The sequence below is a fragment of the Hippoglossus hippoglossus genome, chromosome 1, assembly GCF_009819705.1.
Source record: "Hippoglossus hippoglossus isolate fHipHip1 chromosome 1, fHipHip1.pri, whole genome shotgun sequence".
In the NCBI taxonomy this organism is placed as follows: domain Eukaryota; kingdom Metazoa; phylum Chordata; class Actinopteri; order Pleuronectiformes; family Pleuronectidae; genus Hippoglossus; species Hippoglossus hippoglossus.
The window spans coordinates 14,368,280-14,643,459 of record NC_047151.1 but is presented as its reverse complement, the minus strand read 5'-3'; the positions used below and the strand labels follow the sequence as shown (position 1 = coordinate 14,643,459).

Genomic DNA, 275,180 nt, shown 5'->3' with positions numbered 1-275,180 from the left:
GGAAAAATAAACAGAGTCGGCATCTGTCGCAGCCGTGGAGGAGAGAGAGCGTCTGTCCCGACCAGCGCTTGCAGCATTGTTTGTCACTTTCTCCATGAAATGCTCTGTGTATCGGGCCTCAAACAATTAGGTTCCAGTGATCCCTATCAGCCGGCACACAATGCTGTTTACACGACGTGGAGGAAACGTGGCCATGGAGCCCACTTTGGGGAGTGTGTGTCTGTTTTCTTGGACGGGAGCATTTGTGTGAGTACTTGAGTGCTGAGTGTATGTTGGTGTTTGAGTGACAATATTTATGTGCCATAAGAATATTGCTCTTAATCTATATTGTCAACTCCAGTTGATCTTAATCCGTAAAATGAGAAATACAACAATCTTCCTTTTACAAATGACACCAAATTAATGAAGCATTACTCTGTGTGGTATGAGTTTATGTTAGCTAACGTTAGCTACCTTTATATCTATGTATGATATTCCTTCTTTGGTTGTCTGACTTCCCTGATGATGGTCCTGTGAAGTGCATAAGAAGCGGATTAGGTGCGCATAAATTACCTGAAAGCTAATTTAAGCAGGTACGTCTTCAACCACTGTTTAAATGATTCCACAGAATCAGCAAACCTTACAGTACAGACTGCACGTAAAGATGGACGACATGATGGCTCCCCAAACATGAAGCCAAAGCCACTCTATTGCCCTCTGGTGGACACTGAAATATAGATGCTGAGCTTCACTGATAAGTATTGAACCTGCACATCCTCAGAACTTCCCAGCCGAGCCCCAACACTCCTTATCTGTTTCATCTCAGAGTGAAAATTTACAGAGGTTTAATTCCACAACCTCAAAACTTCAGAGACAACTTTAAACACCCAGGACCACATGGTCGGACACGTCTGAGCCGTGTGTGTCTGAACGTACGAGGAATAGAGTATTTGGGTGTTGAAATAATTTGAGTGAACGTTTAAGGATCAAACACATGTTCTCTAAACCTCACATCATGGGATGGATGGATGGATAGATAGATAGATAGATAGATAGATAGATAGATAGATAGATAGATAGATAGATAGATAGATAGATAGATAGATATGCAAGCTACTTATACTGTTAAGTAATGTCCCTATAACGTGTAGATAGCATGAGTAATACCTAGTGCACTCACACACACAAACACACACACCCACACACACACACACACACACACACACACACACACACACACACACACACAGACACACACACACAGACACACACACAAAGAGAGAGAGAGAAGAGAGAGAGAAGAGAGAGAAGAGAGAGACAGAGAGATAAGAGAGAGAGACGAGAGAGATAGAGAGAGAGAGAGAGAGAGAGAGAGAGAGAGAGAGACGAGAGAGAGAGAGAGAGCGAGACGAGAGAGAGAGAGAGAGAGAGAGAGAGAGAGAGAGAGAGAGAGAGAGGAGAGAGAGAGAGAGAGACAGAGAGAGAGCGAGAGAGAGAGACAGAGAGAGAGAGAGAGAGACAGAGAGAGAGAGAGAGAGAGAGACAGAGAGAGAGAGAGAGAGAGAGAGAGAGAGAGAGAGAGAGGAGAGAGAGAGAGAGAGAGCATTTACCTTTGTTTTTACTCAAGTCTCTCTGGTATCACACGCACACACACACACACACACACACACCACACACACACACACACACACTCTGTCTCTCACATGGATTCTCAGTTTATTGAGTGGGGTATTTTGAGGTAGCATGCAGGAGGAGGGTGTGACGGTGCGGCTCTGAGATTAAAACAATCCTCTCTTGATTTCTTCCGCACTTAAGGGAGAAGCGGAAACTGTCTGTTATCGCATGTTTCTATTATTATTCCCCCTTTACAGTTTGGGTGTTCACACGGGGCTTTAAATGAGAGAGCCGACGATTTGTCCTGTGTGTGTGTGCGAGTGTGTGTGTTTGAACTTTTCAGAAAACAGTGACTGTCAGCTGAGAGGTCAGGGCTTTACAGTAGGACGGGGGGTAAACCCCATAACGTACACTAATGAGTTGTCCAGCAGCTCACAGGGTTGTGTCTGACTCACCTCATAACACAACAGGAATCATGGCTCCAGACTATGACCAGACAGTTTATTGGTTAAAGCAATCAAGGGGCTTTTTTTGCTAAAAAAGTGTACTCTTCTGAGTCTGGGTTCATTTTGAATCATTTACTGTGAACTTATCACCTCAGCGACAGAGGTTCTTTTGTCTTTGCTTTTTGACTGTTGACAAAATCCACTTCTCAACCAATTTTCTTCAAACTTGGTGAAGGGATGTAGTATGGACCAAAATAAGTTTGGAGAAGATCCAGATCAGGGGGTGGAAACAGGGATTTTCTGACTTTGAAGTTTGTTTTGACACTTTCACTGATTTCCCAGGGAGAAATGCAAAGGTCCAAATACAATCTGCATCTTGTGGATTTAAATGTGGTTTCAGAAGGAGACTGGGGCCTTAGTGGAGGTTTGCATGCTATTGAGTTCTATTGTAGTTGTTATTTAATTTTGGATGGAGCAAAACTCAATTCACTCATTTTTCTTGTCAATTCATAAACCTGTTCAGGAGACTCATGCATATTTAGTAATAATCTCTCAAACCAGTATTACAGAAGTGAAGGAGGGCCGGAAGTTCTCCTTCACTACTTCCTGTTTACACAAATGTCGCTGAAAAAAAAGTAATAAAACTATGATGAGTCAATGTGCACATTAAAAGCTTTTACTCAGATCTATTCCAACCACTGAAAATATTAGATTAATAACATTTTATTCACAAGTCAATGCAATTACTTCACTGCACGTCAATGTGACAACAGAAATAAAGCTGTAACACAATCAATAAAACTGTATCACAATCTATAGAATCTAATAAGTAAATTATTCGGAATTCTGTCCCATTTTGTCCATTTAAGCTGAGAAGAATAAAGTATAATTTAAATCAATCTGACCTGCTTTAAAAATAGTTTTTAAAAATCTTTTATAGATTCAATAGCATTTCTGTTGATTATATTTCGAATGATCCCCACAAAACAACAAGCACAAAACAAAAACCTTTAAAAACTTTTAATACAAAAATGTGACAGTATTCAATTTATTTTTAACTGGAAAAAGCTAAAATCCCAAAGGAATTCTCTTTGTCCCTCGTGGAGCTTTTTATATGTTTCAGGCAAATTCATGCAGCATCTGCAGGCGTCACGGTGCCACTGCAACGTTCTTCTCACACACAGAGTGCGATCAACTGGAACCACAGCTGCTGCTGGACGCACACGAGTGTGACAGACCAATGGATGACTCTGTCTTCGCTCTGGTTGTACAGAGACTGCTCCTAATGTCAGCACGTTCAGAGCCCTGGGCAGCCTATTGTTGATACCAACATATAGAAAATGATCACAATGATGATGATGACAATGATGATGATGATGGTGGTGGTGGTGGTGAAGTTGACGACAGATTTGTTGAGCAGTTGCTCATCAGACTTTCCGCGTTCCCAGGACCTTTAAGGCCACGTAACTGTAAAGCCCTTATAATGTTTGTCTTTCAGTCTGTCTAAGAAGGAAATGACTAGGGGAACGTAAAAAGAGGTGCTGACCTTGAGGTGGAGACACACACACACACACACACACACACACACACACACACACACAACACACACACACACACACACACACACACACACACATTTCACACTTCACACACACAGAATAAGTGAATAGAAATTGGTGGGCACGAGGGAGAAAGGGTGGGAGATAGATTTAGGAAGGAAGTTAGGGAGCACTCGGAGAGGAAAGTTACCATGATGACGACTTGTGTGTTGGTCATCAGTGACACAGGTGTGCTCTGATGTCAGAAGAAGTGATCTCAAAATAAGTTTGATTATGATTTCAAAGAGCCAGAAGGGACATATTCTTACTAACTTAAACATTAAATATATAACATTTTCTACAATTACCACAATAACCCTAACCCTAACCCTAACCCTACCACATATTTGCCAGTTAATTTGTGTGGGCCACCTAATCATTTAATTACCAATTAATTTGAGTAAACATAACACAAACAGCTTTCATACTCTCCACTCATTTTTTAAAAACTTGTCTCAAATCTGGTAACTAAAATAACTTAAATATGTTTATGTAATGTTGCTACAAACAAATATCATTTGGAGATTTTTTTCTTTTTATCAACACATGAAAACAAAGATGTTGCACTGAATCATGCACTGGATGATTCCCCAAGCAATTGTGTTACTGGTGGCATTGTCTATACGTGCACGGTCACTGTATGTGTGTGTTTGTACGGATGAGCACATGCACGTGTGCACAATTCATTATTGTCTGTTTATTATATTGTGATATAAGTGCAGTTGCAGATATTTTCTTGGATGCAGTCCAGGTCCCTTCAAAGTCTGGGACTGACCAGTGTGAGTGTGTGTGTGTGTGTGTGTGTGTGTGTGTGTGGTGTGTGTGTGTGTGTGTGTGTGTGTGTGTGTGTGTATGTGTATGTATGTGTGTGTGTTATGAGAAGTGTGTGTGTGCTGGTATGGTGGTGGAGGGGTGGGGGGGGCTGGTGGAGGTTCCTTATCTACAGGCCACAGGCAGCTTTTGAGGCTCTTATCAGCAGCCACCACATTGTACGAGCACATCCTCTTGTCCAGCAGGGAGCGGAAAACTCTCCTTGCAACATGGTTCCCTCTCTCTCCCTCTCTCTCCCTCTCTCTCCCTCTCGCTCGCTCTTCCCCCTCACACTTGCCTGTACCAGACTCTCTCCGACTGGCAACTAACTAGAGCATTGTGTCTTCTTGGCGAAGAGCGGGAGGGATAGACCGAACAGTGAAAATGAGAGAGGGAGAGTGACAGAGGTGAGAGTGACATATGGACAAGAGGGACCCCCGCACCTTCCATCCTCCCCGGGCTTTGAGTTTGTCTTCATTCGGAGGAGCAACTTCACAACTAAAAAAAACTAATATAAACGGCGGTCCGTCTCATTCTGTCTACATTTCTCTGTGAATACTTTGGACTTTTATTATTATAATTATTGTTATTATTTAATTTCGAATAATACATTTCCGGAGGGGTCTCACCTGAGCACGAGGAGTTATTTTGAGTGGTGTCGGAAAGTTTGGCTCCATCTCTGACCTCAGAGACTGACAGACAGACAGTGACAGGCTGCAGAGGAGTGTGAGCGACCTGAAGGAGGAGGAGGAGGAGGAGGAGCAGGAGGAGAAAGACGTTAAACACTGAGGAGATAGAACATGTGCGTTCACACATCACTGGAACTCTGATGGATTTTACAGGACAAACAGATGGATGTCATCATGAGTCTGTGAGTATTAAACCTCATTAGACATTTCATTTATTTTACTTGACTCGTGTTTTAGTATCTGAGCTGTTTGCAGCATTTAATTATTTCAACTAATATTGATAATAATAAAATAATGAGAAAATTAATATAAAGTAGAAGTTTCGGTTGTTATGTCATCTACTTGTTTGTACATTCAGTAAAATAAAATAAAAGTAAAATTATTATTATCATCAGAAAAAATCATGTGGGTTGGAAAGTGCTCTGCTTAAAAAATTATCATATATATTATTTAAATATACAATATAATCAGCATTGTTAGGCAATAACCAATGCATACATAAAAAAGATGTCAAAAAGAGACGTACTGGACAGATATAAAAACCAGTGCAAAATTCATTAATTGTTAATATTTAATGAATGACATTTGTAGCATAAAGGTTCAGCAAATCTATCCAAAAATATCTAACATGAGTATTGAATTAAGTATTTGTTATTAGCTCATTGTGTATAAACGTTTAGTTAAACACTCTGTGGATACAGGCTCCACTTGACAAAATATTAAAATATATAATAAATAAATAAATATAAAATATATCCTATTATCGACTCTACAAAATATAAATATGTAACTTTTTGCTTCTTAGCTTGCTGCCACAGATTATTCTTTCAGGATAACTAACCTTAGAGTGATGAGTATTTAACACGGACCCCTTTGAGAAATTCATCAGTGATTCTGTCAGCTTCTCTAACGGTTCTTTTAACCAAGGTATTTAAATGGAAAAGAATATAAAACTGTTGCAAAAAAAGATTGTACCTCAGAGCGATGGCCTGACACATCATCATGAAAAAAACGGAACAGTCCGGGCAAAAAGTCACGACCACGAGAAAAGATAAAACAGGAACAATTGCGATTGCAAAACCTGAGACATCATCATGTCTTCGCCTTGCAGAGCAGAGTGTGTCTCCCTGCTTGAAGACACGGCAGCAGAGACCCAGCTTGGATGTGATGAATCTGTAAATCTTCCATGAAGTAAATTCAGATTCAAACCGTAAAACAACTTCCGCTGAAAATTCCCCTAAAACAACTTCATCACAGTTTAGTTCAAGGTCTTGTGCAAACTTTGACCTTTGACCACATTTTCACATCTTTTCCGTTAATATAAACCATGCATATATCTGCCATATCCTGAGTGAGCTTTTCTTCTTTTGTTCAACAGACTCTTTGATATCAATCCAATCTTCCCTGGTCTGGGATGTTCTGAATGCTTTAAAGGATTTTGACTCACATCCTCAAACTAATCGCAGACGGACATATAGACAGACGGACTCATCAAGAGCAGCCACCGGAGACTCGTCCGAAAAGTAGAATCCGCCGCTCAGGATGTACTGTCAGGAAAATAGAGTCATCCAGTTCAAATCTGACCAAAAAAACCCACTTCAGCTCTGCGCTGCACGCATCCACAGACAACACGACAGAAGAAGCTCTTCATTCATGACTGTAACACAGATATAAATTTTGTTTCATTGGAATTTCTATAATCATCCAGCGGGGGATGGATTGAAGACTCAAATGCTGACCCTGTGTGGCAGGCAAAAAGACCAACTGACAAATCTATATGTTAGAGCAAGAAAAAAGCTGCACATTCTGCAGGAAAGTGGAGCAAAGGAAGAGGAAATAAAGAATTTTCATTGTCATCTTTAAGGGAAATACACAAAGATTGGGCTGTGAGAGATTTAAAAGGCTTTAGCTGCAGGTGGAACATGTTAGTTACTCTCATACACATATAAAGACACCGCAGGGACGCACGCTCGCAGCACGTGGGCAGCACGTGGGCAGCAGAGAGGAACGAGACTGTGGGATTCCCTCTGGGGCTTCACCATCATGATGGAGAAGCTGAAGCCCACCACTCCACCCACCTCACCCCTGGACCTACCTCGACCCTCTTCCTCCTCCTCCTCTTTCTCTGCCTCCTCGCCCACGTGTGCGTCCGTGGAGCAGCACAGCCCCCCGGAGAACCAGACTTCAGCTATCAGCAGCCCGTGTCCTGCTAAGAAGACAGGGCCCAAGGGACACATAGATGTCCCCAACACTGTCTCCATTCAGTCCACCATCACCACAACAACGGTGTTGGCCAATCACTGCGCGGATAAAGCTGCTGTGCTTGAGCCCATCGCCAAGGAGACCAAGCAAGAGCAGGAGGAGAAGCAAAAAGGAGGAAAGAGCACAACGGCCCCTGCTGCTACCTCCAACAGGTCCCCAACTCTTTCTTCTCCTCCTCCGCTCCTCCCAGCTCCGGCCAAGACATCTCCGTGTACGCTCCCACCTCCAACCGCTATATCATCATCCTCATCATCCTCTCCTCTTCCTCCCTACATTCCGGTCATCAGTCTCGGTCACAGCAAGCCACCTCTGCCGCTGCCCAACACCCCTCTGACCGCCCTCCATCCTATCCCCGGCCTCCTGCACAGGCCTCATGGGGACATTCGCCGCGGCCAGCAGACCTGTTTGACTGTGGCGTGCACTGGAGGTCCTGGAGGCCCCTCAGCTCACTCCCCGGGGTCCCTGCTGCCTCAGCAGTACCTGCCTGCACACGCCTTCTTCAGCAGGTGAAATTTGGCGTTTTGTTTTTGCATTCATCCATTTTGACAGTGTTTCCAGCATATTTACCTTATGACCACTAAAAATATCGCAGGTTATACTCAACAGCGCCATTTTCCCCTCTTCGATTTTTTCATTTTTGAAGGCCTAACAAGGTGCAGTCATAAGATCCACAATATTAACAGACAGAATATGATAATGGACGACCCGCTCTACCTCCTGAGCCAAAGCCTTCTCTACTGATTTTATTTAACTTTAACGAAAGGGCCTGCTCTTATATCTTTTCCAGGATTAAATAATCCTATTAATAAAAAGTCAAAAAATGCAGGATGTTGCACTTTTGTCAGAGGTATGTATAGGAATAGGAATAAGAATGAAATTAATAAAACTTTATTTTTATAGCATTTATTGTATCTAAATATAGATGTATGAAAACAAACAAAACCCGTTAAAATGAGTTGAAAATCATGCATTGACAAGCTTTCTGATAAAAATATGTTTTCAGATGCAACATCCGCTCCCCACAGAATATCCTGCCGTATATGAAGTAAGACAAATCAATGTCACAGGCTCCTCCATCTACAGTACTTTTTTAACAGGAACACAAGCAGATGTGTGTCACTAAACTATCAAATTTAATACAATGCGGCTTCGGGAGATGTCAAAGTTTCTGTTTCACATAAAACCTCAACTGCTGGGATTTCATAGTGGCTGCTCTGTGACATGACAGCAGGATGTGTGCTGTTATAAAGGAGCCTCACATTTCTCACACTACATTTACTCAGAAATGTAATTTAATGCTTTTGTGGTTGTGCGTTTTGTTTCAGAAACCTATACAGGCTGTCATTTTAAAACTCAACATTATTCTTTTAGTTGCAGCTAAATTTAGACATTGAAGTGACGAACAGACCAGAACTCTGAAAGTTCTCTTTGGGTTTGAGGAATTGGCACCTCGTAGATTACACTCGTGAAGTAAGGCATTCATTTGCAGACTTTATAAAGCCCTCCTACTGTTCATCTATTCTCTACTCCAAAAAGGATTTTAAACACAGTTTTCTTTCTGCAACAAAGGAGCACAAGCTATATTGAAAAAAGGGACCCCCCCCCCACTGTGGCTACATCTATGATTTCCCCATCTGTCATGGAGGTGTGGGAATAAGATCGCCTCCCCACTTCTCTCTGGTTTGTTTGTAGCAGGAAGCGTTGGTCTATTTCATCCTCCTGAAGAAGAATTAGCCAGTAACCAGGCTTAATGAGACCGAGCTAAAACTGTGCACGTACATTCAATCAACACCAGAAACATATTCACACCTCAGTTAATGGCTTTCACCGTCTTCCTGCTTTCTCCAGCCACTCTGCTCAGCGTTGTTCAAAACGAGAGACGCTGCAAAGACCCAACATGTTTGTTTTGTTAGGAAATGTTAGAATATGTGTTTTTATTGTGAACACGCACTCAACTGAATTTAATATTCCTGAGCAATTCAAGACTCATTCACAGCTTCACTTTTATTTAATTAATCCTCAGATCCTCCTGATATTTCTCACTAGCAGAGGTCAATTTTCACTCACATTTAGAGGAGCCATATCTTGATGGAATGACTTTTGACAGGTGGCAAATAACTATTTTATTAAATGTTACAAAAAATGCTTAAAATACTATTTTTTTTACCACTGTTCACGACTATTCTTCTTTATGCATTGTTGTCTATGCAGATTAGTTTTACTATTGATTACTTTGCTCAGGAGAAAATAAATGTGTACAAAATTACACTCATCACTTATACACATCATATACACACATTTTTTCCTTCTATATTCAGATCAATATTGTTATATTATATATTATTGATATATATTATTTATTGATTAAATTGTCTGTTTTTAAGCTACTGTTGAAATTGCACTTACCTGGAGAAACGCTATTTCATTCTACACTGCACAGTTTTGCTGTTTTGTTTGAAATGACAATAAAGTTCTTAAATTTAATTGAATGTCATTAATTACAATTTTTGTAATTTTAAGAAATTTCATCTAGGGATTCAAACTCACCCACTGTGTTTTTCGGCCTCTCCCTTGCACCCTATTTTATTTTATTTTTCTTGTCATTTTTATACCCTTAAAAACATTCAAACTGTTTTTATATACAGCTACATTAAAAAAATGTCAGGCTAATTCTGCATGCAATTACCAAAATGTCCCACTTACAGACATTGTGCTGTGTTTTCTGTCTCTAGCTCGTACCTGGGTCCCTCAGGAGGAAACTATGGCATCCTCAACAACAGCCGCATCAAGAGGAGACAGTCGTCACACTTTGAGATGGAGATCAATGACTGTGAGTTTTACACGTGGACACAGATGCAATGAAATTACCTCCGACAGTCATGAGAGTGAGGTGTAATATTTTAAGAGCTGCATTTAAAGGAGACGTTTGGAAATGGCTTGTTTCTCTTTATCATCCATTCCCATGTGTTCATTTATCTCTTGACACTTTTGTGGCTTTCAGTGCAGACTATTTACTCGATCTTTGAAAATGAATCTCAAGCACATATACTGACTATACTTAAGGTGGTGATTTAATTCCCTAATTCCTTTGGGCACCATAGGCTTCCACAGTAAAAGGTACATGTGTTAGAGGTCTATTTTCAGCCATGGATTAATACACATTACTCTAATGAGTATTTACAGCAGCACTTAGTGTTAAGTGTGTGAGACTGATTTAAAATAAACTAGAAGTGCTCCAACAAGGTCCAACAGTCCCCTCATGAAACCACATTGAAATACACTGGATCTGTTTATTTATTTTTATCTGCAGCAAAATGCTCATTATAACACACACACTCATAAATATCAGTCGCCTAAATATGTCAAATTATTTTCATCAAGATCCATGAATTACAACTAAAATGTTGAAAAACGTTTGCAATGTTTAAGAAAGTCATAAGAAATCTTGGCTCCGCTCCCTGATCCATATGAAAACCCTGAAGGGTCACGATGAGAATTTTTATTGAGGATTACTTTTGCATTATATCGTAAAACTATTGCGAGGTAAATGCAGTTGGTCTTAGTGGAGGTATATGTTCAACTGAGTGCCATTCTACAGTTTGTACTGTTGGATCAATTTATTGTAGCTTTTGGTGTTAATATATAAATTGAACCTCTGTTTATGTGTTTCCAGCAGGCCCCCCTCAGAAACTCGCTCGCCGTGTCTTCACCAACAGTCGTGAGCGCTGGCGGCAGCAGAACGTGAACGGGGCTTTCTCTGAGCTCAGGAAACTCATTCCCACTCACCCGCCTGACAAAAAGCTCAGCAAGAATGAAATCCTGCGTCTGGCGGTAAAGTACATCAACTTCCTGGTCACTCTGCTCAACGACCAGGCCGAGGACAAGAGCCGAGACTCCGCTGAGGAGGAGGCTGAGGATGAAGGTACGGCAGAAGGCTCGGACAGCAATAAACTCAACTCCCTTTTTCGGTCCCGCGCCGTCCTGCCGCCCTCAGCCATCATGGCAAAAGCCCGCAGAGACTCAACAGACTCAGTTGTTGCCCTGGCTAATTCCCCAGTAACATCCAGTTGCTATGGTGACACGGACAGTGAAGAAAGCTTTGGGGCTAAGACCTCTTTGGTGACCCAAGGTATTCTGGGAAAGGTCAAGGGTCAGATGAGAATGGTGGCTGCCACAAATGATGAGAGGTGACACTGGAGAGGTGCAAACAAAGGAGTGTGCAGCCGGCGGGAGTTTAACTGCCACACTGACGGAGAAAGACAGGACGATGGTCTGAGAGAGTTTCCGGAGCCAGCATGGTTCACTCCTCACACTCTGCTCCAGCATCACCTCCCAAATCATGTGAATAAGAAGAAGACTCGCTGTTGGTGATATTTTGCCATTTTAATTGTCTCTATATTGATTGATTACAAGGCTCTGTGTTTTCAAAAAGTCTGCAGGAGGCTTAGAGACATGAATTATATTTTCTGTAGTTTTTTTCCAAAATAATGTGACAGTGTTCTGCGGTAAACATTACACCACAGTGTCAAACCATTCAAATTCATCATGTGGATGATTTATGCAAAACAGAATCCTGGAAATATAGTTACATAATATTTCAGGCTGGATTAATGTCCTAATATGTTTTAATAATAAAAAATCTAATAATCAGGATCTTGAATCCCCAATCTGTCTCCCCCACAACAATGTAGAATCTCTAAAAAGATATGGGATGAATATCATGACACACTCTGAAACTGAGAGAAGGTGTTTAAAAGCTTGAAAGGTAATTTAATCAAATAATCTAATGAAAGCATATTAAAATCTCTATTCAAAAAATTAATGGGAATCTTTACTTCCTCCATGTTGAGCTCCATTGCTGGAGGAGTCTGTTGATTCCATGTGATTGACATGTGATTGGACTGTACTTCAACTGAGAGAAAACTATACATTAGGAGCAAATGCCTCTGCCTCCAGCATCCTAACTCAGTTTCAGAGTTTCAGATCAGAGCTGCAGGTCAACACTGCTAAAGATCCTGTGATATGCAAACCTCATGAACGTGGCAATCTCAGAAAAAGTGCGTGTTGGTAGATTTAACTCTGAAATAACAGACATTTGTCCTTTCAAGTTTCAAAATTCAAGTTTCAACATTTCAGACCTGTACATTCACCTCTGTTCAGATCACGTACAAGGTTTCAAAGCAGGAAAACAAACTGATGCACTTGGAGAACAGGGATACATTTAAGACTCTGAAAATGTGTTGTAAAAACTCTGTGATCAAGAGAGCTGCAGTTTTGAAAAAGGAAAACTCAAATAGTAAACAACGTTGGCAGAGATTAGTGGGTTTTTTTTTCAGCCTATGAGAACATTGTGCAACCTTTCAACGCCTTTTTTCAGTTTCAGAAAATGTCATGATATATATCCCATAAAAAGAGGGTTAAAAGATTTTCAGTGAAAATGCAGCCTCGGGTGTTTCTATGTAAATAACCAGCATCTCCTCTGTTGTGCGTGTGAAGAAATGCACGACACGCATTCCTGCATTTCAGTGTTACAGTTTTGGACGTTCCTGCTGTCTTCACTGTCAGAGAAGCAGGGCCGATGGTCCCGCCCTGACATTGTGACACACTTGTACCAGACAGAAATAAAGTGCGTCTTAGTTTGCTGTTCCTTATTTGACATCCTCTTACTGCGTTACTAAGACTGCTCTTCGTCAGCACGATTTCTCAACAGCATCCAAATGTTTTGTTGCTTTCAGTTCATTGAACATACGTGTGGATCCTCAAATGTTTAGTTTAGTGATGATCACGATGACCATTAGATGCAGTTAGAAAAGTGCAATGCTAGTAAATTAGAAGTATGAGAGATAGATATTGTCTGTACGTCTTTTCATTAATATTGAACGTTCATATTTCACAATAAAATGCAGTCATGTGTTTATAACTCAACACAAAAATGATGTCACCACATATTACATGGGCTAAACAGCAAAAGCCAAGCTGCATGTTATATTGTGGATGAGAGAGGATGAGAGATGGTGTAGTATGTCACTCAGTAGAGTTCATACCTCTGCCGAGGCCCAACAATCTCCTTCTCAAACCACATTTAAATTCACTACGTCTGGATTTTTATTTGGATCTGCCACACAATGCACACACTCATGAATATCAGTCCCCTAAACATGCAATAAAATGTCAAAGAAAGTTAAAAGAAATTCTGGATCTGCAAAATCTAACAGGTTCTTTTCTGACCCATCCTTCCACCACGTTTCCTGACAATCTGTGCAGTTGTTTTTGCTTAATCCTGCTAACTAACCACAAAAACAGTTGAAAATATAACCTCCTTGGAGGAGTCAACTAGAATGGCGCTCAGTAGAGCTCATAACTCCGCCAAGGCCCAAAAGACTCCTTATTAAATTTAATCAAACTGCACCAAATGGCAAACACTCAGATATTAGTCCTCTTAATATGCCTGAATCAAGATGTCTGCATTATTTCCACAGAAATTCACAAAGATGTAACCAAATCCGCTCCAAAAGTTAGTTGGTTCTTCCCTGGCCCATATCCCACCCTTCCACCAACTTTCAAGAAATTTGGTTCAGTAGTTTTTGTAAAATCCTGCAAAAGGGCAGACAAACAGCATTCAAAGCAAAACCTGCTTGGCGTAAACAAAACCAGTTAAAAAACTACTAAATGATTTTAAACCCTAAAGCCAGGTGAAACTATTTACTGAAAAAAGGGGGGAAAAAAGTTTGTATTCATTTGTCATTGCATTTGAAGAAGCTTTTGCACACGTATTGTACATGTTTGTACCTTCTGTGCATGGGAGTGTGTGCAAGCAGTGAAGTGGATGCAGTGGTGAAGAATTCGCAAAAGACTGATGCAACAGCAACAATAGTGGGTGGTTTGTGTGAGGAAGGTCAGGGTGGATGTGGGATGTGGTTAGAGACGGGGTTCCACACGTTGGGGGGATTGTATAAGTGAAAGTTTGGGGTGTACATTGCAGCTGTGCGTTGGTGCTGCTGTCTTTTAGCCTGCGTGCATCGACTGTCAAGTGGCCAGGAAACGCCTACAGTTAGAGCTGTCTCATTGACGGCCAACGAGTTTCCTGGAGGAGGGGCGGTGGAGGTGTGTGCTGTATGTATGTGTGTTTGATGGATTTTTGCACATGTGGGGTGGCAACCGCTGCACGGGGGAAGAGAGTGGGGAAAAACAGCCACCAGGATGCTCTGGGAACCCCTGTACACCCTGTTTCGGGACCACACAACAGGAAGAGCTGCTTTCACAACTCCTGCTACGGCTGTTTGTGTCCGCTCTGCTGTGCCAGGCTGCTCTGTCCCCTCCCTGCTTCGCTCTGAAACCACAGAGACCATTAAAAACAGAGGCAGGGTCACATGAAATACAAATAACAACCGGCACACGCTAACGTTTTTGCTCGTTTTCAGTAGCAGCACAAACAACAAACTCACAATAGTCACCCTGGAGTCACAGTGTGATGTATTAAGGGGTAAACCAATAACTGTTGACTCTTTTGCAGCGGCAGCAGCACAGTTTGGCTCACACGGCAGGAAAAGCACAGGTGTGCCTTTAAAAATGTCTGCATTCCATTTAGGTGAGCCGGCTCGGTGTTGGCACTGTGCGACTCACTGTCATTACAAACTGAGACACCTGATGGACCTTAAAACAATGTGGCATCTGAAGTTCCTCAAAGTTTATAGAGAATCATAGAAAGTTTCATCTAATTCAGCGTATTTTTTGAAATCCTCTTAACATCCTGATAGCCATCAATAAATAGTACAAAAATGTAATGATTGTCTAGCGTACCTGTCAGTCACTAACCGACCTGCCTGCGCAGCCTGCCCATGGTCTCAATGTGAAGGATCGGAGTCTTCACAAGTTAGCGAGTGAGTCACGGCAAAGACGTTTTCTGGCAGTCGTCTGTTGCAAATGATGGGACGTTTCTGTTTCATATGTTCAAAGTGTAGCTTGTTCTTGCTAGTTTTTCTAGGATTACCAACCCTAGCTTTAATGTTATGATTCATTCTCAATGCTCTCATAGTTTAATTTTGGGCTTTCAGCTGCTCGGCTGCAAACACCAGACGGAAAAACTTCTCTGGTGAGCGTAGTGGAGCATTAAAGAGCTTAAGAGCCAGATATTTATCTCAGGAGCTGGTAGGGACCAAACATGGAGCTACAATAGTCATGTGGTCAGAAACATGAAAAGCTTATTTGCTCCATAGCTGCTGGGTGTGCAAATTGTTTGCACAGGTCCATCCTATCAACTTAGATGATGATATGTCACATGTGCTGTGTTTTATCGATGCACATTCGACAGTTGTGCAGTGTGTATTTATTCAGAACAAACAGCCAGTGTACCGGCTCTGCAGGAATCAGCTCAGGCTGGCAACACATGCACCTACGCCCATCATGTGATTGGATCTGAGCCTGTGTTTGTGCTACAGGTCAGACTCAGACAGATCTGAAAACCTAACAGGGACAGCTTTAAAAGTTTTTTTTTCCTTTTTCCTCATGTCTCAATAATCCGAGACATGTAGTCGAGAGTGGAAACCTAGTGAACGGGCCTTTTTGGCAGCAGGAATTCAGACTTGTCATAGTAGGAAAAGCACAAGTGTTCACCAACAACAATGGCTCTGTTCTATTCAAGTGCTGCAGTGAGAAAGACAGTGAGTCATGTACAACACCAGGGCCCTGAAACTGAATCATTCATTGTATAATTTAGATCTGTGTTTTTACTACTGGGAACATGACAATATGTCGTCTGTGAAAAAAAACAAGTTGACTAATTGTGTGTCACAATGCAAACATGCTAAACCTCTCATATTTTCTTTGATCTAATCATATCTTCCAACTCTCCATATCCACCTTTACCTTCACCAGGGAGGACATGTTTCTGTTTGTCTGAAGGTTAGTAGGTTTATGCAGAAACTACTGGATGGATTAACACAGAACTTGGTGGGAGGTTGTGGTGTGGGTCAGGGAGGAAGGACCCATTAAATTGTACATGTAGATCTGGATAATTTTCCTTGATTTCCCAGAAAAATAGTATGGATCTTGAGGAAAAAAAATTATCAGACATGTGTAAGGGACGGTTATTTATGAGTAAATGACATCTGTAGCTGATCCACACAAAAATCTGGATTTAATGAATTTAAATGTGTTTTGTTTAGGGGACTGTTGGGCTTTGGAAATGTAAATATATAATTTTTCACATTTATTCATTACATTTATTAAATTCATAAATTTGAATTTGAACTATCCATTCAGGGTAAGCATTTTAGGAACCCCCTTTTAACCCATGTTGTTATCTCTTCAGATCTAGACACCGAAATCTACAAAACATCACTTTTTTCTGCTACAGGCCTTTGGAGGAAATTGCCTGTTTTTTAAAACTGCAATTTTTAACAGTCAGACTGCAGTGACGCATAAGATTGGCCAAAATGAAACTTTAACCTTAACAGCAGTTGAGCGTGCTGGAGTGTTATATCCTCTCTGTCCTGATACAGGAGGTCAAACAGGGTGAAGCAGGTCAGGCTGGGACTCAGAGATAATGACCTCGCCTCCGCGCATTTTCCCCTCCAACACTCTGCCCCTCTCAACATCACAACCACGTGTACAAATATGCACCAAGCTCAATTTCAGCCATGACGTACAGAAACGTGCACGTGAGGAGTGGTACTGATGGTCTAGGTGCAGCTTTAGCTTGTGAAAAGTAAGGACACCGCTTTGTAATAAACAGGTTTGGTAAGCTGCCAGGTTTTTCAAATGTTAAGTCAATTTAGTATCAATAGTAAAAATATTTAAATACACAATATTAATAATTAATAATATTTGTAAAACATTACTTTTGCCAATTTGCAACAAAATCATTCAAAAGAGACACAAAAGCAATAATTTAACAATGAATTTTCTTTAATTAAGTACAGGACAATAAAGTATAAGGGGAAAGTGCTCAGTGAATGATGTACTGTACAGTGTAGAGTGTGTAATATAACGTGTTGACAGACTTATAGAAATCAAGTTTAAATTCACCTTGAATCTACTGCTTACATTTAGTGATGGGCAAGAATTTGGCAAAATAATACTGTAAAGTATAATTATAAAGTATAATAATTATTTTACAATAATTGCATTTTTTTCTTAGAGAAGCTGACTGCAGACTGTATAGAAAACACGTACCTACATACTTATGTAGAATGTAGACATTCTTTTCATACATAGATATTTGTTGCTTGGATGACAAATATCAATCTATCAATTACTGTGGGTAATATTCAACATTTCTTAAAAGTCACAAACACCCACCTTCTTGAACTAGAGGAATAAAAGAAGTTGAAAACAATATCAAGTCGATTGTTAATAAAATATCTTCTATTTTAAAATAAACCCTTTATCTTAAATTTCGGTGAATAAATAAGAAGTTGATTTTGAGTTAAATTGTGACGGTACTAAATCAAAACAAATCAATGTCTTAATTAATGTTAAGCACTTTACAAACACACTCCCTTCAGTCGTTCATTCAGTTTTCAGAACTTTCTCTCCTTGTTTTGCCAGTGACTCCACGCTGTCGTTCACTTTTCTCTCCACAGATTTTACGACTTCGTTCGTCTTTTCTAACGTGGTTTTCTTGCTGAGCTTCCGTCTGCCCACTTCAGTTACCACTGATCCAGCAGCTGCACCGACAGCTCCGCCGAGGAGACCCCACAAAAACAAGCCCAGCAGGAGACCCAGCAGTGCGCCCGCAATAACAACCTTGGGCACCTGTTTAACAGTGGTCACGGCTTTCTCCCACATTGGGCTATCAGCCACCATTTTGGCCCCTGCTTTGGCCCCCGAGCCCACTTTCTTCCACGCCGGACTCTGCGCCACCTTCTTTGCACCGGCACCGATTCCAGCACCGACTCGTAAAGAACTATCAGCTATCAGTTTAGCTCCGCTCTTGGCCCCAGATCCTACTTTTCCCCACATAGGACTCTGTGCCATATTCTTGGCCCCAGTTCCGATCCCGGCCCCTACAAGCATGGATCTGTCCGCCACTAGTTTGGCCCCGGAACCAACTTTCCCCCACATGGGACTTGCTGCTGCTGCTTTTGCTCCAGATCCCACCCACGCAGAACTATCCACCACCACCTTGGGAACTCTATCTCCTACTAGTTTGGATGCATGTTTGGCGCCAGCTCCCACCTTTCCCCAAACTGAACTATCAACCATCATCTTCTGGACGTTTTGTGCTCTGCTGCCAACCGTCCCCCACACTGGGCTACTTTTCACCTTCTTAGCTCCCTCACCAGCCCACATGGAGCCGTCTGACAGCAGCTTGGGTAACATTTTTGCACTAGACTCCATTTTCTCCATAATGGAACGAAGGAGTGAAGGCGACAAGCCTGAAAGCGTAATAGGAGGAATGCTCTCGATGTCCATGGTGCTTACACTCATCTCTGCCTCATGCCGTGTTTTCTCAATCTCATCTTCTCTCACTTCCTCTTCTGCCTCGGCCACAGACTGCATGTAGGGATAGACTAACCGCCTCTCAGAGTTAAGCTGTGCAACCTCGCTTGATTTTTCCTGCTCCAGCTTTTTGCCTCTTTTCTCTCTCGCTATCTCTACCTGTCTCTGTCTCACTCGGTTCTCAGCCTCCTGAAAAGCAGGACAAGAGTAACACTGTCCTCCGGCCTCCCTCACCGTCTGCTCCACCTTCTCTAGCAGCTCCGCCACGTTCCTCTTCTCCCCCTGACCCCCTCCGCTCTCCAGAACATGAAACCTGTCACGGCATTTCTCCACAAGGTTTAACAAATCCCCCCGCTGACTGGCAATATATTCCTCTATGCTGTTGTTTCCTGCCTTCCCACTCTCCCTCAGTCGATCTGCGTAAGTGAAAAGGACCAGAGTGTGTTTCTGGATCGCATCCGGGCCGAAAACAACTTCGAGGGCTTTGAGGGCCTGGAGCTCGGTCTTTGCGGGCTGGTCCAATGGGACGCACAGGAGGAAGGCGTGGGGGCCGGGACTGGACAAAGCAACACAGGAGGAGATCTGAGCTCGCACCTCATCAGGAGTTCGCTCTGAAGTGAACCAGTCTGGGGTATCCACCACTGCCACCTGCAGGTGATAGAGAGGAGACACATACAGCAATATAAAAACACAGGCAGATCATGGGAGACCTCGACTGTTCTATGACAAAAAGATTGTGTCACATAGAAGTAATTTGGGATTTTGGCCCTTGGTGGGATAAGAGAAAGGAAATTGAAAATGAGCGTGAGCCAAACAACAATAACAATCACTAACCCTTCGTCCTTCAACCAGCGCCTTCTTTTTCTCACACTGCTGAGTGATAGACGTGAGGCTGTCCGGGTCCGACTTGAACTCTTCTCCCCTGAGGATGCTGTTGCCAGCTGCACTCTTCCCTGCTCCGGAGCGCCCGAGAAGCACCAGACGCAGCTCCGGAGAGGATGAGGAGGATGAGGGGTACGAGGTGGAAGAGGCGGAGGCAAAAGTTGATGAGGTGGTTGAATAAGATGAGGGCAATGTGGAAGACGTGGAGGATGAGGGGACTGTGGAGGATGAGGAGGATGAGGGGAATGAAGAGGATGAGGAGGATGAGGGGAATGTGGAAGATGTGGAGGATGAGGGGACTGTGGAAGATGTAGAGGATGAGGGGAATGTGGAGGATGAGGGGACTGTGGAGGATGAGGAGGATGAGGGGAATGAAGAGGATGATGTGTGAGAGGCGGAAGCAAACGTTGATGGGGAGGTTGAATAAGATGAGGGGAATGTGGAAGATGTGGAGGATGAGGGGAATGTGGAGGATGAGGAGGATGAGGGGAATGTGGAAGATGTGGAGGATGAGGGGACTGTGGAAGATGTAGAGGATGAGGGGAATGTGGAGGATGAGGAGGATGAAGGGAATGAAGAGGATGACGTGGGAGAGGCGGAGGCAAAGGTAGATGAGGAGGGGGAGGAGGATGAGGGGAATGTGGAAGAGGAGGCAGCAAAGGATGGCGAGGAAGGGGAGGAGGAGAAGACGGGTGAATAGGGAGAGGAAGTAGGAGACGCCTCGGGGAATCTCTCTTCAAAGCTGTTGATTCTGTGATGAACTGAAAGTGAATCCAGAGTTTAGTAAAGAAATAAAAAAAGTCAATTATAATTAAACGTGAATCAATATATAAGTTAACTGTTAAATGATATAATAAAAGCCAACGAAGTCCTGTGACTTACACGTTGTAATCAGTTTCGGAGATGATGCAACTTCAGACATTTGAGAGAGTACAGCTCCATCTACAAAAGCAAAACAATAAATAAAAGTCCTACAGGATTTCTGCTCATGTTTTCCTCTTTTAAAAAAAAATATAAGATATTGTGATAAAGAACAAAAGTGGGTTTACCTGGGTTCAGTCTGAAGCTGGGCGTCCTCTTCACCTGCCTGTCATCCTGCATCTGTGAATATGATGAATACGACTCTCGCTCTGGAGTTGAATGAAGCCCATTGGACGTTTGACTTCCACCTGCTCTTCTCTCCGTCTCGTCCCTCTCTTGACTCCTCCACGTCTCCAAGGTTGTACCGCCCTCCTCTCCTCTACTTTCTATTCTCTCTTCCTTTTTAGCTCTGTAACTCTCCATAAGTTCCTGTCGTCTCTCGTTCACTCGTCTCTCCAGATCTCGCTCCTGCACAGTTTTCTTGTGGTACACCCCCTTTGCCTGCACCATATTCTCCACCTGTTATATAAATAACAAACAATAACTCACATTTACACGTATATAATTATGTCACATTTTATAATAACTTGCAGTGTAGGATGAATTTCCAGGTCAGTGAAAGTTAGCGATAATGATTCATCATTAATCCCCAAACCGGTCCTGACCACAGCTGGGTGTGATTGAGTGGAAAACAGGGCGTTGCTGGGAACTACAGCGTGCTCAGACAGAGTAATTCAAAGTACAGCGTCACTCAGTTGAATTCTTTCCTCCACCAAGGCCCAACATTTCCCTTTTGAAACCACGTTTAAATTAATTACATCCAGATGTTATTTGGATCTGCACCTAATTGCACACACTCAAAAATAATACCTTATTCTTTTGTCAAGAATGTCTCTAAAGGTTCAGTGTGTAGAACTTAGTGACATCTAGTGGTGAAGTTGCATGTTGCAGCTGAATACCCCTCACCTTACCCTCCCCTTCCAAACAGGAAAGAGAACCTGTGGTAACCTTCAGTTGTCATAAAAACTCTAAAGGTGTTTAGTTTATCCAGTTTTGACTACTGTAAAAAAACATGGCGGCCTCCGTAGAGAGGACCCACTTTTGATGTAAACATAAAGTATGTAAATATAAAGGGCTCATTCTAGGGTAAAGAAAACAACAATTTGTCAAATTTAAGTGATTATTTTATATTCAATTTCTTTCAATGGATCCCTTTCACCTAAATCTAACACGCTGAACCTTTAACTTCTTGCAATGTTAGAGAAAGTGTAAGAAAACTCCTGGATCAGCACCAAAATTTAATGGGTTCTTCCCTGAACCACATCCTTCCATCAAGGTTGGTGGAAATACATCCAGTAGTTTTTGTGTAATCTTGCTTTAAGCGTCCTTGGGTCTCTTGAAAGGCGCTATATAAACGCAAGCTATTATTACAACAAACCAACAAACTCACAGGGGTGAAAACACAACCTCTTTGGCGGAGGTAACAAAGAACTCAGTTTTCAATAAAACTGAAGTGCTTCCAAGTACACACAAAATAAAAGATAAAACTGTGAAATGATTTAATTCTGAATTGCATCGACACGTCTCTGTTCATCGCTCCGTCTCACCTTCTCCAGCAGCTCGCGGATCTGCTCCCTGTCCTGTCGCTGACGATTATTGATGACATGGCACCGCCCCCCGCAGCGCTCAATTATCTGCCGCAGGCCTGGATTTTCTTTCTGCAGGTATTCCTGTGGAAAACAATTTGCTCTGTGTGAATTTAGACCTGAGGCAATGATGTCGTCTTTCTCCTGCAGCTGGTCTGTCCAAATCGAACAGAAAATAGTGCAAGGATGTCTGAAGGAGAAGGTGCACTGGTTCAAATCAGTTGAGATAACACACGGACAAGATCGGGGCTAACAGTGTATTGTTTTTATAATACACTGATCAGTAAGATTTAGCCAAACGTTAATTTCTGTACAGATTTGACACAGTGCTAAATAAAATAAACTAAAATAAAGATGAATTGAAAGGGGACAGGTGTACATGTCTATACCTCCACTGTTCTTCCCATCAAATAGTCCCCACACGTCAGCATGACCAGGGTGTGATCCAGTGACTCCTCCCCAAACACCTGCTCCAACTCTACAGGTACTCGACCCTCCATCTGGGAACACCAAAGAAAAACATATTGCTAAATCCACTGAAATAAAATGATTTACATTTCATACTGGCTTCATTTTGTTCATTGTAGTTTGACTGAATCTGACATTTGAAACGATTACTCCAAACAGTTATTTTCCAAAAAGCTCAAGCACAACTGAAGCAGTAAACCAACCTCTGTGAACTGGCCCACTGGCACCAGCAGCAAAATGGCGTGTGGACCCGGTGCTGCCAGTGTCAGCACTCGCTCCGTCTCCTTCCTGACGCTGTCCTCCATCTTGTCGCCGTTCCAGTACCATCTCGGCGCCTCCACCAGGGTCACGCTCCTGCCCTCGGTGAAGCCCTGTCGCAGCTGGCAGCTCCTGGAGGCAGAGGGAGAGACGGGCGACAGTTGGCCCAGGATGGTGTCGGCTGAAGACGTCTTTCCACATCCAAGGTTCCCCAGAAGAATGAGCCTCAGCTCTGGGGCTGAGGACCCAGAGTAGCTACTTCTGAGGTGATCACTCATGGCTGGAAAGAAGGAAAAGATGAAATGTTGATAATGATGCACTTCATACATCTCTGGTAAAACTGATGAAGCTCGTGAAACGACTTTTTCCATTGTTTCCAGACACGACCTGCCTGGGGATATAAGGCTGGCATTTTAAGTTCCTTCTTAAAAATGCCCCAAAAGTCTAAGCTGATTTCATCTGAGTTGTTTGATTATTTTATTTCAATTACTTGATCTATACTGGTAGAAGTACCTCAGAAAGTATTTATACTTCTTGATTTTATTATATTTGTGTGCTCATTTGAACTATTTTTATATATAGAGGCACTAATAGCAGTACCTCAAACACGCACAAGTCTATAGGGCCAGAGCACTGAAGGTGCAAAAGACCTATTGTTTTTTTTAATGATGATTATGATGATGGGGATTATTATTATTATGATTATTATTATTGCTGCAAGAACATATTTGTGAGGGCCTTAGGATGCTGGAAAACTCACTTAATGTGGCTTCAGGCAATGTGAAAGTCGCAAAGTTTATGTTGCTTGGGCATAGCCAATGGGCTCGATAGCGCCCCCTGTAACACGGCCACTTTGAGTTTCAGGTGCTCAGATGTTAATGATTGATGGGGACATCTTTAAGGTCACCTTAAGATTTAAAGACAAGTCCCCCATTTTGAGATTCCTGCGTCACATTTCATTTTCAATTTGTTGTCTTGCACTTGTGAAGCACTTGGTAACTATGTTTTGAAAGGTGCTATATAAATAAAGCATTTTATTATTATAATCTAATTCGGTATTTATAGACAGGATGAGTGATCTTTAAATAAACATGAACATTGTGAAGCCTGATGCCTGTTTTAACTCAGATTGTTTTTCCTTCTCTGATCTCTTTCTAAATGTCCCACAGTCAAAGATCTGTCCACTTCTTGCATTCCCTTCCTCATATTTCTACTTGTTCACTTCCTCCTCTCACCTGTTGTGCCTGAGTGAACCAGATCTAAAGGTAATTCACTAAAGGCCGTGCTCTCGCTCAGGTGAGCTTTCATTTCACTGGAACCTTTTTCTTAGGTTGCTCACTGCATCCCAGCCACACCCTGCCCGCCCTGTCCGACAACATTCTACCAGGACTTTAACAATCCCAATTACATGCAGGCATGTACAAACCACATCCACGTACAAGTGCACACAGAAATAGGATCCATGGCAAGATCCCTATGATACAAGACAGTGACTTATTTAACAAAGACTGTATTTAACACAGAGATAAAAATCTGATTTAGCATTAAACTAATAATGAAAGTAAACTGTATTGGTGTTGTAGTTTAAATGACACTGACAACTCACTCACTGGTATCTATACATTCATTATTAAAACCATAGGAAACATGTACTCACTCCGCTGTGTGATGTCCCTGCTGCTGTGTTCATGTATCGTCTTCTCTCACTGCTCCGTCTCTTCAGCTGTCACTGAATTACTCATCCACTCAACCTCAGTACATGTCGACTGCCCAAAAAGCTGTCAGTGCAGGTGAGGCTCGCGATCTCAGGAAAACTACCAGACCCACAACCACTCCCATTTCTGAACACATGCACACGTCTTTTTTTTTTGTGGTGCACAACAAGTTTCTTTTGTTTCCTGGCTGCTAAGCATTCCAGGATGGGGCGCAGGAGGTGTATCCCAAGGCGGATGTAAATCTTTCTAGGTTAGTTTGGATCTGCTACACCCGTGAAGTGTCAGAGCTCATGCAAATCTGTGAGGATGAGCCGGCCTTCCTGGTCTACAGTCGTCAAAGGGAATAACTGGTAAAATACGCCTGTAAATATTATGATGTTGCTTGAAGTTGTGATTAGAGAAGTAGTAACTCATCCTGTAAAATAAAGTTCTATAGTAAGAATAAATACTTTATTTCATAAAGTGAAAGTATTTAGTAGCATAAAGTGAAAATAATAACCCTGATTATATTTTATTATTTTAATTATTTTATATTGTTATATATTGTCTATTTAGTTTCCCTTTCTTTTATTTCACTTCTTCTTCTTCTCTGATGATGATTATTATCATTATAATGTACAAATACATATATCTCAAAATTGTTTGAGATAGGTGTATTTAACAGTCCAGTACCTGAGTAAAATGATTTATTGACTTTCCACCAGTATCTGTTGCAGTCATCACCTCAGAGCAGGTCGGAGGGCAGGTCCCAGAACGACGTGACAGGTTCACAGTGTAAATAGAACAAGTTTCTCCCTGCTTGTGCTGTGAGTCAGTGTTTGATGGAACCTATCAATACGTCTGTGTATAAAACCATCGGAGCCTCAAACTGAATCTCGGGTTGGATTGATGATTATCCAACTTTTTTTGAAGAGGTGTTGAAATTATTGATGATTCATAAGTGAGTAGAATGTCACTCTAACCTCTGCCAAGGCCCAACCATCCCCTTATGAAACCACATTTGAATTCACCAGATCAAAATGCAGAATTTCGCAATGTTAAAGGAAGCAGAAAAGAAAAATCATGGACACGCCCCCTGATCCAGATCTGCACCAACATTGAATGGGTTATTCTTTAACCCAGACTTCATCCCCAACTAAGTTTCATAGTATCTGTTCAGTTGTTTGACATTAATCAAATTAATGTTTTACAGTAAGAAGCACAGGTTATATATAGAAACTCAATGGAAATGACCTGCATCTCTCAGCATATATTACAGCTGAGGTGTTTGGTCAGTTTGAGCTTGTGTGAGCTTTGTGCTTCCATATAGAAAATGATTCACTGGTATACATGATTATTTAAATGCACAAAGGTATAAGTAAACATTTCACTGTTTTAACATTTACAATCACACATGGTTCACTACAATAACACATTTAGATGAGAACTTAATTCATTAAGTTGCTTCTGTACCTCGACTATTTCGTTAATGTGCAATAAAATGAACATTATCATCAGCCAGGACTCTGAGAAGATATAGTAGCATTCCATACCTGTGCTAATGCAAACTAATTACAGTATATTGTGGAAATTGTAACAACAATATATTCAAGTATAAACCTAAGACACCAAAAGTTTGCGATGCCAGATTTTCACACTGGAAGTCTGTGTCAATATTCAAATGAAGAACAGTAAAGAAGTGTTCAAATATGTCTTTTAATTAAACAACCAATACATAAACATAAACTAATGTGTTCAAGTGTACAATTAACACAAATATAAAGTGCAAACCAATATTATTTTATAATGAAATAGATTTGATTCTTACTTTTTCTATGTAAACTAAACTGAAGTGTCTTTCAACCTATTAGAGCACATGTGCCCTTGTGGTCTCCATCATCACTCACAGCCCAGGCATCATATAGGCAATGTTTTCCAGAGTGGAGGCCTTGAAAAGAGACATGATGAAACCTAAGTGTTTCCTCCTTGTGTCATGAAATACTGACAGAACAGTAGTGTCACGTGTGGACAGCGTGTGGTGTCCGTGTGCGTCTCTCACCAGTGTGTGTTGTGTGCAGCTCCTGAGCTCTGGTATCTGTGCGGTGAGGCAGATTATTGGGGCCAGGGCACAAAGCAGAGAGTCGAGGAGCAGAGACAAGCTGCTGGACACGTTCAACATTTTCTACAGAGACACATAAAGACGACAAAGGTTCCTTCAGTCAGTGAATGTGCTGCATGTTCTCCAGGAGCCAAATGACAAGTGCAACCGCCTGTAAAATCCTGTAAAAGTTACAATTTGGACAGAGGGAATTTAGAAAACACATATTAACACAGAATATGTGTTTCAAAGTTTAGGACTCGAATCTGTTACAAACTTAAATTGTCTTTCCACGACGATGCCAGAGACTGCTTTAATACAAGCAGATCCATATATATATATATATATATATTTAATATGCATATACATCCATATAGCTATACATAGAAATGTAAACAATATACTTGTTTCAGGCCTATCTCACTCCAACTGTATGAGCTGGGTTCCACGAACACTTTCATCATGATTTAACAGATTCAGTATGGTTATCCCATTATGAATGTACAGCCCATTAATGATGTTTATGTCACTATCAAACAAAGCACCACTGAGCTGTATTCAAAACCCGTGTTGACAGAAAATGTTTGCCTTACATCTGTTTCCTGAAGATGGTGTCCAATCAGGGACAAGGACTCCCCCAGGAGGTGAAGGTGAGCAGCAGCACTGACAGGATCTCCATCAGAGCAGCTAGGAATCCTGGATGTGGATCTGAGAGAGTCCCAGCCTGAAGCAGTGGGACTGCACATGGAGCAAATGGGACTGCAGGTGCCAGTCATGGGGCCAGGAACAGCTGGATCTTCTGCAGCGTTAACTGCAGCAGCCACGTTTGTCACTGAACTAAGAGGAGGTGTGAATGGACAAGGCCTCTGGGTTGGTGGGGTGACAGGGGGGGTGAGGGTGCGGTGCTGGTCACATAGATAGACGCTGTACTCGAGCAGGGAGCTTGGACTTGCCTGAGAGAGACAACAGAAGAAAAATGGTGAGTGGAAGTGAAAGTAGTAAGCAAATTTGGACTCCTGAACAATGCTGCCCCCTGCTGTGCAACATGAATGCAACACGTCGTCCTGGATATCCTGTGGGAGTTTATATACAGGGTTTCTGCAGGTTTATTATTAGAGTCTTTAAGAACATAATTAAAGGTATTTAAGATATTAAGTATCACAGATGAAGGAATATTAGTGTCCCAGAATTACTAATACAAGCAGAGTGTACTGCCATACATTGAGATGACTACATATTAGATTTTTTAAACTCTGTGTATTACTATTTATCAGTTACTCTCTAAAAATCTGCCAATATGAGTTTCACACACATATCAGCAGTTATATTTGCCAATATGAAAACGTTTATTTTACAGATTAATCAATGCAGAGAAGATGTGCATTTATGTTTACATTTTATTTTGTACATTATTTTCAGGGACTACATACGTTTTCTTCATATCTAGTTATTTATAATAAAGTTTATAGTTAAATGGTAAAATATCAAGACTCAATTACAGTGCTTACTCCTAAGGGGTGGATAACAACATCTTAGAAATCATTGCCAAATGTTTTTTAATATATTTATGGGTCAAAATATCTGTATCAGAATTTGTTTTACTCCCTCATATCAATATCAGCATCGGCCCTTGACATTCAGCGGTTGTTGAATTCTATAATAATCTCATGAAAGGCTGAACGATCAATGACTTTGGATAACGTTTTAACAAACATCAGTTTCAGTCCAAAGTTTGTCAGGCTTCATCTTTTACATTCTCTCACCTCTCCTCCTCTTCCTCCTCCTCCTCCTCTCTCCCTCCATCTGTCATGGGGCTCACAGACTGGAACGGCAGACAGGAAGTCCGCTCCATAATTATCAGGCTCAGTTCCACTAACACCTGCAGAGGAGATTGTGGTGAGAAAACAGAAATGTGTCCTAAACCAATATTGTAATTTTTGAAAGATATAATTCATATGTTACAGATCACTTATACAATTACATATATTGTGATAAAACGATTTCTCTGCAATGTGCCATGTATTCGTACGATTTCCCCATTATACACTCACTCTTATCTAATGAAATGTTCCCTCTCTGCAGATTGTAGTCACATGATTGCTCTGAGCTGTTTTAATAAAAGTTACTAAATAACCACACAGACCTTTACTCTTCACACGTCCTCTTACCAGACTGTTGTGTCATCTTGCTGACGGAGCCTTTTGGTTCCTGAAAGAGTTGAACAATAACCCATCATATTTAAGGTTAATGCAGGAAAGTAAATACACTAATATTTACCTATCAGCAATAGTACTATGATAAAGTTAGTCTTTATTATTTAATAAATACAGAGAGGGATTAACGTAACCCTGCACTTTCATTTGCATGTATCAGTTAACTGAAGATATTCACACCATTACATCAGCAGAGATAGCACAACATGTTCTAAACTGTATCGTAATGAACACACAGCCATATACTTACTAAGGGCTGCAATAAAGCAGCACAGTTCAGAGTTTACATGTCTGCAGTCATGCCTGCAAAGGTCTGTTGTCATAGCAGCAGAACATGAGACTACAATACAGATGACAGTGCATGAGTCAGGTTTAGAACTTGTATGTGTATCACGATTTGTCTCGTCACAGCTCAGTGTTCAGAATCCAGCTGCAGCTGAAGGAGAAATTCACCTTGATGTCATGTTCCTCAACATCTGGCTTTGGTTCCTCCATCAAAACCTATTTGTGCAGCTTTTTCTTTTCTTCTTAAGTGCTCAGGCCTGCTTCACCATCCATCTATACAGTCAGCAATGAGAGGCAGAGTGGGACAGCAGCATCACTGGGTGCAACATGGCTGGAGAGAATGAGCTCCAGTTGAGATTAAGTAGAGCTGCAATGATCCCTTGATTAGTAAACTAACAGAAAAAGACGCGTCAACTATTCTGTTGATGAATGACCCACTTCATCGCCATACACTTATTAACTTTGCCAAGGAAGTGATGCTTTCGCCTGCATTTGTTTGTCTGTTAGTCAGCAGGTTGACACAGAAACTACTGGACAGACGACCATGTAACCTGGTGGAGGGATGAGGTGCGGGTCAGGGAGGAGCTCATTCAATGTTGGTGCAGATCTGGATCAGGGGGTCCATCCAGGAATTGGCCCAGGAACCCCTACTGAGTGCCATTCTAGTTTGTGCAAGCTTTGACCTCAATATGAGGATTTAATGCCCTGTCATGCAAGAGAGTACATTTAAAAGCCTATTTTTGAGTTTTTAGACTGTTGGACCAAACAAGGTGCAGAGAAATAGACAGCTGTAGGAGCCGTGTTGCCAGAGTGGATGAACATGCAAACCAGCCAAGTTTTTTTATTTAACAATGTCTTTGGGTGGGTTGTTTTGTTGTTTTTTTAGTTGGTCTTCTTTTTGTGAACTTGAGGCGATTTCAACCAGAGAAAAGGTTATTTCAAAGGTTTTCAATCCGAGGGGAAGAGTTGCAGGGCAAGTACAAGAGAAAGAGAATGAGACATAATCTATTTACACCATTTAAAATGTAATATTGCACTTAAGACAGCAGCCGATAATCTAAAGTACAGGTTCTCCATTTTTCTCAGCACAGGACCCCTTATAAGATAAATAATATTCCTTATGCATGTATTTCCTTTGACATTGCCTGTATTTAGCCATGTGAAAGCACAACACAAGAGAAAGGTCTTGCAAAGATATTAGACATGTATTGAATATATATTATCGCCATGTCAACACAGAATATTTACATGTCATGATAGTTTTAATGGACGAATCTGGAAACTGGAAACATTGAAGAGCATCAGGGGTAAAGTGGTCAAAAATCCCACATTGTCCACAGCTTTGAACGCATCCTCAGTAGAACGGACTGGGACAGACTCGAGCACAACTTTCCATCGTGTTGCGTTTGTGTCGTGTATTTCTCCACAGAGCGTCAGTGACACGTGTTTCTGAGTGTTTGTACACACCTGAGTCAAACACTGCTTCCTGTTGGTGATCGGATCGGATACATTTAAAGTTAGATTCCGATCAAAGTTTACAGAAAACTTCTTAAAACAAATCTCTGACGGTGTGAAAGCGAACCACCGACACGCTCCTCTTCCGCCATGATGCTAGTTCACGTCAAATTGTTCGTTTACGTCCCGCGTGAAAGAGAACCCTCCACGTGGACTGACGATCCTCAAAGTTTTATTTATGCATTTATTTTATTTACTTGTATTTCTTGGCACAGGCAGGTGTTGTTTATATATACTGCTATTGTATATTCTGTAAAGTAGTCAGTAATAATAATAATAAAAACAGACAAGTGATATAATTTGGCCAATCAGCGCAGTCCTCTGATAGTTCCCAGCGTGAATTCGTCATGACGTCAGGATCGACCGAGTGTAAAAGTAAAAATAAAATCTCTAGATTCTATTCTATGATTCACTTTAAACTGACCTCATGGACATACTACTTCTACATCTACATTTGTGATGTATGCTGCCATTTCTAAATAGATTTGACATAGTAATAGTTTATAAAAGTTTATAGTTTCAAACAGCGGTGGAGAAAGTACTCAAACGTTCTACTTTAGAAGAAAGAAATAGAACAAACTTTACTCAAGTAAAACATTGTACTTGAGTAAAAGTAAGTACTTGCTTTTAAATATGCTTCAAAATTGTATTTAAAAAAAAGTACTTGCTCAGTGAAGCCTATTCCCTAATGCAGCAGTCCACTACATCATTAACCGGGCTTACTGTATATTATGTTAAATAAATAGTACAGACTGTCATATAAATAAATTAATGAATAAATGCTGCACATGATGCCACTGAAAACACTTGATTATCACAGGGTCTGACATCACCTATGCTCTAATTGGACCAGTGGATCAGTTCCTCTCTCATTATTGATTTCTTAAAATAAAAAGCCCCATGGCCTAAATATATATATATATATATATATATATATATATATATATTACTAAATATAAAAACAACAATGTGAACATGTTATGCAATGCATTGTAAAAATGTAGTGGAGTAAAAGTACAGACATTTGCTGATAGTTGTAGTGGAGTAAAAGTGAAAGCCTGAAAGTAAATTAACTTTAAGTACAGATACATGAAAATGTACTCCAGTAGTAATGAAGTAAATGTACTTTGTTACATTCAAGCACTGGTTACAAATTTGAAAACTTCTTAATATTTTTTTTCATAATTAAATCAGTAGCAGAGTTATTGAAACAAAAATGGACAAAATAACTGAAGGAACGCAGAATATTTGGTCTTTTAACGTGTATTAGTCTCCACTTGTATACGTAGCTCGACCCACACACTTCTCAGTCTCACTTCCTGGACTTTTTGTGTCTGATCAGTGATCTAGTAATGTGAATAAACATGTTCCTCATGAAGTGCAAACTGCTGTTGTGTGCTCCTGGCTCAGATCGTTTGTTTTTCTCTGAGTCACTGTTTCAGCACTCCCTCCCTCCTTTCTCAGGAACACAGTCATGTTTACAGCTGGGGCCTCCTCTCCTGTGGTTGGAATTCCAAAGCTGCTCTGTCATGTTTAGCCCTCTTCCCTCCCACACAACTCAAACTTCCTGACTCATGCTTCGAGTCCTGTGTTGCTCCTCCTCGGCCACTTCCCCCCACCAAGCTCTGCTCAGAGTTGCTGCATCATGTTAAATCTCAGTCCCTCCTACTGTTACAGCTGAACTTGCCAGATCATGTTTAGCTGTGGTTTGTGTCACTTGAGTTCCTGTTTTCATTCAGCTGCTGGAGGGAGGAGACAGAGCAGGGCTGCTATAAAACAGGGACAGGACTGTACAGCAGGCACACAGAGCAGAACATCCTGAGAGAGAACAGTGGATCACTGTGGACCCAAACTACCAAACCTACAGGACGTCAAACTTACTGGTGAGTAAAACACAACATTTACTTTGCTGCTTTTGACCTACTCGGAATCTTGCAACCTCGTGTTGATGTTTCAAACCTCTTCAATCACTGCATTGTGTTGATGATCATTGCAGGAGACGGATTTTGTTCTATAAAAACATTTTTATTTTTTTCAGGGCCACAATGGAGACAGAGAAGAAGACAGAGGCAGAAGAGTTGACGGACAGGTACAATGAACAGATGTTGTAAAAAAAAAAATTTATTATCAATCTGCGACATCCTGAGTGTTCAAACTGGATTTAGTTTTAATGATTTCATTAGAATTTGTTGATCATATTTACATTGATCAACTGTCCTGCAACATCCAAATCCAGGTCTCTAGAACAGCACGTGCAGACTCTGTACAGTTTATCAGTTGTACGAAGCGTACAGGGATGTAATTCAAACATTCAAATACTGTCGCTGCACCTCACTTAATCGTATCTATCTTTTGTCAATCGTAACCAAACCATAACAAAACAGATTGAATCATTCCTGTGGTCATAATGAACCTGTTTTTTATTTCGATTTCACATTGGAGCTCTCTGTATTGAATGTGATTCATCTCCTCTTGCAGGGATTTGTCTGAACAAATCAAAGAGGTGACCAGGGAGAGTCACATCAGGGCAGAAAGCACACAGATGATGCTGAGCTTCCAGAGAGGACAAGTCAGCCTTGCACAATATAAGGTAACACACAGCAGTGCAGCTCGAATGTTATGGTCACTTCACTTTTTCATACTGACCTGACACCAAATCTCCTCCTCCGTCTCCTCTTCAGCTCCTTCTGTGCTCGCTGTACGAAATCTACCGGGCGCTGGAGGAAGAAATGGACAGGAACTGCAACCACCCTGGTGTCGCACCAATTTACTTCCCCACAGAACTGGCCAGGCTGGAGTCCATCGAGAAAGACCTGGAATTCTTCTATGGCCAGGACTGGAGAGAAAAGATTGTTGTACCTGCAGCCACCAAAAGATACTGCCACAGACTCCGACAGGTATGTTTCACTGTGTCATGTTACACACACTTCTTTAATTCATATTTAAACTAGAATGGCACTCAGTGGAGCACATAGAACCTCCGACAAGGCCAAACAGCCCCCTTATGTTAAAACAAGCCTTACAGTTAAGGCCACGTTGTGTTTCTCAGCGACACACATTTCTGCTATTTGTTACCATAGACCTAAAAAAAAAAAAAAATGAAAAAAGTCTCCACATTTAAATTCACTAGATTCAGATATTAACTTGACTCTGCACCACATTCCCAAAACTTGTAAATATCAGTCTCCTAAATGTGCCTGCCTTTTTTCATCAAGATCCATGAATTATTTTCGGAGAAATCAATACAAACTACGAAAAAACATATTTCGCAATGTTAAAGAAAGTGGAAACAAATGCCTGGATCATCCCCCTGATCCGGATCTGCACCAAAATTCAATGGATTATTTCCTGACCTAAACCACACCCTTCCACCAAATGTCCTGATAATCCGTCCAGTATAGTCTTTGCATTATCTTAACAAAAAACAAACACGGATGAAAACAGAACCTCCTTGGGGGGTTAGATACCCCTCTTGTCTGCTGGTTGATAATATAAATAATACTTGTATTCCCTTTTTTCAGATTGGTCAAGAAAACCCTGAATTTCTACTGGCCCACGCTTACACCCGGTACCTCGGAGACCTGTCTGGCGGACAGGTCCTGGGTCGAATCGCCCAGAAGTCCATGGGGCTGAAGAGCAAGGAGGGTCTGTCGTTCTTTACCTTCCCCGGAGTCTCCAGCCCCAACCGGTTCAAGCAGCTCTACCGCAGCCGGATGAACAGCGTGGAGTTCACGGAGGAGCAGAGGAGCGGCGTGCTGGAGGAGGCCGTCAGATCCTTCGAGTTGAACATTCAGGTGAGGGCAAATGATGGTTAAAGCAGAGCGAGTAAACCGAAAGCAGAAACGTCACCTTTACAAGTGAACCTTTGTCCTGGCAGTTGAAGTAACAAGCAGCTGACCGACCCTCTTGCTCTTCTTTTCCAGGTATTTGATGATTTACAGAAGCTTCTGAGTGTCACTGGGAACCAGCAGCAGAACAGTTCCACACCCTCCAAACCAGTGACGACCATCACGAACATCTCCCCTCTGCTGAGGCTTGTGCTGGGACTCTTTGTGGCTCTGGCTACTGTCAGTATGGGAGTCTACGCTTTTTAGAGACAATACACAATCCTACCAACACTTTGCACTGGTCTGTTGCTGTTCTGATTTTTTGTCAAAATACTGTACAATATTTTTTTAATTTAAACAGAGAATTAAATTATGTACATTGTCTTTCTCTGCAACACTTACAAAGTATGTGTTAAACATGTATTACCTTAATACTGTAAATGTGATTTTTTTAATAAAATATTTTGTTGAAAGAAAATCCTGTGGGTGTCTGTGCTTCGTCAGATGGGTTTCATAGAGCTGATGTTCCTCCTCCAGCTGGTTTGACATTTCTAATATTTTTGCATCCGGTTATGTGCCGGCTGCTCATCTGGCCCTTGGTCATGTATTGGTCCCTGTTTATGAGGTCACACAATTACAGAAATACACACACACACTTACTTAAACCCTCTTTTCTTCAGGTTGGCACTTAATGAAATGAGCACTGGTGCTAATGATTCTAACCTCGGCCAAAGAAGTACTTTCACCCCTGTCTGTTGGTTGGTTTGTTAGTTAGCAAGTTTGGACAAAAACGACTGAATGGATTTCCACAAACCTTGGTGGAAGGATGTGGTACGTGTCAGAGAAGAACCCATTACATCTTGATCCAGGATTCTTTTCATTTTGTTTAACGTTACGAGATTACAGGGTTTTTCAACATTTTCCAACGGAATAATTTATGGGAAAATCAGGCACATTTAGGGAACTGACAAATGTGTGTGAAATTGTATTGAATTTAAGGGGACTGTTGGACCTTGGCAGTGGTATGGCCTCTACTGAGTGCTATTCTAGTTATTATTTATGGTTCATTTCGTAAGTACCCTTTCTTTCACTCATTTTCGTTGTGATAAATTAGACAATTGATAATAAAATCAAATGTAGATTCATGTTGTCAATCCACTCGGTGACAAATTGAAGACAGAAAAATGTTTAGTACATATGTGATAGTGGCATAGTGTAACTCCGAGAGAACATGTCAGTATTAGGATAAGCTTTATTACCCATGGAGTCAAATACAACATTATATCCAGGATTGATCTGTAAATACAGTTTTGTCCAGTTCTTACTGTACAGTAAAATGGTACAATAGGTTGGGAATGGTAAGTCACAGCCCTAATCTTGATCACCTGTGGTAGCTGGAGTCACTACACAGTGTTCCACATGTTGTGTGATTATGTTGTGTCACAATCAATGCATGCTGGCATTCGAATAAGGTAAAAAGAAAATATGATTTGGCCAAATAAAAAGAAACCATTCTCTTTCTCCTCAGTGACCTTTTCCTCTTTAATACATATTTAAGAAACAGCACGTTGTCCTTGTGTAAAAGTTTGGTTTCCACTTTGATCATGTTTTCCCTAAAACCTGTGAGCTGGTAGCACACATTATAAATTAAAACACAAAAATGATTGTTAACGGCAGCCAGACACAACTTGTGGCTTCCCCCTCGGCCTGTTTGACAGTGATGTTAATCAGTGCAGTGCTGGTATCTGTCTCCAGACTGAGGAATGAAAAACCAGTCATGTCAGAAATGATTGTACTTCACTGGAATTAGCTTAGCTCCACCTTCAAAGGCACAGCAGCCTGAGGAAATCAGACATATCCCCTTATTGTCACTTTGACTGTCTAAAACTTTAAAAATAAAGGTTCACATTCAGGATACATCCCTGTCCTTCTCTCTCACCAGCTCACTAGTTTGTGCTTTACCTTACGCAGTTAGTATCAGAGAGAGGACACACGTCTGGTACCGATAGATACGGGAGCCGGGAGCTCTGAAAATGCATCACCTGCTGTAAGAAGGCCATCGACACAAAACTAAATCCAGCAGCTTCAAACCAGAAAAAAATTGGTAACTTCAACATATATATAACTGCCATTGAAATTCATAAAGAAACCTTGACATGCCACCGATCTCTACCCACATCCCCTTAAAAAACACACACACACACACACACACACACACACACACACACACACGCACACACACACAAAATCTATGGCGGATGAGGGGTATCCCAAGATGCTTTGAGAGGGACTGCACAGCATATCGAGTCTTTGCAAATGTCACTGACAGTAAACTATGAAAACTAACGTTTTTTTTTATAACAAAACAAAAAGCACAAACCCGAGGCAAAGCACAAGGGACAGGATCCACATTGTGGAAAAAACAAACAAAACAGATTCACATCTATAAAAGCAGCATCAAAGTCAAAGCTACAGTTATACTGAGACAACAAAGTTCAAAAGCTGAAATGCTGATGCTCATGGATGATTTATCTTAACATATCTTTGTTCAGAGAAACTTTTTGTATGTTTTTTTTCTGATTACATTCCAGTAGAGAGGCCTGTGTGTTCAGTTACATTCAAGGCCATGGGTACATTTGAAAATCACATTAACTTCCATTCATGTTTTCATTTACTCCCAGTCATCTTCTCATTCGTATTCTGGTGTGAGACAAACATCCTGCATTCTCTCCTTTGATAGAACATATTGCACTTTATGTCTTGAAAGGGGGAAGTCAATGACATTGGTGATGTATATTTAATTAAAATAAGAATCCACCGATTAAAAATGCATTGACAGTCATAAAAAAGTGAAGTTACTTTGCATTAACGTTTTGCTACTGTTACAGCTTTTCATATTGTTCATCTAGCTTGATTTGGCACTTTGGCCGACTTTTAAAGGCAAAGAGTCAGACCTATGCAATGATCTGCAGGGCACAGTTTTCCCCACCTGACTGCATCCTAACACGCCCTTCACACATCTGCATAATGCCACATCGCCTTGGCAACCTGTCTGAACAGCTACAGGACAGTTTTGGCTAATAAAAGGTGCAGTTACTTTTAGGCAGGAGCAGCCACAAGGGGGCCGCTCAGTTGGTTTCATATGAGGACAGCAGGGCTGCGTCTACCGGCTCCATGCAGGAGGGGCAGGTGAAGGAGCGCATCAGCCAGGGATCAATGCAGTCCACGTGGTAGACGTGAAGGCAGGGCAAGAACCGGATGGGATCGGCATACTCAAAATCCAACATGCAGATCACGCACCTGCAGGAGAGAGAAACTTGTTCATCAATCTTTTTCATCTCAAAACATAAAGACAACATGTACGACTTTATGTACCAAAACACACAAATCAAGTTTTGGTACATATCTATGTTTTGAGGTCACTGTTTGATATGGTTTTGTTCGGAAAAAACAAGAAATACAAAACAAAACTGCTTCTTTTTTTTGTTTTACATCAAACCCCTTAATTAGGTTCGAAGAAAAAATTTGAAATAAGATTAGCCTGTAATTGAGGATAACATCGGGCTCGGATCCGGTTTTGACACAAAAAAAAGGAAGCCTGTTCGGTTTGGGCCGAGCTTGGTTATTTTTCTTTCAGGCGCGGCCGTGTTTGGACAGAACATTTCATAGAGTTTCAAATTGAATTCCACACACACCAACAGTATCGCATTATGAGCTAATAGTGTTCAAATGGCTGAGGCGACCACAACCTATTAATCTAAGCAGTTTAGGTTTCATTGAAGATGTCATTTAAAAAAGGTTCTAAAATGAGTCTGATCCTTTACATTCCATCAAAATGGCATGGAAATGACATGAAGGAAATAAAGACAAAGAGCAAAAACCAAATGTTTTTGTTTAAGACTCACTCTTTAACCTTCTTGTCAGAGGGGTCGGAGCCCAGGTGGAAGATGCCTCTGGGCAGGTGCTGGATGAGGCCGATGCGCTGGGCGATGCGGATCTGCTCCTCCTCGGTCAGCTGGCTGGCCAGACGACTCTCGCCTGGGTTGGGATGGTACACTGGCCCCGGCTGGGTGCGCTCCTGAAAAAGAAGGAACAGAGAAAACTTGCATCATATATGAAATCAGCTCTTGTTAGAGGAGGATACAAGGATTCCTGGTCTGACGATTATAAGAAAAATTGGTTAAATCTTGTCATTATGTCTGTGGTCTCCCACGTTTTTAAAATCCTCTAGTGTGCAGCAGCCTTAAATCAGACACTAGATCTCTGCTGCTAATAATTAATAATGATAATAAACTGATCGTGTGACTTTGGTCAGTTTTTAAGTGTTAATGTGAAAACACCACAATCCATCACAGGACACTGACCAGTCCACTTGTATGATGACACCATGTTGTTAGTCTGTGATTAGGGTTGTTTGACATTTTATAATGTATCTTGTGTGATGTCTGCATTATGAATACAGTCAGATGAAGGTACTGACTGTGCAGCAGTGTGACAATACCTCCAACAGCTAACATGACTAATTTACCACTTTGTCTTGACCCATCACAACGTTAAAGTCACTTCCTGTAGTTTTCTAGATCCTGAGATTCCACAGTCTAGAGTCAGTGATCACCCTCATCAGTGATGATCGCTCTGGATAAGAGCGTCAGCTGAATGAAATGTGATGTCATGTAATGATGATTACACTTTATGGAGATTGGTGTTAAGACATAATGAGGTGACGCGCTCTTGAATCCCCGGGGTGTGTTGAACCTGCGCCCCGGGCTGCTCACCTCGTAGGGCGGCGGAGGCTCCCCGGGCAGACTGCCTCCCTCCGACTCGTTCAGCAGCGACAGGTCGTCCGCTCCCTGGCTAAACAGACAGTTCCCCATTGAACTGAGAGCACCATGAAAAGCAGCCCGACGCTTTATCTCCTGTGTCAGCGGGGAGCTAAGCTAACTGGCTGTCGTCTCAGCGTTAGCGTAGCTTAGCAGTTAGCTGGGTGTTTGTTGTCATCGGGGGAAGAAGCGACTCGCCGAGGCTGAATCTGTGGGCGTTAGAACAAAGTGCATGAACCTACACAACCACGTGGCTGTCGCGTGTTGACGTTTTCTGTTTGTTGAAGAAAACCAAACAAAAACACAACAAAATACAGACCGGAACTTACGTCATCTGGGAGCTCGGACACGCGGACATTCAAAATAAAAGCAACTTGTTTTCTCTACTTGTCTTCTTCCTAGTTTGCTTATAAAACAATGTGTTATTGAAAAATAAATATTAAACTCAGACAACAAACCGATTCACATGAAAAATCATATGAATGATGAAAAATGTGTGATAATTGTTGTCTACGTACCTATCAACCCCTTTTAATAAAGTATTGTGACATCACACTGTGTGTAAATCATGAATTTACCATCTGACACATTTGGGCTACAATGTTTTTCTTTGTGATACACATTAAAGTTTATTGGATCTGAAAACATCTGTTTTATCTCTATCTGTTTTTTCTCCCTTGTTAAAGATAATACATCATCATGTCTTGCTCTTTACTTTATAACATTTCTATACAAACCACTACAGTTAAAGGTGTATATAATATACATACTCAACTTAAAATATATTTATATTCTCTTGTCTACCTTATTCTGAGCTGCCTGCTTCTGAAATAACTGAATTTCCTCAGTGTGTGGATCAATAAAGTTTTATCTTATCTTGTTTTTTCGGCCTGACTGATATAGTTGTTGATCTGGCTCCACTGTGTGAAACTATTATTGTCAAACTGTTTAAATATGGTTGTGGGATTAAACTGTGCACACATAAAAAAACATACTGACACCAGAATTTAACTTATGTGCCATTGAAATAATATTTCTGAATTGTTTTAAAATCATATTTATATAACCTGTTTTAAAGTCCATGAGTGCACAAAAACCTGAGGTATACATAGTAAGAGAAATGAGTGAAAACGTTGGCCTGGTGGTGGCGCTAGATAAAAAGTCAAAGGGTCACCACAGTCAGTAGCATTTGTCTTGTGACTGTCACACGCATAACAAGTTGGTGATGATCCACTAAGCAGTTGATAAAATATTAAAATCTGGACCAAAGAGTTTGATCGACAAACAACACTGGTTTCTATGGAACCACATTACTAGATCTTTACATATCCCAATATCTGCTAAATGATTTAATTTTTGCAGAACATGGTCCAGTTGCAGAGCTGATTCTTTATGTAGGCGTAAGTCCATAGAAAGAAAGACAAGGCACAGCAAGATGGTACAGTCAAGAACATCCTTTTTATTCAATCAGGTGCTGCTCTTCTCAAACTGTGTTTTTCTTCTTATGGAAAAGAAACTGTAATTAACACATGCATTTCACCTAGAGCTCTGGGGGTGTTCTCACAAAGAAGTGGTGCTGCGCTGAGGGTGTAGACAGAGGCATAGAAGAGCTGGGAGTCAGGGGGCCTAGGGTGCTGCCTATTACACCGATTAACCTTACACGCTTAAGAAGATAAAGAACAAAATAAACAACAGAACAAAGACACGGAGCAGTCCAGCATGAGGTGGTGAGAGGGGAAAAAATGGAGGGATTTCCCCCGAATCCTCAGAAATCTGAGGGATCAGGTTCATGCTGGCCTTTTAGCTGGTCTGGTTGGTGTGTTGTAAATGGCTAATACTGCTGCGAGGTCTTCACTGTGTGAATCCCGCCGTTAGTGATAATGATTCACTTGAAGTGACCGAAGTTTGAATGGATGTGGGATATGTCCTGGAAATGCGACACCCCCTCTTTTAGCCTCATGCAGGACAAGTCCGGTCATAAGGTGCTTGTAGCTTTCATTTACAGTCCAAGGCGTCCTCTAAGAGGGCCTCAATGACAGCATACCCTGATAGCAAATGTGAAAAGAAATCCAAATTCAAAGGAAACAAATAAGGGGGATAAAACAAAGCCAAAAATAAATATCTAAAAGCAAAAGAGCAAACTCTTATCCTAGTCCAAGCAGCCCTTTTCCAACATCCCAAAGCAGTTCATCCAGCCCTCGAGACCCCGTTAGTCTTCCCTGTAAACCTCTTCAATCCCAACCCCTGAACCCTTGTCATCCCTTCCAAACCCACCCAGGGACACCCCCAAAAGCCCGTCAGCGTAATTTGTTCACTTACATTAGCTGTTGAATGGAGAAGCTGAAGAAGATGGGTATGGTAATACAATGTGAAGCATACAGACAAGAATAACATGTGAGCTAACTGCATTCTGCTCAGACAAAAGTTTTTTTCGGCAAATATTTTTTTCGCCCTCTTCAACAGCGGAGAGGGCGGGAGGGAGGGAGGGAGGGGGGGAGAGAGAAAGAGAGAGAGAGAGACGGAGGGTGACGGACACATAGTTACAGACGACTCCAGTGTCTAAGAGAAAACAGACAGTGGAGACAGAGGGAAAGAAAAAAGCAAGAGCTGAACGAGAACAAGTTTTTTTGCCTTTTCAATTTTTTTTGTCATTATTTATCAATAAAAAGTAAAGAACTAATTCACACCAGTTTCCTTTTGTACTATATGTATATATATACATGTGTATATATATATATATATATATATATATACATAAATATATATATATACACATACATATATGTAGGCTTTTGAAAAGGAAGAAGGATATAGGGGAGGTACAATGGAGGGGATTCTTTTCGAGCTGGAGGAAAAAGTTGCCCGTGAGCGCTGAATGGATAACGACCTTCTCCCTCCTTGCAGCACTCAGGGGCATCCTGCTACCTCGAGCCATTTGGACAAAAAAAGGGGCGATCTGGATTACAAAATGGATTCTGTGAACAAAAGGCACTTTTAAGGGACAACCTTTAACTGCTGGGAAACTATACACTACAGCACAAGCACTATAAGAGTCATTTACAGAGGAGAGGGTGGAACAGGGGAGAGGCTCACCTTGCTGTCCGTTTCAGAAATGGTTCAGACCTCATATCTTTGCCCAATTTTTAAGCTACTGTTTTTTTTGTTTGCCGATTTTCTGCTGATGTGTACAGGAGACAAAAGGTCTTTGTACCGTGTGTGTCCTAACACAACCTGCGGAGCTTCTATCCAGGTCTGGATTCAGGAACATATCATGATGATCATGGGGATAAAAAGATTTGTGGGTGTGAAGCATCTCCCTCAAGCACTGGGAGGAACTTGTCATGTTTTTAATGCCAATGTGGGTGAAAAAAAATGAATTCAACTACTTTTAGTTTTTGCTGGTGAGTTTCAGGCAGTGCATGGGTACGTTTTCTGAAGAGTTTCAAGGGCTTGACAGTTTAGGTTTTTTACTTCTAAAGGTTGAACCAAAATGCCTTTTGTGTCACAACCTTAAGGAATAGGAACCTCTCCCCCCACTCGATACAAATAGAAGAATACAAATAGAGAGAGGAATAATGCTGTTTCCTAAATGGTCTGTTATTTTTGTTCATTACCATTCATTTATAATAATTCTGAATGTACTTTATAGTGTTAAAGCACCAGTTTTCATTTGATGATAGAGATTTTTTTTTATCTGAAGTTGTGTAGAATTTTTTTCCTTCAGCCCTCCCACATTTTTATAAACAAATGATTACACATAAAACATAAAAAAAAAAAAAAAAGACAAAAAGAAATAAAAACAAATACCCCCAACATACAAAGACTAGGATTTTTCATGGCCCTCTAGTTTAGAGTCCCGGAGCTTATGGACTTGAAACAAATATTTTTTTTTTTCACTTTTCTCTTAGCTTTCTTAAAAATCTCTAACAGACAAACACAATGATCTACCCAATGCATTGCACGTGGCTCAATCGACACATATTTTTCAATAATAATACTTTCCATCAAAAAACAAACACTTTTTTTTTCTTCAAACCTACTGTCGATTTTTGACATGTTCATCTAGGTATTATGATGCTGCGCTGCAGATGGCGGTGGCGTGTGTGTCGTTCGATTCGTACTGGTAACAGTAAGGTGATGTTACTGAAAACATGTTGTGTGGGGGAGGTGAAAGTTCAGAAAATAACTAGACTGCCAACAAGCTCATGTAGTAAAAGTTAAAAAGGAGCATATATCATAAATATATATGTATAAGATCTCTCTCTGTCTTTACAAAAAAAAGTTTGCAGTCCTCTATAAAGATCTGTTCTAGGCCAATGGTTTCCACATGCACCAACGCTACCATTCCCCGTAGCTTTAGCTTATATGTGGGAAGAGAACCTGAAGTCAAGTTTATTACTAATTGCATGAAGGGAATACAGAGGCACTTTCATATAATGTTATAGTCTTGATATAAGGTTTTAGTACATAGAGCTAATGTTACTAGAGAGGCTGAGAACGGGGTCTCAGCCCTGTTTACTATCCCTGCAAAACAGAACCAACAGCTGGGCAGTCCAGTTATTTTGTGAGGTCGGCTTTTGTCAGATTGTGTCATGATGAAAATAATACCGAGAGAAATTTCAATGTGAACATTTACATAGAAAAAAATATCTCAAATTAAAAAGACAAATCTTAAGTAAATGAAAAACCATTAACAAAGGCAGTTTGGAGAACCAAATATAAAGGCTTCCCTTTATTAGTTTATGTCAGGTTGTTGGTGGTGTTAGTGTGCATTTTATGTGTGTGTGTGTGTGTGTTTTCCTCTGGGTGTACCTGTGACTGGACAAGGGGGGAAACCGGGCAAAGCAATGCAAGGGATGCATGTGATGAGCTGATGCTACAGTGCTGTCCATACGTGAGAGATTTGAGAAACTGTTTAGTTGAAATCTGTGAAGCTGTAAATTCAAGCATGATACTTAATGTCTTACTGCAAACTAAAGAAAAATAAATTTTGACATGCAGAGAAGGTTAAAAACAATCCAAGTGAGACAAAACCAAACCAAATCTGTCAAAAAAAAAAAAGTTTGAAAGAAAACATCCACAACACAAAATTAAAGCTGATAATATGAAGTTAATGCTGTGCATTCCTGCAAATCCAAATCTGCTTGTATGAATAAAAACAAGATGATATTGTGAGTGGTTGTGAGACAGACTATTCTGTAGAATTTGGTCTGTATGTACTGTAAGCAAGTGTACCTGTGAGAGAGCGTCTTTGCGTGTGTGTGTGTGTGTGTGTGTGTGTGTGTGTGGTGTGTGTGTGTGTGGTGTGCTGTGTGTTTCAGGGCCGAGACTCAAGTGTCAGCAAAGCCACGTTCCTGCAGCGGCGACCAGCCTCCATTCACCTCTCTAATCGCTCATCTGACAATTGATGTGCAATACTGTTCATCCCTTATTAAAAACTAATAGTGCATAGGTGAGGGGACGAAAGAGCACATGTAGAGTTAGTGTTATGACTGTCTGTCGTGTGTTCACTCGCTCGCACTCGCCTCATGGCTATCACTTCTCCCACAGCAGGACGCCCCTGATATTTGACAGGTAAACAAAGACCAGCCACTTAGTGCATATATGTCACACCATTGGATGGTGTCACCATGATTGGCCAATCAGAAATGAAAGAGGCTCAGGGCTGAGCGAATGAAGCGGCAGAGTGGTGGCGACGCACGCAGGCACGTGGGGCTGTGGTTTAGGTCTGGACCCTGAGCAGCACTGAGCTCCAGGTGAGGTGGGAGGGGGATGTGAGTTGGGTGTTGACCGTGTGGCCCTGGAGGAGACGGGGGTGGAGAAATACGAAGAAATGGAGCCGTGCAATCTGGGTGGAAATCTTTTCAAACTTGCAGCTCTGACTTCATCATTTACCACTAATTTTTCTTGTTTGGATCTCCCAGCCAATGCATGGAGTTTCATTGTGGAGACAACAAAATAAAAAAATAAAATAAAAAAAAACGTAACAAAAATGTATAATTGGTCATATGTCAGGTTACCATATTGCGTTTCTTTCTGACATTTCGTGGTTGTGTGAGACAGTTCCTCATCTTCCTCCTCTTACTCCTCCTTGCATTCTGAGGCTGCCCACCCAATGTCATTGAAGTCTTCTGGACGTAGGGGGTACGAACATTCCTGTTCAAATCGTGTTGGATTTGGGGGACAGCGTGGGGTTTTTATTTTTCGGGGTTCTGTAGTAGTACTTTGAATCGTGTTGGCGAGAGAGAAGGACCTTTTTAGTGTCAGCAGTCTGTTCTTAAATCAGCAGTGATGTGTTTGTTTCTCAAATTTCCAATTTTCATGACACAATTTTAGTTGTTGATTCAGAGGCCTTGTCAGAGGAACCAGGACTGTGGAGGAAATAAGAAAAAAGGAAATTAGTTATTACACAACATCAGCAGATTTACAAAAAGATCCAGCCTTGAACTGCTGGAGTGGAAAATACAGGAAAGAACACAACACCTCTGGGTGCATGCTGATTAATAGGACAGGAACCAGAAGAAGAAGAAAAAACATCTTCTACACAAGTATTGTTTAACACAGTCCTCTAATTTAACTTTGTCTCAAAAAAAAATCTGAATTACTGGATAATTTCTCCTCCTTAGGCCTCCAACTAGAATACATGTGCAAGCACTAACAAAGAGTTTATGCTTCATCCACTAGGTGGCCACCTACACCTCCTTTTTTGCCCACATGTACTTGCTGAACTCGGCTGTCTCACACATTGTCGGAAGAAATAACTACCTCAACTTGACTACTTGCTGCTTTTAGGAGGGCTGACTCCGGCTTTTCGCCCAATAAAAACACTTGTGTTGTTACAGACCTACAAATAGCATGAGAGCGGCACTTTTTGTGTATCTGTGTAAACGGCTTTGCAGTGAGCAAACACAAAACTACGACTGCTCTGTCATGTGCTACCAGTTTACATGTAAAGCGATCCTCCTAATATATCTGTGCTCTGCGGGTCCTAGTGGTCTCAGGCTACACTGTGGAGCTATTGAGGGCAGCTCCTCTCGGGATCCGGTTTCTCAGTTTGATAAGAGGGCAGAGTGGAGGCTTTGGCACAGGCGGAGCTGTTCTGGCTGCGTCTGACATTCCACAGGCCTCGGCCCCGGGGAGAGCCTGCGAATCACCCCATCTTCAACAGCAAACGCTCTGTTGTCCCCCTCATTCGAGCAAACTCAGAGGAAGCTTTAACCCCCGTCAACCTCAGTTTATCCTCTACCACCTCTGCCCCCCCTGCTTTCCTACCCACGATTCTTTAGCGTTTGTAGTTAACTCCTCCTCCTGGCTCCAACTTCCCTTAACCCCCTTCTCTCTGTCTTTTCCTCTCCCTCTCCTACTCCAGCTCTCCCAATGTAATCCTTGGCAGTGGAAAGTGACCCCCCCCCTCTCGCAACCCCCCCCTCCAAGTCCAAGTTCAACTGCCTATGACATCATGTCTGGTTGCTGCGGGCACCAGACAGCCGGGACGTGACTGTGGAGTGCAGCGAGCTTCGACTAACTCCCTCTAGCTTTTTTCCATCCCTTTCTGTCAGTCCCTTGTACTTTTTTCATACACGCTCCCCTATCTCCCTTGCTCCTCCTGCAGAGCTGAGGTCTCACCACTAGAGAGCTCCTCGGTCCAGCTTTTCTCTGCACTAAGAAGACTCTCTCCCTCTGTCTTGGCTAGTTGGCTAGCAGGCGGCGAGGCGGGCTGGCAGGACCATCGTCTGCACCTCTCCATATGCCAGAGAACAGCAGGAAAGGCAGAGACCTCTGTTACTCACTCTGGCCGAGGCTGTTACTGACCTACTAGGCTCAGCTAACTGGGAGCAGTCGATACCAGTGCCCAGGTTCTTGCTGTGCGTGGCGTAAACCCGGCAGATGTGTTCAACGGTGACATTTTTCAATAATATTCAATAAGCAATCACAGGAGATAATAAGTGCCCTGAACAGATGCACACTGTCGTAAAAGCCCTGTTGTTTTTTAGGGGAGAAAATGGGGGGCAAGAGTTCTGGCACAGAGTTGAAGAGTGTGTGTGCGTGTGGGCATAGGCACTGACACACATTTGGATGGTGTGTAGATGTCCACCCAGTGCCAGGGCTACATCTGTGGGAGAGTGGTGCAGGTGGGGAGCTTGAAAATACTAGAAGGAGCAGCAGGAGGAGAGAGGGAGAAGGGGAGAGAGGGTGGGCTGCTGATGCATGGTGGTGGGGCGGTGGCAGCCGCGCAAAGCTGTGCGGAGCAGGAATGCAGATTGTTTCCATGTGTGGGGAGGACAGGAGAGCCGAGTTGGCTGCAGGCAGGTGCGGTTAGCCCCTAATGAGAAAAGTTGTGTTGGTGATGGAGGAGGCCCAAGACACTGCAGCCCAGTGGCAGAGCGCAGCCAAAGCTGAAACCACAATGTAGTGCACTACTGGCCTCACACGCTGCACGAGCACACACTGTGGGGCCGAGCGGAGATAAATCAACACTGCTGGAGCTGAAACTAACTGGCACCGCTTACTTTTCTCTGTAGGGAAACTACTGTGGTGCTGAAACTGTAAACCAATACTGAAACTAAAGGCCTTGATACATGGGCAACACTTTGTGTCAGTGTAGGTGGGAACATTTACAAATGAATGATCGACAATTGCTCTATGGTACATAATTTTTTACCCCGTCCATTATAATAAAGCTTTTATTTGATGGCAATGTGTAACATGTGGACAAGCACAATGTCAACTCCAACAAGCTCCACATTTTTTAAGTTTTAAGAGGCTCTAAAACTGGTATAAGCTCGTAAACGTCTTTGGAAATATTAGTTTGGCAACACTATCCCAACTCAAGGTCGACTTACTAGCATTTTCCAGGGGCGGGCTGACGTGTCGCAGTAAGAATTTTGTGTTTCGTGATGTTTTGCTACTCAGTTAATTTCACTCTAGTTCAACTAGTGTATCTTATTAAGACAACGTCTACGGGAGAACCACTAAATAGGACTATTACATGTGGACTGTTAAATATTTAATCAATGTTATCTTAGTTCTCATTAGTCAGGATTTGATAATGGATCATTACCTTGATTTATTCTGCATAACTGGAACCTGTTTACATGAAGATGAATGAGTCTTAATGAATCAACACCCCCCCACTCATATTAACTCTCACATTCCTTGAAGCCCAGGATGCGAGGGAGCAGCGATTGTCCACACCACCTCATGAATCAACCCTGTACCTGAAATTAATTCTATCTCATTTGAAACCTTTATTCTTAATCTCTTACATCCAAACTAAAAAAACACAAAAATAAGTTCACTGTTTTTTCAACTGTTTTAAATCTGAGTTCATACAGATTTAGTTATTATAGCCTTTATAAAACACGCAGCAAAGGGCCGAACCTGCAGCCTGAAGCCTTCAATTACGAGACTCTCCCAGACTCTAGGTCTTGAAAAATGTAACAATATTTCCGCAAAACCCTCTTCTGTCCGACCAAATCACAATAACAGACGACTCAGAATTTACAATGTCTCTTTTGGATGTCTATCTGAAAATGCTGTTTATTTAAAGAACTCATTTTTTTTACTTAGTCCACTGCCATGTGTCAATTCAATGAGGGACAACTACCTCAACTTTACACCCTCTCAAGTTCATGAAGTCATTGGTATAGTGTTGGCTTTAGAGCAGACCTCATAGAAGTCGGGAAAGAAAGGGGCGTTTCACCTATTTATCACCGAGCCTGGTAAGTTAGACTAATAAGATACAAAAAAGCAAATAACTGAGCAAATTGTATCTGCTGATGATGACTGTGTGACAATTATGGAAAAAACCCTCAGAAGTCAAACCTTAGGGACTCAAAATACTAAAGTCCTGATTTAGCTAATTGATGTTAGTAACAGTTATGGATGGCTTCCTGTGTCATCTCAACTTTTAAGAGTCAAAAAATATTTATAGAGTTGCTCACTGGTGCAGAGAGCTGAATAATTAAATGTAGAGACATTATCTGAGCATTGCCTCTCTACCACTGCCGTTGCTCTGAATGGCATGTTTGACCCCGTGAACCCAATAGTCTGGATTAACATTGTGGTGGGGAGTTGCATCTGCATACAGCACTGTGCAGTCATGCTTGCAGTCAGTAATGAGGGGAACAAAGAAGAGGAGACATTTAAACAGAGGAGGAGGAGGATGGGTGGATGTCAATTAAATGAGGGAGGTTGGTGGGGTACCTGAGTCTGCTGGGGGATATTCAGAAAGTTGTCCCGTGTTCCGATGCCGACAAACCGGTTGGGAGCTGTTGAGCCTGGCGTGGAGTATGCTATAAAGAGAGAGACAAGTGTGTACATGCTTTTATAGACACACGCATACACACTGAGCTTATAGTAGTTTTTGATGCTCTCATCTAGACTTTCTATATATTTTATTATAATATTAACTCACTGCAGGTCTGTGTATCACTGTCAATTAATTACTGGGTCAGGGGTACTGATGACCTATTAGTCACATGAGTGAATTTGTTCATGTTGCAGGCAGATTCTTTGTTACTTTCCTTCACTTGGCCATTTAATCAGTGGTAAACAAGGAGATGTACAGTGTCTAATGATTAGCTCTAACATGAAGAAGTTACTTCCCACAAACAAGTGTGCTATTGTTGACAGGTGCTCCTTGGTAAAAAGCCATCGTAATCATAGAAAACCACTGAGGACTTACAGTTATTGTGGACCAATGGAGGAACTCTAATCATGACTAGTGCTCTATTTAAATTTAACAGGCTACGAGGAGCATCTTGCCTACAAAGTGACATCACTCAGTGATGCCACAGGATCAAATTTAGGGCAGTTGTGCTCACTGGACTCCAACATGGCGGCTGTAGTCGAACTTTAGCTGTGCATGACTTGAGTGAGGTTGAGGGGATGGGGATGTGTCGGGGAGTGACAGTGAAAGGGCTGGAAACTGATGCATGAGTGAGGGTGAGCTTGTATCATATGCATGTTTGTGCGTGTGTGTGTGTTTTCCTCATGACTGTAATTACGATATCTTGAGAATCAGAGACAAAATTAGAAAGGGGGGAAAAATGCAGTGATAACAGTCACTGGAATGAGAAAAGAGACGGAAATTGCGATCTTTATTTATATAGATGTTGATATAAATAAATAAAAAAGTGACACGTTAATCTGAGAGAGTTGGAAGGGGGAGGGGAGGAAAGGTTGAGAGGACAGGAAGAGGAGAAAAAGTTAAAACAAAAGGAGGAGAAGGTGCCGAGGTTGCTCCGTCCAGTGCCCCCTTTTGGTGTGCCTCTCCCGTGGCCCGACTCTCGCACTGCACCTGTCTCAGTGGAACCAACCAAAGCCTCACCACTCCCTGATGACACTCCTCTCTCCCACTTCCCCAGTATATAGTGCTAATTAGACAGGTTTGATTATATTTTATCATTCATGTTTAGAGAGACTGGGTTGTTCTTGTTATACTGTGATTTTCATGTTTTTTGTTGTTCTCAATTTTTAATTGTTGTGAGATTTGTGTGAAAGCGGCGAGGGGATTGGGTGAGTAAAGTGGGGCATGATGTTTTTTTTGGAGTCCACGCCAACTGCCCTAATTTTGCTCCCTTTAAAAAGAAAAAAGAGAAATAAAGGAAAAGAAACAAAGAAAGGAGGATATGAGAATATATCAAATAAAGAAAAGAACAAAGCAAAAAAGAAATGAGAGAAGGGGGTAGATTGTATTGCCCGCTATCACAGACATGCAAAGTCTGCACTGATCAAAGCTTTTCGGCTACAGAGGCAACGTGCATAGGGCCCTGCACTGCTCTGCTCCCCCCCAAACTGCATAACACATCAAAAAGAAGGGAGAGAGACTATACTGCCTCTCGTGGTGCTAGCAGGAAACCCAACACCAGAGAAAGAGAGAAAAAGAGAGTCAAAAGATTTTGAGGAGGGAGGAGGAAAGAGGCTTGCAAAGATATGAAGAGAGAAAAGGAGACTGAAGTTCAGAGCAAGTGAGAGCAAGAGATAAAGAAGAGCTTGAAAGAGGTTCTCTGGTTTGGCAAAGGCGTGGCTTCTGCCTCGTCAGAATTGATCTTGCCGGTACAGTACAGTACAGTACTGTGGCGTACAGTTCATAAGGTGATGGATGAAATAGTAGTGAAGCCTCCAGGTGTTGGACTGAACTGACTGCATCCTCACTGGAAGCAGACAACCAGCTTAACTATGCAGTTGTCATTGTGTAGCTACACTGCAAATACATCCAAGGTTTCTATAATGACTATATACGTTCTAGCACAACAGACTTGATGTAGCCGCCAGCTAAGAGCTAATCAGTCTAACACTGGTTTGGACTGGCCTCTGTAAGAAGTCTGTGGGGAGACTGGGGGCAGTAATGGGGGTTTTGTGGAGGGGAGTGGGAGTGGGGGGTGACTTACACGGAGATGCGGGTGAGCTGAGTCCGCCGTCAGTGGGCGTGCTGATGGTTTTAGAGTCGGGCATGGGGAGGGGCACAGGGCGTGCCACCGGGGGTGGCGGAGGCAGCAGGAAGGAGCCCGGCATTTTGCTCTGGCCACCTCCATTAGGCTGCAGACGGACCATACAGACAGGGTGAGAGGGACAAACCCCGAGAATATACAGTGCACAGCAGGGAGTCAGACACACACACACACACCGCACATCCCCCCCCCCCCCCCCCCCCCCAGAACACACACACACACAGTCCCATGTGAGGGTAAGACACTCATATTTAGAGAAATCAACAGCATGCACAAAAGTTGTCCATCACACACGCTCTTTCATGCAGGGACAAAAGAGATCCCCAAACACACAGCTTTAAAATAAAAACACAAAAATATCAGACAGTCTGGACAAAAGTAGAGAGGTAAATAAGAAGAGGAAAAGTGAAAAACATTGTCACACATGGGGGGAAAGAAATACTGAGCTGTCATAAGGAACGTTGCTATAGTGCAATGTAAGACTTTTAAAAATCAGCAATGTAAAAAAGGGTCTCTGTGTGTGAAAGTGTGCAGTATTATATGTTAAAGATTTTACTGTGTGTTTGCTGGGTGGAGTGATGAGAACAAAGGACAATAGGGAATGAATAAGGGGTTTGATAAGTGGCTTCAAAGTTGCTCAGAAGGCCACAGTAGAGGTTTACAGTTTTACCAGCACCGAGCATCTTACTACAAGTGTCCAAAAAGTTCTGAAATATCCCAAGAAGGCCAGCTGACAGTCAGCTGTGTAATGTGCCTACGTTTCCATGTTTGGAAACTCTAGCTTTAAGGATGAGTGCAGGCTTGTTATTGGGGTTATTAGAGGGGCACCTCATTGCACTGGTGTTTCTCTGAATTAGGCCCATGACAGCTCAACAAAGTGTCCCAGGAGGTCTCCCCTCTGTGCCTCATTAGCTTGCACAGTTTCTTGCTCAGCTTCATCTGACACCTGGTGTGTTTTACTAACTTTTTTGTCATAGTATGTTAGTGTAATATAACTGTATATATCCTCCAAAATGTATTGTGCAGAGGAAATGAAAAGACTGGCTGAGATGTGCCCCAACACCACAATTGAGAGTAAAGGAACATTACTGAGAATAAAAGTGGCTTGTTAACAACAACACATCAGTCTTCAGCAGCAGGAGTCTGCTTCAGGTTCCGTCCTGAATAACCAACTCACCAAACACTGCTGATATCGGTCTGTATACAAATCCAATACAGGCCTCTCTGTTTGCAGCCTACTTCCCTCTAGGTACTCTCCCTTCCCTAAAGCCCCATCTGCCTAAAAACCTTTTCTTCTTGAACACACCTGACAGGTAAGATCGCCTCCTACCTTATATGAACATGTGACGAGTCAAAATGGTTTTGGCTCCTTTGTCCAGCTGAGTTTTGAATTGATGTTTTAAGCACTGGCATCTGGCTGCCTCCTCATGTCAATTCATTTTCCCTAAAGCTATTTTCCTCCTCCCTGGTAAAGTTGCTTCACCTCCTAAATATCTATTCTCTATTCTAGACTCACTTGACCTTGTTGCACTTGTTTATAAAAAAGATATAAAATCATGTAGAAGTAATTCTCTAATCATGATGCAGATTTGTTCTTTTCTTCAGTAAATTCCACAAAAATCCACTGAATTCTAACTTTTCTGTTATGTCAGTTTCCATCGCACACTGTCCAACTTTCAAGTCCTCTTTCTTTGAGCCCACAGATGACTTACCTGTGCGCTGGGCTGTCCTGTGCCGTCGGTGCACACAAACTGCACGAACTCCTTAAGCGGGTCCTGGTGGTGATGGTAGCGTATGGTGGGGTGGGTGAAGTATGGGCTGGACTGCTGAATGATTGAGGAGGAGGGGAAGTGCAGAGCTGAGGCTGAGGCACGGGGACTCCCTGGGGAGGAAAAAGTAAAAACCGGAAAGGGAAAAGGGAAATCAGAAGAGGAGGAGGAGAAAAGTGAGGAGAAGATGTAAGACAGACCAAGAGCGTGAATAAATTCAATGAGGCTCAGCTCATTCACATACAGCACACTTATTAGGTATATATAAGACTACACACACTGTGACATTCAGTACATTAACATGCACACCTATGACAGTATATAAGACATGCATATGTTTTAACTAAGCACCGGCACAGCTGGCATCAGGGACCACATTGCTGCTTAGGCCTGTTATTGTTATAATGCAGAAAATAGCTGTGACATTCTCGTGTGACTGACTGAAGCTGCTTCTGCTTACAAATGACTGGCATTATCCTCGGCTAGTGGGCAACATCTGGTCTCAATCATTTTATAAATCAGCCCACTAGCTTTCTCTGTACCTCTCTGGCCTGGCATCGCCACAAATGCACACACACGTTCACAGTCCCATACAAGCTAGAGTGTGTTACAGTATTTTCTGCCGAATGCTCCTTGTCCATTTCTCCCTCCAACACACAACCACACACACACAGGATTTTTCCCACTTTTGTTTTATTGCTTGTCGGTGATGTGTAATCAATCAGCAGCAAATCCTTGCTGTGTGGTTCTGCCTTGTAGTTTGAAGCTTGAGAGAGAATGTACCCTCCGCTCCCAGCCGACCACAAAACGCCTCCCAGAGACATTAATCAGCCAGCCAGCCAGCCAAACATACACACACACACATGCACACACACACACACACAGCTCCAATGTCTGTCCTGTCTGCTGAGATTCTAAGGCTTTGGCAATTTGGCTCACCAAACTAAAGAGGCAAGCTGCTAGGTGAGGGGAGCCTGGCGAACAAGCATCTGTGATTATGTCTGTCACCTACAATCTCTTGTGTATACACCATACACAAGTGTCTGTTTGTTCAAACTTTTAAGTTTTTCTTTTTTGGTGGTCTGGTGTTTTTGTGTGTGCGTGTAGTTGAGTGAATTTTCAGTGTCTAATGGTTCTGGTTATATGTTTTTGTTTTCTGTCTGTACAAAGGTGATGCTACATCTTTATTGCTTTGATGTGTCTATACAAATATTGGTGTATGTGTGTGTCTACTTGCTGCCACAATGGCGGACTCTCCGGACTAGTATTGTCAACCTGGCAGCTCTCCACATCAGCCCTGAGCCAAAAACAGGACATAAACCATCCAGTCCTCACACCAGCACTCACTAGACCTATACAACAAGAACCAACAGCTCCAGTCTATCCAAGGCAAGCCGTGATTGCTAACTGTGTCTTCCCCCTCTCTGTGTCTAGCCCCCTTTTTCTTTTCATCTCTCTCTCGCTCTCCTTCCTTCCCATCATCCTCCAGTCTCTTTATAGAACCAAGGCCTCCGAGGGACATTCCATTTGGATGGCAGCCATTTTAGAACAGAGAGTCCTCCGCAAGAGTGTAAATTTACACATGCACGCATGTGTGTGTGTGTGAGTACTTGCTGAAATGCACCCATACACAATCTCTAAACATGGTCTCATTACAGCCTCTCTATTACATGAAAACCTCTTAGCCAACTGTCCACACACTCGGTTTGAAGAGTGTGAGAAGTTAGTCGGTGAACAAAGAAACCTGAGCTGGTCCCTCACACCTCTTAAACTCGCACAACAAAACTGGTGAGCAAATTTTTTAAAATCAACTCAAAAGCAAAATTCAATCTGGTGTTTTGGGTTCTCGAGGGGGGGGTTCAGGACAGGACTGCTCTGTGCAGATAAACAACACGGCTTAATGGTGCAAGATCCGGCCTGTGCTGAATTTTCTAAATATACTGCTGGGAGCTCCGCAAGTAAAATTCAATACGTTTCAACATGGAGGGCAATGAGTCCAAATGACCTTTAGATGGTAGGACGTGTTTGGCTGTGGACCAAACCGTCCCTTTGAGAGACAAATGGAATGAGAAGGAGAGATAGAGCGAGGAGGACATATTTATTCCTCCTGAAAAGTGAGACCAGCCTACAGGGACTTGTTGGCAAACTTGAGATCCTCGAGACTTTGGGAATTCTCAGACTGGAGATGGAGGAACCATGTCGGTTATTCTATAGGACCAAAACACTCTTATGAGGACAACTTGTCCTCAGTGACTCTGGTGGAACAACAACTTGGTAACACTGGAGGTTACACAATGAATTGTATCCACAACTGCATGGGTTCGAATTCTGTATGAATCTCTGCTACTTCTTCTTTCTCCTTCTCATACCTGTATTTGCTCTATATTCAAGTATAGAGGTACACTGTGGCAAAGCAACAAACCCAATACCTTTGTTGTCTTGTTCTTGCCTTTATGATAAAGATGATTTATTTCCACTTCAGACAGTTTGTCATTGGGTATTCTTTCCTTGGTGCAGCAGATGTTTTGACCATTTAGAGATACAATTCTGCACTCATGCACGGGACATAAAGTGTTTGGTCTTCATATAACATAAATTAAACTAAGTTGATAGCTCCATCTGATAAGTTAATACAACCCGTTGACTTCATTACATCAAAATAAACAGTTTTGTCAGTTAAAATGCAAGAACTGACTTCTAAAAGAACATTCCAACAAATGCACAAAGCAGTAAAGATGTAAGACAAATCAATCACAAAAGAATGGATGCAGCAATGGTACCATGCAATGACGATATTAATACAAACACAGGCACAGAGATGGTGGTAAAAATGGTTGGATGGAGAGATGCTGAAAGAGAGAGAGAAATTTATGCCAAGCCATGATGATAGCAGTAACACTGAACAGGTGAAACTCTGCAGGCATATTGCTTCTCAGTTGCAATTGTGGCACTGGAATGTTTGGTATTGTTTTCTCAGCAAGTACGTTTAGCATTTTCATATTCGGGCACTCGACTGCCGAATTTTTTGTTTGTTTCCAGGGACGTGTTTAAGGAATAAATATATGGCAAACCTAGGACCAAGTTTGACACTCCCTTTCCTTCTCTCTCTTTTTCAGATTATAAAAGTGGGGGGGTTGGGGTTGTTGGGTTCATGGCAGGGCTCTCACCTGGTCTCACTCCTGCCAGCACGGGCAGCGGGTGGTGTGTGAACGCCATGCGGGGGGACCTCGTCTGGGAAGTCAGGGCGTTGAAATCAAACTTCCCCGGCTTCTTAAGTGAACCAGGCGAGGACAGTCCTGGCGAAAAAAAATGGGATCAACAAAAAAAAATAAAAAAAATAGGGGGGAGGGGGAGGAAAAGAGAAAGGTGGTTTTAATCAATAAAATGCTGCTTATTTAATTGGCTACACTAAAAAAAAAAGATTATTTCTTTCATTCTTATTAAAGGGGACTTGAACAATCATGAGTTTATGATTAGATTGTTTTAATTTCTTTACTGGTTGATGGCAGTGCATTGCTTCCTATCCTTGGTTGTTGGTCATTCACTCTCGACAGAATCAATGAGTCGATCAGAGAAACCTAACAAATTTTGATCGTAATCATGGGGTTTTGCTGCCCCTAATCTGTAATAACGTATTCAGAATAACACTATACGGTTCCCATGAGCAATCAATCATAGCCTGAGTCCGTGTCTTCTAAATAAAAAAGATGAAAAACAGCACAAGCCAATCTGAATCTGTTCTTTGTTTCAGAGCCAAAGCACATCTGTAGCTATTATAAACTCTAATGTGCCACTGTATGTTTTTTTCTGTCGCATCTCTGTTTCTCCATTCTCCTCTTCTCTTTAAGGTGCCAACTCCAGTCTCTGTCTCTGTCTACGAGTATGGCCACCATACAGCCACAGTCAGCTAATTGTGGTTGGGCTTCAGTGAAGCTCACGGGCTGACTGCATGAGAAGAAGGCTTCATTCAGAAATAGCACACTGTACAGTATGAACACGGCAGCTGTTGAGTGCGAAAGACAAGCAGACGGACGGAGAGAGCAGACAGAGGGAGAGAGAGAGTGAGAGAAGGAGGCGAGAAGAACGTGGGAGACATGAAAATATGCGAGGGAGCGAGGGAGCAAAGCAGAACCTGTGAAAAATGCAGTAGTGTCTTGCTTTTCAGTGCGTTGCTCTGACGACATGTATGAAATTGGAATGTCATAAGATGTTAAATATGGTTATTATCTTTCGCTCGCACACACTCACGCACACGATGTCTAAACACACTCGAAAGCAAAAGCACATGTTCCATCACAAAAAAAACTAAAGGCCCGTAGCACCACACCACCGCATTTAACTGATGAAACAACACACACGTTTTTCCTCAGCAAGTTTTCTTCTAATCTTCCTGAGTGAGTAATGTGATAATGCTTTGATTTTGTAACTTTTTTTAGACTGTTGTTTTGTAGTCTATTTCTGTGGCCCCTCCGCATCAAAAAAAGGCATTAAATACGATTCCTCCTCAGTTCTCCAGCTGGAGATGTGTGAAAGTCTATGGGAGTGTGGGGGCGTGTAAAACCATCCCTCCCTGTGTGAAAGAGTTAAGTCTCAAGCAGGTGGGAGTGAATATGTGTGAACCATTTATGTCTTTAGCAGACATATATTTCATTTTTTTTCTTCCTCCCCCCGCTTTAGCGGGAGTCTGGGGGCGTATTGTACTGTCAGACAAATTCCAAGCATGAACACAACCCCGATCCCACTTCTGACACCAATCGTTAGCAGTGATTGCTATGACACTGTCACTGGAAATAAGAGCAGTCTACAGAGACCTAAACAAGGAAAGGCACCTAGAGGGGAGAGCTGAGGAAGAATTAGATTTAGAATAAATCAGAACCATATAGATGAAGGAGTTATGGAGTCGAAGAGGTGGTTATGTGCTTTTCATCTGGAAGTTAACCTAAAAAAGGCAGGTATAAAAATCTGAGCCAGAAAACACAGAAGATCAGATGAAGACTGACAACAGAATACACTGAGGTAACATTAAGGGAAATTTTTCAGAAAGTCTGCAATGGTCTGATCTGGTTTATGTGTGAGAGTATGTGTATGTCTTTGTCTTTGTGTGTGTGTGTGTGTGTGTGTGTGTGTGCCACAACTGCACTGTTTCCTCTCCTGGCAAAGCCTTAGTATTTCACTGGCAACCAATCAAGCGCTCCCATGATGACCCTTCTGTCTCTTTGCACTAACAGGCCTGCCACCAGATGCGCCTCTGAAGCACACACAGAGGCAGAGACACACACACACACACACTTGGAAAAGACAGGAGATAGTGGCTTAAACAAGTGAAGCAAAGTCAGGGAATTCTCTCCTCTCCAGTGATTTAAAGCACATATGTACATCCAGCCGTGTTCCTCCAGGGGCCTGTAACATTTAACTCAAAGCACCAAACAAGGCCCCCACCACCACCATAAGTCTCTGGTGTCTCAGAAAAAATTTCACAATCATCGGAACTAATATGAAATCATGGTTGTTTTGTTTGCCTCCACTAACCTCCCCCCACCCCTCTTCTAGGCCCTGTGGAGCAGATGTCTCCAGCATCCTCACGGATCCCAAGGCTACACACACACGGAAACACCATCTGGGACCATGCTTCAGCTGTGCCTGTGTGTGTGTGTGTGTGTGTGTGTTTGTGTGTGTGTGTGATATGTGTATAGAAATCTATTATGAGTGTATCTGAATGTAACCGTGTTTGTGTGATGTATATGTATGAATGCATCTTCATACGTGTGTGTGTGTGTGTGTCTGTGTGTGTGTGTGTGTGTGTGTGTGTGTGTGTGTGTGTGTGTGTGTGTGTGTGTGTGTGTGTGTGTGTGTGTGTGTGTACTATTGGTTATGGAGGGAGCAAGTGGGAGTAGATTGTGCAGTGGACAGACGGTGAGGCACACCTGTGTGTTTTTCTGTTTTCTTGGACACCCCTTAGTTTGTTCATAAGTGTCTGTTTGTGTGTGTGTGTGTGTGTGTGTGTGTGTGTGTGTGTGTGTGTGTGTGTGTGTGTGTGTGTGTTTGTGTGTGTGCGCGCGCTCTCTCTTGTTTGCGTACCCCCAACCTGGACAGGAATTCCCAGGTGAGCTTTGCCTGTGGCAGGTGGGATCTTTTGGAAATTGGATACACACCGTACCAAAAATCACACATTCTCTACTCGCTTCATCTTTGCTCTCCCGTTCCCATCAGTGTCTCCTTTATGCCTTGGTTTCTCAAGTGTGAAATACGTTTTGTTCTAGCTACTGTTTAAAATTATTTCTAAACCCACATGAAATTAAAAAAAAAAACAGGCTGATAATTGCAGAACGTTTTGGCTTCCTAATTTTTCACTTGGATTCTGTAAATTAATTGGTAGAGGGTCCAGATTTGCATGCTATTCTACACCTCTATTTGCCAAACTCATTAGGAGGTGTACAAGGCTATGTGCTGCACTTTGGAGAGTAAGAGGGTGGTACACATACACAGAGAGGGAGAGCGAGAGACAGAAACAAGATGGGAGGCGAGGCTCTCTGGTGCGCTAAGGCGTGTAGCATCCTCTGTTGAGGCTCTGATGAGCAGCCTCTTAATTACATTTACAGCTAAGTGGAGCAGGAGCAGGAGAGCAGCCGCTGAGTTTCCAGTGAGAGTAGACTGGGGCAAGACCTAACCAGGGCTCTTGGCTCCCTCAGTTCACATCCTGACAAACCTTCTCTCTCATTAGCTATCACCATGTAAGTCCTCTCCTCTCTCACCTCCCATCCACTTCCCAGCATTCTGCTTCTCTCTCCTCCCTCTATCCTTTGACATGTTTTCTTCCTCCCCAGGGTCCTTCCTGCTGTACATATTTTCAATTAGACAGAAGGGAGACAGGGATGGAGGGTTGAAGCTGGAGCTAGGGAGCAGGAGGAAGGGTTTTACACCTCTGATCCAGACGGTAAGCGTCTTAATGGGGATTTGAAGCGAGGGAGGGATGGAGCGAAAGAGGGATGGCGGCAAGGCAGGCACCTGAACACCTGCAGGGGTGGGGAGCATGATAAGCATGTGTGTTTCAATGTGTGAACGTCTGCATATGAGGTGGGGGAGTTGGAGGTGTGCGAGTCGCTGTGTGTGTGGCGGGGTGTCTGTGTAAGTACTGTATATTTGCATGTGTGTCATCTGCTGGGAGGACTGACTTCATCTTGTTAGCAACTTGTAGCCTTATGTTTCAAACAGAAAGTAGTAAAGCCTGAAATGAATAATCATTGACAACCCTGCTGCTGTATTTCACAAGAAATGTAATTACTGTTAACGAAACTTTAATCAGCAGCAATGACACAAGTGTAGTCCCATTTCTGTGTACGGTATCTTTGTCTTTACCACAGACATTCATACAACTCCCTTTCAAACAAAAGCACCTACAGTATGTATAATGTATACGTATAAGTATTATATATACATAAATCAGTATATATACACACATACACAGAGGAATGATTGAGCTACATAAAGGCTGGTAAAGTGAAAATATATATGGGTGTAATCAATGTTGTTCTAACCATGGTAAGGAAACTGCACGCCATCGTTTTCATGTTTTATCTTCCTCTCCTGCACACTCGCCAAATGGTGCTGCACTGAAAGTGGAGAAGGGTATTGTTAACAATGAGAGAGAGAGAGAGAGAGAGAGAGAAATAGAGGGATTGGGAGAGAAGGGGAAAAGGAGAAAGTAAGAGTGAACATTTCTGTATGATGGGGGGTATAAATGGCAGATGACTGACACAAAATCAGGTAACTTCTAAGGGTGACTATGGCTTTAAAAGTGAGGGTAAGGAAACATTAAGCCTTGAGATTTGGGAAGTGAAGTGAACAAGAGAGACTTTTTTGGGGGAATAAATAAAATAGAAAGAAGAGGGTAATGTCTAAAGTGGAATCACAGAGGTAGAGGTTACTGCCAAAACAAGGGAAATACCAACACTAAAGATGCCAATTCACTCTTGATTCATCATGACATTCATAATCCAACTGTCTACAGCTATTTGGTGGATGGAATTTAGCACAATTTATCAGTGATTTATTCAACTTTGTGGGGTAATAGGGTTGAAAACATTCTCAGTTTAATTTAAAACATGTTGATTCCTTTAAACTTTGAATTTTCCAAATAGTGTCAAATAACCTGAATGTAAGAGTTATGTGTAATGTATAATGTGTATCCAAGTCTCCTTTGTTTTGGCAGGTATCCTCATGTCTTTGTCAGAATGAGACAAATCTGATCAGGTAGAGTGTGGAGAAGAGACAAGTCAGATGGAGGCATCATTGTTGACTTTGTGAAAAAGCTTCATGATGCTTTCTTAGTGAGTGACAGGTGTGGGGTGGGATATTGGGGGGTTGGGGTGTTACCTGCATCCATGTCATTTGGCCACGCGCTGGACTGGGATGAGCTGGCGGCAGGTGAGCGTCCAGGGTAGAAAACATCATCTGTGGGGCTCTCCAGCTCACTGTCATCTAATGACTTCCTCTTGGAGCTGAGGGCATGGGGAGGGAAGAGAGGGGCGGCAGAGACAAGATTAAAAAAAATACATAACGGCAGAGAATGCATGGATCAAGGACACAATACTCTGCAAACATGATAACTAAAGGGTAATCACAGTAACATGCGTTTGAAATTTTTAAGCGGCTTCAACTTTTGCATCTTAGTGAAAACAATAATTCAATTACAAGGCCTTGGAGCAGAATTGACATAAAGGACAAGAAATTTGATAAGGAGGAATGAAAAAGGAGGAAACAGAAAGAAAAGTTAGAAGGTACAGCGAAACAGTAAGACTCTGTGTGTGTGAGTGTGTGAGTGTGTGTGTGTGTGTCAGGGTGTTTTTCTGTGCACGTGTCTCATTTGTTTGTGTCTTTGTAGGTGTTGATAACTACCTCCGTGGAAGGTTTGCGTACAACTCCACATCAGACCTATAGTGACCACAGCATTTGATCGAGGTAAGAGGAAAGAAAGAGACAAGTTAAGAAAGACACAAAAGAGGAAAAAGGCAGAAATTGCTATCACACATCACATGAAAAGGAGAACAGCTAACACAGAGAGAGACGCACACATCTATACAGTAAAGAGATTCAGGAGAGATTCCAAGAGTGGAAATAGGCTACAGTACTAAACATCTTTCACAGCAAGAAACCTCAATGAAATGGCGTACTACTTGCCAGTAAAGTCATTCCTGCAAGAAGAAGCGATATACCGTTGGCAGACATTAATGTGACATCACACTTCCCTCTAGTCTGCCTTTGGCATCGTAGCAAACCATGTGCCAGAGTAGCAATGCTAAAGCCACATGGTGGCTTCGCCCACCGGGGACTCTTCTAATGGCAAACAGCTGGACTTGTATAACGGTCACTGGTGTTTCCTGAGCATTATACACCTGTAAACTACTGTTTATATGTATGGAATTAGAGCTCACAGTGTGTACCTGGTGGAGGGAGGGGAGGTGAGGGAACGGCGCCCCAGTGCCAGAGCTGCCCCAGAGTTGATGTTGTAGTAGCTGGGGCTGCTGTCCAGGTCAGCCAGTGAGAAGTTAGGACCCGACGCTGTGGCTACAGGAGCTAACAGGGAGAACAATAAAAGAAAGTGGATGAGTTGATATAATTACAGCAGATATATTCCAGGCACTTATATTGGATACACTGGATACCACTGCGTGCCGTCGGTAAACATCAAATCAAAATAGAGCCGTTTAGTTGTTGTTTTGTTCAAATCAGGAAACTTCCTCCACCTCTGTGTGCTGTGTTTTAACTACTTACTCTGTGACACTCTGACCAGCTCAGCCACATTCCACACCCCTGAGGTGACGAAGCAGTCCTGGAAACTCAGGTGCCCTGTACAGACAAGGATGTGATCAGGACACACAGAAGCTTCAGAGGGAGAACAAAGACCACAACATAACAAATTCATGGAATTGTTTGGAAAAAAAATTGGAAGAAATCCTAAAGGCTGACCATCTGCAACTATATTTGTGGATCAACATCTGTGTGAGTGTGTTTGCTAATTGGAGCCATAATTGGAATATGTTAAGACTGATAAGCATGATGAAATCAATTCTAGTGTGCTGATCGACAGTGTGTGTGTGTGTGTGTGTGTGTGTGTGTGTGTGTGTGTGTGTGTGTGTGTGTGTGTGTGTGTGTGTGTGTGTGTGTGTACCTACCATTGGGCGGTGGTTTAATGTCTGTGTCCCCCTGTTGGCTAGAGCTGTCTGATTGTCCGGAGTCTGCACAGAAACAGGGAGGAGGGAGTGGAGAAAGACAAATGGTTAGGATCTGCTTCGAATGCTAAAAAAAGTAATGAAAAACATACTGGTAAGTGTAAGTCTTGATGAATCACAGCTATGTATCCATGCTGCCAGGACTGTGATATTTGAGGTGTGAAAAGGAATAAGAGGAACTTGCAGCATGTGCTGGGTTATGGTATACATCTTGTATGCGTGTGTGTGTGAATTCCAATATTATTGCGTGGCAGTCTTGTATGTTTTTTTCCTATCTCCCTCTGTCCCTCCTGACTTAAGGTGCAATGATTTACAGTGAGCTGCTATGCTATTTAGTATCTAACCACGCAATCATATCCTTCAACCTAATCCCATTTAATACCTTCTTGCTGGTAGGGATTTAGTCTGCGTAAACAGAACACCTTACACACACAAACACACACATGCACACATACACACACTTTCACTCAATCTGTTTTTCTCTCTCTAATTGTCATTTCATACTTTAACACATGTTATAATCCTTTGTTGGACACACCCACATGAATGCATACACACGCACGCACACGCACACGCACACGCACACACACACACACACACACACAAACCCTATGAAAAAGCATGCCCATGCCCAAGGGATTTCATGCAGTGTATCTAAAAGTTGAGGCAAAACTCTTCCTATTTGGATCAAGTGCAATCACATTCACACACAAACACTTGTGCACAAACACACACACACCTATTATGACTGGTGTACGGAAGCACTGGGGCTTCACTCACAAGAGCAGACACAAACATGCCAAGTCTTGGCAGCAAAGGGCCACAATTAGACCTGGAGGAGCTACAGGCAGAAAGAGGAGGCTGCAGGAAGAGGTTTTGTAACATGAGTCCTGAGAAGAGTCGGGGTGCATTCTTGTCCAGGTCGTGAAGAAAATGTGTCAGATGAGTCCATGCATATATGTTTATGAATTCGTAACACATGCTTGTCAGCTGTCCGCATTTCCTCAACCTGTACGACCACATGTATGAGTTGGCGAATGAACCTGTGCTCCATTTCCAGTGCTGGTTTGTGGTGTGGGGGCTAATGCTATTGGCCAACCATTCAGGCCTTGCTAGGCTGCAGCTAGCTAGCTATCTAGCTAAAGGAGGTGTTTATCTGCAGGCTGTAGGTGATAACAGAGCACACAGACTCCTGCCAGCAGCACTTGCCTTGCAGCCACACTAAGCCACAGATTACTGAGCAGAAACAATAACAGACCTGTCTCTCTGCCTACGAAGCACTGCTTATCCACAGAGAGAAGAGCGAGACAGACCAGAGTGAGAATCAGAGAAAGAAAGAGAACAGAAATGAAAGAGAGTTTCTTTTCCCCTTCTCTTCGCATGCAGAATCTCTCACACTTCTCTGTCTCTCACTGGCTGGGTGTAATCCTGGCAGCCATCTTAGAGCTTGGCAGCCATCTTAGCATTGGCGGTAGCGCCACATTCCAGCTAACTGACGGCACTCACTCCAAACATACGAGGCTGTGCCCCTGCCGTGCACGCACCCAGACACATTCAAACACACACACACACATGTGTGTACAAACACTAAGGTACACACACTCAGAGTAAACATATATGATGGCCAAGGAAAGCTGTTGAGAAAACAACCTGACTTCAATGAACTTTTTACTGGCGTGTAGTATTTCACCACAGGGCTCTACTATATTGTAAACACTCTATTTCCCACACCATACTATGCACTGGTTGGATACACAGCCACCTTACTGTATGTGCAGTATGCTTGAGAGATATGTATCTCATAGTGTTAGAGTCTGAGATGCCGAGTGATGATTTGGTGCCACAAAGCTTCGCAAAACTTCAAGAGAGTGTAAGTTGACAGATGGAGGTTCAAGATACAAGATTCTACAGTGCTTTAGCAAAGCCTGCTTCCTACTTTGATAAAATGTGCATGCACACACACATCCACAATAAGGTGGAAGAACTTGCAGCACTTGATGTTCAGTTATTAGTCCTGAATGTTAAAAAAAAAATCAGCAATATAGAAGGGACAGAGGTGTACCCAGAAATTGTGTTCACTTGAATAATACAGTCTCTCTTTATGCTCAACCTTAGATACATATACAGAAACGAATAGAGCTTTCATTCTGTACTTAATTCCATCAGTATTTTTGCACGTCTTTTGAAAACTAATTCATATAGATGAAACTGACTAAATGTAGCAGTTTCAAAGAAAATCGTGGGGGCAGTGTAACCAATAGGGTGAAGATCATACGGCAAGACACAATATAGGTTTTTTCCTGGATAGACAATTGCTTATAGTGATCACGTTTGTCCAGGGCCAAATTCATCACTGTAAGCAGTCGATTACTATCAAAAAAATTGTATAGCTTCTGTATGGTAGTCCCAGATCTTGAGGGAAAGTTAACAGCACACATGCACACAAACACACTGACTCCGCTGCTCACTTCTCCTTCTCTTTCTCTCTCCCCTGCTGACACAGACAACCAGACACACATACAAACAATGTGATCAGACACATGTGTAAACTCAGAATGGGTAATAAAAACATAATTTGCAAACATAGACAATGTATGGAGAGCTCGAGGAGATGGGGGCGCTCAGTTTGGCACGATGCACTCTACCTCAGGCGGTGGAGCTCCCTGGGTGTCTGCACTGGGGCTGGTACTACACCCCTCCTAATTTCTACTTTCAATTTTAAGAGAAGAAATTGGGATCATATGTTCTCGTATGCTGTCTCCAAAGAATGAGTTTATTTAGCTCTTGAAGTAATGGAAACCTTACAGTGAGATGACCTGGCTAGATACTGAAGCTCTCAATGGCTCTGGCTCTACTTTTATGAGCTCAGGCTCCTTAGCCAACCAACACTTACAACACAACACTACATCACTCATTGGAAATCAGTGCCACTGTTGAGTTCAACAGTGCATCATATAGTTCGGTAGAGACTGGAATACAGTGGGAGGGGAGGTAAGACAGCAGGTCTGGTTGCTGATTATCGCCGCTTTGCCAGCTGCAGCCTACAACAGCAAAAGCCCCCCTCCAGCCTCCTAACACCACATCCAGCGCCTTATCTTCCCACCGCAGCCCCCCAAAGCCCTCCCTTCAGCAACCCCAATCATGTCCTGCAGCCCCCCCCTCCAGATGCCCCTCCACCTCCACCGCCAGCAACCTCATCTCTAACCTCAAACATATAGCCACCCTCCAGCCAGTGAATTAAAAGCAACTACACACATAAGAAAACGAGTGTGGCATGATGATATATCAAGAAGCACATGTACAACTGTTGGAGGTATGATCATTTGTTTGATATCCAACTATGTTTGACAATCGTTGCAAATAAAACTGAATAATCATTGTAACCAGCACATATAAGACCCTGGATTGACAAAATGTACTATAAATGGTTCTGTGCACGAGTCACTCTTGATGTACAATGTGTACAAGGGACTCTCAAGTAAAACAATAACAAAAGACCTAGTTTGATGACGTCGTGAATCAGCATGGGGCTATGGGAGTTGTTGTCTTCACCACAACAGGATATGGAAATATACCTGAAGCGACTCGGATGCAGACTCAAGGATGAGGTAATGTATGTAATAGTGGAAGGAAAAAATAGTAGACTGGCAAGCCGTGTTTTTCCTTTTTTCCTAGTTTGCCCTGAAAATTTGAGCAGAGACGGGCTAAGCGGATAGGCTGCAATTAAAAGGCACTCAAAATTAAATGTCTCGTTACCTTGAACAAAATTGGAAAATTGGGATTGTCTGAAAAGACTCTGGATAATGTAAGTGCAAGTCAACAAAATATAAAACAGAGGTCTAGTCGCTTTTAGACATTTTAATGAATAATTGCTACATGTTATTTCTTTAATACACTAACAACAAAGACAGCTCAATGTTTGCCAATACATAGTGCTTTAGTACTCTGTAAATTGAAACTTCAAGGATTTTGTGGTAAGTTTGTGCTGAGAGACTGCTTTCAAACTTCCATGGCTCTTTGTGGCTGCAGATTAACGATGGTGGCCATCGCTGGTTGCTGATTGCAGAAGTTCCCTACAGGCTCCATGGCAAATCTCACGACCCCACCACAATCAACATAACCCCAGTCATCATGGCCTTGACATACAGCACTGTAGCCCCCCCCCCCCCACCCCACACTGTGGTTTCTCTCTTCCTTTCACAATCATTTATACATACAGCACATATTTCTGTGGCTTTTCTCTGCATCAATTCCATCTGTGCTTCTCCTTATCATTTTTTTGTTTCATGTGACTATTTAATCTGGTCTTTTAGAAATGACTGCACACCCGTTCTAAACCTGCACAACCTATCATTGTCAAGCTCCACCTCATCTTCTTCCATTTATTCCTCGCATGACTCTCCTCTTTTCTCTGCAATCACCTTTAGCACTGTCGGTCTCTACAGTCAGATAAGACAAACTGATCTGTTACACAGTCTTTCAAAGCAACCCACCCTCCATCAGTCATTTACAATTACAAACATGGGATAAAACCAAAGTCAAGGTCAACACAAAAAGAAGTGAACTCTGCAGTGCATCAAAAGTGCTGGTCATCTGTGAGTCTGTACAGTACGGCCATGCACACCCCTAACATCATCAACATAAAAACCAAGAAGTCAGCTAATGTACTCTGTAGCCACATCAAACCAGTATGTGTCCATATGTGCATGCATGCACGTGTTTAACTACATGTATGCGCACAGACTGTTGGTTCACATATTCCCCTCCTTGTTGGAACAAATGTCAACTCCACTCTCCCCCTCCTTCTCCTCGATCCCCTCTCCTCTCTTCTCCTCCCCAAAACACAGGATAACGTGGTACAGCCTCCCAATTGGGTTTCGCTTAAGAGGTTTATCGGTATGTTGCTAAACATTCTGACCTTTTTTTAATCCTTAATGCGCTTAAAATGTTCCAAACCCTCCTAATCCCCCCGGCTATCCCACACAGATGTTCACTCAGTTCTTTTATTGGACGTTATTTTATTATTTTTTTCCCTTTTTATTTATGTATATTTTTTCTGTTTCATTTATTAATTATTTAATTCTGTGTCATACAAGGGTATATTTCTGTTTCAGTGTTAAGAAGTCTTTATCCTTGCGACTGTTTGGTGTATGTGTGTGTGCAGTAATGCTTTTATGTTAACCAGATCCCCATTAGTGTGAATGTGACCTTTTCAAATGCTTATTCCGTTCAAAGTAAAAACTTATGAGTTTTTTGTTATCTTAAAGAGTAATTAAAAAAAGAAAACAATACATCAGATAAAATTTAAAAAAATGTATATGATGAAATTATGCCTTATGTGTGTTACATGTGCACTGCTTGCATGTAAAAATCTGTGTGCACAAACATTTGTATGTACGTATGGATGTACAAATGAATGTATGATGCATGTACAGTATGTATGAATGTGTGTCAGTGTGTATTTGTGCTTGTATCCCTGTATCACTGTGCCAGGCAGGCAGGCTGTGTGGCGAGGTGGCAGAGATGGGCTCTGTATGTGTGTGTGTGTGTGTGTGTGTGTGTGTGTGTGTGTGTGTGTGTGTGTGTTTGTGTGAGAGAGAGAGTGTGTGTGGAGCAGGTGTGCCTGGCCGCCCTGCGCAGCTTGCTGCCCATCTGTGCTCCCGTCTGTGTGCCGCCTGCGCCTACGCTCTGCCAACAGCTCCGCACCACAGCAAGAAGACCCAGGAGAGAGGGAGGCTGAGAGACGAGGGGAGGATGGAAAGAAAGGGAGAGATGGAGAGGAGGAGGAGAAGAGAGGAGGGAGGTGGAAGGAAGGAGGGAGGAGCACAGAGTGAAGGAGGAGGGGGATTACAAGGCTGGGAGCATGGAGGATAGAAAAGGAAGCAAAGTAAAGTGGGAGAGGGAAAGGGAGGAGGTTATGGGTCCAGAGGGTATGCATGAACTTGCAGGGAATGAGTGTAGTGGGCGATAGTAGGGGGAGTGGGGGGGTTGACTGGCTGGATGCCCATACATACCTCCCCTCCTTCTTTATCCCCCTCACTCCTTCCCGTTGTCCCTCCCTGTCTCCATTCATGCTCTTACCCCCCCACCATCACCTCTTGGGTCCATCACTGCAGATTACTGTGGACCTGTGTGACACAGCTACACAGTATTTTGGAATTTTCTCCATCTCTAGGTTGGGACCTAACAGTGGGTTCTACGAGCCTCCTAAAAATGAGTCCCTGAGTCTTTCTTGAGACATGTTTTATCCAAAGTTGTTGGCTTTGTAAAGTCACTGGGGTATTTCCAAGCTGTTACAATAAAAGCTGGCTAAATAGGCTGTAGGCTCAGAGGTAGTATCCCCAAACGGGGTAGATTATATCAAATTAGTCAACCCAAAGGTGTATAAAAATCAATTTTGGGAAATTCCAAGTATGAGAGCATGAAAACCCAAGGGCTGAATGTCCACCATACTTGCAGACTCCTTGGCTTAGTTGGTGTGTTCCTGGGAAGTGCTGAAGTCTGTCCAAACCCACAATTCATCCAGTCCACAAGGGGCCTCAGGAAGACTTCCAAAGAGTCATCTTGGGGTGCAGTCTTCACCAGACTTCACTGATTTAATTACTGTTACTTGAATTGTGTAGGAAAGAAATAACATCCTGATATAGAAATCTATAGAACTGCAGGAAATAAAGGTAATCAAATGCTTTTTCTTCTTGTAGTCCTTAATGGAAGTGCCAAGCAGAATTGCGGAAAAACGGGCGCTGATATATGATGATCAGAAGAATGTGTGGCAGTGATCACTACAACATTGTAGTTGCTTCAAACGTTTTCACAAAAACAAGTGAAACCAACTTGAGGCTTATGGAATCCTGCCTTTTTAGACTTGAGGTGATGATGGTAAACAAATCACAGTGTTTGTAAATTAAGTGAGGACTAAATCTGGAAGGTGCAAGAGTCTTATCTTCATCTTCTTAGTTTCAAACTGACGCAGTTGTGATTTTCCCATCCAATGCCCACCTTGTTTATATTGGAAAAAAACTTGTGCCCACCTGAGCACTCATATACGCATATTGGTCTTAAAATGAGGTGTGGTCAGGTGCATTGATGGCACATTGCTATCTTGATGTATTGGAAAGCAATTGCACTTTTGTCCAACTGGTAAGACGTCAGTGTGCAGTATCTTATTGTAATTATTGTTATATATTATTATATTAACGATGCTTGTTACACACACAGATGGTATGCTCCAAACTTTCCTCTGCAGAGAAGCCTTCTTTTTTACTACCTGGAAAATCTGCCCTTATAATAGCAACCCACCAAAGTGCAAGCACACCTGGCTTGTAAAGGAAATGGGAGATGGAACTCTGATTGGTTTATTGCATGTTACACCCAAAACACACCCATGATTAATTAAAAGACTAAGTGTAACCCTTTTGAACCAGCCTGGCAAGGTGCCCTTTTTTCCACTGTTAAACTAACAAAAGTGGATTTAGACTCCCGAAATGTACTTGTGCTAGACCATGCGTTTAGATCGTTAAAATAGAGCCCTTGGATTCAGCCAAGTTATACCAATTACCCCAATTTTAAGTCATTCATTACTGTGTGCAGTAAAAATGGCAAATAAAAAGAAATTCAGATTTTCGTGTTGAAAGAGTTCAAAGTGAAAGGATATATTCTGTACATCAAGGCGGAACTCGTTCACTCGTGGCATTTAAAATGAGCCAAATGCCAAAAGCTCAGGGGTGTAAAATAGCTTCCCATGAGATTGTGACCTGAAGTACAGGATGTGTAAACTTACCGTTATATGTATGAATGAAAATATAAAACTCTCTGCTGTTGCTACACTGATATAATCCAATCCATAGTTCTTATCATAGAGTTTTAATTTTGATTTACAAATGTGATAATGAGTCTGAAAATGAGTCTGGAAACCATCTATTTGCTACTTTAAAAACATTACCAATCCAAGCTTTGGGTTTTCTCTGTTTGGTGGTAATATATGTTAAAAACTTGAGTGTATCCGGGACAAAAAACAAACCTAGAATTAATTCAGGACCCCCAAGCAAAACATAAACAAGATCCTACGGTGTTATACATGTTCTAATTTCCTTTAAAGCATATGGAGCTTTTCCAACAATAAACCCTGACAACACGAGTGTTCCATTTGGTAACTGTGATCATTGTTATGCAGTGCGGTCACAGAGGCTTCCAACACAACTCGGTTCCATAATTAATATGGATAGTCAAGTGTAAATGGGATTCTGTGCTTTGGAGTCATGCTTACAAGATTTGCTTTTGGACAGACGCTCAAAAAGTCCAGAAGGACGGCAAGGGCTCAAGGAGCGAGAATCCTACTTAATCAGACAAGACGTACATAGTCTCGAACCAAACACACACAAACATACGTCTACAATTGTATTCTTTGCGCTAACACGTGGCAGCGAGAGAAGGACAAATAGTTTTGATAAAGCGTCACTGAATTAGTTGATTAAATTTAAATGTACATACTTAAATATGAGCAGAAGAATTGGCTTAAATTGTGCACTTACACATAATGAGAAAAAAAGTTTCCCTTTTGTACATGTTGATAAATCTGTTTTAACTGCATGAGTTTGAGTATAATGCATGCATGCACATTTGAGCTGCTATATTAGCAGAGGCTCTAACTTGATTTGTGTGTGCGTGTGTGTGTGTGTGTGTGTGTGTGTGTGTGTGTGTGTGTGTGTGTGTGTGTGTGTGTGTGTGTGTGTGTGTGTTTGTGTGTGTGTGTGTGGCTGAGGGGGCCCCCAGCACGGTTCACGACCCAGCCTAACAGAGTGTGAACGTCCCCCCGCCGAGCTGATACTGATATAACTGTCCTGTAAGTGGTGTTGACACCAGCATTATTACCCTGTCAACCTCCATCTCTAGTCAGCTTAAAGGAGTCAACCGGGGCGGGGGCCCCAGCGTGTTAAGGACCAGTGTCTCTGCATAGCCCTGCTCCAGCCCAAATAAATACAGCTGCACAAAGGCCGGAAGGGGAAAGAGATGGGGAACACAGGGGAGTGAGGAGGAAGGAGGAAGAAGGGGGGAGCAATGAGGGGGGCTACTCTTACTCTATCCGCTACCAATGCCGCTTTCACAAGACACAAACAGAGACACACTTGCTTAAGGGGTTGCTGCAGTAGAGGGTTATCACCACAAGGTGGCATTTTCCTGGCACACAGAGAGCATGGTGAAATGCAAATAAAGCAACAAGGCCTTGGGCCAAGCGTCTCAGCTAGCTCAGACTTCACTCTCTAGACTGTAGAGAGAAGCAGGCCAGGAGCGCAGAGAAAGGCAGACAAAGAGATGAAAAGGGAGAGAGATGTGATGTGAATAAAATCAAAGTGAAATATGGAGCTGTGAATATTATTGAGATGTGAGTAGGAGCTTATCCCTTCTGCAAGTCTGCCCTCAGATATCAGGATCCAACACATAGTGTACACACCATTATGCTCAAAAGAAAGTGTTGCAAATCAAAATGCCTTCGCAACATCGGGAGCAGAGCGCTATTAAGACAAAGAGGCAGTTAGAGAGGCGCGAACCAGAGAGTGCAAAGATATGAAAACTGAGGGAATGTGCATTTGCAAAAGAGAACAGTACAGTCGGAAAAATTTACATAAAGCATGGAGTGAAAACAGCAGTAAAATGAAAAGAATGAGAAAAAGTTGTAAAAACAAAGCAAAAAGAAAGGAATCACATGGAATTTGGGGAAAAGTATGAGGGACAGCAGATAAAACAGTACATTAGTGGGCCTTGTCCCGAGTTAAGATTTGCAGTATCTATAACAGATACACTTTTGAGCTTTACAAGACAGGTCAAGGGTATACCAAGAACATTTTTAAGACAGAAAAAAGCTTGAGAGACTTGGAGTAAAGTCGTCCAGTTGCAGTTGGGGCGCAGCTTTGCAAATGTTGCAAAGAAAGTATAATACAGAACTGTGAAAGTGCGAAGCGAGGGAAGGCCTGTGTTAAGACTTGGATTTCTACTCCCTCGGTCCCTCTTCCTGCTGGCCCAGATACACACTGTGGGTCTTTGTGCTGAGGCTGTTACATACACTTCCTGTCTGGCCAGCAGTGGGGTTTTTTAAGGTAAGCCTCTTCCATGTTGTAGCGCTACAACTGTCATTCTCTCCATTCTCTTTTTCTACCTTTAATTTTCTCTTTACTTGTATTTATCTATCTGGTTCCAATGTATCATTACTTTTGCTTTCTGGCCACATATGTCCTGTCCTATTCCACATTATATTTTTCTGAGAGTTATTTTTTACCGGACTCTTACTCTGGTGCTTACTTTTGCTCACTTATCTCCCCAGCTCTCTGCATTTCTCTACAAGATACATAAAAGAAAGTAAATTACACTAATAGAAAGCTAGTGCACTTGCACAGCCAAGGACACATTGATAAGAGCGAGAAAACATCCTCAACACAGACACATCCACACGCAAACACACCCACAAAGTGATACTGAGCAAGGTTGCCAACTCCTCCAAAAGCACCACTGAGATAACAGTGATAACAAACATTCTTCCTACAGCCAAGTCTTTTTCTCCCGAGGAACACTTCAATGAAAATTCTGTACAAATGTGCCACTTTATGAACATAACAATACCTCAATAAGTCAGTTGGGTGAATGTGCTGAACTGGAAAGCAAGAGACCCAATTACAGAGGAACTCGTAAGTTCTTTGCCCCTGAGAGCCGAGATGATTAAAGTACAGAGAGAATCCATCCATTTGAATGAATTTGAAAATAATGATTGTTCTGCTGGGAATGTAGAAAAGTCATAATCAAAATGTTTTAAGTTGGGAAAAAAACTTTTCGGTATAATATGATAAAGTAATTTATCAAAAGTAATTTATCTTGGATCTGTGTCATTTTAGTTAAGTGTAAACATATAAAGACTGTGTTTAAGTCTGTGGTTCTTGTGTTCATCGGGTTCCACAGTGACACAGGCAGGTATTTGCAGAGGGTATTGGACAGTGTGGCTCCCTGCTGGGTTGTACACATACAGTGCAGCACTCATTGGGCTGGACACTGACACAATGTGTGTCTCACTGTGAAGTGCGGACAATCCAAGTGACTCAATCCTGTCAATCCGTGCCAAGAGGACAGAGGGAGGGTGGGAGGCAGAAAGTAAGAGGGCTGTGGGAGATGGGAGGGAGGGAATCAAAAGAAAAGGAGGAGCAGGGATGCTAGCAGGAGAAGAGGAAAGAAGCTGCTGGCAAGAAGAGGGGGAGAGTAAAAACAAATAAAGGCTGTGTATATTATATTGTATATATACATGGAAGAAAACTCCAGGAGAGCAAGCTTGATCAAAGAGGCCATGCTGTCACATTGACAACACACACACACACACACAGAAAGGCACATGCCCACAGAGGAGCGGAAGGACATGGAGCTTGCGCTGCCAAGTGGTGGTCACCTTTGACCCTTTGGCACTGTAGCTGGAGATGATGCCAGCCAGACGGCTCAACGCAGGAAATAGAGCAAACAGTGTGTTTGAACGTCCTTATGCCTGTGTGTACGTGAGTGTGTTTGAGTGTACACAGGGGTGTGGGTGCGCATTGGCCAATCATAGCCATGAAGTCAGATCGCATGAGCAAATGAAAGCAAAGTTTGTCGAGGTTGAGAAAGGGCTGATGCTCACTCATTTTGTGCCCCGTCAATATGCGTTTGTGTTGGATGCTGTGCGCAACAGAGAGGAGAGGAAGATATCTGGCTCAACCAAACAATATACTGTAAGAGATGAATGACTGTCATGTTGCTTGGTCATATTCATAGGCTTTCACATAAGCACATACACTCTCGAGGCCCTCTTTGTCCATTGTGTGGCCTCCTAAGGGCAGATGGAGAGAGTGCCACGAGGCGAAGGGTGAGGTCATGTGAGGGAGCTGGAGCCAGGCGCGATGGTCAGCCGCAAGTAAACCCAGTAGTCAGTATCACAAATGGGGGTGGCCCTGCAAGGATGTGTCTGAGTGTCTTTGGAGTTGATTTTTGATGCAGCTGATGGCCACCAGCACAGATAACAGGGGTTCATTTCCAAACCTTGGATGGGTGTAGAAAAAAAAGGAAAGAAACAGGTCTGTGTATGAACAGCTGGCAGAACCATTCACAGCAAAACATTCAACCAGGAAATGCCTCATTACTACATCACCCAAACACAGGTGTTGATGAAAACGCCATTAAAAGCAGGGTAAAAAAAAACAAATAGCCAATAACAAAATCATTCAGAGAGATGGGTGATGGGAGGGTACTCATTCAGCATATGCTCATGTGGAGTGGCGTCACACATGGCATGTATTGTTAAGGGCCGTAAGGAAGTCCAGCGTCAAATTTGGTGTGATTTGGACACGTGTAGCATCAGCAGCTGGGACACATCAATGTATGCGACATGTATGAGTCTTCATTTGCAGCGGCTCAATTACTGCAAGTCACTTTTACAGTTTCAAAAAGAAAAGCCGCAACCTGCACTATCACCGGCCAAGCAAACAACCCATTCCAAACAGGAATGTTTAGAACGGGAACTGCACTTGCCAGTAGAAATTAGATGAAAGAGAGGATTGCTAATTGAGGAGGGAATTAAAAGGGAACATACATAAAAAATACTTAAAAACTCTGCGGGAAAGACAATTAAAAAAACAATGCAAAAACAATGTCAATAAGCTAATTCAACAAACGGCCATGGTGGTAACCCTCATTGCTAGAATAGATCAGAACAGCTTGGACTCCGAACAAACAAGTGATGGCACCAACACAGACAGGCAGATAAATCAATCAGGACGTAGATGTGCGGTAAAGCGGACCACCATCTGTCTGGCGGTATAGGAACTCACTGGGGAGCCACATCGCTGCCACATATGGTCAATGTGTGTCTGAGAGAGACAGCGAAAAGAGGGATGAAGATGAAACACACCTGAGATTTGTGTCCATGACTAGTATGACCAGATCTGTTTTCTTCTTATGACCTTTTGTCACCCTCTGTCTAGCATTCAGTCTGGGCAGAAGACAGCAGGCAACTCCAAGGCTTCTGCCAGACAACAGAGGCCTACAGTGTTTTAAGAGTTTGGATCTTAGACAAAGCACGTGTGTACCTACAGAACACAAGACTTCAAAACAACACACACTAAACTGTTTGCATGTGTGTGTGGGTCTCTCTCTCTACGTCTGTCTGTTCTCCTCAGTCACCCCCTCTTTCCTTTTCACTAGTCGTCTAGCTACACCTCCATCCAATCAGATCAGATAGGCACACATCTATCGATTGATCTTGCTCTGTGTATGTGTGTTCGTGTATGTGCCCGTGCGTTTATGTAAGGATCACGTCCGCCCACCACCTCGTAACGCTTAGCCTGTAAGCCCATCCCGCTTAACGTCTCTGCTCTAATTCTAATTCTAAATCTAATTCACCTCCTTATCGCAATCACTCCACACATCATCCCTGTACTCGGCCCCAGCTAAGCTACAGACACACACAAAATATCTGACTGACCACATGGCAAGTGGACCGCGGTACTTCACTGTGCTGTATAGTTAATCCATATAAATAGTGCTTTGCTTTGCTTCAGACTAGGACCCTGACCAATTGAACTTCGTGTAACGTCACATCCAAGCCCTGCCAAAATATACAGGTGAGGCCTCCCCGAAGACAAACCTGATCCTCTGAAACCTGATATTTTGACACAAGAACGTAAACCCAAACACAAATTTAATTCCACTGTTTATCATTGTCATCCCAAAATTAGTTGAATTCATTTAACAGACATATGAGCTATTATCAACACTAGGCCTATATAGAGATATAAAAAGGGAAGTGATGTGTGTGTGTATACCGGGGCAGAGGTTGTGTGGGAGCAGACCTGATCCCCAGTAATCTCACCAGTGATGTAATGCCTGGTGCAGCCACTATAATATGTTATATAACCTTGTAACAGGCTTACGTACCCTAGGGTTCACAGGGTTTATTCTGAGCATGAATGAATGTGTTGTCATGACCAGATGTACAATAACCAAGATGAAAAAAAACAACTCATTAATCACTAATGAGCTACTCAAACAAACTTTTTCAAGTTGTTGAAGCCACTGAAGATTTCACACTCTGCACTGCTATTTTGATTATGAGAAAGAAAAATCAAGTACCTCCAGTCAGCGTGGAGTATTTTCAAAACGTGTCAAGAGTCATTATGCACCTCCACTTTGAAGAGGACCTGACTTAACTAAGGTTGAGTAGATGCAGAGCAGCAGCATTGAAACAAACAGCTACATTCAGCCGCCAAAATGGCTATAGTCAAATCAGTATTAACATACCCACTCACAACAGCATACCTCCTCGGCCCCCAACTGTTCTTAGCTCAGAGGGAAAAGCTTTTGATTTGGTTGTGACTGGCAGCTCATGTAAACACTGCATCAGCTAGCGAGCGATAGTGGAGACCGAGAGAGAGTTGAGCGGCTGCCAAAAGCTGCAAAGCCAAGTTTGGCCCTATAGCACTTGTGTGTGTGTGTGTGTGTGTGTGTGTGTGTGTGTGTGTGTGTGTGTGTGTGTGTGTGTGTGTGTGTGTGTGTGTGTGTGTGTGTGTGTGTGTGTGTGTGTGTGTGTGTGTGTGTGTGTGTGTGTGTGTGTGTGTGTGTGTGTGTGTGTGTGTGTGTGTGTGTGCGTGCGGACGTGTGCATGTGCGGTGAAAAGAGGGTTTGTATGTGCAGGCATGAGTGTGTACATACAGTATGTGAGCACATGTGTGTCTGTGTTTAACCCATTTACGTAACAGACGGGGTCCCTGGGTTCAGGGAAATTTAAAGACTGAGCAAGCAAGGAAGAAAAGAGTGGAGGAAGGACCTATATGGGGAGGGTGAAAGAGGGGGGCAGGCTAGCAAGTTCTGCCAGAATGAAAAAAAAACATGGTAGGGATGAGGTGGGTTGAGATTTGTAAGGAAAGACAGCAAAGAGCCAGGAAGGAAAATATAGACTTCAGGCGGGATAAAAGACCATTTTTCCACTATAGTTCACTTGGTTCCAAGTACAGGGCTTGTCTTCAAAAAAGGAGGCACAAAGCAACAGGCACCTGACAAAGGGATGTTGATTGAGGAAGTTTGACCAAGCAGAGGTTGAACAGACTTTCTAGGGCCAGACACCGGGCCGTTTGGATGACATTCCCATGAAGAGATTAGGACACTAAGATGTTGCCCTTGACAGAGAGGAGGGGAGAGGGAGTGAGAGTGTCAGGAGAACGATAGACCAGGAAGAAAGACTGGGAAGACGAAATGAAAGAGACAAAAAGCATGAAAGTGAGAGAAGAGAGAGAGCGAAAGAGAGTGAGAGAGAAGCATGATGGCTTGTTTCTGGTGGGACTCCAAGAGCCAGCATCTGTTTGGCTGGGGCTCAGAAAAGTCTAGTGTTTCACCCTGCAGTGCCCGGGGGAATGCTATTCCAGGCTGCATGGGCTTCTATGAAAAACAGCTTTATGTGGAAAAGGGGAGATGGAGGGAACTGGAGAAAGAGAGGCAACAAGGGAAGGAAGGAGAGCAGGAGTCAGAGGAAGGAGGGGAGGAAGAGAGACAGAGAGGAAGAAGAGAGAAAGTGGGAAGAAGAAAGGAGTGACATGTGGGGTAGAGTTGAAATTATGAAGAGTGTAGTCTGAGTAAGAGGAAGACGATGAATGACAAAGTGTGGTGGCTTAGGAGATATTAAAAAGTGAAAAAGCGAAAAAAAGACATAAACCAAATGGAGGAAATGAAGGGCCGCGCTTTCATCTGTCAATTTCACCTGTTCACAATCCTTAGTCAACCACACTCCAACAACCCCTACTTATTCAAAACTCAAAAAAGAGGGGATGAAGGAATAATGAGGCTCTACAAAAAAAAGGAAAACATGCACGCACACACACACACGAACGCACGCACACAGGATTTTTGTCCCTCCTCAGCATCTGGGCCAGGCCAGCTGTGTTGTAGCTCTCAGCCCGGGGCCTCCTCACCTGTCAGTCAGACGGTTGACACCCCCAAGGGATAACAAACAGCTGCCAGACAGGTGCTACAGTCCAACTCCCAAACCAGCGCCGGTGTGTGCCTCTGTGTGTGTTTGTGTGTAGGTGCACACTGGTACATGGTAACTGTGTATTCCTTTATCTCTCAGTGTCTATATGGACAAACAAAAGTCAACGATATGAGTGAGCTTCTTCTTCTGCAGAGACAGAGACATACACGGAGTCAATCATTATCTGACTAGAAAAGCCCGAATCTTATGCTGCTCAACAGCAAAGCAAGATATGATGTATGATGTTGGTACTGTGTGTGTGTGTGTGTGTGTGTGTGTGTGTGTGTGCGTGTGTGTGTGTGTGTGTGTGTGTGTGTGTGTGTGTGTGTGTGTTTGGCAGGGGTGAGGAGAGGGGGGCATGGTATTAAAGTAGGGCCCTGAGCTTAATCAAAAGCAGAGGCACTTTCCCCTGGAAAAACAATGAGGGAAAGCAAAGTTTACATGAGCTAATTGACAGAGCGAGGGAGGGAGGGAGGGAGAAGAGGAAGGAGAGATGGATGGACGAGTGAGGGAAGTTGGAAGGGAAGAAAATAAACATACAGGGGAGTTAGAGCATGGAGACAGATGGAGGGAACGGGGGAGAAAGAGAGAATGGTGCGTCAGTGTGACGGAATTAAATAATGAAAATGTGCTTTTCATTTCTTGATACCTCACCACCACCCTCTCTCTTTCTCTAAGTCCATATTACTCTTTCCTGTCCTTTGTCCTTCCTTCTGTCTCTCCTGCTTTAATCCACAACAGTATGGCTATACTCTCATTTATCATATGCTTCAAGCCATGTAGTGCACATGTACTAAAACACATTGATTTTTTCTGCATTCATTTCAATTGAGCCCTCCAGTGGAACAACTCCCCTCTCGTCTCACACTCCATGTAACTCCCTCTAGATCCCACTGGAACACATAAGCCTGTACTATCCATGTACTATCAGCTTTGAGGGGGATTTCAGTCATTTTAAGGCATTTCACTTGTCCAGCCTGGATTGATGTTGTGCAAAGCGGCTCCCAAAACCACCAAACCCTCACATAAAGCTGTTTGGGGTTGGCTGAGGACATGGAGAGAGAGACAGCCAGACAGACAGACATGGAGGAAGACAGAGTGACGGTTGTGGGGAGGTGTGAGATGACCAGAGGCCTTGAAAGTCTTGTGACTGAAATTAATGTGGAAAAGTTTTCAGATTGATGCGAGGTCCAGCTGTTTTTTTCCTTTTGTGTGTATGGCGTAAGTGTTGAGGTTTTACTGTGGTTTTGCACAGGGTGAGCCAATATAAAACTTTTACCAGCAGTTAATTTGGGAAATAATGCATAATCACATTCAACCAAGTCAGACGAGGATTATGGTAAATTTAGAGAAAAGACTTTGTACTAAATGATGCCTTGATGTGCATTTCTCTATTGTAAAATACTAATCTAAGAATACTAATTTTTTTTAACTTTTCCAATCATCAACACATCCAATGAACGAAAATCTTCTTATTTTTTAACTTTGCTGCTCTTTCTGTGACAAGTCCATTGGTCCTTACTGAGGATGTAAATCTTTAAAAAGTAATCAAAAGTTTGCAGTTATTATTCTATTTAATTACAGAAATCTCTCGTTCTGTCTACATGATAACAACAAGTTCACGTTAGAGTTCTGCAGGATCAAAATGTAACTATTCATCCTGGAGTTTGTATTTACAATAGCAGAATGGTTTGTGTGAGAATGAGTCATAATGAAGGGACATAGTTTCCCAGTGTGGTCTATTCATGTTTTCAATAACTTTTATTAAATAATGAAAGAGTACAGTATGATACCGTTACTGTACATCATGCTTTGGCTACACAGACAATACTTTTCCATAGAATTAACTAATCGTTGGCTGTGCTGACAGTAAGAAAAGTACAGACTGTCACCAGCTTTGTCCTCTTAGCATGGCACTCATTCACCACAACGCCCCACACATCAATCAACAAGTACAAGGCTGTGGTTGTGCTGGACAGCTCTCAGGTGTGTTAAACACTCCCTCCACTTGTACATACTCCTCCGGGCCAGTGCCTCGAAAGAAAAACACATCATCAGTCAACCTGCCCACTTAAATAAGCGCTGAAGAAAACCACTGCAGATGCAACATTCTGCATCGCCTCAAACGCTGGGGCGGCTCAAGCTATCTCTATCAAACACATCATTACTCTCCTCCATTCAGCTAGCTCTGTTTTTGAAGTGTCTCCCTCAGGCGAAGCTTTCTTTAGAAAGCTGTAAATATTCCAGCTAAGTGACTGGTTCGAGCTTACAAGTGCATTAGTGTTATCTTCGGCTGTGCTGCTCTCCTGGCGATTTATAGATGAGGACCTTCACATTGAGTAAAGAGGAGATGATCACAGACGGCGATAAAGAAGAGACTTCACAAGAGCACAGCTGGAGGTTGAGACTGAACAAACAGTATCCAACATTTTCTGTATTTTTCATTAATTTGTCAAGGCCAATAAATCAGGGTTCGCCAGCAGAAATTTGTCAAGACCAAGATGAAACCTTTGTAGTCAGATTTATTATTGTTTTTGCTGTTTTGCTTCATCATTTAATTTAATCTTGACTGCATGTTCTTCCTGTACCAGACAAAGGTGAATGTTTGCACCAAGTTAAAATAGAGCACCTCCTGTATCATGCTCATCACATTTACTACACACGCAAAGTCAGATATATCTGCAGTAGTTTTTAGGTAAAAGCAACAGCTACTCTCATATTTCATATTGTGTTTAAGGTTAAAATGTTCTTTTACTCACAAATTATACAGTGTATATAATTTAAAACAGTTCTATAATACATTTGGAATGGTTATGATATAACCTATATTACCTAAAAAAATCATCTTAATGTAATTTACATTGATGTCAGGACCCAATATAAACTGGAATGTTTTTTTAAAACCTCCGCCAAAGCAGAATAATCCTACACTGAATTATCTAGTTATTCTATTTGAAATATAAAAGAATAAGGAAAGTGGTCTGAGAGCCTAAATTATGTATTTGTCATAAAACATAGTAAAAGAAATTGAAAAACATCTGCATCCACACCTAGATATAATTGGTTCAGTGGATATGGATTCAGCCTTTTTTAAATGTAATCCTGCCAACAAATAAACAAACATAGGTGAAAACATGACCTCCTTGGCACTTGACATATTTGTGGGGGATTCATTGTTTAATGAAGGATTGATTGTCATTTTAATCTCACATTTTCCTTTTTCCAAACCCAAATCTTAACCTGAAACTGTACTACATGATTGGTTCTTAACTCTGCACATTGAAGTTCACCACAGCAGGAGGTGTTTTCTTCTGGCAACATGCAACAGAGCAACTGCCATTACCGAACACTGATACCAGTTATTTCACGAAGACATTACTGAATGGTGCGACTTCTTTCCACACCACAACATTTCCACTTGATTTCAATAAAAGAAAACTATGCAAGAAAAGATCATGCATCAGAGAGAAGACACACATACACTCTTCCACACATTTCTTCACAGAGCCATATGGGCCATAGCATAAATGGGTTGGCTGTTTTAATGAGTGCTGTTGAATGAATGTTTACCACCACAATGTAACCGTGTGCACTTATCAACACTCTCTGCCTGTGTTCTGTGATGAGACAGCCATATGATTTCACTTATCCACGGCCTTGGTCGGAGAGTCTCTAGGCTGGGGATAGTGACGAACTAATATCCCCCCTTTCCTGCAATTATCCTCCCCCTTCCTCTCCATCATTCTCTCGCTCTCTCTTAAGTCTTCTCTTTCCCCTTCAATCACCGCTCAGCTTTGTCTACTCCTCTTTTCCTCTCACTAAATTCCTCCATTTATTTCCTTTGACGAAGAAAAAAAATATTGCAGTTGCACGTTGTTCCCAAGATGTAAACAACTATAAATACACAACCGTTCATGGCCGAACCGTCAAAAAACTGTGTCTATATACAGAGTAATTTGACCTTAGAGCGAATGCCATGTACTGTATCCTTTCCCAATACCATGTCCAGAAAAGGGACGTTCCACTCCTTCTTTCAGCTACATGCAAACATTAACAGAAACTCCTTATACGCGATATGAATACTCACTATTTCTTCTTTATAAATATCAAGCCTGATCACCCTTTCTCTTCAAGCCTAAAGTCTGGCTGACTCAAGCAATGAAAATACAAGTGTCCCATGGTTTCCATAGATAGGTTATGAAATTCCACATCCTGTTTCACAATCCTGCAGATGTGTGCTGTGTTTACTTCCAGAATAAAAAAGACAGAAAGAAAGAAAGAAAAAGAGCAAACGAAAAAAAGACAGAGAGAGAAAGAGAGCATTAGAAAGAAAGAAAGAAACTTGAAAACTTCAGTGACTTTCCAAAAACCACTGCAAATGATCACAATCCAATGTACCAAAGTATCTCAGTGAGGAGGGGGTCTTGACATAACAGGTCATGCCTGTGTTTTTCGATGACTGGTTACAACTGGTTCCAATATTACAATAAAGTTAAGTGGAGAACTGCATGAAGTCAACAGCGTGCTGATGGCCTGTGACAGACAGCACCGTTAACAGAGGTGGTGATGTAATCCACTCGGGGGCTTTCTAGCGAAACTACTGACGCCCTCACTGATTGGCTCTCTCATGGGAGACAGCAGGCAGAGAAGGAGACAAGAGGAGGAGGAGGAGGAAGGAGGCATGGTTAATGTAAAAGAAGGAAAGAAGTTTATGACATACAGTGTTTGTCAGAGAAGGGTTCATTCTCACAGTGTTAGTACATCAGTAGTCATAGTTGCTCTAATCAATGTGCGTGATCAATAAGCCTGTGTCAGACTGTTTTAGCTCAGGCTGGCTGGTGGTCAGTGCTCAGCCGGGGAATCACACAGCTCAACTTGGAGCATGAGGCCCATCACGACCTTATTATCTTTATCATTATTATTATTATCATTAGCTCAGGAGTTGGTTTAACAGCAGCAGATCCTGCTTTGGCTCCTCAATAGTTGATGGTGATTATTTGAGCTTATTGACAAGCTAATGGTGATTCAGGGTTATGAGGGATTGTTCAGAGAGGATTACTGACTGAACTCGTGGGGATGTGGGGACCATGATGATGATGGGAGTGATACTGATGATGGAGCCAAGCTGATCATCGCTGGGATAGAAAACAGGAGAGAGGATAGAGATTTACACTCTGGAGAGAGAATGATGCAGAGGGAAAGAAATACAGTATGGGGTTTAAAGCATTTAGTTCAAGTATCTTTCTGTTAGGGCTGGGCATCATGCTAAACCATAACACAATACTGTAACCGTGACCTGCAGTAATAAAGCCACAGCCAGTAAAGAATGGCTACTGGACTTAGCCCACAAAACTCTGAAAGTGCGCCACTGCTTCTGCTGCACAAAGAGCTGTTCACCCGTTTATTAAAACTAGATGATCAATTGCTGTTGCTGTTGTCGTGAACACGCTGTTGTCAAGTTTTTTTGTCTTGTTAATTTATTCTTTGATTGGATATTTATTGATTTAAATACATTTTTAATTAGACCATATTTTATGTAGAAGTTTTAATGCAGCTGGTGTAAAATTATATTTAACACTGATTAATTTGAATGGGGCTCATTTTGATAGATATATATATAAATCTTTCTTAATCCTCATTGTGAAGTATTCATCATATTATCAAGGGATAATATCAATGGTGGAATTAAAATTTTCAAACAATAATTAAAACATCCTGATAAAAAGGTCAAAGAAAGCAGAAATCAATCACACAGTTAAGAGTGATGAATATATGTCACAGGAAGAATGTGGGAGGCTGTATTACCATTAATTTCAATGTGGATCTGCTACATTCTACTGTATGTAACTTCAATTAAGTTTTGCTTACAGACATTGTTAAGTCTGCACAAGCCAAAGATATTATTGTGCTCAGTGAAGGAGAGGACCGACTGACGACTCGAGTCAGAACACAGCAGCGATACGCAGGCCGAGCTGAGACGGCGAGCTGATCAAACACAAGGTGGAGTGACTCGCTCAGATTAACTCTCCTCTGGCTTTTCAAACAACGCTGACAGATGCATACCCCTCCGCACTCCCGTTTGTCAGAGATCTATTCCTGCACTTAAAGCAGACTCTCTCTCTCTCTAACACACACACACATACATGAAGGCACATACTTGCACACACTCTAACGGCTTACGCTACCTTTGTCACCTCCCACACACTGGTTATCTCCAAGGACACAAAACCCATAAGATCCCCTACCCAATTTCCACGCATGCAGCCTAAATGGAGCTGTAAGCAGGCATTAAGCCTGACGGGGAGAAAGGGAGCAGAAAAAAAATAATACCAATGCTGGAGAAAAAGAGGAGATGGATGGAGAAAAGTAGGGAGAGAGGGAGGGGAAGAAGGGAAGAAACAGGAGGTGGATTTTATTTAACACTCTGACTTTCATCTCCGCTTTACAACATACTTAGGCAGGGTTTTTTTGGGGAAGGTACACGCTGTCTGGTTTGCGCACACACAAATGCTCCCCCTCCTCACCCAGACAGAAAAAGACACAATGAATCCTCTGTACTTTCTACACTAGGGACACGCAAAGAAAAAAAGAATTCCACCGCAATCCTTGCCAGATTTAAGAACCTATTGGTCGCTAGCCAAGGTAGCTGATACTCCAGAGCTCACAATACTTTATGTAACTTTTTTGAAAATCAGAGATTAGAGGTGATCTCCTTTCACTGTTAATGCTCCGACCAGTCTTATTGGTGCATCTGTAGTTTACACTGGATACAGGCCAGGAAAGGAACCATGGGCAGCACTGGGCAGCAGTCCAGCTTGAAAATATATGGCTGCATACTTCAGACATAGATACGCATCTGACCTAAGCCTCCACTTGACCAATGTTTTAAACTTCCATTATCTGAGTATATACATTATAAGTCACACAAGACATTATTTTTGTTTTAAATGGCTCTGCAGTAAAAAAAAAAAGCATTTTATCAGATATTTCAATTTCTGCACATGTAGACTTTTACTCTTCAAGTCTTAAAGGTCCAGCGTGTAAGATTTAGGTGAAAGCGATCTAGTGAAATAATCCTAGTGATGTTTTCACGAGTATGTTTCATCTTAATTATACATATTGTTGTTTTATTTACCCTAGAATGGGCCCTTTATATTGAAATACTATATATTGAAAAATATCAGGGGGGGGGGGGGTCCTCTCTATGGAGGCCGCCATGTTTCTTGTAGTAGCCCAGACTGGACAAACTAAACACCCTTTGAGTTTTTATGAAAATTGAAGGATTTAAGCAGATACCATGACACAAATTAAGCTATTTCTTTTTAATATTTCTCTAAATGTAAAATTTGCTTTCCATGAGGCTTGTCTAAATTAATTAATTTAGACACTTGTCTAATTTACTTGCCACTTGTTAGGAAATAAAAACTTTAGGGGGCAGAAGAGCATAGGCATAGATGACAGAAAGAAAGACATGCCCACAAAAACCACATAAGGGGTCCCCATCTTTGAAACAACCACACACTTTATTCAGCAGCCTCGGTTCGCAGCTCCCACGCACTTGTTCAGACCTTTGACTGATCAAGGACAAAAGTAAATGCAGCTTCTTTCTCTTTCTTACTCGCTCTCTCTTCTATCAAGAGGCTCTGGGCCATCAGTGTGTCTCAGTGTGTCTTTCTGCAGCTGTGTTGGACGGCCCTCGATGTGATGCCTGCTAAACTCATCTCTCCATGCACTCTCATTCACTGCATTTACACACACGCAAGGTTAACCAAGAAAAGTCGATGGCATGAAAGAAGTTTTCATTCATAGCATTAAATTGGTTGCTCCATTTTTTCTCCAGAGTGAAATCACATTTTACAGCCTATTTTTTTTCCAAACAAGACAAACAGTGCAAGCATACAACAGGTTTCATTTGCTTATTGAGCAAATCAATTATATTATATTCAATTCACTTTATACATTAATTCAAAGCATTTTGCACAGTAAGGTTGAGACCATAAAGAAAAACTCCTGGTCACTCCTATAACTCCTTCTTAAAAATCTATCATCACGTCTGACAATTCCACAGATTCCAATAAACCACCTGACCAAGTGACCAGCTATCTGATGTCTTCCCACAGGGATAATAAGCTGACTGCCTGACTGTCTGGCTATCACTACACGACAGAAGCTTATCTGACCTTTGGCCAAAAGGAGGAGGGTGAGTTCTGAATGCGTGTCCGGTGAACACATGGACAACACAAGCTAACAAGGGGACCAATCACTGATGTTGCAGTCTGCATATCTGCAACATGCATTTACATTTATAGAGAGGTGCATTTCAGGCAATGGAGTAGGGTACGGGGCAACATCATATCTGTGGTGTCAATGCAACACAGATGTATTAAAATCCTCAATTTAAGAGATTAAGTCTGACAAGTTGTCCACACTATCTTTTACATTCTGTGCATTTTTGATGCTGCTTTGGGTACTAAAGTTTGAACTTCATTTTAGCAGCAACACCCCATACTTCGGTATCCAGTGCTGGAATAAGACTCTTGCCGTCTCTTGGTTGTGGTGAATAATACATCCTACTGCTTTAATATTGCACTAATTGTATGTGTATTGCATACACAATATTGTAAAGCCATTTGCTTTGCTTTTAAAATCAAGAATGTTATCTTCTGTCAACAGAAGACTATAAGGCAACAGCAGCACCACAAAACAAATTCACTGACTGCAGCCTTTCAATCTAATCAAACAATTATACAAGGTGTCTCATCATGAGCAATTGACATCTCCTCACTTAATCTGGCATCAACAGTGGGTTGTCTGTATGTCCTCTGCCCTTTGCCTGACCCAGTCCTCACCAAGAGGAAGGAGTGATTAGCAGGACTGTAGTGGCAGGAGCCCACCTGCTCTGACTCAATGGAAGCCCTCACACAGCTAGCTTGCTAGAGTCAACAGAATTTTAATCACATATACAAAGACACACTTGCATAGACAAAGACACATGTACACACAAAGCCAGATAGGTGCACACACATACAAACACAGAAAATTATACACATAAGGAACGTTCTTTCACAAGTGCTCCCTCACTGACTCTTTCATCCTAGCAGATAGATAGAAAGAGGAAGGAGGCAGAGGAGTGATAAAGGCCCAGACAGCACTGAAGGGGGGTTAGGAGGGAGAGAGGGAGGAAGGAAGGGAGGAGGAGGAGCATTTCCTGGAGAGACGGGGCCAGCAGGATATGCAGAAGGAGAAGGAGGAGGAGAAGGAGGAGGGGAAACACAGGGGTGGCTTGTTCCAAGCAGAGGTTGTGTCCTTACAGGGGCTCTGTACATGCTAGTGTCAAACAGAGGGGGACAAAACACTAGCTGGACACTTCCTGATGTACAACACCCTGGAGAGAAGCACACACACACACAAACTATGAAGCACCAAACACACATACACTGGAGAGAAGCACATATGGAGCAACACAGACACACACACACACACACACACACACACACACACACACAGACTTATGCACAGACAAGCACAAACCAAATTGTTCTCATATTCAAGCGAATGCAAACGCAGACATGCAATTACACGCACATCTTGGGTTTTCCTTGCAAGTGGCAGTTTGGATTCAGGTAATAAAATACAGTTTCTGTGTTGCAACTTCAATGAAGGCAAAACCCTGGAGGATTGTATGTAAGAGGATCACCCTCTTTCTCCTTCTCAGCCTAGTTTTTTTTCAGCCAAGCCTGTTTTGTTGACTACTTTTCTTCAGTCTGCTGCCCCTTCTATCTCTCTGTCTGCTCCCTGTCCTAGTCCCTCTCTTTTTTTCGTCCGCCTCTCTCTCTCCCTTGGCACAATGTAGCTTGTTAGGCCTGTAATAGAGCTGCCATTGTTTGATCAGGGGAAGCAACAGGAACAGCACCCTGCTAGCCAGACTCTGCTGTATGTGTGTGAAACTATATATTTCAGGAAGTTGCACATCATTGTGTGTGACAATGTATATAATGTATGGCTGCCTGCAGCGTGTGCGTGTCTGATAACGGTATTCATTTCTCTCCAGCGAGCGTGCAAGCTCTCTCTTTGAAGTTTAAGCAAGCATGACATTCAGCTTTATGTTGAACAAGTGCCTCTCTTCACTGCTCCTTATGACTACAAACTTCAACCGTGGTCTCTTAAAGGATTTAACCTCTAAACACGACCTCTGTTTGCTCCAGGTTTTTCACTCGCACACACACTGACTTATTCAAAACCACAACATTTCATTTTCACACGTGCTTTTTTTTATCCCTGCCCTATAAACCTTACTGTAACATTTGCTCTTGCCTTTCTTTGCTGTTAATACCCACATTCTAAATCTCCAAATACCCCCATCTCCAGTTGCAGGACCTGTCTGTCTGTGTGTGTTAGTGAACACGTGTGATGCTCCATTAACTTTAGTGGTGACAGGCCTTTGATGCCGCCACCGCACCTTAATCCCAACACAGAGGGAAGGGGGCGGGGAAGAGGGGGCAGAGAGAGAAAGAGAGGAAGGGAGAGTTAGAGCAACAAATCAAGGGAGAGGGCCTTTCCAGGCTCATGTTCAAGCTCAGGATCAAGTTCAAGTTCATGTTCAAGTTCAATGTGAGAACTTGAACTTTTAGTTGAAATGATTCTCTTGGGGAATGTAAGATTTTCCATCGTGCGACCGTTAAAAACTATATAAATGTGAGGGCTGCTTAAAAATGTTTAGAAATGTGTATTTAATAGTATTTTTAGGGAAGTACTAAATACTAAAATACTAATCCAATTTTGAAACAGAATGGGTCTCAGTAGAGTAGATAGCATACCACCGCCAAGGCCCAACAATCCCCTTAAATTCAATCAAGCTGCACAAAATTACACACACTCGTACATAATGGTTCGCTAAATCTGTCTGATTTGTTTTGTCAAGATCCATGAATTATTATCTGGGAAAACTGTGAAAATGTCGCAATCTCGCAAGGTTGAAGAAGGGAAATACCCATTCTGACCCATTCTTCCAACAATGTTTGGGGAAATCAAACTTGTTGTGTTTGTGTGATCGAGATTAAACTCCTTGGCAGAGGTAGTGATGTTTTTCAAATTCAAAGTTTGCAGTATGTGTGACAAATATGAACTTAAGGGTCTAGTTACTAGCTTTTTCATTCTTTACCACATTTCATGGTAAAGAATGAACTTCTATGTAAAGATCACAGTCTAAAGGTGCAGGTTGATATGAGGCTGACATTGGTATTGGTGTTAGTGTTTGCCAAAATGAAAACTTTTAATTTACAGAATAAACTATGCAGAAGAAATGAGCATTTATGTTTCCATTTTATGTAAACACAAGTATATTTTCCTTAATCAAGTTCTATATATCTGGGTTATTTCTTTGTCACAGGGGTTCAATATCAACATCTTAAGAATCAAGACCCAATAAAAAGGGAGATGCGCCACAACGTAATGGTGCACTGATAATGTCTGAGAAAATATAACAGACAGCTTGGCTTCATGTCCGCCATTACAGATGTATTACTATCTTGTTCTGTGAAAGTTGTTTTTCATCCTGCTCAAGATAAGATGGCAGCAAAATATCTTCTTGTGAAGAGAAGAAAAACAACAACGACTTAACAGAGTGTGTGCAGACATGATTACGAATGGTGGAGGGATGAGGTGGAAGCAGTGCAAGTCTATAACCAAAAAAGGGTTATGACAGACAGATCTGGACCGAATTAAAATATTTCTGAACAGCGTATTTGAGTTATTGTTTCATATATGAACATCTGCGGTGTTTTATTAATCTTGACAGTTACCTCAACAGTCTAAAAACAGAATGAAAAAATAGATGGTGGATTATTGTAATCAAGAGCTCATTATGCACTTCCATGATGCTATTTTTGACTCAACTAGTCTAAAAAAGTTCATGTAACACTCAATTTTGTAATTTCTTAATCAAAAAAGTCAGTATTGGCATTTAATCAATTTGTGATTGATTGTAAATGTCTAGTTTGGATAAGGATCGCGGGCCCTTGGGTGTGGTGGACTCATTATTGTAGGACTTCCAAAAAGACACTGCAAGCTTTGCACTCTGGGAAGACAGCTCTGACATGTGTTTACCATTTTGCCATCACACAGAAGAAGATTTACGACAATCTCCTCAACTTCTAATCAGAAGGGTATTTTTTGTTCTTCGTTTTTAATGTCTATCTTCTGTGAGAAGAGCGGTTGCTTCACTCTGCCAGGTGGCGTGTGTGCATACGTTTTGTGTGTACACATGAGTGATGAGGTATTTGGCAATCGGAGAGCAGGTTTAATAATAACTGATATATCCCTGGATGCTTTCAGACCCCGTTCCAGCTGGGAGCAGTCTGTGATGCTTCCAGACCCCAGAGTAAAAGAGAAAAGATGAGAGAGAGAGAGAGAGAGAGAGAGAGAGAGAGAGAGAGAGAGAGAGAGAGAGAGAGAGAGAGAGAGGTTAGGAGAACTGATGACGAGGGACAGAGACAGAGGCTGAAGACAGCACCTAAGATGAAGAAAAGGGGAGGGAAGGTGTGAGCTGACATCTGCCTGGCATCCTTTTCACCTCGCATGCTCTTTGACCATCCCCCCCGTATTTCATAAAGTAGGAGGAAAAATGACATCGCTCATCTGACAAAGGCAAACATCCAAACCACACAAACCCCCCCAACACCCCTGTCTGACACTTCTTCACTTCTCAGTGGTGCTGTGTTTATGCATATGTGTGTGTGTGTGTGTGTGTGTGTGTGTGTGTGTGTGTGTGTGTGTGTGTGTGTGTGTGTGTCTGTGTGTGTGTGTGTGTGTGTGTGTGTGTGTGTGTGTGTGTGTGTGTGTGTGTGTGTGTGTGTGTGTTATATTCTGAGGGTGTATTTTTTTCACAGGCCTCTGGTCTCACACAGAGAGACGTTGAGATGAACCCAGTGCCTCTGCCAGGTTTCTACACACTGAGAGATATTGAGGCGTCTCGTACTCTCTCGCTGGCTGGCTTTGGTGCGAGTGTATGTGTGTGTGTTTATGTGAGAGAGAGAGAAAAAGCGAGGGAAAAGAAGGAGAGTGCATCCACTGGCCATGGATGCTTGGGTACATCAGACTCTCACACACAACAATGAGAACAGTATAGAACATTACCCACATTGGTACATCCTTGTGTATTCTGCAGACACACACACTCACGGAGCACAAGAGGGAACCATAACAGCACGGGCTCCAACAGGGCCTCTTTGACAGATTTAAGTAAATAGCAGCAAACAAGCTATTATTTTTGGCAGACCAGTCCAGGGCTCATTCCAAGAACCTGGGGAGGTCCAATGGGAATGGAGGGAGATGAAATCATATTAACAGATGTGATTAAAGTGAATATCAAAAGTGTCATTACTCATTCAGATGTTGTACTCCTTCCCGTCTTCCTCACTTATACAAAAGCCGACACACACAAAAGCTCTGCTCCTTGCTGCTACTCTTTCATTTGGTCTTCCTTTACGGCCATGTAGGTAAAGTTTTAAAGTTAAAAATGTCATGTCCGATGAAAGTTTTGGAGTCAGTGTGTAAATAGGATTGACACAACCTGAGGTTGTTTGTATTTTTGAACGTGCACAACTTCAGATGAATAATGTAGACTTGGTGTGCAAAGACCTTAACCCAGGATTCAAACAGTTCTGGGACTTAACGAACTGTGAGGTCTGAACACTGTGACACCGACAAAGAGTACGATGCCATCACGCACTACAGTCAGTGCTGTGTTTATTTGTGTTACTCTTACATACCTCATGTGCTGCAGCTAACTTTTGTCATATTCATATTTGTTCTTTCAAATGCAGTATATGAAATGCAGTGGTGTGGAAGGGCAGCAGGATCACTGTGGAATCTGCAGCTGACAAGCTCAAGTTGACCCACTATAAGTGGATTTGTAATCCCTGAGTGGATTTAAACTGTGTTAACTGTCACTGTGCCATTGTGTGTGTGTGCATGCATGCTGATTCGAGTGTCTCTGCACAGCTGCATCTGTTTCCCTCAGCCACAAACTCTTGTCCGTACTCTTTTTCGATTTCATACCACTAATCATATTGCAGACTGAAGCACACTTCTTTATAAATGTAATGAGGTAGGTAAAATATTTCCCTTGTGTACTTTGTGATGGGAAAAATCGACACAAACACATCCACACATGTGCAAGACAGGGTGTTCTGGCTCTGCGCAAAGAGGCTAAGCTGCTTTGGAACTGAGGGGAGCTCTGATACTGTCACCAGTCGATTAATCGGCCATTACCGCGCCAGGCCTGAGAGACTAATGCTAATATGGCTCTGACACACACACACACTGGTAAGTCAGGCAGCATGCAGGGTCAAAGGAGATCAGACCACTGTTGGAACTGAATGTGCTGTGAACCTAAATGTTTGGTTGGGGCAAAAGTCAACTTAGGTCAATCAAATCAAATTCGACTTAGGTACAAAGGAACTAAACAAGTTAAATGATGTGCACAGAGGGAGCAGCAGGTGACCGTCAAAGCACTTAAGGCTAATGGGGTCATGAAGGGGTGAGGAAGTCATAAAATTACATCTTGAAGAGCTTATGTTTGTACTTCATATGTGGATGTTACCTTATGTTATTAGTGAAGTTAATTGTTCTAAAAGAAACAGTTCAGAGAGCTTTTAATGTTCTTTTTTTTTTGGGGGGGGGGGGGGGGTCTTTATTATTTCTGTTTATTTAACTGCAGCTTAAATTGATAAAGACTGAGGCTGATTCTCACAGCCGAAAACTGTGGTCTGATGAATAAATGTCAAACAATATCCCTCAGATTTAGAAAAAAACATATTCTGTGGGTAACAGGGAGAAAACAACTTGGTGATGATTTCACACTTCACTCAATAAAGGTACAGCTACTATATTTCCCATAAGCACTCAGCTCCCACTAAAGCCAGGATTTATAGTTCCAGGTCATGTGAGAGTGAAATATATAGATTTGCAACCACGCGTCACCACCTTCTAGATTTGTGTGTGTTTAATCTGGGAGAAAAAAACTTGTCATGTCTGTTTACTGGAAGGCTCATGAATCATTAACTTAAGTCAAGACTACAGAGAAAAAAAACAGGTAGAAAAGTCAAAAATAGGTTAAAATAAAGTCTAATTCTGTACAGGGAGCTTCTGGGCTTGTTGAGGCGGACATAATCTAATTAGTTCTATTAAAACCATTTATGAGCCCAAATGTGTTAATTTTCTAAATCTGTGTTGAGTTGAGATGAATTTAGCAAAGGGTACTTCTGGGTCTGCAGTGATAACATAAACAGATTAGTTAAGGGCTTGATTCGGGTCAAAGGGTCCAAATAGCAGTTTCCTGCATTTGGTGCTGTTCATTAGCAAAGCTTGTTGTCTTCATACTTTTCAGGAATTTGTTTCAAGTTTTGTGCAAAGTAAAATGTGAAAGAATTACATAATTTATATTTTTGTTAAGGAAACAGAATAAGGCCGACATGGAATCCATATCTTTGGGCAGATTAAGTTTAACTGAGGTTACTTTGGTTAGATCGAAATTACATTAATTTAATGAAGTTGGCGCTTTCTGAATTGAAGTGAAGTTTACATATTTAAATAAAATGCATCAAAGCTCAGATTAAATGGACATAGATGAGTTGTGGTTGTTGGCAGTAGCGATGCCAGTACCACCCAGCCAGGGCCCTCAGGGAAAACATTTACTGGCCCCTTACTAACACCTCTGCGTGGGTGAGTGTGTGTGTGTGAGAAAGAGGGAAGGAAAGTGTGTGTATTTGTGTGTGTGAGAGTGAGAGTGTACATTTATTGGCCCCCTGCTGCCACCTCTGGGGAGGAGCCGTCCAAGTGCTGAGTGACACATGCTGCTTAGTGTCTTAATGGAGGGAGAGGAGGGCCAGCCAAACCACAGCCTCTAGACTGGGATCTCAAAGCCTGTAATTATGGAGAGGAGTTAAAGTCGCTCAGTGTGTGTGTGTGTGTGTGTGTGTGTGTGTGTGTGTGTGTGTGTGTGCGTGTGTGTGTGTGTGTGTGTGTGTGTGTGTGTGTGTGTGTGTGTGTGTGTGTGTGTGTGTGTGTGTGTGTGTGTGTGTGTGTGTGTGTGTGCATGTTGACAAAGACGGAGGAACAGAGAGGGCGGAAGATACAGATTACATCCTTCTCCTCACAATCAATTGAATCCTAGGTGTGTGTATATTTGTATGTGTGCCTTTGTAATGTGTGATTTTGTGTGTGTGATTTTTTGGTGTGTAACAGTGCCATGTGTCTCCTGCTGCTCCAGCTGTGGCCATGCTCTCACACACATATACATACACAGATACACACACACGCACCAAAGAAAAAGGACAAATGAAAGTTGTTGGGAACTGGAGCTGCGTTCAATTAGGGTAACCACATATTTACAAACAGTGGGGGGAAAGCTGCCTCTCTGTGATTCATCAGCCAAGCGGCACACTTGCACTTTTGACTCCAGGCCTGCCTCTCCCAACTGCACAGCTACGAACGAAGGAGGGGAAGAACAGAGGGACAGAGGGAGAGAAGGAGGGAGATGACAGGGTGTGGACAGAATGAAAAACACACACATGCCCGCTGGCTGTACATGTGTGAGCAACCACATAAACAAATACATATGTGTGCATACAAACACTTGTGCAAATTAAATGAGCTCATTTTAACTCCTGTGGTGTAAACAAAAGCACACAAACCCACATAGAATCTCCTTCTTTTAGAAAATGACTGATCACCACAAACGTGGAACATAAATTCTATGTCCCTGAAGGAATTTTTTTGCTAATTTAAAAATTACATCTCCACTCTACCTTTTTAATCCTAGACGTGTGATCCGTACTGTAGTCTGTTTGCAGACCTCAAGTGGGATGTCCCATTTTTCCTGCACTACAGTTTTATACAAAAATACACCTGCGCTACTGGTAAAAAGGAAGTAGAGCCAACCAATATAACTGTTGGGCTTTAATATCAGCCGATATGAGCCTTTCACAGACATATTGGTACTGCCGTTTATGTTTGCCGATATGCGCCAATATAAGAAACTTATTTTACAGAATGAATTATGCCTCAAGATGTTCATTTATGTTTCCATTTTATGTTAAAAAAATTCCACTGATCAGACTGTTTATTGATGTACTCATTCCTATTGTTTTTACTTTAAGTAAAAAGTTAGATATTTTATGTTTATCTATTGACGCTTGGTACCTCCAACCTATGGTGAAGTATCATGGCCTGATCTCACAGACAGAAAATCAGGGAAGGGGGTTTTCCATAAATCTAAGATCTGTGTAATTATTTCCTATCTGAATATGTCACATTCTCTCTCTTTACATGCAAAATACCCCAGTTCTTCATGCAGACACTGTGCATCAGCTTAGTAAGCAAGTACCTCTTCCTGTGCTTAAGGGGCCATTGTCAAAGCTGCTCATGTGCATGTGGCAAACATGAGAGCACATCAAAGTACAGACACAAGCACTGTAGAACCACAGCCTTGTTTTTACTCCTGGGCTGTCAGCGCCTTGAGAGAGAGCAAACGGAGGCACAAGGCCCAAAGTGTGAGTGCTGTTTGTCTTGACTTGACCTCGTGCGCACGTGTGTCTCTGTCTCTGTGTGTGTGTGTGTGCATGTGTATGTGCGCATACGCATCTGTGTGGTGAACCACATCAAAGCACGACAGAGTGACTCAGTTGTTATGACCTCTGACCCTGGCATGCTCCGAGACAGAGGGAGGGTGGCGGAGGAGGAGGAAAAGACATACGCACACACACAAGCACATACAAGGAAAAGGGTAGGATACACACCACAGCCTCTAAATTTACAACAGCTAGAAAAACAACCTTGAATGTGAGATGCAGCAATTTATCTTGTTAACTTTTATAGGGACGTGTGAGCAGGAACACACAAGTAAATCATGAGGACTCATATATGAACACTAAAAACAGCCACACAGATAATCCTGTCTTCTCCCTTAGCTCGTCTTCTCCTGCGGCGCAGCCCATCCTCCATCCTGTTGAACCTGTCTGAGTCTGAACGTCTGTATCGCAGCGTCTCAGCTCGACTTTATCAATTGAAAATGTTCGGAATGATTCTCATTCGACTTTGGCACAAAAACTGAGGACAAACGGACGAGTTTCTTGGCCCTCGGATGAGCACGTTATCTGTCTCTCTCTTTTCATCATTTGTACGAAATAAATTCTTCAAAGGTGATCTCCCCTCTAAATCTTTGCTGCATTTATTTTTAGCCGACGGCGGATATAACCTAAGTCCTTGACAAAATATCAAATGCTGGTTGAGCATGTGTGTGCACGACGTATGAGTCACAGGATCAGTTTATGTGTGAGTGTGTTTTAACATGTTTGTCCAACCTGCGGTGAATGAGTCATTCACTCTGTGTGCAAATGCACATGCACGTGTCTATACGTGTGTGTGTGTTTTTTTTTTTTGTGTGAGTGTGTCACAGCTGTAATAACTTACAGCTCCCTGCATTTCAGCTATGCTGTCATGGTCGATTATGATATTCCCTCCACACACACAGACTAATGAAAATATTTCTGAACAACACTCATTTGAGAACAAGAATATCCCAGTCGAGTAATCAGTGAAATGTACCCACACTTGGTCTCTGATCACTAAAGGTCTGTGCCGTCAACTACACTTACAAAAAATAACATCTTCTGCAGGTGCTGACAGCGTTGATGTTTCTACAAGTGTCTGTATCAGTGGGCTGTGCAGGAATATGCCATCTCAGTGTGTACTGGGCAGTCTGTGTGACTCCACTGTATACTGTATATGCTCATGTACATATATGACTGCATGCTTGTGTGTCTTTGTGTGTACATAAAGCAGCCCTTGACAGCCATTGGGGGCGGTGGTGGTGGGGCCGGTGTGTTTGGCTTGGCAGCGATTCAGCATTCCACATTCCTCTGTGATATTCAGTACTGTGACCTCAGGAAACCCGCCCTGCAGAGAAGCTCTCTCTCTCCCTCTCTCTCTCTCTCTCTCTCTCTCTCTCTCATGTTCCTCTTCTCCTCTCGCTCTCTCTTTCTCTCTCTCTGCCGACTCTGTTTCCTTCTCTCTTGCCACCTCCCCACTTCTCTCCCCGTCTCTTTCTTTCACTCCCTCCCTTCCTCTCTATTTTTCTCTCCGCCCTCTTTTCATATCTGAACTTTGGGAAGTCATCTGTCACCCCCTCCCCAAGTATATTTTCTCTCCTTCCTTCTCTCTGAAAGTTTCTTCTCAACGCTCCCCTCTTTTTTCCCTGACAGAGGTCCCCTAATGAGGCACCTTTTTTCGAACACACATCTCGCTGCTGTAACTGAGAATTCACAACATTTCATGCTGTCTGTGTCGCTGAGTGTATAACTCAGATGCATATTTTTCCTTTATTAGGAGCTGCTCCTGCATACACAGTACAGGAAGTGTGTACTGAGATAATTGGTTATTGTACTGATCTCTGCCCCTGCAACAAACTTTCTATATCTTGTTATTAGTCATATGACTCCTCCTATGACTCCTCCCTTTTCTCTGAGGCCATGCCCACATACCCAGAGAGACATTTCACCTGAGATGACCCTACGCCCAGGGCAAGGCGGTTCCTCCTCCCTCCCTCTTTCCTACCCTTCTCAACTTAGGCTGTAAACTACAACACATACTTAAAGCACATGGCCGCCACACCTGTCACTAAGAGGCAGAAGGCTACAAGTAAGACAAAGACATAGAAAGTAGGAGACTAGTGGAGAAGAGCTGGTGGTTGTCAAATCATATAATGCCGATTAAGTACGAAAAGGAAAGCTATCGATGGGTATTGGGGCCACAGAAACCTGTCACTGCATGGTGAAAAGAATCATGATCAAATTCTTTTTAAAGCTGTAAGTTTACATAACCTCAGCCCTTAAAGGACAAAAAGACAGCCTAACAAAAGCCTGAGTAAAACAGAAGCCATTACGAAGTAAACTAAAATAAATGTCAGTCATAAAACCTCTAACGCCGCCCCCCCCTCCTAAATGAGGCCTCCCCATGTTATACTGTAGCTATCTACTGTGTGCAGTTCTGTGTGCTTGACCCACATTCAGTAGAGCGCAGCAGAGCAGGGGTGAACTGAGGTAAAGGGTGGAGCAGCCAGTCAGACCTCTTATCTCCCAGTCACTGTGACACTTTCGTTTATCTTAAGTGTACCTGTACATGGCCTGAGTGAGAGGCAGCAACCACAGTAAACTGCTGAAGTCATACAAATAAACGAAGGACAGAGAAAAACAGAGAAAGAGAGAGAAATAATCACATGGACTTAAATAAAATGATATAGGACATTTGTCTGTCTGTCTGTCTGTCTGTCTGTGTGTGTGTGTGTGTGTGTGTGTGTGTGTGTGTGTGTAGTTATCAGACATGAGGACAGCATGCTTCAGAAATTAAAGCTATCTTATATGAAAACAGCCATACGGTGTATGCTTAGTCCATCAAGACAAACAAACAGTTCAAAATGCATCCGTGGGGTGAGGTCAAACTTGTGAAGCTACATATGTTCATGTGTGTAATGCATTTGTGTTGCTATACTTTTATACACTGTATTATGTGCAATAATATCTTTGAAGCACTTCAGAAAAAGTGAGTTGAACAGAGAAGACTGAGAACATGTGTACAGGCATATGTGTGTTAGTGGGAGGATCTGTGAAAGTGCATATGTGTGTTTATGTGTGTGCAAGACTAAGAGCGAGCACATTTGTGCGTGTGTTTCGGATTAAGAGCTTCACCCCTGGACCTCGAAATTAGATAGGGGATTAACAGGACACATCCGCCACCTGGCATTTTAAGCCCCGCAATTACAACAACAACTTTTAATCAACAACAGCCACACATGCTTCACATACAGTCAGAACTCATCCATCTTCTTCCTCATCTTCCTCTCTCCCAGGCGGGCACGGGGCTGACCTTACAGTAACACCGGGCCACATGGAGGGCAGCTGTATGCTAGTTAGCCTAGATTGGGACTTTTTAGCACTGTGCACTATAGGCGGGGATTTAGCATCCAGACTGACTTTTACTTGGCACAAGGCAGGCAGATAGGATGTGAAGCAGTTGGTGCTAGAAAAGGAGGTAGCATCTCATTAGCACCTGTGCAAGGCATTTACCATACGAGTTACTCATAATGTGATACCTCATTGATGCCCTGTAAAAATTCTTTACCGTAGTTAACATGCTCAGGGGGGTCAAAGGTTAGGGCTGGTTACAGAGTCGCACCTCTGGTGCTGGTGGGGATTCTATGTCTTGTTCAAGGCTAGTTAATCAGATCAGGAACATGCCAACCACCAGAGCTTCAGCCTGACTCACTAAGTCACCCTGTTGGTATTTAAACCCCAAGAGCCAATGTAAGTGAAAGGTGGGAGTGAAAATCATTAACGTTAGGGTTGGTACGTTATTTCTGTGACACATTTAAACTTGTTTCTTGAAATATGTCCCGATAGCCATCAATAAATAAAGTTGTCGGAAAGTTACAAGACAATTACAACGTAGTGCACGTTCATGTGTTTTGCGGGCGTAGCTTGATATATCGATTGCATTTTTTCAAAGTGCAGCCTGCTCTTGCAAGATTTTCAAGGCTTAACAACCCTAGCTTTAAGTTTTGAAAGGGACAAAAATATATTTTTAAACCGACAAAAAGAAAATAAAGCTGAAATAATCATTTTAATGTAATAATCTCACTTTGCTAAAAGAGTGTGTAGGAAACTTTACACCCATTGCACCTATCTACTGTATATCCTCATTGAGGGCTGGGGGGTATTCAGTCCATACGAATACATCAAGCCAAAAGAAATAAAAAGCATCAAGGGCAACCAAACCCTTGACGATTCTGCTCCATTTCATGTCCAGCACACAGTGGGGAGGAAGACACTGCAGGCTAGCAACCAAACTAAACACAAACAGCAGCCAGACACCATGAAAGGAAAAGAAATCATGTTCTTTTTCATACACACCTCTAGTTAAACACACTGGTACGCATACACAAAAGTCCTGTGTTCAAGAAGCAGTTTAGACCACAAAATGAGTGAATGGAAAGAAATAATTAGCCTGTATACCAGGAGCCACTGCCAACGAGCCAATAACCAAGACTCAAGCATGTACAGTATAAAGCAAAATACACTTTCCAAACCTCATTACACATAATGAAAACTGTACGCTTGATTCTGAGAAAACTGTGATTAAACTATTTTAAACTCACGTATAGAGAAAGCCAAAAATAAAAACCCTGATCAAATGAAAACAAAGGAGGGAACAGAGAGAAAGGGAGCACAGCTCTGCATGTTTTCTTTAATAAAAAAAGCTGCATTCCCATCCAACATCTCAGATAGCAATCTTCCACAAATTAGGACCAGATTTTTTTAATTGACCATCACTTTGTTTTTAAAGAAAAAGTGCCACCTTGCTTTACCACTACTCTCTTAGAGGGCGACAGCAAAAAAAGGAGAAACAGAAGACAGAAGGAGAGAGGGGCTGAAAGAAACAGAATATGAGAGAGAGATGGAAACAGAGACAGAGAGAATAGGAGAGAGGAGGGTAATTGCAGGAAAGGGGGCTCATTAGTCCGTCACTATCCTCAATCTAACCCCCAATTTCAGGTCAGGAGGAACAGAGAGAGGGACTGGAGCAAAAAAAAAAAAAAAGAAGAGACAAACAACATGGAGCTGCTTAATAATCCTCCATCTCTTGTTCACACAGTAGTTTCAAACTTTTCTCCCTGTGTTCAACTTTCTACCTCTGGCCTCTTTACACTGGCTGGTAGCGCTCAGCATGCCCACTGCCGCCAGCACCGTCATGGATCACACACCATATCTCCTTACACACCTCGCATGACGAATCCACGGTTTACCTGCCACTGGCTGAACTCGCTTACAGGAGAGAGGAAGAAACACAGACTTTGTCCTCACAAAGAGGGAGAGAAAAAAAACACAGAGGCAAATGAGTGGTTTAAAAAATGGCAGAGATTGAACTACAAGGACACTCACAACACTAAATTCTGATTAAACTGTCCATAAATCCCTTTACAAACTACCTCGTCTATCTGAACCCAGGCTCAGGCGTATTGCATACTGCTACTTTAATCAAGTGGAAACCTACTGTAGCAGTGATTGGCCCGTGACCAATTACGGATACTGACTCATAGCTTAAGAAAGCAGGGTGATGAGATATCCATTCCTTCCCTGCAGAGTGAATGTGTTGCCCAACCCACCCTCTGTGCAGTTACAATCTGGAATGCACTGAACGGGGAGCAGCAGACTTTTAGTCAGGCTACGCTACAGCGTCAAGTCTCTGTCGGAGGGAGGAAGAGGGCTGCCTAAACTGCACTTCTGTACTGATAATAAGAACAACTGAATCACGGGCCTTTTAAGAATTTCACTCACAATGTCAATCACCATTTGATAACTTGCTGTATTTACTTTTCATAGCAATATAACACTTAATAACAATGGCAGTCTGCTACAGTATCTATCTATGACCATAAAGACAACTCTATTGATGTTCAACCCCAAATTATGTGCCAAAGAGTATCAAAACCACTCCGATTTGGCCAAGTATGGTCAGTTAAATCGTCAAATATCAGGGCAGGGGAAAATTGAAACAACAGAGAATAAAGATGCTCCAAGTCAGCAGAACCCTGCAAGCTCCACTCTCCTGAGCTCTCTGTGCCACAGCAAGGAAAGCCCAATGAGTGCCACATGGTTACCACTACCAGCCGAACCAGGGGCTACCCATGTTTCTGTTTTATGTGTGTGGGTGGAGAAAGGTGGATGGATGAACCACATGTTAACGTGTTGCAGAATTTCTACAGTATCCAGAAGAGGTGAAAATAGTGTATTTTCTATTTAGGATACAATCAGTATCACACAAACATAATCATCACAGTATGTATGAGGAGTCTGTGTCACCTGCTTGTTTCATTTCCAAATGAACAGGGTGAAGCAGTTGACCATACATTCACTTTCACACAGGAAACCATACACTCTCACACTCACTATGCAGAGAAAAAAAAGGAATCTGTAGAAAAATACAGTTAAACAATAAAAATCTTGTGAATGAATTTCATCTCGCGTTCACAGCCTCGGCTCACTGATGGTTTCCACTTTCAGTCACAAAACCATATTGCCTCAACAGATGCACAGTGCTGTACACATCATAATCATGCATTTAAATATCTTACACGTTACAGCAAGAAACATTGAGTCAAATATGTGCAGCTGAATATTTACACAGGAGAAAGGCATTGTTAAAAAAAAAAAACGTATATGCTCATACATTATACATCGAAAATGCATCTCTATGCTGTCTTTCTCCCTCTCATTCTCCTGTCTCTCTCTCTCTCTCTCATGTGGGAGGCAGCACTGGGCACCCAGCCATGCCACATCAATATGCGTACTGGTGAAACGCTTCCCCTGCTTCTCCCCCGTGCTGCAGTTGCCGAGGCCTGCAGCAGTGGAAGTGGTGGCTAATGTCACCAGATACGGCGGGTCATGTTAGCTGGTAGTTAGTTAACGGAGGTTAGCGGGCTACCACTCCCGTTGCTGCTGTGGCACGCCAGAGCGAGGCCGGCCTCGTCGTGGCAACCTGCAGCGGCAACAGCCCGCCGACGTCGCCAGTCAGTGCCACCCTGGAGCCACCTTGGATTCTACCCAGGCAAGGTTCCCTGGGAGCCTCGGTTGCCATGGTTCCAGCCGAATTTGGGTCCAATAAACGTGAGGCGAACAGGCGGCGGGTAGAGGAGGGGGACTTTGGGGTGGCAAGACAGAGGCTTGAGAGAAGAAAAGGGGGGTTTCTCAGCTCTATTGTAATCTATTAAAATCAATCCTGTTGTTTTAGAGGAGTCAAATAAAAAATGTATGCTTAGATAAAGATATTACAATAGAAGGAAATTAAAACAGAAAAATTAGAGTGTATTTGCTGAATGCAGCTGACAATCTGCACAAAGGGCTTTTTAAAAGAGGCTCATGAGAAAATGTATAAAAAGGTCAATGAAACTCTGAGATTGTAACTGAAAAGTGTTGCGTTTGTCTGACAAATGAGTGGAGTTAAAGCGACAGACTGATGCACAGCTTACAGTGCAAGGCCACGTCGACAAACAAGATGTGCTTTCAAACAATTAGTAGCCAGTTAAAATGGACTAAGAATTATTAACGTTCACAATCGAGTGTGGCACAGTCACATTATATAAGCTAATTTAAAGCATTTGAAAGGTGGCATTTGGCTTCTCTGTCAGTCATAATCCACTAAGTGGTTGGAGGTGACTTCATCCTGATCTCTATATTCATAAAATCATCTCCTCTTAATTAAAAAGTTTGCATGATGGAAATGCACAAAATAACTTTTTAGCACTTAGTCCACACTTGGCTCCCTCGGTGGACGGGCTGACAGGCTGAATTATGAAGCAGCTGATAGAGTAAGCAGTGCACACTACCTTGCTGTGGCCAGTTCACCACAGTGTCCCTGAGACCCCAAGTTTCTGCTCCTTCCAAACTAAAAGTCGTATTAAATAAAAGACCCACTGCTTTGCTCTTAAGACTGTAAATAATGCAAAATACAGCACAACATGGTCTGCAAACTGAAACATATGCACATATTCATTCTAATATACACATGCACAACTGCTCATACAGGCACATAAGCCTTGCCAAAAAGCGCACTACCCCCTACGCCGCTTTGTACTACAAACACAAAAACACATACCGTCATCGGCCTATCTCGCAATTCTAACCCCAGAAAAGGCAATCCTTCCCTGAATCCGCGCTGGTGATAAAGAACAAACAAAAACACACTATCTCTACCCCCACCTTACCCCACTCGTTAAGACTGTGTCCACCTCCCACCTGCTTAGCACCCCCTCCAAACCATTCCACTCCAAACTCATCCTGTTATCTAAACAAGCGCCGTCCTCTCGTCAGCGTCAGTGGGTTCCTTTCTCTGTCTCCTCAGAGAAAAGAGAGACTCTCCTGTTCACAGATGAATGGAGTCTTTTGATGAAGCGCCGAGCCTTGTTTACTGCCACTCCATTTATTTACCGGCCTGTTTTTCAAGTCGTCATTGAGGGACACTCACAAACACCCCCCCCCACCCCCCAAACTCACCCACCTACCCCCATCTCATCCTCTACTTAACTACACCCCCCCGTCTGCTAAAGACACATACACATATACACACTATCCCCCTCTCAATCCCATGTCGTTCCCTATCCCGTTTCATCCTGCTTTCTTCTCTCCGTCTAGTGTCCTAGATCTGTGTCCAAACTGATTTGAAGCTTACTCGCTTACACAGACGCATGCCAAATTTGATTCTCTGCATTCTGTTGTGCTTCTCAGCGAGCTCCCTCATTCACCCCCCCACCACCAGCCCCCCATCCCGCTTTCTGAATTCTCTGAACTGCTCTTCTTCTCATGGTGTAACAAACCCCAAACAATGCCCTCGTGAAGGTTGTCTCTCAAGGAGGACGACTGGCCGGCTGCGACACTGGGAAGACATTTTAACTGAAGCATGGACATTCATGACCTGGTCAAGTCCACCGTGTTCCCATGTATGCTACTAAAATGAATCTAAATTTATCAACTTATCGCAAAAACTGAAATGCAAAGATACCGTTAAAAAGACCGAATGTCAGTCTTTGTAAAGATTTATCAACCGAACGGTTAGTGGCAAAGCGTCTTTGCATACTTAATGAAAAAAAGGAAAAAAACTCACAGTCAAGGCTCACAGCCCATGATGGCCTGCTTTCATGAAAACCAAGGATAATGGTCCTATTGAGCGCTAAAATGTTTGTGCTTACAAGTTATTATACATTTTTCTGTAGCTGCAAACAGGAGTCCGGGGTGCTAATGAGGCTAGGGGAGGGTATTCATTTGAACCCTAAAGAGGAATAAAAGAAAAGGGGAACAAGTGAAAGGAAGAAAAGAAAAGAGAAGAAAGCGAGGATCAGAGGGAGGAGGTTGGCAGGAGCTGTGTATGAAAATTTGGCGTCTTCCATACAGAGAGATAGCATCGTGCCAAAATCAGCCACCGACACAACTCCTCTCACACCTCCCCTCACTTTCTGAACATCAGACCCCTTCACTCAGTAAATTTCACCCACATAAATGTCTTCTTGCACCAGCATGTGAAAAATAAAATGAAACAGGTTTTTTGTACCTGTTTATTCCAAATCGGACTTTACATCACTTTTTTGGCAGCTACAAAAAAGAAACAAAGCCACGTCTCAAAGGAAAACTAACGGAAAAACAGAATTAAAATAAAGAAAAAGAGAAGCAATGATGCTTTGGATTTAAGATGTTGTGACTCTCATTCTTGCATGACTATGGCTGCATGGTGCTGAATAGCACTGTTAGCCAGACTAAGCAGCTGATGCCAGAGCCTCGCTGTGAGTGCAGCCCGGTGAATAAGCCATGCTCCTTGGCTCGCCCTCATTTCTGGCTGGCGTGCCTGATAGTGAGCATTGGCCACTGCACTCTTTTTCTTGCTCCTTCTTCTCCTCCTCCTCCTCTCTGTCTCTCTGAGGTCGGGAAACCCTCCTGAGTGGGTATATGGTTTTTGGGGACAGACACATTTCATGGTTGGCGCCGCTACAAAAGCCTGAAAAGAGACCCGGCACTGGGAAGACACAGTATTAATACAGACAATACCACCCCCTCGCTGCTTCTGACTCTCTCCTTTCTCAATAAACTCTTTCTTTTATTTTCTTCTTCTTCTTCTTTCTCTCCCCTCATCTTGTTCTCTCGAGGTTTTCTTTCAGAATAAAAAAATGTTAAAAAAGCTAACTCAGCTCAAGTAAAGAATAAAGTTTTTATCACTGCGTGCTTAGCTTAGCCCACACCCATTTTTATACGACAATCGTTAGTGTGTTTTAATGTGTAATTAAATCTCAACAGTAGGCATTATACTGAGTTCAGCGGTGTGTGAAAACGCCCTTTTTTCCTTCAAACAAAATGGAAAAAACACTAAGCAAATCTGTAAATACCTTCCTGTAAAGCTCAATAATTAGACAGAATAGTCACATACAAATATATATATGTATGTATATATGTATAAAATATTATATAAATTATAAAATTATTTTATTAATATATTAATTTGCTATAATTTTAAGTGTATACTTTTTTATATAATAATACATATTATGATTTCTTTAATACAATTCTAATTCATTTTGGAAAATTTTAATCTTACAGTGATTGATAAAACCATAATTTTTATGGAAATTTAAATTACTACACAAAGGAAGTTGTCATTCAAAATAATACATTCTGTATCAAAGTGGAATACCAAAAGAAACAAATAACATGCAATCGCTAATTTAACAATGAGATTTCTGTGTTCCATAAAAAAAGAAAATACAAAGCTGCTTTTCTATCAGCTGTGTCTTTACAATTGAGAGCTTCACCTGAGGGGAAACAGAACAAATCTGATGGCTGAGTTCATTCAAAAAAAAAAAAAAGAAAGAAAGAAAAGACAAAGAGTCTGAGAGAAAAACTGATAAGAGAGCCAAATAACACAAACTGCCTCATTTTGTCTGTTCCACGACAATGAGGGTCTCTCGATTTCACTGGAATAATTTATTTACCACACTGAAACTCTCCACACAAAAGGGAACAGATGCGGGACGACCAGAAATGTTCAGGGGGTTTTTACTTTCTCCCCAGTCAGTCGCAGCCAAAAAGACTGAGGCTTATGATCGCTGTGTGAAAACCAGAAAAGCAGGGAGGTGTTTCTAGGACAAAGACATCGCATCATGAATAAGGCCAGATTTCACTGGTCATTTTAATGGAAGACCAAACAACAACATTGTCTTTGACTTGCCTTGCTCTTTTTTTTTTCTATTTTCCCTCAAGTCTGCTTGTGTCATCATGGTCTCATGAGATAAATGCAGACCCTGCGGTTTTGGATCAATCCACGTAAGTCTGTGACATCCCAATGTTTGCCTCATGTTTTTGTTTGTGTTTGTGTTTGTGTTTGTGCGTGCGTGTGTGTGTGTGTGTGTGTGTGCGTGCGTGCGTGCGTGTGTTTTGGAGCAAATGAGCACACAACAGGGCTTTGGCTAGCCCGATACCATTAGCAATCCAAATACACAGACTTTTTTCCGAAGCCAAGAATAGTGTGAGAAGACACCCGCTCGCTCTGCCTCTCTAATGTGATGGGGCTCTCCCTCTATCTTAACCCTTCAGATTTGATACGTAGCCACCTCAGTGTGCCCCTGACACCAGACAGACAGACAGAGGAAGATGCGGACACGGCTAAACGAGAGCCTTCAGCGAACATGTACTGATGCCAAAACCGCTCTGCATGTCGAGAGCTTTTCTTAGCCATTGTGGGCCCCGTTCCCACCGCACACAATAAAAAAAAACACAGACCTGACTGACCCCCTCCTCAGAGTCGAGATTTAATTTAATCAAAACTCAATGCTCACTTCACCGCTGAGGGTCATCCTATAAGCTGTGCGCGCACACAGACACAAACAAAAACACTTACGAGGACAGTCCACCCGGCCCTTGTGATGTCATGGGAGCCGGAGAAGAGATCCAGGAAGTAATTAACAACAGATTATTTTCGCAGGAAAACAAAAAAAGTACTGAGCCGCAGAGCAGTGGGAACCTGTGGAATCCATCAGTACCCTGTCAACTTTTAATACGTTGCAAGCCATTCATCATGTCAGCCATGGCTGTCGGGATGCTTCTCTTTTTCTCTGTTGCACTATTTCTATTCTCTTTCTCCCACATTTCAGCTCTTTTTTCCCTCATAAATCCAGGATACTCAGGGAATTTTCCATAGTGATGAACACAAGTGGGATTTTTATTTGTGAATCCTTCCCGTGGTCAGTGACTTAGCTGGTGGGGGGGGGGGGGGGGCTGGCCGCAGCACACTAGGGTTTCTCTGGGCTTTCTCACAGCGTCTTCCAAGACATGACTACTGCTACAGCGAGAGGGAGGCGGGATCTGGCAGAGCAGAGCGTGGTGTGTGGAGCGGTCATGGCAGAAATGGCACGGCGAGCACATTTCACACCTCCCTCGGAGTGACTGCAAATTTCCTGTACTGCACTTTTGATTGGAAACACATTTAAAAGATCTTTTCATGATCGCACTTACAGCTTACAAAAGAGAGAAGAGAGAGAGAGAGAAAAGAAAAGCAGTAAGAATGAGGTCCAAAGTCTGACTAAGTGCACTGAGCTAACTTTGGACCTGACAAATGTGGGTTTTTTATTTTTTTTTAAACCTTCTATTTTTTCCAACCTTGAATAAATCAGAAATGTGATGAGTTTAAGCTCAAACAGCACAAAGATTATAAATCAAATAGTCCACTGAACACTATGAGAAGCAGCTAAATGATTTCTCCTCAGATGGTGTATATGTGGACCCACCAAAATGGTAGTCAGACTAACAGAAGTGACAACTATATCTAAACTTGAGCTGTGGAATAAGTCTATTAAAACAAACTCCATTCGTTGGTTATTAAAGGCGCTTTGCCAGCTGTGGTACTCTGGCAGACCTTTGGCACTTCAGGGCCAAAAGATCACTATCTCCAATATAATACCAGCCATTCACTCTTAATAAAACACTAAATATAATGCTCTAGCCAGTGTTCAACCACTCGTCTCCTCTCCTTTATTCTTTGCCAGTATTTCAGTGACAAGAGTCAAAGATACGTTTGCCCTGTCTGTTTTGTCGCTATTTATCTAAGGTGCCTGAGAAACAGGGAGGTTGTGTGTAGTAGCAGCATGGTTTGCTCTGCTTCAGCTACGGTGTGCGTTATGCCCCGTAACAGAGATGATCTCAAAGGCTGGCTGGCTGCAGAACAGCCTGAGAAAGCCTGACGGCAAGCCCAGAGATTCCCCATGGCAGCTTTTGCCACTCTGTCATAAACAAAACACAAGACGTCTTTCTCTTCTTCCCACACCAACGGGGCCCGGGCGCTGCCAAACAGAACAATCACTATCGCAGCCTCTCCTCCGTTCCAACACACTCTCCCTCTCTCTCTCCCTCTCTCTGTGTCTCCTACAATATAAACAAAAGAGATCAGCGGAGGCTTTACCTCTGTGAGAGCAACAATGAGGGCGATGTTTAAGGAGACAAAACAAAAGTGTGCACGGGATCAAAGAGGAGCGAGGAAGACAGAGATGCTAAAGACTGACAAAATGCAAACCAAACAAAAACAAACAATGAGCGCATCTTGTCATTCATTACGTGACTGAAAAAATACACAACCACACAATCATTGTAACAGCATCTGTTTGCTCACATATATCCATTTGTAAATTAAAAGTAAATGAGAGCCAAGAGAGGTCACAGAGGTGACCCTCAGAGGTTTGCAGACAGTGGTTTGCCCTCTGTTATTCTCTCTAGGCCCCAAACCAGGGCTTAAACTGAGCGTTGGCTCTTTGGAGGCAGATAGAAGTACAGAGGCGCTCTGTATTAGCCAGTTAAGATAAGAGAGTGAGTCCACATTATGAATGGCGGCACTGGGAAGCCCCTCCAAACAGCTGTGTGTTTTACTAAAGTGCTGTGAAGTAAATAACTGAGCATAACAACAATCCAACAACAACTGGACCGCTAACGACATCAGAGTGAGGAAGAACAAAATTGTCATGACACATCTTATGCGTTCAGTTTGAGACTAAATGTTAAAAACAAATTTTTTCCCCATTTCAACATCCTCCCTCAATCGCATAAATGAAATTGTCAAACATAATAATCTATTTCAATCACCACCAGCTATTTTTTGAAAACCTTTAAATTACTTATATAATATCACAAATAAATATTTAATGCTGCTTTTGTTCATGGACCATTGTGCCTTCATATTGTGAAAATATGGAAATTAGGTAATTGTTTTAATTACATCAATTAAAACTACTAATTACTATCATTATAATTTATTATAAAATAAAAGTGAAAAGGTAAGGTAATATCTTACTAGGATTATTCGTTCATTCACATATAAATTGTTCACATCTCCTGAGGTAAGAAAACTAAAAAACAATAATTTTGTAGAGTATCATGTAAAAATATTATTATGTGCTAAATGTTAAAAGTGATTAAATCGCTGAACACAACTCACTGACCCAGATTCTTCTTTTTTTGCAGCCGAGTCTCAGTTTTAATCAATTCCAAGTCATTGAACTGATAAAATCGATTATATTTGAGAAACAAATTTACAGAAAAAAAATCACAACTCAAACAGTCAAACAGATTATCTCAGTCGACGTCAGGAGAGCCTGCTACCTCCGCTTTGTCACTGCCACAGACACAGACAGACCAAGCCACTGCCAGGGTTTGGCTCAGGCCGTGTGAGGTGTTTGGCCTGGACCGAGACTTTGAGAGCGTGTGTGTGTGTTTGTGTGTGTGTCAGCAAGAGAGAGAGAGGGAGAGAGAGAGAGGTTGAGGCGGTTGTGATAGCATTTGGCTATACTCATGTTAGCGTCTACCATAAGAGTTGTGCCTGAGCAGAGAGTGTGTATGTATTTGGGCAGAGGCTGAGGTTTGCTGTATATACATATATGTGTGTGTGTGTGTGAAGCTGGTTGAGTCACTGTTTGAAATTTCCAGAAAATTCCAGCTGAGATAATATTAGGTCATGAGCATGTGTTTGTATACGTAGCCAGCGAATGGTGAGGTAGTGTGTATTTGCAGGATTTGGCTGTGAAATGTCTTTCATGTGTGTGTTTGTGTGCGTGTGTTTGCTGTAACAGTTTTTTTTTGCAATGCGGGGGGAAAAACTACTACACAGCCAGTGTTTTGGCGATGTGTGTAGAGTATGCGCACTGGAGGCTACAGCAATGTTTGGCCGGGTGTGAGTGTGTGTATCCATGATGGTGGCTGAGATACAACAATGTTTGGCTGTATCAAACTGTATCTATGATACTGCTTGGCCGAGTGTGTGTGTTGTGTGGGTGTGTGTACGCAATCGTGACTAAAACCATGTTTGGCTCTACGTGTGAAAGTGTGCTACAAAGATGACAGAGTTGTTATTCTTTTTTTTTTGTTTTTCTTACCGGATGTGTGCATCTTTATTTAGCTGTGTTTGTATATGTGTGTATGGGTGTGAAGGTGGCTGCAATAGTACTGGCTGTCTGTAAGCCCTGGCATTTTGTGTGCAAGTGTGTGTTTGGCAGCCAGGTCCAACGGGGTGCTAGCGTTCAGGCAGACGGTGAAGGCGACAGCAGCCTGCGGCCTGAGAGCAGGAGACTCGCGACTCCGCTGCTTCTCTCTTCAAAACACACTCACACTCACTCACATACGCACGCAGACACACACTCAGACAACCTGGGCTTTGGCCAAATGGCGTTCTTTGGCTACAATGGCACACACACTTCAACCGACTGAGTACAATCTTATAAATAGTGACTCTCACTCGTTGCACAAAAAATACACAATTTGACAGTGGTGATCATCTCATAAAAACACACACACACATACAAACACAGGCATGCAAATTCCTTCCTATAAAAAAACACAAACTATATGTCCATATGAAGCCGCAAATTCTTCGCTCAGAAAAATGAATATGTACTTGCCAGAGCACGCTGGATGAATGTCGTTGACAGACACTCACATATTCTTTTTTGTAAAAAATGTAAAAACAGGCATAAAGCAAAAATATTTGCTGCTTGTTAGGAAATAAAGAGCAAGAGGGGATTTATATTTTGGTTCTCCCAAAAAAATGCACATTATTAAATTAACACTTTTCTGAATTTATAATTTGCATTTATCCTTATCAGGTATCTTTGTTATTATTTCTAATATTTACTTAACATACCTTTTTAGAATATTTCTGAAACTTTAACGTTAAAAAAACAAGTCAGTTTTTATTTATTTTGTTTCTGCTATTCCCTCTATTTAATTATGTACCACACACGCGAGTGTGTAATTGTGTTTCTGTGTGTACATGCATATGACTATGTAAATGTGTGTGTACAACTAGGTGCACGACTATATGTGTCGGCATCCCTCTCTATTAGTGTAAGTTTGGCCACATACCTGGCGTGTGGACGAAGTAGGCCAGGTAGAGGTCGAGCTCCTTGACGGACACTCCGATGTGGTGCGGCTGGACGCACAAGCCAGGGTTGGTGCACTGTGGTGACTTCACCAGCCGTTCCCCGTCCGTGCTCTCCAGGGGGCTGCCCTTGAACAGGATGACCATCACCAGGTCCAGTCGCCACACCTTGTCGGCTTGGCGGAGGCAATCGATGCGACGGATCTTGCCCTTCTGGTCGGGGTTGGACAGCACGCAGCAGGGGGGCTTTTTCCCCGTGATGGTGAGCACAAAGTCCTCACGGAACTCAGGCCGGATGTCCTTACGGAGCTTGGCCAGCAGGCGCGAGGCCCACTTCTGTTTGATCTCTGGCTTCTCCCCCAGCAGCTCATCCTTCACTGCGCGTTCTTCCTCCTTGGACATGCGCTTCTCATGCTTCTTGAAGTACTTGCGCTTACGGGCCTGCAGGTTGAACCAGGTGTAGGCGAAGGCGCGGACGTGGGGCAGCAGGGCCTCGATGAAGGGGTGGAATTCATCCTGGATGAGGGAGGAAGACGGTGGGAGGGTGGAGGAGAGAGAGGGTGGGGGGAAGCAGGAGGAGGCAGTAGAGAGAGAGGGGGAGAATGGGGGAGAGAAGGATGGGGAGAGAGGGAGTGGGGGTGAGGAAGGGAAGAGAGAAGAGAGGCAGTTAGCACCGGCGCGCAGCATGGAGGAGCAGCGCCTGCTCTGTGTGAGCGGAGGGAGAGAATGAGCGAGGGGTTCAGAGAGAGAGAGAGAGAGAGAGAGAGAGAGAGAGAGAGAGAGAGAGAGGCAAAGAAAGAAGAGAGAGAGGGAGAGAGAGAGACAGACAGAGAAAGAGAGACTCTACACCTGACACGCATCACATTGAACACATTTTACAAAACACATAACACAATGAAAGACTGAGTTAACAGATCAGGAAAAAATATCTCAAGTATTTACTGTGAGGGTTTTCTTTAAATTATTGTACTGTAAAAAATCATGAGCCTGCTAATAAATAAATATCAAAATTTTAAATGTGTAAGCCAAGAATGAAAAAAATATCCTTGCCTCTACCAATTACAAAACTACAACAAAAACATTATTATTTCTGGAAAAACTATTAACTATTAAAATTTTATATCTACATTTTGTAAAAAGCTAAACACAGATACTATACTAACTATAATTTGAAATACATTTAATACAATGCTGAAATAATCTTAAAACTCAAACTAAAATATCTGAATATTGAAAAAACAAAGCGTTACATTGAAAGGCCACAACATTAAATATTTGTGCACGTATAACATAACTGCATTTCCATTGAAAATTCCTTATAGCAAAACACATGTAATTAAAACAAGAATAACATGGTAGTTACCATTTTGCACTCTCATCATAAATTCACCCGCCGATTGCAAAGAAACTTAAAATGCACCACCAGTTTAGAAAACTGGAGTGTAGAGTCAAAAGGTGCTGGGGTAATGCAGCGTATTTTAGAAAACAAAAGGCTGAGGAGGGGAAAAAAATGAAGCAAAAAGAGAAGCTGAGAAACTGTCCAACAAAAGCAGCAGGGGGGAAAAAGCTGAGAAAGAGGAGGCAGGCCAAGGGGGCGCAGTGTAATACCAGCACAGGAACACAGGAGGTACTGTAGCAGGAGCTGCAGGAGAGGTGCTGTTCAAGAGCACAACAGAAGGAGAGTGTAGAAGTTCAGCAATCTCTCTTTCTAAAATGATTTTTTTTAAAGCGCTGACCGTGCAAAACCAAAATAAAACAGATATTGCCGTAACAAAAGGATAAAACTGTCAAAAACTTGAACAAGCGTCTTTGTTTGTTTGCAAAAATATGTAGAAAAAAAAAAAGATCTTGATGAAAAACAAAATTTAAAAAAAAAGCTTGGCAAAGCAGCGTGTGCTATTGGTTCAGTTCTGTAGGATCTGCATAAGACTCACGGAGAGGGATAGAGAGAGCTGGAGAAGGGGGGTGCAGACAGAGGAGAAGAAGAAGAAAAAAAACAAAAAAACAAGAGGACCGAATCAATGTTGGAAGAGTGTGCACGACCGCTGGCAAACCCGAGTGCAGCTTCTTTTTTCCCCCTCTTTCTCTCCAACTCTGTCCCTCTCTTTCTCTCTTCCTCTCCACTTTCCTTCTCTAACCATTGACTGAGTCTGTGCCAACACGCAGAGGGCCCACCTATTTGGCACAGAGTCTCAAACAGCCCAGCCAATACGCACGCTCCCAACACTGAAAGGGAGGGAAGAGAGAGAGCGATGGCAGAGGGAGAAGCAAAGAGGTGGGGGGGGGGGGGGGTTTGTTGGTTGGTTGGTGGCTGGTAGTGGAGGGGGAGAGAGAGCGAGAGAGATAGTGAGAGAGAGAGCGGGAGAGAGGAAGAGGCGGGAGGGGGAGAACGGGGTGGGATTGTGTGTGGTGCAGGCAGAAGGCACGTCATTAGCCAAATAGACAAGTTCCAATCTAGTGCAAAGGCAAAGTCCAGAGGATATTAATTTTACATGCATCCAATCCAGACAGTGCCCGCCTCCTAAACCCCCCCCCACCCACCCACCTCCACATCGCCTTCGTCACCAGTGTGGTCACAGCGCTACCAACAAACCAGCTCTCCAACTGCAACCCCCCCCCCCCCCCCACAGACACACACACACACACACACACCCTCCCCTACAGAAACACCCCTCTCTCTCTCTTTCTCCCTCTCTCGCTACTCGCGTTACACCACCTTGGCATGGGATGGCATGAGAAAACACAGGCCCAAAATCCCACTAGACCCTGGGACCAGCAGCTGCTCCTGGATTTACCACACAAACAAAGAGAGGAGGGGGGAGAAAATGCCCATTAGCCCCCCTAACAAAAAAAATACCATCCAAAAAAATGCTCTCCTGTTTCAAAATGTACTCTCAAATCCAAACTGGCCCCTTCATTCCCTCTCTATTTTTTGTTTTGTTTTTTTTACCTCGCTTTAATGGCACCAGCAGCACAGACACAGAAACACATTAAAAGTTTCTGTTACCAAATTAGAGAGCAATCCCGTTTGTGTGTGATTCAGCGGACAATGAAGGCTGCAAAATGCTGCGGTGGACGGCTTCGTGTAAGACGCCTGTACACGTAAAGCTGTTTACCGAGGCAAGCGGATATCAAATCTGTCTAAAACAGACTATTCCGCTTCTCTGTAATTCAAAAAGCTTAGTCTAATGCTCTCAGATTCAGATATGGTAATCTTTGTACTAGTGAAAAGAATTATCGTCTCCTCCTGCAGTCACTAAATTGCCCATATATTCCTCTTGTTACATTATGGAAAAGGACACAATGACACGTGATTGGGATTGAACTGCAACAGAACGTGAGCGAGCACCAGGCAGTATAGCTGCCCTGGCAAGCACATTGTCTCGTCCTCATTGGCTGACCCGCATGACCTCGGAGGGACAGGCTGTGCCCAGTGCACCATGGGAGAAATATGTGAGAGACAAAGGCTCCCACTGAGGATCAATTCAATATAATCTGATGTATTTGTTAGTAAAATAATGGCCTTAATGGCCTGATATGACATACGTATAGATACCCATTAGAAGGGTATTTAAATGCCATGCTTCCAGATTACATAAAAAAGACGACATTTGCTCATTTATGCCGTCCAAGTTAAATAGAAATAAACGACGAGGCTCACAGGAATCACGAAGACATTGTCAAATCTGGAATCTCAGCAATGGGAAGCCACAAAAAGCTAACTTGTCATGTGGCAAAGTTGAGGGCCCGGCCATTTGATTGTGGGATGAAGCCCCCTGCTGTGCAACGGGACAGGCTGTCTGTGAACGCCCTACAAAGGCCAGAGTCCTCTGGTTGGCTTTCAGGACCATCAGATTTAGCCTGGCCTCTTCCCCCTGTCAGCGTCTGACAGTGAGTCCGCAGCCTGGATGACTGGCTGGTCCACTGACTGGCTGGCAACCTGGCTGTTAGGTTGGCTGAAAGTGCTGCATGACTGGCAGGGTGAATAACTGGTTGGCTACCTGGGTGGGTAGCTTGCTGGCTAGATGGCTGCCTGGCTGGCCGACTGGCTCATCACTGCTAGTGCTGGGGGGGTTGCAGACCCCATCTGGACCAGGCCGGGCCGGGCCGGGCCTGGTGCCGATTGTTCATGCTAACATACGCAGCACTGAAAATGTAGGAATGGGTGGAGATGAAGAATGAGGAAATGGAATTAAGAGATGTGTGTGTTTATGAAGAATAATAACAGAGGTGTGTTTATCACTGGACTTTTTGATTAATGGGCCACTGACAAAGAGAAGGAGTCATGTATGACAGGTATTACTGTCACTTCCTGTAACACTATCATATCATTACTGACTAAATGATAATAATCAGGAGAGCACTATCAGGGAAATCAAAACCCCTTCTTTGTCTATTTGAACCAGGAACACATTTGCTTTTGTCGTTCTTGTCTAGCAACATTTTCTCAGTAACATAATTCTTATCATCTCTTTTGCACAACAAAATGAAACTTGAAAGAAACCTATCACGAGACTACAAATTAATCTGTGTTACTAAACAATATAATATTTATATGAAACATGAACTCTGTCAAAATAACCTCAATTAAATCCACTGCCAGGCCTAATATGATCATAAACCGGACCAAATACCAAATTATACACAAGAGCATAACACGGGCATGACGTTGGTGTATAATAGGTAAGGCCAGATCTTTTATGATTTTGGAAAAAAAATGTCTGTCTGGCATCCTAATATTTAATGTCCTTTTCTTATTCACATTCTCAAACCCACATTTCAGTCAGCTCATTGGAGAGGGGGGGTTTCTCCTCTCCAATGAGCGAAGGTTATTAGGTCAGTTTCTAAGGCCTGCTCTGATCTCAGCTTATAATATTATATGAAACATTCAAATCCATAAGAAAAATCTAAATCAAAAATAACTTAAATCACACTTAGTTAAATTCATTGTCCGGCCTAATATGATCATAAACTGGACAAAATACCAAATTACGCATAACACTTTGACTTCAGTGTACAATATCCATTAAAGGAAAGACCTTTTATCATTTTGGAAAAGAGATAAGTCTGTGTCTTATATTTATTATATATAATATGTATTATATATGTTTATTATATCATAATAATATTTAATGTCCCTATTTTTACATTTTCAAACCTGCACTTCCTTCAGCTCATTGTAAATGGAGGGGGGGTTCTCCTCAGGGCAAAACGTAGGTAGGTATCTGATCTTTAATAATTTCAGCAAGACCTAATCTTATAATATCCTTTAAAACATGAAAATAAAAATAATTTTAAACTCACTGTGTCCTTATATTTAATATCCATTTTTTGGACATTTTTCAAATCCACACTTCCTTTAGCTCATTGCAGACAGAACAAAGTGTACTGGGCTCAGGCCTCTGCCACTGTGTGGGAATCCGCTCTGCAATAATTTGAGCAAGACCTCATTTTATAATATTGTACGAAACATGAATCATGAACTCCATAAATAAAAATAACTTCAAACTCACTGCCAGGCCTATGATGATCATATACTGCACCAAACACTAACCAGAGCACTGACGTCGGGGCACAGCATCCAGTTAAGGCAAGTTCTTTTATGACTTTGGAAAACAAACGAGTCTTTGTGCCAAACTAATATTTAATATATTTTGTTTGACCTTTTCAAACCCACATTTGCCCAGAGCTCCTCGGGGGCAAGGCCAGGGGTGTGGGGCAGTTCCCCCCCTCAGGCCTCAGCCTCTGGACTCTGCAGGTAGAATCATTTGAGCAACACCTCAGCTTATCTCCCTGTGCCACGCTCCTTCTTCCAGGGGGAAAAAAAAATACGAACTACAACCTTTGTTCACCAGACTGGGCAGGACAAGTGTGCCCCCCCCCCCCCCCCCCCCCCCCCTTCCCCTGACAGGCCACAACTCAGAGAGCAGGACAGACATTACAGACACCACCTCAGGTTTTTATTAACAGGGCCAAAAGCTGGGAGCAGCGGCCACTGCCAAAAACACAAAGACAAAGGGGAAACACTTTAAAAATACTGAGAGTGCTGTTTGTAAAGAGCCTGGTGGTGTTAAACCAGTGTAAATCCACCTTGTGAGTGAATAACCCGAACGTGCAGCGGTTGAGAACATGAGATGGCTGTAAGATGGAGGCCTAGAATTTATGCTTCAAGCCCGGGGCAGGTGATGCCAGCTATCCAGATAGTTTAACGACTAATCAAACAACTATAAACCTGAATTATATTATATAATATCTTTTCCTCAGCGTGGCCTAGCCCTTCGGCTCACAGCGGCCTTCAAACTGTGTGTCTACGCTTTTTAAAATACGGAAATAAACCAGGAAATGAAAACTAAGTTATAAACCCACCTCTGTCATCACGTTCACCGGGGATATCATCATTCGCCATTATGTCCGTTCACCTTTACGTACAGTGAGCTCACGCGTCACTCGTCCAGCTCCCAGTAACTCTTCTATTTATTAATTTAAAAATGAAAGCTTAAAACCCGCTGTGAATATGAGATAAGTTCTAATCTAACGTGGTTTCCTCTCCTCCTCCTCCTCCAGCTCGCGCTCCGCTGGCGGCGCTCGAGCCCCGCCAGTCCCTCACGCGCGGCCTACGTCAAACAAGAAGGGTCAAAATTGATCCCTAAAAAAAGTCAAAGTGAAAAAGAAAAAGCAGGTGGATGTGGAGAACAGGTGGAGCTGACACACACAAGGGGCAGCGTTAAAAAGCGACCTCTGTTCATATCTGTTCAAAAGCAAACATCCACCAGAGTAAACACAATCCACCGCACAAAAGCAGCTTTTCCTCCTGAAGTGAAAGCATATTTATTCACGTCGCCTACTTAACATGTGGACGTTACAAATTGACTATTAACAACACCTTCATGTGTGTTTAAAGAAGTAGATCTAGTTGTTCCTGTTGGTTGATTATATTATCATACTGTTAATTTTGCCTGTGACCTATTGGGCCTGTTTCCCCCACAAGATAGAATAAGCAATTACCTGAGATGAATTTGTGGCTAATAATGTTCTGTGTTCAAATAAATGTCAGTGTTCACGTATACCTGGGGCAGAAAATGATCAGGTCGTGCATTTGTTTGATGCCACATCCTGCATTGTGAGGATGTGTGAGTCATCTGCCATTACATGTGGGACTGCTGCAGGCAACCAGAGTTCTGACATTATATTATTTACACACATGAAGGTTCATTATTTGGTTTCTTCTTTTATTTTTTACATTTTCATTTTAATAAAACACAAAATTATATTTTTTAAAAAAGCAATAGAACAAAAAAAAACACCACACACACATTTAAAAAAAAAGAAATATCCATCCTCTTCAAAATTTCCAGTCTTAAAATCTCGTTTAAATTATATAAAAAATGCACCTTGTTTTTATTTACTGTTAATATCACAGTATATTATGTTATGTATATTTACCGCCAACATGACCTAAATAACAAAAGATTCAAAAAATGTGACTTGGTGGTTTAAAAATGGTTATTTTTTACAAACATAAATTCATTACATAAAATCCAATACATTTTTAAGCCTATAAAGAATTTCAAGAGTGAATTCATTAAAACTATAAATGCCATTCTTTAATTAAATAATTAGCAACATTTCATTTTGCTGTTTAATCTGAAAATTCAACATTTTTGAAATAATAATTTCATATTGCTTTAAAATATATGTTTAGGAATTATACCTAATGTTATACATATTTCAAAAGTTTTGTAATAATAATAATAATTGTTATTAATCTTAATGCTTTATAATTATCATCATTATTATGATTGTTTCATTTCCAATATATTTGCTGGAATAACAGGAAAACCATCGACATGAGTCTTTTGTCCTTTGAATATTTTTATTTTACCGAAATAAGAGTCTTAATTTGAAACACTGCTATAAGTGTGATATTGAAGGCCAGATACGTTGAAGTAATTTTTTCTGACTCTCAAGTTTTTCGTCAGGTTGGATCAAGATGTTCCTTAAGGGTGGGACACAGACACACACACACACAAAGCTGATGAATGACACCGTTTGTAAGGTTGTGTCATTCATCAGCTTGGTGTGTGTGTCATGCAACATTGACATCTGCTGTGTAAAAATCACTTATTGACATGATGATGTAAGGGAAAGACTGTGAAGGATCTAAACAAATTTTTCCTCTGACTGTGTGTGTGTGTGTGTGTGTGTGTGTGTGTGTGTGTGTGTGTGTGTGTACTCTGATCTCTTGAGTTGGACAGAAATATTGTGCGATATAGTTTACTTTGTACCTAAAAAGATCTAAAAAATATATATATGTATTTATGTATTAAATATTTTTTTACTTTATATTAAACAGGGAGCTTGGATTTTTTTACGCCGCATGGACATGATGTTATTTATGTCCACATTACAAAAGAAAAGGGAAGTGGAAGAGAAATAATTTTCTATGGGCTGCACAGCGAAGTTTCCATGTTTTCTTTCCATTCGAAGCACAGGAAAAATAGAGAGGTAAGGTGAGGACTGAGCAGGCCTGAGTAGTGGTGAGTAACACCCTGCCATTAAGAGGTGATGGGTTGTAACCTCACGAGCCTCATGGATATAAAATAATCACGGTTAAGTTGATATAAACTACTATTTCCCTGGAAACTCTCAGGAAATAGGGGGGAAAAAGTGTCCTCTTTCTCCTTCTTTCATTCACTTATTCTCTTATTTCAGCCCACACACATGCATTCACAAACAGACCCACATTATTCCTCTTTAAAATTTCCTCCTTAAATCCTCATCACCGCCAGTCTCTCCGTTTCCATCCAGCTCAAAAACCTTTTCATCCATTCTCCTCCATGGAAGAGGAAGAGGAAAAACTCCTTTCCCTCTTTCTGCCCTCTTTCTCCCATCAGCACAGATTGATGTTAAAAGTGTGTCTGTGCATCGTTTGTAATTACGCCTGTTTACACACTGAAGCATTACTATGTGTGAAAGTCTGGAAGCCATTTGTGGCATGAGGCTGGGAGGGAAAGACAGAGCGAGCGAGCTTTAAACAGCTCCAGAGACACGGGGACTGATAGCAAGCCGGGGCTTCTGACATGACTGCAGACCTGGGTAATATTACACTCAAATATACTTCCAAGATTGTGCAATGGATTTGTCTGGGCAGACTGCTGCAGCTTCAGATGTAAGCACAACAAGGATCAGATCGAGAGCCCGTTCTGGGTTTTTTCAGGCATCCAAGATTAATTCAGCCGGGATTTTCTTGAGGTTTGTGTGGTATTTCAACGACTCGGGCTCATCTGCATGAATTCCACCTTATACACTTAATTATAAACATAACTGTAACCCCACAAGTGAGTTAGATTCCCAATTCATGTCCTGAAAATACTTTAAATATTTGGAGAACCAAATTCAATTTGGACTACTGAGAAAACATTTTAGGATGATCATTTGTTGTTGAATACAGTTGAGGTTTATTGGCTTAGATTGGGTGAACGGCATTCAAAACATTAACTCTTATACACAAAAATGTGTTGTGGGAACTGCAAAGAGAGCTGAAGAGAAATATTATACCTACTCTTATTTAAGATGATGCGAAACTGACTGTTAATCTAGATAACGGTGCTGTCAATTAGAAAGAATGTTTCTCCCAGGGTTGATCTTATCAGAGTATAAATAAAACTGGGCAAAATTATGGATTTTCAAACTAAATTAGGAGATTCTGGCGCTGCATGTAACAAACGATGATTTAATAAAAAACGTTTCAACATGTGGCCGCAGCGAGATGGGATAGGATTTCATGCAGGCATACACTAAGTGAATGCATGGAGACGACTTCATATGTGTGTTTACATTACAACGGTTTGTGTAGCGTTACCATGGCACGCACACACACACACACACACACACACACACACACACACACACACACACACACACACACACACACACACACACACACACACACACACACACACACACTTAAACCTCACAAACAACAACACGCACACACACACTGTTGGCGTGGCATTTTCCGACAGTAAAAGAGAGTAAAGCATTTGCCCTCGACCAGGGCAGCCATTCCTGATAAGGTCAAGTGGGCAGTGTGATACACAAAGAGAGAGTGTGTGTTAGTGTATGTGTGTTTGTGAGTGTGTGGGAAAGAGGGGTGATGGCAGTTTGGCAGCTTTGTGCTTCAGCCACAGAGAAGTACAGCACCTGTCTCACACTTTCTGTCTCTTGCTTCCTGTCTCACGTTTCCTGTCTCACCCCTATAACCGAAGCGCACGTTGCAAACACCTACAGCCGTGCTCCAGTCGGCACATGCCAGCGGCGCACACTGGCCACGGTTGCCCTGCCTACAGCTGCAGCGAGGGCTTTGAAGCACATGGTTAGCAAATACAGCAGGAATCAAGCAGATAATGAAACCCGATATCCCCTCCCCTCCATGCCCTGCGCCGGCAGCAGCCAAGGCCTGCTTCTCCCCACACAAGAGATGCACTATTGAGAGACTTTCTCTCTCACTCTTTCGCTCCCCCTCATTCTTTTATTTCTCCCCGATCCTCGTTCTGCCAGTCGGCGAGGCGAGATGCCAACCTCTCCCCAAAAGCCGGGCAGAGTGCCCTCACCCTTTATGCAAATGCTTAACCACAAGCCCGGCTCGCACATTCATTCTGTGCCCCCCACCATCACCTATTCCTCCTTATCCTTCATTTCTTTCACCTCTTACTCTGCACCACTTCCCTCTCTCCCGCACTAACACTTGTGTTTCCGTTTCCTGTGGCCTGTAATGTTGTTGAACTTCAACCATCCCTCCCTCTGCCTTTTGCTGCGTCTCCCCTCTGCTTTTACCAATCGCCTGTGCTCTCTCTTTCTCAATTGCTATCCATCTTCTAGCATCCCTCGCTTCGCCCCCCCCGCGCGCTCCCTTCACCATGGAACTCCCTCTCCCCTCCTTTTCACGCTGCCTCTCTCTCACACAGCTTGACTCACCCAGACTGAAACTTGTGCACTCATTCACTTGGCCGGTGCCAGACAGGCAAGTGCAGAAACTCCCTTTTCCCTCTCTTGACTTCTTATATCTCTTTCACTCTCACACACACAAGCTGCAACCCATGCCCTGGTACTTAAATTGAACAGAAAGTTTCTCATTCGGCTACAGTTTGTGTGACAATTATATTCGGAACCATCCTTTAGTATTAAATTTATCATTTGCAAGGGGCCACTTGGCACATTTCTCCATAACTTCCCTGTAAACGTATTCCCTTCTTTTGTGTGACTGATCGCTTCCTAGATTGTTGAACCGGGCCTTGGCGGAGCGCACAAACAGTCTAACCTTCACACAGGAAAGAAACACAAGAAGTGCAGTGGTTTCGACATGTGTTGGGTCATGTTTACACGCTTTGACCGCAGCCAGTTTTATTTTGAAAAGCACGGTAGGATAAGTATTAAATCTTGTTGGTTCCAAACTTTGTGATTGAAGAATCATCAAACCGTGAGATGAGGTTCGCTAAAAACCTGGCTTTATGAAAACTTTTAAAACTGTAACTCAGAACTCATAATTTGTTCCTGAAAACTTGACATTTTGTGGGGAAATAATATAAAGACGATTAACTGGATTAAACAAGGGGGTTTGATAGAGAAAATACTTTTTGGATGTTGTGTTCCTGAATAATTCAAAACATGTGTATAATTCATTAAATAAATTTCCAAATCAATTAATGTATCTTAAGTTGTTTTCTCTTACTTCCAACTAAAACTGAATAAAAACACTAAACTCTTCCCCTGATCACACTTTGTCATTTGCAGTTGGAACATCTCAAACGTCTGCGGCATGCTTCTTTGCAGATGGGAAACCAACCCTGTTACATTACTATCCTATTTCTGCACCAGTGAGCTCCCTATCAGGGACACTGAAGCTTGCGGATTTAATTCTGCTTATCATGTGAGCTGGACTTTTGCCTGCGCTTGGTTGGCGCCGCGAGGGTTAAACGTTGCCCGCTCCCTGTGGCATGATATGAGCTGGGCTTTTGCCTGTGCACTCTGCCTTGTCTGTGCTGAGTTGGTAGCATTATAGGGGTTAAGAGTGGGTGGCTGCTCCAAGTGGCTTCCTATGCAACTCTGATCCCATTAGGGTTAAAAGGTGTCTGTTCCAAATGGCTTCCTGAGAGCCGGGTCTTAATCTCTGCTATGCCTGACAGAGTTTGGGTTAAAGGGAGACGGGCCCATGCATACAACGGAGAGTTATGCCTGATGCTGAGCTGGCAGCGTGAGGGTTAAAGGTCGCTCTGCCCATTTTGAGTGGCATTCCCTGTAGGGCAAACACAATGCCAGGGTGGAAGAAACCGAGGGCACACACAAACACATGCAAGGCGAGAAACAAAGAGCCTTCACAACCGCACGCACACACACAAAAACACATGGAGACACGTGCACAGGCACACAACAGCTATATCATTTTTGAAACTTTTATCGTCGCAAATTAGCGCTTTCCTTTTTTAAAGAAGAATCCTCCAACAATGCATGGGGGCGGAGGACAGACAGACAGACACACGATGCAGATGGGCGCCTCTGGGCGAGTGTGTGTGCAGTTATCTCCTCTGTGACCACACTCGCTGACTTCCCCGGCCTAAACTACCACCTCACACAGACCTCAGGAGCACCACAGGACCACAGGCAGACAGCCATAAGTACATGTCCTCAGAGGGGACGTAAAATGGAGGAAACCCACCTCGATAAAAAAAGGCACCTCACAAACAGGACAGCGAGGGAAAAGTAGCATTTTTACCAAAAGTGCTGTATCTATAATCAAACCTTCACATTTGGTTAGTGTTGCATTTAAAACCAAATATGTGAATGTTTTTCATTCAAAACATTATCAGAAAATGTGAAAATATACACAAATTTGTTAAAATAGAAGAACAGCATATGCTCCACACTTCTTAGTAACGTACATCTGGTATATTTATAGGTTGTATTTTCTATTGGCCCTTAGTTACCTTGAAATCCCTCCCATTTGTGCTGAGAGTTGGAATAGCATGTATGTGAAATACTGTATACGTGTAACCGTACCCTCGCTGGCCTCAGCTTGAATCATGCCAGATTTCTTTTTTTACTTTTTGTCCTTTACTCGATATCCACTGAAAAAATTTTTTTTCTTGAAACTGCAATAAATCTTCGCCAAGTCATTTTGCAGCAAAACGTGCAGTGTTTATCAACTCTCAGTGAAACCGGTGTTGTATGACATACCAGTCAGTCTCCATTTATAAACATGTGATTGTATGAAAAGATAGTATCACAGAGAAGTGAGCCAGGAGGAAAAGAGCTGGACTGAAAGCAGCAAGAGCTGCCACGTCAGATGCTGCTGAGGCTTCTTGGCTGTCAGGACTGAAACACACACACACACTCTTACACACAGTGGAGACACGCAAACGCAGAATGGCCTGCACATGCGGAGATTCACAAACCTGCACAAACACATATCCATGCACACACACACAGAGAAGGGTTTGCCTTTGCAGTGGCGTTCAGGGGAGTTGGAGTCAACAGCCAAGTCATGACGCCCCTGCTCAGACTAGCCACTCGTCACTTCTTTGTCTGTGAGTCAACACGGACGGCACCGCTCAATCAACAACACACGCCCCAAAAATAAAAATCCATCACTCCAGTGTGTTACCACTCTGCCCTGCTTCTGATTATATCATGTTAGGATTGCTTCTGGGTTTGCACTTGTCATCTGGTTACATTCTTTCTCTTGAAGCATTGGAATAAATAATTCTTCTTCCAAATTTCGAAACAGTATTTAATCGCTATTCCTAAAAAAATATATGTATTTCAAACTGTGACAACTGTGCAATATACAGTGTCCTCTGACTCCTGTTTCACACAACTACACAGGGAAACAATGCGGGGGGAAATTCAAGTTCTTCCTCTGCCTCAAAAAAGAGGAAAAAAAAGAATCCGATGCAAAATAGGATTTGGCCTCATCTTTATTTAGGCTGGCTTTCCAATTCCTGTAGAAATTGCATTATGGAATACAACAACGCCATTGTTTCTGCACATTTTAGAGGGGCTTTCAGCTTTATGTATTTCCAGAGAGGAAAATCAAAATGGGGACAGTGTTTTTCAATCTGAAGCGGAGAGAAAGGCTCTTGTGCAGAGATTTGATTCTGCAGATAGCACTTGGCACCGTTTGCCTCCTCTAAGTACTGTAATATGGTTATGATACATTAGCATTCCTTCACATCACCAAAGAAACCCAATACGTGTGTATCTAGCATTTTAGTCAGTAGAAGAGGAGAAAAGAAGCAGAGCGAGACAGAGGGAAGGGAGAGGGGGGTGGGGGGAGGTTGGAGTCAGGTAAACGATTAGCATTGAGGAGGTGGTGGGGAGTAAAAAGTTGCCTGATGAGAGGAATTCCCGCGGACAAAGCCTGGTGACCGCTAAAACTGTTTAAGACAGTCCAGGCTGCTCTCAGGAGAGGCAGACAGGGAGTCAGTAAAGTGGCTTTTAAGCTCACCAAATCCAACATATCCCAGATAAGACCGGGGCTCTTTCCTAAGGGAGCGAAGGAGAGAGGAGTAGCAGAGGGGGGGGCGGGAAAGAATGAGGTGAAAAATGGAGGGGGAGAGAGTTGAAGTAAAAAAGATGTAATGAGACAAAGAGTAGGAGGAGGCGAGGGATGATGGAGAAAACAGAGATAAGTGAGCAAAAGAACGAGGGAGGCTTTCAGGAAAAGGGAGGGAAAAAAGATAGAAATGAAGTGCAAGGAAAGTGAGATGCATATTCTCAGATGAGGTCACACGTGAGCTTTGGTGTTGGGTGATCCCGTCTCGTATAGAGGAAGAGGAAAAATGAACCTGACGACACAGAGCAGCCCGCTCCGACAGGATTTTATCACCTGAGTGAAAGTCGGCTTGAATACACACGAGCCGATCATCAATCTCTGCTCTGCTCTGTCGAAGGGAGAACCCGTACGGGCTTTTTGTTTGGGATATTGTTTAGGCAGCAAAGTCGTGATGAGGTGCTGGACACACACACACACACACACACACACACACACACACACACACACACACACACACACACACACACAGCATACAGCTCAGCTGTAAATCTAATTTTTTTAATCATTATTTTACTTTGTTTGATGTGTGCGGCCCCAGTGGGGGAGTAAAATGTTTTACATGTGTTAAAGTACAAATATATAGACACAAATGTACCACATTCACTTTTCTACCTGTAAATTAGTACTTGTTTTTAAGTATAAATAGTAAAAGTACTTGATGAGAGTTGTCTATTCCCTAAAGCAACGATCAACTACATCATCAACTGTACCTACACTGTATATATAGTTAAGAATAATACAGTTATATTAATAAAGAATGATGCATCGTGTAAATTGATGGCTGAGTTTCTGGACTGGCCTCTTCCAAATATATATTTTTTAGGTCGAGTAAAAGTGAAAAGTAAACAAGAATTAAGTACAGATACACAAAGAATGTATAGAACAGTAACTAGTTACTAGTAAATATTACATCCCACACTGTTCGTTCCCCGCTTTTCTGCATTCATACTCAATTGTCTGGTACATGCATGTGCATAAAAAGACAGGGGGCAGGTGCGCACACACACAGAAACAAGCAGAGAGTCAACAAACAAGGGTCAGTTTTTTAATCATGCCTAGTTTGTTTATTTAGCAGTGGTCAGGTTTTTTTTCACTCCTAAACCTCCTAAACCCCTTTGCAAAAAAATTCCTCCTTTTAGACCCCGGAGAGAACATTCAAACAGTATTAATTCCTCTTGCTGGGAAAAGGTACAGCCTTTTCCCGGAGCAATCCATAACATCTGAATATAAAAATAAATACGAAGAGCGGGCGCGCTCTTAAAAACCCAAATGTGAGGAGGAAAAAAACCTGCTGGGAAGTTTGACGGCCGTGTATGTTTTTCCTCTGTTTCCCCAGTGTCTGGGGCAACATTTTTTTTCTCTGTAGTCACCCTCAGTGCGCTGCACCTCCCTGCCACCTTTTCTCTTCCAACCTGCCTCACTATCTTCTTCTTTAATATGAATGTCCTTACTTTCTATCTCTGTCTTCTCTTCTTAATATTTACCCTAGCTCTCTCTCCCTCTCTCTCTGCTGGACGCCCCTGTGCCAGTTAACTCACCGCAAGCCAGAGGGAGGACCGCAAGAATGCTTAAATCAGCATAATTAGGCCTGTGTGTACTTTAAACACACACGTTTCCCCCACGCCTGGACCCCTGCCACCCGTACAACACTGTGTGCGCCGCCACGGCCCGTCTCTCTGAGTCAATAAACACTAAACGTATCAGCAGTCCGCCTCACACACGTTCACATGCGCGCACAAATACATAGGCTACAGTGCGTGAGGTGAAAAATGATGCTGTGTTCCTCTCCCACTCGACTGAAGTTGCCACCCTCATACAGCTGTCACCCCCCACCCATAACCACCGTCACCACACTAACACAGTTTGACCCTTCACACTGTCGCTGCAGGGGAGGAAGGTACAGTGGGTTTAATATGGGTGGCCCTGTGCTGAAAAGTTACAAGTTTGTTGAACAATTTCCATAAGCAAGCCGGTCAAAATTAAGCACGAGCATGCACCGAAACAATGGCCTGGATCTCAGTCGGGTTTGCGGTTTCGTCCCACACTGACACATCTGTATGTGTTTTAAGCAGCAGCAGTGCATTAACAAACAACCGCCTCCCAGAGAATCCAGCACACTCGGCTGCATATGGGGATTATCAGTAGTCATTAGAGACCATTTAATAATAATCACAGCCATCAAAAAGGAATCAGTCCGAGCATGTGACACTGGGACGGCCAATATCACTGGCTGAGTGGATCATATTAGTGAAGATGAGAACTGATTAGAGAATGTTTGGCGTTTCATCTCAATTCAATTATCACAGAGAGGAATTCACAACAGTTTGTGAGCAACAGACTACTGTTGTCTTTAGTGTGTGTGTGTGTGTGTGTGTGTGTGTGTGTGTGTGTGTGCGTGCGTGCGTGCGTGCGTGCGTGCGTGCGTGCGTGCGTGTGTGTGTGTCTGTTTGTGTGTGAGATAAGAGACAACACCTTTGAACTACCAGTACCAAAACACTAAGCAGAAAAGTATGAAAGCCAGGGACTAAGGCCTGCTATAAAAAGGCTTCCAATAAAAACATTACATTCCCTCCCTCGGGAGCTCAAACTCTGCACAGCTCCCGGAGAAGCTTCAGGTGCAGAAAGGCACTGCACCGACACAGCACCGACCAACCGCATCGAAAACAATGCAACGCAATTTTATGAATCTGCAAATAAAAAGACGAGCGCCAAACATGAAGGGCCTGTTCGCTGCTCAGCCTACGGCCTTGTACATTCATTTCCATTTCTAAAGACATGCATGGAGAACAAGTCACTCCAGTAGAGGATGTTACCTACGCCACTGGCTTTGGATATATACAGGGGTGTTGCCATGGGCTCAATGTGTCATTAAAAGCTGCAACATTAGGTTTATTTGATTTCCACTTTTAACACCTACCGCCTCAGAGGCAGATACATTTTATATTGGCCGAAGCTTAACTTTCCTCTTGGCGCAAGGCTCCAGAAAGTGATCAGAACGCCCTGCTCAGTCCGCTTTGAAAAATATTTGGTCAGCAGCGTTTGATCAAAATGGTGTGATACTGTTTATATGAGGGTACACATGGAAAACTAGCCACAAAGAGGCCACTCTGTGTGTCTCTGTCTATTACTGTCTATGTCTTTCTATCTCTCTCTCTCTCACACACACACACACAACCACACACACACTGAGGCATGAACACATTCATTTCTGTTTGTGTGCTCACACAGCTGTGGATCTTGTGCAGGGTTCAACCAAGGTAAAGATATGGTATATTACGCAATGGCTTATAGATTTTTCCACCCCTGGCAGGCTGCCAGTGCTCTCAATGGGAGAGAGAGAGAGTAACTGAGATACACGCACATGCAAACACACACCACACACACACACACACACACACACACACACACACACACAGAGAGAGAGAGAGAGAGAGAGAGAGAGAGAGAGAGAGAGAGGGGGGGGGGGGGGGGGGGGGGGGGGGGGGAGGAGGAGGGGGGTGATCAGAGAGCAGCACACTTTGTTCCACAAAGTCTGACTCACTAACTGGATTCACTGGCTGCTTCTCTGGGACGGCAGGCCTCTTTGACCAGTAGTTACACTATGTGTGTGAGTGTGTGTGTGCGTGCGTGTGTGTCTGAGTTATTTAATCTTAATGGGAGTCAAAGATTGTTGGTGATTGGCGATCGTGAGATTGTTACTGCATTTGCGTCAAGTATTAGATATATTTGTTGGCTCCCTTGGGGAACACACAAACACACACACACAAACACACACACACACACACACACACACACACATCCACACACAAATAATAAATTGCCTTGGGTAGTCATTCAACATATTAGGGAGGCTAACGCTAACCCATATGTATTTCCATCAACAATTTAAGGATTCAACAAACTTCATGCACCACAGTAATTAGTTAATTAGTTAGTCATTATTGTAAAACTTAACTTTTTTAAATGCTTTATGGTTCTGCGAGCATGCAAACGTATCTGACAAAGCAAAAACTGTCATCAGAGTGTACGGGAAATTGCACAAATACATGCCTTTGACATGAACAACAGAAACTCTAATGTTCATGCATGACAGACATTTCATTCGAGACTACTTCCAAAATGAGACTTGGAAGAGTCGGCGAGAGCGGCCCAATCTGTTTTGAATCAGACGCTCGCCCGTCAGGATGATCAATCCCACTGTTTTCTTGGTTTACTTACAGAGTACGTGACATGCATATGTTAATGAAACTTCATATCAGCCGTGTCCATATTCTCCCGCCTGGATTAGGAAGGCAGACATACTGTTCACACACAAGGCAGAGAAATGCATTCACGGCGCTGGTTTGGCCTAGATCTTCCACACAGAGGTTTCCCCTACTCTTTTAATTGGGCTCTTGATGCTCGACATAGGGTGTACTTCCTCTAATTAGCTATATCTATAGCGTATGGGAGAGTGTATGAATGCATGCATGTGTAAAATCCTCTTTTGAGCAACTCCAAACTAACTAAGAGCTTTAATTTCACGCTAGGCTGCATTGTCCCATTCAGTGGGGTTACCCCCACAAAAAAGCCTCTGAGAAAATCAAAAAGAGCGAAAACCACACCAAGGGGTGACGGAGGAGGGGAGGGTTGAGAAAGACAGAGAGAGGGAGAGGGAAGGGGGGGGGGGGGACAAACAACAACAACAACAACAACAACTGAAGCTCATCCTTGAACAATGCACATCTCTCACTAACCGTTACTTCTCTTTTAAAGGGAGCTAATTAAGGAGGCGGTGGGGGTGGAGGTAGAGGAGTAGGGTGAAGGTGAAGGGGAGTCTGTCCCAGGCAGCTGCTAGAAGAGTGCAGCGCGTCGGCTATTGTACCTTCTTGTCTCTCCATTCCTTCAGGGTTACTCACGTTTCCACTCTTAGATCATGTCATCACTCGCTGCCAAAGCCAAAGCCTTTTCACTTTAAATAAAGATAAACGGCTGGTGCACATTTGATTCTCAATCCTGAGAAAAACAGCGCTGCACAGGACGGATGTGCTTTTATTAATCAATCACACATTCATATTATGAACCCAAGTCTTAGCCCCCAACCCAGAATAAAACTATGTGAGGCAGTGGGCACTGCAGCCACAAAGGTTCTGCAGTATAATTGAAAATAGTTCCCTCGGCCAAGGAGATCATTTTTCCACCGTTTGTTTGTTGGTTGGTTGGTTTGTATGTTTGCTTGTAAGCAAGGTTACGCAAAAACTATTGGATTAACAACGAAACTTGGTGGAATGGCTCAGGGAAAAAACAATACAATTTTGTAGATCCAGGATTTAATTTAATCTCTTTCTTACACATTGTGAGAAGGCGTTCTAGGACATTTTCACTGATTTCACAAGAAATAATTGATCAATCTTGAGAGAAAAAACAGGCTTATTTATGGGACTGATATCTGTGAGTGTGTGGAAAGCTTCATTGAATTAAAGGGGACTATCGGGCCTTTACGGAGGTATGCACTACATTCCAGTTTTGGGGTGCTCTCTACTCTCATTAAAAAAGCTGGAAAGGCCAAACTGAGGGAGATGTTCCCGGTATCAGCACACTGAAGTGATTTCGACTCGGCCGCTCCTCTGCCACATATCTCTCTGTCTATCTGCACGAGTGTTCAGACTGATTTCAGATGAGTGTGTAACTGTGTGTGTGTGTGTGTGTGTGTGTATGCACATCCAAGTGCACGCCGTATGGCCTGGTAAACACAACTATATCACAGACCAACATGAGACCGCTATAGGGGCTGCCTGCTTCTGCTGGCCACAGATCAGCCTAAACCTAATCCACACTAGGAGGCAGAAGAGGACAGGCGGGAGGCTGCATGTATTAACACACATATATTGGACGCACACACACACACAAAGGCCCATCCATCCAGGGTACAGCCACCTATTACCCTGTTGTGCCAATTGCCTCAGTTAAGCATGATAAATCCATTTTCTATGGGCGGTCAGGAAGACTGCACAGATAAGGGATGAGCAGAGCCACACTGGATTTAACCCCCCCCCCCCCAAGACAGATTCACACACTAATGCACAGGAGGACATGTCCGGAGAAAACCTCAATGTTTAGCTCAGGGCCTCACAGGCGCTCCGACAGCCGATATTTAAAATTCAACAAGCAAAAATATAACTTTATATAAGTATTTTTTTAAAACCTCAAGTCAACACGTCCCTCGCAAATATCAAATACAGTTTTTTTTCTTTCCACATAAATTTGTTTGATGGACATGGACACGTTGTGCCATTTAACACTTCCTTGCACTCTTCCCTCCATCTCCTCTCTCCGTCCCTGCCTACCAGCTCTCGCTCTGGGCCAAGCAGTGTAAGGTGGAACTGGTCTGCCTCCAGCAGAAAGGATGAATAAGTAAAAGGAACACAATGTACCCCTGGGTTCTGCCTAGCTGCCTGCCGTCCTGGCACAGTTGGCAGGCCACTTTTACTCTGCCTATCGTCCACTACAGCAAACCTATTCTCCGCTGCCTGTGCAGGGCCTACCAACAAACTCAGCGTGAGCAGGATTAGTGTGTGTGTGTGTATACGTGTGGTACAAAGCGACACCAGTGAGGTTTGGTATGTTACCAGATCATGCAGGCCCACCTCAGCTTACACCCGTACCACGGCCGTCACTGTCCGGTCCCAGTGAAACCAGAACCCAGGGCTGACACAGGAGAGCCATCGACCCAAAACAGGGGAAGGAGTAGAAGTACACAAATACTGTATGCATGTACACACACAAACACGGACACACACACACACACACACACACACACACACACACACACACACACACACACACACACACACACCAGGACAGCTACAAGGAATGGTGTGGATTCAAGTCTCGAAATTCTGAGTTTTAATGAACTAAGCTCTTTTTTAGAAGATATTTAAGACAATATATTTTTTATCTTTCTTTCTTTATGTTTGTTTATTTATAAGGGACTGCACATGCCGTTCAAACGTAAAAGCCAACATTTGATGCCAGATTAGATCTTCAATCTTAATCGTATTCCTTTTAGTCCTCTGGCAGATTATAACAAAGAAACAACACAAAGAAGAAAAAACACAAAAATGGAATACAAGAAGGAACACACAAGATGTGCAATGGAAAGCTACTCACAATATCTCATTAGAAATGTCATCAAGACCATTTTCTGTGCACACTGGACTCCACAAACAGCCGCTACTGCCACAGAAGAGGTGCCTTTATCTCCATCACCAAAGATACTGTCTGCACAATCTCCACGTTTTTTATTTATTTTCCTATCTATTGCTATGGCTATGTGGCATGGCTACAGTATGTAGTAGAGCTTTCAAGTGCCTTGCCAATCTGCACGGCTGAGTGAATTTCAAGGACTCATTTGATCTCCAAATCTAAAAACCACTTTAGATCTGCAAATAATCAGACACGAAGCGCTTATGAGAGAGAGTCGAAAAGCAAATAAAACTTTTTTTTTTTTTGCGTGTGCAGTGAACTATGCGGTGGGAAATAGTTAAACAATCTCCCGCACATGATGTGTTAAAAGATCTCTGAGTTCGCAGAGGGAAAAAAAAAGGAAAAAGTTGGCAGTGTTTGTGAGACACGCTGCGTATATTAGCGGCCCACATCTCATTTGGATAAGCGGGACTTAACTGGGAGTCTGAAATAATTGAATCCAAAAAACGCAGCGCATAAAAGTTTTAATTAACGACGCCTCCGCGACCTTCAAAGCACATTAAAAGTTTATGCAAATGCGTTTCCGTCGCAGGGATGTGAAACAATACGCACGGTGCAGTTTGGCTACAAAGGCTGCGGTGCGCCACTTCATTTTGGCTGCTCGGGTCCGTCACCTCACCATGCGCGGCCATTCCAGCAAAGCTTTTACCAGCATTAATAATACATCGTGGATTGTTTACACTAGTTTTGCGTGTTTTCAGTGGTTTGTGAATTATTTACGTGACCAAGATCGAACACCAGCGACTGGATGGGGTCACAGGATTACGCACGTCAGAAGAACTCATCCATATGCGCATGGGTGTGGACAAACGCATACAAACTATCTCGCCTCTCATCGCAGATCATCACAGACGATTAAAACACATTAGCGTTTAGATCAACTTTGAATTACAGGTGTGAAACTGGCAGGTGTCACGTCAGGATGCGTTTTCTTTCCTCTCCAAGTTGCTTCCTGGCTGCAGGGTGTTATCTTAATATCCACCAGACACAACACAAACACAAGGAGATATGAGGGGAACACAAACAAATCAGCCCCGCTTGATATGCATCAGTAGAGACGCACTAGTATAACAGCAGCCTAAGCAGATCAATATGTATCGCGCATATGGGCAGCACGAGTCCATGCGGCGCTCGTGCGAGAGGATCTGCTGCCAATTAATTTTAATTAATGGAAAGAAAGAGGAAACTCGATGCGGACCTCTGCCTCATACCACCAGGCTTGGAAAATTATCTGGAGCCTACTAAATATGCAGCAGCGGCAGCAGGAGCAGGAGGAAGAGCAGGACATGTTGGACTTATTTTACGCAGCGAAATCAAATAGAGCACATTGATTATAGAACATGTCTGTCAGAGAGGTCAACAGAAGACATGAGCAGGAGGCGGAAAGGGAAAATACGCATTTAAAGTGACGGGAGTGGCGCAGACGAGGCCTCCTGCTTTGTTACTGTAATACAAAAAAAAAGAACATAATAAAATGTGATGAAATTTTACTTTTGCATCTGATCAGCTCTGTCCTCTTGTTTGTGAAAGTGGGAGTGGGAGAAAACACAGGCTACACTGAGGTCTGCTCAGAAAAGGCCTGAAATAACACTGCGTGTTTTCCACGGAGCTCCTCTGTGCTGTTTAAGGAAAGGAATGATTATAATTCCTCTGCTACATCACTGCTGCTGCTGTGCAGCTCTGAGATGAGCTCAAATACATTTCTGGAAAAATATATAGGCTACATATGACATGTCTGGTGCAAGGTTTATAAATCCTTCAAGCAGCCACATATAGGGAGAGAGGCCGTGACCTCTCTGAATCCATGGACGGTTTAACCCACGACACAGAAGCCGAGCAGCTGTGAGTTTCTAAAGCAAAATTATCTCACGTTGTACATTATGTTTCTAATCCTAATGCTTGATGATTACATTTCATACATTTCACACAAGTCCTGACTAACTGAACCTTGTGACCTCACATTCAAAAAAGATAGAAAAAAGGAAGAAAAACTAATACTGGTAGAAAAAGTTCATAATCAACCTGATCTTTAAATGAGGGCTTGATTAGTGAAAGTACTGAAACGTTCCAATGACTTTCACTCTCATGTGTTTTAATGTGATAAGTCGAGCGGCGGAGGGAAAAACGGACATGCGGCGGCCTGAAGCTGCGGCTCTCAACTGTTAACTCCGCAGTGACTGCACCGGATTCAGACTGTGAAGAGCAGTGCTACTTTACAAACACAACATCATGGGAACACATTTATGTTTATATATATATATGATAAGAGATGGAACTTTAAAAAAAAAAAGGTCATGTATGGTTTGACCTTTGCTGTCCTGAGAAGTGATCTGTACATACAAGTAGACAACTCGTGTTAAAACGATAACAGAAATTCAACACACAAAAATATATTAATATAAATAAAAAAGAAGAAAGAAAGAATGAGCTCGTATAGGGTAAATTTCATCTTCTCAAAATGGCTTAAAGGTTAACTTGCTATGGATATTCAGCGTGGAGGTTCTAATTAATTACATATTATCATTAGTTTATATTCTTTTAATATAAATATAATAATTTTAAGAGGGGCTGATGAAAATACTTTTTTCTGTGTATATGGCAACAGACGTGCGCACGGAGTCGAGGCCCGAAAGGTCAAAACTGAGACTGCAATGTTGCATTTAAAGACAAAAACATGGGCTGAATATTCAAAATGAATATTTTTGTGAGTATATTCTATAATATATATTTATCAATAATCATGTTTTTATTTACAACAAGTCAAATCAGTGAAGTCACCTCTAACCGAACCATTGCCCCAAACGGCCTCTTGAATTTACGCACCGGGTAAAGTGACTTATTCTTATTATCATTATCATCAATATTAACCAAGCGAACGTGTTAAAAACTCCACCACACGTGGCCTTTAATGTAACGAGCCGCTTGTGTAAATAACATGAGGGTTGGTGGCAGAGTTGCTTCTTTAAAGGTCAGCTGTATTTAGTCATTAATCCAAGTGCAGCCACGCAGCTCGGACACACGCCCACACTGTCCTCACTGGTGCGTAAAAAACTCATTTCTCATTTCTAAACGTGGAAGAAGATAACGGAGGGACAGTTGTGAATGTGTCCACGCTGCACCTCCGCAACAGCCGCAAGTCAAAGCCCCCCCCCTCCCCTCCTCTCTCCGGGTGTAAAAAAAAACCAAACTGTTCCACAACTCATGAACCCGGTGTGTTGCTTTATTATATTTGTCGATCATTGCCTCTGGGTGATCGCAATTAAGTCCGCCAACTGTCCGGGATCCGAAGCCCCCTCTCGTCCCCCCTTTTATTCTCCAACGTCCCGTTTTATATAAAATAGATTTAGGAGAAGCGCCATTTTCTCTCCAAACCATGCGCAATGAGACGCACAAGAAAAGCCCGCTGGAGGAGTGCCATTAAAGAGAAAGGGGGAGAGAGGGAGAGAGCGCGCAAGAGAGAGGGAGGGGAAGTTAAATAGTATCGGGGGGGGGGGGAGCCGGGCTGGAGGAAGAAAAAAAAAAAGAAGAGAGAGAGGTCCCTAAAACGCAACAAATGACAAGCAGCGGCGGCGGGAGCACGGTGGACAACACAGCGGCAACCACACACACTAACCGGAGGCGCACGACACCGGAAAAATAAAAAATAAACTGCAGCGAGGAGCAGCGTGGAAACGACCGGCTCGCCGCGGCTGTGCTTTGCTTACCTGTGTCAAGCAGTACGGAGAGTACATGTTGGTGTCTAGAGGTGAAGAGATGAGCTGCTGGTGATAAAGTTGGATGGAGGTTCGCTGCGGTGCCGCATTGCAAAGCCGCTGTGGCTCAGTCCAGGCTCTAACCCCGCCTCACTCTCTCACTCACACAGTGGAAGCTCCGCACTAACTTTAGGAGAAAGTTTCTGCTGCTCTCCCTCCCTCCCTCCCCTCTCGCTCTCTCTCGCTCTCTCTCTCTCTCTCTCTCTCTCTCTCTCTCTCTCTCTCTCTCTCTCTCTCTCTCTCTCTCTCTCTCTCTCTCTCTCTCTCTCCCCCCCCCCCCCCCCCCCCCCCACACACACACACACACTCTCTCTTTCTCTACCCGCTTCTTTTTTTCCTCACATCGACACAAACTCATGTATATATATTTTTTCAAAGGATCGCTTCTATCTCTGTGAGTTGTTCTGGGCTTGGCTCGTGTTCCTGAAGCACTGGTGGTTTGCAGTGGTACTAAAGTGCCGAGCTCAGTCACCACATCGTGTTTGAAAGTAAAGCTTTTATTTACAAGTCTAAGTATTAAGTATGAGTATTATATTATATTTTATTTTTATTGACATCATTCCTGTTATTTGTTCATTTGAATCTGCGTTCATTATTCTGCTCCATCCATCCATTTATCTTAACTGTGCAATATTCACTATGCTATCACATTGCCACACTATACATATTTTTCCTGTCTTTATACTGTATGTATTAGTTTAATTCAATTCATATTTTTGTATATTTGTATCTTCCTTATACTTAAGTATTGCATATTTCTTACTGATACATCCCTATTTTCACTCTTGCTGCTGTAATACTACAAATCTCCCCATTGTGGGACTAATAAAGGATTATCTTATCTTATCTTATCCATCCATCTATCCATCCATCCATCCATCCATCCATACCTATATTATTTCTAGTGAATATTTGTAATATCTTCTGATTCCCATTTACATGCACTTTCAGTTCTGTATCTATCTCTCTCTCTCTCTCTTTTTCTCTCTCATTGTCTATCTATCTATCTATCTATCTATCTATCTATCTATCTATCTATCTATCTATCTATCTATCTAAGTTAATTTTAACATTTTTTAATATATTGGTATCAATTTAATATTCAAAAAAGACTCTGTGATATTCTTATGTTTACACAGACAGGGACAGATATCTGCAAAATATGCAAGTATATATTTTTTTCAACACTGATATAATTTGAATTCAGCAAAAATGCAAAAGCTGATCCAAGTGTGAACAAATTAGAAACACACTCAGATTTAGCTGTGGTGTGGCTCTGGTGACACAAACACACACACACACACACACACACACACACACACACACACACACACACACACACACACACACACACACATTAAAGTCCCTTAAGCGTAATACCTTTATCTTTAATATTTGATGAATCTGAAATTTCAGCTAAAACATGAACAGAGTTTTTCTTCTTCTTTCTTTTTTGTAATTCACTTTATAGTGCATCACGGCTGGATTTGGAACTCGGCTCTTTTAGCTCAGCGTTGGCCGAGAACGCTCAGCTCTGCTCACTTCATAACGAGGAGCTCCTCATCTGAAAGTTTTAAATATTTACAAGAGCAAGATCATTCAGGTATTTTTCATATTTCTGTGGATCCCTCTGCATATGAGCGTGTCTTTAAGGGACTAAACAAGTCTAAAGTTATTGCAGCAAGTTGTAAGTTCACAGTGCGTCAGACTGTAATTTATTCAGCCGTGATACCTTTTGGACTCCTCCTCCTCTCCTTTTCAACCAAACCCAAGTCATATACTGGTGTATATCGTGAGTGCATATGCAGACAAAGGATACCTGAACTTGGGGGAAGTGGTCTAAACCAGTCTCATTGTGACTCCTATTGTATGGAAGTGATACACTCTGTTTCTAATCAGGCTTGGCTTTATCCTCGCCCGCTGCCTGCTCCTCAGCCTAATCAAACTCATATATGCAGGCAGAGTGCCTGCAATTATACATAAGCCCCTGCCTTGTGCATGTGTGTGTGTGTGTGTGTGAGAAAGAGAGGTTTTGGAAGTGTGTGTGCAATTGTGTGTGTGTGCATATGTTTGAGAATGTGTGTTTGAGTCTTACGAAATGTGTGTGTGTGTGCGTGTGTGTGTGTGTGTGTGTGTGTGTGTGTGTGTGTGTGTGTGTGTGTGTGTGTGTGTGTGTGTGTGTGTGTGTAAGCAAGGGTGCGGTTTCAGGGGTTGAAGTCACCCCAGTGCTTGAATGCCAAGTTTTTCAGGGGGATATGAAGCTGTGCAGCTTTACGAGACCTCAGCCTGTGTAGGATACTTAGATACTCACACCACAGACGCACGTGCATATAAAGTGCAAGTATATACACACACACACACACACACACACACACACACACACACACACACACACACACACACACACACACGGCCTCAAATGTCCTGTGGTCAAAGATATGCTGGCAAAAGCACCCAGAAAAACGAATTAGAGTGAAAAAAAGAAGGAACGCACTAAATAAAAGTGAAAGAAAGTGAAGCATATTGAGGTGTAGTCTATTCCTTTCCCAAAGTCTCTCCTCTTTCCAAACCACACCCCACCACGGCACAGGCCCAAACCCTAAAGCCTTTGTATGCTCCCTAGCTTTTCCCTCTTTCTCTTTTTGTCTATACCCCTTTTTTCCTATTTCTCAGTGGTTCTTTTTAGTGACCCCCTTTCTCCTTTTATATCTTATAATCTTTTGCTTTAACCGTCTTAATCGCAGACTTTTTCGTCTTTGTCCTCGGGCTTCAGCCATGGCCTGAGTCGTCCATCTCAGCATTCAATACCGGCGCTCAGCTTGGCCGTAACAAACAAACTATAGCAACGGCAGGAGTTGCAAAACACTGACGCCCAGGTTTCCTTTTCAAACTCTCTCTCTCTCTCTCTCCTCTCTCTCTCTCTCTCTCTCTCTCCCTCTCTCTCTCTCTCTCCCTCTCTCTGCCCATGACCGAACAGTCCAGCCTGACCATCACCTAAGAAAGCCCCTGGAGCTCCCTGTAGGACTCCGGTGGTTTCCGAGTCCATGTTTGCCATTAGAACGCACATGAGAAAACCATATGGTGTGTCTAAACTTAGCATGTTGTGGTCTTCCATTGACAAACGCAGCACTGCCCATATACTTGCTGTTTACCATCGCCTGTGGCTAGGCCATTAAATATTGAAAGTGATGTAGCATACTGATACTGCCATTAGCATGCTAAATGTGTGAGACAGGTGGTCGAGGCCGCCTTTCTAAAGGCTGCAAAAATGTGAAATGGAAAAATGTGCGTTGCCGTACCGTTTACTACACCGTACAGTGTCAATATTGTTCGAGTGAGTTGTTTATGTGTGCTCTGGGAGAGAGCACGCCAGTCAAATGCACACAGGCATATGCAAGCAGAAAGAAATGGCTGACTGGCTGTTATGGCTGACAAGCATATCATACACAGTGTGTGGATCCCAGAGACTCTATGGATCTGTTAGCAATCTGAGTGTGTGTGTGTGTGCTGAGCAATGTGTTATGCCTGCTGCTTTTTGTGTGTGTGTGTGTGTGTGTGTGTGTGTGTGTGTTTACTGTGTGCAGTCGCTGCTCGTACGTTTTTGACTCGTTTTGGACCGGTTCGGATTACTGCGTCTCTGCCATGTTTGTATTCAACAGGAAGAAAACATATAGACTTATTTTCCTAGTCTTGGTGTTTTCATTCTTTAATTTTAGCTGTAAATGCAACATGTCATTTTACAGCACACGGGCCAAAGGAACCATTGTGCAGGCAGTCCAACAGTTATCTCTAAACTCAACCTGAAAGACAATGTTTTTCCAAAGTCGTCAAAGTGACCTAACGCAGTACACATCATGTACAGAAAACGTGCTGAAAAAAAAAATCTCCAATCTGGTAATGTTTTGCATTTCATGTTGTTTTAACTGGCTGCTGGCCTCGTCCTCCATGTAAAGAAAACTTGTCCGGACTCTGCAGCAAAGCCAAACTTCTGACAAGAGCAAATAATACCTTGTATGAGAAAAATACATGTCACAGAAAAGTGGACTGCATCATGCAGTGTTTTCTCGGAGCAGTGTTACCGCACATGAGCACAGTTGACAGATGAGTTCAGGACATCCATGATGATATGTGGGAGATTTCTACAGGAAGTGGATATAAAAGCATGCTAGAAGCGGAATGTCGACACTCAAAAATGTTGATGTATTTCCTGGACACATTAACCCCAGAACCTCCGATTCAAGATGTGAAAGAATGAACATAATTTTGTGGTTAACGTCCCCATGGTGAAGTGTGACCGTGTAAAAAATGATTGTGCTGCATGCTCCGCTGAGTCTTTTGTGCTCTGAATGCCCTCCTCCTCTCAGCCGCAGTAAAACTTTTACAGGGGGAACGAGGAGATTGTTCCTAATGGAGCGGGGTTTGTTTGTGTGTCCAGCAAATAAAGTTTGGGACATTGATACAATCACAAGGACAGATGTAGAGCTGTTGTAGTGAGTGTGTGTGCGTGTGTGTGTGTGTGTGTGTGTGTGTGTGTGTGTGTGTTTATACCCTGTATGTATCGGAGACGAGGAAACATTCAGGCATCCCTGGGCCTCGAGCAGGATCGTCGTTTACCAGGTAGGTGTCAGTAGCCTAAAAAAACAGGGAGAGGGTTCGTCAGTTAGGTTTAGTACCACAGTGATTTACAATTAATCATTCAATCAACAGTTATTTGTATAGCCCATATTCACAAATAACAATTTGCATCTTATCAATCTGTAGAAGATGCAACATCCTTGGTTCTTATCCCATTTTTGCCATAATATTAGCAACGGCAAGTCACCAGTTTGTTAATTGAATGGCTACTTGAACCTTTTAGGCTCCTATTAGAAGAATAGACTCACGATGGACATTGACAATTGACAAATTACATTTCCTAAATTTAACAGGCAGTGACATTTGCTGTTCTTTGACAGCAAAACGAGCCTCAATAAATAACACAATTAAAAAAACACAAATACTGACAATTTATAAAAATTTGGAGAAACATTTGTCATGTCCTGAAATCCCCCATGTCTCTTTCTTGCTTCCTCTTTGAGAGACAACATAGCTAAAAATGTACCTGTGTTGTGTGAGACAGTCTCCTAACCCCTGCCTGTTTCATTTCTCCACAGAAAGCACAGCACCTGCTTACAACTCTTGCACTATACATCCACAGCCAGACTGTCTGTAAGTAGCAGTGTGCATGCATGTGTGTGTCTGTAAGTGTGCATTCAGGGAGCTTCATTTGTATTCTAAGTCAAGCAGGCAGGCAGACAGGCAGGGTTCTGGCAGGGCCCGGAGCTGTGAAATGGGCTCTCCTTGCAGTTCTGCCATTGATTGGATCAACCTATCCCACTCTACTTAGCCGAAGGGAGCCCAAATCCCACAGCCGCTGTGCCGTTCTGTGAAATCCTATTTCATTTCACAACTTTAACGGATAAAAAAGCGTGCACGCACATGCATGTGCCAGCCCCGAGACCCCATGCCACATTTATTTAGCCCGAACGGGAGCAGAGAGAAAGCAGTGCATGGAGGTTGTGTGGAAACGTTTAAATGCACGCGCACACATAGTCTCACCCTCTTGAAAATATAATCACCTGCATGTACAGTATATACATTTTTTTCCATGCGCTCTCTGCCTCGCACACAAACACACAGCGACAACACACGAGCACACGCACACACCAGCGCACACGTGCATACCACTTACGCAGACACACAGACACAAACCCCATAATAAGAGCCAGACGTTGGCAGACCACACAGCCCTGAGTTGTGGTGAAAACAAAGGCTATTCATATCCTTCGCAATGAGAGGTCTGTACAGCTAACTCTCCTTCTCCCTCTCTCCCCCGTCTCTCCCCTCAGCTTTTTATTACAGATAATCTGCACTCGCAAACCTTCCATTTTCCTGCAATTGTGCAATTTCTAATCATCTTTATTAGTCCATAAACATGTTTTTTTTTTTACTTTTAGTCTCACTTTATAGCTCGGGCCCTCGGCTCCTTAAGGGGGCAACACAGTGCCTATTGTTGAGTTTCAAGAAGAGGATGAAGCCAGGAACGGAGTGAGAGAGGCCTGCTGATAAGACAGCAAAGCATTATGGGAATCGGGTAGCGGAGTTCCTCAGATGCATGCATGCGTTGCCATCCTCACACACATACACACACCCACACACACACAATCACACTCATACAAACCAAAATGCAAACACTCTAGGTCTGCCAGGCCACATGTGTCTGATAATGAGATGATGCATCTGATTGGCCGGCGGTGGGAATAATGGCCAGGATCCACGGCACCTGTGTGGGGATCCGCACCATGGCAGAGTCTGCCGACTTTACCAGCGAGCAGACCACAATGCATCAGGTGTGCTGGAGCCTCTGTGATTGGCTGTCCCCAGCCAGAAACAGGATCAGGTGCACGAGCAAACCCCCTCTGATTGGTTGAGTCGGGCCCAAAAAGCTGCGGGTGGGAGAGGGCTGTTTTTATTGGCTGCCACTGCCTCATTCTGCTGGTGAATGGGTGTCTGAGTGGATGGCACCGGGACAACTGGTTCAACTGAGACTGTGCGAGACAACATAGTGAGTATTTGAGAGTATCTTTTGTACATATGTAGCCCTTCACATAAGGCGAATCTCTGTGTTACTAACTTGACCCGAGGAGCTCGTTGGAACAATGTGAAAACAAAAAAATATCAACCACACTCCAACAATAGATCATTTGCTCTCATTTCATATTAACCAGCCAACAAAGACGAGTTTAACCGTCCTCTTTATGTTGTCAGCCACAGAAACAAGTGTTGATGAACCGCCATCCCATTGTGCTACGGCGAATAACACGAAGCTAATGAATAGGCTAAGCTCTGTACCTGCCACTGGGGAGGCCATGCTGACTCCCTTTGTAGTAAATCCCCAAAAAACTCCAGGCCCCTGAACGCTCTCTCCTGCAGCAGTGTATGAATTATATATTGTACTATATATACAGAACATATGCCCAGCCCATATGGCCAGCCCTGAGCAAAAAAATCTCAAAGCCCTTCTTAATTAACATTTTAGAGGGAAGATTCGGAGGCGGGAGACTGAGTCAGTGACCTATTTGGAGTCCATCATCGCCCAGTGCAAATGTGTTAATTGAGACAGATTTTCCCACTCCACAAATATGTGGCATAGGGGATGTGATGGAGGATTTTTTTTCTCTTTTCTTTTTTTTTTTGTCCGAGCCATCTGATCTAAGGTAGGGCTATAGGATCTCTTTTAAACTGAATTTCCTGTTGCATCCACCGACAAAAGAGGACACTTCTCTTTCACTTTTCTCCCTCACTATAGCTCACAAAGTCTTTCCTTGGCTCGCTCTCTATCTGTCGCTCTATCTCTCTGGGTATATGTGTTGACGACCATATGGCCAAATTCTTTGGAGGTGAGATCTCCAAAACCTGCTCGCCCGCACACACACGCACGCACACACACGTCCACACACACACCTCCATAGAGCTTTGTGTATGAAAGGCCCTGATGGTGGAATTTGCTCTCAGATGGCTCCATTTTAAAGCACATGAATGGCAACATATCAATGATCCTTCTCTCTGTCTTTCTGTCTCCCTGCATCTCACATTAGCAGTCACACACACACACACATACACACACACACACACTAATTCGCCACCTACACACAAAAACGTACTCTGCTCACACACATACACACACATTGTGCAGCGCTATCCTTGTTTCAAAAAATGTTTTTATTTTGGCGGCTGCAAAATCATCAAACACAACTATTATCATCGTTGTCATTATATCTTTTTAAAAAACATGATTATTACCACCGCCATTGTGTCTTTAAAGTGTTTTCATCATCATGGTTTGGTGGCGGAAAATAACATTGCCAAGTTTAAGGCGCGGGATTGAAAATGGGGGGATGGGGAGAGAGAGAGAGACAGAGAGAGTCCAGCCAACCTGCGTGAGATGGCAACCACTTCAAAGATGCCGGGCCGCACCGGCGATCTGTTCCACGGTGTGTGAGGGGTGTATGAAAGGAAGAGATGGCCGCTGTGTGAGTCCCTGCCAAAGCTACCTCAGGGAGAAATGTTGGAAAAATGTGATTTTTCACACAGCTATCTCAGGAGGGCGAAAGCAAAATGGGGGGAGAATAAGAAAGAAGATGAGAAACTGAAGGGCTGCATTATAAAAAGAAGGATGGATGGATGGCTGAGCAGAGTGGGGCTAATTATTTCACTCCACTTGTGAGTCCTGAAGGTTTTGTTGGGTCTGAAGCAGAGCCAACACGCAGTGCTGAAGATTGCATTTGGCTTAATTGTGCAGTTGCGTTTTAACACAATAGTAAACGGTGGGATTCTGGAGACGGCATGAGGCGCGCGGTGTGAACAGTTTCTGTTAAGGAGGCCTGACTGCAGGAGGCGAGAGTGTAAAAATAATTTCAGATGACTTCAGCAGAAAGACATTTGACTTTTGCCAGAAAGTCAATCGTGTGTGTGTGTGTGTGTGTGTACGTGCGTGTGTGTAGCTCAAATCAAAGGTTCCTACTATATGTAAATGAGCTGGGTGAGATGGAACTTTTAAATACCTGAGTAATAGGTGTGAAACTACGCCAGCCCTAACAATACCTGTCCCAACTCAATGTAGCCTATCGAACAAAAAAATATATAAATAAAAATACATCCCTCCAACCGCAACAGTTACAATGAAACAAGTATGAACAGAGCACACACACGGTGACACACCCCAACACTCCTTTGGCCTCGCACCTCGCCTGTCGACTACCGATCCTGCTCGACAGGCTCGGCTCTGGATTGCGGCCTTCAGATAGTGCCATGCCAACTGTAACACTGAACTTCCCGGGCCGCGGTATTTTCCCTGCATGCCACGCTGCAATGAGGCCTACAGGTAACCCAAAGCCACTGGCACCCCGTCCCCTCCGACATGGATCCCTACTGTAGTTTCTTTTTTTGAAACAGCCAAACCGCACTCTCTCAGTTAAGACCCAGCCTCCTCACCGGCTAAGTGCTTCTAACAATGAGGTTTGGGCTGGTACAATCAGCCCTTTGTGTCACACAAGGACTGATCCATGGGGAGATTTTCTTGCGGTTATGGTTCTACTACAGCAGAGTTCACCACAAAGACCAGGAAGCATGGAGTGTCATTACAAAACACACACACACTCATTATGACTCAGTAGGGTAGCGTGTTGAGCTCATTTCAAACATCTCACCCACTTCCAACTCAACTGAAATGATACCCTAAAAATTTACTTAAAAGGCATGCTAAGGTTCACGCCCACCCCCTTGCTTGGCACCAATAACGGCCTTGGCTTTGGTTTGACTGACAGGTTCTGTGGTTGGCAGGTTTTTCTCAGCAACAACCAAAGTGCAACTGACTGTGAAATTATAGGCCGGCTATAAAAACAAAATGAAGATTGTAATATCACTGCCAATTACCAAGCATTGTCTGTTGATGCGTTCACCTTAAGATCTAAAGACGCGTAATTGAACAGCTGACATCGCAAATCACATGGGAGCTGCAGTCAGGGTGTTCGAGCTGATATCTGGGCTGTTGTGCAAGGTATATGATGTGTAGGTGTCACATCTGCTGTCCCACACGACCACACACACACACACACACACACACACACACACACACACACACACACACTTGAAAATAGGTTCTCAAATCTTGCTCATTCACACAGTTGCACATTTAGGTTTCTACTGTAAATGTGTCTGATGACCATAAATCAGCAAAATAAGACTTAAATACATGTCACTTAATGCTCTAAATATTAATGCAGTACAAAAACACACACAAACAAAACAACTCTTCACAACCACCCTGAAGTGGAAATAAAACCCTTTGAATGTCACCACACTACACCTCTGGCAAAACAAATGAAAAAATATCCTTTGGGTAACTTGTGTAATATGGGTAATGTGTCATTTCAAAAAATAAATAAATAGCTCTTAAATATCAGGAATTAAGTTTCCAATTATATAAGTTATAAATAATATTAACTTTATTTGTATTGCACTTTTCAATACAAGTAACACAATGCTTTACAACACACGTGTTCGAACTGTTGAGCACATGTTTTCTTTTTGCCTTTGCTTTTTCTGTTGTATTGGCGAGACATGGTCTTTACGTGTCACAGACAGACATTTCCAAATTACTTCCAAATGTTTCAGTCTATATAAAATATAAAATATTTGTATTTTATTTTGTAGAGTCTCAAATGTCCGAAGCTCAGATTTGCCGAGAGCCGATGAAAAGCTTGTCTGTGTAACAGAGTGAAGCTTTGGATCAGCTGCAGTTAAAGAGCTGCATTGTTACTGCTATATTCATATTGTTAATAAAAGTTTACTCTCTGATAATATGTGCACAATATAATTGAGTTGCAACAAAATGACCTTAAACAAATCTGTTTTTAATAGAAGCTTATGGTAAATTATACCAATTTAAAAAAAGATTATTAGTTCATTATCACGGGGGACCATGATTCTTCTCTCTCTTATTCGTGCTTCGTGCGCTACGAGCTCTCACAGCACTTGCTCTCGGGCACAAGACGCACAGTGTCACCTCACCTCACCTCTCCACCCTCTTATAGTCGCTAAAGTGTCATCAGCTACGCAACTGAAGTACCCATTGATAAAAAAAAACAGTAGCACAGACAGACGGGGAATAAACCAAAGGACGGTGCAGCAAATCTGCATGTGATGAAGAATATTATCATCCTGATATTTAGTTATATAGTTATAATAATAAGTCAATAAATACTCTCTCTCTTTCATAAATAAATATGTAAATATAAATATATATATTTATACACTGGCCTCTTAGATCGTCTCATTCTGTGTCCACATGTGCGTTTTATTCTGTTTGCAGGAAGATCAGGCTCCATTTTATCAATGAGTGAATACTGGGCTATAATGTATATCTGTCAAGAACTTCAGCCTGCACGTTGTTAACCCCTCACGGAGGGAACACTGATGTTAAATAGGAAACAGATTTTTCTTCATATGCAAGAAAAATAAATATTTTAGCAAGGGAAAGCATAAAATAGCATATAGTTCCCGATAAACAGGTTAGTTTAGATTTAATGCTTATATAATGGATACGAATTTAATTAATTAGGGTGAGTTTACAATATCCCTAATTATCAAATTTGGCAGGAAAGCAAGGTCAAGGTGCTTTACATACACACACACGCGCGCGCACGCAGGCGTGTTGTCGCCTCGTCATCTGTGGCCTCTCACTGCAGCAGCCAAATCAAAACTTTAGATCTTTTACAAAGTCATTATAAAAAACCTAAAACTACAGGGATGTGGTTAAACACAGTTTATTTTCAGACTTCACCCCTTATAGACCCGACAGAGGGGAACTATTGAGTTACACAGCACGTACCATTATAGCGTGGGGAGATCTGCCAACCCTCTCAATGCCCCATTTTCCTTTAAAAGTTCGCCTTCCAAAAAAAGTGAGAGAGGGAGTCAGGGCAGAGGGAGGAAGACTTGGTCTCTTCGCTGTTGCCGGAAGCAAAAAAACAGGACCTTTAAACAAGTCGGCCTTAGGCCCAGATAGAAAAAACACACACGCTCTTTGAAAAGTGGGTCCACTCTGCAAGAGATAGAGGAAAGGAGGACAGCAGCAGCTCCGAGCCCTCCGTCTACGGCTGTTTGGCCTCAGATGCGCCCATGTCCAGCGGGGAGACGTCTGCGTCAAAGTCCCGAGGTGCGTCCTTCAGCGGCTCAACTTCTCCAGTTTGACTGCTATGAAAAAAAAACTCCCCGATTTAATATTTACAACTCGATGAAATCAATGGACGGGAGCGCGTGGTGCAGAGTAAGTTTTCTTTCTGTTATTCTGTTCCGTGCGCAGCCTTCATTTGCAGTCGGGCAGCTTCTGTCTCCAAAACGTGTCCAAAAGCGGCTGTCTCCTGCGCCGCGCGTCCGATCTGTTTTACCCCTCGTATCTCTCTCTCTCTTCCTCTCTCTCCTCTCTCTCTTGTTCCAAACGCACGCAGACACACACACGACGCGCACGCACACACACACACACACGGGGAGTTACACACACAAACGGGGGGACACCCAGGGTCCCTCGCCGCCGCCCTCCTCCTCCTCAGAGCTGACGAGATGAAAGAGCGGCTTCATGCGTTTCTCTCTGGCTCCTGCCTCAGATCGCTGCAGCCTCTCCACCGCCGGCAGCAGCAGCAGCAGCAGAATGCCGGCACAGCGACGCGCCGTCGGTCCCGGAGCTTCAGCGAGGCTCCGCGGGTGCCTCGGTCGGTGCGTAAAAATGGAAGCTCTCCGTGCGCTCCGGCAGATCGCCTGTAACACTTCCGCTCCCCAAAAATATCAGCCACTAAATAGCTCACCTCACCAGAGTGCGCCCTGTTTACGCACACACACACGTACACACACACACACACACACACACACCCAGTGATAGACGGGGAATTAGGGCACTTGTTCACAGTGGCGGTGGGGGCCGATGCTTCAGCCGGCAGCGCGGAGCTGGTGAATTATTAAGGTGAATTATTAATAAAGCGAACGGTGTGCAGTCTGTCGCGGGGAGAGCGCAGCGGCCACGGGAGCAGCTGCGGCTTTAGGAGCATTAGGAGGACCAGGGGCTAAATCACGGATGGCGGGGATTAGGTCTGCACTGGCTCCTACCTACCGCCTGCGTGTACTGAAGGCTCCGCAGAGCATGGCACTGTGCGTGGACTCTGCGTGCGCACGACCTCGGACCTGCTTCCTAGATTTTAACGTTACAATGTGCAGCAGAGATAAAGACAAACAAAGGTCAATGGGTCCATTTGAAGAGAGAGGAGCCGGTAATAGAACCAGTGAACTCTTGGTTGCAGTGCAGTTGATTATGTAGATATAAAACTGTCATTGGATCCAAAGGTATGTTGCTCATATGAGCCGGTTCAGATGGTTCATGAGAGCAGGGCTTATTCACCTTGTATTTTGTGCCTGTATGAGGTTAAATGCATTCTGTTAATAATGTTATTCATTATAATGGTATAGTTAAGGAGTCTTAACTTTAAGGCTCTGAGTCTCGCAACAGAATGACGCAGGGAAGCAACAGGATTAAATGTGTCTGAGATGCCACACAGTGCCGACATATTGTGGGCCATACAGAATCTGACTGTGGGGAACTAACTCCAAACACACACACACACACACACACACACACACACACACACACACACACACACACACACACACACACACACACACACACACACACACACACACACACACACACAGAGAGAGAAAATACATTTTTAAAGTAAGTGTTGATTGGGGTTGGGAGCAGAGGCCTGAGCAGCAGCAGCAGCAGGAGTCAGGCCCCACACATCCAACACGAGACAAGAGAAAGACACGAGTAAAACACATGTGGACATGATGCGATTATTTAGGCAAATGGCCCAAAGGGAAGTTGAAGAAGTCAGCGGTGATATCATTTTAAGATTTCGACGCTTATGGAGACAACGTGTCCTGGAATGAAGAGAGGAGAGAACCCAATAAGAGCAAGAGGAAACAGACAATAATAAGAGCAGATAAAAATGATTTCATCAAACCAAACATTTTAGAAATTGAAATAAGAAACGGATTTGAAAGGCGTGTGCGCAACTCTTGGCTCTGCACCTTTATGATATAATCACATGTAAAAGTCCTCCTGTTTGTCCTCTTCTTTCATAACCAACCTGTCAAACCTCAGACTTTTCTAAACAAATATAAACATGTGATTTACATATAATAAATATATCTGCTGCCGCCTCATGTGACTGTGCCCGCGATGGTCCTCATTGTCCGCACACCAAACCAGCACCAGATATATTTCTGCCTGTAAAATCTCGTTGCGTGTGTCGTTATCTGTCTTTTTTTATTTTAATCAGACGTCTACTGACATTCCTCCAACATGACGGTTTATCAATAATTAAATGTTGACCTCCCCACACATTTGGCCTCGTCAATTATTCAGCTTTAATTGAATTTGTGATTTTTTTTGTTTCAGTCCAATTCGGGAGATTCGGTTTAACGAGACGATGTGGTGATATGATCTTGTGAGGGCTTTTGGAAGGTTATTTTATTACTATTATCTTTATCATTAATTCAAATATTTTCATATAATGGAGGCCGCATTTGGCCTTTTACTCAACGGTGATTTCTAGTTTTTGTTTAACGTAGAAATCAACAGAGACTCTTCAGATCAACCCTAGTTCTGTAAATTGGACTTTGGAAAAATACAAATAATTTACAGTAGCCTACTTCAAGTATAATGTACTTTCCCTGCAAGTCAACTTAATCCTATAGTGACATATAGCCATTGACTGCTATAAGACATGTTTTGTAATGGATTAATAAATATTCTTCAATATTTCGATTTTATTTTGAATACATAAAAAAGCTTCCTTTGCCAATTTCATTTTACGTTGAAAAAAGTGGGTATATAAATGTTCACGTGCTTAAATATGACTATTTTGGCACACGTGCTTTTTCTGTGACACGTGTGGTTAAAAAAAACTTTAACCTTTTTCCCCAAATTATTATTATTTTACCAGGCTAATGATATTGTAATTTTAAATGTAAAATAAAAACAAAGTACATGTTGCTGCAGTGACTCGTTAACAATGCTGGCACTCACAAGACTAATGAAATATGAACTGGCGCAAGGCTGAATGGATTAAAAGAAAAGAATAAGGAAAATTTCACATTAACCTCAGCAAGAGATGTAATAATATACATTTTTAAACACTGTGATCATAACATTAACAGTAATAATAATAACAATATCAACAATATAATATTAACGACAACAACAATAATGATAATATAATAGCCACATTCATATTTCTACAGGTTTTGTTGATTCATTGATTAAATGACATGTCTGCCTATAAACGGGTGTATAATTTCCAAAGTTTATACAACGACCTATTCAAATGTGTTTTTTCGTTTGGTTCAATATTAATTCTCGTCTCTTTTTTACAGATGCTGCTTGAAGCTCACACACGCCTGACGGCCTTTTTGGAGAATGACCAGACGATTGGAAAAAAACCAAAAACTGCCTCTAAACCCTCGAATAATCCCACTACACGACTTTTCCACGTCTTAGCCCCCTTCATTCAATTTACAAGTAGAACAGTTGAGTGAGACCACCCTGTGTCCGAAGATTGGTGCAGGCCAAACTGATTCTATGGAAACCTGCTCCTGAAACATGTCAATAAAATCGAGAAAAACATGTTTGCAAAACGAAAAAAATAATCTACACCTTTATTTTATATTATTCTGCTTACAATCGAAAACAAATGTTTATTAGTACAATCAGACACTCAGGTGCTTTATCACACAAACAGATTGTGTGTTTGAAAATCGACTCAGCACCAACCAAAGTGAAAAAGCTTTTTCAAGTAAATACTTTTTTTTGTTGTGAAATGGCCCTGAAACAGGATATTTCTAAAATCTAAATACTGCAGGAAAAAAAGGAGAAATACATTTTCTCAGCAACACACCTTTGTAATTCAACATTGCTGGAAAAAAGAAAGACAAGCATGTTGTCAAGTCATTTAAAAAGTAATAATGCATGGAGTTTACTTATAGATTGCATTTTTTTGAGAAATTTCCAAAAAAAATGGGTCTATATAGTAAAATACACTAAACTAAACTAATATTGCACAGTTGATGAGCATTAACATATTTTAGAATACAACAAAGAGCAACAAATTATACAAATATATAATAAAACAGCAACATTGGTCTTTATTTTCAAAGAATATGGAATAAAAGTTGTGAAGTTGTTTAACTTAATTAAGAATCAACTAAATTATTCACAAATCACAAATCTCTACTCATTGTATTCTCATCGAATCATTACATAGAGGAAACCCAATTGCATTTGTCTATTAATGTGGTTGAAATAATAATTTATACTCCCTCCTTCTGATCCTGATGCACCATATGCTTGTAGCAGCATGACCTAATTTAAATCACACAATAATTCTCATGTATTTCTTAAAATAATGCAAATGAAATGTGGTCTAAGTTGATGCTCCGTGAACTATTTGGTTTAATAAATCAAAATCAAATCAACGTTTAAATTATTGTAGACAGAAATAAAATAATCCATATCATTTAGTCATAAACCTTTTACATATTAAAGCAAGATGTATGAAATCAGCCACCCACAGAAAAGTTAACGTTTCATTCCTTTTCAGGGAAAACAGAAAAGAGTCATTCTGAAAAAAAAAAAGAAAATAATTTGTTTTAAAAGCAAAAAAACAAACTGAAGGAACTGGCATGACCCTGATCGTGTAAGGCAACCTATGAGCGTCAATTAGGCTGAAGTGTGGGTTAATGAAAGCCCTGAGCGCTGAGCCTCACCACAGACCCCTGAACCCGTCATTACTGCACACCACAGTGGCTCTGATACCACGCTGTTATAAAGACCCAGCATCATGTGGGCACTAAGTTCCCCAAACCTCACTGAGAGAGGAGAAATGAACACTGTGGGCTCGGGCAGACAAAGTTCACACAACATGCAAGGACCCACATTCTTGTCTCTGAAACCCCCCCCCCCCCCCAATATGAATCACCCCAAATTACAAGTTGTACATAGCAGGCAGGAATAAGACTGCAAGAAGCCACGACTGACAAGATGAAACAAATGATGGTGGGGAGAGATAATGCTATAAACTGCTGCGGTCAGTGGATGGCACTGAGTTAAGCTGCGGCGGATAAATAAATGTTCCCTTCTCAAACATGGACATGGCACCAACACGTGTTTACAAAAGGCTCAAAAAGTACAAACAGTGCAGAAATTGAGTCTGCAGACAAAGTGCAAGCTTAAATCAACAGGTATATATTTGAAAGAAATCAGTGAATATTCAGTTTAATAACAAGGAAAACAACATAAAAAAATAAAATAGTTTTCAGGTTTGAGGAGAACACAACAGCATAGGAAGTCTTTAGCTGTGAATCCTGAACTACGCCAAAAAGAGTTCCTCATAATAAACACAAAAGAAACATTTAATCAAAAACCATAAACAACAACTAATAATAATAAAACTGATAATAAAGAATATAAAAGAAACATCTTGAGTCAATGTCATGCAACCACAGAGAACAATCATGGCTGTGAGGAATTTAGAAATCAGTCAAACACAAGTTACACCTGTCTAAACGTGCTGTAAAGTTAATGTGTGCTTCATAAATCACAGTTCTCTATTTGTGTGTAAAGTGATGATCTATTGTTGCAAAAGCTTGATATCTATAAACGTATAATTAACCCTGGCTCTCCTATAGCTCACGCTGCAACTTGAGTGTTATTTACAAGGTTACACACAAAGTCAAACATGCTGAATATCCCACACACAAACACTGGCAATAAGCTAAGCTATGCACAAAAGCTACAGCGGAGCAGTGGAATAGATGTGGAAATTAAAAGAAAAGCAAAAGCAGCTAGAAACCAGACTGCAGAGCAACAAAGTGCAACAGAAAACACAAATAAAAGGCCCCAGTCCCACTGTCCCTGTGCTGCACTGACGTCAGAGGAAAATGAAACGCTCCCTTGGCCTTAAACAAAATGTATTCTATACCAAAACCATAGATCAAACTCTGTTGAACTATTTTTTCCCCCTCTCTACAATCTTCATACCTCCCCCCGCTGAGAGAAGTGGCCCGCAGAATTCTGCGTCTCCATGCGAGAAGTGCAATAAGCAGTGGAAAGGAGAAAAACACAAGGCTCTTTTTGTCTGCGGCGGCCGAGGTTTTTATCCCCAGCATTGCCGAGCGTTGTCTAGCATTACAAATCTCTGCAGCCCTGGCCTGGATGGACACATGCAGGAGGGCTCTGCATGCTGGCCCTGCCTCGCTCTGTCTGCCTCCTGCCTTTACGCTCTGCCATGCAAATAAACCCAAATGAGAGAGAGAGAGAGGGCTGGAGATGGAGGGTTGTTGAAGGAGGGGGGGGGGGGGCAAGAGGGTAGGAAGGAAGGGAAATTAAAGGAAGAATGAAGGGATGAGGACGGCTGTGAAGGGGTAATGAAGAAATGTATGTGGCAAGTATAAGGGAGGAAGGAAATGGTTGGTCTGAAGGAGTTGCATAGGGACAAAAAAGAAGAGAAGTCTGTGTGTGTTTGTGTGCAAGAAGGGAGGAGAAAAGGAGTGAGTACTAAGCGGCCTTTGGAGGGGTGAGGAATGCCCGGCCCTGGCACAGGAGAATGGGACGGAGGGTGGAGTATGTTCACATCGCTGCTGCTGCTGCCAGCCGAGCACATTCCCTCTGCAGAGTCATGGAGACTTTTTAACCTACAGATATTGAAAAAAGTTTCCTTCGGGAGAGTTTTCCCACTGCGGAACAATGACGTAGGTCTTAAATGTGTTTTTATTTCTAGAAGGGGCTTTGAGCTTTATAACAGGTGCTGAAATAATCGGCTCAGGCCTTTTTTATACGGTGATATTTTTTATTTTTCACTTGAAAGCAGAGAAAGACAGCAAATCCAGCAATGTGCTTTAAATATATGGTGTTCCATCGTGCTTCTGGAAGGATGAACCAACCACTGCACACACACACACATCATGTCATATGAACGGCCTTCTATTAGTCAACAATGAAACATGGATTTGTGATGTCATGAAGTACTAAGGACGTGTGTGTGGTCACGGATATTTTCATGAGCCTTGAGGATCTGACAATGTCATTAAAGCTCTTCAGTTTCTCTAATTTGACAACAATTACTATATTAATACTAATCTTCTCACATCCCTCGTCTACTTGAGTGAATTATGTGTAACAAAGTTCAATTACCCAAGTGCTTTACTCAAGTATATTTTTAAGGTACTTGTACACTGCATGAGTATTTCTATTGTATGCTGCTCTACACGCCTACTCCACAATATTTCAGATGAATATGATCCTTTGTTACAGCTCATAGGCAATAGTTAAAACTAGCTAGTTAAACTAATAATTTAATAATACAAGACTGACATGATGAAACAAATGATATTTTGCTGCAGTCAGTGGATGGCACTGTTAAACTGCTGCTCATACATATTACCTTGGACCTATAATAATAATTCAGCAATATTTAATAATGTAATCCAGGTCCTTCATCTGCTTAATGAGTAATTTAACTTTTGATATTTTACATTTTGCTACATTTATATTGTCTCTTTACTACTTTTACTCTTAAGTTAAAGTATTTATATTGATTCACAGCTTTGTCATACTCTGCCTTTGACAGTGAGAGGTCAGTGACAGAGGTCACGAGCCGGAGTTGATCAGACGTGAGGAACGTGACGAGCTGTTCGTGTTTCTCAACAGAGATCTCATCTTTCCAAGTATTCTGCTGTGATGGGTGTGTGCGTGCGTGTGTGTGTGTGTGTGTGTGTGTGTGTGTGTGTGTGTGTGTGTGTGTGTGTGTGTGTGTGTGTGTGTGTGTGTGTGTGTGTCTTTGTGTTTCAGCGGGTGCAATGGTTTATCAGTCGCTGGCATAAGGCTCAACTTTGATAACACACACACACAGACACACACACAAATACACACACACACAGTTTTACTTATGAGGTATGAGCTCAGTTGTGAATCAAATAGTTTGTACGAGGAAAAACGTTAGTCACAAGACAACAATGATAATATTAATCAGATTAAACAGAGCTGAAATGATTGGTCGATTATTTGATCAACAGAAAATTAATACGAAATATTTTAACATTCTTGAAATAATTTCATATTTTCTTTTGACGTAAAAATGCTAAATATTAGCTTTTTAATCTTTGGGTTTTTAACTGCTGATGGGGAAACTCAAACTTTTTGATGACATTGATAAATTATGGTTGGTGGTTTTAAAGGTTTATGCACATTTGACTATAGAAATATAAGAATATAATAAAATGTAAGAGATAATTGATTAATCAAAAAATAATTGATTATATAATTGATGATTCATTCATAAATTAACATAACCTTTGCTGCAGCCATATAATAATAATAAGAATGCTAATAACAACCACAATAATATTGATAATAATAATAATAATAATAATAATAATTATAATATCAAGACTTATAATAATAATAAGAGTTGTTGTCCTTAGGAACACACATACTCTCAAGGACACGCAATGACACGGGACACGCTGCAGTTTCTCTATGGATTGTGTATCCTTGTGAATTCCCTGTGAAGATTCCCTGTGAGGACAGATCATCCCTCACATCTTTCTTCTTTGTGTCGCACACAGTTACACATTAACGTGAACTGATGTGAGGTCTCCACATCTCCACCCACTCTCTGTGAGCGGGGACAGCTTCAGTACCGAGTGGATTTGTTCTGGGCCGGGCAGGTCAGCGACGGGTCCACTGTAAAAGTTAGTTTTATGTTTTTCTGAAGAGGGGGTTTGAATGGAGGTTGTGTGTGTGTGTGTGTGTGTGTGTGTGTGTGTGTGTGTGTGTGTGTGTGTGTGTGTGTGTGTGTGTGTGTGTGCTCCCCCAGGAGAAAAGAGGACTCCTAATCTGTTTTCCTGGCTCTTCTTTAAAGGGAGAGCAAGACACACTAGAGGCTCCCTCTGATCTGCTGCCCCATCCATCCCTCACTTTCCCTCTCTCTCTCCTCCATCTCTCCTTTTCCTCACTCCCATCATCTGTCTCTCGCTCCCTCTGCTTTTAGCCCTCGTTTTTCTCGGCCCCCTGTCCCTATGCTCTCTCATCTGTTGTGTTGGCCCGCGCTGGTCTTTGTATGGCGACAGCCCCCATCTCCAGATACTGCCTAAGAGCTCTGATTCCACTTAATCACTCCGTTTTTTATTAGTTTTCCCTCACAGGGTATTTTGTGTTCTGAATTGTGTTTATCTATTATGCTGTTTCAGATTTATTGCTTTAGGAGGCAGACTGTGTGGCACGCTACCCACCAATACGGTACACGATGCTGTGATCTCTCTACGTCTGCCCCTCTTTATGCCTGTCTGCTTTCATCCCTTCAAAATTAAATGAACAAATACACAAGTCGGGTGCTGTGCCACACTCACTCACAACTCCTCTCCTACTTTTTTGTGTTCTTGTTTTTCATTCTTTTTTGTTGTAATGGGCGCCTCAAACACCCAAATACATTCATTTACGGTGAAGTATATGCGGCATCAATTTCTCGGATGGTACCCAACACTAGGTCCATCCAAACTGGCATCTTTTAAACCTTTTGCTTCACTTTTCCAGTTTCAAAATGAAAATGAAAACCCGAGTGTGGCTTTCTCTGCCACAGATATCTGTCTTTGAATGAAATTTATAATTTGTTGTGTATTTAGAGAGTCTTGACTGTGGCAACATTAAATCACATTGTGTTCCAAACAAGGCGAAAATGTATTGTTCATTATTCATTCATTGTTTATGTGCTAAATACATTTTCGGCAAATGAACATGAACGCTCGAGGTCATTCCGTTGCCACGGCTTTGCACTGCAGTCTGAAATCGCCTATTTCTACTCAATTATGAGACATGGCACACGTACTGAAAATATTTTGCCCCAAAATGGCGGTGCACCATCCCGGCCCTCCATTTTGTCGTCTCGCTGGATGGAGTCTGGATCCTGCACCTGACTTGTTGGACCAGTGTTAGCATTTGAAAATACCCTCTCAACGTACCCCGCTGTTACTATGCGCCTCTCCTCCGGTTACTGGTCACCACAAGTGTCGTTAAACCCGCCGCACCAATCGGAGCGCTGCCCTCTGACTGACGTTCCCTCCTTCTCCTCTCTGCTTCCAGAGGCTTCCTGTGAACGGGGGGGGGGGGGGAACATGGGCGCTGGCCATCACCTTAACCGAATCCAGAACCTAAATGAGGGAGTGAAACCGACAGAGACAGAAAGACAGACAGAAGGAGACAGAAACAGAAACAATGAATCAGTGAGAATACAATGAAGAATTATGATTATATATTGATAATGAAGACAAAACAAAAAATCCCGATGGCCATATAAACCATGAGAACTCTGCTTTGAAAAAAAAAGAAAGAAAACAATGAATATTCATGACCCTGTCCCTCCCATCCAAATTCAGCACCCTCCCTCCCTTCCCACCCAAATCCTCCCTCCTCCTCACTTCCTCTCCCCTCCATTGGGTGGCAACACTTGGTAGGGCACATGGTGAGACAGCTGTTGCAGGGCAACATGGGCATCTGTGGTGCTGCGGAGACGAGATAGGGTGTGGGGAGTGTTTTTTAGGAGGTGGAGACGGCGTCAAGAGATGGAGATGGTGTCCTGTCTCTGCCTGGGTACATATGTGCTTGTGTTTGAGTGTGTTGTACAGTTTCAGAGGTTAATATTGGGTCTATGGGGAAGTGTGGAGAGGTAGTTTGGGGACAGACAAGAGAGAAAATGAGAATCCAAAAGAGGAGGCACCACTTCTTCTACTGTCTATACGCGCAGCTGAGGTAGAGGAGTGACACCTGTCCTCCGGGCTGTGACAGAAACGAAATTAGCATAAGAACACAACGATGGAGGCCTCTATGTTAGAGCCTCCAATATCTATATCACACTCGCACACACACACACAGACACACACACAATCTGCACTGTCTGTCTTACAGGCACACACACAGACGAAGAGACGACACCCAACCTCCCTCGCTCTGCACCTTTCCCTTCAGAGGGAGTGGGCATTTTCCCAGGGTTATTATCACATGCCAGGTGCCCCCCCGGCCGCCAAAGGCCCCACCCTGCAGGCTTCATATACACATACACAAACGCACACATATATCTCACCCCCACCCATCTTTTTTGCTCGCTCCTCTCCCCTCCTCTCTCCCAGCACCTACCACGCACCCATGCCATTTCTCTCTTCCCCCAAAGCGCCAGCGCTCGCACACAAACACACACACACGCACACACACACACACACACACACACACACACACACACACACACACACACACACACACACACACACACACACACACACACTCATGCAGCTATCTAGGGCACCAGAAGGCCCAGGCAACGCCAAGGCAGAGGCTGCCCACTTTGGCATCATGAGGTGGGGCTGGGTGTGTGTGTGTGTACGTGTGTGTGTGAGAGCACTGGCCCAGCTCTGTGCGGACAAAGCCAGCCCTTTAAACTGTGTCAAGGCTCCAGATGCTGGGACAGACTCAGATTAACACAAGCGTTTGTATGCAGACATACACGCTCAAACAAACACACACAAAACAGTCTGCGGGCCCATATATTGCATCATACTTCAAAATCAAATTTTCTGTCGTATGTTTTGACCAAACAGTCAGCGACTCTTAGACACACACATAAAGTATGACACAGACAAAGAAAATAGTTTACTGCTTCAGTTTTTATCAAAACAAATTCACAAAGCGGCACCGTATCAGCTTCCATCACTCTTAACTGACGAACGCTCTTTTATGACATTAATAAATTGCTGGATCAGACACCGAAATGTATGAGATGGGATACAAAGGTATCAGAGATGCTATGGCGAACCAACACAACCTGGCAGTGCTCGGAGATGATGCGCTGATGCCAACGCTGCACCTCAGAGAGTGGATTTGGATTAGGCAGACAGAGAACAGGACCTTGGAGACCTGACATACACACAAACCCCAGTGTCCGTACACTAGGCCTTTAGCAGCATGCCACTACCCTGAGGGCAGACACACACACACACACACACACACTTACACACAAACACACACACACACACACACACACACACACACACACACACACACACACACACACACACGCACACAAATATGCAAAGACACAAACAAATACCCACCAAGCGTCCACCTACTGTTTCTTTAGTAGCATGCCACTGCCCTTAGGGTTTGCAGATCTACACACACATTCACACACACACACACCAGCATGGACATTCCACTGGTGAATCATTGCACCTGTACGCAGCAAACAGGACCGAAGGGATGTGAGTGATAGCGAACTACCAAGATATAGACCCCTGCAAGCTAAGAGAGGCTACAGACTGCTAATTACAAGTATACAAGCGTGTGTGTTCAAGTGTGTGAAAAAGAGAGAGTTCAGCGTCGCTCTCTCTTCTCTCTCTCTCTCTCTCTCTCTCTCTCTCTCTCTCTCTCTCTCTCTCTCTCTCTCTCTCTCTCTCTCTCTCTGTGTGTCTTGCTGAGCAGTAGTTGTGGTTCCAGTTATGGAGTGTTTGCCATAGCAGGGAGCTGCCTTGGCACCGTGCCCTAATTTAGGGGAATTAAAAAGCACTAGACAGGCCCTTTTGTGGCACCGTGCGCCCGCTTTAATCTCCCCACGCCTCAGCGGGCACCCACAGCACCAGGAGTGGGCACGGTGCCCACATGACCCCAGGCAATATGGAAATCGCCACCAAAAATCCTAACTGAGCGCCGAGCCCTGCCCCTGGTGCACAGTGTACCCCGTGCACACAAGACATGTGCAAAGAGATGCTATCAAACACATACACACACACACACACACACACACACACACACACACACACACACACACACACACACACTGGTACAAGAGGAGCAACACTCAACTCACAATGGTGATTTGCACACTGTAATCACACACGCACATGCACACACACTTGCATGTTTGTATGATTAAAAACATGAGAAAGAAAATGCAGCCTGTTCACACGTGCACATAATTACACCAGTGAGATACACACATAGGTGTTTTGCAGGGTCACAGGGGCATGAAATGAAATACTCCTGCTGTTGTCCCTGTTGGCACATGCCAGCATGTACACACAGACACACACACACACCCTTTTCCACTCGCCCAAAGTTGGTTTGCGTTTGCTCTCTTTGAAGTGAAGGTGTGTGTAGTGCTTGTCATGAGGTCATCCATCAGGGCTAATGAAACTGGCAGACCCTGACACTGTCTCACTGGGCAGCACCGCTGGCGCCGCGAGCTAACTCAAGGAGAAATGGACTGATTTAATTACACAGAGAGGGCACATGTACACACACAAACACACACACACACTTGCACACTCATGCACAGAGAGATGACATACATGCACATATACCATCTTTGCATTCACCTACATAACCCATGTGCAAAAGTGCAATACGCCAAATGTTGGAAAGCATAGGCGAGGGCGTATGCACACACGCACACACACACACACACACACACACACACACACACACACACACACACACACACACACACACCAGCAACACTACTTCAGATACTTCTTGCCAACACCACGTAATGACAGCTCGCACACTGGCGCAACTTTCTAAAGTAGATAAAACAGAGTGAGCTCAACATCCATGTTGCTGATAAGCGGGTTTCACTGCATCGTCATAGTAACAATAAGTAAGGGTCACATCTCTATAGTAAATCTAACTGAAGGCACCGTTAGCAAGCTAGCCGCCCCTCCTCACTGCAGGTTCACAATGTTCCCTTTCCTAAAACAAAGACCCACTTTGGCCCTAGAACAGGACGCATGCACTCCCATCTCCCTCTCTCCCTCTCTCTCTCCCTCTCTCTCTCTCTCTCTCTCCATTTGTCTCCCTACTGGTTTCACTTAATAGGCTTCAAATGTTTCTGGGCAACGTGGCTTTCACAAAAAAAAAAAGAAAAAAAAAAGTTACCATGGCATTTTTTTGGCACACGGCATCTTCCCTCTTGCTGAGGATATGGGGTTGCCATGACATCGGTGGGCACCTTATAAAGCATACAATTGTGTACGTGTGTGTGTGTGTGTGGTGTGATGGGCATCTTGTGTCAATCTCAGCTAAATGCTCAGACAGTGGCTGGGCGGAAACCCAGGACTGCAGGAACGCTAGCGACAGAGTTCAACTTTCCCTGTCGACTCATGCTTACGGACACATGCACACACCAAACACTGTTATCCTACTGCAGTCTAGTCCGTTCTATTGATGGTAAGGCAGATTACTACATTAAAAGATCCAGGTTGAAAGTTTGCATTTGCTGTTATTGTTTCGGCCCTTTTCAAAATGTATATCTGTGAATCTGAAATTAAAATAGCACAACATCTTTGTGGCTTTGACACATTATTGATTAATAAACTCAACAACAGAAGTACTGGCTGAGCGTAAATAGCGTACATGCATTTTCTTCAAGTACATTCTGTGTTTGTTTTGGTTAAACTTACTCCAGAGAGTCTCAAATCCAAGAGCTAACTTTAAAATTGGCTCTGGATTTGCACGGATGCTTAATGTTTTCATTCTGGCATCTCTCTTTAATTCTGCTAATGTTTGAGAGTGTGTGTGTGTGTGTGTGTGTGTGTGTGTGTGTGTGTGTGTGTGTGTGTGTGTGTGTGGGAGTGAGTGTCTTTCTTTTCATAAACAACCATCCAAAATAATTAACAGTGAGTGCAGACACAACCTGAAATTCCCAAACAGAAATAGACAGGACTGACTGTGTTTAATTCAGCATAGAAGAATAAAAAAGGTCTGAGCTACAGCAACTATGACGATAATAATTATGATCATAATGACTATATGATAATAATAATCCTAGTGTGTGTTTTTGTATTTAAGTAATTTATAACAAATTGGTTAAATGATTCCTCGACATTAAAGTTGTATTTGCTTAAAATGAAAAGATACAACTTTGTGGTTCTGACTTTTTTAGTCACTGCAAACTTCAGCCAAATTCAACCTCCATGCATATGAAATGAATGTGAGCTGTGAGCGACTGCAACACATTTCTGATCTTAATTAAAATTATCCCCTTCCTAAATTGTGTAATAACTAAAGCCCTCTGTCCGATGACAGCCAAACCAGACTTATGTACTTTAGTGGGTCACTGCTGCTGATAATCACTGCTGATTATCGCCCCACACATGCAAGTGTTTTATCTATACATTTTATACATTGAGGTTTTATTGAGGTTTGTTTTATTTATTTGAAAATTGGTTTAAGAATTTTATTTCCTTCTTTTTAAGGGCACAGATTTGACTAAGTTTGTATGTGTTTCATACTCTAAGATGTATTGTGAGTGTGTGTATTTCCTTCTTGTCGATGTGTTGGGGGGGGGGGGTGGGTTTGTCAAGTCAAATTCCAATCAACTCTTTTGATTTGGCGATTAAGTAAATAGTGTTTTCAGGTTGTTCCATTCTCATGATTGCAATATTCTGATTTAGCCCAAACTAGATCGAAAAAGTCTGTATTGCAACAGAAGGGGTCTAACTGGGTGAAATGACCAGGATGTATCTGAGTTGCAGCGATGACAAGAGCTGGTTGAAGTCTCTAAATGCTTAGGAAAGGTGCTTCATTGCCTCCTCTCTTATCTCCTTCAGCATAGGGCACACTGAACCATACTTTATTAAAGGAAAGGAAGTGATGTCACCCCACTATTCAGTTACCTGGCATTACTTCCATGTCAATAACATCTGACATATTTACACAAGTTAGTCAAAGTGCAGCGGGCTTCTTTTAGCACTGTGGGTATCTTTTCCTTAATTCTTGTGAATTCTCAGTTTATATCTGTCCTTGATCTCACTGAGTTGTGCATGGAGAACAGGGAAAAGGGTTTAGTCAAGAACATGTGTTTGACTCCATCACAGTTCTGGACTAAAGGATAAACTGATTAGTCAAAGGTCAAGGAGAAACAATGACCTCACATCCGTCTCTGAGGTATATAACTGGAACCTCTGGAGGGAATTTCATTACATCTCACACAAACATCCACGTGGACTCAAGGATGAAATGATTTGAAATTGGTGGTCAAAGGTCAAAGGTCACTGTGACTAACTGAATATGACAAAATACACTTAATGTCCTACTTCTTCTTCATTCATTTTCTTCAAGGCCTTCATTTCATATATTATATGAGTCTGGACTGACGTGGATATGAACTGCAACTCCAACAAAAGTGGTAAAAAATAGTTCTTTGGTCAAATATTTTTTTCAGATCCAGTCAACTAATTTTAAAATCATCCGTCACGATCATGACATTAAAAACAGGAAATATTTTAGCACACCTCTTCAGGACAACATGCCTTCATACGCTCAGTACAGCCATGCAATCCTATGGACAGGGCCTCTAGTGGCCTCTAGTGGTTTATATATGATGTTGCTGTGAAAATACATGTCATACGGTATTCTTTGGACCCTGTACACAACTGTATCCAAAAATGCACTTTACATACGAATTCTACACGTTCTGTACTACATGATAATCATCAAAGAAAATATATCAAAAATAATGAACCAATTTATACGAAAAAGAAATGAATCAAACTTTAGAAAAAGGCATCCAATTTGTTTCCTCAATATTTGGAGTTTTTTTCATAATCTACAATTGATTCACTTTATCAGCCGGGAGCCTCTGTTTCTCAAAAAAATACTTTGATTGGCAACACACAAATTCATGTCACTAAAGTATTTCATATTAAATTTGATATGACTAATTTGAACAAACTAATTTATTTGTGTGTATCCAATTAAGTAGTATTGAAAGGTGGTGAACAATTTTCTTTTTTCAGTGTATTGATTATGCTTGGAGCCAGGTTTTGTAATTAGGGTGAATGCAGAATTTAGCTTCTTCAAACATCCCACCTGGCATGGGTTCCATATAGATCTAGACACTCTGAACAACAACATTAAAAAATATGATTTATTATGCAATGAAAACACAAATGCTCATCCTCCACTGATTCATAGAGCACAAACTGCAGTGGTGGAGTAGGCACATCACATTACACGTTACAAACCAGAACCTTAGCTTCAATCCTACGCTCTATTAATACCAAAATCTGCCACAAAAATCCTGTTTTCATCATCATCCAACGAGAAAGTCATATCCTTAAATCATCATAAAAAGAAATGAAGGAAAGGACTCTGCCGCAACTGTTAGAGAGAAAGTACTTTTGTAATTTGTTTTTTTTAAAAGAACACCAACAGACCACATTAAATCCCTAAATAAATTCAGATCGTGTTTTTCAAATCAAAAGCTCCAAATGCGGCCTAACAGCCAGAGTTTATTTTGCTTATTCCAGAGGAAAAAGTCCTGATGGTCTCCGTAAACACCAGCGAGGTTACAGAGGATTTACCAAATCAGTTTTAAAATACTAAGGAAATAAAGAGAAGCACCTTCATTAAATTTTAAGCAAATGTTCATATAATCTTGTGTTTTCCACAGAACCGGTGCCATCTGTCCTGCGTCCGTTGAGCTCGCTGTCCCTCTTGTGTGCTCTTTCGAAGCTTTGTGTGACCTTTTCCAAGCGAAAAGGAATGTGGACCATCTCAGGCTCTGCCAAAGTTTGCCTCAGTCCCCCCCAAAACATAAGAAAACACTGCTTTACATAAATAAGCCGGGATAAAATAATCGTTCATATATTTAATAATGATCCAAAAACAAAATGTTGGCATAAAACTTTCCTGAGAATGAGACAAATTCTGTTTTCTGGGTGAGATGTGAGCAGAGATCAGGCCGGTAATAGGGGAACAGAGGATTTTAAAGGCTTTGGAAATAAGCCTCTAACAAAATTCTGCAGTTGCAATCTTAAATATTTTGTGCACAACACACCCGGGCAGTATGAAACACCCTGCAGAGCTCAGGTCATATAATTTGCCTCCTCCCTGAAGAAAACCCCGCCTCAGGCCCCCGAGCATGAGTTTAATAGTTATTCTTATTAGCCTGTACAACTGCTGGGAGCCTGCAAAATAAAATAGCTGTTTCTCTGTTGATCTGTTTACGCTCGCCTGAGGAACTTTACCACCAAAGGAGCCAAGACTACAGAGCAAAAAAAAAGAAAAAAAAAAAGGAGACCTTTCTCTCCCTCACAGCCAAAGTGGACTTATTATGTTACTGATGGCAGAATTCCCAGTGTGGAATTAGGACTTTGAGCTCCGATAACGTTCCTGAATCCCAGCACGACGCTGCTTTTACTGGTGGTGGTCACACACTGCTTTCTGTCTTGCCCTGAGCCAAACCAAGCCGAGGAATTAGTCACTAATAGGGGGACAAATTCAGGCGGCTACTGTTTCCCATGCTGATGAAGAAAGAATATAATTGTACAATGATCTTTGTGATGTTGTGGGGGGTGAGTTTAGAAACGTTTCAGTAGGTGCATGTGTTTTGAATTCTTAAATCTCTCCCTATGGCTCGTTTTGAGGATTTGAATGTGAGACATTTTCACTTCCAGCATCCTACAAGCTTCCAGTCACCTCCCCGTCTACCCCCCGGCCCCCATGTACCCTCTTGCTCCTCATCGTTAGCCGTGAGGCTCTGTGTCCCTGTGTAGCCATAGTAAAACAATAGAGTGCAAATCTTCCAATCTCCTTAATGTTCACTAATCTAATGAGCGTGGCAGGGGATATTAAGCAGATTGCTGAGCATTTACGTTTTACCATTAGAGACGCAGCCACCAGCTATTTCAGCACTTCTGGGCGCTTTTCCTCAAAAGCCCCCCCCCCTACAAAAAAAAAAAATCTGATTTTACCATTATTCCTCCAGTCTGATCCTATCGGCCTGCTGCGTCTTGGGTAGATTATGATTTGGCATGATGGAGAGACGTAATCAAATCATTCTGCTGCCGCTGGTTACTGCTGAGTGTGGGAGAAAGTGGGAGTGGGAGAATGTGTGACCATGTGTATTCGTGTGAGTGTGTGTGTGTGTGTGTGTGTGTGTGTGTGTGTGTGTGTGTGTGTGTGTGTGTGTGTGTGTGTGTGTGTGTGTGTGTGTGTGTGTCGGTGACAAGAAAGAGAAAATGGCATGATAACAAGCCAAGTTAATAAAGGGAAACAATTAGGACATAAAAGATTGATATGGTTCACATATTTTAATGCTCTTGTCTGTCTTAATGAAACCCTCTCAACTATATCTGCTTCACACACTCACACACACACACACACACACACACACACACACACACACACACACACACACACACACACACACACACACTCATTATAGTGGTCTCACTGCTTCCCTCAGGCTCTCCCGACAGGTGTGGCTCCCACACACAGACACACATAGATAAACAATCACAAACACATTCACGCTCTCTCACATGCGCTCACACACACCAGGCCCTACAGGGCATTTTCCCTATCCTGGGACTGCACAATGGGCACTTTGTACACCCTCCCACCTCCCCGCCCCAGCCCTTACCATCAACCCCCCACCGGCTTCCAGCACATCCCTCTTTAAATGGGAGATTATGCAAATGAGCTCACACCACAGCGGCACCCCACATATAAGTGATGTGCATTCAGCAATCCGCAGTCATGTCTATGGGAGCATGCATGGGAGTCAGCGCATGAATGTTTCCTCTCACTGAGAGACGGATGTGGCCTAAATACACAGTCGACGTCCCAGGTGTTGGAACCAGAGTATTTTCTCCCTGTCAGTTCCAAGCTTCAGTGCTTTATTGTCGCCTCCTATAAAAAAATGTCTTTCACCTCAAATATGTTTTGAAAGATTTCTGCTTACACCAGCAAAAATATGTCCCATGCTTGCAGGCGGATCTCTGGACTCGCTGCTGAGAAAATAAAAGATTATCTGATCCGCAGCAGCTGTGAATGGACTGATGGAAGCGCACTTACAATATGTTGCTTGGAACAAATTTACCGAGCAAGTAAAGTCGAAAAATGTGCGGCATATCACAAGGACTATGAATTTCAGCAGAGGAAGAAGGATTCAAATAATTGGCTTCAGCAACACCATAGTATAACGTGTGTTTAATTTGGTAAAGGAACAAAAGCAGACATTATCCAGAAAACACAAAAACAGCCTCTGTCATTGTTGTGCGAGGTCGGATGGATGTGTACACAATCAACAACTCCTTCATATGAATCTATAAAAAGATATTTTAAGTTTAAAGTTAATGTACTTAAGTAAAGTATCATAATCTGACCTTTTACTTAAGTAAAAGTAGTAACTAGAAAAGCTTCACTCAGTGGAGCTCATACAACGCCGAGGCCCAACAAGCTGCACTACATCTTACACACTCATAGACATCAGATATCATAGACTTATATTTTTATTATGCCTGAACTTTCAACAAACCATTAATTATTCTCTGAGAAATCAGTAAAATTTGTTTAAAAAAAAAAGGCCCCTTATCTGCACAAAAATGTAGTGGATTCCTCCCTGACCCAGACGGCATCCTTCCACCAAGTGTCATCGTATAATCTGTCCAGTTATGTTTTTGTAATCTCGATAACAAGCAATCCAAAAATTACCAACAAACCAACAATCAAACTGGCAGGAGTGAAAACATGACCTCCTTAAGAAAGGTAATAAAACATAAAATAATGATTTGCAAGTAAAACTCTTGTGTCCAAACATGTTATTCAGCAAAAGTAGCCTACCAAATATCACCCATAATATGTGACAAAATCTAAATAATAGTAAAAGATATGCAGAAAGAATGGCTCCTGTCAGTGTTATATGTCTAAGTATTATATGCATATAATGTATTTATTATGTAGATACTGTGAGCAGTGTTATACATTTCATCTTGTACAGATAAAGGTCATTTCAATATATATTACATTGGTTATATGAAACAATTATAAATGCATTTCTTCTGATGAACACAGAGGCTTTTCATGGCTTCATATGAAAAATAACTGCAGTTGCTTCATGTGCTGGAGTATAATTAGACTATAAATAACTCAAAACTGCAGTTAAGTATAGTATTTACTTTCACTAGAATTCATATTTGTCAATTACCAGTTTGCCTTTAAACTGATTCTGCACATGTGCAAAAGAGCAGAAATGAGCTCAATTGAGGAAATAGTGGAGATAATAAGTGTGAGAATCTCAGCATGTTGGGGTCGACTTTAATTTGAGACCTCCAGATAAAAGTGGGATCATTGAAAACCACCTTCGCTCCAAACCCGAGAACACCCCTCTCAGGTAAAGTAACTGAGATGGTGGCTGCTGATGCTCACTTCCATTGGGTGCCGATTACATGAGTGTGTGGAGAGAGACGTACCGGAGATAAACACACAAACACACACACACGCACACACAAACACACACTACAGGCTTGTTACATACAGCAGCTAGGTTTCGGGGTCAGGCTGGGACACAGGTTACCACAGGGTTAAAGCCTCGTGCACATGAGAAAAACAGCAGAAACAGATTTAAGAGAGAGGTGGATGCCAAGAGTGCCATCTGTTTGAGTTACCCCCCTTTCCAGTTTCCTCTCCTCTCCTCTCCCGCTCTCCCATCCCTCCTCGTCTTTCTCCATCTTTGTCTCCCCTCACATTCCCGCGTTTCCCAGCTCCCCTCTAAAGCCACATACATATTTTGTCAATATTACCATTCATCGTTTGTTTTCCACGCTGCTCGGGCGCCGATAATAAACTCAGATGGTATAGATACAAGGACACGTGTGGGGGGTGGGGAGGTGTGGATAAGATAAGTCCAAATCTGGCAACCGTCTCAAGTGTAATGACACCTCCATCTCTATGGAAAACCATCCCCTTTTGTCTTCACTTGCATGGGAGCGCTTTCTTTTTTTACTGTTTTGTTCCCAGAAAACCCATGGAACATTTGCCAACATTTTTAAGAGCTGCGAAAAGCAGGATTTTTTTTTTTTTTTAAGTCTTCCACCTCGCAGGTGTTTCTTTTTAAGGCATGCTCGACAATGCCAAGCTCGTCTTGGCTCGTCTTGAATGCCGCAGGCCTCAGGGGGGGAGAGAAGAAAAAGAAAAAAAAACTAGGTTGGAGAAATCTTATTGATTAGCAGTTGTCGCTTCCCTTTTCTTTATCTCACTATGGCTCTCCTTTACTGCCTCATTTACTCTATCTCCTGTCACTTTTAAGTGTTGACAGGGGGGATGAGGAACCTTTGTAGGACAGGCCAACAATGAAAAAGATGGCAAAACAAATCTTAACTATAGAGGAAAACCTATCACTCTCTCACTCCTGCAGGAACTGACTGGATGGGAAATGTGAGGGCTGCAGCTTTAATTTAGATTTTTACGAAGAGCCATCATCATACATCTGAGTGTGTGAGCGTATGAAGCTCACGTGTCAGAAACTCTGTGGAAGAGCCCAACTGAGCTGGAGGCCTGAATGAGGGGCTTTTTATTAAGTGGTGTCTAATTTCCTCTCGGACCTTCAGGCGAAACACTGGCTTCACAGATGCCGTCAGATCTGATTTATGATGCACGCCTACATGTGATACATAAGATGAAAAAAAAAAAAAGGAATAATCAATCTTATCTCATTCTGATGTGCTCATGTTTGTCTGATTAGTATTCTGTGGGTAATTGACACGATCGCAGCCAAAGCTCGGTTCATTAATGTTAAGACAGATTGCTGCTCGTTAGAGCCACCATGTGGTGCAAACTCAAACAGCAGCCATGTCCCTGAGAGTGGAGGTGGTAGCTGTGTGGGCCGTGTTCAGTCTTAACAGAACGCCGTGTAAAAGTAAGTGCAATAAGTCATAATAAGACCGTGTTATTGCCCTTGAGAGACATAAGAGATGATTCAGGTATTAAAACTGAAGAGGGGGGGGGGGGGTAAACAGGTGGAGTGCCAGTCAGGATCAGTGATTCGTCGACTGGATGGAAAGGAACAGGACAAGAGGGAGGGGGAGACTCAGAGAGAGGGATGAAAAGAGGGAGCCGCGAACCATCTGTTTTTTAGGGACAAGGAAGATAAAACTGTGAGTGGAGCTCTGAGGCAGAATGTTGGTGTAGACTGAGGGTGTGAGAGGACGCTGCGTACAGGGGGGAAACTACAAGGGGCACGGGGAGGTAAGGGAGAGAGGGCAGATAAGTGGGAGGCGCACAGATGGAAGACAAGAAGATGAGAGAGGGAGAAAGAGTGATGGAGAGTGGAGGAGGAGGAAGAGGAGAGGGGGAGCAGAGATTGGGTCTGGCAGCGGTTCGAGCGCACTGGGCACGCTCACATCAGGCGGGGGGGACATGACTCGACATGCCGGCTCAGCCCAGCTGGGTCAACGCTCGGCGCTGCCATGTTGCTTTGGCTTGGCACCCGCTTCTCCAAACACACGCACACACACATCCACGCTCAAACACACAAACCAACAAACAAATCCAGTTACCCCCAGCTTGCTCCCTCATTCTCCATCTCTCTGCTTCATATCTAGACGCACACGAGCTCACACACACACAAGCTCACACCCAAAATGCCATGGATTTGGCGAGCGCCGGCCAGGCGGGCGAGGGCCCTGGACTAATGGAAACGCCAAACTCGTTACTCTAACGCTGGGTGACAAGGGCACCTTGGGCTGCAGATGTTCCTGCTGATGACAGATGGAGCCTGGCACTGCCAGGGGACAGTGGGCCAGGCCTGCGCCAGCTCCATGCCACCTGCACCCCTCCTCTGTACCCCTCCACACAAACTCAAACATACACACACTCCCTCGCTTTCTCTCTAGGCCTATCTCTCTCCAGCACTGGCGCACTGCCCCCCACCCACACCCCCATTTGCCCCCACCTCCTATGTGCATGTCTCTTTCTCAGTCGCTCTTCCTCTCTTTCGCACACACACACTGGCATGCTCCTCTTCCTCCTCTGCCCACTGCGAGGATGACTGTTTGTGGACAGATATCCATGACACTGGCAGAATGAGTCGGATAAATTGCATCTGTGTTGGTATTGATCCCATAAACAGACAGAGCAGGAGTTAGTGTTTCGTAATCATAATTCACAAAGGGAGAAATTAACAAACTGTGTGGTCACTAAATCGTCCTGCACAGCGTCCTGATGAACAAGAAAAAACGGAGTTAGCAACGTTTGTCGCGCATGCTGTCAGTGATCCGATGACTGAGAGAATAATCCACAGCTATTCCACTTTCGAGCAGAGAGTAGATTCCAGATCAGACTGTGTAATGATACCATTTATCTTCATGGAAGTGGTGACAGGCTCCTGGAGGTGATTCGCTCAGCCTGGCTCACAGAGACCACCAGGATAATTTGCTTGATGCTGTGAGTCGCCAGATTACCAAAGTGTGCTCAGCTGTAATTTTGATGATGGTAGACTTCTGCTTTCAGCTCACCAGGAAAATCTGTCTCGAATGTCACCAGCGATTCGTCTTGGTGTATCACTATGCTGGGGGGGGGGGGGCAAATTGATGCAGCTTATCTTTGTATTGTTGCATATTTCCTGTGCCTCAATCACATTTCTTACTTTATCCTTGGTCAGATGCTACAGACGACTAAAAAGGAAATGGTTCCTGTAGATGCACACATGAGAGAAAAAGGACGAGGTGAAACCAGGGTTCACATCAAAGTCTTTTTTTTTCTCACAGAAAATGTGATGAGATCCTGGAAAAGCATTTGTTCTGCCACGCCAGCTATAAATCCACACACATCGTCTGTCAGTCTGGGAATCCAAGTGTTGAAAGAACACCAAGACACCAGGGATTCATATGTTTTCCGTATCATAAATTTGGATAAATCTGACCAGACCTGGAGGCCAGAGCTGCGTCTCCAGCGAAGCCCGGAGTGGTCTTTCCCAATATTTAGGAATGTGCGAGCTGTGATATTGAACCACTCTGTGATTCATTTGTATTTTGACTTTGAAATCTTCCTGTGAGTGGAAGACAACAACGTGCACCGACGTCATCAAAGTTTCATGTAAGTGTGTGAATCTGTGGGTATAAGAAAAGACTCCCGACGTTGCGTTGTGGCTAAACCTTTTCTATACGATTGCCTTTTCTTCAATCCTCTCCTACACACTTTCACCGCTCTTGCACCAAGTCTGCATCCCTCCACCCCTCCCTTTCGCCCACTTCGTCCAAAAAACCATGTGCAGCATGTCATTTCAACTCCCTCCACGCTGAAGAAGGGCCCAGAACGAAACAAAACAATTATCTCTTCCCTCGTTAGGAACTGGCTCGCCTCCCCTCTCCCTCCCTAGCTCCCCCCTTTCTCCTGCCGGACCCAGCCTTCACTCTTCTCTTGTGTGTGACAATAAGTTGGACTGAGGGTCTCTTAAGTGTTTCTGAAGTGGAGCGTTTAGCTGATTTTAGGCGTCGTCATGTTTCTTTTAAAGGCCTCTGCAGGCACAGAGGCGCAGAATGGTCGCGGCGTATAGAAGAGGGTGCGGCGCCCATGAGGGAGGCATGAAGGGAAGGCAGGAGAGCAGAAGTAGTGCAACACATGATGGCATGTATAGCGGTGCGAGGTGGGCACTGGTGTGTGCTACAGTGGAGAGGAAGGGGAATGGATGGGTTGGCAGTGGGAGGGTTAGAAGAGTTTCACCGTGCCAGCTCTTAATTACTTTAATTGGAGTCATTAGCTAAGTGAGCATGAGAGACATCACCTGCATAGCATGCAGGACCGCACCTGCCACAGCCACATTGCTATCATCATCACACTCCAGCCGAGGGTCTTCTGACAGCTCCACACTCAAACGCACTAACGCTGCCACTCCGAGGCTGCAATCAGCGCAAACAAATACACAGACACACAAACAGCATCATATAGTCACTTGTAATGTGCAGCCAAATGGTCACAACCGCAAGACTCGGAGAGAAGAGACAAAAATACGACAAATGCACACGTCGTTCCTCTGGATGCATCAGGCAGTGTGAATATAGAACATGATGCATTCAGTTCAGCTTTAATGTGTTTATTGAGCTTTTATGTTTGTATGTCTTAGTAACTCCTGCTGCGCTGAGTGCACTATATGAACTAATGTTTAATTCTACACCTCAGCAGCAGTTTTTAACAACATGCTCAGATTAGTTCAGCACTTTCTAACACAAATAGCCGATTGAGAGCTGATGTCACCTCTTTATAGGAGTCAAACTTCAAAAGTCTTAGTTAATCATCATCGAGTCGAGTTGAGCCAGATTTTTGACAGGAGGATCAACCTGTGCTTTGTATTTATTTCCCTGTGTTATGGAAAAAAAAATCACCCTCAACCAATGAACCTGACTTTAAAAAGCATGGAACAGAAACACATGCAGATGATTACTGTACACATATGAATAAAGAATAACCCAAGGAGGTTATGTTTTCACCCCTGCCCGTTTGTTGGTTGGTTGTAAGCAGGGGGATTACACAAAAACAACTAAAGGGATTACCACAAAACTTGGTGGAAGGATGTGGTATGTGTAAAGGAAGAACCCATCAAATTTTGGATCTGGGTCAAGGGGTGGATCCAGGAACTTTTTTTTCATTTTCTTTCACATTCTGATATAGATTTTCACCTCCCCCCAGGGAATATTTCATGAATCATGAAAATCAGGCACATTTAATGAACTGATATCTATGAGTGTGTGAACTTCGGTGCAGCTTGATTGAATTTGAAGGGACTGCTGGGCCTTGGGAGGTTATGTTTTCAATGTTTGTCTGTTATTTAGCAGGATTGCGCAAAAGCTACTAGTTGCTATGGGTCAGGGAGGAACCCAGAACCCACTCAATTTTGGTGTGGATCCAGGAATTTGTTGTAACTTTCTTTGACATTGAAAGATAGAGGGTCTTGCAACATTAGAATTTATTTCTCAGAGAATAATATAAAGAAAATCTGGCATAGTTAGGGAACTGTTATCTAAGACTGTGTGACATTTGGTGCAGATCCTGATGCCACCTCTTTACGGGAGTCAAACTTTATAAACAACTTTACTTTTAGACAAAGTCTAAATTAATCATCATCAAGTCGAGTCCTGTCGAGCCAGATTTGTGAGAGGAGGCTCAACCTTTGTTCATTTATATTTAGGGAACTGATATCTATGACTGTGTGAAATTTGGTGCAGATCCAAATAAAATTCCGATCTGCTTTTAGCAGCAGAAGAGGAGGCAGCAGTGTAAGATACTAAAACCACAGCCGGATCTTATCCAAAGACAACTTTGATGTTGTTCGGATCCGCAGGCTACACCTTCCTCTGTCCTTCTCAGCACCCAACAGACAGCCTGGCAGGCGGGCTGGCAGCCGGGCAGGGTGGCAGTGGGCTGGCAGGCTTAGCCCGGGGGCATCATCTCCAGCAAAGCCAGCTCTGACCAGCTGGTCCAGACTAACACCACTACAGAGCGGGCATGTATCAGTGGGGAGGTAAATGTTAGCCGTGGTCCAGACACCCTCACACCCAGAGTCTGACACATACTGGTGGGATTAAGGTGAAAGAACTCTGTCTGGTCTATGACTTAACAGGTCATCCCGTTGTTTCAGAGTATTCCTCCTGCCACCGTCCTGATTTACTTCCAGAGAGCGTATGAGGCATCCCTGTTCTTTCTCACTCGCTGGTGCCAGATCTTGGAGCCTGATCCGCAGTCTAGTCTGATCAAATCTACCATGACCGCTGCAGAGCCCAAAGTGGCTGAAGAAAATCCTGCAGACCTTCCACTTCCAGCAGCATTCAGCTACCTCACTAGCTTAGCACTGTTTGGTCTACGAAGCCACAGCAAGAGACTCAGAACACCACACAGGATGGGAGGGATGAGAGGAATCAACCCAGGGAATATTTGTCTTCTCGCCAATGCCCATAAGGCCCAACCACAATGAGCACCTCACGGGTAACGAACTGTACTAGTGCAGTGCCCGTTCTAAACATGCCTGTTTTTATAAACAGTCTGCAGAGGGAAGTAAGACATTGTTGTGTTCATCCTACCTGGTTTATCTGCAATGAAGATTTTATAGTCAGTGTTTCAATAAAATCTAACTGAATTTGCTTTATTACTGTTCACATGTGTAGCTCGGATGTAAGTTTGAATTACTTACCTGACTGGTGTTTCTCATACATTGCATGTCGGCTATTTCAGCTATTGTCTGTTCGGAAAGCGACACAATCTTCAGACCCGAAGTCACAACTTTTCCAAATAAAAGCTCAGTAATTTAGCTTTACATAAAAAAAACTGATGTTTATGCTTTTTAATTTGTTAACAAATTGCTAAAAAGGAAGTGATTCCATGAAAGTTGCTGCCGTGACGGACATTAGCACCCGTCACACCAGTGAAAGTTTGTGTCAGTCTGATATTGTGAAATCAAAATATTGGTGGTGATTTTGACCAGCAGGCCACCAGTTGCCGACAGCAGCAGAAATTTATCCGAGGACGTAGAAGACGACATGTCCACAGACTGAGACACACGGCCCTGCCCCAACTTTTTGAATATTGAAAGTATTGTGTGTCTAAATCGCACCAAATTCAACACTGCACTTCCCTGGGCCATTAACAATACACATACTAAGTGTGAAGCTGACAAGATGAACATTTCGCGAGTTATTTGTTCCATATACAGACGTGGCGTCAGTATTAGATGTACTGGTCTAGAAAAACTTTTTCAAAGTAAAAATTAGGGCAAAAAACAGGCCTAAAATTCTCTGTTTCACCTTGATACACCTTGATCAAACCGATGTCGTTTGGACCCCCCCCCCCCCGTCCATCGCACACACCTCCCAACCACTTCCATGTCTGACAGTTAAAAGGCCTACACTCACACACAGAGAGAGAGAAAGAGCAGGCAGCTCATTGTGCGTTTTAAACCGCTAACTAGGCCACTTAGCACCCCGTGACGCTGATCTGATCCCCGAGGCACTGAACTTGGCAGCGGGCCCTCCTCCTTTTCGCTCCTTCCTTCCACCCCCCCTCGCCATGGGAACCAGGCCATCCTTAATGACGCAGGAGTGCTCCGCCGGCTCCCACAATGCAAAGGGGGCTGACATCTGTCTTGCTAAGTGGCGCACTCTCTTGTGCACCTTGTTTGTTCAATCAACAACTGCTCCCTCCTCCTACCCCTCCCCCCACTGTGCCCATTTTTTTTTTTTTTTATCGCACTCATTCTTTTCTTTTTTCAAGAAGAAAGGGCAAAAAGATGGAAGAAGAAGAAGAAGAAGACGAAGAAGAGGTGGTGCAAAGTTCAAAAAGACCATGACTGTCCCCGCTCCACCAGCAGCAGGGCAGTGGGTAGATTCATATAGATATCAAACGCACCGATGCATAATGACGGATGCCTAAACAAGATGGTTCGGCTATTAATTGATAGGATTCTGCGGTTTATGAGCAACCTTCATCTCTACTGGTGGAGTTGAACGAGCAGATAAGTGTTAGCACAGCTGTACGAGCCCGCAGCACCCTCTCCACTTTTTGCATTTTCAGAGAAAACAAGTGCCTGATTAAAAGTGGCCCTTAATTCCTCATAGTTAAGACACGGGCAAATATTTGTCCCATCAATCTTGGAAAATATAGCCATCAAACCAAGATGTTAATCACATGCTAATAGAATCCGAGGGACTCAATGCACCCCCGTAGTGCAATGAACGCTTTCACTATTTCCAAAAGCTCGAGTGAATGCAAATGGCTGTCTAAACAGTCATTTTGACAACATGCCAAGGCAACGTAAAGAGCCCCCTTCTTTATGCTCCTCTGGGAATGTATGTAAGGATGTGTGGGATGAGTTCACTTTACCAGGCCCAGGTGCCAGGATATAAATGAATAATAGGTTTTATGGGCCCTAACTGAAAAAAAAGCACATGCACACATAATCACACATGCCCCGCTCCCTCAAGTGCATCTGTAGTGAATGATGCTCAAATTCCCACAACTACTCTGAAAAGAGATTGGGCATGAGAATAGGTGGGTCCTATACATAATTCAGGGGTCCATGCTGAAACAATTATGTTTGCTTACCGCTAAGTACCCACGCTCAATAGCTCGTTTGCTCTCTAGTTTGGTGCTTTCAGATGTAAGTGGTATGTGCTAAAAGTCGGCGGGAACACAGCTTTTTAATAAAATATAGGAGCTGACACTCGAGCGCCTGAATACGAGAGTGGGTGGAAAAAAAACAACAAATGCTCCTCATGTTTTTACTTGAGCTTTGCATGCAAACTAAATTGCACTTGTAAATCTAACAGTGTTGGCAGGAGACCAACGAGGCAGGCAGGCAAAAAAAGGGATTTGAACAAATGGGACAGTTTTAATGAAAGTATCACACATCACAATATTTCAGTTTAGGTGAATCTAAACACGGTTTGGTGCATTTACACACGTCCAGTATGGACAGCTTCATGTGTTGCAACAGAAAACTGCATGACCAGAAGAAAGAGGTCATTTTGTCAACAATCAAGAGGTGGAATACGCCACCAGGTTATTTTACTCTGAAAATCACATTCAGACTCATATATACAAATAAAGTACACACACAGTTACAGATACAAAGCGATTTGACAGAGAATTAAAGATGTCAATTGAAGTGAAAAGTTCATGTCTCCTTGTTCCTCTATTTCAACTGTCAGTGAATAATCACAGCCGTCACGTCATGTAGTTTTGTCACAACAGCTACAGCTGCATGGACGCTGCGGCCTCTGCACTTCTCTCCTCGATGCCCGTCTCACACTTGCACTCCTCCACCACCATCACTCGCTTCTCCCGGACCTCTCCTCGACAGCGCAGGGGCACAGTCACGGTTTGGGCTTTGGATGGAGCGCAGCGCGAGCAGGGGGCCCGGCGGTGAAGGGCCCCCGTCCCGGTGCCCAACCCGGCAAACTCACCTTCGGACGGCACAAACAGAGAGCTGCACTGACCGAAACACAGCTTGTTGTGCACCGTCACTGTCTCGCATCCGTCTGCGGTCACACGCTGGGAGGAGAAGATTAGATGTTGATTTACCTCTTACCATTTAAAAAACTACATTGTGTTTCTGTAAATCTAATGAACAATCGACATTTCCTCTATTTCTGTTTTACTGTTTAAACAATCAGTCAATTCTATCCACTTGTTAATTGACTTTATTGTGTGTGCACAGAAATCCATTTAGCAGATTAAGCTAATTTAAATCTTTGCCTCTTACCTGAGTGAAAGGCACCGCAGTGCACGTCTGTTTCATGTCCTTCAGGTTGACCGGCAGGGACAACTTGCCTCCTTTATCCATGGCTCTTTGCCACATCTGCAGCCCCTGTTTCTTCTTCAGGTCCATTTCGGTGGGGCCTTTAGGGTGCAGGTGGTGCAGGGGACTCACTGGAGCCTTGGCGGCCGGGGCCGGACCTGGACGCCCCTGAGACAAGAAGGCAGGGAAGGGCAAACTCTTGCGGAACGAGGGGGCTGTCCTGGGGCTCATTCCCTTTCTGAAGAACCCTGACTGGGCCAGAGCGCGATGGTCCAGCTGAACCACCCGGACTATTCCTCGGATAGGCTCCTCGGGTCCGCTGCCGGAGGATTCAAAATCCACCCGTGACCTTTTCAAAATGTTCTCAAACGTGTTATGAGGAAAAGTAAAAGCCAGAGTCGTCCAACTTGACAAAATGACGAAGGTGACGAGGGAAGCCATAGTTTCACACAAAGAGAGATGCTGCTTGAAGACTAATCGATGATTGGAGAAATAAAATCTATGCAATTAATTTAAAAAACTGACGAAAACAAGAAAAAAGTTAAACAAGAAGTTGTCTGGTTTTGTGGTTCAAGGTTCCAAATGGCAACCTTGCTGTCAGGACTTTGTCAGTGTGATGGAGGGAGTCTTTTATATAGGCAGCTGCCAGGTCTCGCCTGGGTTTCAATGCAGAGAAGGTGTCACAATTCCCACACCAGACCAGACATCACACCAAGCTTAAAGCTCCAGGTCGTGGATGGTTGCCAGCCGGAGAGATTTCAGCTTCAAGGTGAACGTTAAAAACATGGTCATAAAAACATCACATCTTAAGGGATCTCTGTGATCTTTGAGTTTCAAAATAATGCTGGGTTGATTCCAGACAATCTTCTACTTAACAAGTTTAACCATTGAGATTTAATTTAGTGTAATTCTCTTTGGATGAAAAAATCATAGCAAAAACAACCATGAGCCACCACAACATTTAACTTGAATCTTTAAGAACTTGAATCTTAGCATAAACAGATAAATGGGAATGAAGGGAGCACCAAGAAAATATACTAAATGAGCTGAAATCAAATCTGGAAGTTATATTTGACTCTGGCCTTTGTTTTGTGGATCAAGTAAATAAATGTGTCTAATCCTATTTTTTTTCCAAATCAAGCTTATTTCAAAGATTAAATCCTTCTTAACATTTGAGGATTTGAACTTTTCCAGCTAGATGCTGTAACACCCTCTACACAGGTTTAACTCAGGCCTCCTTGCATGGACTTTATTCGTACAAAAGTCTGGCAGTATTATAACTGGTACAAGAAAATATGACAACACAACAGCTCCCTCTTTGTTTTTGCTCTGATATTAAGATTTGATTGATGACATTTCAAGCTTTACACAACCAAGACCATCAAGGATTTATTGACTCTGAATGAGCCTTCACATCATCTTAGATCAGATGATCTATGTGGTCTTCTTCAGTTACTCTGGGATGTTGTGTGCTTTTGCAGTGAACTCTGCAATGACTCACAAGCTGAGATCAGAAATGTTACATCTGCTTCTGCTTTGGGTGAATTTGAATTTATTTAATTCACTTTTATTTACATTTTTTAACTTTAATCCGTATTGAATCTTATTGTTTTACTGTTGTTTTTTCCTCTTGTGAATCACTTTGTGACTTTGATATGAAATGTGCACTTCACAGTCAAGGTATGAACTCAATTCTTCCAACAGATATTTGCTCATTTTCCTTTTATTTATTCATTATGTTATTTTCAGTTATTTTAATGACTGCAGTGGAAAGTGCTGCCAAACACGTCCGTCCAAAACCTCCCGTAGGTGCTCAATTGGTTGAGATCTGGTTTCAGCCACAGGACTTTTTATATTCATATGATTTTGAAAAGGTACTCAAACACTTATCCTCTTATATATTTATTTAAAACCACAATCAATACGAAACTTTATTTCTATTATCTATCATTATTTACCATTTTTTAGATTCGTCATCCTAGGAAATGGAGATTATTAGAAACTAGTTTTCAGCACCATCATATAGTCACAATTTGCAGTTCAGTAAAACCACATTACAGTTAGGAAACACTTTCCTGGATCCCACAGTTAAAGGACGTCTGCTGTGGTTAAAAACACAGCAATAAATCCTGTCTTTATAAGTAGGTGTCTCTGTGTAACCTTTGGCTGTAAAGCAATAATGAGTTTATGAAGCAGCTCGTCAGTCTCTCCCTAGACATCCCATCATAACACCATTAGACTTCACTGCGCTCCGTCACCCGTGACCTGATCAAACACTTACTGCTGAAGGCCTGACTGTGTGATTATGTGCTGTAACAGAAAGGCTGTTTGACTTCCTCACAGAGACATTGGTATTAAGAGGAACTTTGCTCTATTTGCACTTGTATACGTCTTGTTTCCCATCCACCACTAAACATGGTCCACAGATGAAAGTGTGAGCAGAGTAAATGACCCACGGGGGTTTAACCTGAAGACTTTCTCACCTCCACTAACCTGGGACATTCACGCAGTAGGTGGGAGCTCTGCAGTGCCATCTCCACTGAGCTTTTGAAATATTAGTGTGTAATGTTGACGATGTGTTCAGTATTATTGTGGGGAAATCACATTCTACAGCTGCAGAATAAGCTTTGTCCACCAGGGGGCACAGTTTACAAAGCACTGTCTCTCTCATTATTGACAATAAGGAGACATGTTAAAAGTTAAAATCCGCATTTCCACCTTGTTTCTTCTACACACACGGTACAGGATACGTCTGCTGTGTTGAAATGATTCTTTATATTTGTAATTAATTGCAAATCCTGAGTGATTTGTATAAACTGCTGCAGCTCCTCAGTGGGGTGAACCAGAGTTTAATGTGGCAGTTGTCGAGGCATTCAAAAATTATGATGAATCCAATTTGCCGACATGAGAAACTCAATTAAGAAACCGTTTAGTCAGTCATGTCTTCCGCGATGAACTGAAACAGGCGGGCAACCTTTTTATCCGAGTTATTGACTTTAATTTGCTTCCTGCTTTTGCTGGTGATGTAGCCAAGAGAAACTGTGTCAATAAAACCAAATAAAAGGACGTTTGACTGCACACATTGTTCCCTGAGCAGTTACTCACTGGTTATGAGTAACTGGTCAGGGAACAATATGTGCAGATTCTGGATCGTCTCAGGAAAGTGACCCATGAAGGTGGAACTTTAAAAAAAGGCACCTGTCTCATCGACTGTGTTCTGCCATAGAAAAGAAGAAAACAGCTCCATGCTGTAAAACTCTGTTTTGTTTAGTGAGAAACATACTAGGATGTATGAGTTAATGCCACGTGTTCATTTGTGAAGTATGATAAATAAACAAAACACATGTTGTATAGGTAAGGGTTTCATATTGCCGTCATACTGTCAGTGTTTATTATGGTCTGCTGTGGCTCAGGAGATAGACAGGGTCTTCCACTAACCAGAAGGTCGGTGGTTTGATCCCCAGCTCCTTCAGTCTGCATTCTGTAGTGTCCCTGGGCAAGACACTGAACCTCAAATTGTGTAGGAATATTGTGATAGAATAATCGCTGCGTATAGAAGTGCTGTACGGCTGTGTGTGTGAATGGGTGGTTGACACACGAACACACACACACACACACACACACACAGAGTCACATACACTATAATCAACCCTGTGTAAAGTACACGGTTCACCTGTTGAATTGAAATTTAAAGTAAAGCATTTATGACCATAAGGATTAATCATTAGAACTTTCTCTTCCCCACACAGTAACTAAATAGGTGTTCATTGATAGTATTTATTAGTACGCTCAATTATATGACACACATGCAGAACTCTATGCAAATACAACAAAATATCCCCAAAACACACACAAGGCCCTGAGACTCAGAGTGTGTCTGTGATCACGTGTTGAGGTCTTGAGGTATTTAAAACCACTGTATGAATGGCCAAAAAAAAACGTACTGTAAAGTGCTTCGATTGGTCATCAAGACTAGAAAAGCTCTATACGAATACAGACCATTTACCATTTATGAGTGACTCTTTCTCCTTCCTCCTTTAAACCTGTGTTAAATTAGCTTTCTGATGGAAATAAACTGCAACACTGACAAATAAACCCATTTCCTATGTATAGCAGTTCATTGCATTCATTTGATGAAGGCAGCGGCTTCAAATTAAGATACAATTCCGCCAATTTATTTAAGGCGGACATGCTTATCAATGAACCAGATTCAATATGGTTCGAGCAACATGATTTAATATATCTGATATTTCGTGTAGAAATTATTTCTACACACATTTACTTGTTCCTGAGCGTTTTATGACCCTGAGGAAAGAGGATGTATTCTGCTGAAAATTAACTTTGACTTTTTCCTATTCACTTAACGCTCAACATTTTCCAAAGCTGTAGGTTGTTGAAGCCATAACTTTGAATGTTTGACCATCCAGTCATTTGTGGTTCATTCAATAAAGTATATGAGTTAATATGACACTAATATAACTGGTGATAGAGACAGTGTCAGGGCCATTGTTGTTGAGGTCCTGTACATTTTCCACTGGTGTGATAACGATGTAGTATTGTGTTCTTATCTTAAGTAATAATATTAACCAAATCACTTCTCCTCCGTGTGCTCAGAAAAACTGCAGCAAACAGCACTGATGAAATATGTTTTATGTATTTAATTGAAATTAACTTTTTGTTGAAGGATCAATTTGACATATATTTCATCAATTTACAGACCGACAGTTTATTTAAATTCTCATATTCGGCGCTTTAGTGTTTTTCATGTTTTGTTCAGGCTACAAAAAAATGTATGTGGATAATAAAACAACAAAGATCAACTTGTTAATAATCCTCAAAGGTCAAGATTGCGATATTTATTATCTATATATGATCAAACATACAAAAATAAATTCATTGTTTCATTGCAGTGAATATGTGGGACAGAAACAACTGACACAGCCTGTGCAGATCATTCTCCGCACTGTGCATCATTACATATCATCAGATGTATATTTCAGCACATGCCACATCACTTGAACAGCCCTTTCTTTATATATAAATAAATCACAGTGTAAATGTGCTCAGTATAGATGAAGAACACAGTAGTTCAACCGACTGCCTCTCCATCTCTGGTTTTAATGCCCTACATGCCAAGCCTTAGTTTATCTGACTGTGGTGATTGTTTTTAAAAAGAAGAGGAAAAACTTTATACAAAGAAAACTGCTACAAGTCAAATTTCTCCAACCAATTACAACGTCGTCATCTCATCTCAAACGGGAAGCATCACGCCTTGTTGCCGATGTCCTTGTAGAGAACCATGGAAACCGTCATCGCAGCGATCTGTAAACACAGCAGCGCTTCAGGATTTGGCAAAATACAGTGTAAAGCAGCTGAGATGCAGATTATAGACTGAAGACAAGTTGATAAAAATCTGTAGAATTATACAGCTGTAAAAAACTCATGCACTGTCATATAAAAACCCAGGCTCAGATTACAAAATCCATTAAAATAAGAAAAATAAAAACCTCCTTGATCAAATTCTACCGTGCTTTGTGCTAAATGACTTCACTGACTACAGTTTTAGTCCTGCCACATAAAACCATGAATTGAAAACTTGAAATTCAACTTCACAGAGGAAGAAGCTGAAAAAAAACGAGGAAGTAGAGTAACTCAAGTTTGTCTGGTGAAGCATCATCATTACCTTCCATGATTGAAAAATATTCACATGAATTCTGTTTTATATATTCTGCTCCATAAAAAAGGAATTTGTTTTCCAAAATACAACAAGTCTTAACTCATATGTGTCCACAGATACATATGGTGATACTTTAGATGGTAGGACGGTGTTACATTACACTATTGGCTTTGTGGACAACTATGACATATTGTTTGTTTTATTGTGATGCATTGTTTGTTTTGCACAGTTGGGCTTTGGCGGAGGTTTGATCTTCTGGTTTAGATTTGATTTAGTGTCATTAATGAGCATGCCTATATATGCAGATAAAAAAAGTGACCCACTATAGATTTGGGAATGATATGCGACATATAGTAAAACAAGTGTCAGTTTTATCCTATTCTATCAAACTAACTTTGACCAAGGAAGACACTGTGGCACAGAGCTGCTGGAGAATGATGTTAAATAACGTGTGGAGCTTTCTGTACCTCGAGAGCGACAATTCCTAGAGCCACACCTGCGATGACCACAGCGTTATTCTCTATCAGCGCCAGCAGCTTATCATAGCAGCCATCCACCGCCTGGAAGAGAGAGCACAGGTTTGAACAGAGGCACCTCATCGCTGCTATTAATGGTGATGTACGAAGTCAAACCACAAGTAAGCTTGGTCTCGTACCGAGAAGTGCGCTTCGTTTTGACTGCATTTCTCCGAGGTTGAATTACAACATGCGATTGGGTACATATTTTCCTTGACGTTAAAAGGGGAGCCGTCGAAGTCTGTGTAGTTGTTGAATCCGCAGCACGTGAACTGGAAGGAAACCACAGAGTTTTAACGTCACATCTCAACAGAAACAATTCAGTCGTCTCATCTGCGCAGCCACGATGCTACAGTGTGTGGAGCGGTGCAGGCTGCTCAGTTATGGAAATGTAAAACCAAAGTAAATCTAGTTACTTATAAACCTGGATCACAGCAGTACAACATTATTCGCTTCATAACAACGTTTGAGTTTCCCACCCTGAGCGTGATGTGGGGGAAAATGGTCTATTCCTATGACGTGTGGTAGAAGAAGACATTTTGGTGATAATCACCCCAACAATCATACAGAGGTGAGTGAGTTGACTGCAGATCCAAAGTGTTTGTGTTCAAGAAATCAAAGAATTGTTTGTTGTACACACAGAGCCACTACTTTCATCTAAAACGTTGGGTCACATGGGATCATAGAGCCGTGTGTATCTAAAAACTCAAACTCCAAGTGAAAAACACAGTACCTCCTCCATGGTAGAGTCCCAAATCGAGGTCACACCTTCATCTTCTCCGTAACTTCCTTCAATGCTTTTTTTAACTCCCTCTCCCACACTCTGGAGAAGATCCTCAGCCTGAGAAGGACAATAAGCGATTGTGATATTTGTGATATTAAATGTGTCCAATGGGAGCTTCAGCCAAGATCGATTTTTTTCAAGGGGCCACTCACCACATTCTGGAAGACAAGCAGCACCACAGCTCCTGCAACCTCGATGATGAAGATAATCAGCACAATACTGAAGAACTACGTGGGAGAGGAAATGATAAATAATCACTTTCACTGTGAAACATTTGATTGGGAGTTGCACTGTATAGCTGTAAAATCAAGTATCACCAACAGAGTCAGAAACAGGCTTGTAACGTATGCAGATCAAACCCAAAGCTAAGTGATTAAAACTGCTTCTCATCAGGACATCATCAAACATTTTGACATTTACTGTCACCAGAATTCCCTGATCTCTTCGGTTTAAAGTTTCACTTTACTTAAAAACAATTTTGTGCCGATCTAAATAAAAATCTACTTTTAAATCTGGATCTAGTGGATTTGAATGTCATTTCATACGGGGGGGGGGGGGGGTCGGCTTTTTCAGAGCTAGAAACATTGTAACATCACTCTGAGACTTGGCGGAGGTAAGTGCTCCACTTCTAGTTTGTTGGTTGGTTGGTTTGTCAGCAGGATTACACAAAAACTAATGAACGAATTCCCACAAAACTTGCTGGAAGGACCAGACATGGGCCAAGAAATTACCCATTACATTTTGGCTTGGATCCAGATCCAGGATTTTTTTTTATTACTTTCTTTTACATTGTGAGATAAAGTGACTTTTTTTGACTTTCCCAGGGAATAATTCATGGATCTTGATGAAAAGAAACAGGCATATTTAGGGGACTGATATCTATAAGTGTGTGCAATTTGGAGCAGCTTGATTGAATTTAAGCTGCGGTACGTGCTCTACTGAATCCCATTCCAAGAAGTGTTTTCATCCTACTACAATGGTGTGACATTGTGGCACCATTTCAAACACACAGAAGTTACTGCTTGAAAAGAATAATCATTATTACTGAGCCAACTCTTCGGAAGAATAAAAGCCTTTTTTTTCTCTTTTACTTAAACTCAGTCTATACTCCATAGACTGATCAAACATGGCTCACCGTCAGCAGCATGCACCTGCTCTCCTTCATAGCTCCGCAGCAGCCCAGGAAGCCAATGACCAGCAGCACAGCCCCCACGGCTATGAGCAGGTAGCTGACGTTGACCAGCTGAGATAACCCAGCTGGTGCATCAGGCACGTTGTCCAGTATACCCAGCAGGGAGCCGCTGTCCACCTTCACCCACACTCCCACACCCAGGATGGCTCCACCTGCTAACTGCATGATGGGAAGGAAAAGAAAGAAGAGCAGCGATTTAAAAAGTATTGAGAAGATAGAGAATAGTCAGGAGTGACATGAGAAATAACAGAATATCAATGGCAGAATAGCCTGACAGAAGAGGAAGGTCCACTCGGGAGTGGAAGAGTCATGGTTTGTTCTGACATGTAACAAGTGAACTCTCTAACGAACAAAAAGCTTTTATACGGCAGAGATTACAAGTAGAAATTTTGGAAAAATACTTGAGAAGAGAGTCTGTCAATCTAAACCAAGTTATGATGATGTAAGGTTTTAATTTGTCCTGTGGCAGGAGCTGCAGTGGACATCAGTTGGTCCTGGAATATGGACACTTACCCCTCAGAAACATCATATTATTTTTATTTTTCACAGAGACTAAGGAAACAAATGTTAAAATGAGGGATTGCATAGTGTTATGGAATCTAATAGAACAACTCTAACATCTTCATTCCTGTGCTGGGCCATGAAGCTCTTCTCTCCCACTCTCCCCGACCTCCTCTAATCAGTTGAATGTTTATGGAAATCCAATCAGATTTTTGCCATTATCTCAATCGGCCAATCATGTTGACCCTGCCATATTTAAATCTGTTCTCCTCAGCTGTCCTGTCAGTGATTCGCTGTGACCCTCCTCCTCCTCCCCAGTGGCCTCCACTCTCCATATCCACTCATCTCATTCAGATCCTCAACATTCTCCACATCCCTTCAACCGCCACAGAACCATCCAAGGTAGATTTACCACAAGCTACGAGATAGTGAAATGTCTGCATGATGTCAACTGCGTTTAAAAGAAAAAAACTACCCACAATCCCCAGGTGTAATAGTGAGTCCAAAGGGGGAGAAATCACTACAACAAGGTTAAGCTCAAGAGGAAGCGTGATGAAGGTAGGGATCATTGCCGATGGTTTATGGGATGTGTAGTTCATTCACTCTTGATATAGTCTCTATCCTTTTACGTTTCTTTCCATTTTTCAATACTATTGTCCGTTGAGAAAATGAATAAGAAATTGACTTCCAGAACCAGAGTTGTACTAAAAGTGGGTGGTCACTGTTACACTGTGATTTAAACAGGTTTATATCTCTGAATATATTCACTGTGTGGGTGAAGTGACTTCCTGGTGTCTCGTTGCCATGGTGAGTTTGACAGTTTTCCAGCAAAGACTCCATTAGTGCTTTGTTACCTTCAGGATGGAGCTGGGCTAACACCTCCCCTCTGTTTCCAGTCTCTATGCTAAGCTAAGCTAAGTTAAGTCTCCTGGCTCTAGTGTTATATTGAACTTACACGTATGAGAGTGATAATAAATCCTCTCATCGAGCTCTCGACACGTGTATTTTCCTACAAATGTCAAACTATTCCTTTAAGCCATCACTGAATATAGGAAGTTAACAGCTGTAACATGTTCCACATTTATCTGTAATGTTATAAGATTAGACTCTGCACTCTGAAACAGGAAAGTCAGATTCTTTTTGTACTTACGAAGATGCCGCCATTGAAGATGAACATCATCATTTTGAGAAAGCTGGAGCAACACATCTTGGCGTTTCTTTTTTTTTTTTCTCTTCACACTGTTGGAAAAAGATCAGAAAAGTGTGTGTTAGTGTAACTGACAACTGATAAAGAACTATAATTAATCACACTCCCTCTTTTATTGTTAAGGACTTTTGGATGGACAACATCTGACCGATAGGTAAAAGTAGATGTGTGCGTCTGATTCCAACAATCATGCACCAACAAGGGTCAAACAGCATTTGCTTTGGTTAAACATTAACCACAGTAACTGGCAGGGAAGTAGAAGAGGGCTTGATCTTCTCCAAATGTTTTTCATGCTGACGTAACCAGAGGTTTCAGTTGAAGAATGTTATGCGTCTCCTTTGTGTCCTCTCTTTAGTTTCAAACTTAACTTTCTATTTAAAGGATCATGAAGTATCTTTTGTTCTCTTCATTGTCAAAGTGCAGAATCAGGTTTATCATACTGTGGAACTCCTTATCAATGTTGCGTTATGGGTTACAACCCACATGTGTCAGTAGAGAATAAAAGTGACGTTCCCAGACTGTTCACACGCCCTTACCTGGGCCATAAAATCGATGAAATACAGGTTAAAAGGGTCTGTTACTAACTCCGCTGATGAGTTTCATCATTTATGGTAAAGCCACAGTGTCATGAGCTCAGACCCATAAAATACACACCCACACACCAAGGTCCCCTGCCTTGCACAACGTTGTATCCGTCTGCTCTGTGTATCCACGCAGTGAGATCAGCTTTACAGTTATTGACCTTTTTTCTTCCTTATTGCAGCTTTGACGATAACGGAAATAAGGAAGCTGCTTGGCAACAGTCACATTGTTTCCAAGAGGCAATAACATTTCAAGGCCATATCACATGTTGCTTATCTGAATAAACTGGAAGACAGGCTTGAGGCAGCAAAACAAATAAGGACAAATAACAATGTTTAATGCAGCTTATTAAATAGTCAGTGAAAACTTTAAGGCCCGAACTCAACCCTCAACTGCTTGTTTTCTCTGCTTTGTAGAGTGAGTGTGTTTTACTTTGTATATATACACTTCTAAAGAGAAGTGAGAAATGAGCAATATTTTACTTAAAAATACTTTACTCAGTCTGTTAGTGGTGATTATATAGTGTTACTATAACAAGTGAGAGGTTATCTATGACAACCACTGATACAAAACAATATATAATCAATGGCAACCCTAACCTCACTGCAAAAGATAAATATCTGATTCCAAAAGGGTAAGAATATGATTTATCAGAATTAAATAATTTGTTCTCAACTTTGTATCTATTTTCATATTTTTACTACACAGATTAAAAACATCCTGGATGTTCATTTGCGACAATTAGTCTTTAATTTGTTGTGATTAAAAATAAATGAATAATAATTAAATAGAAAGTCTATAGTTTTTGACTGTAGATATTTGGATGTGTGAATATTAAAAAAGTGTGACAAAACACGAAACCCCTACCTGTACTGCAGGGACGTCCGTCTGAGGTGTGATCGATGAGGAGTGTGCTCAACGAGGCTCTCACATGCCCCTTTATCTCCTCACAGGTCTCTCTCTCTCTCTCTCTCTCACACACACACACACACACACACACACACACACACACACACACACACACACACACACACACACACACACACACACACACACACACACACACACACACACACACACACACACACACACACACACACACACACACACACACACACACACACACACACACACACACACAAAGAGAGTTCATACCCTACACGTCACTGACTTTGCTTTTCAGGGTAAGCATTTCCCAGTGTCCAAAGTCCATTCAAAAATAGACACTTTTATGACCTGAAACTTTACAACCATCTCATGGTCAAGATAAAATATTGATGTTCATGAATGATTTCTTATATCAACCCAAAGCTCAGAATAAGGCACTTTTTCAGAAAGAGCACAGAAGAGGAGCCGATCTGTGGAATTAAATTATCAATACATTATTAATACCTAATGAATCTTTTACTTTCTAATAAATGAAAAAGAAAAACTCAATTTTATAACGATTTAATAGTGATGCCAACACTGAGAGGAAAATTATGGGAACTTTTCCTAACATCCATGATATTTAATAATGTTTAAAAAAATGAATTACTTCACACACACAAAACCCCAAACAGAGAAAATTGTATTGATCCATATCTTTTAATCTCAACTTTTAGAGCAACACAATAAACCTGGCAAATTAAATATTGGACTAGCATTAACCATTACAAGTACAATAAGAAAAGTATAAATTAAAATAAAATGAGAATGTCCCTACAAAACAGTAATAACAAGACTGACGGAATGCGACGCATACACCTGGAATGACACAGCATCTTCCAGGTGTGTTTGACCTATAATGATAGTGTTCATGTGCTGATGGAGTAATCGGAAAAATGTTAACCGCTGCCGGGGAAGATTTACGTCACCGCCACCTCAAGACGGAAAAAGAAGTCGGTGAAAATGTTGGTACACAAGTTGCTGACGTCATCGGTTATAAACAAAAAACTTAATGTTACACTCAGCTCCAAATAGAAGCTTTTGATGTGAACTTTTCAACAGTTGAACTTTAGACACTTGCAAACTGTATGTTCATCTCTTACAAGCACCTGACACCAGATTTATTTTAGCCAATAAAGATGTTTTTCTGATTAACGTGCATATTTTATATTATTTATATGCCTGTCACACCTGGTCCTTTTTTCTTTGCTCTCTCTAATCATGTACATATTGGAAAGAGGATTCAAGGTGTTGTTTAAACCCTTTAAACAGATTTTGTTCTCAGCGTCCTGTTTTTTCCACATTCCTACTTCACAGCACATGAACACATCAAAGTCAGGGTAACGACCTCTCAACTTGGCAAATGGTACTTTCCGAGGTGCACGTGAATCCACAGTGACAGACGGGATATACTGTGAAGTGTGGGGCAGGGAGTCACAGCGATGCAATTTCACAAGATACCCACAAGGGGGTAGCATAACACAAGTAAATTACCCACCATGCCATGCTGATGTGGTTCATGCCTTTTGTTCAAATCCTCACCTGCAACAGGTGCTACTCACCCATTCAACAGGAAATTATACAGACAGTCAGGCAGAAGGCACAGCAGCTCTAGCACACACAGCTCTTTGGCATCAGTCACATTCAAATCATGAGGAAGCGCCGGCGACGCCGTCAAGTTGAGAACAAGAAATGAAGAAGGGAGCCAAGCATCCATGATAGTATTGCAGTAATGTATCATAGGGTACATTCACAATGGTAGATTTTTGGCATTTTTTTTTTCTCTGTGCGTGTTTCTAAGTGTGTGTGTGAGGCCATGAAACCGCAGTCAATGAATTCCCACTGTCAGCTATCAGCATGCGCAGCCACCCTGGCTGCTGTGGGACGTGTCCTTCAGGCCGTCTCCCTGGGAGCCGCCTGCCGGACTGGCATCGCCGTTGACGCTCTCGTTCATCTTCTCACAGATGACGTCCACCAGCTTCTCGAAGACCTGCTTCACGTTGACATTGTCTTTGGCGCTGGCTTCGAAGAACTGAAAGCCTGGGGGGAGAGAGAGAGAGAGAGAGAGAGAGAGAGAGAGAGAGAGAGAGAGAGAGAGAGAGAGAGAGAGAGAGAGAGAGAGAGAGAGAGAGAGAGAGAACACAGTATGACTTATGACTAATAATGCTGGTTTGTTTGTTCTTGCTGAACATGTGATAAAAGATTCAAGTGTGTGTGTGTGTGCATGTGTTTGTGTGTGTTTGCGCGCTGACCGAGCTCTGAAGCCAGTCTGTGGGCGTCCTCAGTTTGAACCTGCCTCTCTTCCTCCATGTCCAGCTTATTTCCCACCAGCACGACCTGAGCGTTGTCCCACGAGTACGTCTTGATCTGCGTTGCCCTGGGAAACACCAACCACACATTATCACAACCGTCTGTGCTGCACTGACCATGTGTCTCTTCACAAAATAAATTATTTATTCAAAACATACATTTAAATGTATATAAATGCACCAGTGTCGTATGTATTCCTGACATTGGTGCATTGAGCAGTGTTTAGAGACAGTTGTAGTAACCAACATAGTACATTTACTCACTTTTTAAATACATTTTAAAATACTTGTAATTGAGTTATTCAATTGTATTCTACTTTATACTTCTGCTCCACGGTATTTCATGGACAAACACTATTTTCTATTCCACTCCATTCATCTGAAAGGTTCAGTTACTAGTTACTTTGGAAATCACAACTTTACACACAAAACATATGATCAACTTATTAAACATTTTACATTTTTATAATGTATTTTGTAATAACACACTTTTATTTTGCTACTTGTTTGCTGATAACATTTTCATACATTTACTTATGTGTGCTTTGTACTTCATATACAATTTTAATTTATCAAATTTAAGAGACCATTTTTTAGGGTAGTATTGCTACTTTGATATACATAGCAGATTTAACAGTGTGACACTATAGATGTATATATATGTCGTTCTACCCACCAGTCCTGAACAGCGCAGAATGAGTCCTCGCTCGTGATGTCATACATGAGCAGAAATCCCATGGCTCCTCTGTAATAGGCTGTGGTGATGGTCCGGTAGCGCTCCTGTCCCGCTGTGTCCTGTACACACACACACACACACACACACACACACACACACACACACACACACACACACACACACACACACACACACACACACACACACACACACACACACACACACACACACACACACACACACACACACACACACACACACACACACACACACGTTACTTTTACTCTTTAAAACACAAGAACCTAAAACCTAGGAAATCGGGAATTCACAGTAGCCACATTATGTGGGTCAAAAGGAAATTAAAATTTTTCAAAAAACATTGCTGGCAAATGATCTGAAATTAAAGTCCAACGAACATAGTAAAATCCTTTAAATTAACATTACAGACGTACACTTTAAATCATATTAGTGCTGAGATGAGAAAAGAAACAGTTCACTAGGCTGCACTGAGAAAGGAGGGTGAATCATCAAATGTCTTAACGCCTCATGTCTTGTCTTGATGCTGCCACACCCTGTAAATACTCCAGGATGTGCCTCTGCTTTTTGTGAAGCCTCGAGGGACAGGAATAAGTTCTTTAATAATTATTCCTCTTTTCTTATTATGAAATCTGCTTAGAGTATTAAGGGATAATGATGATTCAATAAAACTGCATCAATAAACAAACAGGATTAAATGTCCACTGTAGCCTATTATATTAACCTCAGGTACTCTAAAGATGGAGATTCAGGTCTTGTCAGTAAATTATAGCGGAGATGTTACCACTGTCTCAAACCTCCGTATTCGCTAGTTTGGTGCAGGCTATCAAATGAGTGGAATTTGTTTTAACGCCCCCGTGAAACCCATTCTGCTAAGCAGCCAGTATTTTACTTGGCACCTTCCTCGTGTAAAATTAAGCAACTGTATCATTGTTAAGCTGAGCACAGAAACCACACTATGCTGAATACATTAAGCTAAAAGAAAAACATCAGTGTATTACATCCCTCTAATAATAATCCGTGGGTGAGTCCTCGCCTTCCACTAACATTCAGTAATAGATCTGTCCTGGGTGTCAGTCTGCGCAGTAAGCACATTCAGCCCCGGCAACTCCAGCCCATGCATCTTTCATGAACCCTGCCGTCTGGGGACGATGTTAAACATCAACTGTCATTAACTCCGGAGTGTGAGAAATCAGTTTATGCCACATCCCTGACAGGCAGCAGCATGTAAGAGGGCAATCTGGGGAACGGGGTGTGTGTGTGTGTGTGTGTGCGTGTGTGGGGGGGGGGGGATGAGGATAAACAGTGTGCGTTGTGCAACAGTGCTTTCAAAAGCACCACTCGACTCTGCCTCCAGTTAAAGCTGTGGTTTAGAAGCTGTCCACCTCAGATAAATGCCTTTAATTATCTCCAGTAGATTAGAGTACATTAAAGAGACTGCACCATTCTGCTGATGTACTGTCTGTCAGACCTGTTTGCTCTTTACTGTACAAGCATAAATTTTGTAATCTGTCATTAGGATGGAATAAGACTCTTGAGCGTTCTATCAGAGATAATTAGGAGCATTTCAGACCTCAGTGAGTCACAGCTCGTTCTAATATGTCACCTTTGACTAACAAGCTAGCGAGACTATGAATCCTGTCAAGCTAATTTAGGCAAAGTTTTACTCTCCTCAGTCAGGATTCTGTCCAGATATCCAGCACAAAGATTTTTGGTTTTGTTTCCCTGATCTTGGTTGAACTGATCGATAATATATGAATCAGTGTGTGGTTTGATAACCCTTTCATTTCAAGAAAACATGAGAAACTAGAAAGGCACTCTGTGGAGAACATATCTCAACCACGGCCCAACAGTCCCCTTACATTTAACCAAGCAGCATGAAGATCCATGAATTCTTCTCGGAGAGATCAACAAAAACTTTTAAAAACAGGGCGTCATGCAAAATTACAGAAAGTGAAAAAGAATTCCTGGATTCGAAACAAAATGTAACAAGTTCTTCCTTCGTGCCCGCTAACCCATCGTATTTATTTTGGTGAATTTAATACAGTGTCCATAATGGCTTCTATGTTTGCTGCAAAAATATTAGTGTATTAATAACCTACAGCAATCCTGTTTGCTGTAGATATATGGCTTTGGTCAAACAGAATTGACACTGGGCTATGGTGCAGACAGAAATTAGGCTTAAAAAAGACAAATGTCAGTGAAAAACCAAAAGATTCAGGATGACCTGGTGAGGAATTAATTAAGGTGTAACACGGGCACACGTGTCCTCAAGCAGCAGGTTTGACTCCTGATCATTTACTGCAGGTCATTCTCCTCCTCCCTTCCTGTCTCTCTCTACTGTCACACACTGGGAAAAAACACACAACTCCTGCTATACAGACATCAGGTTTTCACAAACAGCGCTCTAAACATTTGTGCGGCAGATTAATTAGAATTAAATCAGGTCAAACAGGGCGACTGTTTGTTTTTCTTGTCCGGCTTTCCGCTCTCGACTTCTGCACTGATCAAACATCTTTGCTTAAGTCAAGAGGAGTCGCAGTGCGCCCTGATCCTTATCTGCCAGCCCGCCACACGTTCTTCCTGCTGTAGACAGGAATCCAGACTGTGTGTGTAAGATGATAAACAGCGTCAAAGCAGGGAGGTCAAGGAAAATAAAGGACTGTTTTAAGATTATTTTCATGATGTTGGAAGATTTTGTAAAATTACATTGGCCCAACTAAAAACAAGATTCGCTGCTTTTTTTCTTTTTGCTGAATTAAAACTGCTCCATGAAAAGAAAACGAAGGTTTCATGCCTTCGCCAACCAGTGCAGTTTCTGTCTATACATTTCTGCATAATTTTTTTCCCCATATTCACATAAGGTCACTGGGACCTTTACCTTTGACCAGAAAAATCTAATCACTTCATCTTTGCGTCCAAGTGACAAATGATTGAAAGTTGAAGAAATCCGCTCCAGGCGGTCTAGACCTTTGACCGGCGTTAACCAGCTAATCAGTGAGTGCAAGTGAACATGTGGGCCAAATCTGAAACCAAAGACCCCCTCAGTCTAATCAGGTCATCTATGAGCTCAAGTGAGTTGTGCCAGATGTAATGAGCGGATAGACGTGCAAACAACCGGAAAACATCAAGGCTGTCCAGAGGCATAAAGACACACTTATCACTGATAGTCTGGCTGTGTGAGACAGAGAGACCCATTATATTAGATTTTATCCATATTAGGTCATCTACAAATATATTAAACTTCCTTCAGTGTTTGAATTAAATTCAGCATGTAAAGGTTATTTTTCCTTCTTACCCAGATCTGCAGTTTGACCCTCTTGTCGTTCCTGTAGATGGTTTTGACCTTGAAATCGATGCCCACTGTGCTGACAAAGGCTGAAGTGAAGGAGTCGTCTGCGTAGCGGAACAGGAAGGAGGTCTTTCCCACGCTGCTGTTTCCGATTATCAGCAGCTTGAACATGTAGTCAAAGTTTTGGTCGGCTGCATCTTTTTGCTCCGGGCTTGCCCCATGATCTCTGGCTGACGCCATCTATCAAACAGAGGAAAGTTGATGAAGACACTGTGAGACTCAATCATAACTTATCCGTAAAATGCCAAAGACTATTTGATTCCAGCTTCTCCAGTATTTGGTGATTGTCTGTATTTGATACAATATACAACATGACTCAGGCCATGAAGTGGAAACTTATCCTGGTCTGATGAACCTGGATGTATTTCTGATGGTAGCATGATTCAACAGCATGAATCCATTGACCCAGTTCAGGTAGCTGGTGGGGGTGTAGTGGTGTGGGGAATGTTTTCTTGACAAAATTTGGGCCCTTTAATATCAGTCAATCATGGTTTGAATGCTCTCTGATGTTTTTGACCATGTTCACCCTTTAAGGCACAGTGCACCATCTTCTAATGGCTTCTTGCATGTTACTGCAATACATCACAAAGCAGAAGTCGTCTCACGCCGACTTCTGGAACAAAATGAGTTCAGTGCACTTCAGTGACCTCCCCAGTCTCCACGGCTGAATCCAGTGTTAACACCTCTGGGATGTGGTACAACTAGAGTCACAGCATGAATGTGCAGCTGAAATTATGTGATGTAATCACAGCGTTCCCCCTAGGCCTACATTGATTTATTTGAGGCAGCCTGCCACAATATCAACATTGACCGCCACATATTGATTTTCTTCTTTTTACTATTTCAAATGGGTAAAATCTTATTGCAATGTGGAGCTGCAGGCAGCGTGGCGAGAAGGGATGAAAAAAAAATGCAATTTACTCTGCTGCTGAGAACAGTGGTCTATCATGCAAAGGACAAGAGGACTAATCTCACAAAGGACGGGGTTACATTTACAGAGAACCAGTTTATCATAGAACTATTAAAGCAACAAGTATGTCAACTATTTGTTTAGCTGATAAATCATCAATGCTACTGAGAACATGCAACTAAAGACGACAAGACTAAATATATATGAGGTATACACACATACAGTGGGGTTGAAAAGTCTGAGAACAGTAACAACTGCTCAGAGAGCATACCTCCGCCAAGGCCCAACAGCGCCCTGATCAAACCGCATTCAAATTCTCTAGATCCAAGTTTTTAGGAAATGTTGAAAAATGCCCCATCTATATGAAAATAAAAACCATGGATTCACCCCAAAATTCAATGGGTTCTCCCCTGACCAACACCTCAGCCCTCCACCAAGTTTCGTGGTAATGAAAACGTAAACCTCCTTAAATGCTTTTTGCATATAGTCCCTGTGCCTGTTGGGTTTTCAAACACATGCAACTTAACTTAATTAGAGACTCTAAATTCCTTGTGGTGTGAATGGTTGTTTGTCTCTGTGCATCAGCCCCTGTGATGGACTGGCGACCTGAGGGTGCACCCCCGCCTCTCTCCCAATGCCAACTGGGATTGGCTCACGCCTCCGCCCACGATAGATACTGGATGGATGGACTGTATATCCTGGAGATAGCATTTTCTACAAGTAATGAGTCCTTTCGTTTGATACTGGGCTGACACTTGGATGTCTTGAGTAGAAATGCAAGGCTGAACCTGTGTGTTTGAAGTTATGTGCTGTGGTTTACAGGTATATAAAGAAAGAATGACAACAGCAGATTTAATATCACTGTTTATCATGTTGAAATATTTCTCTAAAACTTGTGTTGGAACAAGTGCAAACGAGCACAGAGCTTAGTCCAATGCCAAAGAAATGTTGATGCATATAAAATGAAGTTGCATCACACATCAGACTACAAGTTTCTAGTCTTTCACTTATCAGGGCAGGCAGAAGATCTGCTGACATTTAGGATTCTGCTACGTACTGACAGCATTTAACCCACATAACTACATACATACATACATACATACATACATACATATCACTACTGCCTTGTGAAAATGGAAAAAAGTACAGAAATTAATTGTTAGCAAAACATGTCAATAATTAACTAGATAAACAATAATAAAATCAAAAAGCCGAACACTAGATAATATGTGTGCAGGTCTTCTATTGAAGCGGCACATTATACCTATGGATGAATATTTGACAGAGTCACTGAGGACATCCTGAGCTCCACAGAGGAAGTCTGCACTTTATGAATTCAACTAAAGATCTTTCCATGAGAGCAATATCCCTAAAATGATGAAGACATTCCATAATCGATGGAGGCTCAGAGGGAGATCCTTGAGTGAATTATAGTTTTCTTGGCAGCACTCAAACTTGCAAATAAGATTTTCCTGAGTGCTGCTAACCTGGTGTTCCCTCTGAGGGCGCGGCCATGGTGAGCCTCTAAGAATGAAGAATTCTAGGATTTTTTTCAAGACACTTATCCACCTAAGACAAGAGGTTGGATCATTCAACCAACTGATTTGTGTAGCCAATCTGGACAAATCATAATTTGGCTAGTGGGGCTTAATCTGTACAAGGAGCGACATCCTCTGTCCTTAATCCTCGACTACAGTAAGAAAAAACTACAATAACCAGAGGTAGAGCACATGTCTCCACCAAGGCCCAACAGACTCCTGACATGTCATCAAGCTGCGCCAAAAAAGTGCACCCCTATAGATATCAGTTCCCTAAATATGATCAGTGAATTTTTCCTTGGAAAATGAGTGAAAATGTCAAAAGATGCGACAAAAATACTTGGATCCACACCGAAATTTACTGGGTTCTTCCCTGATCCGTATCTTATCCTTCCACCAAGTTGAAAACATAACCTCCTTGGCAGAGGTAATGAAAAGCCCTTTTAACAGGGTTAGGGGGTAGATACCTCAGAGAGAGGAACAAGAGAGGAACAAGAGAGGAACAAGAGAGGGAACCTTCTCCCTGGATGGACAGAATAGATGCCGAGTGTATCAGAGCACATTAACAAAATAAGAATATTTAAAGTATTCACGAGAAAAGACAGTGTCTGATATATCTGAAGAGTTGTATCAGTGTTTAAAGTCGTTATGGTTAATGTCATGCATATAGGGAGGATCCCAAGAGAACAGGAAGGTACGCACCAACACTTTTCTTGCTATAATTCAGTTTGGACAGTACTGGATCGGTGACATCATTTTGAAGTGCTGTGTGTCATGGCTTGAAGTTATGCACATATTTAAGGTGAATGAGCGGGTGAACTGGATTTCTTTGTAGAAAAGATAAATATGTTCAAGCCCCCCCCCCCCCCCCCAGAGTTTGGGCATTTTTAGAGTCCAAATCATTGTAAGCTTCTGGAATGAAAGTAGTAATAAAGCTACGGATTTCCACAGAAGCTCAATCTATCAATGAAAGTAGACATGGTGTTGGAATTGTAAATATATGTTCCCAGAGGTTAATATTTCTAGAACTAATTTGCAAGTAACTGGTGCAAACATCAGCCGAGCAGCTTTTAATGTTGCTCTAAACTATTCTTTCTAAACTGCTGTATCCTTCCTACCTCTCATCTCTAGGCTCTATGAATCAGACCAGGGTGTGTGTGTGTGTGTGTGTGTGTGTGTGTGTGTGTGTGTGTGTGTGTGTGTGTGTGTGTGTGTGTGTGTGTGTGTGTGTGTGTGTGTGTGTGTGTTTGTTTACAGTGCTCCCTCCACTGTTTCTCCCTCTATCACTCACCCTCTCTCTCTCTCTCTGCACATTTGTCACATGGACTCGCGTTGTTAAACTTATGGGATCAGTGGACGCTGAGCGGTGGGCAAGGGGCAATATATTCTCCCCCCCCCCCTCCCTGTACATTTCATCCATCATGCGTCTGACCATTCATTCACCTGCTGACACTCCCACCTAAACACACACAACACACTCCCACGGACCCATTTATCTTCCTCTTCTCCCTCTCCCTCATATTCATCCATCTATGCATACCTACCTGTCATCCATCCATATCTCACCCTCTCCTCCCTCCTCCTCCTCCTCCTCTCTCTCTCTCTGCATCACCCACACACACACACACACTTTCTTTTAGAGAGAGAGATACTGAGCTGGATGTCTCTGGAGAGAATTGCACTTCCATGATCATTAGAGGGGGGGGGGGGGGGGGGCATGCTGCTGTACACACTCAGCAAAACACTCATTCACACGCATGCGCCTGCACATTAGAAGACCCCCAAAAAACTGATGAGTGGATGGATTGACTTTTGCTGAAGAAATCCCGTGTTGCATAAAAGACACAGCCCATAATACTAATTATGACTAAAGAGCAGATGTTGACATCTGGTTTTAAAGTTTTAAAGTATAGAAGGGAAATTAAACTTAAGTTACTTACTAAAAAATAAGGGTGTGCACTTCATATGGCTGTGTACTTAGGGACACGTGGGCTGGTGACGTTGTACTAGTTGTTCAATCCAGCTGTAAAGTGACAGTTTTAACAGTTCAGCCGTATTTGCTCAGAGCACCGCCCCACCACACGACAAACCACCGAACCTGATAAGAGTTAAACAAGCGCTCTGCTCTACAGTGAACTTGTGTCTGTGTCTTCTTACCCTGACGGTGTCTCTGTCCCTGGTCCGCGTCCCCCCCCCGCGGTCTGTCCCTGACCTGACCTCGGAGCCGATGGCTGTGCGCTGCGCTCAGGACGCTCCTCTCCCCGGATCTCCAGGTCGGGCATGTGCCGGTCACTGGGAGATCCACCGTGGAGCCAGTCAATTTACACTGCGTGCATGCAGCACACATCCGGCAGGGACTTTCAAAATAAAGTCGAAGGCTTGTGAAACCAGAATTGTTTTACTCTTACTCCATCTTGCCGTTTGTCCTTCCTCTTCTCAAGGTCCTCTTTAGTAATAAAGTAATGTCACCATCTTATATTACAGTACTGCACATACATAGATCTGGATTCTTATTTTGCACCGAATTGCACACACTCATGAATCACTCGGTCTTTTGCATCTAGATCCATTTATCATTCTCAATGAAAATGGTGAAAAACACCTATCTTGCAATGTTGAAGAAAATGAAAAAAGATCCCTGGATTTGCCCCCTGATCCAAATCCGCACCAAAATTCCCTGACCCCAAAGTCTGATACTCAGTGTAATGTATCCCTCCGCCAAGGCCCAACATTTCCCTTGTGAAACTACATTTAAATTAACTAGATCCAGATTTTTATTTGGATCTACACAAAAAAAAGGACACACTCATAAATATCAATTCACTAAACATGCCTCATTATTTTTAAATCAAGATCCTCATACTATATACAAAATTTGCATCCTTCTACCGGGTTTTGTGAAATGTGCAGAGTTAAACAATGCAGATGGAAGCGTTATTTGCTAAATTGGAATTGTAAATTGATTTCACCGCTCATCCTCGCAGAGCAGGTCATTCGGTTCAACCCCAGCGTGACCAACTGTGCTACAATTCTTTTTAAGTAAAAATGACCACGTTTCTAATAATTTCCTCTTCGTCGCTGGCTGCTTGACACAATGCCCGCAGTAAACTTCAACTGGGCTTGCTGTTATTTGTTATTGGTGCAGGATTTACGCACCATTATGCACATGCACAAACTCATGACCTCTCAGTTAAATTGATCACTTATGTAGCGTGGATAAAGCATAGCAGCTGATTTGTGAAGTCTAAAATCCACATTTAGTACACTTTACTTCAAGATTCCAACTGCTGAAATATTACAAGTCTGAAGTTAGATAAACCAGTTATGGTCTTTATTGACAAGCATCGGCCTGACTGTGTGTATTGCAGTCATGCACCCAGGCACATTTATCATGTCCAGACCAGATCAACTCTACAGGCAAACCACAAAGGCTGGTATTGTTAAACACTGAGAATACCAGCACGTATTTGTGCTGTGAGGCCTCTCGGTGAATATGAAACTAAGTGAATCATGTTGGAGCAGGAGAAAAACTGCTGCTGTGGGGCATTGATGCAACCGACCTGCCAAAGCTGCACTGTGAAAGAGTTTTTTTTTTTTTGGCATATATATCTGACACAGCAGTATAGCACATCCTGGGTTGTTACAGCCTGTGTGGTCTAGAGCTACTGTAAACAAATTGAATTGTGGACTGATTTAAAAAAACTATTAAAACTCAACCATCTGACAAGTCTGTGTATATAAAATAATAGTTTATTGATTATGTAATGGCTACAAAGGAACAAGATCAATGAAGTCACCAGTGAAAATCTTTAAAAAAAAGGAAAAAAAAGGAACTGTTATAGCTGTTATAACATATTTTCAATCTGTGACACAGTATATAAAAATATAAACAAGGTTTTAAAAACTTAAGAAATGTTCTAAACTAACCGGAACAGGGGATTACATTTTTTTAAACAGGCCAAATTATATATTACATATTATCCTCGTCTTAGGTCTGCGGCAAGTGGACGTGTACAGTGTTTTTGTACACAGTGATGTAAAATTTATAAAAAAATAAACCAGATTCAGCCTGATAAATTTGTAAAAAATCAGACCTGTCTTCTTATATACATATTAAAGGCTTTGAACTCCTGTCATCTTCCACAGTAACATCTTCAATTGAACAAATCTTCACGAACTTAAAGTAACAAGTCTATAACAAGAAAATATAGATTCTGGAGGTATTCTCTCGCCAAGCTGACTGCAAGGTTTTTACATACAGACCTTCAACCTCACTTACTCTGATTAAACACTCATCACAGCGTATTAGTCACAGGTTCTAGAGACAACGTGAGCAGGTTTTTGGTCGACTGAGTGATGGCTTGGAGCTGGATCATTGAACGCCCATAACCTGCTGAACTCTATGATGAAGGGTCGCACCAGCTCGGGCTCTTCCGTGATGAGGACGTTCTCCATGTTGCTCTGCACTGCTGTCAGCGTCCAGTTGAGGGAGCCAGTGATGAGCAGCCGACCGTCCACCACTGCAAATTTGTGGTGCATGTACACAGGGGCCCCGTCACAGCGCACACAGATCCCTGGAGAGCAGAGGGTAGACGAGAGTGGAGAGTGAGGAAAGAGGGGAAATTCCACAATACCCCATACACAGAGGTAGTACCTACCAACAAGTTCTAGAGCTCAGACAGACTTTTCCTGGAGGTTTTAAGACCTTTTTAAGACCACAATTAGTTAAATTTAAGACCTATGTCAAGTGTGACAGACATGAAGTTACTCACACTTCCCCATGACTGAAGATAAGGTGACATAACCTGGTAGAGACTAACCTTCGAAATGCCATGTTAGCTCACAAACAGGCAGAGACAGTAGATATCCATACTGATCATTTATCAATTCTCATGAATGTCTTGTTCGTAGTTTTATTACAGAGTGATAATATTTGTATCATTAGGACAGAACAACAACACAGAGACATTAAAAACTATGCATGCTGCAAAAACAGTGCTCTTATAAAATCTCATTTCAAAGTGCGACGGAGCTAGAGTTAGTGTTACCATAGTTATGACCTACCAGAACATTTTTAAGACCTAGTATGTATTATTTAAATGCATTTAAGACTTTTTTTTTAGATTATTACATTTTAGACCCCAACCAGAATTTCCAAATGGACAATACAGGACCTGAGGAGTTGTAATCAGAAGGGTGAAAATGTAGAACAGACGTAAGCTTTACACTTTACACCACATAAACGTTAACATAAACATAAACATGTTTTTGAATAACATTTCTCAAACCACGTTAGACAGAAGAATTGCTTTGCTAGAGTGTCTGATTTGAGTTTCCAGTAGTTTTTATATATACAACTACAGACTGATCTCAGACAGAGATAAGATGTACAAGTCCTCTCTTGTACAGTTAAGTGCCCGTCTGTATAAAAGAAGCAATAAACAATCACCAGAAGGGTGTTTTTAAGAATATATTTTCTGAGTATTTCTCTTCCAAGGACCATGACCCCAATAGGCCCTAATGGCTGAGGTGGAGAGAGTGGCGGGGAGTGGGGGCAGAGAGTGCGGCTGTCCTGGGTCCACCTTGGGAGTAATCTGCCTGAATGTTTTGAAGACAGTTTGTTTGTGTCTTGACTGCAGCAAAAACATAAAAAGTCAGACTCAGACCAGTGTGTTCTGCAGAGCATAGATGAGCCTGCACACTGCGCAGGGGTTCTCCTCTTATATAGCAAACAGCACCAGCGGGGGGGGGGCCCTGTTGTTGTTGCCACCCCCTTGATAGTGCCCCCGCTGCTCCGAGTTGATTTGGCTGTTGGTGTTCAGCCAGATTTTCTGCTGCATCACGATTTCCCTCGCTGTTTTTTGTAACCATAAACGTGAAAAAAGAAAAGTTCCAGATCAGAGCGTTTCTGACATCTCTTTAAAAAGAGGTGATGTGACATCATCTCTCCTCCTCTGAGCATATGTGTATGTGCGTCATTGATAGAATGTGACTTCTTTGAAGTGAAGTCTGTAATGTGAAACTCACTATTTTGTCTGTGTTCGCTAAAATAGGGGAAAGTACAAGTTGGGCAAAAAAAGTATACAGAGCAAGAGCACAGGAAGAATCTTGTGGCCTCACATGTTCCGCTCCCAAACTCCTTCTGAACTCTGCTCTTCATGTGTGGTGAGTGTCCTGCTGTGAGCTCTACTGGCCAAGCAGGTGACAAGCGAGGAGCATGCACCTGCCTACCTGTGGTCAACCTGCAGGCGGAAACCGTGATGATGGCAGTGAGGATGAGATAAATGAAAACACAGCTGCAGTTATTATTGGATTTGAAAATGATGATAGTGTTGGTGATGATCGTGATGATCATGATGGTTGGCCAACGAAAAACTGCTGTTGAGAGCACAGGCATCTTGAGGCTTGAAGCTGCTGGTCCAGTACCATTCTCTGCTACATGAACACATGAGAAACCAGGTGGGGTGCGCCGCCTACCTGAGCCATCAATCTCAGAATGAGTCAATTTCTGCCCAAATCTGCGAGACAGTGACAGTTTCAGTCTCAGTCATTGATGACTCCGTCATTGACTTTACTGTCACTAGTCAATGGTTTCATGTTGCAGTGAAATGATATACTTGGAAATGCAGTCAATGCATTAGGTCTGGATGTTAAACTGATCTGGGGTCAGGCATATGATGAGGCAGAAACAACGTCCGGTCATTAATCAGGCATTTGCTGCACATTCCAGTGTCAGCATCCTTTCACGTGAAATACAGTCACACTGACAGACTGTTTAGCTTTAGGCATTTTGTTGTTGTGTTTACTCAAGTAAGGCAGCTACTAGCCAACTGTAGGCTAACGTTAAGAGCTGCCAGAGTGATGTAGAGAGTGTGTTGCCACCAGAGTTAAGCTCAATCCTTGCTTCTGCGTTGAAGCTACGCCGTAGGTACACACGTAGCCTTCGCACAGGGCCGAGCATTCCTAGTTGTGCATAGGTGTGTGTGAGTCGCGCTGCAATTAAACTGCCGATTTAGTGTCTTCCGATTTCTGGTCCGATTATTTACAAATTCTCTGGCGTCTGCGTTTACTTCAGAACAATGGCGAGTGTAACTAAGCGGATTGTGTTGGAGTTGGAGCTGATAGATGTTGAAGAGCAATTACTTTTTCTTTAAGAACTGCAACAAAGAAAAGTAAGACATGTCCATGTTCGTTCTTTCAACTCAATTCAAAAATGGCGTCAGGTCAGGTGTGATGCTACCAAGTGAACCAATCACAGCTCTTGCGGTCTGTGTCGCCTTGATGCGTAGTTATACTTTTGGGGTGGTGCACGTCAGGATACTGCGTAGCTTCGACGTAGAAGCATGAATTGGGCTTTAAGAGTGATGTTAACTTGTCTCATGTAGTGATGTTTATGTTGCCTGTAAGCAGTGAGTGAAGAGAAAAGCTGAAAACAAAACTCAGGAATCAACAAACTCTGGACCAACCAAACCCAATCACATTGAGCTGCTTCATTACTAAATGTTTTTGCAGAACAATGACTAAATACCTGAACACAAAAGATTCTGTATGAAAAGAGGAGGCGACTGTCCCTTGAATAAAAGAGGCACTCAACTTGCAACACACACACACACACACACACACACACACACACACACACACACACACACACACACACACACACACACACACACACACACACACACACACACACACACACACACACACACACACACACACACACACACACACACACACACACACACAGAAACACTTTGCCTAATGAAATTTGTTGTCTGGTTGCCAAGTTCTTACTTACTTAATTCTTACTTAACAATATGCTCCAACAGTAATATATTAAATGCAGAGGGGGCCGAGAGAGAAAGTGAGACAGTGTGAGTCAGACATATGACACAAAATCTTTCCGAGCTTCCAGAGAATGATTACTTTGACTCGAAGGAGAGCTTGTAGTGGCAACCTCCATTCACCCAGACAGTTCCTATCGTCTTTCTTTTCACTCTGACAGACTTAATGACAGTGACACCGGCATTGTCGAGACCACAGAATGAGCACCTTTTGTTGAGAACCACCTGAGTCATCCTTCCCGTATTTCAAGTGGTATTTGTCCATAATAATTCCATTTCGGTTGGTGTGACCTTTTTAAAGAAATAAAACCCCTATATGAGCTAAATATGACTTTCTGAGTCAATATTTGTGAAACTTCTTGACAGAAAGATGCTTTGTCACACTGAGGGCTTGAGTCACATTTCATGACGACATATAGCTCGCAAAGATAAAAACAAATCAATCAACAGAACAGTTTCCCTTACCGGCCTTGCGGAGGACCCCTATCTGGGAGCCAGGGACGGCAGCGTAGTCCTTGTCAGCGAGGACTTGGATGGTTACGCCCTTGCTATGCAGCGCCAACACAGCCCTGCATAGATCCATGTTAGAAAAGCAAAAAATGCACAAGTCCAAAGAAGACTTGGCAGACAGGATGCGGCCGAGAAGACGGGAGAAAGAGGTCTCGACGCCATGAGGCAATGGGCATAAACAGGAACTAGAGGAACAGAAAACAGAGAGACAACAAATTTGTGTTATCCATATGTGCTGAACTTATTATTCCTCCTGCATCAAGTTTTTACTTTCGCCAAGGATGTTGTGTTTTCATCGTCGTTTGTTTATCTGTTAGCAGATGATTGCAAAATCTACTGAACCAATTTTATTGAAACTTGTTGAAAGGGTGGATTATCTGCCACGGTTGAACCCATAAGATTTTGGAGCAGGTTCAATTAACAAAGAACCACTAAGAGTTTTGTCACTTTCCTTAATGTAGTAAGATAGGATGTTAGCCTCGGGGGAGTTATGCACTCTGCGAGTGTCCTTCTAGTTGGATGGTTTGTTTGTTTATTGATAGCAGGATTACCCAAAAACTACAGAACCAATTTCACAAAACTTCACAAAAATCTAAAGGCGATTAGATTTCGATGTGTATTAAGGGGCAGATCCGGGATTTTATTTCACTTTCTTTAACATTGCAAAAAAATTTCATCATTTTCTTTATTTCTTCATTTCTTTTGAAATCCTATAAAAAAGAACTGCACAATCATAGATTATTATTCGGCCTTGTCGGAGATATGCACTCTACCAACAGTCATTCTAGTTATGAATAACATGTGTAACAAAGCCTCCAAGGCTGTGGCTGAGGGGGTAGAGCATCTGATACTGAACCCTGAATAACCCCGCATAGCAAAAGTGCTGCACATAGATGCACTGTATGAATGTGTGTGGGAATGGGTGAAAGGAAATAAACTGCACTGTAAAGCGCTTTGAGTGGTCATCAAGACTAGAAAAGCGCAATAAGAAGATGATCTCGTTAATACTTTAATTCTATCACGGTTTGGTTTTTAGGATAAATTTCATCTGGTGAAATTACTTCAGTGCAGTGCAGTTTATTCATGCTGAGTAAGCAGTGGGGATTAATAATAATGAATGCACTGATCAAATCCACTTATTCCAAGTGAATTTTGCATTAGTGGCCGTATAACAAGAAAATGTGCAGTGATACTGAGAAAGTGTAACATAGCTTCTATTTACTCTGTAAACTCAATGTTGTGTTTCACTCACTGTGGTGAAGAGGGAATGAAGATGTGCTCCACACAGGCCATTTCTGAGGGGAAGAAGAGGACCTCATGGAGGGTTCGTCCCGGCTTGAGGCGCCGGAGGAACCAGACAAACAGCTCCAAGCTCAGAGAGGCGGCCACCACCCCGAGGCCAACTGCCTTCACTGTCCACATCATCGATTTCTATCACATGACAAAATCTGTGCTGAAGAAGCAAACTGAGAACAATGTACACTTACTTATCTTCATGTGTGATCAGTAAATGCTTTAGATAGATTTTATCTCACATGATTATGTCCATTATCACGGCAGTCTCATGCAAAATTATGATTACACTATCTGTTTTGTCTACGTGTTCTCTAGTGCTCAACGAAATCTGTTAATTCATTTATCAAGCTTCCTCATTTTAATTATTTAGTGTCTACCACTGTAAACTGAGTAGCATTTAGTAGGTATCAGTTTGAAGTCGTCCATTTGGGAGCATACATATATGCATGTCTGTCTCACAAAAATGATAAACTAAATGTAAAAAACAATCAGCTGATCACTGTTATGTACCTGTACAACCTCTGTATTGAAATTCCAGTCCACAAATACAATAATTCTACTTTTCTGAAGTTTGTAATGATCAGTATTTGATAAAAAAATAATGATAATACAAATATTACTAAATCACTAGGTGTTTCTTTATTTGGTCACTTATTGTTCCTTAGTTCATCTTCCTCTCTTTTTGCTATAAATAAGTATGCAAATTTGTTTATATTTCATTTTGGGTATGTAGGTGTATGATATATATATATATCCTTATTATTATTGTATTTATTATTACATATATTGTTTGTACATTATATACAATATAGAGCAGGTAAACAACGTATGTATAGATACGTAGGAAGCTGGTTAAGTACAAGATAATTATTAATGACTTATGGAGAAGAGGTGAGATTAAATGAGTTTGCACTTCTTCTCACTCCTTTTCGAATATGTACATTAGATCATTAAGTGATTTTTTTCCTCATCACTGTGTGAGATGAATGAAAGAATATCATAGGCACACAGGAGTTACATTAGACTGTGCTGCACACTGCAATACAGAACAAGTATAACTGAGTGAAACCCTGATATAATAAATATAATAAAGCGGTGGGTCAACAACAAACTAGCTAACGTGACATTTCAGGTTCAAGGACATTGATGAACTGCTGTTTGCGTGTTGCTCTGTGAGTTTCCACGTCGTGCACAACAAACCCTGGAGAAAAGAGACACACCACGACTCAGAAGCTTGTTTCGAATCCCTCCGCCTGTGCACACGTGTTCAGAGATGAGGTCTAAACAGGTCCAGAGCGGAAGGAGCGAACAGAAACATCAGAGTTTTAGAAGAAGCTCGAGTCGCTCACCTGCTTCTGTCGCCACCACGCGGGAAGAGGCTGCGCGTGTCTGGCGCGCTGACGTCACCGCCCGCCAACCTAACTGACATGTGAGGCAGCCAATGGCTGACCGCGACCCGGCTCGCTCTCCTCCAATTATATAAGGCGACTGGCTGCCGGTGCCGGGCCTTGCAGGAAACCATCTTCCTCATTACAGCAACGTGTGTTTTCGTCGACCAAAGGTAAACAAGAAAGTTATAGTCGTCAACAGTGACGATGTATTTAATGAGTCGTCTCAGTTGAGTTAAAACTAAAGTGGTTCTCCTACTGGAATGTGTGTAACTTGTGTTTTATATCGCGAGGCTTAAGATCAACAACAAACAAGCTAACGTTAGCATGCTAACTTACCTAGATAGTGGCGAAGCGGACTGGAGTCGTGTTCTCCTCCGGTTTCCTCTCGTGTCTTCTCCTGCTTCCTCCCAGTCAAGCCGAGTGACTTCTCTTTTCTGTGTGCGTGTCTTTATTCGCAGACTTGAGATTCAGTTCGGGTGCAATGGGTCGTCGCAAGTCCAAAAGAAAGCCTCCTACTAAGAAGAAGCTGACGGGGGATCTGGACAATCAGTTCACTTGTCCCTTCTGCAACCACGAGAAGTCGTGCGATGTCAAATTGTAACCAGCGGAATATTAATACACGATACAATTCTCTGCTCTTCACTGGTGGATTTCTGAGATCAGTGTTGCCTACTTTTTCTTTCGCTTGTCTCTGTCAACAGGGAGAGAAGCAGGAACACTGGGATAATCTCCTGCACGGTGTGTATGGAGGAGTTCCAGACGCCCATCACCTGTATCCTTTCATTTCACCATCTCTGTTTGTCATACAGCAGTAAATAATGCTGCACTCATTTTAACAAACGGTAAATGGTCTGCATTCATATAGCACTGTTCTAGTCTTGATGACCACTCAATGGACTTTACAATACAGTTTTGTCATTCCCTTTCACGCACACACACACACACACACACACACACACACACACACACACACATATTTAAACAGTGTATCTATGTGCAGCACTTTCTCTATCACCCACACACAGTCCACACCAACCCTCTGGTTAGTGGACGATCCGCTCTACCTCCTGAGCCCCAGCCGCCCAAATAATCAACCTTTGAATGAAATCATTGAATACAGACAAAACAATTGGTTCAACAGATTGAAAGGTCAGGGTTCACCTCCAATCATCTTTATCCCAGCAGATGCACTAATTTGATCAATAGAGACACTGAGGCACAGTGTTTTATCACTATATTTAATACAATTTCACACCGACTGAATTCAAATTAAAACATGGCTCTTCAACACTGTTTTTTTCTATCTGCGATCGCTCTGATCAATGTTCATTTATTACCAACATCCGAAAGATGAAACCACTCCCTTGGACAGAGTGCTGGTGGATTTCCTGAAATTGAAATGTAATATGACCGTGCTCTCAGCATTTGGTATCAGATGTGAATGGCCCTCTCACCACAGACGCCCGGGTCGATGAATCTGACCACCTCTGCGGTTGAAGGTGTGACTAGTTTTTAGTCTGTTGGTGTTCTACCAAGAGTTGTACTCAGCTTTGGGAAAGTCTGCATTGCTGGAGAACATTCACATCTGATCCCAATTATCATCTTTGAACAGCGACAGGGGTTAAGGTTTCTCCTCTGTACACACATATGTCCGTACACAGACTCCCTTCTCTGTGAGATGTGTTTGCAGTGTCATGATAAACTAGTAGGTGAACCCAGAGTTATGATTATACTGTCAAACTATTCCAATAGCTGCAGCTCCTATGAGACTATTTCCTCATTATTATGCGAGACTTTTGCAAATATTACTGCTTTACTTCTAACAAGAATAGTAATTTATAAAATTAATGAGGTGCTCAAATTTCCTCAGTATTAGCGTTTTCAGTTAACGAAATGTATTACGGAGGCTAGTCAAACAGAAGCTAGCTTGTAAAGGGACTTTAAAAATGGTGATCACTGGATTGTACTTGGAGATTACTGCTCACCCTCAGTGTCACAGCAAATGGCAGCTTTACTTGGAAACTCTTCTTTTCTGCTGTACGTAGATTTTACAATTTTATATCATCCTGCCTTCATTTGAATTCTTATCCTGAAGCAACAGAACCGTGTTTATCCTTAACCCACTGCTCCTCAGATCTGTCGGAGGCTGTTGACGTGTACAGTGATTGGATAGATGCCTGTGAAGCAGCCAATCAGTAGCCCTAGTGGAGTTGGAAGCCAAGACGAGGTTGCGGCGGGTGGGTCTGTGCCCTGTAGGATCAAGCTCGTCTGAGGATATTTCTGTATGGTCACTTGAAATGTACAGCAGTCTTATTTACAGTATGAGGTCTTCAGCACTAACCAGCTTTGAATTGTTCCTGCTGAGTTAGGTTCAGAGTAAGGGTTCAGCCCACGCGTGTTGTCTTTACTCTTGAGATGTATTACTTTATTCGCAGTGTGTCATTATTGAGCACGGCTTTTGTTTGATTTTATTCTTTAGAATTCATCTAAAAGACCCTTTAGATCGTTTGTAGACAACCCTTTAAAAAATATTTTATGTTGAAGATTGTGAAAAATTAGTTTTAGTTGCTTTTGTTTGCTGTGTAAATGTAAATTTATACAGGAGACCTTTCAGTGTGAGAGTAAGATGAAAACAGTAAATTACACAAATTGTCCATCATGCACTGTTTAAAGCAATCATCTTTAACCAGGGGAAGTGTGAAGTTCTTGCTGTTTCTCTGAAGACATTTCAGGCCAACGGCTACACTGCTGAATGCACCAGTTGATCTTAAGTATTGTGTCATTGGCAGATCTGTAATCCTTGTTGATCGCCCTCAGGTAGCATTGATGTTACGGGTTCAGTCATAAACAATCACAAAGATCTCCTCATCCTCATGCAGACGGCTGTGTCACAGCATTAGGTCATTCCACTAGAAAGAGGGACAGAAATGTGAAGGATGTATGCGTTGCTGCTGAATTCCTAAACTTTGAGTTCTTAATCCTTTCAGAATTTCATGTGGTATTGTTTTTTGCTTACACGTAGAAAGAAATTTAAAAACTCCCAACACGTACAAATCATCTTTTGTTATAGAGCAAGTATGTAAAAAAAAACAACAGTCATCTTATCCCATAATCAAGCTGTGATATAGTTTATTTTCATATGCAAAGGCCAAAAAGAAGGAGGAAGCTGTTTTTTTTGTTTTTTTTTATGTAATAAAATGTCAAAGGTGTGACGTTGGAAATAAATGAGCAATAATACTTGATACTAGTAAAAGTTGATTGTTTATTTTATTATATTATGTGTTTAATACCATGTTTGAGTAGATGTTCCCAAATAAAGCTTGCGCCATCGTGAGCAAAAGATGACTCTCTTTGTATTTTTGTGATCAAGATGTCTGTCCTTGATGTGGTTTGTAAATGTAATAGTTTTTTCTCTCTCTTTTAAATGAGGGAACTGGAAGCAAAAGGTGATGATTATATCCTATGTGACAAATGTCCTGTGTAGCACTGAGCACCACCAGCTGATGACAAATGGAGGGGCAACCTCAGGGTAAAGATATTACAGTTGGGATTTAGATGACCTGTCAAAGATGCAGAGATTGAATGAAGAAGAGAAGACAGAACATTGATATTCACAGATGATTTAACTTTAAGTCCAAAGTTCTGGAACAAGAGGTGTGTGGAATAGATATAAGGTGGAACAAGATGAAGGAACAGATTTCAAACGTATTTATTGGATTCCATCTTAATGACAATGCAACAATAAAAGCTATTGTTATTTGTACTGTTTAGATTTATCACGATACAGAAGAGAAGGACACTCTTTTTGATTAAACCCCAGTACAATGGGAAACCTCCAGCTGGTGACTTTATATAGAGAACCACTAAAATACATTTTAAGAATTACAGCACTTTAACTCAAAGGTGTCAAAAGGTGCTGACACTACAGACGGCACCTATTTCAAAGTGAAACGTCTCTGGGTGCAGCTTCTGATCTGCTCTCCTGTGGCATCTGTGACTGTGACACATTTTTAGGAGTCCAGTATCCATTTATCCCCGCAGAGTGCAGGATGTAGCAGATCACAAATGAAAGAAGACAGTGTGGCGAGGCTGTGCACCAGGCAGCGCTGAGTGAGAATAGATGAGATGTGGAGTGCTGCCTGGGCTCTCCACCCAGGAAGAGTGTGTCCCTGCATGCGCGCACCGCACCGTGTATTGTGTTTGATGATGGACCCCAGCTGGAGAGGTATTGACGAAGCCTTATGAAACATGCTGGAGGATGATTACAATGGAGAATGATTATCACTTAGTCTCTCCTCTGTCTCTGCACGTCCCCTCCCACTGCCTCCCCCTCTCTTCTATTTCTCGCTCATTCTTTCTCCTCTTCCCATTCAGCACGCGAGGTCAAGTGTCACTCCGTCTCCGTTGTCAAGGCTGCCAATCACCCACACAGTGAGTGCGAGGCAACTGTTGCCAAGGAAACAGAGCGATTTGGTTGCTAGGCACCTGGAGCTGTGCTCACAATAGTCATTTTGTTGCTTAGAAGCGCGCACACACACACACACATGCATACACAAATACACACAAAGCCACAGAAATGGCTTTGCCCGATCAACAAGTTTACACAGCCTTGGAGTGAAATTCATATAAATTACAATTATACAGCGTGCTAATAAATATGAGATTTGCTTACTCAGTTGCAAGAAATCATGGAATAATAAATGATAGAGTAATTTATCATGGGCACATTTACAAACAGATGCTAATATATTGCTGAATGTGCAATGAAATGTTGATTTTCTAATTTATAATACTTAGCAATAATGCTAATGTACCAGAAATGTAACTCAGGATGTTTTATTCTAGCTCCTTCGCTGCCTGATTAATCAGCATGCCCTGACGTCCAAGAATTCTTCAAACCCACACCTAACCCTGATCAATAAAAGACATAAACATCCATCACTCTGACTAAAAATAGTTACCCATAAAATCAATCAGCCCCTTATTTCCCCACCGGCACATGGACCCAGTGAACCCAGCTTTATACATACAGGGATCTGCTTGTTTTCATAAACTCCATCAATCCCCCGACTCTCTACTGGCATGTAGATCATTTTAACTCTCATGCAATATATATAAACATATATATATATATATATATATATATATATATACATATACTGTGTGTGTGTGTGTGTGCTTCTCAGTCTCCATCACGGTAGCCAGTCAGCTGAGCCGAATGCTGAAATGTCAGCCACGGGTGCAAGCCTTGACTTGTCCTCATGTGTTACTGTCTCCTGTTGCTGCAGCTACAGGCACCGAACTCTCACATATTTTTAGCATAAGCCAGGGAGTCAAAAATAGGAGTGCACGGGTAGTTTGTAGTGCAAAAAAGGGATGATGGTTATGCACGGTAATAACATACCGTAGCAGAGGTAGAATTGCAACCATTTACGTCCAAGGAAAACCACAAAAAAGCAATTTTTTGCCACAGATTTTGCAAACTATAAAATGTCCGTTGGCTGCCGAGTGTGAAGGACTGTGAAAGAAGTGATAAGATTATGGGCTCACTTGTGTGTGTACGAGTGACAGACAAGGGTATGTAATCAAGAAGGTTTGAAATTAACGTCTGAGTCGGGAGACTTTTGTGTTAAGCTCCCTGAACTAATTCCTGGGAGGGTTTAGCTTAGTGGCATGGTGCAAATCTTCCCCACCAGCGCCTCTGCAGGAGACGCTGAACATGGCCGGGCGACGTAAAAACTCATTTCCTCCACAGGTGTGAGGAGTGACATGGTTGATAAACCTACGATGATAAAACCTTTTTCAGGGGCTTGATTTGATTTGGGCACCTGGCTAGCCCTGATTGCCTTCTATTAAAGAAATAAAACCTCTCTGATTGAACAAAATAAGCCTTTTCCCATAAAACATCACCTCTGGGTGCTTAATTAAAATCCACCCCGTGTGTGTGTGTGTGTGTGTGTGTGTGTGTGTGTGTGTGTGTGTGTGTGTGTGTGTCACCTCCTCAGCTTTTGCTATACATCTATCTGTGTCTGCCATTGTCGTCTACTGAATAGTGCTCTGCTTTTGGTCCAGTGTAGATGACAGAGCTTCCACTCGACTACGCGTATTCTCAAGCAATAACATCCACATCTGTATTATCAACCCAAGAATACCCGTGGTCGAGACCGGAGCAAAGAGGCCCACCTCCTCCCCTCCATCCCACTGCTCTCGGTACTGGAGCTCATTCGCCCCCCCTTTTCTTCCTCTGCGTGCATCCGTTCGGCTCCTGCACAATGAGATTGCAGCGTGGAAGAGGAGGAGGTCTGTGTGGAGGCAAATCTTAAAGGACAGCACCTGGGACAAGACAGACAAAAGAGATCATATTTATCCTTCAATAGCAATTCAGCGGCGTGGCTCGGAGGTTATAATGCACATTTCACGCGCGATTCAAGTCACATCTTGAGCACATTGTTGGACTAATAACCCAATTGTAAGCTTTTTTACGCCACAGCCACACAAACACAGACACACACACACACACACAGGCAGCCTGTATACCTGAGCTGCACCAAGTAAACAGATTACACTGCCAACAGCCAGTCCCATCGCTCCCCCCAGTATCAAGCAACCATTTAGCCGAGCGCTGAGGGAGAGGGCCGGCTCACCAATTATCAAATAGGTGTCAGTGTGTGTTCTACTGCACGGAGGGGAGAGACCGATTACCAAACAGATGTTCAGCCCTCACCTCCATCGCCTCCTCCTCAACTCCCACCTTCTTCCAATGCATTTCCCACCTCCTTTTCCCCATCTATCTCCTTCCTCCTCTCCCCTTTCTCACTGTGTGAAGACTCCCTGGTATGTCCTTCCCCCATCTCCTCCCCCTCTACACACACACTCTCTCTCCCTCTTTATCTCTTTCTTGGTCTGTCCCATGGAGAATAAGCCCAACTCTTCACCATCCACACTTGCCAATTAGAGACACAGTAGTTGTCAATCAGGAGAGGAGGAGGAGAGAACGAGAGCGAGGGATATTCATTGGGGAAGTGGTGTTGGTGGTGGTGGTGGGGGGCGTTAGTGGGTGGGGGTGGGTTTGCATCAGCACCACAGACATGTACAAGCATGACTTGACTGTCTGCCTTCTTCTCGTAACCTTTCCTCTCTGATGATTGTAATCCCCACCCTGGTTGTTTCCCACTCTTGCCCTGTGTTTACGGCCTCTTCCCTGCGCTCCTTCCTACTTTGTCATCCTACGATCAGCATTTTTATCCAACCAGACAAACACACATACCCCCCACTTAGCAAACCTGTTCACCCTGAAACCCTACACTCCCGGAAAAGTTCCCATTTGCCACTGACGGTCCCCCTTGACTCACTAACGCCCCAAACGTGGTTAATCGACTTCACTACCCGTTGTCACTGTAACGCAAATCTAAAGCCGAGGACCTTCACGTCAAACGATATCCTGACACTGGTCTTTCCTCATTACCTTCACTCCTCCAATCCTCCTCTCCTCATCTCTCTCTCCTCACCTCGGCCTCCTCCCCAACTGTCCACGTCTGGGGCCGCTGATGATGACAACTCAAGTGGACGTGTCTTCTGTTCTCACCAAGAGCTGTGAAGAGATGTACGTAGGTGTGAGAGATCTGGTGTAAAAATACACCCTGCTGCTGCCCTCTTCACCACACAGGACCGGTGTGTGTCTGCTCGGTGTCACTGGGATGCCTCCGTCTAATTTGAAGACATGCTTCAGTGTGGTTCTGGCTGTGTATGTGGAAGCTGAGCTATGATAGCATGACACTCACATATGGGTGTGCCTGCGGCTGCAGACTTGACTGTGTGGACCAGCCGCCTTCTCCTTTTTTCTTCTTGTCACCACAGTTTTACTTTTCCCAAACTGGGCCACATCTGCTTATTTATGATCAAACCTTCGTTCCCGATACTTTCTTTAGATTGGATGAGAAGTTTATCTCGTGCCACAGGACATCTGGTTTGCATTTATAAGAAAATCCATTTCCTGAATTGACTTGATTGAAAGTGAGCTGGCTCCAGCTGGAGGGCCTAATGAAAGAAAATCGGTCTGTGTTCCGTGGTTATGCGTGACGCACGCAGACTTATCAATCCTCAGACCTAATGTCAGATAGAATGCAAGTGGCAAAAGACAAGACACTGAGATGGAGACAGGAGAGCGAGCGGACGCTGGGGCTGCCTCTTGCACATTACCGCCTAATTGCTTGGAACTAAAGATGCTGTTATGAGGATGCTTATGCTTATGCCTGCCACAGCAAATCTTTCCAGTCATTCTGGCCACACTGTGGAGTCTAACAATCACTACCCAGGTGGAAAGAAAATCAACAAGATAGTGGTGGCATCAAATTCTGCCTAAAGTTGCAGAATAAAGAAAACACCCTCCTGCCTTTTGGAGCCAAACTTTCAGTGACAAACTTAACACAGCCACTTTGTCTTTCTTAATGTTTGCTGCATTTAAATGCATTTAGGCTAGTTGGCCTACTAGCCCAGATAACAGCAGACAGGCACTGTAAAATTGCAGATAGCCACCACCTGTCCTCTACGTGACAGGCTTGGATATGAAGCTTTTCTTTGTTTGTAAATACATCCGCTGCCACTGACAAGGACCCGGTTCAGAGGGGATCGAGCCTTTAACCCTTTGCAGGGAGCAGGAAGGAGATGGTTTGGTCTGTATTGTACAAAGGAGGCTGGCGGACACGCTGTGGGTTCGACATGAACGCGGCGTGCAGGTGCAATTCTCCATCCAGGGGTTTAACAGGCACTTATTGGTGCTGATGCTGATGGGACCAACCTGTTCAGTTATCAAATCGCAAAGCCCAGAGATTGATCGGGCGTCAAATCCCGTGCCATGCGCACTGCTCCACAAATAATAACCCGGATCTCTCTGATTAAAATCTAGTTTTTTTTATCCTTCACTTTAGGGATAGTCAACAAATATGTGTGAATATGAGGAGGGTGCAAAGTGATGGGAGCAGCAGCGGCGCCGCGCACTGAACTGTGTCCACGTCGCTTTTCGTGGTGAGATGTAAAAAAAGATTCAACTTACCGCTTGTGCACCTTGTTTTTGATTGTGTGTCCTCCTGCAGGAAGCCGCTCCACACGCCGCACATTGTATCCATGCTGAAGTGTGAGAAAAGACTACACTGTGCAGGGAAACGCCCCCCGCCTCCCCTCCTCTCTCCTCCTTTCTCTCCCGTGCGCTTCTCCTCCTGCTTGTGGGGGAATCACATAACCACTCCTTGTTTTTCCACTCTCACCCGGGGAGGGATGGAGCGATGGAGCCGATGCAGCAGCAGCAGCAGCATCAGCATCAGCAGCAGCATCCCATGCAACTCAGCTGCAACCTCTCACCTCTCCTCCTCCTCCTCTGCTCTTCTCCTCCTCTCCTCCTCCTCCTCTTCCTCCTCCTCCTCTTCTCCTTCTCGTTTTGTCCATGCCTCCATCCAGGCCTGCCGTCAAAGAGCATGCCCTAATAGTGCAGCGTTATCCAATCGAGGGTCCGGGGACCATTGACGGGACCAATGGTTGATGGAGCTCTGCTAACATGGAAATAAATGGTTTGGGGTATGGAGCTGTACAGCATGGTTTCTAAAGTAAAAAAAACCCATTCATTATCTGAATAGCGATTGTAATTATCGGCCATAATAATGTGACCATCCAAGGTAGATTTACCACAACGATGTTTTAAGCTCTTTATGTCTTATGTCTTAAAAGAAAAAACGTCTGTATTTGGTGGAGCTCGCTGTTACCATGGAAATGTTTACCACAAATGCAAAGATGATGTCGGCTATACGATCGGAGGATAAGATATAAGAAAGGATTCTCTAAACCGTCAGTGGACAAAATGAATGAAAACCAGAGCTGTTCTGAAAGTGGGCGGTCGCTGTTTTGCTTTATTGGGCTCAACAGCTTCCAGGGGTCAAAATCCCATTCATTTTCTAAATAGAGATTTTGATCATAAGCCATAGAATTGTACCTGTCCAATGTAGACTTAGTACAAGCTAGAAGCTGCAAATTTGTATCATATCAACTGCATTTTAAAAAAAAAACTCCTTTATTGGTGATGTCAGGGAGAATTACTACACTACCCTTAATCTTTAGGTGTAATGGCGACGTCTCCGATTGGTGGAGCTCACTGTTACCATGGAAATGTTTACCACAGCGGTGAAAATCCTGTTGACAGATCAGATGGTTCAGCGTCACTGTCTGTCTAACATGCTGCGGTCCAAAGGGGTGAAAATCACTGCAACAAGGTTCAATTCGACAAGAAGCATGATGGAGGTCACTGGACAGGGATAATTTGCAAAGGTTTATGGGATGTGTAGTTCAATCACTCTAAAAATAATCCTGCACACAGTATTTTACCTTTGCCTTTGGTCCATTTTTCTACTTGTTTTGCCCTGAATCAAATGTTTTATGGTCACAATAAATCCCTTAGCTGGTCTGCCCGGTTCCAGACTTTTTTTAATGAGGACGTTCGGAAATGTCAAAGGAGAAAATGAAAGGGAAATTTACTTCCGGGACCAGAGACAAAGTGGGCGGTCACTGTTACGCTCTATGCACGTGTAAGAGTGGATGACTCACTGATATCCCTGCACCCACAGAGCCGACAGAGCGTTTGGTGCCGTTAGTTACAGCTAAATCTTGAGGAAGAAAGTGTCAATGTCGTTTTGTATTAGAGACTTAATTAGTCCTTTTATTTTCCAGTGTGTGTGGTCACAATAGAACATGTTAAAAACACTCTGCATTAATTACACCTCTGTGGTGTTTTGTGACTCCTTCAGTCTCTTGTTTGTATTCTCCACAACGGGGGTGGACAGACCAGTACAATTCAATGCAAGCTTGTGCAACAGCCATGCAAGAAATAACCAAAGCTTGCTCCCTACCTTTTCCAAGCTTACACTGCTATAAAATATTTGCCTCAACTCCGCGGCCATTGCAGTACTTTGTGCTGTTCATTCACCATTAGAGTAATTCAGAAAACAGGAAAAAACGCTGACAGTATGAAGCGCTACAATATGACACAACAGTACATCAATACAACAACACAGTTACGTTCTAAACTCACAACTGATGCTTTTATAAACAATGACTGTTTTTATATTTTGATATATCTACTGAGATATAAATAAAGACTGTTGAGACACAAACACAGAAATAGAGGAACATCTTGTTAGATAAAGCCACTGCTCTGTCAGTCATTAGCGCTGAAATCATAATAGAAGATGAGGCCCAGATTGTGTGTTTTGAGTGGTGTTCCCTGCAGGGTTTCAACAAAGGTGCGTGTGTGTGTGTGAATGGATGTGTGTGTGTGTGTGTATGTGTGTTCCGACTCCTAATCCAGTCTCCTGGGACCTCTGTATCCGGTTGATGGTCTTCCTTAGCGGACATGCTGGATGGGATTGGTGGTTAGGCCTTTTATAATCCTCTCCTCATCTGGTCCCTGAAAAGGAGCTGCCCCTCTCAACCCAAAATGTGTGTGTGTGTGTGTGTCTGTGTGTGTTATTGCCACGATGCTCAGTAATGATCCACACAGGAGCTAAACTGGCTTTTGTCAACATTCTTTGCTCCACAGCGACTTATCTTCATTTTTTCCTCATTTAGTCTCTCCTGTCTTTTCCTCGCTGTCTTTATTTCGCTGCAGCACATCAGGAGCAGAGCGGCAGACGCAGCCTTTGTGCGGCACTTAGAGACAGACACACAGCAAACATGTAAATTGGATGTTTGAGAGCCCACAAGGCTGATGCTGTAAGGCACTGGAGCCTTCAAGGCCATAAAAAAAACTGATAGCATATTTCATGAAATAAATGAGCAGCCATACAGTCTCTTTCTCTCTCTCACACACACACACACACACACCCTCACACACACACATACGCAGTGTTAATGGCTTCATAATTGTCAGAGGCAGACCATTGAGCATAATCAGGAGACTGCAGCAAGGCAAAGACCAATATTTGTAATTTACTGTGACAGATAGTACATTTTTATTACCCAGGGGCTGCTGGTTTGTTTTGGGATGCAATAAACTATGCTCATCCTCGTACTTTTTATCTCTCTCAGTTCACACACTCACTCCGTCTCTCTCGCCCTCTCACACACACTTGCTTTTCACACATACATACACACACACACACACGCACACACAGTGGTTCAGCCCCAGACAGTGTGTGACTTCTGGGTCAGGAGCATTACGCCAAACAGACAGACACTGAGTCGGAGAGCAAAGTTCAGCTCATCACAGGAAGTCCTAGGCAGACCCACACACACAGTCACAGCCCTATATCATATAATCACATATCACCCTCTGACATAATTAAAACGTCTCTGAACTGAACTGTTTGGCTTTGATCTGGCATCCACAAGTGTTTTCTTTTCTTTTCCGTCCTGACAAATGCTTTTTTCCCAGCGAGCGTAATGCTTAAACGAGCACCCCATCGATTTAGCATTGTACTCTTATAACATTGTCGGACTTATCACGGATAATGAAAGAAAAAGGCCGAAATCAATGCAGCAGAACCCGAGATAACGTCTTTTTTTTATTCCACACATTCTTCATGCTTGTCAAAAACCGGCGCCTACACAACCCACAATGCAACGTGACAGTGCAGTCAGAGATTTGTGTGTGCTATTAGAGGCTGATAGATCCTCATGCATCAAGCGCAGATGGTTAGACACACAGGTCTCATAACTCCTCGTTCTAACTCTGCACCTACTGGTCTTTCAAACTTGTAGACTCAAATGACTAAAGTGACATCACTTGAGGTTATCGATCAGATGTCATATGTAGTAGCACCGCTCAAGTTTCTAATGAGTCCCCATTTAATATGTTGCTCCTGAGATTCTACACGTGAATATACAGAATCTGAAGGCGAGGGACAAGCTTTTAGGGCAGGAAGCCTTCGGGTTTCTGTTTCTAGTTTGACCAATCACGTCTGACGGTAAACAAACCGTGTGGAGAGCAAAAGAGACGGAACATATTCACAGAGATTCATTGGCTATCAGCTTTTTAATTCATCTGAATGCATACGCAGACAGCTGTTAATAGAGATGAATCAAAATGTGGTCTGGATTTAAAACACCTATAAAAAGTATCACTGGTTGTGTTTTGTGTGTTCGACTCATGTGACAAAAGAAACTAGTAAGATTGTGAATAGCGAACGGCGAACAGAAGAGTCTTGGCCCAGATATCCGCTGTCTACACCACAAGCCCCAAAATATCGGTTGATGCCCCCAGATGCTAATTCATGAACAAACAATGGGCCCAGAGACAGTGTTCTTCCTAATGCATATATGTTTTACACGTGTTAGCATGTCTATGAGGATTATGTCGTGTCACTCACATTCACTTGGCTCTGGTACAAAGTGACGTAAGCATTGAGTCAGCCGTCGACCAAAGCAAATACAAATCACTTCTCTCTCAGGCTAATGGCTTTAAATACTTAGGTATTTAAAAAAACATGACATCACCACAAGAGGCCGCACCATTCATAATTAAAAACTAATTCGTACAGTGTGCCTCGAACATATGAATCATCGGAATGAGCTCCTCATTTGTTTTTACTGGAGTGAGCCCGGTCTGTTGACTTTAGTGACACGATATATCATGAAATATCTGCTTGTGTCTCTCTGAAAGAGAATCACTCACTGGTTTTAACCCTCACTCGCCATTAGAAGAACACATGTGAATTATTAAATGAGCTTTTTTTTCTATTTATTTATTTTTTTTTTTCACTCTGAGGCAGAACTTTAAAAGTGTCAGTGATTCACACTCTAATTGGAGTGGAAGGATGCTTATGGTGCTCAGTAGTCAGTTTGTAGGGTTGGGAACGGGGGAAGCTGGCAATCAGGGTGGAGAAACAGTGTGTGTATGTGTGTGTGTGCTTCTGTGGTTGTGAGGACCAATTTGTGTATGTGTGTGTGTCAGTGTTAACAAGAGAGACAAATAGGAACAGAGAGAGAGGGAGAGAGAGAGAGACAGAGCGAGAGAGAGAGAGAGAGAGAGAAAGAGAGAGAGAGCAGGTGCATCACTAATGGCTTTTTAAAAAGGTTACAGCGTAGAGCTCTTCTTTTCTAATGGGGCTCCGGCTGTGCTTGAGAAGCAATTTCCGGAAAAGATAATGTTGTCGAGAGTGCTGAGAGTTCTGTGTGCTTGTGTGTGGTTGTTTGTTTGTGTGTGTGTGTGTGTGTGTGTGTGTGTGTGTGTGTGTGTGTGTGTGTGTGTGGTTGGGTGTGTGAGTGTGTGTGTGTCTTGTCATTAACAAGACTGACAAACACAAACTCAAAGGAACACAAAGAGGGAGAGTGGGGGGAGACATGGGGTAATTGGGAGAGAAAAGAAAGAGGAATGGCCTGTGTCTGCATTTCAAAGTAATTGTGCCATTACATTACATTTATTAGCTTGATGACTAATGCCTAATGTGGGCCAGCCGAGGTCTCAAGTGGAAAAGAAGAAAACATTTTAAAAAGCTCTTTTCTGTTTAAGCATATTTTTACATGCCTAATGTGCCATTTGATTTCACAAACATTTCATCTGGATTCTGAAAGCTTCTCTCTCTCCAGGCTTTATCCTGGGTGAGGCGCGGTGAACACTGCCACCCTGTGGTCACAGCTGCTTACGACAACTCTTTTTTTCTTCAACACGGTGTCTTCCAAGGAAAAAAATCCAAAATAATTTGTCATATTGAAAGTTGTGATATTCACTTTTACAGATATTTCCATCTTTGAATTAAATGCAAATGTGGGCACCTCACAATAAATTGAGTCAGAGCAATTTATACATAGAAATGATATATTTTACATTTACACTTCCATTCCTATTGCTCAGCTGGCCACTGGGGGGCAGTGCTTTCCCATGAGTTCCCTGCAGTATACAGTTCTGGTGTGTTTGCATTGTAAAAGTGACAGAAATCACTATATACAAGTGAGCTACTGGGGGAAACGAATGCTGGAGCTGCTCCCAGCTGCACAAAATGAAAACAAGTTGTGTAATTTGTGTTTTCTCTTTGTGAGATTTAATTAGCGGAGGCAATCCAGGATGGCTTCTTCTGTCTTCCTGTAATTACAACTATTAGTATGTAACGTACGGTACTGCGACATTGTGACACACCTCCAATACTCAAGATCCGACATGGAATACAAATCTGTTACAGTAAAACACAACACTGTGGATTGGCCTTTTCATGGAAAACTATTTTAACATGTATTTTAACAGAAGGAGAAGTGCGCAGGTTGGAATAATATAATGAATGATGGTTGAAGTCTATTCAGCTGTTTGGGTTACTGGCTCACTGCCATGACAGAACAGTTGATATTAGACACACATTAACAAATAGGTCAAAATGTCTGCTGTGAAATACAGCTATTGCTCTTAGTTGAGTGACATTCAGGATGTATTTATTATCATCAGCACACAGATATGCACAAAATAGGTCTGGCAATGTCACTCTGTAGAGCTCAGACCTGCGCCAAGGCCCTTATGAAACCACACCAGATCCAGATTTCTATTTGGATCTGCACCAAATTACACACACCCATAGATATCAGCTGCCTAAATATGCCTGATAGTTTTCATTAAGATCCATGACTTATTCCCTGGGACAATGGTAAAAATGTTGAAAAATGCAATGATAAAGAAAGTGAAAAATAAACCTCTTGGATCCCAAATTGAATGGGTTCTTTGCTGACCCATAGCACATCCTGCCACCAAGTGTCATGGTGGTTTTGGTGATTTTGCTCACAAACGGACAAACGGACAGACGTGACAACAAAAGAAATGGTGCAGGTATAAGGGCCGGATTGTGCTCACTCAATACTATATTGTACAATGTGTTGCCTGATCATGTCAGACATCAGGCAGGTTTATCTTGGTTCTGATGGGGGACACTCAGAGATGGAGTGAAAAGCTGGCTTTCATAGAGAGAAAGGAGACTTGATGTAACACACATACTCACACACATTCTCTTACGGGAGAAATTTATAGTTATTGTGCTTTTTTATACACATTACAAATGGGAACCAGAAAGCCTATCTCACAACTCACAGCCAATCACAGTCCAACCCTTACTGAGGTGTGGGAGGTCTTCAAACGAAGCAAACAAAAAGTGCAATTCAGGCAGCAGCGTGTGGTAATTGCCATTTATTTTGTTAAATAAATACAAAACAAAGACATATTAACGTGGGTGTTCTCTATCCCTTCGGTTGTTTACAAAAAAAAAAGATGTAGTGTTACTGTGGCTAATCTCAAAGCTATAATGAGCACCTTCTGCTATAACAGGCATAGTTGGGACGCCTCGGCAGGGGGTCCTGTGAAGGCCTGCACTTACGCACTAACACAAGTGTGTAATTATAGCAGCTACCTTTGACTGTTTCACTTAAGAAAACCAAATTAACAGTTACGCTGCCATACAATGTGTTCATCATACACACACACACACACCAATAAGCATACACACTCACACACACACTCACACATGCTTAATAAAACCATATGTCTTCTGTATATAAGCCACTGCACACTCTCCCACTGGCAGCCTGTCTGTCCTTTTGAACTGAGCAGAACCAAAGCAAGATGTCAGCCACCACCACCACACACACATCAGGATTTCAAACACTTCTCCACTGCGCTACATTCCTGCTTCAGATCAGGCTACTACTCGTGTTCCTGCAGGACAGTCTCAGGTTGCGTCTCACTGTTCTCACACTTGAAACATAATGACAATGTGGTATATACTGTGTTGAGAAACCTATTCACTGTACAAAACTATACAAAAGTCTAGAGATCGTAGCTTTGTGTCACACACATGGTCTGCGCCATTGGATTCATAGTCGGTGTGAGGAAATGATGGCAGATAGGAAAAATAACAAAAAACAATCTTATCACACATTTGTTTTGGTAACATGTTGTGTGTCATGTATTTAGATAAAAGTTATTTGAAATTAAACAACGAAGACCAAGCATGACAGGGTGTAAGGGACACAGTGGATGGTGGATTTTATGGGAACGGACACTGACAAAGAATTTGTATAAAACTTTATAATAAAACTTTTCCAAATATTTCACAGCATGGACGTAGAACCTACACATATTCATAACACACACACACAGACATACATACATACACACACACACACACAGACATACATACACACACACCTGAATATTAAGTAGTTAAAATGTTTGGAAGGTCAGTTCAGTTCTCTACAGGGATGAGTTAACTGATGCTCCAACCCAAACATGGTTTCAGTGTAGACTGTATATAAAGATGGACGATATGACAGCTGCCCTAAATTGAAGCCTAAGTGTCTTGATCTCCACCTGGTGGCTGGCTGCAGTATACGTCATTCATTTGAACACCAGGTAAAGTTCCGGAAACCTGACTGTGTGTACTGCTTTTGGAAATTACTCTAAGATTTGTAATTGTATACATATAATTCTATCTAAAAATATTTTGTATTATTGTATTTTATTGATCTATTTACTGTTCACTTGATATGTCTGCACAGAAACAGGCCCACCCCCTACATTTCACTGAGTCCTTGAATCCTGCCTCCTTTATATTTATTGATCCAACTAAAAAGTAGTAGCGGCTCTGATCTATGGTGGCGTTCGTATCCAGGCTACTTCAGGTTCCTTTCTGGATAGTGGGAGGAAATGGAGACGCGTCGTCCATCTTTACGTGCAGTCTACGTGAATCACAAACACAGCTGTAGTGTGTGTAAATCTCCCGTCTATCACTTCACACAATGTACAGCAAGAGATCAAACCGATATTCTCCCTAAACAGGTAAAGAAACAACACTGATGACTGAACGCTAAACTGGTTCATCTGTGCTATAATTTACAAAAGCGCTTTCCTCTTCGACAGCATCTCTTGTTAGTCCTTTATGACAGAAAAAATCTTCTGTATCGTAATTCTCGGTGGCGCCTGCTTTTTGATTAGATGATGTCTTTTTTTTCCATTTTATTGTCCTGAGTGTCAGAATGTGGTCTTTTGAGGACGATTCAGTAGTGATTGGGATATTCTTCCGTCCCCAAACCCTCAATTTATGTTTTATTGTTGTGTGTTTTATCAAGTCATCACCAGCCAACAGTCTTTAAAGTTGAGTCTTTGTGTAAAGAAAAGACAAGGGAGTGTGACACAGTATTGCTTCAACACCTCTGGCTTTGGCAAGTCTCATAAGGGGTCTTTTACACCCAAAAGAAAAGGTGAGACCATCTCAGAGGATAAACTGGACAGAAGGACAGGTCTCTGTCTCATATTGGTCTTCACAACGACAGGTTCTCTCCTCCAGGCTCGCCGTGTGCATGTGTGCGCTGTCCTCCTCCCTGTGATCGGTCGGCCTTTCACACCTGCGTTGATTTGATTCGACGGAGAGGATGTCGTCCTTTGGGGTGGGCGGGGCAGGGCGGGGGACTTTCGGTGGGCAGGTCTAGACTGCGCTGGTGAGGCAACGCCGTGAGGGGAGGAGCACATCGGGAGGGGTGGGGGATGGGATTGGCTGATGGTCATGTGATCTCAGAATACGGTAGCCCTGGAGCCTAACAGGAGGGAAAGGAGAAACAGAGGTTCAGGTGACGTAGAGAGCGAGGGAGTAGAAAACAACAGGGAGGTAAAACCTGAGGGAACAGGGAAGATAAACTCGACTAAAACAGCAAGAGACAAGAATGGAGAATGACCTCGTCTAGAAAAGAGAAAGGATGCACACAACAGAGGAAGCAGACAGGAAGAAGCATGTAAGAAACACAGAGATGTAATGAAACAATTGAGGTTATTAGGGAGGAGATAAGTAACAAAACAATCTCCTAACATACAGTATTTAAATACTATATGGCACTGAGTGGGGATCAAACCTCCACCCAAGGCCCAACAGTCCCCTTACGTTCAATCAAGCTGCACCAAATTTCACACACTCATAGATAAGAATAGAAAGAAAGTGAAAAAAAAAAAAATTCCTGGATTTACCCCCCGATCTGGATCTGCACCAAAATGTAATTTTTGTTTAATGTTGCTTACAAACAAACAAAGGAGAAAACTCTTTGGTGGAGGTAATAAGTATTTGTGTTGACAAACCCTCTCAATTTAAAGAAATACATACACTATACGTTTATTGCATTCTGTTGATCTGTTTGATTATTTTATCAACGATCTGTCACCCACCCCTTACCTGGAGGCCACTTAACTTTTCGAGTGGACTCTCCACGCGGGGCAGGCTGAGCAGAGGGAGCCCGACAGAGGGCTCTAGAGGGCGCTGTGGAGGAGGAGGAGTCGGCGTTCCTATCTGGGTTGGCAGGAAATTGTTGATCACACATGACACCTGATGGAGAGCAAAGAACAGAGGGAAATAAAAAAGGAGGGGAGAGATTCGCTCCACTGCAGAGATGGATGAGTGTGTGTGTCATGCTCTGAGTGTGCACGGAAACAGATTCTGAAGAGGGCACTTACAGTTTGAGAGGCAGAGACTGAAATTAAGCTTTAGTGTTAAGATGAGCCACAGTCAGCACTTTGAGCTTTAACGTTATCACTGTTTCTAGAAGATCTTTGGCCAAAAGCTTTGAGACCTCTTCAACAAATATACCCAGGTCCCTCTGTCATAGGTTTCCTTCTGTGGCTCCATAATCTTTTTTGGGGCTCAAAAATAGAGCTAACCAATCTCTGGAAAAGCTTAACTATATTCATATCAGAACGGCTGGAAACGTTTAAATCTTTGCATTTCCTCTCACTGGCTTTCAACTTGAGCACAAGACCTTGATTTCATCTGCTATTGTGCAATATCTTAATCCTTTACAATGTTTGACATTTTATTGCTTTTGTATTTTCAAATCATTCTCTGTTTTTCATATATATATTATTGTTTTCTTGTATTTAAAGCCTCTTCAGCTCATTGGTCAACTGTGGTTGTTTTAAATGTGCTTTGACTTGAATTAAGCTACAGGTTTTTAAAAATAGTGGCTGATATAAAATACTGTAGTCCTCAACCAAACAGGTAAATGTTTAGCGCTGCAAGCAAGGGGGTCAAAATATTTATTTAGACCCTGGTCTCTGCAGTGGAAACACAAGGAGTTCCTGCAAAGGTTCCTAGTTGCTGGAGAAGTTCCTGCAGTTGGAACACGGCTTAAATGGGACTATATGAATGTGCCTTCAGGTCAACCCAGTCACATTCATAGTGTGTGTGTGTGTGTGTGTGTGTGTGTGTGTGTGTGTGTGTGTGTGTGTGTGTGTGTGTGTGTGTGTGTGTGTGTGTGTGTGTGTGTGTGTGTCCTCTATCACAAAGGCAGTCCATCTCTCCTGCTGCAGTACATCCAGCTACCACTATCTCCTCCTTCACCTGTGTTTGATCCCTGAAATGTTATCTATCCCTCCTTCTCACCAGGAAGGCAGCAATGGCCCCTCCGGTAACAAACCCGGCCACGACATCGTTCCAGTGGTTTCTGTGTTCAGTCACCCTCACCACCCCCACCAGCACGGCCAGCGACAGCAGCACCAGGCAGAGGGTGGGCTTGGTCAGACGGGTGCCTTTGGTCCGGAACACCAGGGTCACGTACATCTGGAAGACACAAACACACCCTGAATATGAAACGTAGTGTTGTTTGTTCAGTGTGAGCTGCACCAGGGGTTGAATCCACAGCATTTCATCCAAACTGTGCCACAGCTTCAATGGACTAATGGGATGAACAGCTTGAATAAGCCACAAGAGGCCGCCCTCTGCACTGGTTTAAAGCTGCTCTGATGAGCCACAAAATCATTAAACACTGCTGTGATTGGTTGACTGCTGAAAATACAGAAAATTGACGCTGCAATCAAAAACATTATTGAGGTTTTGTGGATCAGAGTGAATCTTAACATCTGCTGCTGATGGTCCAACACACAAATAAACAGTGTGAAAAAAAGTCAGTATGAACGTACCACTTTAAAGCGGTTGTGTTCTTAAAGGTTTGATTTAAAATCCTGCCAATTTACTACTTAAAATTCAAATATATTAACCTTATTTAATTTAATCTTCTGTCACTGTTTGTATTTAAGGTGTACATGTCTTACAACATTGTTTAAAGTCAGTTAAAGGATCACTACCTAGACCTACAGTATAATTGAATCATTAAATGATGACAGAGCATTACTGTCTCTAACAGTCAGGATTTTCTGGACTTAATGGAACTCGTTTAGCAGCCGGTGAAACTCACAGACCAATTGCATGCGCTGAGACTACTCAGCCAATTATTGCAACTCGTGTCAGTGAGTGAGATAGACCCACAGGGGAGAGACGAGAGGAGACCATGCATGTACGTCCAGGGAGATAAAAGTGGGAAATACGAAGAAAAGAAGGTGTAAAGCCTTTTCAAGTGTTAAGATGTGTTGAGCTTGTTTATTACAAAAGTGTTTAAGATTGTGAAGAGGAGTTTATAAGAAAGAAGAAAAAGGGAACCCCAAGCTACACTTTATATTTAATTTGTCTAATATTAAGTAATTTATTCACTACGCTCAATTTTCCCTCTCATACATTTAATTCTTAACATTACATTTATTTATTATTATTCAAGCTCATATAATCTATAATCCTTGCAGTTTTCTTAATTGAAGTTTAAATTTAGTATATAATTGCTTTAATTGCAGATTGCGTATTTGTCAGCTTCCCAACATCTTGACATAAACAGACCAATCATAAATGATTTGAAGCAAATTGCTGTCAGTCAGAACATTGTAACTTTATCCTTTTTATGAAATGTTCGTATAGTATTCACGTTGTAGCTAATTTCTATCATTAATTAGCATTTGTTAGTAGTAGTTGTTGTTCATTAGTACAAACTTATAAAACCCTTTATTAAGGGTTCTTCATTATAAACTATATACAAATTTACTTTATTAAATTCCCCTTTAGTAAAGTTTGAGTAAAATAAAAGCATGTTGAATTCTGCACTTTCCAGTTATTTCTAGACAAACAAAACAGTCAGTCATCAACACACATTATGTCATCTTATCCCTCAATAACTCTGTAGTGTCTCCCTCTTCCCACGGCCCCTACATGTTTCCCTACCACTGTGTAGATGGCTGAGTAAAAGCTGAGAGCTGCGTCTTTGGAGGGGAAGGATTTGCGGGCGGATGCCACCAAGTACGGGTTTCCCGTGCAGGCTCGGCGCTCTGTGATGTACTGCAGCGGAGACTGGCACCCCAGAGCCGTGTAGTTTGGCCTGCAGGCAGACAGGAAATGAGGGGTCTGGTTTCCTGTCACCACTTGACCAGCGTTGGCAAAGATGGTGGTGGTGAAGAGGCCGAAGGAGTAGACACCTGAGAGACCAGAAGAGCGAGAGGGAGTGTGTAAAGTAAATCAAAAAGTGAGACGCTGAGAGCAGTGAGAGTCAGAGATGGGAATGGAATGGTCAGACTGACTGTTCTCTGTGTGGGAGGGAGAGGTCAGACGGATGCAGCCTTTGCTATTATGTTTCCTTAACATAAGTCCATCACTAACTTGGATAAATACAGACTGGAGATGATGGAACAGATCACATCAGCAGGACAGGACTGGCAAAATAAATTTAACCACAGTTTCCAAACTAAGGACGAGATCTGTTTCTGCTCAGTACACACACTCAGCAGAGGAGTGTGGTGTAAGTCTTAATGAGCCTCGGTACGGTCAGAAAAGAGGTAAAGTTATGACAGCGACTGACCTAGAAAACGAACGATCCTGCGGAGGAGAGGGTTGAAATAACAGCAGTCGGCAGTCACTATGGTTTTCTCCTGAGCTCCCTCTGTCTTCACAAAGAAACTGGTCACTTCCCCGATCAGGATCTGGGACACAGGAAGAAAGAAGAAACACAAACACGTCAGATAGAAAGCTAAAACGGTGCGGTTAAGGACTGACTGGACTACTTTACTGTATATTGGTATTTGTTTCTTATGTTTTAACCTTCACATATAAATGCACGAGAGCAGCAAATATCGGAGAATATCTGAATATAACGCAGCACAGAACAACTAAACCCTGAACTAAAACATCAAGGCTGAGTTCATGTTTATGACAGTGTCAACAAAAATCTGTACATTAAAGACATAAAAATGAATTTCACTAAAACAGCTACATTCAACTGCATTAGACTCTATGAGCACAGCTAATTCAGTGGACATACGTCTCTATATGCCCACTGAGAGGTATTTTACCTCTCAGTGTTTAAACTGGAAGGAGAAGAAGAGCATTGTTGGTTTTCAGAGCATCTAAATGATAGACCTTTTTGTTTTCCTTTGTGCATTTTACTTGATGTAAATGGTAAGATAATGAAGACAATTTTTAAAAGGATGAGACCAGGTGGCTGTTAACACATGAAATGCAAACTGAAAATAAGCCAGTTATTTGGATAAAACCTAGGAGGTGAGAGAAAAAGTATTTTGTAAGGATAATGTGATGGCTTGTAGGTCTTTCCTCTATTCTGCCATCCATCCATCCATCCATCAGGCTAACCATACCACTTATCCTGTAAAGGTCTCGGGGGGAGCAAACTGTCCAGGTACACATTAGACAGTTCTCCAGTGTATCACAGGGCTGACATACAGAGACAAACAACCATTCCCACCTACTCCAAGTAACCCAACCTCAGTCTGCAAGTCTTGAGATTGTGGGAGGAAGCCGGAGTACCCGGAGGAAACCCACACAGACACAGGGAGAACATGTAAACTCCACAGACCCTGGCCAAAATCGGGATTCGAACCAAGAGGCTTCTTTTTTTGTATGACTCCAGCTTTATTACTTTTCATATTTAGACAATAAAAGACTCTCCAACCAGCTTTAAATGGATGGGGGGAAGAAATGCAACACCACACACACAAAACAAACTAAATAAAAAATTCCAAGACAATGTTTTTGTCTAACTGAACACATTTTGAGCGCATGTTAAAAGAGCATGCAGCCCCGGGCCTCTGGCTGCCGCCATGGAAGCGGTTGTAAGAGTTTAAAAGTCACATCAGCAGGACGTTGATCCCTTTTGACAGGGGAATAAATGGGCTAAACACAACATAACACATTCCTGGACACCATAACACCCTGCATACTACACCTGTCACATCAGGAGACCCCTGCTGACAGAAGAATGGATAGATGTAGGTTACAGACTCATACAATATACATGGCCCGGAGGCAGGAGCGTGGGGCGATGCTAATGCACAGAAGCTCAGTGTGCTCAATGTGACAGATGAAGGTCGAGGTTTATACTAGAAGTGATGCTATAACTTATGTCTTTGACATGACCTGAATGCTAGAAAGCTACGCAGCACTGAGGTCATGTGTATTATTATATGGAAGGAAGACATCATTGGTGCTTGATGGTAACGTAATGCCCACCTCCAGGCTTCAGTAATTCACAGTAACACATACTTGAGTATTAAGGACACAAACAAATGTAAAAACAGTCTATACAGAACACTATCTATCCCAGATGGAGAGGCAGCAGGCTGCAGTGAGAGGAGATAAGATATCCCAGAGTACACCTAATACCTCTATTACACCAAAATTAGCAGATTTACGCAGGATTTTTAACGTGAGCGATTGATCCCTTTCCCATTGCCAGTAGAGGAGTTTGCCTCTTTGTTTTTTCCCACCGGTGCGTTATGCTCGATGCCACGAAAGCACAAAAACTGAGAAGCGCTCTCCTATCTTGCTGTCTTGCCAAATTTGAAGGTTCTTGTTTTGTCTAATTTTCATCACTGCCGATTGGAGCTGGAACCAATCACATGACATAGATGACCAACCATAGGTGATGGTGCATGATAAGCAAGGACGCTAGTAAACCTTTTCTTCAGAAGAAAGTCATGTAAGAAAACTCTGCTCTCATCTTAGACCTTTCTCAATATTATCCTCATCAGACACTCTCTCTCTCACACACACACTCTCTCACACTCACACTCACACACACACACACACACACACACACACACACACACACACACAAAATGTGACTATGACCTATTGATTTCTGAAGGGAGGTTCATGAGGAGGGTCAGTAAATACCTAGAGCTGGTGGACGTTTGGTGCCTTGCTGCAGGCACTTTGGCAGAGCCGGTGGGTGCCAGAGTTAGACAGCTGGATTATAACAAATTTTATCCTCTAAGCTGACTCACATCACCCACTGCCCATGATTAAAATAACTCTCTACTCCCACCAAATGTACAATCAAAAGCCTGAAGAATCATACACGAATGGGAATCAGGTTTGTATGTAAATTAATGTGAGAGTAGATGCCAGCAGCAGTGTTCATTATGCTGGATTGTTCGGCTTTGGAATTGTGTGTTGGCATTTATGCGAAAATTTGTACACAACAGTCAGTCAGTTAAATAGACTTAATCCCTTGCACTTCTCATACCCTAATGCAGGGGTGGGGACATTCAGGCCTCCAGGCTGTATGCTACCTGCGAAACAGTTTGATCCGCCCCACAAGGCAAATCATAAATACAAAATAAATCAACTCAGGAATACAAAAATAAAAATCTCATACAAATAGTCGACTAACGTGTCCTTCAGTGTGGCAGTGTGCACAGTCAGGGTGAAATGCATGTAATTCAAACACATTATGGATGATGTAATTTCTATTGTTGATTTTTAACATCACACCACAGACTGTATATAAAGATGGATGACGCATCTCAACTTCCTCCCGTTGAAGCTAAAATATCACGGTTGCCTCCATCTTGTGCTTTTGATGTCATCTGGAGTCTGAGTCTGCGCAGTAGTGTTCATAGTGTGGAGCCGTGATACACACGCTTAGACAATAGAGGGTCAGTCTCAGCTGACTATTACGATGTTTCACCTTGTTTTCATAACATCAGATAACTAATTAAAACCAAGCTTGTGTGTGATAAGAACTATACAATACTAAGACGATAAGAGATGAGATGATAGGCTACGATACGAAGACGATACGTTTCACGACGATATGATACGATACACTATGGCACGAGACGATACAAGATACATCATTTATCCTTCAAGGTGGGATTATGACAGCCAGCCACCAGGGGGTGATCGAGATTATTTGGTTTCACTTTTGGGCGGCTTTATTGCTGTCCTCCGTTATAAACAGGTCATCACCATAGAGGTCATCACACGGTTTCTTCAGGCAACATACAGAGGAAGACAGTAAATTGACGGTGGTATGACAACATCATCGCTTCTACATTCTGTTATTCACAGAACCAGATCTCCATACTGTGCTCTTGTCAAAGTATATATATTTTTTATTTAATAAGCCAACTGAGTCCTTGAAGGCCACATCAATCCAAAGGAATCATCTTCAGGGAGACTGAGCAGCACGTGGGAACAGAGAGATTGTTTGTAATGTGCATATCTACACATTTGATATCAATACAGAAGCTGCTGGTGCTGAGGATGACTTGTGAAACGTGCATTTCAGAGTTAACATTTGAATGAATTACTCATTTCTGGTGTGACAGCATCACTGTCCATCACTTTACAACTTGTGTAGAATTGTATATAAAACACAGCGGCTACAGATAATGGTATCGGACACTGACTTGGCTTCTTACTTTTCCTCTGCCATTTTCGCTCCCTGCTTCCCACTGTGGTTGAAATTAAGCCTACATCCCCATGAGGAAAGCGGTCGCAATGTCCACTCACTCAATTACTCTTTTCATCCTCTCCCAAGCTAATGTGTTCACATTGACGTTCGATGGTGATGGGCTCCCGCCGAGTTGTTACATGCTACATTTCTCCCCCGGCCATGCATTCAAAAGTATCTGCTGTCAATACTAATCCCCTTTCATACTGATCTGGCTCAAAGGTTACTTCCTGCTGCTTTAGTTCACAATAAAAGGTCTGCGATAGAAAGAAATGTCAAATGTGTTGATAGGACAAGGCTTTGATTAGAAGTTACCTTGGTTCTCTACAGGAGTTTGTATTTCAAGTCTCAGTATAGTTGATAATCGATATTAATGCAAATAATAGAAAAACACTACAATCTCTTGATCTTTTACTAAGACAGCCTGATGATATAATATATTTTTTTGGCAAGTAACAAAAGGTGCTATATCTATGCTTTCCTAACTTCCAAATACAGTTCAATGGGTTCAAGATTTAAATTCAAATTTCCAGCAGAGGGCGATTTCAGTATATATAGAAGTCTATGAGAAAGGAGCCTAATTCTCACTTGATTTAAAACAACAATAAACAATTTACGGTCTCAATCTCTACTTTTAAGTCTATAAGACGAAAAAGCAGATATATGGGTGCAGGTCACAGGTTTAGGTGGGCGAGTAGTGTCCTAGAGCTCTCAGTCAGGCCCCCCCTCCAGTCCTCCAATTATGGTTACTTCTGGTTTTAAAACAATCAAGACGGCACTGGACGAAATGCAGTTCGCAAACCAATGGGTGACGTCACGGTGAGTCTCTATACTCTACTGAACATCCACTGGAACAAGGTGGAGATCAGACTCGGCCGCTAGTTATTTTTCACCAGATGTTAATTGTGTTTTAGAGGCGGATGTTACATTTTTTAGGAGAGTCAGAGGGATGCAGAGAGATCTGAGCTCAGTCAGAGAGGGTATGAATGAGATGCAGACAGACATTTATAAAGTACCTGAAGCTACAGGGAACAAGAAGAAAGACAAAATGACAAAATAAAGAGAATAAGGCAGATGAATGACTGACACAAACTTTCATCTCCTGCCTCAGAGAGCAGGAGATCAGATGTGCTCCTTTTGTTGAGAAAGTCTGTGAAAAAGCATGTGTGTGCCCTGTGGAAACCGTTAGTAAGACTTCTCCGTGTCTAGGGGAGGAACTATGGAGTTTTTAAGCGCAACCTTTCAACTCTTGACAGCTTTATGGACAAGATGAAAGGGTGTCTGCTGGAGTAGTGTTTGTGAGAGACTGATGCAGAAACTCCAGAGGTTGAGTGGGTCATAATTGGCTTCCTTTTTGAGTTTCTGCCTGGTGTGACATGGTGACAGTTCTTTTGCTTTTGTGAGCGTGACTCCAAACCGAGTGCGAGTGTGTGATTGTATATATTAGCAAGCGTGCAGTCATTTGCCAAAAGCTGGAGAGGAGAAAAACGTATAGAAAGAAAAGGTTCAAAGGTGATCATAATGCAAAAGAGAGTGTCAGAGAACACACAGTCAGTTGAAAGGACCGGATTTTCCAAGAAGGGACAATAGAGCTGTCAACAGGCATCTCATCATGAGTTCTGAGTGTGCAGACAGAGAGGCAGTGTAAACTGTATCCTGGATGCTCAGTCAACCATCACTTTCAATTTTACAGCTCCTTCAAAGAGAAATACATTAGTGGCTTCCAGTAGGAAACCAAATCACACCCGTGGAAACATATTCAAGTTCACCTCGCGAACAGGGATGTATATATGGAAACTAGAATTTGAGAAATCTGCAGTTGCCTCGGCCAATCAGTGCTATGAAAGTATACATACATTTTTTCACCATGACCTTTGAGCACTCAAATCTAATCAAATAATATGTGAGTCCATATTGACAACTGGTCAAAATTTGAAGAAATTCCCTATAGACTTGAGATATCATGATCAAGAGCCTAAAACCATGTTTTGTGAGGCCACCATGACCTTGACATTTGACCACCCAATTCTAATCAGTTAATCTGTGTTTCTAAGTGAATATTCAAAATTTGAAAGGATTCTCTTGAGGCATTCTTAACATATGCATGCACCTTTGACCCCCAAAATCATGTCATCCTTGAGTCCAATAGAGTTTGTATTCAGTTTGAAGGAATTCAAACAAGACCAAATTCTAACCAGGTCATCGTCTGAGGTCATTGTAATATGAAATTCCAAATGGGTGTTCGTGATATATGACCTTTGACCACCAGAATCTTATCAGTTTATGTTTGACTTAAACATTTATACCAAATCTGAAGAAATTCACGGACGGACAGACAACCTAAGAAACATAATGCCTCTGGCGATGTGCTGTCACCATGCAGTGTGGAGGCATAAAAAGCATGGAAAACACAGACATCCACAGTGAAGAGGATAACAGACCATGTACTATAAATAATATTAACGCCAACCAGAACAGGAAGAGATGCAGCATGAATACCAGTTTGACGTCACAACGTATATAGAAAGCAATTTAAGCTTAAGGGGGACTGTAGAAATGTACGCTCATGCAGCTGTGCATTTATTTTAAAGATGTGTTTAACACCTTGAGGATATTGTATGATCAAACTAAAATCTAACAAACTCATTCCCACCATGAACCGGTGTACAGCGGATCACACCTGGCCAAGAGTGTAAATGTGTGATGCAGGTTTCAGTGGATTTCCTACGCGGCACCTTCTAAAAATACTGAGAGCAGCTCTTTGTTGTGAAAAGAAACACAAAAACCTTCACGAGGATTACACTGAGTCTACATTAAGCTTGTACAAATATCACATGACATCTGTTGACATTGCAATCCCGGCGCTCTGCTTTAAATACACACACTAAGACACACACATTCGGAGGCAGTCCTCTCACACACAAGCAATGGTAACCATGACAATTTAGCTGCTTCAGCTTCATCATCACCCACACTCTCCATCTCCTCTCTGTCTCACCCTGATTTGAGTCTGTGCTTCGTTAATAGGTGGGCAGCTTTTTCAGGTCTTTGTGGAGAGGACAGGCTATTCTCTATTTTTCTTTTCTGATATAAAAATGAATGTTCCTTTGTTGCCTCCTTTTTGTCCTTCATCCTCATTCAAATTCTATTTACTAGCATATAAGGTTTTAACCACGGTTTGACCCTGTTCTTCTCTTCTTCCAGCTTCCCCCTTTCATTTTCTTATCTCTTTCCTTCTTCCTTTCCTTTTCTGCTTATTCCCCATCTCCCTATCCACCCCATGTCTTCCTGTAAATTGTGTTTTTCGTTTGATCTGCTCCCGCTTAAGAAGAAACACAGGGATCGATGGATCAGTGAGGGACGAGACCTTGCAGCTAATCTACCAGAGTTGGGCTGTGAGTGCATGGCAGGATTACGGTTCTCATCATATGGGATAGTGAGTGTCTTACAGGCTATCGCAGTGGGAACGGATAGCTGGTCAGGCATATTGACATGGGGCCACATGACCTGCTGTCTTCATCCCACTGTGATTGGCAGTGACAGCATAAAGCTGTGATTAGCCCTTATTATCCCTGCCCTTTTTCCACGGCTCCGTCTCATAAGCACGACTGCTGACGCACTGATCTGTCTGCCTCTCTCCATCTCTCTCTCTCTTTAACATACAAAGGCGGGGTGCCATTCCCTTTAAATGTGCAATATAGGCCGATAAAGGCCTCTCGATTAAAACAAAAGATCTAGTTTAATGATGTTGTGATGCAGCATGGGATCATGGGAGTTGTTGTCTTCGCCACCATTTCTTGTCCTGCAGTCTGGAGTGAGAGCTTCTGTGACAGAACGCCCACCAAACGACAAAGATTCATCATGAGTGACCAATGCAAACAGTGGAAGGAAAAAACAGCAGGCTGGCAAACTGGCTAACTGGCTAGCAGTGTCACGGGAAAAGAGCGTTTGACAAAAATGAAACTTCCCGTTACCTTGGACAATTGTGGGAAATTAAAAGCTCCCACACGTACAAGTAATGTGCATAATTGCAGTGTCAACAATCCTATCTGCATTGACAGATTTTAAAAAAGCAGCTTACTTTTAATTCAGCACCAAAATCACTTTTACCAAACAAATTGGTGGCTTTGTCCTCTCTCCTACATCCTTCCTGAAATGGAAATCGACAAGTGAACTGATCTCAACTCAGTCCACTGTTCCAGACAAAGACAGAAAGATGGAAAAGTTTCAATGTGTTTCAAATCTTTTCTCTCACTCGCTTCTTCTTCCCAATCCTACTTTGTCTGTCATATGTGACTCCATTATTCATGAAGGCTTGTCCCGGGGCTTAACAGTGGGCCAACTTCTGGCCAATTTGCATATGGGCATTGAACTGTGTGTGTCCGTGCTTGTGTGTTTGATATAATTCAAGCCTGATGACAATTACAATCAACTCCAAAATGTCAGATGGAAAAAGATGATTGTACGACTGAAGGGTAAAGATGCTTACTTTAGCCACACATACAATGTGTGTGCGTGTGTCTTTGTGCGCTGGAGTGTGTGCGAGACGTTTCTTCAACGCGACATGTGAAACTTGAAAACTCTGATTACAATAACAATAGAAAGTAAATATAGAATAGAGAACAGGAAAATCCTTGATATTCTGAACAACATAATTTGCTTAAAATTAGCATACGAATGGAGCAGTCAGGGAGCGTGATGGGAGCCTTCTAAATACAAGGGGAGCTGTAGCAGGGTCTCACCACCCTCCCACCATTCGAATCCTGCGTCAACCTCATATACCTTCCCCGGGAGTAAGAGAAGGAAACCAATATCCAGGTGTTTTATGACAGAGAGTGGAGGGGGGAAAAGTGTCGCTGGCCTCCTGTGGGATTGACATTTCCATCTTATTACTGACATCTAATCAAGAAGATTGGATTTTTTGATGCGGCTGAATTTTAACACAGCAGGGGAGGTGGGCTTGTGGTTTGAGAGGAGTGTGTGTCTTTAGAGCAGAATCCAAAGCAATGATACATTTATGAAAGCTAGACATGGATTTAATAAAATAATAATTTCAATCAAATTATACCACACAGCGGAGAGGAGGAGGGAGGGGAGATCAACTTTGGTAAACTTAACATGTGAATTTATACATGTGGACTATAGCAGGAGGGATGTTCTTTGAAGGAACAGAAATAATGTCCATATGTAATTAGTTGTGTCACATCATTCAGTTTTATATCAACCTGAATGAAAAGCAATCTTCATGTCACTTTACCATAAATGAATTGAACTGCAAAACCAGCACACATCATTACAGCAGCACGCTTCAAGCACTGGCCTTTAAACTGCTATTGAATGTGGTAATAATAATATATTTTTAAGAACCACATTTTCTATACAAGCTGTATATGTGAGTGAGAAGAAGTTGTGTAGGTAAATGTAAAAACAGCAGCAGTGATGAGTACATATTGTTGCTGTTTTGCTGAAGCTATTGTGAGTGAAGAATCTGCTATTTCTGCCTCTTTCTGGCACAAAGCATCATTTCACTTCTCATCAAAGGCTGTATGCTTCCTTAACTTTATGTTTTAAGCTGCTTTCAGACATCCGGATAGAGAATGTGGGGAAAAAAAACGTTAGAGTCAGTTGCCCCAGACATTTTTCTGTACTTTTTCTGCCAGTCCCCTCATAAAATCCCTGAGTGAGAAAAAAGCAGGAAAATTTCTGGAAAAGTCACAGCGAAGACACGGGCGTGATGACGTTTCTGACACAGAACGGACACAAAACTGGAAGTAATATAAATATCTCATGATGAAAGAGGGGTGCCGTACATGTAGAGTGTGACTAAGATGTCAGCTTGGAAAGACAATGAGATTCAAAAGCTTTTGACCATAAGGGCAAACAAAAACATGTGGTTTCCGCTGCTGAATGTATACGTCATGTCCCGCCTCCTGCATGCTCTAACCAAGCGCCACCCCAGTCCTGATTGTTCCAGACATATTCATGTTGTTGTGAACACATCTGACCAGGACAATCTCCTGCTGAGTTCTTCAAATGTGAAAAGCAAACTCCGGAAAATGTCTGGACCCTATTTTCTGGACATTTTCCTTTGCTCATGTCTAAAAACATGTCTTTCTGCTCCCAAACTCCAGTAAAGCATCTCTTCCAACTTCTCTTAACGTCATCTACATTTGGTCACTAATATGTTGAGAAAAGATAAACCTTTAAAGAAAAATCTGTTCCAACAACAGAGCCCTGTTTCCTGTCCTTCTGACCTTTGACCTCTAGAAAAGAATCACTGACATTGGCCTCATATGTGCATCTGCTTCAACTCTAACGGTCTTTAACTGTTATCGGTCTTTATCTCTTCACTCCGAGGTTTGACTGCACAAACTATTAAAATCTCCAACCACTAACTGGCTTTAACCACATCCACCATCTGTCTCTCAAGATATGATGGCAACAACAGCACGGTGCAGTATATTGTGCATCAAGAGCTCTGTCTTAATAAACTCTGACTTGACTGGATTATATGGTCTGTCTCCATGGTTCGGCCCAATCCCCATCTTTTTGTCATACGGAGCTGTATTATGCATGAAGGCTCTTCCCAAGGTTTAACAGACAGCAGCAAACAAACTTGAAACAGCGGGTGGCAACCGAACGGCATCGGACAGGCTCTCTGTCTCCCTCCCCGCCTCCAGCTTCATCCTTCTCAAGTCTTCTTCTTGAGGTTTGTTTTTCCCTTGTTCCCTCTCTGGTACCCCTGTCTCTTGTGTTTCCTCCTCTTTCTCTCATTGTGTCATGCTTGAACTCTGACAGTCTCTCCTTCCCCTTCACTTTGCTTTCGTGGACTGTTTGAGAGGCTTATATTTAGCAGCATTACGCTCTCCAGGGCAGAAGTATTTGGCGTTATGCATCTGACCCACATTAAATAAAAGGTGGAGAATATACTCAAAGTATCATTGATTCACGACAAGAGATGGTTTGGCACAGGGTGAGTCTCCAAGTGCTGTATAATGGCTCAAACTCTGACACGTGCATTTTAAGCCTAGAATTAACATTTGGCCACAGTTTAACTTTATGGACTGATGGGAGGTTGTAGTGAGCAATCAGCATGACCATATGGTCTCCATTACACCACACACACACACTGCACTTTACCCTGCTCCCTCGGCCAGCATTGAAATGTCCGCTGCCATGCGTCTGGTTCATGTACTGTATGCAGACTATGCATCGGGTGTGAGTTCACGTGTGAATATGTGTGCTAAGCAGTTAAGTTAAGGTTTGTGGAGAGTCATAGAGATAGCCTGTAGGCACTTTGACTAGTACTCAGCACACACACACACACACACACACACACACACACACACACACACACACACACACACACACACACACACACACACACACACACACACACACACACACACACACACACACACACACACACACACACACACACACACACACACACACAGAGAGAGAGAGAGACTCCCACTTGTAGACACAGAACCTGTTTTCAGGGGTGTTAAAGGAAAGATGTGCGCCATCATCCACCCACACACTTACCTTCACTGATGGACTGAAACTTGCAGCATTTTTGCCAAGTACCATACAAGTGCATCCATTTCATTCACCCGCTCACTTCCGCTCTCTTTACCACGCACACACCCGCACGCACGCGCACGCACGCACGCACACACAGAAACCTACATTTCCTGTTCTTTTCCATGGCATATTAGAATAATAAGCTGTAGCAGAATCGAACTTCTCATCTTTTATTTTATTTTCATACTGTCAACAATCAATCATGTCTGTTGGACCCAAAATAAATAGAGGAATGGATGTGCAAAACACTTAATACTTAGTAGAATATATTGGTAAATCTTTTAAACACCATTACTTAGCTACTGCCAGAGCTTTTAACTGTTTTCTGCTGCCTTCTTCAGGGGATTAATCTTGTCAAGTGTCATCTAATGACCATCAAATGACCTGACAACCAGAATTAAGTCATGTAATGATAAATAATCATTAATCCTTTACATAATCTCGTAAATCTTACTCAAGATTTAATATCCAGGCTCAAAATGTAAACATTTAATGTCACTCACCAAAACACACTTCACAGCTCAAGTGTATCCTTGAGTTTGGATATATTTTCTTATCAAAAGCTGATCTTTTAAATCCTGCATAGCTTTACAATTATGTTTTCAAGGGGAGACTCTTCTTCTTCTTTGCTTCTGTCGACACACTGTTGCATTTCTCCGAACATTACTGCCACTTGTAGATGTGCGGAATAGTGTGAAACCATCGGCAGTGTGTGTACCACATCGCCCACATGAACAAAACAGCTCCATGGCACAGTAGGTCAAAAACTCCACATGGCATCTTAAAGGGGGATTCTTTCATCTTCAGCATGCTGTCAGTAAGAGGTCCTTTAAAAGATATTTCACATTTCAGCAAAGATGACACAGCCTCCACAGAGGTGCTTGTGGCAATGTCTCACTTTGTCTGTGTACAGCTGGATAAAAATAAATAAAATACTTAACAAGTGAGTACAATGTATATCTATAAACAGACTCTACAAGTGCAGAATCTTCAGGCAAGGGAAAAGATGTTTGGACTTGAAGGCTTCTTGTTTCCGTTTCTAGTTTGACCGATCACGTTTGAGCTAGTTGCCCACAGGTAAACAGTTATTGTGGAGAGCAAAAGACCGATTGAGCGAAATACATCGGCTATTGGCTTTTTAATTCATTTGCATTTATATGCAAATAGCAGTTAATAGAGATTTGCCAAAATGTCGTCTGGACCTTAAACAGGATCACTGTTTGTGTTTTGTTTGGAGAACATTTCAACTCTTGACAAAAGAAACTAGTTGGATTGTAAACATTGTATGACAGAGGGAAGATGGAGTCTTGGTCCGAATATCTACTGTCTACAACAGAGGCCTCAATATATTGACAGTTTGTTGGTGCATACTTAAATGATTGTTCTGCTGATTTTGTATTTTTGAAACTCGGAGCTTCACATTTTTTAATGAACTTATGTCACTTTGCGGTAAACGTCTCTCAGAGACTCAGAATCAAAGCTCTAAACCTGTGTGATGTGCTCTTTATGTTGTACGCTTACAGTTTAAACAGAGGCAGCAACATCAGCAGCCGCCATGAGTGGCAGGTGGGGGGCAGGACAGCAGTCTCTCAAGCCTCAATTATACTCTCTTCCTGACACGAACACAGACAGCTGTGGACACCACAGATGTGGAGCAGACTTATTTCTAGAGAGCCTGGAGTCTGCTTGGAGGAGGGCATGCGCAGTTGGAGCCCTTGCTGTGTTGCGGCACGCAGGCTTGACCCACACAAGGGGATAAAAGTCTGGATATCTCAGCCTTTGCTACAATAATTTTGGCCCTTGTGTGTTTATCCACTGTCACTGTTTCAATGGAGTTTGGGGGGCCCCAGGCAAAAGGGACCAAACCTCTCAAGTTATGTAGCTTCTGGCAGAAAGTGGCATGGGGCCTCATTATAGGGGGTTTCCAACCATGGCGTCATTGCAGTCTCCTGTACATAGCTAGCCAGAGAATATAAGGGGGTTCTCAGTTTGGGGACAGCGGCAATTGCCTGCTTTGCATGCCCTGTTCCGACACTACACCTCTGGATCACCATTTTAAAGGTTTTAAGTTGAGCAAGAAACTGCAGTTATATAGTCGTCTGTCTATAACCACCATTATACAATGAGCCAGGAGGAGGAAGAGAGAGGGTCTGGGGGAAAAAATTAAAGAAATCTGCAGAGTTTCTTAAATTTAAAAATCAGTTTGAACTGTCACACACACACACCACACACACACACACACACACACACACACACACACACACACACACACACACACACACACACACACACACACACACACACACACACACACACACAGAGTCGATATGTGCTGTAGCAGCAAACTTCTGTGCTGTCAGTCTAAGAACTCATCCATTTTTCTTCGTGACAAAAAGTCTGAGGCAGATTTGAGAGACACACGTGAGATGAATATCTGCGTTTTTATTGTATCTGAACAGAGGCTCGTGGGATAGAGGGCTATCTTGGAGCGAGAGAGAAACACAGATGCTCTGACTTAAAACAAAAATAAGCCGCTCTGCACCCCAGGCAAAATCATGCCACTTTACTCCCTCAACTATGCACAGCTCACACTGATGCCTGCAGCCTCCATCCATACGCACTAATATATACAGAGTGCACCTGTGCATCTGTCATATGTGGTTAAAATTTTTTAAAGTAATGTAACTAGTAAAAATCATTCCCATGTCACAACGTCTCAGAATAACACAATGTAAAATAATCTAAAATACTGTAGTCTCTGTTATCAGTAATGCTCATCTATACAAGAGATCTATAATTGCATCAAAGGCAAAAATCAGGTGACAGATGAGGGGAATGGAGTCGTCCCTTTTATAAAGCAGCAAATGAACCAGGACTGCCCATGACTGTGTGTGTGTGTGTGTGTGTGTGTGTGTGTGTGTGTGTGTGTGTGTGTGTGTGTGTGTGTGTGTGTGTGTGTGTGTGTGTGTGTGCTATGTGTGTGTCTATCTTTGTGAGGACTGTTAGAGCTTATGCAGTGTGGACATTTTGGGTAAGTGAGGACATTTCGGCAAGTTCAAAACTTCAGCAGGCTGTTTGAGGGTTAGCACTTGGTTTAAGGGTTAGGGTCAGGGATACGTTTAGGGGCAAAGGGAATGCATCACGTCAATGAGTGTCCTCACAAAGATAGAGGATAGTGTGTGTTTGTGGCTCGGAGGCATCCATGTAGTAATGCCACTTAACTGTGGGACATGAAAGAGACAGGCCGCTGAGGACAAGACAGGCCGTCATAGAGACAGAGCTTTGATGAAGATGGGAAGCTATGTTTCATTATTAATTATATCCCACTGTACTGACAAGAAAGTGGCTGCCGCAGTGGAATTCAGTAGATTCTACAATTACTGATTTAGCTCTATTGTGGAAATCCTTACTACAATGAATGACAAAAATAAATCTGATCAATAGTGATGTTTGAATCTCCGCATCAATGCGTGTTCTGCCAAGAATACATGACCTACAAATTATGTGTAATTATTAAAGATGCATCAATATGCATATGTAATTCTGGATGAAAATAATGAAACTGTGACGCTTCTTGTGCGCAAAAAAGGGAATCCGCTGTGAGCTGCTGTCGTACCCTGTGTTACTGCCGTGCAGTCTTGAAACAAGGACGCTGTAGCTACCTCGGACTGCTCTGTAGAGGACAAATATAGTACTGGTTGCCATGGTTTATGACAGCGAACGCATCCACAAAAACAGAGCAGTGAGACCACGAGGATGCACACCTACACACCTCTCCTCTCTTTCAATCCACAAACACCACGTGTAGATGAGGAGGAAGTATCCGTGTGTGTGGTGTAGATGTTTTAGGTTGACCGTGTGTGCATTCATGTGGGTGATTGTCATGTCCTCTGAGATGTGTGTGTACATGATAAGCACCTGTGGAAGTAGATTTTTTCTTTCTTTCTTTTTCTTTTACAAGTTAAACAACAGGACTCACCGTCACCGTGGGGATGGCAGTGACCAGGGAGTAGACCAGGACGGGTGGCGCCTTGGCTGTTGTCCTCTGGTCCCGGGAACGGCTTGGAGTAGGCTTTGTCGAAACAGAAGAAGCCCTGGACGTGCACGGGGAACGTGTCCGTGTACTCGAAGTAGTACGCCAACAGAACGGTCCCTGCCATGATGACCAGCTGGAAATAAAACATATTGGTTCCAGCTTTAGTAAGTGATCCACAGGAGAGTGTAGGAGTTGAGAAAAGAAAAGACAGCCGGAAGGAAACAAGTGGAAAATATTGGGATTAAAAAAAAAAAAAAAAAAAGGAGGACGATATTTTTCCTTCACAGAGCGAAATGATGGATGCCTCCGTAATGTGTAAAATGAATCAAGTGTGCGTGGAGAGATAGTGAGGGAAGCGGATAAGAGGGAGAGGGAGGGAGGGCAGGATGGAAGGAGGGAGGTGCGATAGAGACGGAGGGAGACAATGGGAGGAAAGACAGATAGAGATGGGGGAAAGAGAGCAATGACAGAGATACAGCATGAGAGAGAAATATAGAGAGAGAGAGGGAGAGAGAGGGAGAGAGAGAGAGAGAGAGAAAGAGAGAGAGATCCCTTCAGCAGTGCCAGAATGCAGAGTGGGAGGGTAAAGAAACAAACCGATCAAAGAAAATAACGCTGTGTGGAGGAAGAGAGGAAGAACTGAACAAGGACGAGAGCGAGAGCGAGAGCGAGAGAGAGCACAAGCATTCATCCAACATCAAGACTTGTGCATGTGTGACTGTGCATAACTCAAGTCAGTACTATTTTCTCTTATTTAAATTACCAGCTGTATGCAAAGCACGTGTCCATGAAGCATAAACTATGACCTTCATAACTGTTTAAAAATTTAATAATAAAGACACATCAGAAATTCATCACAGATTGTGTGTGTGTGTGTGTGCGTGCGTGCGTGCGTGTGTGAGAGCGAGAGAGTGAGAGAGAGATGATAAACATAGAAAACATCCGAAAGAGCATGTTATTCTACAAAGATGAGACAGATGCACAAGTCCTAATTATTAATTTATACTCCACTAAACCGCACACTGATTTAAGATTTACAACTGCAACCGAAAACTGGAGTTTTACTGTTATTATTAATTTGCATGATTTTACAATTTCATAAAATAAAATATATATAAAATAATATATTATATAAAAATATATTTGCAAACCATGCAGTTTATTATGTGACTTCAATTCTCACAGTATTTTATTATATTTCCAAAGGTGAAAATCTCAACAATCAGATGCCTGGCGACAAAAAAGAAAAAGGAATGAGAGAGGATAGAAAAGGAACACATGAGAGCTCCCGAAAGTGAAGCTAAAATATTTCAATCACCCTCTAGTGGCTGCTGCAGTATAGGTTATTAACCCCACCCCCTCCATGTTAGTCGATGGGACATAAACCAAACTACACACTGTGAGAAGAACTCACACTGTGAGAAGAACTACCTTCTGTATGTTCATGTGTTCTTTTCACTGATAATTGGGGGTTTTATTAGGTATTGATGCTATAAAAAACAAGCTGAGCTGTCACGATTGACAGCTGGGAGACTGATTTGCAATTGGTTGAGGGCATGTATCAGCAGGACCTTGATACCCCTTCATTGGCTTCATTATATTACAGTGGAATCAAGTGGAAACGTGGCTCTCGGATCCTTTAAATACAGTCTGTGGTCCAGAGGAACGGTTTCGACCATTTTGGAAATAAATGTATTTACTGTGACCATAAGACTCCTATAGCATAAGACTGGAAACAGTGGAAGAAGTAACCTGTTTAACTCAACAAAGTGGGGTGGGGTAAAGCCAATGAAGAACCCATCAAAATTTCAAGGGACTTCGGATATTTGATTTTCACTTAACATGGATGAGGTATGTGATCAACAAGTGCCATGCTAGTTTCCAAATAATCTCCTTTTGAAGACCTTTTTTTTGATAAATGCCAAACTAGCACCACTGTTACTTTTATTCAGAGGCAAACAGGTGAGCAGAGCATGCAAAGTGTGCCAACAATACAGCATGAATGAAGGAATAGTTTCCAATAATAAACTAATAAGTGATAAATCTTCACTCAGAATTATTTGGAGATTTCTGTCACACGAATTCATCTGGAAGTCAAAAATAAATGCAACACAACAAATTGAACTAACTACAATTACAGTTTCAGAATTTAGGTAATCGAGTAATCTTAAGGAAATAACAAACTTAACAAAAAATAAAGCTTTACTGTGCTGTCATTGTGAAATATTGTGAAATATATATATATATACGATTACATAATTCACAGCACTGAACAGTCTGACAGTGGCAGATGGCTAAACAAGTGACAAACCACTGAAAAAAACCTCATCCTCAGCTCATGTTTATGCTCCTCAGCAAAGTGACAGAGGACCTACTGGTTTAATGCTATAGGGAGGAGAGAGCGAGACATGTTACACATGACACTTATTACAACTGAAGAGTGACGATGAACAAGGGAGAGTGGGGGGCGACCTAATTCAAACTCCTCGCATTACATGCTCTGCTCCGCCGTCAGAACTGCCGTTCAGCAAGTTTCCCTCTCCAGTGAATTCTTTCACAGTTGTTGAAATTACATGAATGATTCCCTTTATCAATTGCAAAATTCAATCATCGGTCTGTAGGTTTCCATGATAAGGCACAGACGTTATCTACTCCGATCTGTTTGTGAGAATAGTCTTTGCACAGAGGGCTCCCACATGAGGAGAGCATTGTACTGGAGGGACAACGTATTCAGTGACAACACACATCCCCTGAGGCTCTTAAAGGCTAAATCTCAAGGGACACAAAACACACACACAGTACATACATACACACACACACACACACACACACACAGTATCCACACGTTGGCAAATCATACCAACACCTCCGGCTTGTAGTTTATATATAGTCCAAGAATATCAAGCCGCTTGTTCGTCCTGTTTGTTTCCATCTACACGAGCTCTGCGTTTCAGCGAGTGGGCGTACGAGTGTGTTTGAGCATGTCTGTGAGCATGTGGGTGCATTCCCATGTCTGAGGAGGAACTCTGACACGGGCACTCTGTGGTGAGCGTTTCTCTCCATCATTCGTTTCTCTCTCCTCTCGCTGAGCCACAGAAGGCTTGAGGGAGGGTGCGAGGGAGGGAGGTGTAGAAAGGTGGGAGGCAGAGAGCGACGGAGACCCACGAGCGCCCATCAAAGTTTTAACAAACATTTGAGGACAACTGCAGAAAAAGCTCCTATAGGGAGATCGTGCACGTCGTCTTGCATCTAAACTACAAGAGCATTAGAGACGGCTTGTTGACTGTACCGTCAGCCTGAGAGATCCAACAAGCATGTCTGCAGAATAATACATGAGCAGACACAGTTATAGCTCAGAACACTTCCTGTTATATATTTTTTCGCTACGACTAAAATAAAAAGTTTGGCTTGTCATTAATAAAAAACAATCTTCCATTCTAGTAAAGGCTCAGTAGGAAATCTCTGTCTTTTCTTCACATGACAAAATAACTTCCTGTGCGCTCTGCAGCCACAACCAGTTTCTTAAAATATTCATAAAGGTCAGTGCAACTTCAAGTGAATGGTTTCTAATTAATACAGAGAAACATCCTGCAGGAGTCACCTTCACATATGAAAAATGATTCACAAAGCGTCGCATGCACATACAATATGAAGCTGCTGAGACCGAACAGAGTTCCCTTAGAACTCGACATCATTCTGTCAAGAGTCTTTTTCTTATACTCATGGTTGTCACATGGCAGTTTCCTTAAGGTGTTTGTGACTCACAAAGTACACATGCCTCGTAATTCACACAGAACTACTTTTCAACACCTATGCAAATGAGTTCTCCTTTTTGTTACCACAAGCTCCTGCTTTTGTACCTATTGATTCAAATAAATGACATGTGAAATTATTCTGCAGGTTATTTTTCTGGATTTTCCAATCAAGGGCAATTACAATTTATAGAATATCCTTCACAGGCCATATTAAACTAGAATAGCACTCAGGAGAGCACCTACGTCAGTCAATACGCTTAAATTCCAGAAAGAGGAACCAAATTGTTCTTCCTGACCCAGAAAACATCCTTCCACCGAGTTTCATGGTAATTCGTCCATAATGCATATTTAGTTTTTGTGTCTTTCTCTTTTTCTGTTGTTGTTGTGATTTTAACATACGCATTTTTTGGTCATTCACAGGTTCATAGTTTTAATTTGGGGTCTACTAGAACAGGTTTCCATGCTTTTGTGTAAGTTTGTTTCGTGTCATATACAACTTGAGTCCAACAAAAGGCGAGGGATGTAACAAAGGCATTACAGGATCTTCAGGAGCAGTGTTTCTGTCGGGGAGATTGACCCACTTTTGCTGGACTTTAGTCTTTATAACTTAAGCAGAACTTTTACCTGGGAAAAAGCATAACATAGTCATTTTAGATCTTACTTGTGATTTAACAGTTGCTTTTTCTGAAACAGTTTTTAAAGGGTGTATTGTGTTATTGGTCTAAAGCACTTTGTGCTTTCGTATCTGTGAAAGGTGCTATATAAATAAACTCCACTTACTTCACTCACTATATTACACTAATCTCTACAATACGAATGCTGGAAGCAGTTTATATTTGATGAAGTGTCTGATGTCAGGTGGTAGTGAGGATGATGCTACTAACTGGTTTTAGCCAAACAACTGGCCCAAACAAACCGTCACCTTTGGTAGAGCCATGCATAAATTGCATGACACTATTGTCTATGCAAACCAAAGACAGCTCAATCTCACACTGGTCCAAGCTTGAGTTGACACATTATCATCTGATGTGTGGGTCCAGGAGTGGACTATTCAACCAGCACTGTTAAAAGACAGATAGACTTTTATTTGCTTGTATATACAGTACATGTGTGCTGAGACTACAGGTGATCCTTGAAGATAGGATGACTTGGAAAATAAAAGAAATCAAGGGGTTAAAAGCCTATATATTTAAAAGTAAATATCACAGCTTTAGTAGGTTGTTTTCCTTTTTAAATCACTCACACATATTTCAACGAAAGGAATGACAAATGAGAGATTATGAATCCTAATCTAATTTAGCTACTAAATCATAAATTCAGATCGGGGACGAAACCAGACTTTTTAAAAATAAGGCAGGTTTAAGATGCTGAGCCCTCTCTGGCTGACCCACTAAACTAATAAGACTTATCAGGCCATGTAATTAAGGCTTAATGCTCATACCTCTGCACTTCAAAGGGAGGGAAAGCGAGAAAATCAAGGAGACCTAATATGACAGTGCTGTGACAGACAGAGAGGAAAATCTCCTGCCCCTGGAAGCCTTTTAAACCAGAAATGAAGAAAATAAAATGTGAATTATAACGTGTCATGTAAAAGAAGGCGGGTGAAAATAGATGTGGACATCCCTGCTGTCTCGGGGGGCCAAACTGTAAACTTGCCCGTAAGTGGTGTTGCTTGTCTGCCCTTGGCCTGTGTGAAGTGGCCAGATGGCACAAAAGTCAACTGATAAAGTCAAACATGTTTACAGAGGGTGAGAATGTGTGGACGCAGGCGGGTGTATGACGGCGCCCTGCTGGGAGAGAACGAATGTCACGCTGCTCGGGATGACCTGGAGACACGTTGCTTCGCTTTGCTCTCAAAATGTCAGATATGTTGTTGAATGAGCAAATGAGCAAAGAGAAATGAGTAGTTCTAAACATGTGCCTAGTTAGAGAGGGTGGTTTGTTTTCTGTAGTGAGTGCAGTATATCACTACACACAGACACGTTATAGAAACACATTTTGATTATTTCTAACATTAAAAACAATGGAGCAAAATTTGTAGAGTTAAGTAACCTAGAATGCACTTTTGTACATTTTCAAATGAGCTATTTATGTGAAATTTGTCGAATACATTTATGCCCAACACCATGATAAAGGACGACACAGTGGTGCAGTGGGTTAGCACAGCAAGAAGTTTCTCGGTTCAAAGCCCAGTTTCACAGTATGGGGTCTTTCTGTGTGGAGTTTGTATGTTGTCCCTGTGTCTGCGTGACTTTTCTCCAGCTTCCTCCCACAGCTCAATGATTGGATTAGGTTCATTGGAAACTATAAATTGTGATTGGTTGTTTGTCTCTGTTGGCCCTGTGATGGCAACATGTCCAGGGTGTTACTTGCCTCTCGCACAATGTTAGCAAGGATGGCTCCAGCTCCCCATAACCCTCAAAGGATAAGCGGTATATATAATGGATGAATGGATAGAAAGCAGAAAAAATGGAAAGCCAAAAGTGTATCCGTACAAAACTCCTTTTCTCTCACCTCCCATCATGCCTCTTATAAAATAAAGGTCTGTTTATTATCTTACCAGTTAAGTTTAGATGCTACACTGAAAACCAACCATGCCTTCTCTTTCTTACAGGAAGACAAACAGTCCAGTTACCAGATCTTAACAGGGCACATAAAGACCTTTGCTTTCTTTCTTCAGTGGCGCTTTATTAGGAACACTCATATAGTCTAATGTAACTGTGTCTGCTATTGAGTCTACTTTTTGTTGCCTATGTTTGTTTTACGCTGTCATAAACCTGTTGGTTAACATAAATAACATAAATTATGACTAAGGGTGGTGATGTACTGGTCTGCATTATATTCAGAGTTCTTTCTTTCTGCCTCCCTTGTGTATATGAGCAGGAAGGTTAAAATGATAGACACTTCTTATTATACTGTGGTCCGGCAGAACATCACCTTTAACTGTGAGCTCAAGATCAAACATGCAATTGAACGCCAACAGTAACTGAACATTATGAGCTTTGTGATAAAGGATGCAAACAGCAGATCAGCTTTATTAAATGCATTAGAGAAAATTGCTGTTTCTAATGAAGTGACCACATAGTGTATACCATAATCAACCTAATGGCACATCTGTTTCTAGAGTGCGTCATTATCAACTATAAATTAACTGTTAAATTGAAAATATATCCTCACAACGTAATGCTTTCTAAACACCTCAAACTAAAAACCTGGTATCATCGAGCACAGTGCGTTTTACATTAATGTCACATTAATCTCACAGGGCCTCGCAGAGTTGCTCTATCGTCTTCCTGTTCAGCCCCGAGAGTTCAGCCCTTTAAATTGGCACGAGATGAGGCCGTGAGACCTCTCCTCTGATCTTGTGTGATTTGGGTTCCTGATGAGCTCACACAATCACTGCATCACGTGATCAGGGCCGGCGAATCTTTCAGAGCAGCTCTCTGCTTTTCAGCACAAGGGTGAGGAAAGCCAAGGTCTGATTTTAGATCACAGAAACACATGCACACACAGGCATGATGACAGAAAGTACTTTATATGAGAGAAAAGAATCATACACACACCAGCCTCCTCATACACATAAATCCCATGTAAAATGTCTGAAGGAATAAAAAGCCAATATTCTCAGTGAAGCATATCATATAATCAACAGGCATGATAAGCAAAACAACGGGCTGGACTGCCGCCTGGTGCCGATGGATTGTATTACAACGCACTATGTGCAAGACAGATGAGCCGACGGATAGAAAACTGTGGATGAGCCAGAAGTGGCATAGAGCCTTGAAGAGAGGACTGGGAGAAGCAGCGGAGGTAGAGTGGAAGAAGATAAACAAATGGATGAAACAGTTAATGAGGCATTAGTATATCACAGAATGCGGCAGAGCAAAGCCAAGCGTGCCGCTGGGAAATAAAATCAGAGAGAGGCAGCAGAGAGACGAGGGAACAACAGGGGAGAGGAGGTGAAGGAGAGTAAATGAGGATATATGAGAGGCTGAGAGAGGGTGGAGAGAAAGGTAAAATACAAAGCCGGGAACAAGTAGACATTTATCTTTTGGGAACCGCAAGCACCCCTCCTCCTCCTCCTCTTCTACTTCTTCCAGCTCCTTCTTTTGTCTGATTACTGCGGTGTAATTCATCACTCTGCCTTGTTTATCTTGAATTCACCTGGTCTTTTTTACCCCTGTTGTCTGTCAAAAGAAAAACCTCCCCCTCTCTCTGTGCTGTATTTCCTTCCATCTCTCTCAGTGATCATACTCGCTCACATTCACCCCCTCTGTATCTACATTATCTGACTCCCCTCACTCGTCCCCCCTCCCCCTTTCCTTTCACTACACATGCATTGCTTTCTGTACATCCGGTTAGCGCATTTAAACATTCGCAGCCACACACACACACACCAAAGAACAAACGCATTATTCCACAAAATTCCCCCAGTCCTCAAGCGCACATTGCCCCCGCATCTTACAAACAAGGACAGAATAAAAGGAGAAGCAGGTGCGCGCGCTCGCACACGCACGCACACGCACACGCACACACACACACACACACAAATGTGTACGCTGAACAAAACCCTGCAGTGCATTTAAAGGTTTTAGTTTAAAGCTCTCTACCAACATATATAAACAACAAGTATTAGCATGTATTCATTTTTCATGATACACTTTTGTACAATATGTATTTCTTTTTCTAAGAAATAAAGAGGATTTCCACCGATGCATACGAGATTAAAGATAACAAACATCCACTATCATGAATATGTAATAGAATGCAAAACTCTGAAAATGATTCTACTGCCCAGATCAACACAGATGGGGGAGGGAACTGGGCTCGGAGATATCTGAGGAGGATTGGAATGATGTTTAGCTGGAAGGTGACAATTTAAGATTATATCAAGATCTGCGTGAGTCCAAAATTAAAATTTATACATCAGGGCTCTCGGGGATTGAATGAATGTAGGGTGGTGGTGTGGTAAATCAGCGGCAGGCCGTTTTCATGTGTTTTGGGGGATGTCCACAAATTCTTTAATATCAGCAAAAGATTGCCAAAGAAATAAGAAAAATTGGTGGAATAGAAATTGACTCATCTTTTGTCATAGTATATCTGTCCAAATCCTGGACATACCCGTGGCTCAGGATGAATATCTTTACAAAGCCCTCTTGGCTGCGAGCCATCAAACCATCACACAGAAAAGCTACAGTCAAATCCGCTATCTAAGACAAATGGATTGCACTTGTCAAGAAAATAGACTATATGGAGAAACTGATACTTCCTGTAAGCTTAAAATCTGAAAAAATACTGGGAAATGGACTGCATAGTCCTTGCGCAAACCATTATCCATCCATTATATCTACCGCTTATCCCTTGAGGATGGCGGGGGGAGCTGGAGCCAATCCATGCAATAGTCAGATCTCAGCCGACATAGGGCGAGACGCAGGGTACATCCTGGACAGGTCTCACAGGGCCAGCATGTAGAAACAAACAAGTCACATTAACATTCACATCTACAGTCAATCAAAAGTCTCCAATTAATCTAACTCCGATCCGCGTGTCTTTGCACTGTGGGGTGGAAAATCCACGTAAAAACAAGGAGAACATGGGAAACTCCAGACAGAGAGACCCCGAGAGAATCAGGATTCGATCCAGGATTCGATCCAGGATTCTTCTTTCTTTGACATGGGTTGTAACTAGTTGGTGCACCGATGTATCGGCCGTATATCGGTAGCGGCCGATATTCGCCTCGTTTACTGCCATCGGCGTATCGGTAATAAACTTGACTTTCCCCGATAACATTGGCCGATGTTCATTGGTATGTTTTCCTGCAGCCTGCCAATCTGGTACACTGACGCCGGGTTACACCGGGCGCTGAAGCGCCAAGGAAAGCCAGGCGCCTCCCATCCACCCCCCTGTTAAACCTTTGTGCGGTTCACATGGGCTGCGATGCGCCGCGCCAGCGCCCTTCACCGATGGTTTCGGCGTGCGAGCGAGCGTATCGCGCCAGGAAACAGACTGAAAATGATTTTAAACGATATAAATGACATATTTTTATATGATATAAATGATCAAATATGCATCCCATACTTGTATTCCCCTTCTGTTGTCCTGGAGTTTTAATTTTCCCAATTTCCCAATCACATAATTAAATGTCCCCCTCTGCCCATCCACTACAGCCACACAAGCAGTCATATAGATAAAAAGAGAGAGGGGGGGGGGGGGCTAAAGGCTTGCTTGGAGAATACGTCATTTACCCCCGACACCCGACATTGAACGGGTTACATACAACAACAAGCGGAGAATCGCCGTTTAGCAATTTGCAAGACATGTTCAGCTGACATTTCAAGAGGGGTAATACCACCAAGGATTTCAACACCACAAAGTTACAAAGTTACACTTGTCACTTTTTCTGTTTTTCATATTATTCAAGTAATAAACAAATATCGGTATCGGCTATCGGCTAGATTGTTGTTTTAAATATCGGTATCGGCCAAGAATTTCCATATCGGTGCATCCCTAGTTGTAACCCCTTCTCATCTAATTGTAAAACTAAGATTTGTAGCCCATACTTCTTATTTTCTTTCACTCCAATAAAAAAAAAAAGAACATTTCAAAAGAAATAAAGATGATTGGATCTTTTTAATGGTTTTGCAGCAGCGGCACAGAAATTATTTCGCTAACAAGTTTGCCTTCAAATTAATCAGTCCCTCTGCCAATTTCATAAACTGTTAATTAATATCTTGATTTCTGTTCTTGGTGAAACATTTCTCTGACCTCATTCACAGCAGCATGACCAGCAGAGAGGATGCATCTGCCTTCTCAATCCTATAATTGCATGTAGCCGAGGAAGAAGCAAGAGAGAGGGGACATGATTACATCTTACATAAGAAATAATATTTTAGAGCCTTACTCCGGCATGGATCTTATATTTCTATTTTTGATGAGGCACTGTGGCCTCAGCATTGAATCCTAGAGTATGCACATTCGCAGATGACATGAATATACAGTATAGTGCGATATACAGGGTCTCTCATCTATCCCTCCCTCCCTAAAGTGGATAACAGGTGGGAAGCAGCCAGCTAACAAGTGTTTCAAACATCCAGCCAGAGAGCTGAGAACTCCCACAGCAGCAGAGAGACAGGCAGGCAGGTGCTATTCATGGAGTCTGAGAGATAATGAGGGAAAAACTAGTGAGAGGATAATATGAGAGTGAGCTGCTAATGTGTGTGTGTGTGTGTGTGTGTGTTTGTGTGTGTGTGTGTGTGTGTGTGTGTGTGTGTGATGGGTTTTTGAGGGATACATTTTAGCTATAGGCTTCAGAATATAATAAGATTAGGATTAAGATAAACATAGGGTTGTTAATCTTGAAAAGCAGGCTACACTTTGAAAATATGTAACCGATACATCCCATTCCCTCCATCGGCCCTCTCATCAAAGCTTACACCCCAAACACACGTGCACGTGCCACTGACTGACAACTGCTCGAAGCCGACTTTGCCGTGCGTCACTCGCTAACTTCTGACTACTGTTTCTGCTTCAGCGATGTATGCCTCTCGGCCATGCGTAATGAGATCACGGGCATGAGGGGGGTTTCAACAAATAAGATAAAAAAACTGTTTCAGAAGCAAGTTACAGACCCAACCTGTAGGATTAAGGTTAGGATAGAAAATGGCCGTTTTATGAGGGTTATGACTTGGTTTTAGGTTTCAGGTTATAGGGATAAGATGTGTGTGTGTGTGTGTGCGATTTATATTATGACTCACATTCACACACATATTATACTCATATTCATACAGAACATCTATATGCAGCACTATCACACTCATGCACCAATTTTTGGCAATTCGGGGTTCAGTATCGCCCACTAACTACTTACCTAATTAATGGATTACCCACTCTACCTAATGCCCCTGAACATATAGGCCTTTGTGTGTGTGTGTGTGTGTGTGTGTGTGTGTGTGTGTGTGTGTGTGTGTGTGTGTGTGTGGAAGATGGATGGGTCCTAAAAGTAATTCGTTTTTCAGCGCTTATAAAGTGAAAGAGAATTAAAAAATAATCACTTGTATATTAGGAGACAACTTAAATGTGAGTTGTATGATTTTATACTAACAGAATAATTTATATCCATAAAAGTAAAGTTGAAGCTACTATGAAAAGGTGCACTACAGGAGAACCCAAAGTACAGTTTGGTTGAGTCTTGGCAGAAGTACAACTGTTTGGAACAAAACATATTTAGAAAAAGAGTAAACACACAAAAATTGCGTAGCCTGGAGGTAGAAGATACACTGAGGCAGTGTCAAACCTAGCAGGGAGTATAGATGAAGTAAGAGCATGCAGGGAGGAAGATGCTTTGTGTTGGGAACTGTGGGCCTGATGCATTTAGGATGCTGTTCATTATTGAAGAGAACTATGGCATGCTGCTTTCACATCGAAATCAAAAGGCAGTGCAAGATTCCAGAGGCCTCACACACACACACACACACACAGACACACACACACACACACACACACACACACACACACACACACACACACACACACACACACACACACACACACACACACACACACACACACACACACACACACACACACACACACACACACACACACACACACACACACACACAGGGTAATTTCTTCCTGAGGTCAATGCACTTGGCAGCTAAATCAAGCTCTGACAAGCCCTATGATCAGCACTCAGACATATCAACAAAACAGAAGGCTTTGTCTGGAACCATTAGCATCCACCCTCCAAAGGTTTCTATCATTTGCAAAATATGAACTAATAATGTAACAGCCGTGTCTGTTCAGTGGCAACGTTCTTCCAAAGGTAAAGAAAAACTATCTGCATCACACACTAACCCATAGGGAGTTGGTCAGGGTGGATAGAGGGGGTACAAAGTGGGGGATTATTATTACTTGGTTTAAGTGAAAACTTTGTGGTCACCTTTTCTTAAAGTGAACATGTCAGAGCTTCATAACTGATTTTAACAACGTGGGAGACCTCAGATGTAACAACCAATGTTGTGATCGTGAGAATCCAATCGCCTTGCAGAACCAAACACTTGCCGTTTAATCAAACGATTTCCGAGCAGCGATCCCAGACTCCTGGAAACTCACAGAAACTTGCGTGATCAAACTTGACTTCAGAGTAAAACAAACATGAAGGAGGTTGCGCTTGTTTCTTTCATGTTTTACACAAACAACAGGACATATTAAACAAGCACTCACACTGTTGCCACAGTTCCACAAAATTGTCCTCCTTTGTTGCTCTGTCTAACCTGCGGGAAACAAGTCTTATTTACGCAGGAGGCCGCCATGTTTTGGCTCCAAACACAAAAACGCTACATCCAGTTGGTGGCGCTTCCCGGCTCGCTCTAATTGGCTATTGCATGTTTCTGCTCACTCGCCCAATTGCTGTTCCTCTCATACTACATACTATGTAACAATCACACATGTTTGATATTTACCCTGCAGGATAATTTGGCCAGATAGTCTGTTCCAATCTGCCTCAATTCAGTAAACGCCCCCGCGATTGCTGGGAGAGCTGAATCGGACCTGACCTGTTTATTCTCTAGTTTGCAGCAGGCATAACCTTAAGAGAATACTCCACTGATTTAGCATTGTGGTATAATGTTGTCAGACTCTTGACAAACATCCAAATGATGCAGCAGAACCAGAGATCATCCTTTTCATTTCCATGCATTGCTCTTGCCGAAGCCTGGCACCCACATCACCCACAGTGCAACACAACTGGCAACAGTTCGTCCAGATTTCTCAGATCAGTCAAATGTTTATTTTGTTATTCTTGTAGCAGCAACCTAACCTCAAGCAGAAAGGAAGAGAAGAGGTCAAGTCAACCACAACATCATATTCTTTTTATTTCAAACGTGTCGTCTTTCAGATACACTTGAAAATTTGGTGTAAAATTGTTAAGAAAGTGCATAAAACAGTGAAATCTTCCTGTATTTGCTAAAACAATTGTGTGAATGTTTTAAAAGATATATTCAAACATTTTCAGACTCATCAGAAATCCTAACAGTGTCGGCTAATATGATGATATAGAAAACATGGTTGGCACACCTTACAAATAGAAGTGTCTGAGATGTAACTTATGTTTACAAACTGTTCTAAGGAGTAACTGAATGAGAAAAGGGGTCAGGTGAATATGAGGGGGTTAAAAAATTGAATAACACCATGAGGGTTTCTTGTTTGTTCTGGTATATTTATTAGCGTATATACATTTATCTATCTTTGTGGGTTTTTTTTACAGAATGTATCATTTCCTCTTTAATATGGTTATTTCTGATATTGTCCATTCCATTACAACCCTTCTGCCTTAATAAGCTATCTATGTACCAGCTTTATATCCATGAATGAACAGTAGTGTAATTTTTCTTTTGTACAATGAAAATGAGCAATGACTCAACAATATACTGTATGAATAATTCTCCTTGGCTCAATAAAACCTATTTGAAACCCAGAACGTAGTTGGGGCAGGATTAAATTTGACGCAAAACTCATTTATCTGTTGCAAATTAGACAATAACCTACATATCTGCTTCCTCTTTTCTCTGAGACAAAAAGCAGCAGCACGGAACACAGACAAATTAGGGCATCTGCAGGGAAGCGACGAAATGAGAGATGTGTGCAGACATGAAACAACACCTTAGAGTATCACTGGACGCAGCACTGGCCATAGCCCTGACATATTATGTGGTCTGATGCTCAGCAGTCTTTACTTTATAGTAGTTGCCGGGCCACAAGAGGACTCAGCCAACGATGCGTGAGGAAGGAGCAAACAAGAGGAGGCGACTCGGAGCTGGCAGTCGAGGCTGAACAGCAGAGCCTGGGTGCACATTATAGATGCTGGGCGCCATGATTTAGTCACAACAGTACTCACACTACGGTTAAAGCTGATACCATGCTACTATTCATGGGTACTATTACTACTCGAATGCTCAGCGATAGCCACTCAAAGAGTCCACTTGTAGTCGCTCTGGGTACTTTGTAACTCAGCTCCAGTACAGATTTTCACAGTAGGACAGCCTCGCCTAGATCACAGCGACTCACATCCCTCCTCCCAGCCACCAGTGTCTGAAGCGAGTCAGGAATAAGTTGTATCAAAATGACTTTTTAAAGAGGCCCCTTTGAAGCAGCGCCTCTGTGAGGCCCCAGACCAGTCTCTTGTGTGGCTCACGCCAGCAACAGCAGGGGCATGGAGCGAAAACAAGAGAGAGGAGCATAAGAGAGAGAGGAGCATAAGAGAGAGAGAGAGAGAGAGAGAGAGAGAGAGAGAGAGAGAGAGAGAGAGAGAGAGGAGAGAGAGAGAGAGAGACTGCTTTTGCTGCTTTTCATTACACTGCTCTTATCCCGCACTGCTTAAGATTAAATTGTATGAAATCACTCTCGCATTTTAATCTTCTCGTAAGAAGAAAACGCTGACGAGAACAAGACAGAGGGAAGAAACATGGAAAGTGTGAACAGAGAGAAGCAGAGATACACTCATCAAAGTTAGAGATGCTAGACGAGTCTGGGAAGAAAAAAGGAACAACTGGCCTACAGTGAGAATGAGCAGGGGAAAATAGTCCATCTCCGTGCAGATAAAGGAAGAGGAAACAGAGAGAGTGTCAGAAAGAGAGAGACGGAGGTTTAAATTGTGAGGAGAAAAAGAACGAAACAAAGACGGAATCGTCAACAAGATCACAAGATAAAAAGAGGAATGAGACTGGATGTTTGAACTGGAAAAGAAATGGCTAATGAGATGCTAATGTAACAACAAAAGGAGGTAGTGCCCTCCGGGGGGAGCTATTCTACAGCAAGCTGCTTCAGTATGAACACAGCAGAGGGGGCAGAGGCATTTAAAAATGCCCTTTATTAAGCTATACCACAAAGCACACGGATTCATTCAGGTGGGTATGTAGTAATTAAAGCCAAACCATGATTCTCATTATTACACCTCTGGTTGTGCTGGATAAAATGAAAACAATAGGCTCAATATAGGCCCCGGCAGAGAGGGGTGATTAAGTTGACAGAATGAGAAGACTCACCCTCCCCGGCTCAAATCGTGTTCACGTTACTCTTCAGTCTGTGACACGAGGGGAGCATGAGGACACGGTCTGCTCAGGGCAACGTCTACTTTAACCGTGAGAAGGAATGTCAAAGTGGAAGAGGTGAACAAAAACAAGAGGAGGGATTTAAAGGAAGAAAAAGAAACATCGGAGGCCACAGGAAGATGGAGAGAAGTGTCGAGGTCCTCGATACAGATACTTTGAGTGGGAGGAGGAGACGAAGCTTTTCAACTAAAGGGGGAATAATGGAGAGATTCGTGCTGCAAAAGATATAATTACGCGAGGGAATAAGCGCTGGAGAGGAGTGATGTGGAGGATCTGTACGAAAGGAGAGACTGGGCAGTACTCAAGAGACCGTCAAAGAGAATACTGGAAGAGGGGAGGAGCACCACTGACGGATACAAGCCTGGAGATATAATAGATGCACTATATGAAAAAATTAGAAAGCGGGGAAATCATTATAACAGGTCCTCCAGAGGATGTTGCGAATGAGCCAGTACCAAGTACAAAGAAAGAGAAGGAGAGCAACGCTGAAGATACTCCTTCAGGAGGCTCAGTCGATGAGGTTAGGTGCTCCTGCAGGTGAGCTAAATAAAGATGTAGTCTGCTAAAGATAGTTTACGCTAAACTTTTTTGTGTTGGAGCAACTTTTTTACAAGATCTGTGTTTGCCTAAGTTTGTCTCAGCCGGTTTGGACAAAAGGAAAACTTCAATATTTAGCCTCAGCTCTCTTGTTGCCTGTGGGCTTTTTCTTCTGTTGAAAAACCTAAACTTCTGATTTTCTATAACTGTTTTCAGACAGGAAGTCTGGAAAATGTCTGGAAAGCTGCATGGGTACTTTCAGATAGGAGGAAGGCAACAGGAGATTGTCCGAAATATTCAGGCGAGGGGTGGCATCTGGGGGGAGCATGCAGGACGGAGGACATGACGTATACATTTTCCTGTGGAGATCATGTGTTTTTGTTGACAGCATGCGTGTTGGATCTTATGATTAAAAATCTTGCTGTCTTTCCAAGTTGACATTTTTGCAGGCATCTTCTATGGGTAGGCACCTCTTTTTCATCAGGAGATATTGTATTTTTTTTCAGTTCTCAATCCGTCATGTGTTAGAAACGCACCCCCTTGCAGTAGGGCGATTAGGGGGCTTGAAGGATAATTATGGAGAATGTTGGCAGCAGCTGACTCCGACATTTGCATTCTCACACACTGCTGTTTGTGTCACCATCTATAACTTTAATATTTCAACCCATTTGCAGCAACACATTTTTAACCAGACTTAAAACCAAAGACTATTTTAAAGCTGAAAAAAATTAAGCCAATTCACCTCGTTCTGCCATCGTTGCTGAAGCTCGGGCGACCTGCAGGCTTGGAGCGTGTTAGAAGTGGCACGGGCTAATTGGGTTTCCGTTCTTAATTAGGCCAATTAATTAGGAAATCTGGCAGAGGCCATGAGCGCTCCATCAGGTCATTTAGGGATTACAGGGAAGAGAGAAGTCATGGGAAGACTAGAAGAGTAGAGAGGAAAGGAATCAAGGAGGTAATGAGCAAAACGGTCACTCGGGATGAGCCTTTCTTGTGACAATACCTATAGCGTTGGATCCCTTCACCCTCCCACTGAATCTCATCACTAAGAGATTCACAGACTGAGGGTAATTACACAAATGTGATAATTTGATCTAATCAATCACTTTTTTCTGGGAGTCAGTGAATTGAAAACAGATCCAGCTAATTCATGCAGTTTCCCCAACTGGCATCCTTTGTTGTTAATCTGCCATGAGAAACGTGTGAAATGATGGGAGAACGTGATCCCGCAGAAATGGAAGAAACAAGGAGGGAGAACATTCACAAGCAGAAGACCGGAAAATGCGCTTTCATGCGTCCATCAGTTTGCTCTGTGTGGCTCCAGCTTCACACAGGTTTCAAAAAATGTCCGACACCTGCGGAGTAAACAGCTAGCTCTTCAACGCTGTCCACGATATCAGCACAAGAAGACAATTCTGACTCTGGATTCCTTGTGAAGTTAAGATAAATCCGTCAGATATTATGACCGATGTTGCCTTTAGCTCTATAAGGTCATAGCTAAGAAAAGAAAGAAGCAACAGTCTTTGAATAGGCTTTCATTGTTCAGGCCACATCAGGCTGAAATAATCAGATGTGAGTCGAGTCAGTTGTGCTGTATATTGTTCCCTTTTATGAACAATGTCTAAACACTCACCTCCACTAAGAGGAAGCAGGGCACGATGTACGTGCTGGTCTTCTGCAGGCCTTGGTCTTCATCAGGGATGTTCCTCATCATCGCCCTCCTCTGTGCTGATAGCTGGCTGTCAATCATCTGTGGGGTCAAAGGTCATAGTACAGCTTCAGTCCATTACGTTTAAAATATTTGTGTCACACATATATATTTGGTGTGGAGGTTTGCTGACCCTAGGAGAACGGTCTGGGGGATTTTGACGATGTGCTAATGAATAAGAAATAAAGCTGAGACAACTGATCCCAAGTCAGACTGTAGCTTTGGCCTCAGATAATGAATGATTTAAGTTGAATTAGCAAAGACAGACACTTGACTGACACCTCGATTTAGTCACTTTGTTAGTGTCCACTTTCTGAATAGAATGAGTCACTAAACACTGTTCTGAGGTCCAGGCGCTACTACAGTGTAAACAGTGGTCTGTTTAGATTCAGTGTCTGGCTCAGAGTTAAGCTGAGTGAGAAGTATTCATAGTCCAAAGAGTCAAAGCAAACTGTGTTTTTTTTACCAGAAAATGAAGTATCTGTGAGTTTTAGTCACTTAAAATATTGTGTAGGTTGAATTAAACTAAATTAAAATCTCAGTTAAGCACAAATTTTATAGTTTTACCTCTATAAAATTTCGAATGCAGGATTTTACTCATAACAGAGTATGATGTCCACACCGTGGAGTTGCTAATTTTATTTTTGTGAAAGATCTGAATGCTTATTTTACCACTGCAATAAGATAATTTTTACAAATAATGTGTTTTAGTTGACTAAATATTAACCACACCTCAGCCACGTTGTTGTAGCAATACAAAGAAATTGTAGTAATAAATAATTTTAAAAAACATTGTCAGTGTACATCAAAAACCACAATTTAATGAACACCTTCAATTGGGTTGAGTCTGTGTCTGAGAGAGAAAACAACTCTGCTATCAATAGATCAGCTTGAGGATGTGTTGCTGCAGAATTTCACCAACGTGGCACCATTTGTGTGAAATGAAACCTTGCCAGTGAACAATAGAGACAGTGTCCCATTAGGATCTTCAGTCACTGTGAGTGCACTTTACACCTGGAGTTCATAATGTGCCATCCGTCCACTAAAAAAGCAGGAACCCCCGAACAGAGCTGATGGCCCCCGTGCTTCATGTTGTCAGTTTTACCAATAATCATGTCTGAGCACAAAGAGGGAGTCACGTCATTATCTATCATCAGAAAAACAACTGCACCTTTAATGCACATATACTGTACTTATCCAATACACACATCAACTTATTCAATCATATGTCCACAAAGATATTTTCTGCACAATACTAAAAATGCACATACACACTACAGTGTCTATGTACACACACACGCGCGCACGCACGCACGCACACGCGCACACACACACACACACGCGCACGCACACGCAGGGAGGCAAACTAAAAATTGGGGGGAAATGAGGTTGAAAGGAGGAGAAGTAGAGTGGAAACAGAGGAGCGATGATCAAAAACAAAAGCCTGACAGAAAGAGATAAGAGGGAGGCAAAGTCATGATGCAGACGATCAGAGACTCGTCAGAAGTAAATAGGGTGGTGGTGAAAGGCAGCAGACTCAGCAATGGGAAATGATAGTGATTGGGGGAATAACAGGTAGAAGTTGAAGGGGAAAAACAACTCCAGTCCCAAAAGTGGGAAAAGGAGGAAACAGGGGAGGAGATGGTGAGGAAAGGTAGAGCAGGAACGACAGCTTATGAGATTCTATGGGATCGTTGACAAATATAATCAACTTTTTTTTAGTTCAGAGGTGCCTTAAAGGGCATTCAAATATATGAAGCCTCTTTAAACACCAAATGCAAACTTTAAAAATTTGATGTTATCAATCACAAAGCGAAAGCCCTCAGCAATCTGCAGTATAATTTTATTCATTCAAATAGCAATTGGATTTCCTCTCAGATACTGAGCACATTCCCTCATCTCCTTGACAACAATCATCTCGTTGACTTTATGGGTAAAGGCGAATCTCAGCTGCCTTGTCAGCCCCTTCCCTAATCAATGGTCATTATTGGGGAGAGGGGAGGAAGCCACTTCGCAAGGATGGAATGCGTCCATGCCTTCACAGTTCAACTGAATTATAAACAATGTCATAAAATGCTAAATTTGAAAGATGAAACAGTGATAGGGACCAAAAAATGTAATGATTAAATGGATAAGCACATTTTAGAATAAAAAATAAAGGAGTAAGGAAAAGGTGAATGATAAATTTCTGTTTATAGAAGCACAATAAATACACCACCTTGTTATCCATGATAAAGAAATAAGTGTATTTTTGCGTAAGTGTATTTTTGCATATAGAGAAATGGAAAATATTCCTATTAAATAGTGTTGGAGCACGGCAGTGTACGCACTAGTAGCTAAAACATTTAAGTGATAAAACTCGAACCCGACTTCACTTAAATCTTCTCTCATCTGAAACAGTTCAATCAAAACGAACATTTTAGCTCATTCATGCATGTTATCGAGGATTCCCAGACCTCTAAACCAGAAACAAGCTGGGACTCAAATAACTGATATTTATCTCGTAATTTCAGAAATCTGTCTGTGGCTCGATCTTATCGTCTTCACACTTGCCATGCGTATTGTTAAGGGCCCTACGAAGTGCAGTGTTGAATTTGATGTAATTATTTTGACACGTGACACGTTATAAATTAAAATGTTGGAACATCTTGCGACCAGCGCTCTCTAGCAGCGGCTGCTCCAACTCATCAAAGGAAGTGGCCTTCAATCGGGACAACAGCAACAATGACTGATTGTCCAGTTGAGGGTTCTGTTTACTGCGTTGAGCTTCACTGAACTTTGAATAAACAGGTGAACAGCCCTTTGTGCAGCAGTGGTGGTGCAGCTTCAAGGTTCTGTGGACTGAGTCCTGCAGTAGGTCTTTACTTACTGCGGCTCAATGACTGCAGGTCACTTTTACAGTTTCACAAAGAAAACTGAAACCAGCATCACCACAGGCCAAACAAACAGCCCATTCTGAACAGGCAGATTAAGAACAGGTGCTGTCCTATGTCAACAGCCTACACACCCAGAATGCACCAGTCTGTATTGCAAAGCCACAGAATAATTGTCTCATCAATGCAGGGTTTAGCGATTATCAATCGTAATTTCTACTAAAACCACAACAGATGCAGTCACATTGTCCATGAACTTAAGACTTCAATTATTTGGCAGTGAAGTTCCTCTTGGCAGTTTCTGTTCCACCTCATAGATTTATCATCATGCTCCTCTATTAATAGCTTTGCATGAGACTGGTTTACAGCCACGATTGGTCAAAATGTTTAATAATTTCCTTCCTCCTCAAGAAATATTGCCTCAATATTTGCACAAGTCTCACACTTCTATCTCTGGACTGTGCAATGTTAAGCTAAGCGACATGGACACGCACACACAGAAGGGTACAGTCTACATTCAGTGTGTTAAAGAGGGTTAATTATTCATATGGTGGCTCATACACATAGTTTTAACCCCTCTTTCTTCACTACCACCGGTTTGCCTCATGGGAAACACTATCTCACTATAGTGTAATCTCACCACCCCAATGAAATATCAACTTACATACAGGCGAGCCACAGCAGAAATGTTCAGATTTTTGAAATGGCATTAATTTATACAAAGAAAAAAAGAGTAAAGAGGTTGCACAAGAGGCAGTGCATGATAGAATGATTGTATTTATACATAAATACACACAGAAGAAAGGTTGGCTGTTGTATTTACAGTGTTTGTGTCCTCTTTTATGCTCCCATCTTCAAAAGCAGTGAGAAGCAATCGGGCATAAGGCTGGCGTGACTGATCGTCTCTTATGTTGCTGTCCATGTCATTCACCATGATGTGCATCCTTAAGGCTCGCACTAGCACCACAGCAAACAAAAGACCCACTCACTATCTTGTGGGTGCAGACACACACACACACACACACACACACACACACACACACACACACACACACACACACACACACACACACACACACACACACACACACACACACACACACACACACACACACACACACACACACACACACACACACACACACACACACACACACACACACACACACACACGCAAACTCACACAGATTTACTGATGTGTGATGAATGTCTGATGAATATTGCAATATTCATTACATGTCAACTCAAATGACAGTCCAACAAGTGGTGCTATGTGTGTGTGTGTCTGAGACAGAGGCAGGGGGTTGCATCCCTGCTGTGCTGCACCTCAGGTTCGACAATGTGGGTCATAGAGATGCACAATCACACTCACTTACATTATATCTCTCTCTCTCTCTCTCTCTCTCTCATACACACACGTTTTGGATCAATCTGTTTCCCAACAACCAGAAGAAAAAGCAGGCCAGTTGACATTAAAAAGCTCTCACCTTAAATCTTTTGTATGTTACAAGCAGTGACCACTGCCTCCTCCAAGTCTCCGTCTCTAGGAGGATCTGCACCTGCAGCCTTCTCCCATTCTGTGGTTTTGTTGTGGTCTCAGCTGCGCTTCTTTCTCTTCCCCCCCCCCCTCTCGTCTATTTCAAAGCAAAAACCACCTCTCACTTCCGCCGCTCCGCCACTGAGAAGTCCTCGGCACTGAGTGTGAACAGAGAGAGATAGAGAGCTTGCCCACAGCCAGGCACCCAGCCTCCAGCCAGCCTAGTCTATATCTGTCTGCACTCTGCCGCTAGGTCGCTAAGCTAAATATGATGATCTTCAACAGCACTTCAGGGCTAATTAGTCAAGTGAGGGGATCCACTGGGTTGGTGAAGGAGGCTGCTCAGCGTAGTTGCCGGTGGATATGAGGAGAGGAAGAGAGAGGAAAAGAGAGTGTGTGTGTGTGGATGTATGCCTGCGTGTGAAAGAAAAAAGAAGGAAAGGCACAGAGGAGGAGGAAAAAACAGAGAGTGGGAAGAGGGAATAAGAGAATGAAACAGCAGGAGCGGAGACTGAAGGCAGAAAAGAGCCAGAGAGAGAGAGAGAGCCAGAGAGAGAGAGAGCCAGAGAGCCAGAGAGAGAGAGAGAGAGAGAGAGAGAGAGAGAGAGAAAATAGGGTAGGACGGATTGCATGTGTGTGTGTGGCAGTGGGTAATATGGTCGACATTGTGCACTTTTGTACCCCAGTACACCAATTTGATACATGCACACTATGGGCTTTGTGAGTGTGAGTTCACTGGTCTGTGTGTGTGTGTGTGTGTGTGTGTGTGTGTGTGTGTGTGTGTGTGTGTGTGTGTGTGTGTGTGTGTGTGTGTGTGTGTGTGTGTGTAGCTCAGGTTAGCAGAAACCACAACTTGGGACAGTAGACAGTGGCTTAATGATGCACTGTCAAGGTAAGAAGTTCTGCATGTGGACCTATGTGGGTCAGACGCCCTCAGGTGCGAGCTCACCAGCAGCTGTGT

General features: G+C 42.4%; 12 protein-coding genes and 2 long non-coding RNA genes across 38 annotated transcripts; 4 read left to right on the top strand and 10 right to left on the bottom strand.

The window, feature by feature from the left end:
- The first annotated feature begins 4,609 nt into the window (after nucleotides 1–4,609).
- Nucleotides 4,610–13,049, top strand: lyl1 (LYL1 basic helix-loop-helix family member). Of its 4 annotated transcripts, none has more exons than XM_034602322.1 (5): nucleotides 4,610–5,318; nucleotides 6,515–7,904; nucleotides 8,402–8,443; nucleotides 10,131–10,228; nucleotides 11,075–13,049. In XM_034602322.1, the coding sequence occupies exons 2-5, from the start codon at nucleotides 7,180–7,182 to the stop codon at nucleotides 11,587–11,589; spliced, it is 1,380 nt and encodes a 459-aa protein (XP_034458213.1). In that variant the 5' UTR covers nucleotides 4,610–5,318; nucleotides 6,515–7,179; the 3' UTR covers nucleotides 11,590–13,049. The 4 variants fall into 4 exon arrangements, with proteins under 4 accessions (XP_034458213.1, XP_034458206.1, XP_034458234.1 ...); XM_034602315.1 differs by having other exon boundaries at nucleotides 11,072–13,049; XM_034602343.1 differs by lacking the exon at nucleotides 8,402–8,443 and having other exon boundaries at nucleotides 4,612–5,318.
- Nucleotides 13,050–17,386: 4,337 nt separating this feature from the next.
- Nucleotides 17,387–24,875, bottom strand: LOC117771644 (GTPase IMAP family member 8-like). 3 transcript variants are annotated; one of them, XM_034602270.1, is made up of 10 exons: nucleotides 24,613–24,875; nucleotides 22,901–23,235; nucleotides 22,619–22,729; nucleotides 22,191–22,313; nucleotides 20,772–21,102; nucleotides 20,605–20,664; nucleotides 20,270–20,483; nucleotides 20,051–20,161; nucleotides 19,675–19,924; nucleotides 17,387–19,488 (listed from the first exon to the last, which is right to left on the bottom strand). In XM_034602270.1, the coding sequence occupies exons 2-10, from the start codon at nucleotides 23,231–23,233 to the stop codon at nucleotides 17,908–17,910; spliced, it is 3,114 nt and encodes a 1,037-aa protein (XP_034458161.1). In that variant the 5' UTR covers nucleotides 23,234–23,235; nucleotides 24,613–24,875; the 3' UTR covers nucleotides 17,387–17,907. The 3 variants fall into 3 exon arrangements, with proteins under 3 accessions (XP_034458161.1, XP_034458142.1, XP_034458152.1); XM_034602251.1 differs by having other exon boundaries at nucleotides 20,051–20,215; nucleotides 20,297–20,483; XM_034602261.1 differs by having other exon boundaries at nucleotides 19,675–19,942; nucleotides 20,096–20,215; nucleotides 20,297–20,483.
- A 1,471-nt stretch (nucleotides 24,876–26,346) lies between these two features.
- Nucleotides 26,347–33,521, bottom strand: LOC117765783 (HMG box-containing protein 4-like). Of its 5 annotated transcripts, none has more exons than XM_034592287.1 (7): nucleotides 33,407–33,521; nucleotides 29,414–29,518; nucleotides 28,916–28,955; nucleotides 28,511–28,626; nucleotides 27,341–27,700; nucleotides 26,709–26,831; nucleotides 26,347–26,597 (listed from the first exon to the last, which is right to left on the bottom strand). In XM_034592287.1, the coding sequence occupies exons 2-7, from the start codon at nucleotides 29,453–29,455 to the stop codon at nucleotides 26,553–26,555; spliced, it is 726 nt and encodes a 241-aa protein (XP_034448178.1). In that variant the 5' UTR covers nucleotides 29,456–29,518; nucleotides 33,407–33,521; the 3' UTR covers nucleotides 26,347–26,552. The 5 variants fall into 5 exon arrangements, with proteins under 5 accessions (XP_034448178.1, XP_034448194.1, XP_034448169.1 ...); XM_034592303.1 differs by lacking the exon at nucleotides 33,407–33,521 and adding an exon at nucleotides 30,713–31,031 and having other exon boundaries at nucleotides 28,511–28,617; nucleotides 28,913–28,955; XM_034592278.1 differs by lacking the exon at nucleotides 33,407–33,521 and adding an exon at nucleotides 30,713–31,030.
- Nucleotides 32,506–35,357, top strand: LOC117765775 (heme oxygenase-like). Its single transcript, XM_034592266.1, has 6 exons — nucleotides 32,506–32,643; nucleotides 32,799–32,849; nucleotides 33,239–33,350; nucleotides 33,442–33,657; nucleotides 34,282–34,554; nucleotides 34,684–35,357. The coding sequence occupies exons 2-6, from the start codon at nucleotides 32,806–32,808 to the stop codon at nucleotides 34,852–34,854; spliced, it is 816 nt and encodes a 271-aa protein (XP_034448157.1). The 5' UTR covers nucleotides 32,506–32,643; nucleotides 32,799–32,805; the 3' UTR covers nucleotides 34,855–35,357.
- Nucleotides 35,358–37,158: 1,801 nt separating this feature from the next.
- rnf11a (ring finger protein 11a) lies at nucleotides 37,159–39,742 on the bottom strand. The gene is made up of 3 exons (XM_034592325.1): nucleotides 39,363–39,742; nucleotides 38,493–38,665; nucleotides 37,159–37,887 (listed from the first exon to the last, which is right to left on the bottom strand). The coding sequence occupies exons 1-3, from the start codon at nucleotides 39,459–39,461 to the stop codon at nucleotides 37,716–37,718; spliced, it is 444 nt and encodes a 147-aa protein (XP_034448216.1). The 5' UTR covers nucleotides 39,462–39,742; the 3' UTR covers nucleotides 37,159–37,715.
- A 1,104-nt stretch (nucleotides 39,743–40,846) lies between these two features.
- Nucleotides 40,847–151,887, bottom strand: nfixa (nuclear factor I/Xa). 15 transcript variants are annotated; one of them, XM_034592136.1, is made up of 14 exons: nucleotides 150,935–151,886; nucleotides 144,052–144,135; nucleotides 113,880–114,411; nucleotides 63,804–63,866; nucleotides 63,403–63,477; nucleotides 63,063–63,204; nucleotides 62,527–62,562; nucleotides 62,005–62,129; nucleotides 61,167–61,241; nucleotides 56,799–56,927; nucleotides 53,575–53,744; nucleotides 51,803–51,950; nucleotides 49,614–49,702; nucleotides 40,847–45,778 (listed from the first exon to the last, which is right to left on the bottom strand). In XM_034592136.1, the coding sequence occupies exons 1-14, from the start codon at nucleotides 150,935–150,937 to the stop codon at nucleotides 45,764–45,766; spliced, it is 1,686 nt and encodes a 561-aa protein (XP_034448027.1). In that variant the 5' UTR covers nucleotides 150,938–151,886; the 3' UTR covers nucleotides 40,847–45,763. The 15 variants fall into 15 exon arrangements, with proteins under 15 accessions (XP_034448027.1, XP_034448036.1, XP_034448074.1 ...); XM_034592145.1 differs by having other exon boundaries at nucleotides 63,072–63,204; nucleotides 150,935–151,885; XM_034592183.1 differs by lacking the exon at nucleotides 56,799–56,927 and having other exon boundaries at nucleotides 150,935–151,887.
- LOC117765818 lies at nucleotides 151,256–155,651 on the top strand. The gene is made up of 2 exons (XR_004614625.1): nucleotides 151,256–151,372; nucleotides 154,534–155,651. It is a non-coding gene; the product is annotated as an uncharacterized LOC117765818 (long non-coding RNA).
- A 26,069-nt stretch (nucleotides 155,652–181,720) lies between these two features.
- dand5 (DAN domain family, member 5) lies at nucleotides 181,721–183,348 on the bottom strand. The gene is made up of 2 exons (XM_034596057.1): nucleotides 182,232–183,348; nucleotides 181,721–182,020 (listed from the first exon to the last, which is right to left on the bottom strand). The coding sequence occupies exons 1-2, from the start codon at nucleotides 182,706–182,708 to the stop codon at nucleotides 181,721–181,723; spliced, it is 777 nt and encodes a 258-aa protein (XP_034451948.1). The 5' UTR covers nucleotides 182,709–183,348.
- A 3,743-nt stretch (nucleotides 183,349–187,091) lies between these two features.
- On the bottom strand, nucleotides 187,092–193,728 carry tspan34 (tetraspanin 34). The gene is made up of 8 exons (XM_034595800.1): nucleotides 193,593–193,728; nucleotides 192,087–192,175; nucleotides 190,379–190,594; nucleotides 189,396–189,470; nucleotides 189,193–189,300; nucleotides 188,600–188,731; nucleotides 188,412–188,504; nucleotides 187,092–187,589 (listed from the first exon to the last, which is right to left on the bottom strand). The coding sequence occupies exons 2-8, from the start codon at nucleotides 192,141–192,143 to the stop codon at nucleotides 187,533–187,535; spliced, it is 738 nt and encodes a 245-aa protein (XP_034451691.1). The 5' UTR covers nucleotides 192,144–192,175; nucleotides 193,593–193,728; the 3' UTR covers nucleotides 187,092–187,532.
- A 567-nt stretch (nucleotides 193,729–194,295) lies between these two features.
- Nucleotides 194,296–204,795, bottom strand: rab3da (RAB3D, member RAS oncogene family, a). Its single transcript, XM_034594387.1, has 5 exons — nucleotides 204,631–204,795; nucleotides 199,972–200,205; nucleotides 196,638–196,756; nucleotides 195,905–196,029; nucleotides 194,296–195,692 (listed from the first exon to the last, which is right to left on the bottom strand). Exons 2-5 carry the CDS (start codon nucleotides 200,203–200,205, stop codon nucleotides 195,505–195,507), a joined length of 666 nt encoding a protein of 221 aa, XP_034450278.1. The 5' UTR covers nucleotides 204,631–204,795; the 3' UTR covers nucleotides 194,296–195,504.
- A 543-nt stretch (nucleotides 204,796–205,338) lies between these two features.
- pld6 (phospholipase D family, member 6) lies at nucleotides 205,339–213,612 on the bottom strand. Its single transcript, XM_034591230.1, has 4 exons — nucleotides 213,473–213,612; nucleotides 212,080–212,258; nucleotides 210,783–211,012; nucleotides 205,339–207,047 (listed from the first exon to the last, which is right to left on the bottom strand). Exons 2-4 carry the CDS (start codon nucleotides 212,250–212,252, stop codon nucleotides 206,779–206,781), a joined length of 672 nt encoding a protein of 223 aa, XP_034447121.1. The 5' UTR covers nucleotides 212,253–212,258; nucleotides 213,473–213,612; the 3' UTR covers nucleotides 205,339–206,778.
- On the top strand, nucleotides 213,563–216,604 carry LOC117765034 (transcription elongation factor 1 homolog). 2 transcript variants are annotated; one of them, XM_034591252.1, is made up of 4 exons: nucleotides 213,563–213,684; nucleotides 213,973–214,111; nucleotides 214,216–214,286; nucleotides 215,649–216,604. In XM_034591252.1, the coding sequence occupies exons 2-4, from the start codon at nucleotides 213,996–213,998 to the stop codon at nucleotides 215,711–215,713; spliced, it is 252 nt and encodes an 83-aa protein (XP_034447143.1). In that variant the 5' UTR covers nucleotides 213,563–213,684; nucleotides 213,973–213,995; the 3' UTR covers nucleotides 215,714–216,604. The 2 variants fall into 2 exon arrangements, with proteins under 2 accessions (XP_034447143.1, XP_034447153.1); XM_034591262.1 differs by lacking the exon at nucleotides 213,563–213,684 and adding an exon at nucleotides 213,757–213,776.
- A 6,894-nt stretch (nucleotides 216,605–223,498) lies between these two features.
- On the bottom strand, nucleotides 223,499–231,094 carry LOC117761847. The gene is made up of 3 exons (XR_004613891.1): nucleotides 229,947–231,094; nucleotides 226,276–226,279; nucleotides 223,499–223,510 (listed from the first exon to the last, which is right to left on the bottom strand). It is a non-coding gene; the product is annotated as an uncharacterized LOC117761847 (long non-coding RNA).
- Nucleotides 231,095–231,478: 384 nt separating this feature from the next.
- Nucleotides 231,479–274,713, bottom strand: LOC117761843 (phospholipid phosphatase-related protein type 5-like). Its single transcript, XM_034586136.1, is given in 9 exon segments — nucleotides 231,479–232,060; nucleotides 232,687–232,836; nucleotides 233,890–234,066; nucleotides 235,552–235,802; nucleotides 236,183–236,303; nucleotides 251,643–251,696; nucleotides 251,698–251,832; nucleotides 269,735–269,851; nucleotides 274,170–274,713. Coding segments are annotated over 8 exon segments (1,038 nt in total). The 5' UTR covers nucleotides 274,170–274,713; the 3' UTR covers nucleotides 231,479–232,027.
- Nucleotides 274,714–275,180: the final 467 nt, after the last annotated feature.

Coding starts and splice junctions, on each gene's coding strand:
- LOC117765034 (XM_034591252.1), top strand. CDS start 213,996: ATGGGTCGTCGCAAGTCCAAAAGAAAGCCTCCTACTAAGAAGAAGCTG. Junction 214,112..214,215: donor AAGTCGTGCGATGTCAAATT/GTAACCAGCGGA, acceptor CTCTGTCAACAG/GGAGAGAAGCAGGAACACTG. Junction 214,287..215,648: donor GTTCCAGACGCCCATCACCT/GTATCCTTTCAT, acceptor ACTGCTCCTCAG/ATCTGTCGGAGGCTGTTGAC.
- rab3da (XM_034594387.1), bottom strand. CDS start 200,205: ATGGCGTCAGCCAGAGATCATGGGGCAAGCCCGGAGCAAAAAGATGCA. Junction 196,757..199,971: donor GGGTCAAACTGCAGATCTGG/GTAAGAAGGAAA, acceptor GTGTGTGTACAG/GACACAGCGGGACAGGAGCG. Junction 196,030..196,637: donor TTCTGCGCTGTTCAGGACTG/GTGGGTAGAACG, acceptor GGTGTTTCCCAG/GGCAACGCAGATCAAGACGT.
- nfixa (XM_034592136.1), bottom strand. Junction 62,563..63,062: donor CCCTCCACCAGGTACACACT/GTGAGCTCTAAT, acceptor TGGTCACTATAG/GTCTGATGTGGAGTTGTACG. Junction 62,130..62,526: donor TACGCAAACCTTCCACGGAG/GTAGTTATCAAC, acceptor CCATGCCCTCAG/CTCCAAGAGGAAGTCATTAG.
- lyl1 (XM_034602315.1), top strand. CDS start 7,180: ATGATGGAGAAGCTGAAGCCCACCACTCCACCCACCTCACCCCTGGAC. Junction 7,905..8,401: donor GCACACGCCTTCTTCAGCAG/GTGAAATTTGGC, acceptor ATATGTTTTCAG/ATGCAACATCCGCTCCCCAC. Junction 10,229..11,071: donor TGAGATGGAGATCAATGACT/GTGAGTTTTACA, acceptor ATGTGTTTCCAG/CAGGCCCCCCTCAGAAACTC.
- pld6 (XM_034591230.1), bottom strand. CDS start 212,252: ATGATGTGGACAGTGAAGGCAGTTGGCCTCGGGGTGGTGGCCGCCTCT. Junction 211,013..212,079: donor TTCATTCCCTCTTCACCACA/GTGAGTGAAACA, acceptor CTGTTCCTCTAG/TTCCTGTTTATGCCCATTGC. Junction 207,048..210,782: donor AGGGGTCCTCCGCAAGGCCG/GTAAGGGAAACT, acceptor TCTGCTCTCCAG/GGATCTGTGTGCGCTGTGAC.
- LOC117771644 (XM_034602251.1), bottom strand. CDS start 23,233: ATGAGTGATCACCTCAGAAGTAGCTACTCTGGGTCCTCAGCCCCAGAG. Junction 20,484..20,604: donor TCCGAAACTGATTACAACGT/GTAAGTCACAGG, acceptor ATTCACTTTCAG/TTCATCACAGAATCAACAGC. Junction 19,925..20,050: donor ACAGTCCCCTCATCCTCCAC/ATTCCCCTCATC, acceptor CTCATCCTCCAC/GTCTTCCACATTGCCCTCAT.
- LOC117765775 (XM_034592266.1), top strand. CDS start 32,806: ATGGAGACAGAGAAGAAGACAGAGGCAGAAGAGTTGACGGACAG. Junction 33,351..33,441: donor TCAGCCTTGCACAATATAAG/GTAACACACAGC, acceptor TCTCCTCTTCAG/CTCCTTCTGTGCTCGCTGTA. Junction 34,555..34,683: donor CCTTCGAGTTGAACATTCAG/GTGAGGGCAAAT, acceptor CTTCTTTTCCAG/GTATTTGATGATTTACAGAA.
- rnf11a (XM_034592325.1), bottom strand. CDS start 39,461: ATGGGGAACTGTCTGTTTAGCCAGGGAGCGGACGACCTGTCGCTGCTG. Junction 38,666..39,362: donor AGCCTCCGCCGCCCTACGAG/GTGAGCAGCCCG, acceptor CTTCTTTTTCAG/GAGCGCACCCAGCCGGGGCC. Junction 37,888..38,492: donor TCTGACAAGAAGGTTAAAGA/GTGAGTCTTAAA, acceptor TCTCTCCTGCAG/GTGCGTGATCTGCATGTTGG.
- tspan34 (XM_034595800.1), bottom strand. CDS start 192,143: ATGTGTTGCTCCAGCTTTCTCAAAATGATGATGTTCATCTTCAATGGC. Junction 188,732..189,192: donor GGGACTCTACCATGGAGGAG/GTACTGTGTTTT, acceptor GTTTCCTTCCAG/TTCACGTGCTGCGGATTCAA. Junction 187,590..188,411: donor TAGGAATTGTCGCTCTCGAG/GTACAGAAAGCT, acceptor CTGTGTTTACAG/ATCGCTGCGATGACGGTTTC.
- LOC117765783 (XM_034592287.1), bottom strand. CDS start 29,455: ATGGAGGAACCAAAGCCAGATGTTGAGGAACATGACATCAAG. Junction 28,956..29,413: donor TTGAGGAACATGACATCAAG/GTGAATTTCTCC, acceptor CAACTCTTTCAG/GAACCAAAAGGCTCCGTCAG. Junction 26,598..26,708: donor GCTGCACACAACACACACTG/GTGAGAGACGCA, acceptor TCTCTTTTCAAG/GCCTCCACTCTGGAAAACAT.
- dand5 (XM_034596057.1), bottom strand. CDS start 182,708: ATGGCTTCCCTCGTCACCTTCGTCATTTTGTCAAGTTGGACGACTCTG. Junction 182,021..182,231: donor CTGCGGTGCCTTTCACTCAG/GTAAGAGGCAAA, acceptor TTCTCCTCCCAG/CGTGTGACCGCAGACGGATG.